The sequence below is a fragment of the Gymnoscopelus braueri genome (assembly GCF_963280865.1).
Source record: "Gymnoscopelus braueri genome assembly, chromosome: 8".
NCBI lineage: Eukaryota > Metazoa > Chordata > Actinopteri > Myctophiformes > Myctophidae > Gymnoscopelus > Gymnoscopelus braueri.
The window spans coordinates 6,110,168-6,374,759 of record NC_137609.1 but is presented as its reverse complement, the minus strand read 5'-3'; the positions used below and the strand labels follow the sequence as shown (position 1 = coordinate 6,374,759).

The 264,592-nt window shown below is 41.0% G+C and overlaps 16 protein-coding genes across 19 annotated transcripts; 9 read left to right on the top strand and 7 right to left on the bottom strand.

The window, feature by feature from the left end:
- Window positions 1-35,489: 35,489 nt before the first annotated feature.
- On the top strand, window positions 35,490-45,020 carry LOC308090651 (actin-binding protein WASF3-like; the record flags this gene model as incomplete). The annotated part of the gene is made up of 8 exons (XM_080435917.1): window positions 35,490-35,622; window positions 37,213-37,347; window positions 38,604-38,757; window positions 39,774-39,891; window positions 41,168-41,349; window positions 41,831-42,010; window positions 43,836-44,131; window positions 44,869-45,020. 8 exons carry the CDS (start codon window positions 35,490-35,492, stop codon window positions 45,018-45,020), a joined length of 1,350 nt encoding a protein of 449 aa, XP_080292043.1.
- Window positions 45,021-48,245: 3,225 nt separating this feature from the next.
- Window positions 48,246-60,540, top strand: LOC308090182 (V-type proton ATPase catalytic subunit A-like). The gene is made up of 15 exons (XM_080435241.1): window positions 48,246-48,317; window positions 49,865-49,964; window positions 50,811-50,939; window positions 51,994-52,208; window positions 53,162-53,299; window positions 53,607-53,758; window positions 54,365-54,527; window positions 54,940-55,048; window positions 55,604-55,726; window positions 55,906-56,020; window positions 56,222-56,285; window positions 56,402-56,605; window positions 57,269-57,363; window positions 57,860-58,031; window positions 59,412-60,540. Exons 2-15 carry the CDS (start codon window positions 49,883-49,885, stop codon window positions 59,502-59,504), a joined length of 1,854 nt encoding a protein of 617 aa, XP_080291367.1. The 5' UTR covers window positions 48,246-48,317; window positions 49,865-49,882; the 3' UTR covers window positions 59,505-60,540.
- Window positions 60,541-68,683: 8,143 nt separating this feature from the next.
- Window positions 68,684-74,634, top strand: zdhhc23a (zDHHC palmitoyltransferase 23a; the record flags this gene model as incomplete). The annotated part of the gene is made up of 4 exons (XM_080435916.1): window positions 68,684-68,802; window positions 70,948-71,622; window positions 72,449-72,616; window positions 74,364-74,634. The coding sequence occupies 4 exons, from the start codon at window positions 68,684-68,686 to the stop codon at window positions 74,632-74,634; spliced, it is 1,233 nt and encodes a 410-aa protein (XP_080292042.1).
- Window positions 74,635-81,848: 7,214 nt separating this feature from the next.
- LOC308090357 (lipocalin-like) lies at window positions 81,849-86,559 on the top strand. Its single transcript, XM_080435495.1, has 6 exons — window positions 81,849-81,998; window positions 83,856-83,995; window positions 84,321-84,400; window positions 85,241-85,354; window positions 85,767-85,868; window positions 86,391-86,559. Exons 1-6 carry the CDS (start codon window positions 81,906-81,908, stop codon window positions 86,408-86,410), a joined length of 549 nt encoding a protein of 182 aa, XP_080291621.1. The 5' UTR covers window positions 81,849-81,905; the 3' UTR covers window positions 86,411-86,559.
- Window positions 86,560-87,096: 537 nt separating this feature from the next.
- On the bottom strand, window positions 87,097-105,065 carry LOC308091204 (zinc finger Y-chromosomal protein 1). Of its 4 annotated transcripts, XM_080436641.1 has the most exons (9): window positions 104,749-105,065; window positions 103,229-103,272; window positions 101,856-101,952; window positions 100,147-100,467; window positions 95,505-95,654; window positions 93,113-93,241; window positions 92,393-92,527; window positions 91,040-91,177; window positions 87,097-90,133 (listed from the first exon to the last, which is right to left on the bottom strand). In XM_080436641.1, the coding sequence occupies exons 2-9, from the start codon at window positions 103,253-103,255 to the stop codon at window positions 88,806-88,808; spliced, it is 2,325 nt and encodes a 774-aa protein (XP_080292767.1). In that variant the 5' UTR covers window positions 103,256-103,272; window positions 104,749-105,065; the 3' UTR covers window positions 87,097-88,805. The 4 variants fall into 4 exon arrangements, with proteins under 4 accessions (XP_080292767.1, XP_080292770.1, XP_080292768.1 ...); XM_080436644.1 differs by lacking the exon at window positions 92,393-92,527; XM_080436642.1 differs by lacking the exon at window positions 103,229-103,272.
- Window positions 105,066-108,879: 3,814 nt separating this feature from the next.
- Window positions 108,880-114,158, bottom strand: LOC308090585 (diamine acetyltransferase 1-like). Its single transcript, XM_080435813.1, has 6 exons — window positions 113,855-114,158; window positions 113,126-113,177; window positions 112,649-112,732; window positions 111,777-111,878; window positions 111,502-111,542; window positions 108,880-109,144 (listed from the first exon to the last, which is right to left on the bottom strand). The coding sequence occupies exons 1-6, from the start codon at window positions 113,924-113,926 to the stop codon at window positions 108,977-108,979; spliced, it is 519 nt and encodes a 172-aa protein (XP_080291939.1). The 5' UTR covers window positions 113,927-114,158; the 3' UTR covers window positions 108,880-108,976.
- A 3,716-nt stretch (window positions 114,159-117,874) lies between these two features.
- prdx4 (peroxiredoxin 4) lies at window positions 117,875-129,398 on the bottom strand. The gene is made up of 7 exons (XM_080434716.1): window positions 129,068-129,398; window positions 127,776-127,893; window positions 127,376-127,492; window positions 126,557-126,679; window positions 120,080-120,210; window positions 118,511-118,545; window positions 117,875-118,020 (listed from the first exon to the last, which is right to left on the bottom strand). The coding sequence occupies exons 1-7, from the start codon at window positions 129,309-129,311 to the stop codon at window positions 117,961-117,963; spliced, it is 828 nt and encodes a 275-aa protein (XP_080290842.1). The 5' UTR covers window positions 129,312-129,398; the 3' UTR covers window positions 117,875-117,960.
- A 2,563-nt stretch (window positions 129,399-131,961) lies between these two features.
- Window positions 131,962-144,759, bottom strand: pdha1a (pyruvate dehydrogenase E1 subunit alpha 1a). Its single transcript, XM_080434554.1, has 11 exons — window positions 144,624-144,759; window positions 144,010-144,078; window positions 141,354-141,527; window positions 140,817-140,943; window positions 139,440-139,531; window positions 137,878-137,970; window positions 137,402-137,557; window positions 136,503-136,574; window positions 136,326-136,393; window positions 134,943-135,051; window positions 131,962-133,673 (listed from the first exon to the last, which is right to left on the bottom strand). Exons 1-11 carry the CDS (start codon window positions 144,669-144,671, stop codon window positions 133,509-133,511), a joined length of 1,173 nt encoding a protein of 390 aa, XP_080290680.1. The 5' UTR covers window positions 144,672-144,759; the 3' UTR covers window positions 131,962-133,508.
- Window positions 144,760-146,071: 1,312 nt separating this feature from the next.
- Window positions 146,072-175,950, top strand: map7d2a (MAP7 domain containing 2a; the record flags this gene model as incomplete). Its single annotated transcript, XM_080435915.1, has 17 exons — window positions 146,072-146,111; window positions 151,447-151,554; window positions 153,203-153,289; window positions 154,291-154,368; window positions 157,553-157,716; window positions 159,665-159,755; window positions 162,063-162,155; window positions 165,002-165,108; window positions 165,949-166,064; window positions 167,325-167,749; window positions 168,055-168,217; window positions 168,981-169,170; window positions 169,816-169,890; window positions 170,087-170,137; window positions 170,443-170,485; window positions 173,408-174,023; window positions 175,701-175,950. 17 exons carry the CDS (start codon window positions 146,072-146,074, stop codon window positions 175,948-175,950), a joined length of 2,697 nt encoding a protein of 898 aa, XP_080292041.1.
- LOC308090573 (E3 ubiquitin-protein ligase TRIM39-like) lies at window positions 154,463-156,285 on the bottom strand. Its single transcript, XM_080435800.1, has one exon. It carries the CDS (start codon window positions 156,077-156,079, stop codon window positions 154,622-154,624), a length of 1,458 nt encoding a protein of 485 aa, XP_080291926.1. The 5' UTR covers window positions 156,080-156,285; the 3' UTR covers window positions 154,463-154,621.
- A 16,678-nt stretch (window positions 175,951-192,628) lies between the features above and the next one.
- LOC308090133 (uncharacterized protein) lies at window positions 192,629-205,301 on the top strand. The gene is made up of 10 exons (XM_080435179.1): window positions 192,629-192,697; window positions 193,753-193,821; window positions 196,872-197,708; window positions 198,088-198,765; window positions 201,628-201,755; window positions 202,438-202,507; window positions 202,715-202,787; window positions 203,092-203,166; window positions 203,492-203,645; window positions 204,744-205,301. The coding sequence occupies exons 2-9, from the start codon at window positions 193,781-193,783 to the stop codon at window positions 203,630-203,632; spliced, it is 2,043 nt and encodes a 680-aa protein (XP_080291305.1). The 5' UTR covers window positions 192,629-192,697; window positions 193,753-193,780; the 3' UTR covers window positions 203,633-203,645; window positions 204,744-205,301.
- A 1,041-nt stretch (window positions 205,302-206,342) lies between these two features.
- Window positions 206,343-212,332, top strand: LOC308090581 (uncharacterized protein). The gene is made up of 5 exons (XM_080435808.1): window positions 206,343-206,411; window positions 207,983-208,130; window positions 209,231-210,051; window positions 211,095-211,158; window positions 211,692-212,332. The coding sequence occupies exons 2-5, from the start codon at window positions 208,023-208,025 to the stop codon at window positions 211,743-211,745; spliced, it is 1,047 nt and encodes a 348-aa protein (XP_080291934.1). The 5' UTR covers window positions 206,343-206,411; window positions 207,983-208,022; the 3' UTR covers window positions 211,746-212,332.
- A 1,505-nt stretch (window positions 212,333-213,837) lies between these two features.
- Window positions 213,838-229,165, bottom strand: LOC308090575 (lipase member H-like). The gene is made up of 12 exons (XM_080435802.1): window positions 228,935-229,165; window positions 227,380-227,453; window positions 227,169-227,252; window positions 225,762-226,132; window positions 224,170-224,278; window positions 220,746-220,847; window positions 219,484-219,573; window positions 218,803-218,970; window positions 218,372-218,461; window positions 217,389-217,497; window positions 216,443-216,619; window positions 213,838-213,950 (listed from the first exon to the last, which is right to left on the bottom strand). The coding sequence occupies exons 3-12, from the start codon at window positions 227,218-227,220 to the stop codon at window positions 213,866-213,868; spliced, it is 1,353 nt and encodes a 450-aa protein (XP_080291928.1). The 5' UTR covers window positions 227,221-227,252; window positions 227,380-227,453; window positions 228,935-229,165; the 3' UTR covers window positions 213,838-213,865.
- A 2,578-nt stretch (window positions 229,166-231,743) lies between these two features.
- Window positions 231,744-245,361, top strand: LOC308090577 (choline-phosphate cytidylyltransferase B-like). The gene is made up of 8 exons (XM_080435805.1): window positions 231,744-232,168; window positions 234,879-234,978; window positions 237,001-237,117; window positions 238,291-238,442; window positions 240,452-240,530; window positions 243,408-243,550; window positions 243,801-243,989; window positions 244,530-245,361. The coding sequence occupies exons 1-8, from the start codon at window positions 232,082-232,084 to the stop codon at window positions 244,923-244,925; spliced, it is 1,263 nt and encodes a 420-aa protein (XP_080291931.1). The 5' UTR covers window positions 231,744-232,081; the 3' UTR covers window positions 244,926-245,361.
- A 1,323-nt stretch (window positions 245,362-246,684) lies between these two features.
- LOC308090648 (uncharacterized protein) lies at window positions 246,685-248,769 on the bottom strand (the record flags this gene model as incomplete). The annotated part of the gene is made up of 1 exon (XM_080435914.1): window positions 246,685-248,769. The coding sequence occupies one exon, from the start codon at window positions 248,767-248,769 to the stop codon at window positions 246,685-246,687; it is 2,085 nt and encodes a 694-aa protein (XP_080292040.1).
- A 2,637-nt stretch (window positions 248,770-251,406) lies between these two features.
- On the top strand, window positions 251,407-264,357 carry tiprl (TIP41, TOR signaling pathway regulator-like). The gene is made up of 8 exons (XM_080435811.1): window positions 251,407-251,458; window positions 253,619-253,749; window positions 254,929-255,108; window positions 257,429-257,528; window positions 258,362-258,493; window positions 260,761-260,856; window positions 261,548-261,610; window positions 262,223-264,357. The coding sequence occupies exons 2-8, from the start codon at window positions 253,622-253,624 to the stop codon at window positions 262,358-262,360; spliced, it is 837 nt and encodes a 278-aa protein (XP_080291937.1). The 5' UTR covers window positions 251,407-251,458; window positions 253,619-253,621; the 3' UTR covers window positions 262,361-264,357.
- The last annotated feature ends 235 nt before the right edge of the window (window positions 264,358-264,592 follow it).

Sequence of the window (264,592 nt, the reverse complement as noted above, 5' to 3'; positions counted from 1 at the left end):
CAGGCAAATTCACAATTGCTGGAAGCAAAGTGCCATGTTTTCTCCCACCTGCGTGTGTTTGGTGTTTTGGGGACTTGGGAGGAGAGGTGCAGTAGGGGGTGTGTCATCTGCAAATAAGCAGCGCACTGCACTTTTGGTGTCAACAGGGACAGCGCTTTGCGGCAGGTTATCTGCTCTGTGTCCACTAATGTCCATGCCCCTGAGCAGTCATTCTGCAGATGTCTGTTCATGTAGTTTATTTGGCGATCACAAATTAAGCAATATTACACAAGAGGGTGTGCGTCATCGTGGTTATTGGCACGCCAGCCACGCTAGACAACTTTTCTCAGACTGGACAATTAGAAACAAAACTGAATTGTTACCTCAATCTCATTGTATTTAAGATATTCAATATAAATTCATTTTTTTTTAATGCCAGATATAGCAAGCTACTATGGCCGCAAACTTCCCATGCAAACTGCTAGCCGAGCCACTTAGCTGGCTTTGCTCTGAGACTGTCTGATCACCCCAGCTGATTTTTATATTTTGATTAGATGTGCTGTCATAATCATTTGAAGCACGGTAGATATTTCAACCAATCGATTGCTTCGTCAGAACTACCTGTTGTATAATTGGGCTTATGAACTGGGCTTTACAGTGAGAAATGCTTCTCATAGAACCAGTGGCGAATAAATTAATGCATTATTCCGTCCAAGTTCATTTCATCATCTGCTTTGATATCTGTTTGAGGTGCTGCACTGTAGTTTATTTTTGCACCTCCAGGACGAGTATCAATTTGGTGTTGAGAGAAATCACATTTCCAAGTTTTTTCTTCCATGACACTGGAAATAACCAGTATGCAGCTGCTCTTAAAGGGATAGTTCACCCACAAAATGACTTATTGTCAATCAATTACACACCCCATGGAGCCTTGAATTCCAGGAGATTTTGTAGTTTTTGTCACATTTCTAAACCAATAATTTGATGACCGGCAGAAAGATGCTAATGTCTCCGGTAGGAGACTCAAAGTTGACACTTTGAGTCTCCTACCGGAGCCGCCGCCGGTCATCAAATTATAGGCTTACTGTAGGTATAAGACAAAAACTAAAAAATCTCCATGAATTCAAGTCTGTGTAATCGATAGAACAAAAGTGATTTTGGGGGTGAAGTAACCCTTTAAAGAAATGAAAAGCTTGAATATTTGATTGGTCATGGCTGAATCCAACTACGGCACACCCACTGATAATATATTCAGTCTATTTCACTATGGGTACTCCACCCTTCTCCAGTCTGTAAAATACAGAACGTCTGTCACCAATTCCCACTGCACTCCATGCCAGTTCGTCTGTTTCCCCAAAACAGGGTCCTTTGTCTCATTGTCAAATGACGATTTACTATCAGAACATACTGTAGTTGTATGTAAAGCTAATCAGTTTGTTGATTCTCCTTCTTACAGACAACAACCTGGTCAAACACCTAGACCAGTTAGAGTTACAGACCAGACATATCCTGAATGAAGAGAAAGCCAAGTTATAGACCAGTTTGGATGAATTACAGACCAGATATATCAACTTGACTGAAGAGAGAGATGACCTGAAGAAGAGGCTCTGTGGTCAGTGAGACAATTTACTTTCCTTCATTGCTACGTCATGTTGTTCAACATTTGTCATTAATCTTAGCAGATTAAAGAACAGTGTCGATGTTTATGTGTTGTTAGAATTACCTGGATGGCAGACATTTGGCAGCAGTTATTATTCAGCAGTTAATCATCTCCTGAAATGAAAAACTGGGAGGACAGCAGACAATACTGTAAAGACAGACAATCAGACCTGATGGTCATAAACAACAAAGGAAAACAGGTATAAAAACAGGTATTGTGCGTGTGCGTGTGCGTGCGTGCGTGCGTGCGTGCGTGCGTGCGTGCGTGCGTGCGTGCGTGCGTGCGTGCGTGCGTGCGTGCGTGCGTGCGTGCGTGCGGGGGTGTGTGTGTGTGTGTGTGTGTGTGTGTGTGTGTGTGTGTGTGTGTGAGAGAGTATGTGTGTGTGTTCGTACGTATATGTGTTCATTAGTGCATGGTGCATGCTATGACCTAATTTGTGGAGACTCAAATCTATTGTTCAGTTTATACTTCAGTAACCAACAGCTTTTCTGTCCAGGACTTTGTCCATCGTCTAAACTGGAGAGTGTGGCTGGGTTTGACTGACAGAGAGGAAGAAAACACCTGGAAGTGGGTCGATGGAACGCCACTGACCACACCAACGTAAAACTTTACCTTCTTTCTACTCCATTTATTTCAAGAAGCATTTTAATAAAATTCACATATTCCCTCTTTACTAGATTCTTCTAAATGGTGTTAAATCCTTCTATTAAATTCACCAAATCTCTGTGTGTCTCTCTGTCAGTCTGGAGGAGGAAAAGGAAGATATTTTTATAACAAAAAAACAGAATGGTAAAGTATGAGAACTAGAGAGAGGAGGTCATCATTACAGGGTTAAATAAGGGTTTAAGACTGGGAAACGGTTCATTAAATAAAACATCGTATTTGTTTGGCAAACACCCTACTACAGGTTTATTTGATCATTGCCAGGAGGAGGAGTCTGTGGAATATGGACTGTAGTCACTACCAAAGGGAAAGAGATAGCATGGTGGATGAGCTGAAGTTGAAGAGGTGACTTATACAAAATATAATGCAGCAGAGGATGATATTTATATAATAAACCGGTTTGTGGGTTAATGTAACAAATAAGGATGCCAACCACCACAAAACCCTATAAAGAAAAAGAAGAAACATAAATTACAAGAGCTGTTGTCAAAGGTGAAGGAAGCGAACGAAAACGACAGTACGAAACAAATGTTATGCGGGTGAACAGATAACAGGGGTATTATAATAAAATACAAACCTCCCATCGTGACAATCACTACAACAATTATATTATAATAATAAGTTGTTTATTTCATAATCCAGTTAATTTGAAACTAATATCTAGAATATAATTTGAGGTAATGATTAAAAACAATACTTAAGATTGAAAACCCATCCTTGTACAGGTGCAGATATGGTAAGGTAATTGACTAAATGTTCCTACCTTTCTCCAGGTACTGGACACCTGGTGAGCCTAATAACAAAGGAGACCCTCCTAATAAAGAAGAAGACTGTGCTGAGTTTTTTAACCCTAAAGGTCATTACACACCGGCGATTATGCGAATATACGCAAAATTCGGACTCGTTCCGAATAATTAAAAGAAGCTTTTTCGCTCCGCGAAACTGATGTGGAAGCTTGCATTGACTTTATAAGGTTTAAAAAAAAACATATTTATTCGCATGAAGAATTCGCCCCGGTGTGTAAGGACCTTAACCCTGGGGTTAAAGAACATAAAGGATGGAACGACAGATCATGTGATGCACTTAACCACTGGATCTGTGAAAGAGTTATCTACTGAAATCACCATTTCTCCATGTATTAGTTAGTAGCTGGTGTGTTGGTACAGCTACTGTACATGATGGGTGTGTTTAAATGTGGCAGTGTGTGCGTTTGCTTTGGTTTGCCTGCCTTGCAATTCTACTCAATATGCACATACTGTACATGCACATTACAATTTAAATATATGTATTATTTAGTTAAAAGAGAGCCTATAGAATGTGAATAACAACAGTCATCTGTTCCATTGTATTACCATGTTCATATAGATCAATTAAATGTGTTGCATTCTGTGTAATGTATTCTGAACTGGGTTTAGTCCAAATCAGTTCCTTAAAGCTGCAGTCCGGGAGTCAAGTTAATGAATAAAACATTATTTTAACAAATCAGTACATGGTACATGGTATAATAATACAATATAACTAGTACATCTGCAGTGGTTGGAGGTGGTCTCCTTACTCTGCCATTGAGACATTTAGACCCTGGTGTCGGGGAGGACACCTACAGTAAAAGTTAAAGTAAAGGTTCAATGTGCATTTCGTAACATAACAGCCAGGCAGCTGTTTTTCTTCAAGGTTCATTAACTGTGTTTTGAACTTTTTTTGTTTGCTTGTTTGCTTGAATACATGAAATAAAGCCATATAGACTGGATCATTTTGTCCAGTACCATTCTTTCAAGTGAACGCTGTCACATATGGAATTAGAAATCTTGGGAACGTAACATTCTAATGCTGTCACAATGGTTACTGTCCACTTAAATTGACTTAAATTAAGTTATACACTGGTAGAATAATAACATTAAACCTGAGAGAGAGAGCGAGAGCAAGAGAGAGTCAGATAGCGCAGAGCAGCTGACTTGGGCCATGGGCTGTCTCACAGAGACTCTGGTCAAGTAGTGTAACAGAGTACTTGAACTTTGTTACTTTACACCACAGATCCTAAGGTGGGATTCTGCCTTCTCCTGAGCAACTTGTTCATTCACTTGTCTACTGGTGTGACTGAGCTTTTAGCAAAACAAGGGAACTGATATGCTTAAAGGGATACTTCACTTTCGGCGGGGGGAAACATTTAAAAAATATATTAAAAATAAATGAAAAAAGTAATGGAAAATTCATGGCCCCCTCACGCATTAGAGTGTCCTACTAATGTGTGAGGGGGCCTGTATTTTGCCATAACTTCTTTCATTTTTTTTATATATATTTTTAATGTTTATTTTATGTGAAAGTGAAGTATCCCTTTAAGTTAGAGTCAAAAGTATGATGAGTGTTGACCGAAAAGCCATCACTCTGAAATAAGTATGTGACATTTTTTATAACGTACAGCAGCAGAAGGAAACAAATGCAACTCCTTAGCGATTCTGAGACATGTGGGTGTGAAGACCGGTTTTAGAATTTAGGACATTGTGCACGTCACACTCAAAGCAATAAAGCTAATTCTGTGCAAAAGTTCTTTGCTGCAGAATTGAGCGGAGCAGCACAGCACGCTGTGTCCAACTAGAGAGAGAGGTGTGACTTCCTGTCACAAGCGTGCTTGAGTGTAACCACAATGTTTTGTTTTTCAGATGAAAGATATATGATGCTTATATCAGGGGTTCTCAAACCTCTTCATGTGAAGGACCCCAAATGTATTTGGCCGCGGACCCTCATCTGAAAATATTTTGTGCCAGGGACCCCCAGAAGAGAAGATTTATGTAAAACAAAAAGTTCTAAATGATTCATAATTTCCCAAATGTTTTTGATATTTTTCAATACATCTCAAAAATAGCAGATCCATAAGCTCACGAAGTGCCGCGCTGTGAGCTCATAAATCTGCTATTTTCTTATCCACTCCCTAAGCTTCTGAACTAGTTCTGGGTATTTTTCATTCATGGAAATCCCTCCAGAGTGGAACATCTTCCATCTTTACAATTAGGCCTAAGGGCGCGCTCCCACCAAGAGTTGGCTGGCCGCTGTTAAACGCAGGTTGTGCGCGGCCACAGTTTTTTGCAGCCAGCGGATTCTAAAAAACGGGAGTGTCGCGCCTGTCACTCACTTTCAGGAGCCTCCCCGTAGCCCGCACCGCCTGTGCCTGCTGCTTTGAGCACCATGTTGCTTCCTGAGTCTTGAGACGGTCCGCCTTCGACTCACCCGATTGGACAGAGGGAGAAAATCAGCGCCTGCCTCCAGCAGTTTTATGCTTAGTCGCGGAGAGCAGATAAACGCAAGGTCTGCGCGACTAGCGGAAAAATCTGCTCTTGCGTGAATCAACGCATTTGCATTGACAATGCATTGGCAGATTCTGCAAACAGCGGCCAGCCAACTCTTGGTGGGAGCGCGCCCTAATGCCATAATTAAACCTGCAAGAACATGAACAAAGACATACAGTGGTCATCATTCACAGTCTGTCTTATCGATAACTGTGAATTCACTCAAATCTTACTGTAGCTGAGGAAATGCACGCACACGTTAATAGCCTTGCATTTACCAAACAAGAGGTTGGCAGGAAATGACTTTACTATTCTCTCTCTTTTGTGACTTCTTCTTTCCATCAAGTTGCATCATATACTTATATGATTATTTTTGAAAAGGTTGAGAACCAGAGCTCCAGTACAGGGGTATCAAACTCATTTAACTCATTTATTAGTTTTAGTCCGTGATTGGGTGCATGTGATGATAAAACTGTTATGCATTATAATCTGCTTATAACACTGTATCATAGTATTTAATAAATACTGGTCACTCACAGAACAAAGACATACAGAGGTCATCATTCACAGTCTGTCTTATTGATAACTGTGAATTCACTAAAATCATACTGAGGAAATGCACGCCACAGCAGAGAGAGATGGACATTTCCTGTGACATTTGTTGCTTTAGTTCTTACCTCAGACTGCCTTGCCAAACAAGAGGTTGGCAGGAAATGACTTTACTATTCTCTATCTCTTTTGTAACTTCTGCTTTCCATCAAGTTGTACAATGAGTGTAGTTTTAACTTGAAGATGAACTAGAATGTCTGAGGACGTGTACACCAGGCCATACCCGACAACCAACATATATGACAGCCTCAGAGTGACTCATCCTGACCCTGTGACCCAGCAGAATGTACAGAAGAACTCAGCACAGCCTACAGGTAAAATGTAAAAAAAAATACAATGCTACAATGATTAGCTACTAACACATCTACAGATGTTATGCCATAGCAGTGGTTTAGTGGTGTCTATAGGAGTAGCTATAGTCTATAATAATTCATAAAGCAACAGTGCCCTGTGTAAAAAAATATTAAATTTTTCAGGCCAACTTAATGTGATAGTGCAGGGGTCTTCAACGTTTTCAGGCCAAGGAGCCCTCGCTGAGAGAGAGATGAAGCAGGGACCCCATCGCTATATTGTATAACATTTTGTTTCAGATTAAACTTTTTTGTTTACTAGGTCTGCTCATTTTTCTCCTACACAAATAGCCGATCTACAAGTTCACAACGCCTCGCGTTGTGAGCTTGTAGATCTGCTATTTTTGGCTAAAGTTCTCCTCAGGAAAAGGGATGCTAGGGTTCAAGTGGTTAAGGTCAAAAATAAAAATCATATCACACAAAGATTTGGCGGACCCCCTGTAGTAACTGTAGTATATTTAATAACATAACATCCACATTTGTTAGCATTATTTAACTTTAACACAACACAAATCTAGGTCATATATTCACTCTACAAGTACCTACAGTCAGACACAAGAGTGTATTCAGAGGTGCCTTTTGGTCTGAGCTGGTTGGGGGTTACAATTAACATTCTCTTTGTTGTTTAGCTGGGAGACAGAGGTCTATGCATCTGTCTCCATCCCCTTTCCTGCTTCATACAGGTGCAAATCGAATCAGGGACCAAAAGGGGGATCTATTGTTTGTCTGGGGGGGTCTAACTTTTGGAGGCTGACCCCCACCCACTTATTCAAAATGTGACCACTGCTATAAAGAATATGACATGTAAGCTTGTAGTGTGTGTGTGACTCAGTGGCCGGCAGGCTGACTGAGAGGACCTCAGGGTCCATGGAGCTGTTTTGTACTGTTTTGTACTTATGCAATAAATCGGATGCAAGTAACCTCACTGCTGGAGTGATGACTCAAATTCATTCTACCACCATTCATTCTCACCACTGGGACATCAAACTTAACTGCAATATGGCGTTGTTGGCAACTACAAAAGCAATAGAAACCTTTAAGTCTGTGGTTTTCAGATACCACATTATGGCGTCAAAGTCGGCAGTCGCGTTGGTTTGTTTTTTTGGGGGCGCAAGTCTCCGGGGATACTGAGCCAGGCGTCGGAAGGACATGCGCGGTCGGGGAAGTTTTTGCCTTGCGGTGGGTGTACGGATCATGTTCTCTTCCTGAGACGTGGGGGGTCCACTGTGTAGGTGATCATGGACATCGGCACGACGTGACGACAACTTTTCAAAGATCTGCAGGGAGAGGACCTCATGACCGGGCCTGGGATGGCTGCACGACTCGTCTGGCTGGTCGCTAGCAGAGCGCGTGGCTGTGCTGGAGCTGCGCTGGGCAACACGGCTGGGGTGAGAAGATGACATTGGGGGGACTGCAAGAGAGACATTATCGAGCGGGACACTGCGCATGTGGGACCTGAAGTTACATTTTTGTGATAATGGTGGGTTAACCTGTGGGGCATTTGGCGGCCATGGTGGAAGTGATGCAAGGGTATTTTTTTACTTTCTGGTCTCTGGGATTAAATGTGGATTTTTTTATTTTCGTTGAGTCGGCGGCTGAGATTGATGTAAGAGATTGATGTGCTGAAAGTTTAAGTCACCTTACAATAACAATACAATTCCATTATCCACAATCATGTAACTTGGGGGCTGAACGGGCCTATTTTAATGGTTGTGGGTTACTAAGTGATCTTACAATAAGAATGCAGCTCCATCAGTCACAATCACGCGACTTTGGGGCTCAAGTGCCTATTTTGCGGGGGTGTGATTTTGGAGATAATAAGTCACCTTACATATTGCTACTTCACATTGTGTATAACATTTTTCCCAGAGTTTAAAGGTTAACAGGAGGATCCTGCACGCTAATTGGAATTGGGGAATACCTAATAGGATTGACTGTCCCAAGGCTGCTGGGCTGGGCACAGGGTACAGAGTGTACAAGAGTGCTGGCGTTGGGATGAGTTTTCTGTCTATTTGATGTAGTTCACCGTGTCGCTGTACTATGTAATCTTGGTTTTTGTATGTGCATTGTTCTGTATGATGTTGTTTGCTGTTTTGGTCTTCCTGAATGTTTTATTTTTTTCCTGGTTGGTGTTCCGGTCGCTTTTCATGGGGGGCGGATTCTTTGTGGTTCTTTTGAAATATACGTGTTTGTGAGAGACGTTTCATGTCTCTCATGGGGGGTATTGTAGTATATTTAATAACATAACATCCACATTTGTTAGCATTATTTAACTTTAACACAACACAAATCTAGGTCATATATTCACTCTACAAGTACCTACAGTCAGACACAAGAGTGTATTCAGAGGTGCCTTTTGGTCTGAGCTGGTTGGGGGTTACAATTAACATTCTCTTTGTTGTTTAGCTGGGAGACAGAGGTCTATGCATCTGTCTCCATCCCCTTTCCTGCTTCATACAGGTGCAAATCGAATCAGGGACCAAAAGGGGGATCTATTGTTTGTCTGGGGGGGTCTAACTTTTGGAGGCTGACCCCCACCCACTTATTCAAAATGTGACCACTGCTATAAAGAATATGACATGTAAGCTTGTAGTGTGTGTGTGACTCAGTGGCCGGCAGGCTGACTGAGAGGACCTCAGGGTCCATGGAGCTGTTTTGTACTGTTTTGTACTTATGCAATAAATCGGATGCAAGTAACCTCACTGCTGGAGTGATGACTCAAATTCATTCTACCACCATTCATTCTCACCACTGGGACATCAAACTTAACTGCAATATGGCGTTGTTGGCAACTACAAAAGCAATAGAAACCTTTAAGTCTGTGGTTTTCAGATACCACATAACACTAAGGACCCCCTAGGGGTCCCGGACCCCCTAGGGGTCCCGGACCCCCTGTTGAAGACCCCTGTGATAGTGTATTCAATAATAACAATTCAATTGTTAACTAGTTAAGTACTGTATGGGCCAGTAGTGTTAGCAAAGTCACTAGAATTGTGCTGTGCTTCATAAATCCCACACTGAAGGCACAGTGGTATTTATTTGAATGTACTGAATGACCAATTAAGCATATTAGAGATGATGTAATTATCATTACTTTATTGACAGTTTTTAATAGAATATTTGCATTTATTCACACGTGCCTTCCGTAATGTAGGGAAAACAATCTTAAAGCAACACCTTGAAAACGGGTCTTTTGTTTTTCAGACTCTGGTGAGCCGAAGAAGAATGGCTACAGAGCTGCTGCAGTGTGTCTGGGGCTCCTGTGTTTTCTCCTATTGGCTGTCATCATTGGCCTGGTCATATACAGTGAGTTTGGTTCTATAAACATATTAAAGTATATCTTTACATTATATTTGTGTCAGAAATAGTGTTGATATCTGTTGCTTGAAATACGTTGGGCTCTATTTTGGGGCAGGTAGATAGGTGTGAGGTGTGCAGCGGACATGCAAATTGCTGGAGGCAAAGGGCCGTGTTTTTTCCCGCCTGCGCGTGTTTGGTGTTCTGGGGACCCGCCATGCAACGGTGTAGGGGTAGAGGTGCAGTAGGACAGTGGTTCCCAAACCATTTAAGTCCTATATCAAAATGAGTGAAAATAGCTGATCTACGTCGCGTTGTGAGCTTGTAGATCTGCTACTTTCACTATTTCTTACGTTTATTTTTTTACATTTATTGTTCCATTTATTGTTCCGTTTATACATGTTCAGTCATTTCTAAAATTTGTTTGAAAATGTCAGATTTTCTTTTTTTTTACTTTTGAAATAATAAAAACATTTAGGAAACGAAAAAACAGTATATACTCGTGACCCATAAAAATTGTCTGCGACACAAAATGGGTCCTGAACCAAACACTGCTGTAGGGGGTGTGTCATCTGCAAATCAGCAGCACACTGCAATTTTAGGGTCAACAAGGACCATGATTTACGGCGGCCATAAGAGACAGAAAATCAGACCTGAGGGTCATCAGATATCTGCTCTGTGTCCACTAATGTCCACAGGGAACATGAGCAGTCGTTTTGCAGATGTATGTCAACTATGTAGTTTATTTGATTTTCATAAATTGACCTTATGAACTGGGCTTTACACTGATAAATACTTCTAATAGAACCAGTGCCACGAGTTCACCACCCTTCTCCAGTCTGTAAAATACAGAACGTGTCACCACCCCCCCACCCACCACGCTGCTGACTGCATGTCACACCGGTTTGCCTTTTTTCCCCAAAACAGGGTCCTTTGTCTCACTGTCAAATGAGGACTTACTATCAGAACATAGTTGTATGTAAAGCTAATCAGTGTGTTGATTCTCCATCTCGCAGACAACAACCTGGTCAAACACCTAGACCGGTTACAGACCAGTTTGGATGAATTACACACCAGATATATCAACCAGACTAAAGAGCAAGATGACCTGAAGAAGAGACTCTGTGGTCAGTGAGACATCACTGTTTTTCTTCATTGTTACGTCATGTTGTTCATCATTTGTCATTAATCTGAGCAGATTAAAGAACAGTGGCTAACTATATTTGTTCTTGTTAGAATTACCTGGATGGAAGACATTTGGCAGCAGTTGTTATTACATCTCTACTGAGGAGAAAAACTGGGAGGAGAGCAGACAGTACTGTAAAGACAACCAATCAGACCTCATGGTCATAAAGAGCAAAGAAACACAGGTAAAGTGTGTGTGTGTGTGTGTGTGTGTGTGTGTGTGTGTGTGTGTGTGTGTGTGTGTGTGTGTGTGTGTGTGTGTGTGTGTGTGTGTGTGTGTGTGTGTGTGTGTGCGCGCGCGCGCGCGCGCACGCACGCACATTACTGCATGCTATAACCAATTCCAATTTGTGGAGACACAAATCCATTGTAAAGTTTATACTTCAGTAACCGGCAGCTTTTGTGTCCAGGACTTTGTTGACCGTTTCGGTCAGAGAGTGTGGCTGGGTTTGACTGACAGAGAGGAAGAAGGAAAATTTGTGTGGGTAGATGGAACGCCACTGACCACACCAACGTAAGACCTATCATCTTCATTTTACCTTCATTCTTGTCTTGTTCATTTCAACAAACATGTTAAGAACATTTAACATAATTTCCTGTTTGCAATTTTTTTTTAAATGGTATTAACCACATGAACCGCATTGTCCCTATTCTGGGGTGAACCTTCACCAAGAATTGTAGATCTACAAGTTCACAATGCATTGCTGTAGATCTGATATTTTGAACGAAGAGATTTAGTGTTGAGGGGAACATTTTTCTATATGGTATTAACCACATGAACCGTATTGTCCCTATTCTGGGGTGAACATTTGCCAAGAATTGTAGATCTGCAAGCTCACAATGCATTGCTGTAGATCTGCTATTTTGAACGAAGAGATTTAGTGTTGAGGGGAAAAGGGAGCGGACCAAGTATGGAGCCCTGGGTAACTCTGGTCTACTGCATACACTGGTGTTTAAATGTTACCCTGGCCTAACACAGGGGTTCCCAAAGTTGGGGTCGCGACCCCACTTGGGGTCATGGGTGGGGTTGCAAAATTATTTTGGGTCATAAAAAAGAAAAAAAAAATTTTTTACCATTTTAATACATTACAAATGCGCACCGTACGTGCAAGTTTATGTGCATAAATTACCTCCAGGGTTAGGTGGGGTCGCATTATTTTGGGGTCGCGGGCTGAAAGTTTGGGAACCCATGTCCTAACACACTGTCACTGAGACCGTTACACTTGTTGTTTAACGATCCAGTTAATTTGTGTGTTTGAGGTAATGATCAAAAGCAAAATATTTACAGTAAAAACCCATCCCTGTAAAGGTATTGTAATTAATTAAACGTTCCTACTTCTCCAGGTACTGGATCCGTGGTGATCCTAATAACAATGGAAAAGCTCCTAATAAAGAAGAAGACTGTGTTGAGTTTACTAATTCTGCTAAACCTTACAGAGGATGGAACGACAGATCGTGTGTTGAACATAACCACTGGATCTGTGAAAGAGTCATCTACTGAAACCATCATTTTCTCCATGTGTTAGTTAGCTGGTCTGTTGGTACAGCTACTGTACATGATGGGTGTGTTTGCATGTGGCAGTTTGTGTGTTTGCCTTATTTTGTCTGCCTTACAAGTCTACCCCAATATGCTCTGTAGTCATTAAAATGTATATTCATATCTTTATTATTTAGTTAAAGGGTAGTGGTTGCAGTGGTTCTCAAACTGTGGACCCCCATCTCAAAATACTTTGGGCCAGGGACCCCCAGAAGCATAGATGTGCGTTAAAAATGTCCGCTTTGGCCTGGACCGCTGGCGTAGCGGTCCGGGCACCTACGCTCAATGTAGCCTGACAGCACGTCGCATGTTCGACTCCCGATCCCGATGGCCTTTGCTGTCACTCCCCATCTCTCTCCCCATTTTCTGGCAGCCTACTGTCCTGTCAATTAAAGGCATAAAAGCCCAAAAATACGAAGTGACGTGCTATGAGCTTGTAGATCTGCTATTTTTGAATAGCCAAAGTACAAAATATGGTTAAAGTGGCTAAAATGCTTGTGATGCTATATTAACTTATGATGCTGGGGACCCCCCGGAAGCTGTGTTGGGCTGAGGGTTGGACCAACAGTTGTCCAGAACTGAGAATCCATGTAGGCTTTTTCCCATAAGTGTGTGAGTGTCCAGCTTTTTTTAGGTGTTATAATATTTGACCCTATAAGTCATAATAAAATGCTTTATAAGGTGTTATTTATGCAAACCATAATTAAACAGTGCTAAGCAGACTTTAATGCATAATAAGTATGCTTATAACGGCATTATGGCCCATGGCTTCATACTGTAGGAAGTGTTTATTTAGGAAAAAGGCTCACAACTTACTTTTGCATTGCTTCAAACTTTATTCACACGTTTCGATCCTCACAGAGCTTCTTCGGGTAAAGAAAATACAAAAGTGAATTGCGAACCTTTTGCTAAATGGATTCACTGCCTTTACAGTTTACACCAAGAAAGGGGTGTGTGTGCATTAAACTGAACTTGGACTTCATAGGCAGTGTTGCCATCTCTTCAGACTCTCGCTTACAATAAAGTCCTTAATGATCGGTTTGTTTCTGTGAAATTGAACAGGTACTTTACTGGATAGACCAGGGGTCCAAAACGTGTTTCCACTGAGGGGCCAGATGCCTCTGTGTGGCTCTTTGGGAGGGCTGTAGTTTGTCTTTGACAATAGGTTGAAGCGTGTTTCTCACTTGGTGAGACATTTAACCCATTTAGACCGGTAACGCATCTGTGTCATTTTAGATTTCTTTGGCTATTCAAAAATAGCAGATATACCCATTTTTCAAAATTTGTGCAAATCTTTGAATATAAATGTTTTAAAGCGAACATTTTAACTCAAATCTTTGCCTGGATTCTACAAATGTCTTCTAAATCCTAAAAGTTTTCTGAAAAACGTATGTTTCTATATCAGTGGTTCTAGAACATTTTCATGTCAAGGACCCCCAAAATGATATGTATTTGGCTGCCGACCATCTGAAAATATGTTGTTCCAGGGTCCCCCAGAAGCAAAGATTTGAGTAAAGAATGTTTTCTTGAACAAATATATATATTCAGAGATTTTTCAGGATTTTTCAAAAATAGCAGATCTACAAGCTCATAGCACGGCACTCGGTGCCACGCTATGAGCTTGTAGATCTGCTATTTTTGAATAGCCACAGTATAAAATAATGGTTTAAGTGGTTACACAGATGCGTTCCCGGTCTTAATGGGTTAAGTCAAGATTGCAAGTGCTGTAGTGTGACAGGGCTCAAGACAGCCTACTTTTCCGACCCCCATCCACTCCTGGTCAGTGACTAAATCTATAGCATTTCTGACTGAAATCTGTGACCACCCTCATGACCCCTCCTCCGAAATACCGATCATCTGCAACAACTCGTACAGCTGCTAAATACATGGATATTAAGATGTTTTAATTTAATCTACTTATATGCCATAGTTTGCAGCATTTATTTTGACATTGTCATAGTAAATTCAAAATAGTCTGATAAATATAATAGTGAGGTAACAAGAGGGAATCTCTTCTAGTCCTACGGGCTGTAGTTTTGGAACTCCTGGGATAAACCTATTAGTATTTACAGATCCATGTGCAAATACACACACACACACACACCCACACACACACACACACACACACACACACACACACACACACACAGTACGTCACAAAGCAGTAGGACCAAAATAAACATGAATAAGCGACATTGTTGCAGAATAAAACAGCGTCTTCTGAAAGGAAACTGAATAGCTTTTCTTTCTTTTTCTTTTCTTATAAGGGCTAACTCATCTCTTCTTTCAAAGTCTTTGTTGGCGTGTCTATTCCATGTACATGGAGCGAGCGCATGAAGAAACGTCCCAGCGCTAATTGGGAAATAAGGAAGGTCGTCCTTCCTGTCCTGAATGCTTGCCTTTGCAGGCATCTTTCATTTTATTTGGTTTAATCGGTCAACCGTGCACAATCATCCACCTGCTACTCCCAAAGATGGGCTTGTTTTTGTATTTGGATCCTTTAAAAGAATCTAAATGTGTTTCCAAATATACACAGTTTGCGCCCCACGCCATGTTAAACCATTCAAACCGGGAAAGCATCTGTAACCACTTTATCCATATTTTGTACTTTTGGCTATTCAAAAATAGCAGATATACAAGTTCATAGCGCAGCACCGAGTGCCGCGCTATGAACTTGTAGATCCGCTATTTTTGCAAAATCTCAAACATTTGTGCAAATATTTGAATATATCTATATTTTTAAAGGGAACATTTTTGACTCAAATCTTTGCTTCTGGGGGGTCCCTGGAACAGCATATTTTGATGGGGGTCGGCGGCCAAAAACATATCATTTTGGGGGTCCTTGGTTCTCAAAGTTTGAGAACCACTGAAGCAGCATAAGTTTTTTTTTAAACTGTTAGGATTTATTTGTAGAATCCCCAGAAGCAAAGATTTGAGTTAAAAATGTTTGCTTTAAAAATATATATATTAAAAGATTTGCACAAATATTCAAGTTTTTTTTTAAATAGCAGATCTACAAGCTTGTAGCGCAGCACTCTGTGCCGCTCTATGAGCTTGTAGATCTGCTATTTTTTGAATAGCCAAAGAAATCTAAAATGACACAGACGCTTTCCCGGATTGAATGGATTAACCATTGCCGCGCCACCGGGGCACTGAGTTTGTGGCGTTCAATGGTCGACCACCACGTTGCTGCTAAACCCTTTATGTTCAACATTCAAAAATTATTCAACTGATGTTATAGAATGAAATACACAACATTCATTCTGATTCAGCCAGAGTATGGATTGGATTTCACATTAGAATAAGTGTTTGTTATTACAAATGAATGAATAAAATAAAACTAATAGAATTAAAATGCATGTCAATTATATTAGCTTTAATGTTTGTTTGTTTTTAATTTGTTAAATTATCACAAGCCAATTGGACTGTCTCGCTATAGTAGACTATATTATGTAATCTTATGTGGAAACCCTCTTCCAAATATTCATGGCTGTTGATTAGGGCTGCAGTTCCAATTATTATTATCCCAATTACTTTTGCTTAATATTGCAGTCATGATTATTAGTCATGATTGGGTAATGATGATTCAAAATGAGGGCACGGTGCAACAGCTGCCAAACTAGGCCTTTGTATTAATTGCCACGTTTCACAATGATATAATGGTAAAACATAAAATCCAAAAAATGCAAATGCAAGCCACAGTTTTCTCTTCAAGACACATTGGCGTGCAGTCATTGCAAGATCCTTAAACCACACATTAGTATAGCAACCACGTCAGCCCCCTGACCTGGTGACCTGTTGCTTCACATACAAAGTGTTTAACAAAGACGTAGACAGAGGGGTGTTCTCGGTACACCTGTGCCATGGGCAGGTGACTGAGATCTCTGAGACGCCCTCCACAAAAACTGACACCGAGGTTCAAGCCATTGAAGAAAGCAAAGATTAGGCCCTCTTTGTAGCGGTCAGCGTTAAACATATCAATCTTTTGCTGTTCATCTGACTGTGAAATCTTTGGAATTACTGTTTTCTAAGGACCAAGGCCTGCTTACGGTCAATGCCTAACACTGTTGAAACCCCACCTCGTGGAATTCCTACTCACAAAGGGGCACATGACTGGACTTCAACAGACAGAGTGTGAGATTGCAATTTAAAGTTTTGCCATGAACTGGGGAATTATGAATGAAAATGCAGTTGATGAATGTTCAGCATCTTTGAAACATCTGAGTTAAACTAACAAAAAGTGTCCTATCCCATTCAGTCCTTCACAGGGACATTTCTTTGAAGGCTCTACCAAGAAAAAAAACATTCTATCACCCCCCCTATCACCCCCCACCCCTCCCAAACAACCAACAAAGCCACAGAAAGGGCTCCCTCTAAAAGGATCGGGGAGACCTCTAAAGGTATAATGGAAAATCAAATGTTGAGAATCGTATAAAAAGACTATAAAAATGAATGGAATCTGTAGGGCTAATATCAAATGGCATTCTGAGGGGAGAGAAAGTGTGACACAAAGCCCGTGTGTTTGGTGGAGGTCAAACTGTGTCAACCTGCGTTACGTTCACATGAGCGCACCGGGGTTGACCTGTGCAGCCGCGCAGCTCGCAACCAGTGTTGCCATGTCCGCTTATTATAAGCGACCAGTGGTTGGAAACGTAAGTAAAAGTATCAATACTTTAAAATAGTATCAATGTAGAAATACTCTGTTACAAGTAAAAGTCAGGAATTCAACATCAATTTGAGTAAAAGTAAAACGTATTGGCATCAAAATGTACTTAAAGTACCAAAAGTTAAAGTCCTCATTGGGAAGAAGGTCCCATTTCACAAGTTTTCAAATGTATAAAATGTATAAAAATCCTTTGAAAATAGCAGATCTGCAAGCTCACAACGCGTCACTTTGCGACACGTTGTGATCGGCTATTTTCAAATTGCCTAAGTATAGGTCTGAAGTGGTTTTGTAATCATAATCAAAATCTACAAAGTAACTATACTAAAGTTTTCAGTTTTTCAGAGTAAAAGTACAATATTTGCCTTTGAGATGCCTAGTGGAGTAGAAGTAAAATTATTGAAAATTGGAAGTACTCCAGTAAAGTAAAAAAGACTTCAAAATTATACTTAAGTACAGTACTTGAGTAAATGTACTTAGTTACTTTCCACCACTGCAAGCTACATCCATCTGAAATTTGTGTGTGCCAGGGACCCATTTGTGTAGTAGTAAAAAATATATCAATTACCGGTATAAAACTTGTTTTTTTCTAATATGTTTTCGCGCCACGTTGTGATCTTGTAGATCAACTGTTTTCAAATAACCGATGTACATAGGCTTAAAGTGCTCATGTGGCCTAGTCGCTTCTTTTGGGCTTGTTTTTCATAGACCTGGTTGCTTATTCCTCTTGCAAAATCTGGCAACACTGTTCGCCACAGTCTATTTAAAAATCCCCTGCTTTCAGTTCCAGTTCCTTGATGTCATTTTATCTCCAGTCGGCCATGTGCACGCGCTTGACAGCCCCGCTGGTTTAAAAGGCGTTACTACGTTGTTTCAAAACCATCCACTGATGACAATTTGTTCCCCCCCCCGCCCAAAAAGAAATCTGAAGGGGCGTTTATAAATAAATAAGCCACTCGGATCGTCACCTCTTCCTCTGAGCGACAGACAGACAGGCCCATTCGTAAATCATTAGAGAGATGACAGATCTCTGGGCCGTATTCAGAGCGGGTCCAGAGAGCAGTCTGGGGCGTGCTGGTCTGGAGGTTGCAGCTGCTCATTTGAATTGTTTACAGCTGTAGACAAACTGCGTCCACCTAAAGTTGGGCTTTTGGGCTTGTAGATCGGCTATTTTCACTGTTCTTTAAAAGTTAAAATGAGGAAAATGTTGGGAAGAAATCTGATTATTAAATTATTTTAATCTTTAAAAAATATTAGAATTTTCTTACTGAAAATCGGTGGAAGATTTTGACATGTGAAAATATTTGCCTATAATGACATGCGCAAAATAGGAGACGCCAGGTTGAAAGTGGTTAAGTCATGTTTTGGTTAAGGTCAGTTCATTATTTCTCTGCGTTTAACTTGTTTGACATGTGAGAAGCCATTTTAAAGCTGCTTATGATTGTTGAAAACATATTGATTATAGGTTTGTTTTATATCCTATACATTTCTACCACTGAGCCAAGAGGCAATCCCCGCTGGCCTGAAACACAATAATCTCATTCGTATGTACCTGTCCTGTACAAAAGATGTAACAATAAAGAACACCTTCAAAATGTTGTGTTGCAAAGAATTAAAGAACACAATGCAGTTGCTTTAAGACCCCTGTGGGGTTCAGAGGGTTCTCTGCAGACATTAAGGACGTGTCCACAGACATTTTGTCCATTTTGAAATGAAAAATCAGAGGATAGCTGAGGATAATGCGAGGATGTCACCGGCCAAAGGTTAATAATAAACCCTGCGATAATAACAGCGGTGCCATTGGGATGTCATACATTACAATTATGTTCAGAATACATTACAATATTTTACATCACCAAAACGGCACAGTAAAAAACGGACTGCTAATTTCACACAGACTTTCTAGTTGTGTGGATTCTAAGACTAACCCTGTCATACCACAAAGATCTTGTTTGTACTACACATGTCTCATAGTCGTATACAGTAGGTCACTGGTCCCCCCCCAGGGGTCCTTGAGGGGGTTCCAAGGGGTTCCCAACTAAAGTATTGATAGTTACGTGGGTGTGGTGTCATGTTAAGCTTACACCACCTCGTTTCATTGCCTTGAAATAAGAACTCAACATTAGGCACTAAATCCTTTTTGTAATTTGTGTTTACTTTTAACTGAGGACCCCCTAGAAGACGAGATGCTGCATCTCCTCAAGTCACATTTCAGAATAAAACAAAATAATTAAAAAACGTAATCTTATTTTGCGTGTGGAATTTCATAAAGAGATTCCGTGTCTCAATGAAGTTTCCCTGGTTAAATGAAATAAATATAAAACATTTACAGGTCTTTAATTGTTGGGAGTGTGCAAAATGGAACCAATTGGACCTCTTTACTGGTCCATTTGGTTCCATGTGTACACCCTCAGAGTTAAATGAACACTTTACAGTGTAGATTGGTGCCCAAATTGGTGATTAAAATCAGATCAAATGAGGGTCCGTGGTCTACTGCATATCAAACCGGGGGTCCTTGAAATTAAAACATTTGAAAACCACTGCACTAGGTGAAGCAGTGGTTAAGTGGGGAGTCCTCTCTATTAGTGTTGTCATAGGCCTGGACCAGGCACCTATAGGCTCAATGTAGCCTGACAGTGCGTCGCAGGTTCGACTCCCAATCCAGACGGCCTTTGCTGCATGTCACCCCCCCATCTATCTCTCCCCATTTCCTGTCAGCCTATACTGTCATGTCTAATAAAGGCATAAAAGTCCCAAAAACATTAATTAAAAAAAGGGTTGTCATAAAATGATGTGACACTGGGAAGACATATTGTATATATTGTCTAAAGAGAGGTTTACATGATAATATAAAGTTAATCCTATACTTTAACTCGTTTTACCCATCCTCTATACCATGTGGTTCTCAAACAATTTCATGTCAAGGAACCCCAAATTGATATGTATTTGGCCGCGGTCCACATCTGAAAAGATTTTGTGTCAGGGAAGATTTGTCAACATTCTTCAAAAATAGCCAATCTTTAAGCTCACAACGCGTCACTCACATCATGGCGCGTTGTGAGATTAATGAAAAATAAAATAGGACTTTGTTTAAACTTTCCCATACTCTGCTGGGGACAGCCAATTTGAGAACCAGTGCTCTATAGCTATATACTGTAGCACCTTTTGGGACTTTGGGTCAAAGGGTTATTTATATTCAAACATTAAACATTTGCCATTATTATTATCCTATATCATGAGAGGTCAAGTACTTTGTGATGTATCACTATACCAAGAGAAAATAAATATTCACAGCACATTTGGGAAGCCAGTACGCAGCTTTCAATTAGACATGCTTTAAATTGCCATAATTCCATCATTGTGGCAGCCATATAGCCGAGGGGTGGAGAGTGGGTATAGAGAGGCCGTTTGGGACTCAGAGAAGGTCCCCGGTTTGCCTCCCTGTCCGCCCTGTGTCTACGTGTGGAAGTGTCCTTGAGCAAGACACTTAACTGCTCCCCAGGCACTGTATTAATAGCGCCCACTGCTCCCAATAGTTAGGATGGGTAATAAATACATCCTGAGAAGTTTCATATAGGTATAAATGTATGTGCCAAAAATGTGCCAAAAATACCACCAAAGGAGTGTTATTACTGTACATTGTGGCTTTCTGTCCATTATCTTTGATCCACATCCTGGCTTTAGAGGGATGCCTCTGCAACAGCCTGCACCAATCTTGGTCCATAATTATATTGTATTGAAAGCATGGGGTGATAAAAATGCTAAAATGTACCCATTTTACAGGACACAGGCAGCTTTAATGTGGGTTAAGAAGTGACAAATAAACACTTTTCTCTCAACCAGCTATCAGCAAAGCAATTTGGAACAAAGTAGTGAAACCCCAACGGCTGTAGAATGGCTGCTGAGTGAACAACTACAGTACAGGATAACTGTCTGGTCGCTCTGTCAGAGAGCTGGTGTAAATAATAATGCTAATCTGGTTCAGTATGTAAGGAAATAAAAGCAATTTTCCTTCCAATTCTGACAGACTACATTTCACAATTGCCCTATGAACTTACAGCGATGTGGCCCGACACAAAATTGGTGGTGATACTGTATTTATATTACAGTTTGTTGCATTATTATTAAACATGATTTAGATAAGTGGTTCCCAAACAAGTCCAGGAGTGCCGTAGGATTTTGTGACAACTATGCATTATTATTGCAATATACATACACAACTATATACAGTACTGTGTTTCTTTAACATAATCGGTACTTCGTGTGCACTCATTTCCCAATACAGAAGCAAATTCTATACCTCCAAAAAAATTATTTTAACCACTTTCAACCTGGCTTCCCATCTGGGCATTATTTTTTAATTGAATTTATTTCCAAAAATTGACCCCCCCCCCCCCATCCATTCCTATTTATGTTGGATAATATTCAATTAAAAAAACTAAAAAAGGTGTTAAAAAAATTAGCCCTGGTATCCCTATTTTGGTCCAATTTTACAACTTTCTGTTACATTTCTTTCAATATTCTTCAAATTGTAGAAATAAATAGCCGATCTCCAAGCTCACAATGCGTCACGTTGCTATTTGGCGTATGACAAAATATATAGGGGCCTATGTATTTTTATTTTTTTTATTGAACCCTGGTTACAGAGACAACAAAAGTCCTCACAGAAACGACACTGAAAGTATCATTTGATATAACCCAATAGTCTAAACCACTGGTTCCAGCCTAAATGATTTTGACGGGGTCCTTGTAGATCGGCTACTTTCACAATATTTATCTGTGTGGAACCGAGTCAAACTAAGTGTAATGCCTACAATTCCAAGTGCTTGTCAGGGTGGGAGGTCCCCAGTTCAAATATGATTCTTTTGGGGGGCCGCAGCCTAAAAGGTTTGGGAACCCTTGGTCTAAACAAGTAGACCATAAGGGGGGGAACAGTCTGACAAGGAAACACTCCCACCTGTGAAACAGGCCATAAACAAGTTATTAGATACCCACCTTGTGGCCGTTCGGCAGCACTACAGGTTTTACTAATCCAGTGCAAACATCATATTTGTCAGTTGATTAATATTATAGGGATTCTTTAACACCTTACACTTCACTGAGAAAGATCTGTAAAAGCCATATCCTCCTGCCTTCATTATATAAAGGTGTTACTAGTGGAGCAGACACACACACACACACACACACACACACACACACACACACACACACACACACACACACACACACACACACACACACACACACACACACACACACACACACACACACACACACACACACTTCTAAACTACAAAGTGTCTGTAGTGATTGTAACTCTTAAATGTAATTTAGATAGCATGCTATTTAGACAGATGCCATCAGGTTCATTTGTTGACCTGGCATCCTATAATTTGTATAGTTTCAATATACAGATAATTTTTTGATATTATATACAGTGTAGACTGATGCTATCGTAGGTTCTTGGTTTACCTATGATCCTAGATGACTGAGGCACTACACTGTCATTATGCATTTGATGTATGTGTTTATCTTGCTTACTGTAAGTCACTCTAGATTAAGCGCGTCTGCTAAATGCCTAAATTGTAACTCTGAGAGGGTGCAAATGTAACATTTGGTTACATTTGCACCCTCTCAGAGTTAAACAACCGAGCATTTTTAACGTATACGTTGCTGATACATTGTGCGTTCTCCCTAACTGCCCCCCGCCCCCCCACAACACACACACACACGATGAGACCCCTCGGAGCACACAGTCACACAGGCGTTTAGACACTCATTAGCCCATACTAATACAATAAGTGTCAGCTTCCATTACATGGTGCCGGCCTGGATATCGGCGGATTGGAAACGGACCAAGATTCTCCACACAAGGCGGACTGACCCCCCCCACCCCACCCCACCCCTTCCACACGGTAGTATATCTTTCAGTCACAATGCGGGAATTGTTTTCTCCTTAGCTCCTTTCACCATTAGCCTTAATATATACACACACACTCTATTAGCTTTAATATATACACACACACACACACACACACACACAGACACACACGAGCATTAACTAAGACAAACAAAAAAAACGTTAAACCTCCAAATCAGAAATCACTGACACACACACATACTGAATGAGTCTCACAGCCGTCATGTACATTCTGTTTGCCGACAGACAGACATACATTGTCGTGAGAACTCGGAACATTCCATCGTACTCGCAGGGGTCTTCGAGTTAACGTAGGGGTTTGTTTTAAGGGACAGACAGCTGGTTAAGAAGCCCCCCATTCCCCACCCCGTTCCCCCCCCTGCCACCCCCCTCCCCTCCCCTCAGCCCATCCCACATTTTTTTCTCCTCTCCTTGCATAATAAACAAGCACATGCGGAGTTGTATAAAATCTTAATTAAGACTGCTAATTCTCCACGCCGTCGGCTGACAAACGCTGTGCGCTCACGTGAGCGGGCTCCTAGGAACCCAGCAGGGGGCCTCGGACGTTGTATAGGCGCAGGGGGGAGGGGCTGTGGGGGAGGGGGAGGGGACCAGGGGCACATGGGTCCATGACCTTTCAGAGACACAAAACCAAAAAAGATATTCTCATACCGTATTCGATGCAGCACACACATGTTTGACTTGGTGTATGATTTATTTCAGTGGTTCTCAAAACTTTTTCATGTCAAGGACCACCAAAATGATATGTATTTGGCCTGTGGACCCCCCCATTTGAAAATATCTCATGCCAGGGACCCCCATAAGAGAGCATTTTGTCAACATTTTGGCAAGATGTGTCAACATCATTCGAAAAACAGCCAATCTACGAGCTCACAATGCAATGTGCTGTGAGTGAGCTTATAAGATCTGCCATTTTAAAATAATGCCAAATATAAATAGCCTGTCTAGGCTATTTACTGTGTATGTTTATAATCTCAGTAACATTCTTCTCTATAAAACATGTTAATGTTTAGATTTAACAGATAATCACGTGATTGATTGATTGTGAGGAGAAACAGGAAACAGGGAGAGAGTCAGGGAGTCACATGATGCAGCAAAAGTCAGCCGGACTCGGGAATCAAACCCAGACTTGCTATCAGGCATCAGAGCCTATGTGGTACGTGCTATAATAACCACTCGGCTATATCAGTACCCCAATTTTGATGTTATATTATTAACTCATTTTGCTGGGGGCCCCTTGGAAGCCCCTCAAGATTCCCTGGTGTTTCCCGGACCCCACTTGTAGTGATTAGTTCAGTTCTGTGCATCGTCACACACATGCGGCTAGAGCAGTGGTTCTCAAGGGTCCTTGGAGGGGTACCAGGGGGTCCCCAGCAAAATGTGTTAATATAGCGTCACAATAATTTTAACCACTTTAATATTTCATACTTTGGCTACTCAAAAATAGCAGATATACAAGCTCATAGCGCGGCACCGAGTGCCGCACTATGAGCTTGTAGATCTGCTATTTTTGAAGAAAAAAAAATCTTTGAATATATATTTCTAAAGTGAACATTTTTAACTAAACCTTTGCTTCTGGAGGTCCCTCGCAAATTAATTTTGAGACGGGGGCCGTGGACTAAATACATGTCCTTGACATGAAAAAGTTTGAGAACCACTGGGCTAGAGGATGACTGGTGTTTCTCAATGAACAGGTGATCTCAGAGGCCTTTCTGACGTTTTTAGTGACTAAAGACTAATGCAAGAACAGAGCAGTGAAGAGCCAGGACGGGGCCCTATACCTCAGAGAGCGAACAGATGCAGCCCTGATGGGAGACTCGTGACAGATGAGTTGGAAATGAGCATGACAAGTGTTAAACAGGCGAAGCCCCCCTCGACACCGATATTTGACAAGATGATGGGCTTAGGCCATCATTATTGTCTCTGCCGCTTAAGCTAGCAATAAATATTCAGAGCCATCTTCTCTGAAAGACGTTACAAAACGTCACCACCGCACAAAGTCCAAGTCCCATCTGAATTTACATTAACAGAACCAGAGATGTGGTTTTGTCAAGTTCAACCTCATCTATTTAGCAGCCCTATTTTTTTTGTACAAGCTCACAATGCGTCGAGACACATTGTGAGCTTCCCTTGTAGAGTTGTTATTTTTCACCTATTATGCTAGGGTTCATGATGTGCTTAAAAGCCATTTCTGTAATTGACAATGACATTGAAATCTAATTTGCACACATTCTGAGATAATTACTTTTTTCTCAACCACTTAGTACTAAGTTCCTTCCCTTCTGAACCTTCGACCCCAGGCCTTCAGGCCCCACAAAGGTGCCCGTGATGGTGAGTTTAGGCCCGACGGAGGAACATGGAACATATAGAGGAGGTGCCCCCCCATCGCCCCCACCCCCCCCCCCCCCCCAATTCCAATCCCCCGCCCCCCCTTCCCACCCATCTTTCAAACCCACCCTCCAGAACCATTTGGACCACAGGGAATGGATTAATCACATTAAGAGGCCCAGAAGAGAGACGGGAAGTAGACAGTACCGTGACAGCCTCGGGGTAGCACTGGCACGACTAATCCCGTTAGGCTGAGGCTGAGGAAAAAAGGGGGACGCCATCTCTCCAACGAGACCGCCAACGAAAAAAAGAGAGAGGAAAAAAAAAACATTTTCCCAGGAATTAGTTCACCTGTATGGTAACACAGCCAAAGTTTGGGCCTTGTTGATGCCTATTAGGATGAAACAATTGCACTTGGCACATACAAATGTCTTTTTTCTCTCCTTCATGCCAGGCACCGTTTTCTTTTCTTTTTTTTGTCAGGGCATTATAGTAATCAGCCACAGACAGTGGCACTGCTTTGAGATCCTTTTTCATGCCACGGTAAAACAACCCCCTTTTCAACCCAGCGGTGTCAGTCTCAAACAAGAAGGGGGGAGATGGTGGAGGGAGGGAGGGAGGGGGGCTGTAAGAAGGACAGGACTTACTTCATCTTCCTTTGTAAAAGCACCCGAGTTCAACCTTAATGTAAACCTTTGCTGGCGAGATGTGAATAGGATGCGCTCTATAAAAGTGCATCCTGCTGGGTAATCCCAGGCAGATGGCCACGGACCGCGTGGACACGGACTAGAGTGGCTGGCCACTTGCGACGGGTAAAAAACAGGGGGATATGTCCGATCGTCACCCCGAGGCCCACTCTGCCTGCTCCAGCCCTGGGAGATTTGGAATCAAGATTCTTAACTCGCCATAGCAACGCTTGGGAAACAGAGCCGTCAGTTTGCATCCATCAAGTTTCCACTTAATCTGCCCTCCTCACCATTTCTTTCTCTCTATTTTCTCTTTTTGTGTATCTTTCTTTTTGTCTGGAGGGATTAAGCCAAGTGGTAAAACAGTGATTTAATGATCTTTCCATGGCTATGTGTGACACTTAAAGCATGAGACAAACAAGCCGCGGCATTGGGAGAGTCACCCCCTCTGAAGGCGGGCGCGCTCAGGAACTGTGAGGCTTTTGACAGGCCTTAAGCTGTTATTTCTTTTTTTTTTCTCACTATCATTGTGATTTTGCTCTGCTATGGGAACCAACATAAGTTCTAAAAGGCCCCTTTGAGAAACAAGACAAGAAAGAAAACAATTGGGTAATTAGTTTATGATAATATGATAAAGACGAGGTTCGGTGAATTTTAAGGCAAATGTGCCAGTAAACAGGAGTTAAGTGGCAGATATATCAACTAAACTAAACGCCAACATCAGGAGTCATAAAGACATGCTATAAGTAAAAAAGAATTACAGGAGAACACAAAACAACAAACCAATTTGTCATACAAATTTGGACATCTTTGAGTCAGGTTCTGTTGCATTTATTAAGAGACTCAGAGACCTCATAATTTGTTTCAGACGAGAAATATAGTTGTTTGTTGCCCCACTGTCAGTTGGTTGGTTGGTTGGTTAGCCCGTCCAACACTTTGCTCAAACGAAATATCTTAGAAACTACATGCTGAATTGCCATTTGCTGGGGCCTTCATGCTCACCGGCGACTGAATGCTACTCATTTTGGTGACCATATGGCCTTTTCTCTAGCGCCACCCTTAGGCACAACATATCTAAAAAGAACTTCTGCACCTTCATGTTTCCCAGATGATGAACTCTACTGATTTTGGTGACTTTGCGGTCTTTCCTCTAGCACCTCCCTTAAAGGCCAAATTTCCAGAAATCAAATGCTCTGCTCTGTCGAGGATGAATCCTAACTATTTGAGTGACGATTGAAAAGTATTTCACAATCTAATAGGTATATTGCAGGATTAAGCCCTTTCTCTGGCCATCCTCTATTGCAAACAACTGCTGGATCACTGTAACTCAGTGACATTTTACATTCTTAGACCTCTGAAGGCAGTAAACAGACACACTGACACATTACTCAACTATTCAACCCATATCTAACAGCAAAACATATGTAGACTGTATGAGAGCCACAAAACCTGAATAAAATTGTGCTTTAAAATGCAAAGAAGAGCAGTGGATTTGTCCCTTTTCATTAGGCCTACCTTTGACACACCGCTGCTGCGTTAAACTTGAAAATGCATTAATTGCGCTGCAAAAAAAGTTTATGCTAGCACCCTCAAACTACAGTATGGGCCTCAGTGTTTTTTTACGGTGTGGCTGTACAGGAATCATCTATAAGAGGGTCACTCTGTGTGTGCGTGTGCGTGTGCGTGTGCGTGTGCGTGTGCGCGTGCGTGCGTGTCCAGAGCTAATCTCACAAACTACTGGACCGAAGAAGTACAGTACCTCCACTAATTCAGTCTAATGTTTTCCCTGTGCAATCTGTAGCTATGGAACACAAGTTACTTGGTGTACAGTTTATGAATGAATCACCAATGTTGTACTAATGTGAGCTTAGCAGCGTGTGAAGTGAGCTGTGATTTGTGTAGCGGTGAGCTTTGATGGTTTACTTTTATGGAGACTGTCTGTAATTACAATAGACTCTGTGTCTCACTTTTATTTGAACTAAATCCAAATTATTTTGTACACAACTGCGTTAAATCAGATACAAAGACAATTCTGGAAGGCACTCGTATAGCCAAGACCACGACTCAGAAAATAATATTCACAATATTGACTGGTATTTTCCATCAGTATTTCTCTCGTCTTTGTCACAGGCCCGGCCCATCTCGCTAAACGAGACGTCAGTATAGCTGGGTAATAAATAAAGACAAAGACAGTAAATAATATTACACCCGCAGGATTAGAAAGCCATAGAAAATGGACAACATGATGGTAGGCTATAACTTCAATGTATGGCGGTGTCATGTGCCAGAAATAGCAGATCTAAACGCGATGCGTTGTGAACTTGTACACCTGCTATTTTCGGCATGTGACACAGCTGTACAATGGGAGTTTATAAATAAAGCATAAGTGGATAATAGAGGTATTGCTGTTTGGGTGGTGTGTGCAGTTAGCAGGTAATGCAGTGGGTGGCAGTGTGAGATCATTGGGTCAATGGTGGTGACAAAAGGGAGGGTATTGGGGTTAATACTTTTGAGCTGGTAAGAAGAGATTATTGTTTTAAGTATGAATCGCCCAAGACCCTCGGTGCAATAAGGTTGTTCGACCTCTTACTGTACTAGCAAAGCCTTTGACAATGAGACAATGAGAGAGAGAAGGGTGGGGGGCCTTACACACAGGGGTCTTACATCAGGAAGCACCACAGTGGTGCATACCCCCCCTAATGGAGGCAAAACCCAGCAGATGCCGTATAAATCCCACAGGAAAAAGAGTGTTGAAGTGATATATGTTTTGTCAATCCATTAATTAACCTTTTAAGAAGTGTATGTGCTTGTAGAAAGATTCAAAGATGTGATCCTTAACTTTTATGTCCTACCTGGGAATCGACCCGGGCCGCATGAGAAACTGTCTACCACTCAGTCAAAGGGGCAATCACCACTTGGCCAGGTGTGATATATTTATAGGCAGTACTACAAATTTCTAAATGGAAGAGTAGGGAGAACACGTCCTCCAACTACCTCCAAGTCAGTGAAATATACAACAGATTTAAAATATATATATTTTTAGTTTTTAAAGCCCTAAATGGATTAGCCCCACAGTCCATCACTGATCTGCTAACTCCATATTCTCAATACTCCATATTATATCGAGAAAATTATATTCTCATTTTCTTCCCTTGATTTTTAGTATGTTTCTAAGACTTTACAATGATATTACTTGTTTATAACTTGCTTTTATATGGGTGTATCATGTTGCTAGTCGCCATGGAAATCACTTTGGGTAAACTGCTGTTGTTTTTAAATGTACTATAGAAATAAAGATGACTTGACAACCACTGCAGATGTTCTACCATACAGATCGGTTAAATACAATTGTATTCATTAAAATAAGTTACGGATTGCACAGCTTTAATAATACTTTCTTTGTTTCTTTTCTAAAAGGTTGTTACAAAAACAAAAATGTACCGCGCAATGCGTGCATATAATATACTGTGTGACAGTTAGATTTGTAAAAGAGAGTCAAGGTTTATTTTCTATACTGTATGTTTATAAAACAAACTAGACTCATAGCAATATGAGTGCTGATAATTTCATGTGTTGTGTGCCTATTATCAAATGCTTAAGCCGCTGAGATCTGGGCTACATTCCATCAATCCAGACCATCTGTCATGATGTGCAACAGGAGCTTAAAAGTCAGATGCTGGATGACAGATTTATTTATTTTTATTTAACCTTCATTCGTGCAGGTTAAACCTGTTGAGATCAGCGATCCTCTTAGTTTGCGCTCACTCTACCTCTGTCCTCTTTGAATACTACAAAATGATGGAGGATACACAAAAAAAAAGAAAGTCACCCACTGCTTTCCACCTGTAAAACTGTAATGTGACAAATAAAACTGTTTCTGATGGAGTGGAGTATTTTAATACAATATAACGAACACAACTGCTTTGGTTGTTTTTGGTCTCCCTGCTCTTCTATTGATCTACCGTATCTAATTGATCCCGTGGTAGGGTATGACCACTACTGGTTGACAAGTGGTACTGCATGAAGGTCAAAAAGCTATTTCTGCACCGTGTAACTTTCCTCTTCTACCCCGGATTTGAACCCAGCTTTCCTGCGCAAGTGATGACATTTTTACCATTGAGCTAATAGAGCCTGTCTGCTTGCTCAGGGGATAAATTTAATCTTGACCATCAGGTGAAAATTCATGTCAGATCCTGTGTCTAGGTGAGACATGACCTTTGACACAATCTAAATGTCTCAATAGAAGAGCAGGGAGACAAAATATACTAATATAATAATGTATAAGTTATATTGATTAACATACTCTACCATACAGCTTGGACATTACATTTTTAGTGCCACTTTAAGTGGTTACCTGAGACTAATTTGCTGCTGTTTACAAAGTGATGTCATATGCCCTGCACCATGACGATGATTTCATAGTAGTTGCATCTTCCTGACTGATTGTATGTGAGAGTTTGCAGGTAGATGTGTATGTGTTTCTGGTTCTTTGCAACAATGTTAACCATAATGAGAGAAGTCATTAACAAATGTACAATAAATGTACAGGCAACAACTGTGTATACAGTATGAAAGTAAACAGACAATTTACAGAGTTTGCAAAGGCCTGCTGTACTGTTCCCTGAATGGAATGACACCCTCTGCACTACATCTCATGTCATTTTGGGTCTCAATAGATGAGACAGTGCCATAAAACATGCACAGTGTGATATACTTTGCACCTCAGTATGTGGTGACTTTGACAGTGATTTTAAAAGTGTGTCAAATAAGTCTAACATGATATTTAGAAGAAAGGGGGGTGTACTATAATTTTGTTAAATTACCATACTACCTACTACACTACTACCAAACTACAGCAAATGGGCAAATAAGAAAAATGCTAGCATCTTCATTAATTCTGATATAAATCACGATGATAATCATAAATAAAGTGGTAGTAAGAGCAAGCCTATTAGTCATGCACGGCGATTAGTGCATCTTAAAATAAAAGGCTCATCTCCAACAGGAGATGTTTAAATGGACGACGTGATTACTTGTGACGATCTTGATTGGATGACACAAGTAAATCTGTTCAGTTTAATCCCACGGCTCAAGCCTGGGTTTGGACGAGAGAGGCTGTCACTCAGGGTGAATCCCTCCCACCCAGGAGAGATGATGACATGACACACCGTCCACTACATGTGTAGCAGGAGGTCACCACGGTTTGTTTTGAATCCATCACTTTGACTTATTTTTGCGCTGTCCCGTCCGGGTGTACTGATACAAAACAATATGCGGTGGAATTAATCAAACTCAATAATGGGTCTGAGATTTTACTGGATTTAGGTAAGCATGATTTCTCTTTTACTACACTCACTATACTGTATACGAGCTTATACTCAAAATGCTCTTGTGTTCTGTAAAGCTTTACTAAGAATACATGCTTAACGGCTTGTTGCAATGAATCACAACTGCTGGTTTTCATTATAAAGTTTCAATTTCATTTTGTTTCTTACTTTAATTACTTAAAGGGATATTTCACTTTTTAAAAAAAAATTGGTTAATTTTATCGTCTACTCAGGCTTTTGTGAGCCCCCCAAACAGTTTTTAAGTTGCTTGATTCAGTATTTAGATATTTGATATTCATTTTATCAGACACGCCCCCTTCCTATACAAACCCATTGTAACTTCAAACTCCATTTTAACCATGTTAGATTCATCAGAAACACCCGTCCTTGTAAAAATAGAAGATAAAGCGTGTACATCTGCAATTTTTGAAAAAAAAATGTATCTTGAAAGTGTGAGAACTACTGATTTAGAACGTATTTGTAGAATCGGCCTCAAACACACATTCATTACTTACCACAGAGCCTATGTTTTCTCTCAGTACAGCAGTGTGACTGTGTGACTGTACTTTCCTGCACTGCCTACCGTTGCAAAGGAGAATCCAACTACAGACCAACAGAGTTGCATCCAGAACCAATGCATATTATGCATATAAATGTATCAACTACAGTACAGTGCACATGAACTGCAGAAGCAGGCAATGTATAAAAAATACATGTGAAAAAAAATATCACAGTACATACTGTGTACAATGACAAAATGATGGAATACATTTGCAGCAGGTGTTACTTTGGGCAGCAGGATAATCCTGCTTTTTAAAACTGAGGAGACAGGAGATAATGAACCATGCACTTAATCAGTGGGAGGAGTAGGCCTTTCAGAGCATCACAATACACCATTGAATTAATGTCACCTCTGTTTCAACTGTTGGAGACCTCAGACCAAAGGTTTCCTCTCGACACGCATTATAATCTGTATACACGCCATCTGAATGCACTGCTTCAGTCAATCAACAAGCTCTTTTCTCCATAGGTTTCAAAGATGCATAATTAAACTCACCTAGAAGAACACTTACATGTTTAGAATTTTCTTTCAGTTTTCATTTTTAACTTCAGATCAACTTGGTTAATAAAGCTATCGTTGAAAATAAATGTACCGTACTTGTGTGGTCAGACCCAATACACTAGGGCATTGGTTCTCAAAGTGGGGTCCTGGGGGGGGGGGGTACCAGGGAGTCCCCAGCAAAATTAGTTAATATAATAAAGTAGCGTCACAATCATTTTAACCACTTTAACCATATACTTAGGCTATTCAAAAATAGCAGATCTACAAGCTCATAGCGCGGCACCGAGTGCCACACACACTCACTGTGTGTGTGTGTGTGTGTGTGTGTGTGTGTGTGTGTGTGTGTGTGTGTGTGTGTGTGTGTGTGTGTGTGTGTGTGTGTGTGTGTGTGTGCTGTTAGTATTCATGTATGCATGTACAGTATGTATGCATACTGTACATATACAGTATACTATGTATATTTTGTCCTCAAAAGTAGACAAATCAAAGCTCACGTTGCTACATGTATGCATGAAGTCCTGAAACAGATCCATCCCAGTCCATAAACAGTCACTCTGCACAACAACCAAATGAATGGTGAACCCAAAGTCAAAGCTGCATCATAGCTGATTATGTGTGTGTACAAATATGTAGGTTTTCTTTTGTCTTACAGTAGTTACACTCTGTACTTTCGCCCCAAAACACCCACCCCATAGGCCATTTCTGGCCTGGGCCACCAAAGTCCACTCACCCCAGTAAAATCCGACGACCTCGGAATGGTCGGCCCCCCAGGTATTTCTGGCCACCAGAACAAACTCCACGGTTGTCTCAGGGGTACAGAGACTAGTAACTCGACAGACGTAACTCTGTCCTGGGATGTAACTCAAACAGCGCTGAGTCGGCTGAAGCGGACATCGCAACGTGCGGCACGGCGACTGGCTTGGCCAGAGCCTCTTTTGGCTCAAGTCTGCTTCAGACAGCGCACCTCTGTTGTTGTAACTGTTTTTTTGCCTCCCATAAATACTTCCTAACTTAATATTAGGGGCTGTAGTCTGTTCTGTTCTCACCAAGCGGGCCGAGTGATCTGCCTCGCTGGGGGCAAGCGGTCCGAGCCAAGCGGGACGAGTGGTCCGCCACGGCCACCACAATAGTCGCTATGCCCACACGCTGCCGGTTTTACAGATAAATCCAAAGAGCTGAATATTTTTCACAATACCGTATTCATTATCAAGCCCATCATATCGATATACAGTACATCACCACTTAAGACAGCCTTTACTCATCTCACGAGGAGAAAAGCCGGTGAAGAATGACCATTCTTACTATGTTTGATTATGGGGATGTCATTTACAGATCGGCTTGCAATAAAGGCTTGCCCCAGAAGCTTGATGTCCCTTATCACTCTGCTATCCGGTTTGCTACAAATGCCCCCTTTAGAACACACCACTGCGTTCTATATCCCTCATTAAAATTCTTCTTTACACACCCGTCAAATAATCATTGGGTCATATTAATATACAAAACTGTCTTTGGTCTGCCCCCCTCCCTATTTGTGTCATCTGCTGTATACGACACGCATTCTGCTCATTTGATTCTGCTGAAGGTCCCTAAAACAAACTCTGCACTCTGTAGGGCTGTTAACGATTATGGGATTTTACATGACGATGAATTGTCACACAAATAAATGCGATTAAGGATTTAATTGTGTTTTTGTCGTTGAACACTGGAACACATAAACATTACATTTCTGTTTGGCTTTGAAGTTGCACAAGGCAGAATTGACATCATTTAATAACTTTATACTTTCCAAAAAACATTAATAGTGGCTGCGACAAGTGGCAGACATTTTTTGAAAATCTATGAAAAAGTTTCAACATGGAAACAATTATGACATTTGTGCAAAAATAATTGCGATTATCTCAAATAATTGCGATGAGGCGATTATGTAATAATTGTGAAAAGCCTCGGTTTGTGGTCTCTTCAGTCTGCTGCAGCCAGAGACTGTAGTAACACTTTGTTTTTTAAAGACTCTATTATGGACATTCTTAAAAACAAATGCTGCTGTCCTGTAGACTGTTAGTCTGTTTATTAGTCTTATTAGTCTTAGTGTGTTGTATCTGTTGATTATGCTTTCTTTTACTGTGCTTTGTGTTTTATTACGTTTTAACCTTTTCTTTTAGAAAGTATTTTCCCTCTCCTTCCAAAGGCCTTGCCTTTAGCCAGGCCACAATTGTAAATAAGAATCTGTTCTTAATTAGTTTTTCCTGGTTAAATAAAGGTAAAAAAATAAAATAATACGGCATAAAGTGTCTATAGGGCAGGACTTCCGTTGTATGTACTTCCCCTTGAAGCTGTCTTTTTGGACCAATCAACGGTTTTCAAATCTGTACTGTACAGCATCAATGCAACTTCCTCTACTTCTGCAGTCTGCTTAGATACTTTCAGTAGCAGTTCTTGCCCAGCGTACTTAAACCCTATAAATAGTTTGTTGACCAGGGTCCCCCAGGGGTCTATACATGTTCCTCTCCCTCTACACCAAATATCTTCGCCGAAAATAGCAGATCTACAAGCTTGTCAGCTTGTATCTTTCTCTATTTATGAGTTGCTCACGCGTCAACAGTTATTGTTCCCATAACCTGGCAGATATGCCTTTCCAAATCAGATGTTAATCACCACAACACATCCATGTAGCGTTTAGAAAAACAACAAAACAAGAAAAAAAAAAATTATGGTGAAATCCTGTCAGATGGTTCACAGCCTATGACTTTATCCTGTTCCATGAGCATTATCGTTTAACCTACCCGGGTTTTGTTTACATTGTATTGTAAATACGATTTATACTAATCGGAGGCTTTTCTGAAACTTATGACTTGATAAATATCCTGTTTCCCTGCAGGAGTTACGATCCAGATGTGAGAAAGGGGTCGTGCAGGGGTCAGTCATGCCGCTGGTAAAGAGGAACATCCAGCCTCGCCACCTGTGCCACGGGGCAGTGCCTGATGGGATTGGCAACGAGCTGGAATGTGTCACCAACAACACTCTGTCTGCCATCATCCGCCAGCTCAGCAGTCTGAGTAAAAGCACTTTAATCATGTTATCTTTACAGCCATAGACCATATTCACACGGCGGCCATGTTTCTATGAAGTCAATGAAAGTAGCCACCCCGGGTGGCGGCACTTTCAATGTTAAATTCCAATATGGCCGCCGTGTGAATATGGTCTATGGCTCTCAGTGTGGGTTCCTTGGGAAGGGGGGTCCAGGAGGTCCCCAGCAAAATGTGTTAATACAGCATCACAATCATTTTAACCACTTATAAATAGCAGATATACAAGCTCACAGCGCTGCACTTTGTGCCGCACTGCAAGCTTTTATAGCTTGCTATTAAAAAAAAAAAATGAATCTTGAAAGTATTGGACATTTTTGTATCATTTGGGGGGTCCCTGGCACAAAACATTTTCAGATGGGGGTCCGCCGCCAAATACATATCCATTTGACATGAAATAGTTTGAGAACCACTGCTTAACAGTACTTTCATAACATTTGGTCTTAAGAACATTCATTATTATTATTACTATTAATTATTTTTTTCTTTTTTTTTTATTATTTTTGTTTTCAAGTTCAATTTAGTTTTAATTCTTTTTTTAAATTCATTGTTTGATTTGGTTTAGTTATTTCTTGAAAAGGCTTAGTTTTAGTTTAGGTTTTATAATAGGCTTAGGTTTAGTTTAGTTTTTAGTAGTTTTAGTGAACATGGAGTATTTGTCAGGGGCGACATTCAAAACAATCAGAAATAAATGTTAACTCAACGCTTCATCATATATTTAAAACATATTATTCAGTTAAAACAGGCAAAGTAAGACTTGACTCGTGAATGACTTGCATGTGGATTCTATTAACCAAGTAATCCGATCACTTTACTAGTATCGTAACAACTACGTCTATGTCATATAATACATTATATTATAATATAATATATAACCAACGATGGAGCTGTGATTTTAAGTTTTTTTAGTTTGAGCGTACATGTGTTATGTGCATAACTATGTCTGCGTTGTGTCTGCGTGTTTGTAGTGGGATTTTGTGAAGTTAAAGGAGCTTAGGGCTTACCCTAAAGCTTACTGTCACAGAAGGCAGAGAGAGAGAGAGTGTCTGTGTGGGTGGGTGTGTGCGTGTGTGTGTGGGGAAGGGGGGGGTGGGTGGCTTGAAACCCATAGAGAGACATAGCTACCTGTCGATAAGGTCTGTATGGAACACGTTAACCCATTAAGACCGCTGTGTCATTTTAGATTTCTTTGGCAATTCAAAAATAGCAGATCTACAAGCTCGTAGCACGGCACCAAGTGCAGCGCTACGAGCTTGTAGGTCTGCTATTTTTGAAAAATCGTGAAAATGTGTGCAAATCTTTGAATACATATATATTTTTAAAGCAAACATTTGTCATCTTTGCTTTTGGGGGTCCCTGGAACAAAAATATTTTGAGATGGGGGTCCACGATCCAAATACATATCATTTTGGGGGTCCTTGACATGAGAAAGTTTGAGAACCCCTGATATTATAGCAACATAGGTTTTTTCAAAAAACTGTTAGGATTTAGAAGACAATTTTGTAGAATCGGCCTCAGGTCTTAATGCGTTAACGGCTCTCGTTTGTTCTTCGTTTGCAGGTAAGCACGCAGAGAACGTTTTCGGCGAGCTCTTTAACGAGGCCAACACGTTCTACGTGCGCGCCAACTCCCTCCAGGACCGCATCGACCGCCTGGCTCTCAAGGTCACCCAGCTGGATTCCAGCGTGGAAGAGGGTTAGTTGAGGGTCACAGGGCACATAGCAGTGGACGGGGTGGAGGGTTATCAGGAAACACGGCATAAATTATATAAATTGCACTGGTACTGTAACACAGACAATTTACAGTACTTGACACACAGCTAACCTACTTGAGATGTCAGTATCTGCATAATGAACCACGTTGTCACCTTTTAACCAGTCATTCTTCATTGGAACGTACAATGAAACAGAAATCCCCATAAAACCTTTTCAAAGATCAGACGGGCAAAGAGCCGGGGTTGGCGCAGGGGGGTAAAGTTCCTGCCCACCACTGACCGTGGAGACTAGAGGGATTCGAATGCTCCACGGTATGTCCGGCTAGGCACAAGGCAGGGAGGGAAGCCAGGCGAGAGGAAGAGTTCTGGCACTGCACTAAGGACCACAGATTGATTGATGTACTTTATTTAGTAAGACATGAGAATAACAGTACATGGAAGTACAAATTCACAATACAAGGTCTACTAAACTGGAAGACTCATTAAGCACTGAGCTTGTTTAAGATGAGATCCCCATGCACACAAATCATGATGACATATAAGAGACAGACAGATATACACACTACTATACAGAATGTCATACAATCAGTTTACAGGTTACTGGTATGAAGAGTGAAAAAATTAGATGGGTTTTGTGATTGATGCCAAGAAGTAGCCTTACAGGCTGGTAAGGGTGCATGTTCAGCAGTCACCACTCCGTCGTTCATTCTCTCATGCCACATATCAAAATCACAGTGACGCTGTGATTGTAATTGACAGTGAGGGACTATAATTGTGCAGCTAATGCCAAAACAGGTTGCAGTGGCCTGATGAAAGCATTATATAACTGAGATCATGTTGATGCTTTTTTTAAGCTTTTTTCATTCCCATACTTTCTGATGGGACTTTTTGCCAAAGAACTTAGTCCTTTTTTCTTTTAAAGGGATAGTTCACCCCCAAAATGACTTTTCTTCTATCGATTAGTCACCCCATGTAGACTTATATATATTGTTTGTTTGTTTTTGGCGCATTTCTAAGCCAATTATTATTTTTATGACCGGCAGCAGTTCCGGTAGGAGACACAAAGGAGACTCTTTGTGTCTCCTACCGTAACCTTTGCCTACCGGTCCGCTGGTCATCAAATGATTGGCTTAGGAATGCGACAAAAATAAAATTCAAGTCTCCATGGGGTGACTAATCGATAGAAAAAAAAGTTTTTTTTTGATGAACTATCCCTTTAAATGTTATTGTTTTGCAGTCTCTCTTCAGGACATCAACATGAGGAAGGCGTTTAAAGGCTCTACCGTCCAGAACCAGCAGGTGGTGGCCAAGAGCAGCACCCCCAACTCTGTGTCCGAGATGTACAACACCTGTGACAAGGCCCCGCCTCTCGGTGCCCTCACCTCTTACAGGTACACCAGAAAAATGGGTACAAAGGTAACCAAATGGACTTACTGTCCAGGTCCATTTGGTTACATTTGTACAGTGGTGGAAAAAGTACTCAAATGTTTTATTTAAGTAAAAGTATCAATACTACAATGTAGAAGACTAGAAGTTCTCTGTTACAACGTAAAAGTCCGGAATTAAAAATGTACTTGAGTAAAAGTACAAAAGTATTGGTATCAAAATGTCCTTAAAGTACCAAAAGTAAAAGTACTAAAATGTTTGAAAATAGCAGTATATAATAGTCATCACTTCCAATTTCACTTGTTTATCCTGTGTCCTGTGTGAGTTCTCTATCCTGATTGGATAAAATTGGTATTCCAACCTGAAAATGCATTTTCTGTTTAATAAAGAGCTGGAGAGACATGGAGACTCCTGTTACTGAACAAACACTCTATAGCAATGAGTACTATCAGAATATAGAGCTATTTAACACTTATTTTAACAAAAAATAATATCACTTGCCCTACCTTTACGTCTGAGGATGATACTGTGTTGGAAAATGTGGTTCTCAGGTAATATGTGTTTAGGACTGTCACGATTACAAATTTAAGTTGACGATTAATTGTCACTCAAATAATTGTGATAAACGATTTAATTGTGTGTTTGGCCATTGAACATTGGAACATATGAATGAAAATAATTTCTGTTTGGCTTTTATGCTTTGTAATAAAAAATGGTACAGGGCAGATATGAAAAATAACTTCAAAATACAAAGAAACTATATACATATTTAATACCATATACAAATAGCAGAAATAGCTGATCTACAAGCTTTCAACGCATCACAAAGTGACGCGTTGTACGCTTGTAGATCTGCCATTTTCATATATGAAAATGTGTGAACATTTTTCAACATGGAAACGATTATGACGATTATGCAAACAAATTGTGATTATCTCAAATAATTGCGATTAGACGATTATGTAATAATTGTGACAGGCCTATATTATGTGACACTGTCATATTGTGCATGTGAACGCAGGGAAGACCACATTGATGCCATGAAGTTCTACACAGACCCACAGTACTTCTTTGAGCTGTGGAAGGAGAAGATGTTACAGGACACCGAGGAGAAGAGGAAGGAAAGGAGACGTCTCAAAGTGAGTGTGTACTACACTTTGTTGTTGCACGACGGCATCGTTAGTTTAAAAATTTTGACTTAAGTAAAAGTATCAATACTGCAATGTAGAAATACTCGAAATACTCTGTTACAAGTAAGATTCCGTAATAAAAAATTAACTTGACTAAAAGTACAAAAGTATTGGTATCAAAATGTACTTAAAGCACCAAAAGTAAAAGTACTCATTATGCAGAATATCGTATGTATAAATATATTCAAATCTTTTTTTAAATAGCCAATCTACAAGCTCACAACGCGTCGCATCGTGACGCGTTGTGAGCTTGTAGATCGGCTATTTTCAAATATCCAAAGTTTAAATAGGGCTGAAGTGGTTAATGCATGTTTTGTAATAATAATCAAAATCCACAAAGTAACTAAAGTTTTCAAATCATTATAGTGGAGTATAAGGACAATATTTGCCTCTGAGATGTAGTGGAGTAGAAGTAAGTACAGAAAATTGGAAATATTCCAGTAAAGTAAAAGTACCTCAAAATTGTACTTAAGTACAGTACTTAAGTAAATGTACTTAGTTACTTTACACCACTGGGCATTGCATGGCTAAAATGGCCGACCTACACTCAGACACAACACGTTAAGCTTGCGAGTTCGTTCGGACATCATCAATTGCCTCTCTCCGCTGGCACAATGAATCAATAGACATATTTTACATATTGTGGCATATATGTATTGCATTTATTGCTTGAAGATCTGTTATTCGTGCAAGTATAAATGCTTAATTGTCCCAGATGGACAGTTGGCAGCACAAATTAAATACAATAGAGGATCATTATGATAAACGATGCGTAGAGAATGATGGAAAGGAGTGATGGAATTGTAAGAAGAGTCTGACAAAGTTGAGGACAGGGCTGGGAAATACTGTATTTCAATATTATATCAATACTGTATCATGATGACATGAGACAAGGTATTGGCTGGTATTTTGGATGTCGTATTATTGTGCTATGCCATCGGTGTTGTCTTTTTCTGGGTTTTTTTGAGCATTGTGAGCTTGTAGATCAGCTATTTTCAAAATGTTCAAGATAAAAAGTTAATTGATATTATCATCACAATATGAATACGTCATCATCGTTGCAATATTGATTTCGAGGCATTTGGTCAAAATAATTGTGATATTTGATTTTGTCCAAGATCGCCCAGTAGAGAGGTTTTATGCAATTCCTTTTATAAATGCAAACTTTATGTAGTTGCTTCAACCTGCATGGATAACATTGTATTCAACCCCATGCCCTCACCAGGAGCAGAAGCGCTGTGTTGACAGCACGCTCCAGCGCGAGGTGAAGAAGGTGAGGAAGGCTCGTAACCGCAGAAACGAGTGGAACATGATGGCGTTTGACAAAGAGCTCCGTCCAGACCACCGGCATCCACACACCCTCCGCAGGGGAGCGTCGTCCGAGGGATCCCTCTCCCCAGACGGCAGGTGTGTGTGTAGTTTTATTTGTTTATGTCATTTACAACCACCAAGCACACACACAAACCTGTTTTTTTTCTCCTTTGTTATATATTGCAGACATATTTTAGATTTTCTGTTCTTATTTCATGTAAACTCAATATGGAATACATTATTATCCCAACATTTTTATCTTACTTATACCTTTCTTTGTTACCCCTGCCCGGGTATTATAATCACTATTGACTGTGTGCCTGTGAACAAATGAACTCTTAAACTGATTGGCAGAACTGATATAGCAGCATACGTATTTTTTTTAAACTAGGATTTACAAGACATTTGTAGAATATATATTTTAGTCTATGAGCGCGCTATGAGCTTGTAGATCTGATATTTTTGAATATCCAAAGAAATCTCAAGTGACACATATGCATTCCCGGATTGAATGGATTAAACCAAACATCAAATCAAATCAAAACAAATCTAAGTCATTGTCTGTTGGTTCCTCTAGACCCGACCTCCCGGACTTCCCGGTTCCTCCGAGGTACGTGTGTGGGAACACCCCCCCGTCACCTCTGGCGGAGCACGAATATCAGATCATCGAGGCTACGTACCGGGGCGGGACCCCCGCCTGCCCTTCAACACCACCGCCACCTCACAACGGTTCACTACTTCCACCTGTTGATTACAAGTACGTTTGGCTTTGAATCCTCCTCACTATCAATGGTTCCCAAACTGGGGGTCCACAAATGCTTTTGGGGGGGTCCCCAGATGATTAGCTTAATGTGCAGCATTGTTTTCTCACTGAACAGTAAAAAAAAAAGCAACATAAAGTATAAGTGTATACAGGGTACATTTCTTAAGTGACAATTTAAGGACTTTTTAATACCTCAAAAATAAAATCAAATAATTAATAGTAAGACCATTACTACTTGTGATCTTTTAGTTCGGCTATTTTCACAACATTTGACTCAATTTAATGCCTCAACTAGTGTTGATTTTCACAAAAAAAAATTGATTCAGTTCTAGTCATAGTCTTTTGAATCAAATTTCATTTAGTTTTAGTCATATTTTAGTCATCTGAAATGTTTTACTGTTAGTCTAGTTTTAGTTGACTAAATATCATAAGATTTTAGTCGACTAAATCTACAGTTGATTTAGTCGACTAAAATATATCTTGCCGGTGCCTTGATGGTGTCGTAATGGCTGATTGCATGCTGAAAATAGCCGATCTACAAGCGCGACGCGTTGTGAGCTTGTAGATCTGCTATTTTCAGAGCGCAACACCCGAGAGCAACCAAACATAAAATGACTTGTCTCCACTAGTCCCTCCCTAACATTTTAGTCTAGTTTTTATTTGTTGACGAAATTGTCAATATATTTAGTCTGTAGTCTGAGTTTTAGTCATCGTAGCTTCGTTTTGATTTAGTTTTCGTCAGTGAAAAAAGGTAATCGACAAAAAAAAAATCGTCATAGTTTTAGTCATAGTTTACACATGATTATTTTGTGGGGTCATGGCCTGAAAAGTTTGGGAACCATTGAGGTACTGTATACCGTATTATGTCAAATAGGGAAAGATTTTCTAAATCATCATCATCTTATTATTGTTGCCATTATTAAAGCCGGAACAAATGTTAACATATAGGAGAGTATGTTAATACTATAACTAGTACTTGTGCAGTGGTTGGAGGTACTCTCCCTACTCCCTGGTGTCAGGTAGATAGATAGATTAGATACCTTTATTGAGTCAGGCACCAGGGACAGCACAGCAGTAAACGTTACAGATACAGGGCATAGAAATACACTAGATAAAGGATGATTACCATCCAGTGGTGGAAAAAGTACTCAAATGTTTTACTTACGTAAAAGTATCAATACTGCAATGTAGAAGTACTCAGTTACAAGTAAAAGTCTGGAATTCAAAATGTACTTGAGTAAAAGTACGAAAGTATTGGTATCAAAATGTACTTACTGTAAAGTACCACAAGTAGAAAGTACTCATTATGCAGAATGTCTCATTTTACAAGTTTTCAAATAACGATCTTTTGAAAATAGTAGATCTACAAGCTCACAATGCGTCGCATCGCGACGCATTGTGAGTAGTAGATGAGCTTTCAAATGGCCGAAATGTATATAGGGCTGAAGTGGTTAATGTATGTTTTGTAATAATAATCTACAAAGTAACTAGAAACTAAAGTTTTCAAATAATTGTAGTGGAGTAAAAGTACTATATTTTCCTCTCGGATGTAGTGGAGTAGAAGTAAAAGTACTGAAAATTGGAAATACTCCAGTAAAGTAAAAATACCAAAGTACTTGAGTAAATGTTACTTTACACCACCAGTATGTATATGAATCCGAGTATGTACTATGAATCTGAAACACAGTTTCAGATTCATAGTATATGAATCATAGTATAATCTGAATCATCATATATTCATATAATAGTGGTAGTAATAGTAATAGTATAATCTGAAACACAACAGTGTTTCAGTGTTTATCTCTTGTCATTTTAACAGCCCAGTGGAATACATGGTGAGCTCTGGGCCGACCATCCCCTCTGCACAGACCGCGTTTGGCTCTCCCCAGGGCGGGCTTCCCCCGGCCCCTCTGTATGTAAGCCAGGGCTACTCCTCGCTCCCGCCCATACCTCCTCCCCCGGGGCCTCCACCCCCTGGACCTCCGCCTCCAGCGGTCCACTCCTCCTCCAACGCGCGCTCCTCCCACCGCCCAGGAGGACACGGCGAGGCCATGAGGACAGACGTGCAGCCGGTCAGAGACGCCAGGAGTGACCTGCTCTCTGCTATACGCATGGGTGAGTTGGGCTGAATGAGTCGACACTTTATACAGTATGGCCAGAGTGAAACATCATCTATGGCTGCCCTTGCCAGCGATTCCGAGCGTTTATGAAAAATCATAGAATATTTTTCTTCACAAAGATCCACCTGCCCATCGCTTTAAAAGATGTAGCCGAGTCTCATGTATTTTTCTAAATCCTTTAACATTAGATCGGACGGGGCTGGGTTTGTTGTGATCACATGATTTCCGGGTCTACTCTTCTCCAGAGGTCATAGGATCACTCATAGGTTGGCGAACCGCGCTCTCTAGCATAAACCATTGAAAACACCACTCACTCGTCAACTCGTCGATGGCAGTGTGAGCCTCGGGCCAGTGAGTTAAATACTGGCTTCGCAGCCTGAAAATCTGTTGCAAGTGGTCTCCATATATAGGGGCATGTTACTTTTGTGACATGACACGTGGTGACGTAACATGTCTACAGCGTAATTGACTCCAGGGTCACAAACGTGACGTCTGGATTTGGACAGAAATGTCACATTTGTGACATTTTTGCACCTGTTAAGATGGCACTCGTAATGTCCCATAACATGCCTGCCTGCCTGCCTGCCTGCCTGCCAAGCTCTGGTCTGATATCACACTAACAACACCAATTTGCGCTGATATCGGGCAAATACTGTCCACAACTTGACTTGTATATAATAGATAGATATGGCAGTGTGTGTGAGTGCCTTAACACGTGTGTGTTCTCACCAGGGATTCAACTGAAGAAGGTCCAGGAGCAACAGGAGCAGCAGAACAAGCCCGTTGGAAACGACGTGGCCACCATCTTGTCTCGCCGCATCGCCGTGGAGTACAGCGACTCCGAGGACGACTCTGAGCTGGACGAGAACGAGTGGTCAGACTGACCTGAAGGATAAAAAGAGTGGCATGAAATAATACATATATTATATACTCCTAGACACTGACTGACCCTTAAATGTAATGATAACAGTTGAATAAAACGTATCAGTAATGATACTAAAACCACACTAATAGGGTCACAATGCCAAATTGTGTTTTATGCACAAGAGCACACAAAAGGGGGTTTGCAAAGAGTTTACATTTGATTTGAGTTTACTTAAGTTTATTTGCACTTACAAAATTAAACAATACTTTTAGACTGTAATGAAGAGCAACACAGATGTGCAGCGTTTAACATAATGCTTATAAGTGACCACCCACCTCAAGATGGTACAGTAGTAAATAAACTGTTTACTGGTTCCCAAACTTTTCAGGCCGCGACCCCCCAAAATAATCATATTTGAACTGGGGACCCCCCACCCTGACAAGCACTTGGAATTGTAGGCATTACATTTAGTTTGACTCTGTTCCACAGATAAATATTGTGAAAATAGCCGAACTACAAGCAAATGTCTTACGTGATATTTGACAATTTGGCCAATTTGGTATTAAAAAAGTCTTATAAGTCATTAAATTGTAGCTTCAGAAATGTGCAGATAGATACCCTGTATACACTTATACTGTATGTTGGTTTGTTTGTTTACTGTTGAGTGAGAAAACAATGTTGAACATTAAGCTAATCATCCCAAAATAATTAGTTGGGAACCAGTGTGTTAAGAGTGCTGCAATAGACAGTGATGACACGCGACCTTTCAGTTAGCCTGGCCCCGTCACACTAATACAACAGACAGACAAAATGAAATTCACACTGGCATATTCCTCTGGTTCACTTTCCAGGCTACCTGTCTGTAACTTACTGTATATATGGATTTTAAGAATGTGTGATGTTTACAAATAAGTTATTTGTAATGATGTGGACTACACATTTTACTCAAGCACTTTATAGTCAAAGATACTTTCTTATTTTTAAACTGCTTGAGCATGATAGGGAGCGCAAACCCCTCAACATACCAAGAACATAATCCTCTCTCACACACTGCTTTTATGACCTTCAGTGGTCAGCAACATGACCAAATATTAACTAATAGTTCCTCACTTTTATTAGCTACCACATCTGTCAGTTTTTGATTGTCCCATAGTGTCTGCATCGTGTACTGTGTGTGTATAATTTTGCTGTCTCAGTGCATTCCCATTTATTGTCATATGGCGTCTGAAAAATAAAAGTCCAATAATCTTTCAATATCAGCAGGTCTTCACTTTGTTGGCCATCTTCTCTCTTTCTCTATTTTACAAAAAACTATGTCAGATACTCTGGATATGTAGTAATACACATAACATTAGACTTAAAATCCAATCTGAAAGTTATCAAATCTAAGTGTAAAGTGGTGTTGCATTATTTATGTCTTCACGTAACTGCATTTGCAGAACCACATGTCCACTGGGTGGCAGTGTTGTACACATGACTGCAGGAGTTTGGAAAATGCATCCATTTATAATAACTTTATTTATATAGCATACTATAAATATATAGTAAACATTCCAGTTTGTACTTGTCTTTGTGCATAATATCGAAGTTCAAGACAAGAACCTTGTGTCATGGAAACTTGTTAGCTACAGTACAATGCTGCTTATGTTATCTTGTAGTTGTAGATGGCTAATGTCTGACTGACTGGTTGTTTTCAGTGGTGTAAAGTAACTAAGTACATTTACTAAATGTTTAAAAAATATTATACTTTACTCCAATACAATTATTTTAAAAAACTTTAAAAACTTTAAAAACAAGTTACTTTGTAGATTTTGATTATTATTACATTAACCACTTCAGCCCCATATATATATATTTTTGCCATTTGAAAATAGCAGATCTACAAGCACACAATGGGTGGCAAGCTTGTAGATCTGCTATTTTCAAAAGATGTGAATACATTTGAAAACTTGTGAAATGGGACATTCTGCATAATGAGTACTTTTACTTTTGGTACTTTAAGTACATTTTGATACCAATACTTTTGTACTTTGTCTTTTAGTCAAGTAAATTTAGAATTCAGGACGTTTACTTGTAATAATAAAGTATTCCTAAATACAAAAAAGAAATGTGAGTTCCACCACTGCTGACTGGTTATTTTATAGCAGTATAAATGTAACTGTTTCATAAGATACTGTTTCATTACTTCTTACCTGAAGGTGGATAGAGCTGCAGCTGTTCCACTGGCGTAATTTAGTTAAACTAAAGGACGAGAAGAATTTGGTTTGGTCAACATTACGAGCTAATTTTGATTCCATTTAGCTTGGAACAGTTTTGAAAATATTAATTTAAAGCCCGTTTAAAATCATTATAAATATAATTAAGCAGTTATTTAAGGAGGATTAAAATACATATATTTGATATCGTTTGGTTGTTGTGTAATTGTGCGTAGTCTTTCCCCCCAAATGTGTCTAATTAACGCTTAATTAGTCATTTCCACTGTTACCTTCCATGTCTTTACATGTTCTTGCCAAAGTGGTGGTAGTTCTTGGCTGCTAAACGTGTCGAGCGGGAAACTGCTGCTCTGTGTCCGCCATTTTGGCTCCGTTTGGTAGACGGAGGTGAAGCACCGCGAGATCACAGGGCTGGAGCCACAATGGCGGCAGTTTCTCACGCGAGTGGTCGTGACGGTCGTGTGACAGACGGCAGGTGATTAACGTCGAGGCTCCCCCTCCTCCCTGATCCTCCTCGGCGTTGCCATGTCAGCGTATTATAAGCGACTTTTCTGTAAAGTCGCTTGTAAATATTGGTGGTTGTTGCTCTTTTTTTGGGGCTTGTTTTGTTTCTAAAGGGTTTGTTTAGGTTTGCTTCCTAAATGTGGTTCTCAAACATTTTCATGGCAAGGACATGTATTTGTCCATGAACCCCCATCTAAAAATATGTTGTGCCCGGGGACTCCCATACAAGATTTGTGTTGTTAAAATATTTCAAAAAATATTTAACATTAATCACTTTTTTTACAAGATAAAAAACAAAAACAAAATAGCAGATCTACAAGCTCACGATGCATGCATCGCGCGATCGCGGCGCATTGTGAGCTTGTAAATCGGTAAATTTTCAAACAGCCGATATTCCATTTTGACATCTTTAAAATACATCTCTATGATATAGTCTTGATCCAAGGCTAGGTTTAATTAAAGGTCTCATGTAGCTGTTTTCATTAACCTCGAATCATAGTTGCTTATTTCTCTCGCAAAGGACCTGGCAACACTGTCCCTGATCCTCCACGGTCGCCACAGCCACACAAACAGCCTGGACCAACAGCAAGGAACACAAGGTATTATTTATTATCATGGGTTATTTGTTCATTTATCAGATAATTATAATGCAGTCTATCGTTGCTGTTCTTCTCGTGCATTAATCTGACGATTGTCTTTGTCTGATTATTAATGCTGATGATTCGTGGTCAGTGTGAACATCTAAATGAAATGTAAACTGAGTCACTAGCTGGTGGTCACCTGACCGAAACACACACACACACACACACACAGGCCAACGCTCATTCAAATCAGCTTTACACCTACACAATACTGCACCAATAGACTAAACCTCACACATTGATGTCTGATCAAAAACATCGATGATCAAGAATACCACTGACTGGGTCTCAGTGACAGTAAACCATAACGTTTTGCGTTTCATGGATGATCTTGAACTTGAGCAAAGGTTTGCTAGTAACCACTACAGCTAGCATCATGTACATCAGCTGATTGACACCCACAGTACTGCTCATTCTGACACTGTCTACTCAGTTTTCTCAAAACATTTTCATGATTTCAAGAACCACCAAATTGACATGTATGTCTGGACCCCTCTCTGAATTGATTGATTGATGACTTTATTAACAGTTTGCCCAGAAAGGCACATAAAGTACAGTTCCATTCAAAAGGATTAAACCCAAGAAATCACCATGGCTTGTTTCCATGGGGGTCCTGTGAAAATGCCAGGGACCACCATTAGAGGAGATTTGTGTTAAAAATATATCAAAGGTAATCCACATTTTTCAATGTGTTAAAATAACGGATCCAAAAGTTTGACGTGTCAGCGAATAGCTGAAGTACAAAATAGGGGTTTAAGTTGTTAAACTATGTTCCTCCTTTTTGCTGGGGACACATTGGAAGAGGCACTTTGAGAGGCACTGCATTAAGCTAGGCTCTGCTCTTTTGACAGCGTATTAAAGGTATTACGGTATATCATAAACTGCTTGTATTGGTGTTAATTATCAAGTCAGACATTCAGACCATTATTATGTCTGACTGTTGAAAAGACAAACTGACGATTGATTGATTGATTGATTGATTTTTTTCAGTTTGCAAAAAAAAAAGCACAAAGTACAGTTTAATACAAATACAATGCTAAAAGGATTAAACCCAAGAAGGCACTATGGCTTGTTTCCATTGGGGTCCTGTGTATTCAATTCATCGAAAATACTAAACGTCTGTGTTACTCTTGCAGTCTAAACTGTTCCTGTTTTGTAATAAAGGTTAGTGTGCTCTCAGGTTTAAGTGTTTATTTCACCTGGTAACTTGCAAACAGCAAAGTACATTTAGATGGTCTGGTTGTGCAGTGATGATAATCAGTTGTTTGTTTTTAGGGTGCCATCATCCATGCCATTTTCCTGACGTCCCGTTGTTCCTACTGGCCCCATTATAACTAACCCTAACCTCACTAACCTAAGGGTCGGAACAATGGGATGTCAGAATTATGAGCGGGATGTCAGAATTATTACACTGTTAGAACTCGACCGATTTTTGGAGAGTGTAGGCTAGCCTACCGATTACTGATGTTTTTTTGACACATGTTACTGTTCAATGTATGTTGCAGGATACACCTACTTTCAAGATGGATACCTCTAAACTTCCTAAGATCCAGGATGAAGACAGAGAAGACCAGTTTGGATTTGTACATGGAGTGTCTGGTCCAGGTATGGTTAATGAGAAACAACGTGGGAGAGATTATTTCTACATAATGACAAATGATCACTTTAGGATTGATTAGGAACAAAGAAGTAAGGTTGTGATATCATTACTTTTAGGTGGAAACATTACTTTTCAGGAAAAGTAAAAACAAAAGAAAACCATGTTACAATGGATCCAGTGTAGTTATTTAGACTAGTCACAAGCGCTTGTTAATACTTTTCATTTCATCAAAACAAAAGGTGAAATATGCAGAGACCAGGTTTGAAAACGAACAATATTCAAGTAAGAAAAAAAAGAGGTTGATGTGTATCCCTATCATAGCACCAAATGTGTACAGAGACAGCCTTCCCTGCATTGTTGATTTTGACAGCAAATTTTGATTTCGTTTTAGTCATAGTCTTTTGAATAAAATTCCATTTAGTTTTAGTCATACTTTAGTCATCTGATTTTTTTTAGTTTTTGTCTAGTTTTAGTCGACTAAATATCATAAGATTATAGTCGACTAAATCTACAGTTGATTTAGTCAACTAAAAGGTATTTTGGCGGTGCCTTGATGGCTTCATAATGGCTGATTTTACACTTACAGCTTATAGATCGGCTATTTTCAGAGCGCAACACCCGTGCGCAACCAAACATAAAATGACTTGTCTTTTAGTTCTACTGGATCTCTTCTCCACTCGTCCCTCACAAAAAAAATTGCTAGTTTTTATTTGTTGACGAAATTGTCAATATATTTAAGTCTAAGAACATTTTTCGTCTTAGTCGACTAAATCAACACTGCTTCCCTGATGCTACAAGTCTCTAATAATTTCTTCCTTGTCTTTGTGCTGTTTAACCCATTCCCTGGACAGTGGTGACGGCCACTAGGATGGCAGGAGCAGCCATGTACGAGCTGGTGCGCGTGGGCCACTGTGAGCTGGTTGGTGAGATCATTCGCTTAGAGGGAGACATGGCAACCATCCAGGTCTACGAGGAGACCTGTATCCTTCGTGCAAAAAACCATGACCACCTCTAGTTCTACACATATAATGTTGTTTATTTTATTTTATTTTTTTATTTACCCAGGGTAGTAGCTGAGCTCAAGTGCTCATTTTCAGCAACGCCCTGCTGCACATAGACAGACACACAAATTAAAACCTGGGAGCTGACCAGTACAACCACAGTCTTATACTGTTGGCCACTAAGCAGCTCCACTGGAGCTCAGTTCAGTGCCTTGCTCAAGGGCACTTGTTGGGGGAGGGGTGGCCATTCCCTACCCCACTCAGATTTTTCCTGCTGATCTTGGGACTCGAACCGGGAACCTTCCGGCAACAAGTGCGCTCCTCTAACCTGGGAACTCATTTGGTAAACCACCTCCTTTTTTGTGTAGAAACTCCCCTTTTCTTAGTCCACTTCCTCCGGGGTGCTCCTGTGTTTATTCCTACTAACAACAACACTACCATGTTTAGGGCAGATTCTGCTGTTAGCAGAATCTGTCTTGAGAGATTAGGAATTACCTATCAAAGACCATCTAAGACCAAGAAGACATACATTGGTCTGTTATGGCATTGGTTCTCAAAGTGGGGTCCGGGGACCCCCAGGGGTCCTTGGGGGGGTTCCAGGGGGTCCCCAGCAAAATGTGTTAATATAGCGTCACAATAATTTTAACCACTTTAACCTTTTATACTTTGGCTATTCAAAAATAGCACATATACAAGCTCTATGAGCTTGTAGATCTGCTATTGTTTGGAAAAATATCAAAATTGGTGCAAATCTTTGAATATATATATTTTTTTTTAAAGCAAACATTTGTAACTCAAATCTTTGCTTCTGGGGGGTCCCTGGAACAACATATTTTGAGATGGCGGTCCGCGGCCAAATATATATCATTTTGGGGGTCCTTGACATGAAAAAGTTTGAGAACCATTGTGTTATGGTACAAGAAATACAACCGTACTGAAATGCTTACCCATTTCAGCTAGACGCCACAGGTTTTGTTCTCCTGTGCTTTTGTATGGGGGTCTTTTTCTCTTTTTCCTTAACGTAGTGCTGCAGCGGGTGTGTCCGTGGGCGACCCCGTCCTCCGGACTGGGAAGCCCCTCTCTGTGGAGCTGGGACCAGGGTGCATGGGCTCCATCTTTGACGGCATCCAGCGGCCACTTAAGGACATCAACGACGTCACACAGAGCATTTATATCCCCAGGGGAGTCAACTTTCCTGCTCTCAACAGAGACATCAAATGGGAGTTCTCTCCGGGCCAGAGCCTCAGAGTAAGAAACCTACACGATGAGAAATGTTTCCTGTCATGCTAATGGCCCAATATGCATGACTCGTTACATCATGAGCACTAAAATGAGTTGCGGTCTCCATAGTCTCCATCACCATGTGCCAACTGCCAAGAAACATCCTGTTTGCCGTAAAATAAATCAGAATATGCAACCTATTGGTTACTTTGCATAAGAAATACATATTCAGCATAGAAGACATTTCTGCACGGTCTACTAGTAGTTGATCAGAGAGCGAGAGTGAAAGAAAATGAACCGCATAAAGCAGTAGATTGGTTTGTGAACGTTTCACAAAGGATGATGACACAGTTCCATGTAAAGTTTGTGAAACGGCGCTCAAATAACAACAGCAGCACGAGCAACATGCTGAATCACTTAAAATAAAGCACTTTGTGTCCCATTACACACAGATAGGGACGCAAAGAACTCTAATGCGGTTGGTTGCTCCTCGGGCATAATGACAGCAAACCTTGTGCTCAACCGACTGTGCACTACTGGATAGACACCAGAACACATGTTAATCTTCCTTAATAAATACTTGTATTTATTAAGTACTGTACGTAGACTAGCCTACAAGCAACCAGTAGCCTGGATCAGGTCAAGCTGTGTAGGGAACCCTATTGTTAGGCCTATTAAAGGAGCCTAAGCATCTGCCATTCTGATAAGTTATTTCTGTGTAATGCATTTTTGGGTTGGCTATGTGGGTCATCATAACTAGGTTACACCGTACATTTTTATTATCATTATTATCATCATTATTATTTTTGTAATCATCATTATCTGAATAATTTCGTCGGCTAACTGGTTGGAAAAACTATCCGTTTTTTCCCACATCGCTAATTCAGAATGTGTTGTGCATTTCTTGGTGGTTTTAGCCAAACAAAATCTGCTGAAGGATGTGCGCTGCTGACGGCATGTTGTGTTGTGCTTTACTTCAGGTGGGCAGTCACATCACAGGCGGTGACATCTATGGCACAGTGTTCGAGAACACCCTGATCAAACACAAGCTGATGTGTCCGCCTCGGAACAGAGGCACCGTCACCTACCTCGCCCCGCCGGGGCACTACGACGTCTCGGTGAGTGGCTCTTCAAGGTGATGTTGGTGGTCATTTGTTTTGGTTAAAACAACAAGGTTTTGTTAAAGAGTTAAAGCCCTACATTCTGATCTGTTGCTATAGAGGGTTTTTCAGTAACAGGGATCTCTCCAGCTCTTTAGTAAACAGAAAATACATTGTCAGGTGGGACACCAATTTCATCCACTCAGGAGAGAGAACCCATTCATCAGTGTTCCAGATCCAATTTAAGATGTGACTTTTCTGACGTGTGTGTGTGTGTGTGTGTGTGTGTGTGGGGTGTGGTGTGGTGTGTGTGTGTGTGTACCAGGATGTGGTTCTGGAGCTAGAATTTGAAGGGATAAAGGAGAAGTTCACCATGATTCAGGTGTGGCCCGTACGACAGATCCGTCCAGTCACAGAGAAGCTGCCCGCCAATCACCCTTTGCTGACCGGACAGAGAGTTCTGGATGCTCTGTTCCCGTGAGTAACCCCCCCCCCCCCTCTCCTTTCATTCATTACTGTTTATTTTGGCCCCAGTGTTGAAGGTGCTGTAAGTGATCTCTTTTGGTTGAAGCAAAAATTGTTTTGTAAAAAAGGCTATATTCCAGGGGCGTCATTTTGATTTGATTTGGCCTGGTAAACCATCCCAGTCACGTGAATTCACATTTTCAGAAGACGCGTGAAAATGTGAATTCACGCGACCAGGACGGTTTACCAGGCCATCATTTGGGTCTCAGGAGATGGCAGTTGCCACCCCCTAGTGTTCATGTTTAAAATTCTGTTCTTTTATGCATATTTTCCCCAACTATAATTTTTCTTTTGCATTTTGGGTATGTCATCATTATAGATCATTTGGCTACAGTCAACATCATTATACATGTTCTCCTTTTCACCAACAACAACAGCTTTTTTCAACATGCTTTTGCCACCCCAATTCTTTTCTGAAATGATGTGTCTGCTATATTCTGATAGTAAACACATGTTCAAAATGAGAACACTGCTCATCACAGCATAAACCAAACAGGCCAGATATGTTATACTTTAACTCACCCAGGAAGCTAAAGTGATGTGTCCATTATTCCATAGTTGTGTGCAGGGCGGTACCACTGCTATACCAGGCGCCTTTGGATGTGGAAAGACGGTGATCTCACAGTCGCTGTCCAAGTACTCCAACAGTGATGTCATCGTCTACGTGGGCTGCGGAGAGCGAGGAAACGAAATGTCTGAAGTGTTGAGGGACTTCCCTGAGGTCTGTCAAACAATATACTGTATACACATTTATGATATGATTTGATACAAGTTCATTTATTCTGTCTTGGTAGAGCAGACATATTTCTAGATGAAGTGCCACATGCACACTGCAAGTTGTCATGTTTGTCAGTTTAACCCATTAAGACCTGGAACGCATCTGTGTCATTTTTTGATTTGGGCTAAAAAAGCTTTCAGATGGGGGTCGACGGCCAAATACATATAATTGTGGAGGTCCTTGACATGGAAAAGTTTGAGCACCGCTGATATAGAAACATAGGTTTTTCAGAATACTGTTGGGATTTAGAAGACATTTGTAGAATCGGCTTCAGGTCTTGCATGTTTTTTTATATAGTTATGTATAGTTCTGTAAAATGTCCCAGTTAGTGAATATATATATCCCTGTCCAACAGCTCACAATGGAAGTGGACGGTAAGGAGGAGAGCATCATGAAGAGAACAGCTCTGGTTGCCAACACCTCCAACATGCCTGTGGCTGCACGAGAGGCCTCCATTTACACAGGTAAACAACTAGGCCTGCAGCTACAACTACCATATTCTTTAGTGTGTCGTCATCACATGCAAACACACACCCTTGTCTCTCTGGTCCCTCTTGGAAGAGGTCGGCCTCTAAAGGAGGTCTATACACCACAGGGGACAGGTGGTGATTATGTGTTGTGATGGTGGTCTGTACAGGGGACAGGTGGTGATTGTAGCTACAGCTAGCCATTATTTATTTTATATTGATTACTTTTTGTATTAATCAAATAATCGCCAAGTATGAATCAGGCTTTAGAGGGCCATACCTGTTTAACGATTATTCGCTGTAGAGGACTCAGGTTCATTTGTTGTTTTGTGTTTTGTGTGTTTGTGTGTTTAGTTTCTACTCCCTCCGTTCTTGTTGTCCTAGTCTAGTCTTCTTTGTCTTGTCCTATGTTTTTTTACTCTTTCCTTTGGACTGCGCTCCCAGGCCAGTGTAATAACTGGATGGGGGGCGCACTACAAACACCGAACCTATGAACCTATTCTGCTCACTGTGTCTAATCGAGGTTTGAACGCAAATTAATTGTCTCCGCAGGGATCACACTGTCTGAGTACTTCAGAGACATGGGCTACAACGTCAGTATGATGGCCGACTCCACCTCCCGATGGGCTGAAGCTCTGAGGGAAATCTCTGGAAGATTGGCTGAAATGCCTGCCGGTGAGTCCCTCTCGCTCCAAGGGAATGTGCATCCTCATTCTTAGAAAAAAAGCACGCACATCCACTCACTGAAGTGCCAGGTGCCGGTCAAAATCCAAAAAGAAGTCTGCACACTGGGTGATGCTCCAAAGTTTAAAATGTATTGGTTTCCACCTAGTTGTGTGTCCTGTGGTCTACAGACAGCGGATATCCTGCATATCTTGGTGCCAGGCTGGCGTCCTTCTACGAGCGTGCCGGACGTGTCAAGTGCCTCGGAAACCCAGAGCGAGAGGGCAGCGTCAGCATCGTAGGAGCGTGAGTTGTACATAAAACATTTATGGTCTATTTTACTGTGTCTAGGCCTCTGCTGCTGTTCCGTCCATGTCAACATAGTTTATGGTTATCTGAATATTGTGCAACTATTGATTATTGTCTGCGACTATTGATTAACTGTTGCACCTCTAGTTGTCCCACTGTATAGTGCTCCAATTTGATAACAATGTTAATTCTTCTCAGCGTATCGCCCCCTGGTGGAGACTTCTCAGACCCTGTGACTTCAGCCACATTGGGTATTGTTCAGGTATGTTCTCATTTCTAGACCATGTCAGGTTTGACCACGTTTTATGTCGGCAGTGTTTGGTTTAGTTTAGTTTCATACTTGCATTCAGTTTTTTTACCTATTTTTTTTTTTTGTAGGTGTTCTGGGGTTTAGACAAGAAGCTGGCCCAGAGGAAGCACTTCCCCTCTGTTAACTGGCTGATCAGCTACAGTAAGTACACCCGCGCTCTGGACGAGTATTACGACAAGCACTTCCCCGAGTTCGTGCCTCTCCGCACCAAGGCCAAGGAGATCCTACAGGAAGAGGAGGACCTGGCCGAGATCGTGCAGCTTGTTGGCAAGGTGAGAATGAAAGACACATTTTAAAGCAAATTACACTTTGGTGGAGACTCGGGTTGTGTAGTTACTTTGCCATTATGTACAGTATCTCCGAATATTGTTGAGGCATCTTCAATAGTTGCTCCGTGGATTTGAAATTGATATTCCAAAATAGTCTCCTTGTTGACTTACACTGCAAAGTTAAATGGGTCTCAAAGTTACTCTTTTATCTCACAAACGATTGCAAACAAAGCAGATTCACAAATTTGATTCTAGTATTTGAATCAGGAAGGCGATCCGTGGATCCAGATCGGGATCTTCAAATGGTAAATGCCAACAGGAAGTTGACATCGTTATGTTAAAATAATGCTGTCGGGTTTTGTAATGTTACCTAATTATTGTCAGAATCAAAGCATTTGTTTATAAAAGAGTGATGATTTGAGAGCTGTTTCACTGTACAGTGTAAGATGCAGTGTTAATTTAACTCTTTAATGTAAAGATGGACCACTGGTCCTTTGAATTGTGACGTGTAATCAGGCCTGCTACTCCACTGTCTGATGGCTGAAAGACCTCCATCGAGTCAGTTAATCTGATTAATGAAATCTTTTGATTAATGAGTTTATGAGTTAAACCTCCACAAATGGTCCATCCCCACTAATTTCTCATCCCGTTTTGTGGTCTAAACAGGCATCTCTGGCTGAGTCGGACAAGATAACACTAGAGGTCGCTAAGCTAATTAAGGACGACTTTCTGCAACAGAACGGTTACACCCCCTACGACAGGTAAAAAAACAAACGTCCCCAACCAAACACTAATGTGTAGTGCATTGGTTCTCAAAGTGGGGGTCAGGACCCCCATGGGGGTCCCCCAAATGATTTTGGGGGGTCCCCAGATGATTATCTTAATGTGCAACATTGTTTTCTCACTCAACAGTAAACAAACCAACATGTAGTATAAGTTTATACACTACAGTACATTTCCAAAGTGACAATTTAAGGACTTTTAAGACCTTTTTAATACCAAATTGTCAAATATTAGGTAAGGCAAACATTGTGAAAATAGCCGACAATATTTATCTGTGGAACCGAGTCAAATTAAATGTAATGCCTACAATTCCAAGTGCTTGTCAGGGTGGGGGCCTGGGGGTCCCCAGTAAAAAATATGACTATTTTGGGGGGTTGCAGCCTGAAAAGTTTGGGAACCCTTGTTGTTTCCATTCTTTGTCCAGCTGACTTAACAGGGCTTTGACACTGTTTTTTTACTCCTTTCCACACACAGATTCTGTCCGTTCTACAAGACGGTGGGCATCCTGTCCAACATGATAGCGTTCTACGACATGGCCCGGCACGCCGTGGAGACCACGGCACAGAGCGACCAGAAGATCACGTGGTCCATGATCAGGGAGCACATGGGAGAGATCCTCTACAAGATCAGCGCCATGAAGTTCAAGGTGCTGCACACGTCGTATCTCATGGATTAATGTTCTCAGTCGCCACGACTGATTTCAGTCATTTTTATTCCACAGACGTCAATGGAATCATGTTGTGTGCCAAAAATAGCCGATCTACAAGCTCACAACATTTCTGCGACGCGTTGTGAGCTTGTAGATCGGCTATTTTCGGTTATTAGTTATTTTAAGATGAAAGAGTAATTGAAGTGTTCAAACTAGTTATAGAACTGATCCGAGCACTCAAAAAATAAATAACTGTACTGCCTCCCCCTGGCCAACCGGGGCGCCTGATGGAGGGGAAGGGAACTGGTTGGAATAACGTGTTCTTTCCACACGCTACGTCCAACCAGGGAAACTCTCCCCTGTCAGGTGACAAGAAGGTCAGTAGGCTCTCATGCATTGAAGGAGGCATGAGCTCGGCCCTGGCCTCCCTATGTTGGCAGAGGGAAGGTAGTGCCCAGGATTACATAGACAATTGGCACTGGGTGTAAAAAATGGGGTTACAAAATCATGGGATAAAAATGTAATTAAAAAAAATAATAATAATAACGAGGAGAGGGCGTAAAATCAAGGTACTTTAAATGTTGGGGCTTTTAACATTTTGTAGACATGATTAAAGTACCTTGATTTTACGCCCTCTCCTCCGCATTTTTAAGTCTTGTTTCCTGTTGATCCTAGAAGCACCAATCTACGTTGTTAACTCAACTTGTATCTCCATTGAGCACTTGGTTGATCTCTCTCTCTTAGCAATAGAATAGATTAGATTAATGCATGTTCAGAAGCATCTTCCAATAAAAACAAACCCTAATAATTTATTAGGGTTTAGGGTTTAACTTTCATAAAAGCAAAGGCCTCAATCTGGACCCCGGTCAACTAAGTTGACATACCCAAATTAGGGATGCCAGGTTGAAAGAGATTAATAGACTTTGTCAACATAGGATGAAAGCTCTGATGTTTGATTTTCTCAGGTTTGTGCATTCTGTGCTTGAGTTAAGCAACGAAGACAATCGATTATAAACATGTCAAGAGATCGACCAGCAACTATCACTCTTTGTTTTTATATACCTATGCCGCCCCCTCTCTGTATGAACATGAACTACTAGTTCTGTTTTATGAATCTAATGTACTTAAAGGGATACTTCACTTTAGGGCCGGGGACACATTTAAAAAAAATATTAAAAATAAATGAAAAAAGTTATGGAAAATTCATGGCCCCCTCACGCATTAGAGTGTCCTACTAATGTGTGAGGGGGCCATGAATTTTCCATAACTTTTTTCATTTATTTTTAATATTTTTTTTTAAATGTGTCCCCGGCCCGAAAGTGAAGTATCCCTTTAACAATTTCCTTTTTATTAATGCTTTTTATTTGTGTGCTTCAGGACCCGGTGAAGGACGGCGAGGCCAAGATCAAAGCGGACTACGCCCAGCTCCTGGAGGACATGCAGAACGCCTTCCGAACCCTGGAAGAATGAACCAGGAACCCTCCATCACTGACTCTCATCATCTCCCTCCTCTTTTACTCCTCAGTGCTGTGCGGTGTGGTGTGGTGCGAAACCCAGTGGCCCCAAACTGCTTTCAAAAAGTCTTACCTGAAGGCCATTGGATCTCTTTTTCTTTTCCATTCCTCGAGTGCTTACTTCCAACTTCAACATTCCGACTTCGCATAACTGTACACCTACATTTCATTGTAAGCATTTGTCAGCCTCTACGAGGTGCTGGAAGTCGTACAGTGTATATGTGACCTGTGACAATATAGCAGCAACGTTATCGAGTCCCATTTCATCGCTCATCAGCATCAGCACTTGTCTAAGTGGATCAGCTCAGTTACAAGACACAACAAGTTTGTTACCAGACAGTTAAGCCTAATTTACATGCAGTTGCACGCCACTGTCGCACGGTGAAAATAGCCGATCTACAAGCTCACAACACGTCGCATCGTGACCCGTTGTGAGCTTGTAGATCTGTCATTTTTGGCACGCAACTTAAGTATAACTTAACAATGACAATACTGATGGAAGTGTAACTTCCATCCGTATTGTAATTGTGAAAATAATTGGGCCAACCCAATCAAGTTTACGTACTACCCTCGCACATACGGCGACTACTAGTTGCAGCATGCTCCCAGTACCTCCCCCCCGATGTAAAAACAATCTGTATAGATTAATTAAAAAAATGGGAACAGGCACAAGGGTAAAGGGACGGGCAGTTCCGTGTCGAAAGCCTAATTTATTCTTCTTCGTATGACCGAGTTTAAATTAGCTGTAATTTATCAGGAAGCTAGGATGTCTTCTTCTTCCTGCAGTACCTCGCAATAGTGACTTTGATGTTGTTCTTCATGTTGTCGTTGTTGAATTTGTTATTGGTTTTTTTGTGTGTGTGTGTGAAGATGTGAATGAATTGCGTGTTAGTTATGTTGTTGAAGATATCGCACTATATTATATTTATGACCCGTTACTGTATCAAGTATAGAAATACATTTCAATTGATGTATGACGACTAAATAAATGGGAAAAAAATGTTAAAGCAAATGTGTTTTTTTTGTTTAAAGTATCATTTTGAGAGTTAATTTGTCACCTATTCATTAATGATTACATGTATTTATTGACTTGTGTTGGTTTGCATTTAAGGACTGTTGCCAGCTAGGATGGCACAGGATACTGTCCTGTTAATTGAGCAGAGACATTGACTAGGGTAAAAAGGACACAGAGGCTACAGTTAAATGCACATCAACGATCTCAGAATCCAAAAAGAAATCTACTCCGGTCAACACTGTATATAGAGTTTTAAGTGGTTGAGAGATAATTTACATTTAAGACCATTGCTTGGCTGAAGATAACACTTTTTTCTTTTTTTTACTATGCACTTTTCAGGATTCAAATAAAAAAAATAGGCCAAATTCGACAAGCTCAAAACACGTTGCTTCGCTCTGTGTTTCAAGCTTGTGGATCTGCTACATTCAATGCTTTTGTGTGACGCTGTAGTATGATCAAGTAGGGCGTTAATTTCACAAGTTAAAATATGGAGATAAGAGGCCGAAAGCAACAATATATTACAAGCAAAATATCAAGTTTGAACTTTGATTTTGTGCGTGCATGCATGCATGCAAGCAAGCGTGTGCGAGCATGCAAGCAAGTATGCAAGTGTGTGTGTGTGTGTGTGTGTGTGTGTGTGTGTGTGTGTGTGTGTGTGCATGCATGCATGCATGCGTGTCATGCTATTCAAATGTCCCACATAGTGGTAGATTACAGGACTTTATTGTGCCGTTCAAACCACAGAAAGCTGTAAATCACAAGCCCCTGACCTTGTCTCCTCCTCAAAGCATGAACCCAGTGGATACACATGATAGAAGTCAAGTTGATATATAGCTGGACATGTCATGGGCCTATTTAAATGTGGGGAGCAGTTTTCACCAGGCAGTAAAGATCTCTCTCTCTGGAACAGTTGGGAGCAGTGATGGTAAAAGTATCAATGAAGCGATGTAGAAATACTCTGATACAAGTAAAAGTCTGGTATTTTGAATTTACTTGAGTAAAAGTACAAAAGTAGTGGCATCAAAATATACTTAAAGGACCAAAAGTAAAAGTACTCATTATGGAGAATTTCAAGTTTTCAAAATGTGTAAAACATCTTTTGAAAATAGCAGATCTACAGATCTGCTATTTTCAAGTAGCTGAAGTATATGGCTGAAGTGGTTAATGTATGTTTTATAATAATAATCTAAATCTACAAAGTAACTAAAGTTAACAAATAATTGTAGTGGAGTAAAAGTACAATATTTGCCTCTGAGATGTAGTGGAGTAGAAGTAAAAGTATTGAAAATTGGAAATACATAGAAGTAAAAAAAATACCTCAAAATTGTATTTAAGTACAGTACTTGAGTAAATGTACTTAGTTACTTTCCATGTACATGGTGAGGGAGAGAGAGAAAGAGAGAGCATAATGTCACTTATTCACTTTCTCCACACAGATTTTTTCCGGCCATCATTCTTCCAGTCACAAGCTCAGACCCTGCTGTCCTTTCAACACAAAGACATGCTGATGTGACTAATTACTGCTATTCACAATTCATGAAAGCAGAGAGGGTCGAATAAGCTTTCCATTTTACATAATTTAACATTTCTTCTCTTACCTTCAAGTTCAAACAACATGGTAACATAATCCACCCAGTGGAAACTAAACTTGTCTTGCTTTGCTCCAGTTACCACAATACTACAGTTTATTGGCAAATGGCAACTGCTCACATAAATATGCAATAAGCCCACTCTGCTATGGTAGAGTCTTTTATTTTATTAGTTTATGCATCTTTGTGATATTTGTAGGTATAAGCAAAGTATTGCTGAACTCTTCTAGACAAGTATATGGTGCCATCTAGTGGCAGCATCAAGGCATGATCTTGCAATCTGCTTTCAAGAATGGAGAAAGAGAATCCAGAGGGTTTACACAGTGTTTCTCATACTGGTGGTAGTCAACAAGATGATAATAATACAATTAATAATACTAGATGTAATGAATACAAATAAAAAATAGGTAGAAATAAGAACAAATGATAGATAAAAATAGAATCAAGTTATAGTACAGATAGAATGGTAGGTATGACAAACCTCTTAAGGCAGGTATGATATCTGTAGCAACAGTGGGGAATTTGCAAGAATGCAGAAGGCAGCCATACACATATTCAAATGCGCCTTGCTCCTAAGCTATTGCTTATTTTTTTTAATTCTTTCGCTTTCTGCTGCCAGTCACTTTAATATGAACTGCAGATCATTCTGTGCAATAGGAGTAACATTTAACCAACAAATAATATGAGAGCAATTAGAGATAACTCCTGTAAAACCATAAAATAATTAAACCATGCCAGGGCCCACATCCATAGGAAAGAACCGGACTCTCCAAAAAATAACAAGAAAGAAAACTTTACACAATGAACTGACCTACAATGCATGATACATCTTTATTGAATCAGAAATATATATATATATATATATATATATATATATATATATATATATATATATATATATATATATATATATATATATATTATATATATTTTTTTTCTATATTTTTTTTTAAAGACAATACTGAAAGACAAACTACTGAGAAATAAAACCGAATTAATGTAACAAGAACATCCAAAAAAGTAACAAACCCGGTAAGAAACCGCAAATTTGCGCGCGCACACAAGCACGGAACACATGCTCGCGCATGCGTCCTTGGGGGGGCCTTTGCCTAGGGCCCATTCTGACATTAATGCGGCCCTGCATCTCCTGACCAAGCAATGTGCTTGGTCAGGTTTAATTTCTCCTATGCGTCCTTTCCTATGGATATAAATGCTGAGAGGAAGGTTTAATTCTTTATGTTCAGTTTTTACTCTGCTGCTGAGTGCATTAATCTGACCAAAATAGATAAGGGGGGCCTAGTAGCTCCTCTTCCGGCCTCCATCAAGACTAATGGACGCCTAATCCACTGGGCTGAGGGCAGCATCTTCTCCTTCATTGATTGAGCAGCATCCATATGCTAGCTATCTGGACATTAGCTGGACATTATGGACATGATGGCTTCTCACAGTTGTATAAGTGTATCCCTGCCTCAGCCATAATGTCTTAACCCCCCCCCCCCTCGTCTCTCTCAACCTTAACCACTCAAGCATTGTTTTATGCCGTGATAATAGCCAATCTAATATAATCTAATCTAATCTACATTGCATTGCATTGCATAGTATAATTTAAATATCTTACATCTGTGTGTGTGTGTGTGTGTGTGTGTGTGTGTGTGTGTGTGTGTGTGTGTGTGTGTGTGTGTGTGTGTGTGTGTGTGTGTGTGTGTGTGTGTGTGTGTGTGTGTGTGTGTGTGTGTAAAGCAATTAGTGACCTGTCAACCAATGATAACGTGGCTCACTCATGGGGGAACTATGGGGGAACTGTGTTACTGTCTCATAATGCAATGATAAAAAATTCGCTTCATTATCTTTCTATAATTTGATGTTTATTGATGATGATTCACAACTCAGCCTAAGACGATTATATATTTAGTGCATTCAGTTTGATTGATGAATGTTTTTATTTAACCACATAACCCCTATATATTTAGTTGGGGTCCCCCAGCTAGGGCCTTCCTTTTCCCTTGGCAAATCTCTTTGCCTATAGCCAATTTACAAGCTCATTACGATGTAATTTCACTGAACGTTCGCCCCCAGAAAAGGGATTGGCAAGGGTTCATGTGATTAAGAAGATGACTGTCAGAGAATGTAAGCAGGTGGTTAAGAGGGAGCACATAGCCCTGGCCTGTTGGTCAATGAAAAGAACCAAGTGGTGCGCTCGGGTGCCATGCACCACGGCGGAGGTTGTGGGTTCGAGTCCACCGTGGTGCATCCGGCTTTGTCGAGCGTAGACCTACACAAACACAATTGGCCCGTTTTCGGCGGAGGGCAACTGGCCTGTTGGCAGGAGGAGTCGGGCGAAGGCTCCTTACAGCAGTGACAACACAGAAATGTGTGCGGGGAGGAATTAATTGGCATAAACAATAAATTGGGGAGAAAAAAGGGGGAAAAAAACAAGTGGCTTATTCACCAGCAGCACACCCCTCAGGTGTGAACGCCAAAGTGTGAGACGTGACATTGCAGGGACAAGTCAGAGTTTCCCCTTTGATAGAAGTAGGCCTACAGTAGATCTTGCGAATCATAGAGACCGTTTTGATATGTGTTACTTGTCAGTATCTTTTATGACCTCATGCCCTCTGAGCTCTCTGAGCCAGCAGTTCCACTACCATCTGCTCATTTAATGCTCTTTCTCAAGTTGCAGCATCATGCTCCACTTGCTCTTGGGTGGGCCAGGGGTGGACCCGGGGTGGGACAGGGCAGCCCCTCTCCAAATACGGAGAAATAGAAGCGTGACAAAAAAAGAACAACTCTAACTTAACTTTTTTTTAACCCATTTTCCTCCTCAATTCCTCCCCACACACATTTCTGTGTTGTTGTCACTGCTGTTGTATCCTACTGACTCACCGACCAGTGAGGAGCCCCCACCGGGAAGACGTAGAGCCTTCGTCCTACTCCTCCCGCCATCTATAGTTGACGTTTGTGCATTATTATTATTATTATAAGACAATATTCATTGTCTACACCAGTGGTTCCCAAACTGGGGGTCAGGGTTCCCCAAATTATTTTGGGGGTCCCCAGATGATTAGCTTAATGTGCAACATTGTTTTCTCACTCAACAGTACACAAACCGACATACAGTATAAGTGTATACAGGGTATCTGCACATTTCTACTTTCTAGTTACAATTGACCTTTTTAATAGCAAATTGGCCAAATTGGCAAATATGATGTAACAAAGAGGCAAACATCGTGAAAATAGCTGATCTACACTGTTCCAGACTGTTTCATGTGCGAGCGGAGGGGTCAGGTTGCTTGTGTGAAGAAATGTGATCCTAATGGGTGTGGGGGGGTGGCCTGCCCTGTGGATCAACCCTCACACGTCTGCCTCATGAGTGCCTGTCATGCCTTTCATATGGCGCCTCATTCAGCTCAGTGTGGATTTATCAGGGGCTTGTGCAGGACATTCGGACACCTCAATATAGCCCCTCTATTGTGGACAAGGGCAATAAAGCTTCAGACAGCACCTATATTTACCCAAGCAGACCTTGGGTGTACCTTAAATGGCAAATTGATAGACAGACCATAAAGAATAATAAACCATAAAGTACAGACTAAGCAAGAATGCTTTCAGGACAATTTCTCAACTTCTGCAGGAGGAGGAGGATGTTGAAATGCAATGTCAGGTGAAATGCAATGGTCAGGATATAACAGCCGATAACCACTTGTAAGGAATGCGAGTAATGTGCCCTCTGAAAGAATGCATGTGCAGCTGGGACGGCCAGGCAGCGCTGCCTGGCAGCGTGGGAATCTGTGACATGAGCAGCGTCTCCTGACACCGTTCTCATCGGTGACACGCTCACTGCTGCCACTGCCAGGCAGAGAGCACGGCTCAATTTCATTTTTCAACACGCTTGTACTAATGATGGATTAAGAGGGATTAACCTGTGTTTTTGTGCTTGTTCGTTTACATTTATAGTCTTGACACTGGAGTAAATCTTTCTGAAGCATATAACTTGTCATAACTTTTTGGCAGGAAAGTATACACTTGACACTTTTTTTTCTGGCAGTGCTGTTTGATACTATTGGTGGATTCTATTTTGTAAGAAATGCTGAAGACTGGAAACAAAAGGTGAGTTCAATAAAACAATGTAGACTCTATAATTTTGAAAGTCAAAATGATATTGTTTAAAAGAAAATGTGGGTGAAAAATATATGTGGCTGTATATTTTGGCTATGCAACAGTGCGTTGTTCTACATTGCTGTTGCATTTGTTCTTTTGTCTGTTACTGTAGGTCAGAGAGATCAGACAGTGCAGTGGAAGGAGAGTCGTATGAAACAAAGTAGTGTAAAATAAAAACACTATTCACTAACTCAACGTGACAATTTAGTAGACGCTCATCATAACCAGAGCAACTCTGAATAAGCAGAGAGAGTATGAGCTCTAGTCAATAAACAATAGGTTAAAGTCACATAATTAAAGTACAGAGAGAACAATGTAGTAACAACTTGGATACCAGGTAAACAATCTATCTAAACAACACGCTACGGCTACACCTAAGTCGAGAAAAACAAAACTATGAGACAAAACATGATGGGAGAGAACTCGTGTCTCTCATGATAAGAGTTTAGAATCGGGATTTGGCCCAGATAGTTTGTCCCTGTAGAAATACTGTCCTTGTTTCAGCAAATTAGACATTATCGCTTGGGGAACTGGTATGGCTAATAAGAAGCGTGCACCTATAGAAACATCTTTTACATCTTTATAGCACTTAGTAGTGATAGTAGTAGGACCTACAATAGTAGTAGGTTTTAGAAGCCAAATACATATCAATTTAGGGGTCGTTGACATGAAAATCAGGGACACTTCAACCTACAGAAACCTACAGTGTAAAGTAACTAAGTACATTTACTCAAGTACTGTACTTAAGTACAATTTTGAGGTACTTTTACTTTACTGGAGTATTTCCAATTGCCTATATTTTCACTTCTACTTCACTACATCTCAGAGGCAAATATTTATATTTTACTCCACAACAATTATTTGAACATTTTAGTTACTAGTTTACCTTGCAGATATAAATTATTACATTAAAAAACATACATTTACCACTTTAACCTTATTTTATACCTAGGCTATTTGAAAATAGCCGATCTACAAGCTCACAACGTGTCGCATCGCGACGCGTTGTGAGCTTGTATAGATCTGCAATTTTCAAACATTTTAGTACTTTTAGTTTTGGTACTTTAAGTACATTTTGATACCGATACTTTTGTACTTTTACTGAAGTAAATTCTAAATTCCGGACTTTTACTTATACTTGTAACAGAGTACTTCTACATTGCAGTATTGATACTTTTATTTAAGTAAAACATTTGAGTACTTTTTCCACCACTGGGTAAATCTCACTTCTCCCATATAGAAAGGTGACGGTATGCCTACAGACTGCAGGTGAAGAGATGATGACATCACAACATCTAAACACACATCTGACTTTGTCTGTGTCATGTCATGTGTGCAGACGCATGCACCTACACTGGCACCAACGCTGTCATGTGCCGTGCAGAGTGGAGTGCACGTCTAGACAGTACTATCTAGTAATCAATAGGCTACAACCTTTAAAATGTTATTGATCGCATTACAGTTTTTGCGACACTTACATGTAAAAAAAAACTTTTAACCTACAGTATAAGCATTGATACGAGTAAACCTATAGTATTTTCAATCATTCTGTATTAAAGGGTAGGGTAAGTGATATTTTTTGGTTAAAACAAAAAGCTTTACATTAAAGGTTAAAGCTCTATATTCTGATAGTAATCATTGCTATATAGAGTGTTTACTCAGTCACAGGGGTCTCTCTGTCTCTCCAGCTGCTCTTTGATAAACAGAAAATACATTTTCAGGTAGGTGACAAAATTTCAGCCAATTAGGAGAGAGTACCAGTAAAATATTACTTAGTTAGTTGCTTTTTTGGGTTTCTTTTGTTACTTTTATGCGGTTCATTTGGTTAATTTGGTACAAAAAATGTACTGTAAAAAATGTAAGCGTAGATGTCGGAGGTTTCTTCTTTTTCTTTTTTTGTGATGAGTTTGTGATGGGTGCTCGTCATTTCTCCTGGGAGCTTTAGCGCCGAGGCACCCACAGTATCGGCGCCCTTGGAGAGTACCCATTTATCAGCTTCATTTTGATAGTGATCCAGTTCCAATTTTGTCTGCTCATTTCTTTGTGTCATCACTTCCAATTTCACTTGTTTAATCTGTACCCTGACTGAGTTCTCTATCCTGATTGGATACAATTGGTATCCCGTCTTAAATATGCATTTTCTGTTTAATAAAGAGCTGGAGAGACATGGAGACTCCTGTTACTGAACGAACACTCTATATAGCAATGAGTACTATCAGAATATAGAGCCAATTAACACTTATTTTAGCCAAAGAAAATCACTTACCCTACCTTTAATGTATTTATTGATTTAAATGTTCTGTATGTTTCTATTGTACTTGGCAGCTTATTTGCGTAGGGCCTTGGGAGAGAGTGCACCATTAACCAGCCATTATGAAGTGGGAGAAGTTAAAACCTCCAGAACCGGATGACCCCATGTGCTGCTGTGAGTGTGACCTGGGTCAGTACGGATGCTGCTGGGACTGCAGTGATGTCGACGAGGCCTGTCACAGGTAATATGTCTAGGAGTACTGTCCAGTACACACAGAAAAATAATGGTTCTTAAATGATTCTTTAAAAAGGCTATATGGTTCCACAAAGAACCATCAACTACTAAAGAACCATTTGATCTAGTGAATGGTTCTTCATGTTCCTCATCTAGTTCTAGAGAACCTTTTTTTTTGTCAAAGTTCTTTGAGGAACCTTTGAACTCTTAAACCATGTCTTAATAGGCAGATATTCATCGAAAATAGCAGATCTACAAGATCTTGTGAGCTTGTAGATCTGCTATTTTCGACAAACACATTTCAGCTGGTTTAATGAAGTTTATACGGTTTAAGGGGTTTGGGTTCTTTATAGAACCATTCAAATAAATGGTCCTTGCTTCTTTGGCATCACTCTGAAGAACCAGTTTTGGTTCCAGTTGGCACCTTTATTTTTCTGTGTGTAGTATAGAATGGTTTAAGACAGGGGTCTTCAATGTTTTTCAGGTCAAGGACCCCTTAGCTGAAAGAGAGATGAAGCAGGGACCCCCACTACATATCGTATAAAATTGTGTTGCAGATTAAACCTTTTATAGATTTCGTAAATAGCTTCATAGACTTGTTTGAGAGCACTATCATCAGTTTTGTGTACATTTAACCCAAGGACGCAGAGGGCATTTTAGAATTGAAGGGGACGTATGCACGCGCGTGCAGCGCGCGTGCAAAAGTGGGGAGGATATCTCCCCCCCAATGGAACTGAGTATGTTCAATCCCCCCCCGCCGACATTTTTATACAAAAGATTTGAATAAATAGCCGATCGACAAGCTTGTGCTATGAGCTTGTAGATCATCTACAGTGTTGTTGTTAAATGCTTTGGGAACATCTAAAAGGATGTAAAATTAAGTGTGTGTGATATATGAAGGGCGCCAGGTTATTAAGTGCTTCATAAACAAGTAAAATAAAATCAATTCTAAAAGGTACGGGGGGGGGCCTGTGCTGTGTTGCTAGAACTGGAGTAATATAATCTCTTCTCTTAGTGTTAGTTACAATTCCTGCTGAGGCATTCTGAATTATCGGGAATTGTCTTGTAGATTGTTTCCTGCGCAAGTGCTGTCATTTTGCGCTAATAGAGCCTGCCTGCTTGCTCAGGGGATAAATTGAATCTTGAAAAAAAGTCTGCACACTGGTGATGCTGCAAAAAGCTCTGCTTTGTATTTATTGCGTTCGTCAACGTTTCGGCCTATTCAGACCTTCATCAGGACATATACCTGATATACCTGACATATGGTATATGTCCTGATGAAGGTCTGAATAGGCCGAAACGTTGACGAACGCAATAAATACAAAGCGGAGCTTTTTGCAGCATCACCAGTGTGCAGACTCTATTCCCTTTTTTATGATACTTTGTTTGTCTTGCACCTGGGCCACGGATGTGCGTGCACGACCCTTTTCATAAGTAGAATCTTGACCATCAGGTCAAAATTCGACATGACCTTTGACACAATCTAAATGTCTCAATAGAAGAGCAGGGAGACAAAATACAACCACCCCAATAGTTTAAGTCATATTGTATTAACATACTCTACTCTACCATACAGATTGGACAACATTACATTTTTGATAGTGATTGATAGTGGCATCGTGAATTTACGGGTTTTGTTACAGTGTTGATTTTGACAGCACGTTTTGATTTAGTTTCAGTCATAGTCTTTTGAATAAAATTCCATTTAGTTTCAGTCGTATTTTAGTCATCTGAAATGTTTTAGTTTTAGTCTAGTTTTAGTCGACTAAATCTACAGTTGATTTAGTCGACTAAAATGTATTTTGACGGTGCCTTGATGGCGTCGTAATGGCTGATTTTACACTTGGTTGCATGCTGAAAATAGCTGTTATTTTCAGAGCGCAACACCTGAGTGCAACCAAACATAAAAGGACTTGTATTAGTTCTCTTCTGCACTAGTCCCTCACTAACATTTTAGTAAAAATGTGATTTGTTGACGAAATTGTCAATATATTTAGTCTTAGTTTTTTAGTAATTTTAGTCATCATACAGCTTAGTTTTTATTTAGTTTTCGTCAGTGAAAAAAGGTAGTCGACCAACATTTTTCGTCATAGTTTTAGTCGACGAAATCAACACTGTTTTGTTATGGTACCGTATCTCCTCTTCCCGCTAGGTGGCTGAAGAAAAACGAGACCGAGGCCTCCGTGAGCTGCGCCGTGATCGACAAGCTGGAGATCTCCATGGTCCCGGCGCTGGTGCTCCTGCCTCTGCTGCTGCGAGTGGCGGCGCTGCACTACCTCCTGGGCGCGGCGGTGCTGACGGCGCTGCCCGCCCTGGTGCTGTGGTACTACTACGCCACGCATCGGAAGAAGAGGCGCACCCTCTTCTTCCTCACCCTCTCGCTGTACTCCCTGGCCTACATGTACTACCTCTTCCTCGCAGAGATCTTGCCGCGCGGGGGCGTCGACCGGCTGCAGGTGTGTGCGGTGACCGGCGGGATGGTCCTCACTCTCGTCTCCCTGGTTCGCACCAAGAGGGGCCCGGGTTTCGTCGAGAGCCCGGGGTCCCAGCGGGTGTGTGACACCCACCACAACTCTGTTACGGCTCAGAGCTCAACAGAGCACCACAAGGACTCTGGTTGCCAGCAGCACAACGGAGCTGGCCATCAGGCGGTCATCATGGGGACCGGGACCCCTGTCACCGCCACCTCCCGGTCCCAGACAGAGGTCTGCATTGTGAAGAAGCGAAGAATCAGGTGTCCGGTGTGCCGGGTGGTACGCCCCCCGCGGGCGGGACACTGCCGAATCTGCGGATCGTGTGTCAAACGGCTGGACCACCACTGCATCTGGTGGGTCAGATTATAACACCTGGAGCTATTCTCTCCAGTGCTTCAGATTATATACCTGGACCTAATCTCTCCAGTGCTTCAGATTATATACCTGGACCTAATCTCTACAGTGCTTCAGATGATAATACCTGGAGCTAATCTCTCCAGTGTTTCAGATTATATACCAGGACCCAATCTCTCCAGTGCTTCAGATTATATACCTGGACCTAATCTCTCCAGTGCTTCAGATGATAATACCTGGAGCTAATCTCTCCAGTGTTTCAGATTATATACCTGGACCTAATCTCTCCAGTGCTTCAGATGATAATACCTGGAGCTAATCTCTCCAGTGTTTCAGATTATAATATCTGGACCTAATCTCTCCAGTGTTTAGCAATGGTCATGAGCCAACCAGAGGAGACATTGAATCATCTTTCTCCTCACACATTTGATGATCATGATCGTGCTCTGGAGTGTTAAATTAACTCTCATTGTAAATGTACACTCTCAGAGTTAATTTAACACTTTTAATTCCCTTTTTGTTGTCACTCTATCACTGTGGTGCCATGCATGTACTGTACCTTGTAATCACTCCCAAAATTAAAGCATGCACGCACACACTCACCTTGAAACTATCTGGCAAATTGCATCCGATTCAGTCTTTCTAAAAAATCTGAAGACATAGGCTATACTTCTCTCTATAAGGCAGATGATGCATTGAGATTTGTGCCATAATGTCTTCTTGTGTGCGTGTGCGTGTGCGTGTGTGCGTGTGTGTGTGTGTGTGTGTGTGTGTGCGCGCGCGCGTGTGTGTGTGTTGTGTGTGCACCTGCTGAGGTGCTTGCAGGATCAACAGCTGTGTTGGCCAGGCCAACCACCGCAGTTTCCTGCTCACCCTCTCCATCTTCCTGTTGACGTCTTTATACGGGATCAGTCTGGTTCTGCACAGCGTGTGTCCTCATCAGTACCTGATCACCGCTCTGCTCTACTGTCCCGGGGTCTACAATCACTATAGGTACTACTGTACATTACACAACTCCCCCCATCCTATTTCTCTGGCACTGCCATAGCCCAGCTGTATACTGTGGCTGTCTGCGTCTCCAAGCTGTTTGTCTGTCTGCCTCTCCAATAAGTTAGGTCTCGCGTCGCTTTCAGTTTGCATGTTGCAGTTTGGTTTCGCTTTCGATTTGCGTGTCGACACAAACACCCGTGTTGCAATGAACGTCAACACACTCTGTCTCTGTCTGTGATGTGCGGCCCAGACTACTAGACGGGAGCCCTGTGCAGCAGCTAGACGGGAACCTCTAGTAGATTACAATTACAACTGCAATTTACGCATTTAGCAGACGCTCTTATCCAGGGCAACTTACAAGTGCCAGATTGGAATAAGCAGAGTAAGCATGAGATAGTCAATAAGCAACAAGGTAAATAGTCACATAGTGCAGAGAGAACAATGTAGTGCCTCAAAGAAACTAAGATACCAAGTAAACAATGATGAACCTAACAACATGCTAACTAAATAACAGTCTGAACATTTGTGGTCAAGAAAAAAACGAATCTAAGTAACAGAAACAAGGTTCCCTATACCTTCACACAAGTCCTATTAGCCCTGCCTGATTGCCAGAAACCTAATGTCTCCCTTGGCCAAGGGGGATTTCCCTTTTGACGGTAGTTTGGTTTCCCATGAGGTAGACTTTAGATTAGAATCCAGGTCATCACACTACTAATCTTGTATTTGGTTATTATAAGAAGTCTGCTTTCTAAAACAAATAATGAATGTCCTTTATGATGAACAATAGATTAATTTGATTCAGTAGTATAAAATGGGTCGGACTAGATGAGCATTGCTTTGTCCTACTTCGTTTTGGATAATTGTTTTGTTTTGTTTATTATGTACATAATTGTAGTCCCAGGTTTCCAGAAGGTGGCATACCTGTTTCCTGTTCTGGTTCAGTTTGATTGGCTAGGTAGCAGAATTTAACCAGAAACACACGGTTCAAGTCTGCTGCCGAGACAGTGAAACGAAGCTATGGGAAAATGAAAAATGGAACAAGAAATGGATATGCCACCTTGTGCTCATTTAGAGTATTGTACGATATACAGTGTATATCACTATATACCTGTAGAAGGCTATAAACTGCCCTGAGAGCAGCATTGAGAAAGTGCCCTGAGAGCAGCAAATTAATGTTGTTGTATGTATATCATTTAAGCTGCCCTGAGAGCAGCATTGACAAAGTGCCCTGAGAGCAGCAAATTAACATTGTTGCATATATATACCTTTAGAGGGCTATAAGCTGCCCTGAGACCAGCATTGAGAAACTGCCCACAGAGCAGCAATTTAATGTTGTTGTATGTATATCATTTAAGCTGCCCTGAGAGCAGCATTGAAAAACTGCCCTCAGAGCAGCAAATTGACATTGTTGCATCTACTGTATATACCTGTAGAAGGCTATAAGCTGCCCTGAAAGCAGCATTGAGAAAGTGCCCTGAGAGCAGCAAATTAACATTGTTGCATATATATACCTGTAGAGGGCTATAAGCTTCCCTGAGACCAGCATTGAGAAACAGCCCTGTTGGTTATCTTGTTCATGTTGTTAATTATTGATTATTGCTGGGATGTTTTTTTTCTTCTTTTTGTTCAAAATAAAGTTTATTCAATTCAAGTAAATTCACTCAAACCAACCATGACATGCTCAAACACTAATTGAGTAAAAGTCCAACCACAAGGTAACTGTGTAATTCATTGTCTGCTGCGTTCACAGCACCGCTCTGTGCTTCACCTGTGCCTGGTACAGCAGCATCGTCACCGGAGGTCTGCTCCACCTGCTGCTGCTGCAGGTCATCAACATCAGCTACAACGTGACGGAGCGAGAGGCCCAGCTGGCTCTGAGGAACCACACAGGCCAGAGTCGTCTCTACGGACTGGTCATCGACACGGGACTTTACTCACGGGGCTTCTACCAGAACTGGGTAGAGTTCCTGACCATGGCAGAGGGCTCGCTTCAAACGCCCTGCTCCAGCCTCAGTGTCTAGATTGGTTTTGTTGGGTTGGGATCCGGAGGAACTGGAGGAACTGGACCCAACATTATGGAACCGGGAATCGGTTCCTTAATAACAATACCGGTGGTTCTCAAACGTTTTAATTTCAAGGACTACCATAGCTCTGAGAGTTACAGACCACTACAATAATATGTATGCAATACTGTATGAATTGGAAATAATTTTAATGAAGGCCACAATTGTATATATATCTTTTTTTTTTTAATAAAAAGGAACCGGACCATTAAGAGGGAATCGTGAATCGTTAAAATCTTATAAAGGATCCCAAGTTCAACTAGGGTTGGGAATCCCAACCCCAGTTGGCACCGTCTCTCTCTCTCTCTCTCTACTGTACAGATGGGGCTACATGAATTAGAAGTCCACCATGAAGGATCCTGAGCCTTGTTGTTCTTTACAAGTAATGCAATACCAGTTCTGACAATCAGTACCTACCTATCTCTATGAGAGAGAGAGAGGGAGAGGGAGGGAGAGGGCCTATTTCATCCATGCAATAACCCGGCCAATTGCGTATACCGAACCTCAACAAAGCTGATCAACATGTAGCAAAGAGGGAGAGGGAGAGGAGGGAGGGAGGGAGGGAAAGAGGAAGGGAGAGAGGGGGGAAAGAGGAAGGGAGAGAGGGGGGAAAGAGGAAGGGAGAGAGGGAGGGAGAGAGTGAGCGAAAGAGGGAGAGAAAGCCATGCAATAACCCGGCCAATGCTGAGTACCAAAACCTGAACACGCTGATCGACAGCGCGAAGCACGACAAGCTAATGGTTAAACATAAAGAGAAGGTTGACTTCTGTGTGGCTTTATCATTACCTGACAATGATTGGTCAGCTCTGTCTGTACTGATAAGACCCACAAAACAGCAGTGAAAACAATCATGTTGATTATAAAATACCAGTGATTCTCAAACCTTTTCATTTCAAGGACCCCCAGTTTACCATGCATTCAGCATTCACCGACCCCCATAACTCTCAGAGTGTACAAATGGAACCAAATGGGTTCCATTTGTGCACTCTCAGAGTTACCAATCATCTACTGTAGCTGCATGGGGACTCCCTGGGACCCCAGACCCCACCTTGGTTTACACTGATAATAAATTGGATAAATTATTTCATACATGCTCATTAGGGATACTGTACTGTATATACTGTTTTTTTAATATGCTGTTATAATTTACATTGTCATATTACAGTGCATTAACATGTATATTAAGTTATGGGAATGTAGACAAGTAAGTACTGTACATGATAATAATGATGCCTGCTGTCCAAACTTTTATCAAACCTTTATGAGAATTCCTTAAAGGACCACTTCACCCATTTTCAACCTAACTTCATATAATAGGTCCTCACTAATGCTCATGATAAAATGGTACCATTTTTTTCTACTTGGTCTGTGTCTCACAGGAGGGCTGTGAACAGTCCAGAAACCCGTCTACCAGTGACATCATCATTAGGCAGGATTCCCCCCCCCCCCCTCAAATAAAATTTTGTATTTAGATTTGTATTAACGTGAGAACACTGGCTTCTATTATTGCATTGCAACTTTCCAGGAATACAAAGCCTGCAGTTTCTATTAGCTTGAATACCCCATCGATGATGTCACTGGTAGACGGGTTTCTGAACGGTCCACAGCCCTCCTCTGAGACACAGAGTGATTAGAAAAAAATGGTACCATTTTATCATGAGCATTAGTGAGGACCTATTATTTGATACAGAAACTCGGTGTGTATGAAAGAAAAAGAAAATCCTCTTGAAAATAAAACTAAACTGGAGCAAATATCTGGTAAAAAGGTGTGAATGGCTACATCTGTACCACTGCAAGACTGACCCCATGTGGCAGCCACTGGAACAGCAAGTCCAGTATATCGCCTATCCCTCTGTCCTTGATTGTTCGATATCATCAAACTGTGGTTTCTGAAGTGCTGTCTGACTAAATTGTCCTATTAGTCAGCTGTTGAGATTGATGCCAGAGTTGTTATTATGTGATGGGATTATTACAAACCTAAAGTGATACGATGGTTAATTGCTGGCTAACGTTTAAAGAGATTGAAGCACTTAAATATTATTTATTGTCATATGTGTGTGAACTTATATCACTACAAGGGCCAAATGTCCCCACAAGTATAGTAGAATTTGACTAATAGACACTGTGAGGACAATTTTCAACAAGAGAAATGTTTGTTTGATGGTTATAAAAAAATGTTGGGCTTGATTTATACTTAGTTGTGCTATGCTGTCGCGCACCCAAAATAGGCGAGCTACAAGCACACACAATACCATGCATTACAAGCTTGTAGGGTTATAGGGCTATTTTGGGCGTGCAACACTGGCGTGCATTTAAACTCAGGCTTTAGGGTTAGGGTTAAAAATGGCAAAAATGTTACATACAAAATGGCATTTATAAAATTATGGTCCTATGATCTTGACGTCCTTACAAGTATAGTAATACAAATATGTGTGTGTGTGTGTGTGTGTGTGTGTGTGTGTGTGTGTGTGTGTGTGTGTGTGTGTGTGTGTGTGTGTGTGTGTGTGTGTGTGTGTGTGTGTGTGTGTGTGTGCGCGCGCGCGCGCGCGCGCGCGCTGCGCGCGCGCGCGTGCGTGCGTGCGTGCGTGCGTGCGTGCGTGCGTGCGTGCGTGCGTGCGTGCGTGCGTGCGTGCGTGTGTGTGTGTCAGACAGGAAACAGGCAGGCTAGCTGTCTGGCGTACAAAGCTGTCCAAGAGCCTTCTGGTCCAGGCCTTGAGGCTGCGGTACCGTTTGCCAGAATCAGTCCACGGTCGGGGTGAACTGGGGTAAACTAAACATCTGCTTCAATAGCTGTCCCGACATGTACCTATACTCACTGATGCTTCTTCCCTGACTTAATGAGTGTCTAGTCAGAATGCAAAAAAAGCTCAAAATGCTAATTCTTATTTGTATGTTTTTTGTTAAAAATGTTGGGTTTTTTTGTGTGTGTTATATGTTTTTTTTTGTGTTCTTGCTTTTGGCAACAGGGGACCATACCAAGTTCTTTGTTGATTAATATTTTCTCAATCTTGATGATTAATACATAGTTGTTGTTTTTAAATACTGGACATGTTACTGTCTTTGTATTATTTCATAGTAGCTACATACATTATAGAGGTACGGCTTGGCGACAGATTGTCTGACAAAATGAACATCGATTAAGAACAATGTGAACTGTCACTTTTAAATGTAGGCTACAGTACAAGTCTGTCATGTTGGACACAATGGGAATTCATATGATGTCAAAGTTGTCATATATGCCCTATTTTATACTTTGTTGTATGACAATGTTGTATAGCTGAAATAGACGATATACAAGCTAGGAACACATCAATGTGACATGATGTGAGCTTGTAGATGTGTAGATGTGCTATTTTAGCTATTTTCACTCTTTTCGACAATTTTGGGACATTTCTGAAAACTTAAAATATCTACATGTTTGAAAAACATTCGCTTTTTTTTAAATATATAGGCTATATTTGAAAATGTTTGCCTATAATGACATGCCCAGAATAGGGACACGGGGTTAAAGTGGTAAAATACCCCAACATGTAAGTGCATAGCATATTGTTGATACATCCATCCCTCCATTCAGTATTACCATGTCTGCTTATTATAAGCTACTTTGGGCTTGCTTTTCTGTAAAGTTGCTTGTAAATATTGGTGGCTGTGGGTTGCGTAGGTTTGTAGTTGGCTTGTTTCTAAAGTGTAGTCGCTTATTTGGTCTTGCTTCAAAATTTTATATTATTATTATTTAAACCAGTGGCTCTCGAATATTTTCATGTCATGGACCCCCAAATTAATACGTCCCTAATCCCCATCTGAAAATGTTTTTGTGCCAGGGAGCCCCGTACCCGATTTGTGTTGTTAGAATGTTTCAAAAATCTTCCAAATATTTCACAGTTTATTAGAAGCTCATAACTTAGTCTTAATAATAATTCTTTACTGTCTGTATTATAGACACAGTCGAGGAAGCAAGCAGCAGGAATTTTGAAAGATGCTGCCCAATGGACACACGTAAAAAAAAATCCAACCAGTCACATGACAGTTGACCATTAGCAGGTGATGGTAAATTAGGTTAGTGCACAGCCTGTGTACACTATGCCTATGCCAGCATAATGTGAGTTTTTCTAAGCTTATGTTATTCACTATGGTGCAACGACTCAACAACTGCTGAATGTGGTGGTGGGTTTTCTTTAGTTTTTTGTTTTCTCCATTTTTTGGGAGATTGGGAGATCTGGTCACACAACTCCCCATGTTATTTGAAAATAACTATGAAAACGTACATCACTATTTACAAATAGCCAATGTATATATATAGGTTCAAAGTGCTCATGTGGCCTAGTTGCTTCTTTTGGGTTTGTTTCCATGGACCTGGTTACTTATTACTCTCACAAAATCTGGCCTCCATCCCCGGTACAGTGCGGATGGAGGGATGCAAGCGTGCATGGCTGGGTTAAGCGTGGGTGAAAGAAAAAAAAAAGACCAAATGGATGGTGTCCCTGTTAAAACTGGAATGGTATGTAGGTTGGTGCAGGTTCTGTTTTATAACATGTATCTACCTGCTGCTAACCTATTGGCAAAGTAGTCCACCATTCAACCCTGATGCTATGCAGTGGGGGAAACAGCCCACAGCTGTCCCGAGATCTTATCATAACTAACTGTATAAGTACAGCGCAGTTAATGGGATTCTCCTCAGGAACTCCATTAATCATCGTGGCAACGGTCCATCACACTGCGCTTCTCTCCACTCCCCATCGCTCTTCCTACAGGAGCCTGTGGGATCTGGAATCCTTTCATCCTGACCTCATGTGGCACTAAGGCAGCGCTATATCTGGAGGCTCTGATATTACAGTGTATTGAACACTGTGAAGACTTGATGGATACACTGTGCATTCTTACAAATTATACTTATGCATATGCACCAACTGGGAAATTCTGGGTCGATACCCGATGTTTAAAATAACAATTTGATCGATAGCCAATGATGATACTGATGTTTTCTTTTTTCTTTTTTGGGGGGAGGGGGTTTTGTTTGTTTATTTTTTTCCCTGGCACCCTTTTGTGCCAGGGAAACAAATTTTAAAAGTATTTCAGCCTCTCATCACACTATGTTTTAATGAGCACAAATCCAATCAAACAGATTTGTGAAACAACATATACATCTACCACTGGCATCGGTGAATGTCATCTTATTTGCCAATTAACAGATATTAATCAACAAAGGGCCGCCCTGGTGAAGCGGTTAGAGTATAAGACTTTCATGCGGAACTTGCGGAAGGTCAAAGTTTCGAACCCTACTTGGGATCGACGTCAGCACGGGCATGCGGTCGCAACAGGTCCCTAACGCCAAATCAAATGGGTTCAGATCTGAGCCAAGTCTCCTGCAAGAGACGCGTCTGAAGTCTGTCCTGCACGGGAGTTTGCAGACGTAAAAAAATCAAAACAGATGAGAGCCAACAAGGTCGAATATCGTTCAATACCGATGTTTGACCTACTAATCGATGCATCCCTAACTTATAGATAGACTGTACAAATGTACACTTACTCATTCAGAGAAACAGTGCAGATGTTTAGTGTGAGAAACTGTCAAAGTATTTGTTTCTTCTATTTTATGGTTCATTCTCACTGTTCTGTTGCTGCTATCGGCTATGACATCTGTAATTCCCTTCATGGATCAAAAGGTTTATCTTATCTGAATTCAAGTTCAATGAATAAACTGATAACTACAGAAGAGCGTTGACCTGGCGTGCATGGTTCAGTTAAAATATGTCATAGTTACAAGATATGAGACGAGACCATGGGATCCTCCTGATCTCGTGGCTACAAGATATTAAGATGTGAGCACGAGATCCTGATCTTGTGGCCTCTGGATATTAAGATGTGGCCTCTGGAACTAAGGTGTGGCCGCTAGATGAGGTTCTTGTGGCTGTGAAATCAGTGATCGCGTGACAGCTTACTGAACAGTGTACACGCCAGTCTAACCTCGCCTCCCAAACAGATGGCACACAAGGAGGAATGAGGGGTAATTTCTGGTGTCAAGCTTATAGAAGACTACAGGTGTACTTTTATGGCGGTTGTGAAGGAGGGTAGGGAGTCGCACTTTTTTGATGGCTGTTGGGCATTCCACATCTTGGTGGCGTAACAGTATAACGAATTCAACCCCATGTTTGTGCCGAATCTGGGTTGAACGTGAGGCTGGTGTTAAACGTTAGGCTTGCATGATGAGCCTCGACCAAATGAACCCTATTGTCCCTTTTCTGGGGGCGAACATTCGGTGAAAATAGCAGATCTACAAGCTCACAACGTGTCGTGTTGTTACACGTTGAGTATTCTGTGTACATTTAGTGTCGAGGGAAATACTAGCGTACCTGGCATAGAACATTGGCGGACCCTGGTCAACTAAGTAGGGTTTACAGTAGTTAAAGTAGTAGTGGTAAACAACATACCTACATGAATGAGTGATATGAAAAGATATATTACCGGATTAAGCGCAGAAAGACAGCGGCACAGCAGCACAATGGAATCAAACTGTTTTTTTTTGTTTGCCTCACAACGCACTGTTTTTAAACTTCACATGACTATTTAAAATAGTCATGATTGGTGGGTAAATTAAAGTTAAATGAAGGTTCTGTTAAAAAAGAAAAAGACATCTATCAATCAGCGTGCACACACACACACACACACACACACACACACACACACACACACACACTCATGGGATGTGTGTTTACTATTGTAAGTGCTGACAGTTGAGTTTGATTCTCTGGTCTCTGCCCACAGAATGTCCTGGAACATACCACTGCTTTGTGTACTACGGACTAACTGTTTATCACACTGTCCATCTATTATGTTTTTGTTGATTTATTTTTTATGGAAGGGCGTAATGGTAGCATGCATGAGGAGAGAGAGAGAGCGACCACAGAGAGGTTGCGTGTTGTTATCCCTGCTCTGGCAGGCAGGGATATAGAACATAACACCTGTTTGCTCTCTGGTACTGTTTTTTTTCTCCCGCAAAAGGTTTCTCTTGTTTGAACTCATCCCAGCAGCTCCAGGGTGCAGGGGATGTTGGGGGGGAAAATGCTAGTGGGTGTGTGGTGTGGGGTGGAGAGGGGGGGTACTTTGATTATGCAACCTCATTCTCCACTATATAAGAGGGTGTCCCGGGCAGCAAAACAAACCTAAGTATCCAGGTCAACATCCACGTTAATTTCATTCTGATTGATCATCCATCTCCTGCAGAAGCGAAGATGACGATACTGTTGGGGATGATAGGAGCGATGCTCTGCTCCTTGGCTGCTACTGCCGAGGTCACACCTCAAGCAGACTTCAATTTACAGGGGGTAAGAGAGACAACTACCTGATTAACAAATCTATATACTGTTTACAAAGTATTATTATTATTATTAATAATAATATCATTAGTTGAATTATTTATATTATTATTATTGTTGTTATTATTACTATTGTAGTCTACTATTTGTTATTGTGATAACTGTATGTAACCACACAAATGTATCCAACTGCACAGGGGATTTTTTTTTCAATAACAAAAAGCTAAATAAGAGAGAGTTAACAAGTATTATATTAACTGAAGTGTTCATATTGTATAGCGACTACTTCTTCCCAATATTAATTAAAACATTTAAAACTAAGAGGCATGAGCTTAGGCATTAACTGTGACGCGCGTAGACTCCATACAAAACAAAACAAAAACGTCTTGCGTTTAAGTGGTTTATTAACTCAAAATAATGTAGGTCCAAATGTACCCTCTGACTGACTGAGTGGCTGACTGTCACGCTGACTAACACCTGACATCAATCAACCTGATAAGGAGACAACGAATCAGGAGCTAATCAATCAATTAACAAAAATGAGACAATCAGAACAAAGCGTGGGGAAACAAAACAAAACAAAAATAAGGCATTAGGGTAGAGGTAAGTTTATGAACTATGCCCTTGTTGTGCATTTGTAAAACGCCTTTACTTTTTTGGTCTGTCACTATTATTGAAATAATATTGAGGGGGAAATTCGATGAATTGAGTACAAAGGACCCCAATGGAAACAAGCCATAGTGCTTTCTTGGGTTTAAAATCCTCTTTAACAGACTTTGTACTGAACTGTACTTCCCTGTGCTGTGTTTGTCTATGCAAACTGTTAATAAAGTATTCAATCAATCAATCAAACAAACAAACAAATGGCCTACCTCTCCGCCCGTGCGTCTCTCATCTCCAAACTTCCTCCTCCTCCTCCTCTTCTTCCTCCTCCGCCTCCTCCTCTTCTTCCTCCTCCTCCTCCTTCATCCCATTCGTTCTCTTCAGCCTGTCCAACATGGGGGAGAGAGTGCGCTTTTACTTGATGTTTACGCTCACTTTGCGCGCAATGGAGGTGTAAACTTTACACACCTCCATTGCGCACAGCATAAACATCAAGTAAATCACCGTTATGTGTATATTTTATGAAATTATTTTGTATATTGCTGAAGTAAATGTATGTAGTGCGGTGCCCCAGACAAAAGACCCGGCCACACAACAACTCTGCCATAGTGCCATTCATTCGTCTGAGTCTCACAGCTCTATTGGCATTGTAGGTTGTTGTGCGTCGGTTTGCCGAGTGGGAAACCGACGCACAACAAGGCCCGTACTTCTCCGTACATGTACAAAAAATATATATAAGGCACTTACCCGGTTGCCCCAAATGTCAACTAGCTGTCCGAAGTCTTTGTGCAATGTATTAGTCCGTATATTTCAATGAATACGTGTTTTAATCCCGTCTGTGGCCAATTCTGTCGGAAGTTTGTAACGATAGTGACGGGGCGCACTCGGTGAAAGCCGGAATTACACTCAATGTAAACAGGAAGTTAACGAGGGAGTAAAATGGCGTTCGTCCACAGACGGGATTAAAACACATATTTATTGAAGACTACCAACTAATACATTTCACAAAAACTCCGAAAGGCTAGTTAACATTTGGGGAAACCAGGTAAGCACCTTATATTTTGCATTTGTACATGTACGAAGAAGTACGGGCTTTACTGGTGAAAGTTCAGGGCACTCTGTGGGGGTGGTCGCTAAGACTCGTAGATATATATAAAATGTCAAAATCGATCAAATACATAGCAACGATAGTCTTGAGTTGGGTATTCTTACCTCTCAAGACTAAATTAAACCAGTTCTTTGTCCTCGTCCACACACACACAGGTGTCAGGGAAGTGGTATATGATCGGCTTTGCCACCAACGCCCAGTGGTTCGTCAGCCACAGGAGCACCATGAAGATGGGCACTGCGATGCTGATGCCAACTGCCGACGGGGGCCTGGACATGGCGTACGCCAGTCTCACGTGAGTGTTCATTAGAAGATAGACTGGCGGGCTGCGGCCACCTAAACAATAACCTTGTGGGCACTGGGGCAGTACCCATAGAGTTACAATATATCGGGCAGTAGCCTACCTCAGTGTTAAATTGGCTAAAAAAATGTATATATATATATCAGATATAGGCATAGCCTACATTTAACCCTTCAACTGCTTGTTTGACTCTCCAGTTTTGGAGCAATTTGTAGCAACTGTCGAAATATTAGACCTAAAATGTCATAAAGACATGATTATAGCCTACCTACCATATGTAGTCCTTACCACTGTGTGTTCAATGTCCTACTGTTCACAGTGCTGATGGCTCTTGCTGGAGAATGACCCACCAGGCCAAGAAAACAGATGTACCCGGGAAGTTTATGTTCAGGAGTGAGCGTGAGTGGAGACCACACACACACACACACACACACACACACACACACACACACACACACACACACACACACACACACACACACACACACACACACACACACACACACACACACACACACACACACACACATTACATGCATAAATAATCATACATCCATTTTATTCGTTTGTGTCTGTGTCCTGTGTAAGGAATGTTTTTCCATTGCATCTTTTTTACGTTCCCCAAAATAAATACTAAAATAAAAGGACAGCACTCAGATGAATAAAGAAGGTTACAATGGTTTCCCAACCTTTTTTCTGCCAGGGCACACCTTTCATAGCCAAAAGATGCCAGGGCACACCTAGATACGGTATATATGTATATTTTTACAGTGTAAAAATATACACATATATATATATATACACACACACATATAAATGTGTTGGTAAAACAAAAAAACAAAACATCTAAAACAATGTACTGTATTTAACAATATGAGTATAATCTCTTCTCTTCTAGTCTTCTAGTGTTCTTCTTCAGATCCCTCAGTACCAAATTTTATTTTAAATGTAAGGGGTAAAGGAGGGAGAAGGGTTAAAATAATGCAAGAAGATGCATGCATTCTGTATAATCCTATACAGTATTATCCCAGAATAGGGATCAAGTGGTTAAGTTTAAAAAATGAAATAGAAAGTTCTTATCACAAAAAAAGATTTGGGGCATCCCTGTAGTAACTCAGAGGACCCCCTAGGGGTCCCGGACCCCCTGTTGAAGACCCCCCTGATTTAAACTTTGGGCCAGCAGTCACAAGGGTTTTATTGTAAGAGACATGTACACCTACTTTATCTTTCCACCCTCAGGTTGGAATAATGATAACGTCATGATCGTCGTTGATGTCAAGTATGAGGAGTACGCCCTTATTCACACCGTCAAGATCAAAGGAGGCGTTTCCACCGTCCTCAACAAACTATATAGTAGGATGTGCATTATTTCATCTATATCTGCATGTTCATGTCACTCACACCAGTGGTTCTAAAACATTTTCATGTCAGCGAGCCCTACACTGATTAATTCATTTGACCGTGGACCCCCAGGGGTCCTTGGGGGGGTTCCAAAATGATTTAGTAGCCTACAGCATCACAATCACTGTAACCACTTTAATCTATTTATACATCTGCTATTTTTGATAGCAGATTTGAATAAGTTTGATCATTTTTTAACATAAATCTTCTCTTCTGGGGGTCCCTGGCAAAACCTTTCTCAGATGCAGGTCCGTGGCCAAATATATATCAATTTGGGGGTCTTGTGCTTCAAGCTGCCCCAACAGTGTGGATAACAAATATATTGAACAGAACCGGACGGTATATTTTTTATTTGTCCTCCCAGGCCGAGGGCCGACTCTCTCCCCTGAAGTTCTGGACAAGTTCCAGCAGTTCTCGATGGACACTGGAATCCTGGCTGAAAATATCGCTATCCTACCCCAAAACGGTATGTACGCTATAGTTCGTGAGTTTAGTTTAAAGGTAGGGTAAGGGATATTTTAGTAACAGTGCTATAGTGTTCAGTAACAGGAGTCTCCTCATCTCTCCAGCTCTTTAATAAACAGAAAATACATTTTCAGGTATAGGTGACAACATTTCTGCCAATCAGGAGATAGTACCCATTTATCAGATACATTTTTTTAGTGTTCCAGTTCCAATTGTGTCTTCTCATTTCTTTGTGTCATCACTTCCAATGTCACTTCTATATCCTGTCTGAGTTCTCTATCCTCCTGATTGGATAAAATTGGTATCCCGACCTGACAATGCAATTTTCTGTTTTATTAAGAGCTGGAGAGACAGGGTGATCCCCTTACTGAACAAACACTCAATAGCAATGAGTACTATCAGAATATAGAGCTATTTAACACTTATTTTAATCAAAGAAAATCACTTACCCTACCGTTAATGTGAAAATTATCAATAACTAAGATTAATGTTGCAATGATACTCTGTGAAAATCTTCTCTTAGATGAGTGCCCTGCCGCTTAATCTGCCTCCCTGGTGTTCAACCATCAAACACACTATCTGAGGGCCTCCGCTGGCCTAGCGGTCCAGGCGCATCCCACATACGCTGGTTAATCCAGCTTGACAGCGTGTCGTGGGTTCGACTCCCGTTCCCGACAACCTTTGCTGTATGTCTCCCCATTTCCTGTCAGCCTACTGTCCTGTCTAAATAAAGGCATAAAAGCCCCAAAAATGTATTTTAAAAAAAAAACATGCTGTCTGCAGCTTTATCTGTTGTCTCCAATCTGACAACAGTTATGTTGATACCAATTTCATTTCTCCGACTTGTGACAATAAAATACTACTAGTATTATTGTGCATTTCTCTCCCCAATCCATCCCTTCTTTCTGCAACTTTTCCACGGCTCAAGTTACAATCCAGAGACTCACCATCTCAAAAGCTGGACAACTTAGAAAATGAATGCAGGCACATTATGGGGACCAGGGGTCTTATCAAAGTCATGGATCATATAATCTTTATTACGAAAGAGGGAAGATGTTATGCAATATCATTCGATCCATGACCAGTATTCATACTATATGTGACAAGTTGTTACTCTCTGGTTGAGGCAGGGTGTTCATGATTGTTTTTAAATGACATACAGTACAGTATGGATTGGATGCCTATCAATGACATGAACACATCCAATAACGAGTGGTTTCACATGCAGGTAAAATACTTTTGTTTTTATTACCTTTTTCTTAACAAATACATTGAAGTACATCCATAACAACACAATTCTGATTTCTTCCGTGTTTATCATCAAGTGTTTACATCTACACACTTTTTACAGATTTGTGTACAAAACAATAATTTACGTCCCATAGAAGGCTAGTTACACTTAACTATACAACAAGTTGTAAATGGTAAAATAAATATAAAGACAAAACAAAACAAATAAATCACAGGTGAAATAAATGTAAAAAGCCGTAGTACAAATTTTACCACCAACACCAGCCCTCTGAAGTTGCATTTAATGAGACTTGATCTGCCTTTTCGCTGGCAAAAGGAGGTCTGTGTGAGAGGGGGAAAAAAAGAGTCCAGTGAGTCGGTACTCAGATGCAGTCTATGGAGAAAGTCGGACATTTGGGTTTAGCTAAAAACATCTTCAGTGGTCAAAAGTTACGCAGAATGTTATAATGTCTAACAAGTTGAGGAACACGATTTATACTGCATGTCTTAATCCAGATTATTGCCTACCGGAACAACTGAGGTCAATGACTACGACTGCAACGTCCATATTATGGTAGAACAGATAGACTGGGACACCAACCTACGTTTTGATTTGACCAAACTTAACTGTGATTTAATGGATATTGGTGCACATGAAGCATGATGTACTCCCGTGGTTTGCAGGTATTCACTAGTCTGCAATGTAAATTCTTTGTGTTATTAGTCGTTCATAAGCTAAAAAGAGTATAATGCTTAATTTATGTTCCGTCGTAGGGCGGTGTCACGCACCATAACTAGCTCCTAGCAGATCTACAAGCTTTGTGAGCTTGTAGAAATCTTGCTGAAATCTGCCATTTCCTGTGTGTGACACCGTCATGCGACGAAGTAGAAATCAGACTTCACTAGCTTTGTAGATAGATTAATATGTAATCCTTCATGGTATTATCAGGACAGAGCCAGTAGTTCATTGTTTTTTCTCTTATTTCCTTAACTATAGGCAAGTATGAGTTGATTGTTTCTCTCCAGGTGCTGTACACAGCGTTTTGAACATTTTTGGTCAACAAAGCAAATGGTAAATGTTTTGTCACAGAACCAGGGAAGCACTGTAGATAGATTTCTATCATCTCTCACACCATACATCATAACATAAAATGATTAATGCATTCCACGTGTTCTTCAAACAGTGAAGTTGGCAAGTGCTACTGGAAGCAAGTTCCTCACAACCATACTGCTGCCTGTGTTGTGGAGAGGACCTGAAATCAATTTCAAGATAATTACTGTATGCAATTATTATTCTTTTCCATTGCAAGGATATAAACCAATAATTAGGAGCGCTGTGATGTGGAATTGACTGCTTAAAAACAAAGTGGAAAATGGTGTATCTACAAAGAGATCGGAGACATCTGCACGATCTGCCATGCACACTGTGTTACCAGCGGGGGACATGCAGTTAAAAGTGCGACTCAAATGAAGGGCTTCTGTTGCCTACTCTGACGGACGTTATGTACATGTTTATACATATCCGAGTGAAGGTTGGTGCGGAGGGTTGTTAAAAAGAGCGAAAAGAATTAGAACAGACTCCCTAAGTCTCCCTTGTTGCCGTTTTTAAAATGTGAATTAAAAGCAATGAGGAGGTTGCTGTTAAACTGATGGGCGTCTGCAGTGTTCATGATGGGCGGTGGCACAGTATTTTTGGCCCCAGTCAGAGTCACTCCTGCACCACGTCCGCATCCTTGTGGTGGCGTATGATATGCTGGTTCTTCTCCGACGGCCGGCGGAAGCCTTTCGAGCAGATCTCGCAGCGGTGCGGATAGTCTTTCGTGTGGATGGAAATTACGTGCCTCTTGAAGCCCGACGCGTCCCCAGTGCTGTAATCGCAGTACTGACACTGGTAGATCCTCCTCTCCTTCTGCCCCTTCCCTATAACCACCGTCACGCTGCTGGCCAGGCTCGCCGCGCTCACCCGGGCCGGCGGAGTGGAGCTGCCGGCCCCGCTAGCCGGGGCCGGCTGCTTCTTGGGGGTGGGCGGCGCGACCGGCGCATGCGCCTCTACCGTCCTCTTGGCCTCGCTCTTTTCCGACGAGGCCTGCTGCTCCTTGGTGTGCACAGACAGGATGTGCCGGCTGAGCACAAAGGGGTCCGCGATTTTGAAGTTGCAGTGTCGGCACTGGTGCAGCTTCTTGGTGCGGTGCGACAGCGAGTGCTTCTTCAGTTCCGACGGCCGGTGGAAGCCCTTGCCGCACACGGCGCATTTGTGGGGGTAGTCCTTGGTGTGCACGGAGATGATGTGGCGCTTCAGGTCGCTGGAGTTGGAGCTCTTGTGGTCGCAGTGGGCACAGTGGTGGGTCTTGTTCTCCTCGTGCGTCAGGCTGTGCTGCAGCAGCTCCTCCTCCTCGGCGAAGGTCTGGAAGCAGCGCTCGCACTTGTACGGCATCTCCTTGCTGTGCTTGGTCTTGATGTGGGTCTTGAGGTTGGAGGAGTCGGCCGACTTGTAGTCGCAGTACAGGCAGGAGTAGGGCTTCTCGCCCGTGTGCGTGCGCATGTGCTTCTTCAGCTCGGACGGGTGGCGGAAGCCCTTGCCGCACTCCACACAGATGTGCGGGAAGCTCTTGCTGTGCACGGCCAGCAGGTGGCGGTTGAGCAGCCCCTGCTCCGCCGTCTCATAGTCACAGAATTTGCACTTGTGCATCTTGTTGGCCTGCGGCGGCGACGAGGCCGACTGGTTCTTGGGCTCCCGGTGGTGATGCTGCAGCCGGTGGGAGAACAGCGCCGCCTGCTGGTGGAACTCCTTGCCGCACATTTCGCACTCGAAGGGTGCCTTGCTGCTGAGCGTGTGCACCTCCATGTGGTTGTGGAGGCTGGCCTTCTTGTTGGTGGTGAAGTCACAGTCCGTACATTGGTACTTTTTCCTGGTCAGCACGTCCTGGTGGTGGTTCTTGGTGTGCCGCTTGAGGAAGCCTCTCGACTTGAACTTCTTGCCACAGAGCATGCAGGGGTATACGGTCAGGGGTTGGCCGTACGGGCCGATGATGATGGCTGTGGAGGGGAAAGGAAAGCAAAAAGGAAAAAAGAGAGGGAGTTGAAACAGTGGCTGTAAACACGATGCACTAAAACAGGGGTGGGCAACTTTGATGATGGAGAGGGCCACTATATTTCCACACTCCAGAGGGCCACATTGGAAATTCCTGTCGGGCCATTCTATGTCACACAAAAGTAGCAAAAATAGCCGATCTACAAGCTCAAAGCGCGACGCGTTTTGAGCTTGTAGATCGGCTATTTTTGCTATTTTTGAATTGGAATCCTGATTTATTTATTTTTTTGAATCCTGAAAAGTAACATTTTTATTTAATTTCAAATGCATTTAGTTATACTTATGTTAACTTTATGAACTTAAATACAAAAACATTGGACATAAAAAAGACAATAGAATTTTAATACCAGTCATTAAGTTACTAATATAGACCGAAGTAATTAAAGCGGGTCATGTTTGGAATTGTTAACAGCTGAAATAATATATCAGTATTCCTATATTAACCTGCGGGCCGCATTAAGTGAAGGTGGGGCCCGCATGTGGCCCCCGGGCCGCCAGTTGCCCATGCATGCACTAAAACTATGCAGCTGTACAATTGGTGCTCTTTGGAGAGGGTTCAATTAGGTTAACAAGGTTTTTAAGTTCCTTCCTTTTGTGTAACATCAGAGTAAGAAAGTCAGTCACTGAAATGCAGGTGTCACCCGCGTTTCCCTTTTTTTCTTTGCCTAGAAACTAAGCCATGGATAAATAACAGCTTTTTAACTTAACTGAACATTGTGATCCTTTTTAAGTTCACCGACTGACTTTCTTACTGTTACACAAAAGGAAGGAACTTAAAAACCTTGTATAACCTTGACCCAAGTATAAATCTAGCTTTATGTCCGGCACTACAGGTGCCTGCTGACACTCACCTGTTTGGACCTGCCGCGGTTCCGACCGCCGCCTGTTCTTGCTTCGTTGTCTGTTTAGCTCGTCGACCCCGTCCGACTCGTCGATGTGCAGCAGAGCGCTGGCCGCGCCGTTCCTGTTTTCGCAGCTCTCACTGTCCTCTGCGAGAGCGAGAACAATGTCAACGACAAAATACAGACACCTGCATTTCTAATTCTAAATTATAGCAACTCAACCAGTCTTCACACATTGCATTAACATGCGTCACGGGTGATTGCATGACATTCAGACGGTGCTGAAAACATGAAAACTCTGTTTGGAAATACATGGGAGCTTAGATTGCAACATTACCCATATTTCACCAGTTACTATTTAAACTACTTATGGATATTAGTGGATGGACAACGAAGGAGGGAGAACACAAGTATGCAATTTCATCTGAATAAACCTCAGCTGTAATATATGTTGTCGAAAGGGTGTGTTGTTCACACTGTCCACCTGTTATGAAGGAAAAGTGCCACCTAACGCACTTTCTGCTGAAAATGCTGAAACTGTTTCCATAAGGTCCCGTGTCCACTGGGCTTTTTTACCTAGGCTGAGAGCACCACGGCCCTCGCCTAAAAGTGCTTCCAGGCGCCCAAATTGAAAATATTTTAGCATTCGGCAGGCAGGGAAAAGTATTGCATGTGCACGCACGAGCGCAATGTAAATGCCTACTGTGCAGCGCCAAGCTGCTGGAGTTTCCAAAAATGTGGCGCTCCCGTTATAAACATTTAAAAACATGTGCTTCGCTCAGGAAAAAAACATCTTGGTGGACACGGGACCTCACATTGCTCACACAATTTAGAGAGACAGGCTGAGGCAGAGCGGTAGAGTGCTGGTGGTAGTCAAGGGTGCATGACGTCTTCCACAGCAGACAGCGCTACGGGGGGTGGGGGGGGGTATTACAACCTCGTCCAGGAGCTTTTTCTATACGAAGCTCGTTTTAACGCTTACTTCAAGGCTAAGCAGGGGTCAATTTGAAGACCTGGTGCGGAGTGTTGAGCCAGCAATCTCGAGACACAATTTATCACAGCTGATAAAAAAGCGTCCCGTCATACGTGCATTTCTCAGAAAGCCTAAACTATTCCTAACTTTTGAAACAGCTCCGCTCGGCTCAAAAACAAGCGCACTGACCGGGGCCTTTTAAAAAGGCGGCCAGCCTTTTGGTCATTTCAAATGTTTTCATGTAAAAAGGCGGTTGCTATTTTCTTTTTAAAAAGGGAGGACAGTGTGAACATATTTTTTCTTCCGATTTCAGAGGTCTATTTTAATTTGATCTCCTGACAGTTGGCGGGGTAAAAAAAAAATCGAATTAACAGGATGCGTTTACTGACCATAAGCTGCTGCCCAGGCCACCGGCATGAAGTCCTTGCTTAGAGAAACGCTATCGTAAGAGCGGTCATGAGTTACTGGCTCCTCACCTCCTACCACCACCTCCATATAAACCTCATCAGTCACCTTGGACCCACCTGCAGCCGAGCACAACAGGCACACACACAAAAAAGGAGATGCAAAAATCTGCAAATTCTTTAAAGCTGCAATCCGTAAGATGTCATGTTCTACCACAATGCATTCGCATTACCGTGACGCTATTCTGTGCGGTTGCACCAATGACGGGCAATTCAAAAATGTTTTGCCATGCCATTTCGAGTGTTTTTAAACAGATACTTGTATGTGTGTTGACGGTCCACACCTGTATGCAAGCCTTGTGAACTGCATTACATGCATCACGTGTCAATGAAAACGCACCGTCCGCTTTTTGCCTTTCTAGGAAACATTTATGATACTCCGACCGCCTAAAAACACCATGACAACAACGTCCCTGTGTCCTTGTTAGAACAGTCGTGATGATGCCTAAAAACATTCTGTTGTGTGCTGCTGCCGAGAGATACGCTTGTATGAATTAGAAAGCACTTTCCTTCGAACGTGTCAGACCCTAAAACTGCACTAAATCTGCCGACTATAGGTTATATGAATCAACCCCTGGTGTTTTAAGTGGTGTCATCACTGTGCCATGCATACAGCCTGCTCTTTGGATGCGAGGTAACACACACCATGGTTTCCTTGGTTGGGATGAGAATCTCCTACAGACATGTAGACCATCTTCTCCCTCAGTGTTTGACCCGAAGATTCTGTCAGCGCCACGCTCTCTGTGTCGCCGTCACTGATGTCAACCGACTCTCCTGGAAAATTCAAAAAGAAGGAAGGAAGAAGAAAATGAATTACTTTAATGCTCAATTCAAATGTAAAGTAGTCTCAAGTAGCCAGACAACTATTCCACAATCTCGGAATGTAATGTAGAGTCTGGAAATACACATCCTGAAAGTTCACGAAAACATATTTAAAAATATCTTCACATTTTATGCTTAATTTAAATGCTTTGCTCCGCTTTTATCCTTCCGATCATTTTCAGAGCTTCCGTGCTCCAGCCTGTTTGGCGGAAGCTTTTGAAAATTGTGGGAGGCAACAGCCTGGGTCGCGAGCTTAAATGTACAATGACAAAAACAATATGTGTAAAAGCGTGAAAAAGGTTTACAATCAAAGTTTTTACAACGTTCTGTATGTGGCGTGTGGGCAGGCCAGGGGGGGGGGGGGGGGGGGAGTTTCTGCCCAAATATGGACATGCCTGACCTCATTCAGCGAGCGAGAGAGAGATAAAGAGAGAGAGAGGCTGGTTGTAAAAAATGTATAATAATAAAAAACATCCACATCATATCATTTAGATAAAAATTAGCAGCTCAAGTAGAACAGTGCCAGAACAATCACACACAGCACATGTTATTCGTTGACGTCGGGCAGAAACCTATTTTCTCCATATTTCAACTTTGTTTCTTTTTGTAAATTAACACATTGAATGCGTAGATCTACGCGAACCTATTTAAAGCCGCAGCATGCCAATCGCGTAGATCTACGCGAACCGCCGGTTCGCGTTGATTTCACCCCAGGTGCACTTTCGGAATTTTTTTTATCCATTTCCGGTTCCGGTTTGACGACCGGAAACAGAATTATTTGGGATCCGCTTTTGCCGATCACGTCGGCCCTCGTTCTAATGACGAAACTGAAACTTAATTTTCTCCTTGTAGTTTTTTCTCCTCGCATATCACTGTTTAACGTAAACCCTTCTAACTACAACCATGGAGCTCCGTTTGACACGTGGTTTTCACTGGTAGATTCAGTGAGATGTCGCCGATGTATACAGACAATCTTAAGGATTTTAACAAGGTCTATGGCGACGTGAAAAAAACAAAAAAACAACAATAACACGTTGGCACTGGTGAGTACATTATGAGATTAACGTCTGGCATGGAATGTGTTAATGCAGTACTTCATCATGCAAGTGTCACACAAAAGTATCACAATAGCCGATCTACAAGATCACAACGCATTGCGATGTGATGCGTTGTGAGCTTGTAGATCTACTAGTTTAGCTATTTTTGAGAAGACAAAAAAAATGGTGAAAGTGGGTTTGTGGGTTTAATAAATATTTAACCAATGAAAAGTATTAAAAAAGAGCTACTGGCTACATAATAACTACATTGGAGGTCCTTTTTCCTCCAGTTCCTGAAAAGAAAGCGTTTTCTTTTCCACCCGACAGTGACGTATTACAAAAGGACATATGCAGTGTTGCCATGTCTGCTTATTATAAGCGACTTCGGGTTTGTTTTTCTGTAAAGTCCCTTGTAAATGTCGGTAGTTGCAGGTTTTTGGGGCTGTGTGTAGTTGCTTATTTGGGCTTGCAGTCTAAAGCTGTTTAAATCAGTCGTTCTCAAAAATGTTCATATCAAGGACACCCCCCCATCTAAAAAATATTTGTGCCACGGACCCCCATACAAGATTTGTATAGTTAAAGGGATACTTCACTTATTTTATTACATTTTTTTATTGTATTTAATTGTTTTCATTTTCCAAAAATAATATAAAAAATGAATGAAAAAAGTTATCGAAAAAACACGGCCCCCTCGCGTATTAGGAGGGCAGGGTGAGTCACCAAAACCAAGGACGGGTGTTTTAGATGAATCTAACATGTTAAAAATGGAGTTTGAAGTTATAATGGGTTTGTATAGGAAGGGGGCGTGTCTGATAAAATGAATATCATATATCTAAATACTGAATCAAGCAACTTAAAAACGGTCTGGGGGGCTCACAAAAGCCTGAGTAGATGATAAAATGACCCAAAGTTTTTTTGAAAGTGAAATATCCCTTTAAACTGTTTTTAAACTTTTTTTCCCCAAGATTTTTGGAAAATAGCCGATCTACAAGCTCACAAGGTGTCGCATCGTGGCGCGTTGTGAGCTTGTAGATTGGCTATTTTCAAATAGCCTCGCGTGTGTGTGTGCTCATGTGACCAAGTTGTTTCTTTTGGGCTTGTTTTTGTAGACCTCGTTATTTATTCAAATATGGCAACACTGGACATGCAATGGAGTGTTGGATCATTATGTGACTCACCCATGTCGTCCTCGCCCGAGTCAGCCTTGAAGATATACACCTTTATCACCTCCTGGCCGTCCTCGTCCTTCTCCACCTCCTGGTCCTCCACTGTCCCTTCCACTGTCACCTCCGTCCCATCGTCTGACACCATTTTACCCGCCTCGTCCACTTGTGTGGTTTAAGGGGGGAGGAGAGCATGTAAACAAACAGAATATATTTAATAAAGCATCAAATAATATCTAATACTTTGTCACAAGCAGTTTTACTATAATTGTACTAATTGTCTAAGTAATCCTGGGCGCAACACTCCCCCTGCCAGCCTAGGGAGCCCAGAGCCGAGCTCATGCCTCCTTCAATGCATGAAAGCCAACTAGCCTTCTTATCACTTGACAGGGGGGAGTTTCCCCGGTAGGAGTAGCGTGTGGAAGGAACACGTTATTCCAACCAGTTCCTTTTCCCTCCATCAGGCGCCCCGGCTATCAAGGGGGAGGCGGTATAGCGACCAGTATTACTGCATGTTTTTGTGAGGGTACCTACCCTACAAGCACTCTTGATTTCATTACTCACACATGCATCGATGAAACCAGGTAGGATTCAATTCTAAAAGGTAGCTCTCCCCCAAACAGACAACAGATTACTGCAGACTGGCAGTCGAGATCAGTCGTTTGGAAGGTGGGAGAAAAAAAGTTGCTGAATGCACCCGAGAGCCGACACCGACAGACGGCTACTATGGTGCTAAATATAGCCTATGGCTTGAGGTCTTTTTCAACAATAAGTCGCTGCTATCCGGCGGTCGAAAGGGCTTTCGACACCGCCGCAGATGTCGGTGCGGTGGAGACTGGAGAGCTACCTTTACTTGAATCCTCCGTTTTCACAGTCAACTTTCCTCTTTAGACTTTTGGATGAAAATCTTCTCTTGTGTAAAAAAATAAAGAATCTATCTTTCACATGTCTTAACAATACCCTGTTTCTCTCTGTATGAAAAGACCTTGAACAATGAAAGAGCTCCTGTTCTATGAAAGAGCTCTTGTTCTTCGGCTGGGAAAGAGGGAGTATGACTGTCTGTCTCTAGATAAAACGTTCCCTTTTCACCTTTTAACACCTTTACCGCCGGGCCCGTAGTTCTACGGGCCGTTAAATCCAACGGTTAAGCGCCGAGCCCGTAGTCCTACGGGCTGCGGTCTTTTCGCGCATGCGCGGTCCGGGTGCACTTTCGGAATTTTTTTTATCCACTTCCGTTTCCGGTTTGATGACAGGAAATAGAATTATTTGGGATCCGGTTTCGACGATCACGCCCGCTCCCATTCTACAGACGAAACTGAAACTCAATTCTCTTCCTGTAGTTTTTTCTCCTCGCATTTCACTGTTTAACGTAATCCGCTCTAACTCAAACATGGATGCCCCGTTTGACACGTGGTTTTCACTGGGAGATACAAGGAGATCTCGCGGATGTAAACAGACCGTTCACGGCTCAATCTTAAGGATTTTAACAAGATCTATGGCGACATGAAAAAAACAAAAAAACAACAAAAACACCTTGGCACTGGTGAGTACATTATGAGATTAACCTCTGGCGGTGGATGTGTTAATGAACTAAATGACCTAAATGATTAAGTGGAACATTTCAAGGTTTCAAAATGATTATGTACGTAAGCACCTGTAACATTTGATTACACACGCAGTTATACCACACAAACCTTGATGTATTAACTTTATAACAATATAGTTATTATAAGATAATAGATTTTTTCCCCCCACAAAATACAACAACATTTTGTTTAGTGCACCCACTTCAAATAGCAGCACTGTCACACATTAAATGGCTAAAAGTCAGTCGGTCAGTCACAAAATGCAGTTCTTAAATTAGCCCTTGATGGGGTGCCTGCTGGCCTAGCGGTCCGCGTGCATACTACATATTAGGCTCTAAAACAGCCTGACAGCGTGTCGCAGCAAACATTTTCGTTATCTTTCAAAATTGTTCAAAAATAGCAGTTGTACAATGATGAGCTTGTGGATCTGCCCCTGGGGGGGTCCCCGGACCCCACTTTGAGAACCTCTGCTCTGTACCAAATCTCTTTGCCCAAAGATAATCTAATCTACAAGATCTACAAGCATCCCGCAGCACCAGTGGAAACCCTGTTTCCATTTACTGCTCTTGTGCTCAGATCCAGCCTAGAGCCCAGCAACCCCACTATACCAGTGGTTCTCAAACGTTTTCATGTCAAGGACCACCCAAAATGATATGCATTTGGCCACGGAACCCGATCTCAAAATATTTTGTTCCAGGGACCCCCAGAAGCAAAGATTTAAGAAAAAATGATATATTCAAAGATTTGCACAAATGTTCACAGTTTTTCAAAAATAGGAAATCTACATGCTCATAGTGCGGCACTCGGTGGCGCGCTATGAGCTTGTATATGTGCTATTTTTGAATAGCCAAAGTATAAAAGGTTAAAGTGGTTAAAATGATTGTGACGCTATATTAACACATTTTGCTGGGTACCCCCTGGAACCCCCTGGAACCCCCCCAAGGACCCCTGGGGCTCCCCCAAGGACCCCTGGGGCTCCCCGGACCCCACGTTGAGAACCAATGCACTATACTGTATCCAGTAATTTCCAAACACAAACCCCGGACCCGTTCCGGGGACCCCCAGAGGTCCTTGGAGCATCACAATTATTTTAACCACTTTCACTTATAATACTTTGTAAATAATTTACTTTTTATAAATCGTGGAAAAGTTGTGCAAATCTTTGAATATATATCTTTTTAAAGCGAACATTTGTAACTCAAATCTTTGCTTCTGGGGGGGTCCCTGGAACAAAATAGTTTGACATGGGGGTCCGTGGTCAAATACATATTATTTTGGGGGTCCTTGACATGAAAAAGGTTTGAGAACCACTGCTCTAAACCGGATGGCTAGCAAAGTGCAGAGTGAGTAGCCTCGCAAGTTACGAGCCAGAAAGTAAGTAAATACTGAACATTTTATATCCAAATCCAAATGTCAATATAACAAACAAACGTTCGGAGGTTCAGGGTCAGCCCTATAGTCTGCAGGGTGTGTGATGGATGGCTGATCTAAGCAATCAGACACCTGGCCCAAGTCAAAATAATCGGGGTTCATGCGGGCACTTATGTAGGCTCTAATGTAGCCTGACAGCGCATCACAGGTTCGAGTCCCATTCTCCAAAGATTTTTGTTGCATGTCTCTCACCCCATCTCTCTCTCTCTCTCTGTTTCCTGTCCATCTCCACTGTACACTATCAATTAACCACTTAAACCCCATATGGGTAACCGGAGTCCCTCAGGGCTCAATACTAGTGTCTTTTCGGTTTTCTGTTATTGTGGGGAAACAATCGGCTATTTTCAGCGAAAGCTCTCCCCACAATACCGATGCTGGGGTTTATGTGGTTAAAGGCAGAAAAAATATCTTTATAAATAAATAATTCGGCTCAGGTGTTGGAATGACTACACACCTGGTGTGCAATGCAAACGAAGCATAAAGGATAAATCAGCCATCCCCACACACACACACACACACACATTCAGGGGGACAAAGAGCCTCTTGTCATGATGACACACGTTTATCTTGACTTTTATGTTTATTTCCTTGTGGCTACCTTTGTAGTCATACTGTACCTACATCTAGATTTCCAAGATACTGATCACTACCTACAACAAGGCCCTCAACAGCCAGGCTCCCCGCCATCCTCCCAACGCCACGCCCCCTCGGGTCGGGTGATGCCAGCCTCCTGGACGGGATGTCCAGGAGGCTGGCATCGCCGGACCTGAGGGACAAAGGAAAGACAAAGGAACCAACCTGGGGTGACGCACTCCCCCCCCCCCCCTCTCTATGGAACTCACTCCCAGCTCACATCAAAGCTGCCCCCACCCCCTCGCCACGTATAAAACCACACTCAAAACCCACCTTTTCAGACTCGCATTCCATACCTAATCATGATACCCCCTTTTTTTTGTTAGTTTAGTTAGTTCGTTTTTAACCCATTACCTAGTTTTTCTTCCTAATAAACGTTGTTTTTATTATTTTTCTGTAACGCGACTTTGAGTACCTAGAAAAGTGCTATATAAATTGTATGTACAGCATTATTATTATATTATACTTTGACAACAACTAAGGCAGGGGTCTTCAACAGGGGGTCCAGGGCCCCTAGAAGGTCCTCAGAGCTACTATAGGGGGTCCGCCAAATCTTTGTGTGATAGGATGTTTTTTACATGAACCACTTGAACCCTAACATCCCTGTTCTGAGGGGAACATTAGCCGAAAATAGCAGATCTACAAGCTCACAACGGTTGGCAAAGAGGTTTGGTGTAGGGGGGGTTTAAGTGATTAAATGATGAACAAAAAACATGAATTTACACAACACTGATGATAGCCAATGAAGCTATCTATGAAATCTATGAAAAAGTTTAATCTGCAACACAATTGTAAACAATGTAGTGGGGGGCCCCAGCTTCATCTTTCTCTCAGTTAATGGGTCCTGAAAAAACGTTGAAGACCACTGAACTAAGGCATGGCAAGCAGCGTATTCACGGAAATAAGGAACTGAAAGAACTGAAACTCTTTTAGTTTCAGTCACACACACGAATAACAGTATATCATCAGACAGTCCTCCTGAGGGACAGTCAGTCAATCACACTCACATGATATCATCAGATAGTCGCCACAGCTGTCGTCCTGATCCTCGTCCTGCGCCTCCTGGTCCAGTCCGTCCTCCTCCGGTATGTCTCCCATGGCCACGCCCTCTTCTTCGCCCTCCAGCGTCATCACGCAGGTTTCCACGGCGACGTCCTCGTCCTCCTCGCAGTGCACGTACTCGGACACCACGTCCTCCACCGCGTCCTGGATCACCAGCTCGTCCGGGGCGAACCTGTGGACCGCCATGCCTTCGCCCTCGCCCTCCGAAACCAACACAGTCTCTTGTAGCTCCACGACAAACTCTTGTCCACCAGCGCCACCCTCATCTGGAAGAGAGAATTACACACTTAGAACACCCACATAACTGTTAAAACACTACTTATCTTTATTTTTTATTATGATGCTCTGGATAATGCTTAACTCATTCAGTGCCAATGACGTGTTTTTGTGTTGTTGTTTTTTTCCCCCACACAGAACCAGGAGATAACGTGATCCCAAGATTTACTGCTCCATTCACTTCCTGGTTAAAGTATTTGGGAAATATTCCGTATCTCGGCTCCTGTGTTTTACTATGTATTTTTAGCGAGACATGCTATTTCCAACGGCGTATGACAAGCGAACGGGAGGTCGCGATGCCTTTTTTTTTGCAAGCACAGTGAAACCCTCCGTGATTAGCAACCATCAGGGGATCGATCATACTGGAGATAAATATTCTGTGACAACTTGAAAAGGTAAGAAAATCGCTGGCACTAGGGGCAATTATTTTTGACCTGCCGTGCCTATTTTGGGCATGTCATTGTAGGTGGAAATTGTGACAGATGGCCAATTTCACAAATGGCCAACCTACAAGCTCATAATGCGTCACATCTCCACACATTGTGAGCTTTGAAGACTAGCTATTTTCAAAACTTTTTGAAAAGTATAAAATAGGGCATAAGTGGTTAAATAATACCTCATACGGAAACATCATTTCAAAGCAGAAAAGACACTTTCTGAAATTACGTTTTAAACTATCTTGAAGCCAAACCAACTTCTCTTTGTTTAATATTTAAGCAGGACGTGATCGAGCTATACCTAGAAACCTGGTTTGGATGTTGGGGGGAATGAGAGAGAGAGAGAGAGAGAGAGAGAGAGAGAGAGAGAGAGAGAGAGAGAGAGAGAGGGGGCAATGCGCAAGTCACCCATGTTGTTTTACTGGATTAACTAGAAACGATACTTATGACAGAAACTGCTGCATTTGAGGGTATGATTGCAAGGGTAAGCAATGATCCAAAGGCGGACGGTGGAATGTGGGACTTTTTTTGTTGTTGCTGATATTGGAAATGTGGCATCATAGATGAGTTTGAGTACCTGATGGACAAGAGACAAGTATGGGGGTGGATTGTGCTCCTGTTGTGTTTTGTCTTGTGTGCCATGTTTTGTTTTTTGTTTTTATCAGGGCTTTTGTTTTGAAGATGCTGCGGCTATTTAAAAAATCCTGTTTGTGGGCCTGTATGTGGAAAAATCTATAACAAACTTGAATGGAAAAAAAAGACAATACTTGGGAGTTTGTTTTGTGAGGCTCAGAAGTAGATATCTCCACGAGTAAAAAAAATATATATATATTATTGAAACTCTTCCCAAAACTAGACTGGTCTGAGAATTCAAACACAACACACCACACACAGAGCTGTACTGAACACTCAGTAATGTATTAATTATGATGATTATTTACCAGATCCGTGTAATATTATTTTAGGCTCTTGAGAATGGATTGCAAGCCTGGTGTCATCCTCATCCATTGTCCTTACACTGCATTTGTCAATGGAGAGCTGAAAGGAGAACAATGAAGGGGTCAGGTGACAGGTCTTAGCCTGCCCTGCCATCATTCTCAACCACAGTGCAACAAATGTCAAGCGTACTTAAAGGGATATTTCACTTTCAAACATATTTGGGGTCATTTGTAATGTCTACTTGGGCTTTTGTGGTCACCCCAGACAGTTTTTAAGTTGCTTGATTCAGTATTTAGATATTTGATAGTTATTTAATCAGACACGCCTCCCTCCTATACGAACCCATTGCAACTACAAACTCCATTTGTTTTCAATTGAATCTAACTGAATCTATGGTTAAAATGGAGTTTTAAGTTAAAATGGGTTTGTATAGGAAGGGAGCGTGTCTGATAAAATGAATATCAAATGTCTAAATACTGAATCAAGCAACTTAAAAACTGTCTGGGGTGTTCACAAAAGCCTGAGTAGATGAAAATGACCTCAAACATGTTTGAAAGTGAAATATCCCTTTAAAAACAGTAGATCTCCATGCAACACCGGCACGAACGCCTTCTCCATATTAAAAGTCTTTAAAATGTATATTACTATGTAATAAACTATATAACAATCATGTATTATTATTGTTTTTCCGCAATCATGCAGTATTTACACACAATGCCAGGCAGGCAGCACAACCACTGGTGCACTTTTTTACTTGCCAATCGCCATCACTACAACAACTGCAAGACGTTGTGCACATGATCATTCATTACATGCATGTTATTTTATCCAGTTCAACTTCCTGGTGGTCCAAAGGATGCTGGGTAGTCGTATACCTCGACACAAGCTGCAACCAAACCGAATGCAAAGCAGCATGAACACATGTAGCTACTAGCTACTTACAACAAATGAGTATAATTGAGAGTGACATTTTACTGTCTACGGTCCAGTCTTACAATGAAGCCAGAATCATCGCTTTGGTTGTGTATATCAGACAAGCATGCAAAGTGTTTTCAAACAGCACAAACTGTCTTTGTATGATATGATATAATATGTCTTTGTACCTATGTCACACCATACCAAGGACAATGCAAGACGTGCATGCATTTGGTGGGTGAAGTTATCCTGACAGATCTTAGATATCCATCTAATCGTCTGGCTACTGCAAGACTATCCTAGAGTCTAGGAGCCTAGAGACTCTAGTGTGCATGGAAAATGATCAAAAACAACAACTTCTAATCCATGTATTGAAAGTAATGAAACAATGAAAATGCTTGCATCTATGCATGCCATGCCTATGTTGTTTCCATTCAGAAAGGTAAAGGTATATATCCACCTCACCAACAGCCAGAAGTGTGTTCATGGGCTTCTTCTCAAGCACTAGGAACAGAAACATGAGGTGTGTGTTATTTTGCGTACACCACGTCCCATCATGTCAATCACATAATGAATGAACCACACTGCTAAAGCTATAACTGGGTCTTGGCCGTCTGCTGCACGAGAGACAAAGTGGTGGTAGTCATGTAAGAGCAAATGAAATAAATAACCAGTGCTATTAAACGATGCATCTACATTTTTAACCATTAAGTGCAGATTTTTAGGGAACAAGTCAAACGGTGCCTCAGTTCAGTTGCCTCTACATTGCATCAAATCTCAGGAGTGCAATGCAAACATGTAATGCAGACGGTAACATAGTGACGAGACGTAAACACTAGATAGATATGCATGCAAGCCGGGGGATGCCATTTAATTTCCACTGCATATACCATCCCCCACCTCCAGGTGGGAAAATGCCACTGTGAGACTGTCAGGGAGAATGCGTTTGAAAGATGCTGCTCACACAAATCTGATGTACACAACTAAACAACACCTGATTTATTACCATACATAAACAGTCTGTGCGATCTAACAACGGATATCTGACAATTGTGGTCATTGTTAAAGAGGTTAACCGGTTTGCCCAAACCACTGCTTATTACTGATGGGGAGAAGGCGACCCCCCCCCCCCAGCCCAGGGGTCTACAGTTTTTTCCCTCTACACCAATATATCTTCTCCGAAAATAGCCAATATGCAAGCTCAGTGAGCTTGTAGATCTGCTATTTTTCGGCCCAATGTTAGAAAACGCACGCGAGTGTTCAAGTGGTTAAACTAACCGCCCCTGTCATTTACTGGTCTGGGGTCTTGGGGGGGACACTGAAGAGACCAAACTCATTATTATGCTCAAAACGCACATACTGTGAAAAATGTATTGCACCTACGACCCAACCTGGAAATACTGTGGCCGTTAATACAGTTACAATGTAGCTATTACAGATAGGCTACAAGGTAGCGGCTGCAGTTCCCCTCCCCACACACACACTCATACACACACACACACACACAGAGCTGCTACATGTCTGTATCATGGCTCACTGGAGGAGGAACGCCTTCCCCACTATTGGTTTTCATTAACCCACCAGCCCTGCGCCATTTTGTTAGCCCGATAGCTCGAGCAAACGTTAATTATTATCACAAATGGCGAGGTTTAATTAACGTGGACACAGTCTTGCTGCAGTAACGTGAAATTGCTCCACAAAACCACCGCTTGCAGCCCAATACAATGACGTTTAAAACACGCATTATGACCGTTTAGTAAAAGAGTCGCTAGCTGTGCGGCTAGCACCACGGCCCTCTGTGTGAACAGGCCTGTCTGTGGCCTAAAAGAGAAAAGGCCCTATTTCCCCTCCACGGCCTCCGACCAAAACACAACACAACATTTTATTCGCATGCAATAACGCGCGGTACACAGATATAACGCAAAAAAAAGGTCTACAAATGCGTGAAAACGTGCACCAAAAAAAAACGACCCGCATTACCAGATTTTATACCGCTGCGGGGACGGGAGGCCTCTTTCTTATCCGCTTCTTGGAGTCGTTCCTTCCCACCGAGGCGCCAGGGCCGTGTGCTTCCCCCCAGACTCGGGCTGGGATTCGACCGGGAGCTGCGTGTGTATTTGGGCGGGGAAGGAGAAGGAGGGGCCGAGCAGAGACCTAGTGTAGTGTGAGTGTCCTCCAGGCAACTAGGCAAGGCAACGGCAAGGCAGGGCAGGGCAGGCAGGGCGGCAGCCAGAGCACAACGTTTCTTTCTCCCGCTGCATGCATGCACTGCAGCCCCCCGCTCCGCTGCTCCGAGGCCGCCGTCAGCACCGCGCACAACGTCACTGGCCCGCAGTAGTGTTAGGAAAATGCGGAAGGATTCTCCTGCGAAATCCAAAATAAATGGTGGTGGTGGACGGTGGTGGTGGACTACCACCAGACACAGGCCATGATGATAACCACCAAAACACACACTCCTTTCTTATTATTTATGCAGGGACTGGAGGCCAGGGCGGTTGTTGTTTTAAACATTTGATATAAGTTTTGTATTACTATGTAGGTACATTATATACAGTTCATTTCAATTAAATTCAAAGGGCTTCATTGGGATGAGAGAACATACGTTTACATTGCCAAAGCAAAAGTGGAACATTACAATATACACACACAGTCACACTACGTACTGTACTTTACTTTGGGTGTACAAATGCAACCACATATTTGTAGTCTCTGAGATACAAATGGATACATTAACTTGATTTCATAGAGCCTAACACTTATTCTGCACACAAAAACAACAACAGTGTTATCTTTTTATGTATATATAATTTGATATACCTATGTCTCTTACGTGTTATATATAAATCAGGGAGCTCATAACCGTACATTTGTATACTCTCTGACTTAAAAATTGATAAATAACAGAACTGGATATTGCAACATTTGCCATAACCACAAACACACATTTCTTATTATGCAGGCCAGGGTGAGTCTCTTAAGTAGTAGCCTAGTATAACTCAGAGTGCACATATAACCTTACATAATGGCATATAGGCCTATAGGCTATGTCATATTACATATGCACTGAGTTACAAATTAATAAAATAACAGTACTGCATAGAGCCTAATATTGCCACATATGCCATAACCCACCACACACACACAGACACGCATGCATGCACGCACGCACGCACGCACGCACGCACGCACACACACACACACACACACACACACACACACACACACACACACACTTATGCTTAGGTGTTTGTTGGTTTTATATACTGTTTTGTATTTGTGTTGTATTGTTTTGTTTCTCGAGCTCACACCATGTCTCATTGAAATGGTAATATTATTGAATCTTGAATCTTAAACGTTGGATTATATACAAGTCTACTACAGCTACATGCTAAACTGCATAGAGCCTAATGTTGCAGTTGCAACATTTGCAATTGTGAAGCCATGGTACTGTAGGTCAAAGAATGTCCTTCCTTGTGTGTGTTAATTCAGTCAGTGCATATTGCAGCATTTTCAATTACGAAGCTATGGTCATGTACTGCATAGAGCCTAATATTGCCACATATGCCATAACCCACCACACACACACAGACACGCATGCATTGTCCTTGTTTGCATTCCAGAACACCCCAAAAGCCTTGATCAGGCTGCTTTACTTCCTGAGGAGGCTCAGGTCCTTTGTTCTGTGTAGCACTCTGCTGAACATGTTCTACTAATCAGTGGTGGCCACTGGCCAGTGCAGTGCTGTTTGGGGTGGTGTGTTGGGGGGGGGGGTAGTATCAAGGAAGGTGACAGCAGGAGGCTGAACAGGCTTATCAGGCTGGTTCTGTCCCCGGGGAACCATAGACACTGTGGAGGAGGTGGCCAAAAGCTGGATGAAACTCCTGGCCATCATGGACAATCCATCTCACCCCCTATGTCATCAGTGGTCCCCAAATTATTTTGAGGGGGTCCCCAGATGATTAGCTTAATGTGCAACATTGTTCTCTCACTCAACAGTACACAAACCAACATATGTACAGGGTATCTGCACATTTCTAAAGTGACAATTTAAGGACTTTGTTTTAAGACCTTTTTAATACCAAATTGGCCAAATTGTCAAAGAGGCCACCATCGGGTGAAGAGGCAAACATTGTGAAAATAGGCAAAAAGGTTTGCCTATTTTCACAATTTGTATCTGTGGAACCGAGTAAAACTAAATATAATGCCTACAATTCCAAGTGCTTGTCAGGGTGGGGGGTCCCCAGTTCAAATATGATTATATTAGGGGCGGCCTGAAACTTTTGGAACCCTTGCCCGGCTACATGACACTGTGGCAGGGCAGAGAAGCTCCTTTAGCAAAAGACTGTTAGACCTGTCCTATACGATGCGATAAGGAGCGCAATAGGAGATATTTTCTGCCTACTGCAATACAACTCCTCCTCTGGTTGGCTTGATCAGGCTGATTAAGATGGGGGATGTTGAAATCAAGGAAAAGGAAGGGATTTTGCATTTTGGCTCAGCACCAAAGATGGTGGATGCGCGTCACTTTTGTTTTTGGATGTTGAAATCAAGCCACTGGACTTATAGTGTTTGGTCTGTCTTTCAATATTGTAGGTTGACTATTCTTAGATGCCTATTTTATGTTTTTCATTAAGTTTTTTTGTATTGATATTTACGTTTCTTGTCTCTATGAGAGCTGCTGTAACACCTTAATTTCCCCTCTGGGGTGAATAAAGTACCTATATCTATATACACTGCTGATTAAGTTCTTATAACACTTCAAATGATTTATGTTATTCTCATTTTGGTGGTTTATTGTAATGCAATGTTTCTGATTCACATAATAATAAACCAAATGATCTATCTTTAGTTGGTAGAATCAGCATTCACTGCATGGGACAAATTAAAACGTAAAGCTCTTAATTCCATGACAAGGCCTGTCACCTTCCTCTCCCCAAATCATTGACTATAGTTGTCTTGCAAATCAATCTATTGCAAAGTGGGAGGGGGAGGCTTTTCCATCATCTCAACAGACCTTTGGATTTTACTGTGTAATTAACATTTTATTACCTCCATGGATACTTCAGTACTTGTACTGTATAATAAAAACATTATTAACACATTATGACTTAACGATCCTTAGTAAATCAACCAACCAAACAACTTATCAACGTATTATTATTATAAACAACGTATCTCACTACTACATTATATATTTGATCCCCCTTTAACAAGCCCTGTAGGCCTACTTAATCATACATCAAATCTCACCATTCGTTATAGGCCTACAGAGTTAGCCAATCTACAAGCTCACAATGCTTCGCAAAAACACGTTATGAGCTTGTAGATTTTCTTCTGAAATTCTTCTTCTACAATGACATGCCCAAAGTAGGTATGCCAGGTTGAAAGTGGTCATTATGGGTAGTAAAGCAGTGGAATCAGAGCTTCATGCTGACATTATTCAAGAATCGATCCCATATTCTATTACTAAACACATTCTTTTTTACTTAAATCTCTTTCATTTCCTCACCTGGAATTTAATTAGCCGATTACATGATATAAAAGCAATTCATTTTATTGTGGGAATTTGAACCCCATCACTCAAAGAGCTTATAAAACAACACCTTTGTACTTAACCATAAGCATCCTGTTTAATTGTAATTCAGTAAACAAACACATGTAAAAGTAAATATCCTGAACAAGTACACTTAGGTTGACAAAGGACAAGTCCATTGCACAGATTTTAAACTGTGTTCTCAACCTCTCCTTTCGTCAAAGCCAGTCAAAACATGTCTGCATTTGGCCTTCACGGGCAGACAGGCTGCATTCTGCACAGGGCACATGAATAAAAACATGAATTGGGATTTCTTTGAAAAACTGTAATTACCAGCAACATATAACATGAACATGTCAGGGGTAACGCTCCTTTCCTGAGGTTCATAGCAATTTAATTTCAGCTCATAGATCATCGCAGATCATACATCATCGTGACATACTGTACAGTCAACCATAATTGAGGCGACCAAGGGTCGGAGCCATAATGTTTTATGAGTTATAGTTATAGTAACACCTTAAAGCTGCATAACTGTAGATCCTTTGCTGCATTAAATTGTCATTCATCGACCAGCGGAATTCATTCAAGTATCTTTATTGAAACTATAAAATATTGTACAACAAAAAAAAAGGGATTAGGACTTTCACCAATCAGGACAAGTCAGCCTGCCCGGCTCTATTTTGCAGTCAACTTCACCAGGACCTCCTTGTCGAACTCAAACAGACGCCAGCCTTCTTCCACGGACAAGTCTGACGCTCCTCTGCGCTTGTAGAACTCAATAGACTGATGGTTGTTCTCTGCAACGAGGAAGTGCATGCCGCTACACCGGGTCTTCACTGCTGTCTGTGGGGGGGAAGACACATGGAACAATGTGAGCAGCTTTTCATAAACTCAGACAGAATAAACTGCTCTTAAACCACACGAACGCCTGAAATATTTGCAGTGCTTGGTGTAGGGGGGATGAAAATATCTGGAAAGAAAACACAAAATGCAACATAACAATTTAATGGTGGTGTCGTTAAATGTGAATGTGTTAAATAATCCAATCAAAAGAGGTAAGGTCATAGCCAAATTTAAAAAGGAAAAGATGCAAGATCCTCCAAATTGTGAGCAGTGGCTGAGCATTGTGGAGGAGATATTTGTAATGGAGAAACTAACTCATAACTTGAGATTGTAAGAGACTATTCCTTGAAAAATGGGAGAAATGGACTGAATATAGAACCCAAGATGACACCACTAACATTGATGGTTCATGAATGGACTAGAATATGATGCTTGATAATGTGACATATGAACCCATTGCACTGTGACTGTAACTGAATGAAAATCTGCCAATAAAAATGTAGTTAAAAAAACAACAACACACGAACGCTAGCATCCCTATTCTGGGCAGGTCATAATCGGCATAAAAGGTAATTCGGCGTAAATAGACAAACATTTGGCAAAAATAGCTGATCTAAAAGATTGTCTACTTTCGCTGAAGAGATTTGGTGTAGACTGTAGAGGGAAAAGGGGGACAAGTAAGGGGGATCCCGTGGTTTAAGTGGTTAAACCAGTCACAAGGGTTCCGTAACGATTAAATATATTTACGTATGGGATTATAGTAAAATGTATATCTGTTGTGGGATCATTGATTCCAAAAACAGTAATGGTGATACAGTTAAAATAGCATGTTTAAGTCTATGTCTAAGTAGCCTAATATAATTATGTTACTTAATGAACTAATCTGAGGAATTACATTACTCATTCTTTTTTTAATTTAGAGTAGCCAATAATTTTTTACCCCCTTTTTCTCCCCAATTTAGTCGTTATGCCAATTAATTCCTCCCCACACACATTTCTGTGATGTCACTGCTGATGTATCCTACTGACTCACCTGCCAGTGAGGAGCCCCACCCGTAGGAACGTAGAGTCTTTGTCCTACTCCTCCCGCCCAACATTCCCTGCTAAAACAGGTGCCGCCCCAGCCCATAGGAGTATACGTGCAATGAGAAATATCACCCTCCCCGTGGACTTGAACCCACAACCTCTGTGGTGGTGGGCAGGGACTTTACCACTGTGCCACCCGAGTGCCTACATTACTCATTCTTGTATAGAAGCCCTGGATGGTGTCTACACAAGACAATGCTGCAAATGGCACTTGATGTCACATGCGAGGACCGCATCAGAAATGCCCTCTACGGGGGCCTCCCGCGGGACACAGACAAGGTCAGAGAAAGAAGGATGAGGCTGGCTGGGCACTGCGTCAGGCACCCGGAACTGATGGCAAGCGAACTGACAGTGTGTGGGAGCCGCGTACCCAAGCCACAGCTACAGTACTGTAGGAGGGGAAGGAGGTGCACCACCTATGTCAGCGGTGGGCAACTTTGATGATGGAGAGGGCCACTATATCTCCACACTCCCTCCAGAGGGCCACATTGCAGATACTGTCGGGCCATTCTGTGTCACACAAAACGTGTCGCAGTGCAACGCGTTTTTTTGCTACTTTTGAATTTGATTTCTGATTTCTTTTGTTGCTATTTTTTAATTGGAATCCTGAAAAGTAACATTTTCTTTAATTTCAAATGCATATAGTTATACTTATGTTAACTTTATGAACTTAAATACAAATACATTGGACATAAAAAAGACTTAAAGGGATACTTCACTTTCACATAAAATAAACATTAAAAAAATATATTAAAAAAAAATGAAAGAAGTTATGGCAAAATAAAGGCCCCCTCACACATTAGTAGGACACTCTAATGCGTGAGGGGGCCATGAATTTTCCATTACTTTTTTCATTTATTTTTAATATATTTTTTAAATGTTTATTTTATGTGAAAGTGAAGTATCCCTTTAAATAATAAAAGCACGTCATGTTTGCAATTGTAACAGCTGAAATCAGTTTTCCGAAAAACGTATTCCGATATTAACCTGCGGGCCGCATTAAGTGAAGGTGGGGGCCGCCGGTTGCCCATGTATAGACATACTGCGGTGGGACAGCACAGCAGAGCTCAAGACCCTGATGCTGGATATAAGAGGGAGTGGAGGGCAGAGATCCAGGAGTCCCGTGTTGGTGTCAGCTAGTCTGCACCATCGCATCATCATTGCATCACGCACATCACATGACATTACTGATTAAGATTGTAAGTAGATAATCAGTACAGTATGACAGCAATCTCCCCTACTCCCAAATGAAGAACTATAAACGACTGTACCTCACTCAGTATCTTCAGAAAACGTGAACCAATGCCATGACCTGGGGGAAGAACAGAGAGAGCAGAAGATGACATATCTAATAATTATCTTCAGAAGTGATCATGTTGATCTACCTACAGTAGTCCTAGAACCATCATGATGTTATTTGTGACAGTTCAACGAAATAGAGCTTGCACGTCGATAAAACTGGTACAGGATGTCCTGCACTGAAGTAAAAACTTCAGAAACTGAAGAAGTTATTTGACAGTGTGCAGACTCTGTTTGTGACAGTTACCCCTGAATTCCTCCGTGACGTAGAAATCCTCCAAGTACAGCAACTTCCCAATCCACGGGTCATAAGTGAAGTAGTACATAGCAAAACCAATCACAGTGTATCCTACAAAACAGAACAAAGAAAACTGTGAGTATCACTACTTGTTTTGTGTGTGTGTGTGTGACGTGTGTGTGACGTGTGTGTGTGTGTGTGTGTGTGTGTGTGTGTCTGTGTGTGTGTGTGTGTGTGTGTGTGTGTGTGTGTGTGTGTGTGTGTGTGAGAGAAAGAGAGAGAGAGAGAGAGAGAGAGAGAGAGAGAGAGAGAGAGAGAGAGAGAGAGAGAGAAATGTGCATGTGTGTGTGTGTGTGTGTGTGTGTGTGTGTGTGTGTGTGTTTGTGTGTGAGTGAGTGAGAGAGAATGTGCATAATGTGTGGGGGAGAGAATGTGTGTGTGTGTATGTGCGTGCGTGCGTGCGTGCGCATGTGTGAGAGGGAGACAGTGGGAGAATTGAATTTAAAATTGAGAGTGGGAGAGAATGTGTGTGTGTGTGTGTAAGGATAATTTCTTTTAACAGGACGTTCATGAAAGTCCTTGCGGGCTTGTTTCCAATGAGAGCCTGTGAGCAATTAGGGGTTAAGAGTCTTGCTCAGGGACAAATTTCATTTCATCGACACATATGCTGGCGTGGCCTGGAATCGTACCTGGGGCAACCAGGGCCTCTGGCTCTAGGCGGGCTCACTAACCACTCAGCTATGGCCGCCACTCAGCTGTGTGTGTGTGTGTGTGTGTGTGTGTGTGTGTGTGTGTGTGTGTGTGTGTGTGTGTGTGTGTGTGTGTGTGTGTGTGTGTGTGTGTGTGTGTGTGTGTGTGTGTGTGTGTGTAGTTGTCTTTACCGTCAGAGCTCGCCTGCTCTTTAGGCACTTCAGCAACAAGGCAATGGTAGAACGGGTGTTCCCCAAAACCGTCTTCAAGTAGATCTTGAGCAAAAACAATGACTTAAATGTATTTTCTTTTTCATTTTTTAAGTACTGTTTGCCTAGATCAGTGGTTCTCAAACTTCTAAAACTATTAGCCGGGTAGCCCAAGGACCCCATTTGAAAATGTTTTGTGCCAGGGGCCCCCAGAAGAGAAGATTTATGTAAAAAACATGATTATGTGATTTTTTATTATATCTTTCAAAAAACAGATGTACAGGCTCGCTGTGAGCTTGTAGCCTACGTATATCTGCTATTAAAAACTATAAAATATGGTATAAGTGGTTAAAATGATTGTGACGATTAACTAATATTGCTGGGGAACCCCCTCAAGGACCCCCTTGTATCCCAAATACATTGAATGTGACCTTTATGTAAAAATAAAGTAGGCTCTACCTTTCTCGGTCAGTATAACTTGCTCCTCCATCTCCTCGAACCTAGCGAGGTCCTAAAGGGTTAACAGATGGAAAACACAAAATAAAACTGAAAGTAAAATAATTCATAATATATAAATAAGGCCTAATAATAATCCAATCTTTTAAACAGATGTCATGATTAAGAATTACCCACATTATTTTAGGAATGGCTTGACATCTGGTTGTCCAAAACACCATTTATTATGACAGCATACATATAATAGCCTATTCTGTAGTATCAGTGAGTGGTTCCCAAACATTTTAGCTCAAGACCCAAAAAAGAAATGATATGTTTTCCCAGGACCCAAACTAGTGAAAATAGCAGATCTGCAAGCTCACAAGCATCGCTTCGCACCTTCTTGTGAGCTTGTAGATCTGCTATTTTCACTACTTCTTAAAAAAATCCCTCTGGATGGACAAACGAATTTGTTTTTAACGTATGAAAAATTTAGCATTTTGGGGATTTTTTGGGTAATTGTTAATAATTACAAACAAAATGTATTAAACAATAATAATAAACGTTTTTTTTTTACTCGTGACCCATAAAAATTGGTCCGCGACCCACGTATGGGTCCCCGACCCACTGTTTGGGAAACAGTGGGGGCTAATATGACAAGTGTCGCTTGCCGATCGGCTTTGTCGCCGAGTGACACCGTCACACTAATAGGGAGTCGACTATAGTATAGGAATTATGAAGGTTTTAACTTACTTTAATGAGTCTCAACATATCTGACACATCTCTGGGCTCCGCTTTCCGTAACTCGACGTTGACGTTGGCCATTTTTCTATAGCTTTTTTATTTATCTATTGCTCTTTCTTTTTCCTTTTGCTCTTTTTCCCTTTTCCCACCAGTCCTTTGAAGAAGAATGTCAGCAGGATGTGTTTCTTCATTCGCGTCCCTGGAGTTTTTCACCCCGTATAGAATGATACTGGCTCATGTAGAACGACGTTCCCTTTGTCTTCTAGAAGCTCTTACTTCTCTGTCTGTCTGTCTCGAGGCGTGCGTGCGTGTGGGTCCGTGCGTGTGGATCGCTGTGTGTGCGCGCAAACAGGTCTACTCCTGCAGTCTAGCACTAGCAGTGGCAGTGCCAGTGGTGGCAAGTAACTGAGTACATTTACTCAAGTAGGCCTACTGTACTTAAGTACAATCAAATCGTACAGTACTTGAGTAAATAATTTTTTTTGGGGTACTTTTGCTTTACTGGAGTATTTCAAAATGTCAGTATTTTTTTTAACCTCAACTCCACTGCATTTCAGAGACAAATATTGTGTTTTTTACTCCACTACAATTATTTGAAAACTTTAGTTACTACTTTGAAGATTTTGATTATTATTACAAAACATACATTAAACACATCAACTACATTTCGGTCATTTGAAAATAGCCGATCTACAAGCTCACAATGAGTTGCGATCAGCCATTTCCAAAATACTTAAAATAAAAAAAAACTTTTAATACTTTTGAAAACTTGTGAAATGGGACATTTTGCATAATGAGTACTTTTGGTGCTTTAAGTACATTTTAATACCAATACTTTTGTACTTTTACTTAAGTCAATTCCGGACTTTCACTTGTTGTAACAGAGTATTTCTATATTGCAATATTGATACTTTTACTTTAGTAAAAAAAAATGTACTTTTTCCACCACTGTCGTCTAGCAAGGAAAATAAAAGTCGCTCCCCGGAAATGCATAGCGTGTCACGCGACACAGTCAAAGGCCACGCACGCACGCACGCACGCACGCACGCACGCCCACACACACACACACACACACACACACACACACACACACACGCACTTACACACCCTACGCGTGTGCATTAACAAACACACGCACATGAATTCACGCGCAGCCTACTTGGGTGTTTTTTTCCCCTCCTCCTTCTCAAGGATGCTTATCTTTAATACGGGCTCTGTGAGACATGACTTGAATGCTGAGTCTGAGCAACAATGTTAATCATTCACCATTATATAGGCTGCCAGCAGGTCAGCTCATTATGAGTAAACTAACTAGTTTTAAAGCTGCAGTCTGTTTGAAGTTTCATATCCTATACCCAGTGGTGTAAAGTAACTAAGTACATTTACTCAAGTGCTGTACTTAAGTACAATTTTGAGGTACTTTTACCTTACTGGAGTATTTCCAATTGTGACAATTGTCAGTACTTTTACTTATACTCCACTACATCTCAGAGGCAATTATTGTACTTTTACTGTACAATTATTTGAAGACTTTAGTTACTTTGCAGATATTAATTATTACATTATAAAACATACATTTACCACTGTAGCCAAATTTTATACCTATGCTATTTGAAAATAGCCGATTTACAAGCTCACAACGCGTCGCATCGCGACGCATCGCGACGCGTTGTGAGCTTGTAGATCTGCTATTTTCAAACATTTTAGTACTTTTACTTTTGGTACTTAAGTACATTTTGATACCAATACTTTTGTACTTTCAAGTATTTCAAGTAGTACATTTTGAATTCCGGACTTTTAATTGTAACAGAATACAGAAGTATTCTGTATTGATACTTTTACTTAAGTAAAACATTTGAGTACTTTTTCCACCACCTGGGATTCGAACAGAAAGACCAGAAAAGTAATTTCTCACACAAGCCTCCAATTTTAGTTTAAAAGGCTGATTCACTGCCAATCACGTAGATCTACACGAACCTATTTAAAGCCGCCACGTGCCAATCGCGTAGATCTACGTGAACTAAAAAATAAAAAAAAAGACCAAGGAGATATGATTTTTCGAAGATCTAGACTCCTATCCACTTCCTTGTTAACTTAAAACTTAAAAATTCTGTATCTCGGCTGTTGAGTACTTTTTTTTTTCTTCAATGAAAAACTCTGGCACTGGCTAAATGGGTTAAGGAGCCACCAAAATTATAATTCATATAACTATAGTTTAGTGGTCTGTGGGTGCCTGTGTACAATATACAATACAGTGGTTCAGAATACATGAGAGTGGATTTGGGACTAAAAACACCTGCCTCTCTGTGAGGTTCCTCAGTGAATTTGAAGGAAAGGTAACGAAGAGTGGAAGGAAGAGTGGAAGAGTGGGCACCTCGATGTAAAACTGGCTATTTGGTCCAAAATGTACAAAAAATACTTGGAAAACAGACGTATGTAATGTAAAGTATGATTAGAACACGATTGAACATTTCACAATTAAAGGGATACTTCACTTTCAAATAAAATAAACATTAAAAAAAAATATTAAAAAAAAATGAAAGAAGTTATGGCAAAATAAAGGCCCCCTCACGCATTAGAGTGTCCTACTAATGTGTGAGGGGGCCTTTATTTTGCCATAACTTCTTTCATTTTTTTTTAATGTTTATTTTATTTGAAAGTGAAGTATCCCTTTAAGGTCTAATATTTCTACAATTGCCACAAAACCTGTATATCCAATCATTTTGGGCATAAACAAGGAGTTGAAGGGTAAATGATGTACTGTGCATGTTCAAATCATGTATAGTTTACAGGCCATTTTTCATTCATTTTTTTTACATTTTGGACAAAATAGCTAATTTTACATTGAGGTGCACACTCCTCTCGTATCCGAATGAAATACTCTACCAAGCAGAGCAGCGAGCACTCGAGGCAAAGCACAGAGCAGGAGAAGGGCACACAAAATTTGGACAACTATGATCAATAACAACACAGACAACTGATTACTGGCTGAGATTTGGAAGAAATGTGAACCATCTCCAGATCACTGCAGAAACCTACAACCTCAGGGTGCATGGCAGGAAGGAAAGCGTTGCTTAACCACTCAAGACCTATTTCACAAGTAGTGCAAATTGCAGATCTAATCTACAAGCTCACAAGGCTGTGAGCATTTAGCCATTTTAGAGAAAATCTTTGAGATTCTCTTCCAAGACATTTTTTGAAATTTTGTCAACATTCCTGAAAAGTTTCCGCTTAGAACATGCCCAAAATGAGGAAGCCTGGCTTAAAGGGGTTATAAAAATAAAAGCCGGTATTAAAAAAAGCACCCGAGTGCTCCAGCAAGAATGTGGCTAAAATGTTCAAATTAGACAAATATTGATTTTTTTTTACCTACCAGCCAGAAGTGTTTTTGTCTCAGACCTACTACATTATCTCCAAGTAAACACTGTCACCTACACAGTGAAGCATGGTGGCTGCATGCCACCTGCTGAGGCTCCTTATCAGCAGAGACTGGAACACATAACCAGATGAACCCTATAGTCCGTCCCTATTCTGGGGCAAACATTAGCTCGCAAAAAAAGAAAAAAAAGGAATAGAATATTTATTTCCCCTCCTTTGTTGCCTCTGGGGGCACCACGTCCGTTTTTATGTAGAAATAGGAACTGTTTGGCTCCTCCCCTTTCTTAGTCCACTTCCTCCGGGGGGCTTCTGTATTTATTCCTACCAACAACAACACTACCGACAGATTCAGCTATATCTACAAGCTCACAACGGCTCGCAGTGCGAGGCGTTGTGAGCTTATAACATTAACAGGCCATACAATGATCTTTCAACCAACCCAGGATGTGAAATTGTATGTGATAATTATTATATAATATTACACCCAGAGGAAGTGACTCCAATCTCTAGCAAAAATAGAAAAGTTTGTAATTTATATATATACATATATATTATGTTTTTACAAAATAGCAATTTCAAAGTCAGTCACAGTGTATTAGACATACAAAGGCAGCTTGAGTTGGTGTATTCCTATAAGGAGACAGACAACAATTACGAAAACTGTTTTTATTTGAACGTGTTGTTGTGTTTAAGTGCTGGCTTTCACAGATTCGTAAAACAAAGAAGGATGGGTCAGTTCAGAGTTCCTTGTTCAGTTTGTCAAAATACTTAAGTTTGCCTGAAGGGTCTGGAATTATCTGTGGAATAAATAATGTCGTATTATTAGTAAGTAACAAAAATACAGCTTACATTTAAAAAAAAATGCATTCAATCAATCAGTCACAGAAATATAACAATATAAAAATATAATATAAAAAGCCTCGCAATGGTTAAAAAAAACGTTTGTTTATTGAAAGCATGACTGTGTTAAGAAAATTGTATTGTGTTCTGGCTTTTAACATTTGTTTTAGTTTTTCGATCGATACCAAACCCCCAGAAACGTGGAGGATTATTGAAGCCATAGAATTGGTATTGCAAGACTTCCGCATTTAGGATGCTACTGTGCTTTTATCGTCTGAAACTCTAGTGCGCCTGCTTGATTAGCTCCAAAAGAATATTGAGCCAAACCCGGAAGAGTGTACTTCCGGGTGCTTCATGCGCTGGTGAGCAACTTCCATTGAAATTAATATGTGGGGGCAGGGCCGTCCGTTCTCTAGATATATTATAAACTCTATGATTGATACTCACTGTGTCACTTCCTGGTTTCCAGTTTGCTGGACAAACTGTAAAAAAAATAAAAATAATTCTCATCAGTCACATAGAAAGCATCCACTATGTTTTTAATGGATTTGAAAACCAACCATTATTTTACAGTGTCATTGTAATGGCATAACATGTATAAATAAGTGTAATGTATGCATTATGCATTATCTGAACAACGTGGCCCACAAAAAATAAAAGAAAAAGAAACCTAATGTCCTCGGATGACTTGGGACACAGCTCTCATAATGTGTGTGCAGGGTTAATGTATGTGTAATGTAGCAACGCTCCGGCAAACCTAGAGTAGTAAACAACCACCTAGTGATGTAAGGTGAGATCCTTGCAACAGGTCCTGACAGCTGTGTAGAATGTTTTGCTCAATGCAGTTCACTGATCATACAGTGACAGAAATGCACTGTAGGAATCATTAAGGAGATTCATCTGTCACCCATACACCCACCCCCAAAAAGGTGGTCCGCGCATAATTCCGACATCCCATGATTCCGACCACTAGGTTAGTGTGAGATTTGGGATAGAGTTAGTTATAATGGGGCGAGTCTAACCAACGAGACGTCGGATTAGTGGGCCGTCTGGACCCGTCACCTTGAAAAGAAAAGACTGCTGAAAAACGATTGCATCCCCGATTCATGGGTACATTAGCACTTGCCCTAGCCTTGATGACCTTGCAGGCTTATGCAAAGGCTCAAATGTAACTTAGATAGCATGTTATGTAGACAGATGCCAGGTCATAGTTGACCTGACATCCTATAGCGTGTATAGTTTCAATGTACAGGCTGATGATAGGTTATCGGTTTACGTATGTATTAGTTATTATTAGGTTATCGGTTTACGTATGTATTAGTTATTATTAGATTATTGGTTTTCTTATGCATTACTTAATTATTAGATTTTCTATGCATTTGATGTATTATGATGTATTATGTCTTGTGTCCCTGCTTACTGTAAATCGCTCTGGATTAACCCGTTCAAACCGGGGACGCATCTGTGCCATTTTAAGATTTCTTTGGGCTATTAAAAAATAGCAGATATACAAGCTCATAGCGCGGCACCGAGTGCCGCGCTATGAACTTGTAGATCAGCTATTTTAGAAAAATCATGGAAATCTGTGCAAATCTCTGAATATATATGTTTTTTTAAAGCGAACATTTGAAACTCAAATCTTTGCTTCTGGGGGATTCCACAAATGTCTCTTCTAAATGTGTATGCTGCTATAATATCAGTGGTTCTCAAACCCAAAATGATATGTATTTGGCAATGGACCCCCCCCCCCCCCCCCATCTAAAAATATTTTGTTCCAGGGACCCCCAGAAGTTGTAACAGAGTTAAAAATGTTCACTTTAAAATATATACATTATTCAAAGAATTGCAAAAACAAACAATTTATTTCAAAAATAGTTGATAGCACGGCGCTAGGAGCTTGTACATCTGTTATTTTTGATTAGCCAAAGAAATCTTAAAATGACACAGATGCATTTCCCGGTCTTAAAGGGTTAAGAGCGTCTGCTGGATGCCTAAATTGTAATTAGATTGACGTACCTTCTCCGTGTTTGTCGGTGTACTGGAAGGCCTGCACCAACCGCAGAGTCTCGTCAACAGACCGGCCAACGGGGAGGTCGTTCATGGTTATCTGCCTCAGTATACCTTTGTTATCGATGATGAAAAGTCCCCTGAGAGAGAGAGAGAGAGAGATGAGGGATAAATATGATCCATATGGATAATAATCAAGGCTCAAAAAGTGTTTTCTTTCTCCCTGCGGATGTCAGAGCCCTGAATCAGGACATGGTCAAAAACAGTAAATAAAACAGAAACTGCATTCAGTCTGTAAGAATCCTGTACAGACAAGTAAATTATTATTTATGCCTTCTTGCACATTACCCATTGCTGCTAAAGATGTAATACCGGCGTTACGATCATATCATACCTGCCGCTCTACCTGTACTTTTAAAACTTACAATTACAAAAAAATCTACAATTGTATTATTTAGATTTTGTTTTAATTCATTACAGCCTATGATAATATAAGTATGATAATATTATTAGTGTGGTTGCCCTAACAGGGCAACCAGACTATAGTAATCCTCGCACTTTATTAGTGTGGTTGCCCTAACAGGGCAACCAGACTATAGTACTTGATTAACTTTATTACAGCTAGATAAACAATACTTTGCCGTGCTTCTCCTCCCACAGTTTTTATTCCCCAATGTTGTGCCATATCTCAAAATGACCGTCTTGACCTGGAATCGTGCGCTTGTATTTTGCTAAGAGATTGGTTAAATAGTTTAATTGATATTGATTTATTAGTGCATTAAATTTCCCCATCCGCTTTAATGTAAAAGTGAAAAAACTAAAATTCAAGTATTTTTTTCTCAGAAACCGTAAGAGCTAGAGTTACCACATTTGGAGGGGAGGTTCATAATTTAGTCCAAAATTATTTAAAAAACAATCACACCAATCGGCCACATGGTGGCGCTATAACAGCCCCCTTTACGTTTTGGCCTATAACTCTTGAACCGTAGGTCGTAAAATCAAAATTTCTTTTCACCTGGATTCCTTGGGTCACGACGCATCTCCCCATATAGGCCACGCCCATTTGCGTCTGGATAGATTTTTTGATATTGATTTATTAGTGCATTAAATTTCCCCATCCACTTTAATGGGAATTGCAAACTCCCATTCAAGTATTTTTTTCTCGGAAACCATAAGGGCTAGAGTTACATGACTTGGAGGGGAGGTTAATAGTTTATTGCAAAATTATTTAAAAAAAAATCACACCAGTCGGCCACATGGTGGCGCTATAACAGCCCACTTTACCTTTTGGCCTATAACTCTTGAACCGTTCTTTTTCCCTAGATTCCTTGGGTCATGACGCAGCTCCCCATATAGGCCACGCCCATTTGCGTCAGGATATATTTTCCGCCATTTTGAATTTTCTTCAAAACACACTTATTGCTCCTTTTCCTTCAAATTTTGTCCAAATCTCACACAAATCGGTACACGTGATCTATGGACCCATGCGATAAAGATATCCAAACGGCATTTTGATAGTCCTTACCGTTCGTCCGTAAATGGCTTCCAAAGTTAGCGGGAGGGGCCCGTTTTACAAAAAAAAACACAAATCACAAACAAAACGTCCAATCGATCCCAAATTTAAATCACATGTCGAAGGTGGTTTACTCAACAAATCCCCAAAAGCATTTCCACTTTGATCCATAGGGCGCGCCACAACTGTGCAAAACGTAACCGTTTGATGCAAAAACATGATTTTTAGGGGGATCACTCCTCTCAAATTGAAAAGCAGGTGATGTCAGGAGTGACATGACGATGTCATTGGCCCGCTACATTTGTGGGAGGGGCCTATTTATTTAGTGGGAGGGGCCTATTTCTTAAAATCAAAACGCCATATATCACAAACGCAGGATCACAACCTGCGACCGGCGACGGCGCAACCACACTTTGCAATTTCCCAGAATTGCGACCCGTCTAGTTAGTGTGGTTGCCCGAATGGGCAACCAGACTATTGTTATAGATAAAGTTTCGATGTAGATAAACAATACTTTAGACCGCATCTCCTCCCACAGTTTATTTTTCCCAATTTAGTGCCATATGTCAAAATGACCGGCCTCAACGGGAATCGTGTGCTATCATTTTGCTAAGAGATTGGTTACATAGTTTAATTTATATTGATTTATTAGTGCATTAAATTTCCCCATCCACTTTAATGGGAAAATGACAAAACTCCCATTCAAGTATTTTTTTCTCAGAAACCGTAAGGGCTAGGGTTACAACACTTGGAGGGGAGGTTCATAGTTTATTGCAAAATTATTTAAAAAAATAGTTACACAAGTTGGCCTCATGGTGGCGCTATAACAGTCCACTTTACGATTTGGCCTATAACTCTTGAACCGTAGGTTGTAGAATAAAAATCTTTTTCCCCCTAGATTCCTTGGGTCAATACGCAACTCCCCATATAGGCCACGCCCATTTCCGTATAGATAGATTTTTTGATATTGATTTATTAGTGCATTAAATTTCCCCATCCACTTTAATGGGAATTGCAAAAACTCCCATTCAAGTATTTTTTTCTCGGAAACCGTAAGGGCTACAGTTACAAGACTTGGAGGGGAGGTTAATAGTTTATTGCAAAATTATTAATAAAAGAATTACACTAATCGGCCATATGGTGGCGCTATAACAGCGCCCTTTACCTTTTGGCCTATAACTCTTGAACCGTAGGTCGTAAAATCAAAATGTCTTTTTCCCTGGATTCCTTGGGTCACTACGCATCTCCCCATATAGGCCACGCCCATTTGCGTCAGGATAGATTTTCCGCCATTTTGAATTTTCTTCAAAACACACTTTTTGCACCTTTCCCTACAGATTTTTTTCCAAATTTCACAAAAATCGGTACACGTGATCTATGGACCCATGCGATAAACATATCCAAACGGCATTTTGATAGTCCTTACCGTTCGTCCGTAATTGGCTTCCAAAGTTAGTGGGCGGGGCCCGTTTTACCAAAAATGCCAAAAATCACGAACGAAACATCCAATTGATCCCAAATTTAAATTACATGTCGAGGGTGGTTTACTCAATGAATCCCCAAAAGCATTTCCACTTTGATCCATAGGGGGCGCCACAAATGCACAAAACTTAACCGTTCGATGCAAAAACATGATTTTTGGGGGGATCAATCCTCTCAAAATGAAACACGAGTGATCTCAGGAGTGACGTGACAATACAATTGGCCCGTTACATTTGTGGGAGGGGCCTATTTCTTTAGTGGGAAGGGCCTATTTCCTAAAATCGAAACGGCACGTATCACGAACGCGGGATCCTATCGGCACCGGATTCGAATCGCACGTCGCGCGGCCTCCGAGGGTATTCCTCCCGGCGTATCACTCGAGTCCCGGCGGCGACCCCCGACCGGCGTCGGCGCAACCACACTTTGCAATTTCCCAGAATTGCGACGCGTCTAGTTCCATTTATTATAGATAAACAATATTTCAAATCGCATCACAGCCCACAGTTTATTTTTCCCAATTTAGTGCCATATGTCAAAATGACCGGCTTCACCGGGAATAGTGTGCTTGTATTTTGCTAAGAGATTGGTTAAATAGTTTAATTGATATTGATTTATTAGTGCATTAAATGTCCCCATCCGCTTTAATGAAAAAGTGAAAAAACTAAAATTCAAGTATTTTTTTCTCAAAAACCGTAAGAGCTAGAGTTACCAGATTTGGAGGGGAGGTTCATAATTTAGTCCAAAATTATTGAAAAAATAATTACACTAATCGGCCACATGGTGGCGCAATAACAGCCCCCTTTACGTTTTGGCCTATAACTCTTGAACCGTAGGTCATAAAATCAAAATGTATTTTTCCCTAGATTCCTTGGGTCATGACGCAACTCCCCATATAGGCCACGCCCATTTGCGTCAGGATAGATTTTCCGCCATTTTGAATTTTCTTCAAAACACACTTTTAGCTCCTCCTCCCATATATTTTGTCCACATTTCACAAAAATCGGTACACATGATCTCTGGACCCATGCGATAATCTGGACCGAAACAGAATTTTGATAGTCCATACCGTTCGTCCGTAAATGGCTTCCAAAGTTAGCGGGAGGGGCCCGTTTTACAAAAAAGCCCACAAATCACGAACAAAACGTCCAGTCAATCCCAAATTTGAATCACATGTCAAGTGTGGTTTACTCAACAAATCCCCAAAAGAATTTCCACTTTGATCCATAGGGGGCGCCACAAATGCTCAAAATGTAACCGTTTGATGCAAAAACCTTATTTTGGGGGGATCAATCCTCTCAAAATGAAACGCAAGTGATCTCAGGAGTTACGTGACAATGTAATTGGCACAGCCTCCGACGGTATTCCTCCCAGCGTATTCCTCGAGTCCCGGCGGCAGCGACCTGCGACTAGCGTCGGTGCAACCACACTCTGCAATTGCCCTGAATTGCGACGCGTCTAGTTGTTGTTGTTGTTGTATTGTGTTAGCACAGTCTCTGCAGAACATGTCCCACCAATATTTCAGTGCTTGTACCTGAATTATTTTTGCATAATCGCTTCCATGTTGAAAATTTTTCATATATTTTCAAAAATCGTGGATCTATAAGCTCACAACGTGTCGCGATGCGACACGTTGTGAGCTTGTAGATCGGCTATTTCCACTACTAATGTTTAAAGTTATTCACACAAACAATGATCAGACAAATAAGACCAACTAAAACAGTAACACCCAGGCTTCATACATGGTGGCAGATTACATTATAATAATAATACAACCTAAAATACAACACTCTTGTAATTGGGCCTGTTACCTCACATCTTAACAGGAGACCCGACATGAACCTACATCTATAATTAGGCCCGTCCTGTTTTCGCTCTACACTTAAAGTGGCACTATGTAAGTTTTTTTTAATGAACATTTAAATGTTGTGGTTGGGGTGGTTGTATTTTGTCTCCCTGCTCTTCTATTGAGACATGTAGATTGTGTTAAAGGTCATGTCTCACCCTAGACCTGAAGGTCAAGATTCAATTTATCCCCTGAGCAAGCAGGCAGGCTCCATTAAAAAAAAATGCAAGCACTTGCGCAGGAAACCAGGTTCAAATCCGGGGTAGAAGAGGAAAGTTACATAGTGCAGCTTTAATATCGTCGGAGAAAATAGCAAATCTACAAGCTAACTTTTCGACGAATGGGAGCCCCAGAGTAAGGATGCTAGGATTCAAGTGGTTAACCTTGGTGTGGCTGCAATACAGAGTCTAGCTAAAGATGCTAAATTTGAAGTGCTGTCAGATATATGCATCCACAAGTCCTTTACACTGAACATTGAAAGAGTAAAATCGTTCATTTATACATTTGTAACTCTGAAATATAACCAAATGGACCCTTACGGACCAATTTACTTACATTTGTACTAGAGCTTGGCAATATGGACAAAAAATATTATCTCTGTGTTCAGTTGTAAGTCAAAGCCATAAACACTGCTTAACAAAATACACAGCTGTTAAACTATTTATGAAAAATAGTTCAAATTACATTTGTGCAGTTCAAAAGTAGTTCAAATTACATTTGTGCATTCTCAAACACTGCTGCACTTGAACATATCACTGGCTCCTCTCATTAACTGTCACAAACACACCCCTGATAGCTAGCAACCACGGTTGCTAACAACAGCTAGCAACGTGCTTACTGCTAGTACAGTACCACTCAACATCTAATGCACCATTTGGAAAGTATTTAGAGTCCGCCGTTTAACTTGCATGCTGCGATTCAGCACAGGTAGACGACACACTGTCGTCTGAGCAGGTATCAGTTCACAGGAAGATCTACATTCAGAGAATTTCAGACTAGTCCGTTCAGCTGTAATGTTAATATTTAACGAGTTGGGGTCATCATGTAGTGTTCACATTGCAAAACATGAAACAATGACACTACACATAGATTAAAGCAAAAAAATATAAACAAAGTTAAATGTTTTACTATCAACATAAATGGATATTTAAAGCACCATACCAGTGTTATTACATGTCATACACGGTACTGTATGCAAATTGACTACAATTTGCATTCAGTACCATACTGAATGGAATGTTTTTTGGAATGTCAAGAAAACTTGTCAGCAGTAATTGTCAGCAGTAATTCAAAGTATATAGTATGAAAATGAAATAATGAAAAGTGAAATTAATATTGTACTGTATTCGATTCATGGACCAAATCTATATCTTGTTTGAAAATATATCGATATACCTCCCAGCCCTAATTTGCACACTCTCAAGAGTTAGATTAACGCTCAAGATTTTACTATGTAGCACTGGCAACATAAAAAAGGGTTTGGAATTGTGCTCTTGATTGGTTGAGGTTGGTTGAGGACCCCGTTGAAAACGAGATGCTGCATCTCAAGGGGCTTATCCTCCAGTGAAATTTCAAATAAATAAATAAATGTTTGTTGTATGAAAGTCAACGGCCTGCAGAAACTGGACAACAGGATGTGATGTTGTACCTGAGAGTGTGTCCCTGGTCTTCTAGGAAGACTCCGTAGTCTTTGGCAATCTGGTGAGTCAGGTCAGACAATAGTGGAATTTTCATTGGTCCAAGTCCACCCGTCTTTCTGGGTGTATTGATCCTGTAAATAACCAGAAACATAATTAACCTATGAAAGATGATGTTCATCCCATGTTGTTGATCTTAAAGAAACAAAACACACAAGGCAACACAAAACTCAAAACAAAACAAATATTATACTTGCCACACTGTTCGTAGCTTAATAATAGCAACGCTATAAAAAAGTATGACTTGTCCGTAAAATAAAATCCTAACCTCAAACATTAAAGAGATTCCCATTAGCACATGAACGCACCACAACGGCAGACTTTTCAAATCTATCCACACTTAATGATAATGTAACTCTTTGATGAAAAATATGTATCAAGATTCAAGTTGATATTCATATTGTAGCCTACTTAAAAATCATATTCAGTAATGTAAAGCATATGTGATTTGTCAGTAGATTTGTAAAAGTAAACATGCAAAACCACCATGTGTTAAAGATCATGAGATGATCGGATTGAGAACACTTTGTCCCAAGACATAAGAGTTATATTGCATTAATGAGTACAATGACAAGACAAGACAGATTTGATAGTAGTTAGTGGTCTTTTTTTATCTTTTACAATTTACTAGCTATAGGCTGATCTTATGATCATAAGAGAGGTGTGGTATACGAAGGGACCGTGGGAGGGAACAGATATGTTGTGGTGGGTAACGCAAACTAATGACTGGTCACAACAACACAAAAAGAGAAATACAAAGACTTGCTTACCAGGCCAGGTGTGTGAATTGGGAGTCAACGGAACATGCAACCACCTCAGCATTGATGTTACGGAACTCTTGCACACGATCACTGAATGCGATGATCTCCGTGGGGCAGACGAATGTGCTACAAAAACATTTAGAACATTAAAGTTAGAAAACTTTATACACAAATAGGGCTGTCACGATTGGTAAGCTTGTAGATCAGCTATTTCAGCTTTTTTTTACTATTTGAAAATGTGCGATTAATGTTTCAACGATTATGCAAAAAAAAATTTGATTACCTCAAATAATTGCAATTAGACGATTATGTAATAATTGTGACAGGCCTATACACAAAATGTATGTTCATTGACAAAACACACAACAAATAGCCAAATCCAATAATAAGTTGATAATCTTTGACTCACAAGTCCAGGGGGTAGAAGAAGAACACGAGGTATTTGCCTTTGAAGTCGGACAGTTTCAAATCCCTGAATTCACCATCGATGACAGCTGTTCCTTCCCAGTGAGGTGCAGACTTTGAGACTTTTATTTAGGAATGAAAAACACACACACCGTTTGATTACGTTGTGCTGCATATTGACCTAAACTTGGAATAACAAAGAGACAGCACTTGCACAAATGATCAAGTGTCAGCAATAATGCAAAAGTGTGCAGGAAGATTAAGACCTCCCCATAGTGTCTGAAGACAAGGAAAGTCTGGGGCAGGACCTTGGTTAATGACACAATATAACATGATTAAACTTTTGCCTTTAGTTTCATATCAACAGTGAAGGTCTCTGTATTCACACTGCTACATGAGGTTCAGTTATTATCTGGTCAGGAAGGGGTGCATGGATGGGTGTGTAGTGGGATGGAAGGCGGGGGGGGGGGGGGGCAGAATTCACCAAATGTCATTGAATGACGTGTCCCTTCAAAGTTAGGCCTACTATGTGGTGTGTGTGTGTGTGTGTGTGAGGGGGGGGGGAGATAAGATCCTTACACACAACCTCCTCTGAAAATAAACAAAAACTGATCAAACATATCAAGTAAAATATTTGCTCTTTGACATTTGCATGGAGTCGTTTCCATTTCCGTTGTTCTAATCTGCCTGCAGCATTGCCACTGAGCAGTGGTGTACAGTAACTAAGTACATTTACTCAAGTACTGTACTTAAGTACAATTCTAAGGTATTTTTTACTTTACTGGAGTATTTACAATTTTCAATACTTTTACTTTTACTACACTACATCTCAGAGGCAAATATTGTACTTTTACTCCACTACAATTATATGAAAAATGTAGTTACTAGTTACTTTGTAGATTTTGATTATCATCACAAAACATACATCAACCACTTCAGCCTTATATACATTTCGGCCATTTGAAAATAGCAGATCTACAAGCTCACAAATGCGACATTGTGAGCTTGTAGATCTGCTATTTTCAAAAGATTCTGTATGCATTTAAAAACTTGTGAAATGGGACATTATGCATAACGAGCACTTTCTACTTTCGGTACTTTTAAGTACATGTTGATGTTGATACCAATACTTTTGTACAGGAGGCCTGTAACATACATGAGTATTTCTACATTGTGGTATTGATACTTTTACTTAAGCAAAAACATCTGAGTAGGCTACTTCTTCCACCACTGCCAAAGAAAGAACAATGCAAAAATCATGCAAAAAAAAAAAGAAGAAGCCAATAATAAACTGACTCTTCGCCTTGCTGAGGTGCAGGGAATGGTCGGTCACGGGCACCCGGAAAGCCTCTCCAGGGTAGACGTGTCCTCCGGCGTAGTTATAGCACGCCTGGTCCTTCTTGCCGTTGGAGCTGCTGCTGCCGCTGTCGTCTTCTGCTGACGAGACGAGCCCTGCAACCAGGAGAACGGCATAGAGAACACACACAACTCGTCTCATTGTTGTTGTTGCTGTGTGTGTGGAGCGTAGAACTTCTTCCATTCCTCCGTCTGTCCTACAGTACTGACTGACTGAGAGCACGTAGCAGTAGCACTGCTGCTAGGCTATCTAAGGAAAGCTTGAATCTCCCACCCGTATCAAGACAGCATCAGATAGCCACGGAACCTACTTCCGTTAGTGGATTTCAAAATAAAAGTCAAGCGTCGATGACATTGTAAAAAAAAACAGTGGTGGAAGAAGTAGCCTACTCAGATATTTTACTAGTAAAAGGCCTGTGTTCAAGTAGCCCTAGAATGTCTGTGATCTTACATACATTTCAAGTATTCCAAATACACAGTCATAGATCTCTCTCGGTCCCCCACTGTGTAGTGCCCATCTGCGCGGCCATAAAAGTGCTCTAAACTCCGTCTGTACTCACCCAATAATTAATTCCTAAGACGTGGAGTCATATTTTGTCCTCTAGTTTCATATCCATGTGAAAGTTCTGCCAGAAAACGTGTGTTTAGTCAAATATCTCCACTTATTCACGAGCTGCACACGGACGAGTTCTGTGCGACGCGAGGGGCCAGGAATGATTGCAGCACTGAATATACGTAACTTCCATAAGGACGCACAAATGTTTGGGACACACAATTGGCAGGTGATGATTCATTACCCCGCACCAATCACAAGCACCTGTCAATTGTGTGTCCCAAACATTTGTGCGTCCTTATGGAAGTTACGTATATTCAGTGCTGCAATCATTCCTGGCCCCTCGCGTCGCACAGAACTCGTCCGTGTGCAGCTCGTGAATAAGTGGAGATATTTGACTAAACACACGTTTTCTGGCAGAACTTTCACATGGATATGAAACTAGAGGACAAAATATGACTCCACGTCTTAGGAATTAATTATTGGGTGAGTACAGACGGAGTTTAGAGCACTTTTATGGCCGCGCAGATGGGCACTACACAGTGGGGGACCGAGAGAGATCTATGACTGTGTATTTGGAATACTTGAAATGTATGTAAGATCACAGACATTCTAGGGCTAGTGTTCAAGATGTTGCTTGAGTAAAAGTGCAAACGCATTGGCATTAAAATATACTTACAGTACCAAAAGTAAAAGTACTAAAATGTTTGTACGCGATGCGACGCGTTGTGAGCTTATTTTATACCTAGGCTATTTTCAAATAGCTTAAGTATAAAATAGGGCTAAAGTGGTTAATGTTTGTTTTATAATATAATGATAATATTTTTCCAATTTGGAAATACTCCAGTTAAGTAAATGTACCTCAAAATTTAGTACAGTACTTCAGTACTTACACCACTGAAAAAACAAGGAAAAAAATACACAGTCATAATTTATATCAGCTTGCAAGCTAAACTAATCACAATAATCTAATTTTGGTGGATTTAGGGCAGTGCATTCTATCATTAATTTGTTTTATCTGGCTTGACTGACTGCTGCTGCTGCAGACAATCTATAGCTATTTCCTTCATTAGAGGAGCAACCTATCAAATACAAAATCGAGTTTTTATCTAACCATAAGCAGACAAAAAAATGTAAATTTAATTTGTTTGGTGCACTATTTTAAAGTATTCTCCTAGTGTCCTCTGCCTGAGAGCTGAAAGCTTGCGTCTCTTGCTAGGAATATGTTCAAATCAAAAATTACCGCTGTTTCTTTGAGGTACAACATACACTGTTGATTCTATAGATTAATAACGAAACAAAAAATATTTTTTAAACCCATTTCCGGTGGTGCTGTGTCTTATTTAAGTTGACTTGACGGACTGAATTCACGGACCAATCTGCGCAAGAGTTGTGTTCCTCTTCACACAGTACATTTCAGAATAAAAGTAACGCAGTACAAGCTATCTGAGCTCATTTCTTTCACTTACAGCAACTGTTCATTCATTGTGTTCAATATAGGAGCGTTCACAATTGATATTCTGCCCTAAAGATACACCTTCAGGAGGCTGCAATTCGAAAATGGCCCCTGTCTAAGTCTTAACCTACCCCCCCACCCCCATTTTCCTCTTTTGTATATATATATATATATATTTATTTTTTTTCTCTCTTCATACCAGTAACCTGAAAGCTGATTGTATGACATTCTGTATAGTAGTGTGTATATCTGTCTGCCTCTTATATATCATCATGATTTGTGTGCATGGGGTTCTCATCTTAAAGCTTAGTGCTTAATGAGTTCCAGTTTAGTAGACCTTGTATTGTGAATTTGTACTTCCATTTGTACTTTTATGTACTGTCATGTACTATTCTCATGTCTTACTAAATAAACTACATCAATCAATCAATCAATCAATATTAGTCTGTACTATTATAGCTTTCTTATAATTTTCAGTCTCATACAGAGCTCTGCACTTTTGCAGTTTAGAAACACTCACTTTATTGTTATAGTACATTTGAACTAATTTAGTAGGCCATAGACCTACATCAGTATCGACTGAGGATACTGCATTGCTTTGCTGATTTGTGCCAACTGCAAAGATGTTTTCTGGGTTGGATTCAGAGAATACATGCACTGAGAAATCAGTGACTTTTTGTCAGTGACTTACCAGTTATCAACCATTCCCAAAAACGTACTGACATTTTTTGTTTTACATTACAAGGGGAAATTATTTGAAAGGAAACATTGCAGAAAGGAAAGTTATCTGTTGACTTGAAATCAATAAACACAGGTACAAACACAAACATTCCAATCTTTTTATTGCATGAATCCAATGTTCCTGCAAAGCATTGCCTTTAATGCTCTGCACCTGTCCTGTAACAGTTTACCACAAATACTCTCATAGGTGGTTTTCACCGATTTTCTTTTTATGTACTTGCATTTCAAATACTCTGTCATCTTATGTTTGCCAGCCATGTGTTACATTATGGTGAGAAGGGTTTCTATACTTCTCCATCAGAAAACTAAAACAGGAGTGTAGCAAGTATTTTAACTGAAATCCAAGGATTCCAGCATAACACACAACTGCACTGCCATGCCTTCATCACAAAACACCTTCCCAGCAATAAATAGGAGTGGCCACAAGAGTACAAACCCCCTTTTCAGAAAAACGAGAAATGATTTAAAAGAGAATAAACTGTAAAATAGATATGCTTGAATCATGAAGGCTTTCAGACCAAGAGAAACATTGAATAGAATAAATAAAAGCGTTTTGGATGATGCCTCATATCACGGTTACAATCATGTTCCGTATGATACAAATATACCGTTTTATGAATACTATGGAAAATGTAGTTATGCAGATGGTTTCATCATCTGGTCTGCTAGCAAAAAAGAAAACAATGAACATGTATCCAAATATGTCTCTTACTCAGCATTTATCTATCAGGTTCTTAAATGTAAATGAAAGTGTTGACGGTCACATTCCTCTTCCAAACAGCACAAGATGCTTTAGGCACATGTTTGGTAAGCTAAACTATGGCTGATCAGAACTTCATTATGTTTCAGAGAAAATACAATGCTGGGAAAATGTCGATAAAGCCTTTTGCTGACTTTGAAGCAAGGATCCAAGAGTACGTGAGAACTTTTACCATACGCCTGGATTCATTATTGAGATTGCACAAATAAGAACATTTCCCAAAGCAATGTTGGAGAATGAGGTATGCGGATGCTTAATAACACCTGAAAACCCTGTTTACTGTCAAACCAGTAAATTCAGCATCAGTCAATCAACTATACATGGATATAGAGATACCTGGGGCTAGAGTCAACATTTCTCTGGAGCAACAACAAAACATCTTTCTAAGTGCCACGTGTCTTTCTAATTTATTTTCTGTTCTTTTCCCACATGAAAATAACAGTTAACCGTTCATAATACATAATAGTTAACTTGTTAATCATCCAAAGGATCTTCTTAAGTTGTATGCTGGTACTACCTTCTTTCTTTAATGCAAAGAAAAAATAAACAAGAAGAACATTTGTGTTCAATCTTATAAATAACTATGTTTTAATATTTTGACTCATGCTATACAGTACAAAATGTTTGTGAATTTCACCCCTGGTGTTACAATGTCAATTTCAATGCTAAACATCGGTTGACGGTGCATCCAACCTGGGAGTGCTTGACTGATACCTTACAGTACGCTATTGGTCTTAGGCGCTGGCGTAAAGGAAACTGAAAACTGGAGACTAGGGGTGGAGGCCATACAGTAGCTGACAGGGACAGTACGGGTGAATACAAAACACTAGAAATAAGTATGGGAGAGGGGAGAGAGGAGAGGGTTCAAACTTTAGCTAACAGACTTCAGTTTGGTCCAAGCGTTTACGCCTCTCACTTCCAGGGGAGGCTCATTGTGGAAGATGTGGTTGCACAAGTCCTCCAGTGGGGGCTCTGGGTCTGTGGTGGCGAACAGCGCCGCATCTTCAATCTCTTTCCTCACCTCCACATCGATCTCCTACACAGAAGCAATAACACAATGGTACAATGGATCAGAGAATTGGTTATAATGAAATCACTAGCTATAGCTACTACAGCAGAGCAACTGAATCATATCAATTTGCACGTTTTGGCAGCGGTACAGTATGTGTAATAGCACCCTGCTGGACAGCACAATAAGTAGCTAGCATAACATCTCATGTTACACTTTAAAGCCTGAGTTATACTCAGTTGTGTGCAGGTGTCACCCACTGAAAATAGCTGATCTACAAGCTCATAACATGTTGCAGCGAGACACGTTCTGAGCTTGTAGATCGGCTATGTTCAGTGCGTGACACGGGTGTGAGCAACCAAGTATAAATCAGGCATTAGGGCACAGGGTAACAATTTCACATAGCCAACTACTGTAATTACCACCGTAAAATCAAGAGCTGTAACAAAATACATCTCATCATACTTCATGTGCGAAGAATGTGTTTATACATTCAAGCCATATCATTGTCTGCCATGGACAAATGACTTGCCTGACACATACATTGTTATGATTGCTGAAAGGTTTGTCATTATGCTTTGCCTTTATGATGAAAAATTATTCCTGTAACCTTTGCACATTCAGCGGAATTCCTCTTACTGAAAGTATTTTTGAGAAGAAGAGGAATACCACCGCGCCTCAGCCAGAACAAGGCAGGTCACAGGAACGGGACAATTCTTTAAATAAATTTAGAGTAGCCAATTCTTTTTTACCCCTTTTTCTCCCCAATTTAGTCATTATGCCAATTGATTCCTCCCCACACACATTTCTGTGTTGTCACTGCTGTCGTATCCTACTGACTCACCTGCCAGTGAGGAGCCCCCACCAGGAGGACGTAGAGCCTCCGTCCTACTCCTCCCGCCCAACACTCCCCGCTGACAGATGCCACCCCAGCCCGTAGGAGTACGTGCAATGACCGATATCACCCTCCCTGTCCGGTTTCCCTCCCCCGAACACGGGCCAATTGTGTTCGTGTAGACGCTCGACAAAGCCGGATGCACCACGGTGGATTCGAACCCACAACCTCCGTGGTGGTGGGCAGGGACTTTACCACTGCGCCACCCGAGCACTTCACAAGAACGGGACAATACAGCAGCGACGAATGAGAGGACACTGGACCAGCTCGGACATGTAAGCCTTTTTTATTTTAAAAAGGTGCTAGCTAGAGTGACTGACGTTTCGATGTCGTCGAAACTTCAGTCATTCTGGTCTTGCTAAAGTATTTTTGTCCAGTCAGAGTTCAGAAAGACAGGCTACCTTAAGCTCCTCTACGCTGGCCATGTTGTTGCTCAGCATGCGGTCCTTCAGCATGGAGATGGGGTCACTCTTACTGCGCACTTCCTGGATCTCCTCACGTGTACGGTAACTGTGATGGGAGAGAGATTGGCGTTTAAGGATGTGGTAGACTAGGGATGCAACAACACTACAATGCTTTCCACTGCTAATAGAGTTAGAGAGTACGCAAATGCGTCACTTTTCCACCGGGACACGCCCCCCTCATCTAGACTGAGTGGCAAAACATAGAGCAGCATGGAGCATTGGAGTTTGGAAGCGCTCGTTGGAAATCACTCAAGGGTCCTGCGTAGTATGTCACATAATGCAGGAGGCAACAGAACATTGCGTTATTTTAAAACGAGCGCTTCCACACTCTGACACTTAGAAAAATCATCACCTGCACGGAATTTATTGACAGAATGAAACTCATAACATGTCTACGGTTTATTTTTATGAAACAAAAACTTTGCAGATAGAAAGAGGATAATTCAAGCTTTCTGTACAGCTGCCATGTTGGTGAGTTTAACGTTGTTTAATACAATCAGATAGGACTTTTCTGTTTGGATGTATGGGCTGTCAAGGCCAAAACGTTGTTCTTTGCCACTCAGGAGGCGTTCCCGCATAACTTCCAGGTACGATGATGTCACACGCAAAGCCTCTATACAGATCCTATGAAATAAACATCTATAAAGTACTTATCCACACCAATAACCAGTCCAGTACCTTTATTGAGGTACTAAGGCTCAAGGCTGTGTCCAAAATGTCACAGTAACATACTATTTAGTGTGCCAAAGTAGTATGTGACATATTTTTGAATGTCCAAAAGGACACGTTACTCAATAGTACGTGAAATGCACACTACAATCGGGAAATATTACAGTATGCGACAGTGGACGCTATGGCTATGAATGTCCCACAATGCAATGCAGTAGCTGTGACAACAAAATAGAAGAATTTACATGGAGGACAGGGACCAAACCGCCGTCGTAACTTCAATTAGGCTTCTATTAAACACATGTAGAGTGTAGTCATTTGTTGAAAACAACAGCATTAACTGTTACACACAGTGATGGAACGGGACATGTGTATGCAGTACCTCTGTTTTGTCACAAGATGGGGAACTTTGCTAACATTCCGTGTGATCTCATTAGTATGTCAGAAATGAAACATAAAAGTATGTTGAAAATAGCATACTGAAAATAGCATGCAAGTGATTTTGGACGCAACTTAATTTTATACTGTCAAAAGTGTTTGGAATGTGTGGATGTGCGATTATGTAACAATTGTGACAGCCCTACCCCTTACACATCTTAATGAAACAAAGAATACATAAAAAGTAGTGGCAGTAGGTGAGCATTTATTTACCTGACACCAGGGTCACTCATACTGTGTCCATGGTAACGATAGGTCTGCAGTTCCATGATGACAGGGCCCTGAAAATGACACACACACACACACACGCACACGTAAGGCTGACATCTTCCAGTCATTACATTCATTGTGTGTCTCCCAGGAGCCATCTTTAAAAAGCCGTTAGCTCACCTTCCCAGCTCGGCAGTGATCAGCTGCAAATTTGGTGGCTTCCCTGACACAAAGCAGATCCATCCCATCCACCTGAAATACAAGAAAGTTGTTATTAAATGAAAAAAAATTGCAAATCTTTCCAGAATTTGTTGTTACTCCATTTGGTTGCATTAGTAATGACTATTATCGTCATGGTTTGCTTATCACAATGTACAGACCAATAACACAGATAACAGATAAGGCACACAGTAAAATCCTCTGTGTTAATTTAGCCATTTGTAACTCAAGAGTGTACAAATGTAACCAAAAGGGACCCAGGTCCATTTAATGCTAAATTAACTGTTACGAGTTAAATCAATGCTGAGTAATTTTACAGTGTAGTAGTCAAGGAGAGTAAAGGTGTGTGCATGTGTGTATAAGATGGGAGATTCACACTGACTGTCCTCGTTTAAAAACAAAAAAGGTACCGCCTTTTTACATTAAAACCTATGAGAAATGACCAAAAGGTGACCACAATGTTATGGTAACAAAATGTGCATCGTGTGATCCCCCACCCATTTTTTTCTCCAGCAGAAAGCACTCTAGTCAGCACCTTTTATTCACAAAGACCGGACAGCGTGAACATACCCCCAAGGGTGCAGAAAGCAGCACTTTACTCCATGGACACATAAATGAGCACAGCTCTAGCCCAGCTCTAGCCCACACTCAACAACTACCATGAGGGTATTTTCACGAAAAGAAAAAAGTCTTCCAGTAAGAAGCTCAGTGCCTCACATGCAACACAGCATTGTGAAACCACTGGTGGTGGTTACACAACCAGGTGTTTTACTTTATATTTAATGAGCTGTAACAACTAGGATGAAAAAATACAGAAATAAATAAATAAAAGAAGATTAGACATTAAAAACAAGCATTACCCGGAGACCAGGAATGAATTCACCCCTCTTGTAGTAATCAGTGCTGGCCGCAGCTCTCTCTACAGAGGTTCCCATCCCGTACTTGTTGTTCTCACAGATAAATATGACAGGCAGCTTCCAAAGAGCCGCCATGTTGTAGGTTTCAAAGATCTGACCCTGTAAAATGAAAAATGCACTCTTAGTTTTTAGACAGATTTTCAGAAGACAATTTTGTCAGAGGATAATTAAATTATTTCCAAAGATCTTCATTTGCCTTACAAAATGTAAAAAGATGTAGGCATAATTACATACCGGTAATAGTAATAATAACTTTTCATTACTAGTATATCACTACAATTATATACATTTTAGCATAAAATAACAACACTTAATCAACAGACAATTTCAGACAAGCAAGTCACTACTACTACTACCTACCTGTCCACAAACTCATCAAAAATAATTCAGGTATGACATATTACACTTGTATTCCGCACCTGATTGGCTGCACCATCACCATAGAGACTGACACAGAGCTGATTATTTTCCATATATTTGCAGGCGAGGGCTACACCAGCTCCCAGAGGAACCTGTGGACAACACCACAATGGTAAAGGTCAAGTTTGCAACATGCCTTGAGATCATACTCGTACTTAAAAGTTACACAATACAAAAATACATGTATTAAGTTACATTTCAGATGCCTGCGCCATTTTGGCTCGTTCATTTTGGCTCACATGAGAAAATTCATGTGGACTGGTTATTGTGAAAAATAAACCAGTAAAAGATTATATCAAGAATAACTTTTCTTTAAAGCAGCACTGTGTATTTTGGGGTATCAGTGGCCACTTTGGACACAAATAACAGGCAGCCAACACTTTGACTTCATTACACAAGAGTCTCTGCAAGCATGTCCGGCGAGGACGCGCTGTGATTGGCCAGTCTTTGCTTTGACTGGCAGTTGTGCCTTGGCAAATGCCAGGATGAAACGCATTGTCTCCCCTATTCATAGTAATTACAATCAATAACAAAACAATAACATGCAACGTTATAATTTTGTGGGACATAATATACTATAGTTGTTAAAAAGTTACATAGTGCTGCTTTAATTGAAAATGTAACGCAGTAGTATGACTTAAAGGTATCATGACATTCATTTTCACTTTTTTTATTTTCAATGTTTTATTTGGGGTTTTATGACCTCAATTACACCCAAAAAACCTGAACTTAAAACATTCAGTGGATTTTCTGTGGTCTGGGGTTTTCTGAATAATTAGGCTGAAAAGTAATCTGAGCTTGGCCCTTCGACAGTGAGGTCACTGTCGAATAATCCCGCCCACTCTCCTCCTCGCCCCTCCCCTCCCCTATCCTTTCCTTTGGGGGGGGCGGAGCAGAGGCGATGATTGACAGGCAAAATCCCTCACCAGCGACACCCGCAGGCAAAGATTTCTTTTTTCATTGCAGTTGAAAAGGCTTTAGAAATGTGAGAGAAAAACACCTGCCATTGATCACTGGAATGGAATTTTCACTTAAAAAACTTTTTGTACACTTTTGAAGGACCAGGACAAAGACTTTGAATGTGGTGTAAAAGTGAATGTCATTAAACCTTTAAAATGAACAAAGAGGATTTTGGACTTTACTGTGTACACTTGAGTAGTTACCACACACACACACACACACACACACACACACACACACACACACCCCCCCCCCCAGGAATTACATTTAGGGCGGGCGAGATTTTATTTTGCAACCCCCCCCCCCCCCCCGAAAATATATTTTCAATATGTTTTGGCCATTATCTTTGGAACGGAAGGTCCAATCTGCTCAGTTCAAAGCGTGTTGGATGCGTGACTTTGAGGTCATTAAGCACGCAATGACACATTTTCAGGTTATTTGGGTTTTCTAGGGAAGGCGAGATCTTAGTTGGGCAGGCGACCGCCTGTCCTGCCTCTACAGCGGGTACGCCACTGTCAACATCAATAGTATAACAATGATTAACATTTCAGTAGCAACAATCACAATCAGAAGCCTTGAAAAATAAGGAGTAAGGAGTTACCTGAGCTCCCACTATACCATTTCCTCCATAGAAGTTTTTAGTGTACATATGCATAGAGCCTCCCTTGCCCTTGGCAATTCCTCCTTTTCTGCCTAAAAGGGGGAGAGCAAAAACAATGCAGATGAGAGACAATACAAATAAGAGTGATTTGATTCTACACTAACAATTGTAGATAGTTTTATGCCAGGGGTGACAAACTGGCCGCCTTTGGGTGATATCCGGCCTGTGCTGGGAGTTGGCAGTGCTTTACCTATTTAGTCTATAACAAAAATAAGTTAAAGATACATTTTGTAGCCTACATTTACAATATGTTTTGTTAGCTCTACATGTTGTGTCTGGCAATGTTTGATTTCAAATGGTTAATTCACGGAAAGGGTGAGGATAAAAGGATAACATTTCTTTGTATCTCTCATTACAACTGTCTTGTATCCTATGAAGTTAATACAGAATTCATCATATAATCATAAAAAGTGATGCTTGCTGCGCAATCTTCATAAGAAACAAAATGTGGAAAGTGAAACATTTTGTAGTTTTTTTTTGTAGCAGAGAGACACATGAGAAGAACAGGTTGAAAAAACAAGTAAGCGCGAGTATGCACAAGCAGACTTGAAGTGTTATTTTGCCCAGTCTGACCCCTGACTTAAAATAGGGTTGACACCCCTGATCTATGCTATGTAAACTCCAATGATGTGTGGGTTAGTAAACAAAGGAACAGAGAAATGGAATATTAAGATTATGACTATCTCTCTGGGCGCTATGACAGTGATCCATGTGCTTTTTACTAGTGTTATAAGTAATGATTATAATCTAAGAAATAGAGCTCATTCCGCTGTTGCACTTCTGAGGTTAAGAATGTCACTTAATTGAACTCTAGTATCCCTATTCTGGGCATTCTGCAAATGATCAACAACTTCTAGAGGGAAGTAGAGAGAAAATAACTTGCAGAGGGACATAGAGGGAAAATAGGAGGGGGCCGGCAATTATAGTACCCCCCTGGAGAAAGAAAGAACACAGGATACAATTTTGGCTAAATGTCTTAATTGGAAATGTGTACTGTAGTGGTTCTCAACTTTCTTTGACCCCTAAATTGATATGCATTAGGCTATGGACCCCCATTTGACGAGACTTTGTCTCTGGGACCCCAATCCAAGAAGATTTTATTGTTAGATATGTACATATTTGTCTCCGATCAAAATAGTCATTTATTTAATTATGTTCGTTCACTTATTGTATTTACTTGTTGTAAATGTAATAATGGTGAAATGTAACTATCAAACATTTCACAGGGTACCCCTTGGAACTGCCCCCAAGGACCTCACATTGAGAAAAAAAAAGGTGTAATGAGTATTTGAGCATTATATATCACTGTGTACTCACCAGTCAGCTCAGCCATGATCTGTCTGACCGTCCCCCCCCTGGTAAGGGTGTATCCGTGGGCACGGTATGCAGTGATCAGGTGGTCCGACAGGTTGATACCCCCCTCAATACCAACCGCACACGCTTCCTGTGAAGAGCAAACCGTTTGCCTTAGTTGTCAAAATTATCCAGCAATATCTATTATTACATGAGACAGGCGTGAACTCAAGAACTCAAGTGCATTTTTACTTATTTGTAAAAATCTGATTGGCCAAATGTTGCCTATAGTCGACTAATGCAACAAAAAGAAAAAGAAAAAAGGTTGTTTTGTTTTTTTTACAATTTTTTCCCTCCTTTTTTTTGCCATGATTCGACTGAGATTGGCAGTCGAATCAGTCTAATTCAACTGCCAATCTTTCAGTCGAATCATGCAAAAAAAGATAGAGGAACATTCCATTTGGGCAGTAGGGGTGCTTAATGTCTGATTTAACATATACTTGCTTACCACTACTGCAATAAATCGTCAAGTAAAATGTAATAATGGTCAGTGTGCTGTACCTGGCCATCGTACAGATGACAGAAGCCCCTGATGATCTTCTGCTTGTAGAGCTGGTCAGCCTTCAGCTCCATACGCCTCATGGTCTGCATGGTCCTGTAGTACTTCAGACCGTCCTCACGGGTCAGGGTCGCCTGCTCGGGCGGAGCATCCTCAAATCTGTAGACGTCACATTTCTAGGAAGACAGACAGACAGCGGTACACAGTAAAATCCTCAGTGTCAACTTATCCATTTGTAACTCTTGAGATAGTGTTATATGCTTGCATATGCACTTCTCAGCCTAGAGCTTACTATTATGATTTGTTCATTAATGATTGTTTGTTCCCTTTAGTGTCTACACTGCCTTGCTGCTGCTGGTCTAGACACTCACCTGAGATTTCTGGTTGCCCCTCCCTGTCTGAGCCGTGTCTCATTCCTGATTAGGACCCAGGCTATAAAGAGGAGCTATTGTCAGCTCCCGTTATCTCCCAGTAACCCACCAGAGCACAACAGTGTATTTGTTCCCTTGACTAGTTGTACTTTCTTTATTTCAGTTCGGATGGGCTGGTCGTAAGTATGGTTTGGCATTTGTTAGTTTAGTTTAGTTTTAGGTTTTGGTAGTTTATGAGAGTCTGGTGAGGCGACAGAGGGCACATAGTGCTTGGCTCACCAGACTCCCCACTTTTGATTCTGACCAGCCCATCTGTTTTCTTTTGTTGTTTAGGATTTAGTTAGGTCTTCGTTTGGTCTTATTCTTATTGTCAGCTGCACAGTGTTTTGTCTGCCAAGAATTAAAGACACTTGATGTATGATACTGACTTAAAAATAAAAGTGAATTGTACTTTTGACCTGACTTTGTCTTATTATTATGGTATGGCTCTTGGTTTTCGAGCCAATCTTGAAGGGCCGTAACAGATAGGCCTTGGTGATATGAACAACAACAATATGAACAACAACAACATGACGATATTTTTGACCAAATACCTTGATATCGACAGAGACGATCATACATTTTTCAAAAATGGCAACAATAGCAGATCTACAAGCTCACGATGAGTCACTCTACCATGCGTGTGAGCTTTTAGATCTGTTTTCTGCTATTTTTGACACATTTTTGTCAGTGTAAAACAAGGCTTAAGTGATTCATACCAGGAAAAGGAAACACATTATGCCATATCACGACGTTACAATATCCAAATTCCCAGACGACATCTTAGTCTCATATGACAACTTTATTGCCTAATATTGCCCAGCCCAACTCTGAGAATGTCCAAACGGGTCCATTTGGTGGATAATAACAGCAGTAGAGACATGCTCTCAATTGTTCAGCCAGTGGCGTCCCCAGGAATTACATTTAGGGCAGGCGAGATTTTTTTTGCACCCCCCCCCTTTATTACCCCCACTAAAGAAATTTGAACTCAATCGAAAATCTGCGATCGAAAACCAGCGAAAGTGGCCGTTTTCAAGATGTTTTGGCCATTATCTCTGGAACAGAAGGTCCAATCTGCTCAGTTCAAAGCTCGTTGGATGTGTGACTTTTAGGTCATTAAGCACGCAATGACCTTTTCGGTTATTTGGGTTTTCTAGGGGAGGCGAGATCTTAGTTGGGCAGGACCGCCTGTCCTGCCTCTACAGTGGGTACGCCTCTGTGTTCAGCTGTGGTGCTTTTGCCCACCAGTGCTGAGCGAGCGCACACGTGGGATTGCATGGCTTTGTTTTTACCAAACATGATAACTCTTTACACTATAGGGGTCCAGCTCATATGCGGTCTTTCTCACGTTTTAAACATGCAATCCACCATCTCTGAGACTTGTCTCAAGTCTTTTTTATATTGATTGAATACTTTATTAACAGTTTGCAAAAAGTACAGAGGTACAGTTTTACAATAATGCGAAAAGGATAACACTTGTTCCCATTGTGGTCCTGTGTATTCAATTCATCAAACAACAGGAAATCACAGAGAAGGAATGAATTTTGCATCAAAACAATTACCAACACTTGCTGTGTTGGATGGACCACAATGGAAACAAGCCCCCAGGGCTTTTTGTGTTATGCTTTTAGCATAGCTTTGTGACTGCACTACTGTACTGTGACTGCACTACTGTACTGTGATCAAACTTGTTTATTAAGTATTAATCTGAGTAAAAAGGACAACATTAACTTAATTGACGATTTCTCCCAGATCACATAAAAACATTAATTTCTGTGCTCCAGCAAGTGTGTGTGCAAACCCCCCCATCATGCTCGCCACCTTACCCCTCATGCCTAAACATTTGACAATTATAAAATAGTGACCCCCAAAATGATATGTATTTGGCCGTGGACCCACATCTCAAATATTTTGTTCCAGGGACCCCCATGAAGCAAAGATTTGAGTAACAAATGTTTGCTTCAAAAAATGTATATTCAAAAAGGTTTGCACAAATTTTCAAGATTTTTCAAAAATAGCAGATATACAAGCTCATAGCGTGGCACTCGGTGCCGCGCTATGAGCTTGTAGATCTGCTATTTTTGAATAGCCAAAGTATAAAATGTTTAAATTATTGTGATGCTATATTAACACTTTTTGCTGGGGACCCCCTGGTACCCCCCCAAGGACCCCTGGGGGTCCCCGGACCCTACTTTGAGAACCAATGCCCTAGAGAGTAGCCTGAAGTAACCCATCATTCCAGACGTACCTTTATGTCAAAAGTGGCCTCAGGGGTGAAGTCAGCATATGTCCGAGCTGATATGACCACAGCAGTGGCCTGCAATGAGAGGACAAGGAGGGTTGAACAACAAAGCAAAATGTTAGTAAAACATTTTTGTTTTATCCATTTATAAATGAGCTACTAAACATGCATTAAAACCATGATGACTGTCCTGTATCATGACTGGCTTGTGGTTTAGGAGGCAACGGTGTTAAACATTGACCTGTCACATCACACCACCACTGACTGACAGACAGACAGCTTCCTTCACTATCTCATTATTGTTACATTTGGCAGGAGGTGATCAATGTCAATACCATGTCAACACAATGTCAACACGAACACTGACCTGTTGGGACATTAATCTGGTCCCATCATACGATCAAACCACTGAATCACATCACTGTACTCTACTGTACTCTACTGTACAGCTAACTTTAGCTCAATAAGCTAACTTCTCATCAGGCCTCTCTGCTTGTATGGGACAAGGTCAGCTCGCTGATAATAATATTATTTGGGTAAACATCGCTTATTACTCACGGAAAACGACACCTAAATCCAGTTAATATTCTATTCTATTAGTAATAAAAGCTACTACTTACATTTCTTTGAGCGCAGGCTCTCAGAACATTAGAAACGTTGGTCAGCATCTTCTCATCTGTTTCTTTCCAGTTCCACGGATCCACACAGAGCTGCTGAACCAGTCAGACTCAGTCCGTCCTTCTGTGGGTGGACCATATATCCCATAGGCCGCGGGGATGGACGCGCTGTGATTGGCTCATTGGTGGTCGGTTGGTTGCTAGGCACAAATTATATAAATAAAAATGCACGTTTCAATCATTTACAAAAAATATAATCAATTATTAAAAATATGTATACTAGCTCATAATATATCGTGATCATTTCTGAGCTTGTAGAGATGCTATTTTTTTTTAAACCATTTTGAAGTATAACAATGTGGTTACAATTTCAATTAATACATCAAATATATTTAAAAAAAAAAATATATATATATATATATATCCAATGTAAGTATATAAAAACAATGACAGTGGCAGCTTGTCTCTTTAGAAATGATTTAATGTTACTTTTTTATTGTTTGCGTTTGTGATTGTGAACATTGTTGCCTGATAACCAACCAACCAATCACCGACGCGAATGGTCATCCCTCTGGAATATGGGATCTAGACCGTACCCTTTCTCCCTTCTTCTGTCCTTCCTGTGTGGATCTGCATTCAGCCAATCGCAAGGCAGGCGGGGCGGGGCTTGGCAGAATCTAGTTTACCATTGGTTCTTTCTCTCTGTGCTCGGTGCCGCATGGGAAGCAGCGCGCAGCGCCACCTGCTGGGAGGGAAGGCACACACACCGGCATCTTGAATGACGTCGGCGTAATCGGTCAACAACACGGCATTAAAAGAAAAGATAAGTTAATGCAACCTACAAGAGTACACTACCAGTATATATGTACTATTTGGGTGGTTACTCAGACGTGTTATTGATTAGCAGGGCCCTTTTCAACGTGCATCATCATACTCATCCTCATCATCACAACCTCTCTCTCTCTCTCTCTCTCTCTCTCTCTCTCTCTCTCTCTCTCTCTCTCTCTCCTCTTCATCATCATCATCATCAGCCCCACGCCCACCCACCCTCCCTGAGAAGCAGCAGCATCATCATCATCATCATCCATCCATCCAGTCCACTCCAAGTCGCACAATATATCCTTCAGTCTAGCAGCTCTTTAATCCAGCAATCAAGATGACCTTCAAAATATCTTAAAGCCTTCTATGGTCTCTGTTCTTGTGCTTCTGCGTCAACGTCAAGCAAGGGAGGGATTGATTAGGAGGCGCACGCAGGATAAAAAATAAACCAATACCTGTTCGATATCGGCTCCGTTCTTTGGAATTAGGCTACCTCTCTCTCTCTCTCTCTCTCTCTCTCTCTCTCTCTCTCTCTCTCTCTCTCTCTCTCTCTTTCTCTCTCTCTCTCTCTGCAGCGTGCAGGGTGAGGAGACAAGATGATGTCAAATACAGCTGATAATAATAACACAACGATGGCGAAGACAGTCCTTTCACCGTCTCATGTGCTGACAGGTAAGAAGAGACATATGATTATTTATGGTCTGAAGCACAACGTTTGTCTTTGTGTCGTTGCTTGCAAGGAATGGCTTTTCTTTCTATGATGATGATGGCACATTCATTCTAATGACGCAACTGATATTGATGTATACCTACCAGTCTGTTCTCTGGGCTGGGACAATCCATTCATTGGGACAGATCTTTTTTTCTCTCTCTGTCTCAAGAAACTGTAATTGTTTTCACAGGACACTTAATTATATTAGGCTAGGCAACCAATATATTTTTTATTATAGTCATATAGATTATGTAATGTGCTGGAGAACAGATTGTATTGCCTGTACATTTAATATAGCTTGGCTGTGTTGATAGTTAGTTTAAATTGTAGTGTGTGTTCATCCCATAAAGGCTTTAGGCCCTGCTGTGTATATGGTGTGGTTTAATAACATCTTTCCATAAGGAACTCAGACAGATTGCTACGAACACAATCAGGCTTTTCTGTCGATTTGGCCACAACTGTAATGTCCTGTTATCTGCGTTCAATAGTTGGGTTTGAGTTGGACGTGAGTAGACAGTAATGGCATGGGGCCAGAAGGTTACATAATTTTCATTCCGTCCAGTGATCACTTTGTGCCCTGTTAGATGAGGACATGTTCTATTCTAGAGTCTAGATGAGAGAACTCCTGTCAGGACAAAACATGCTTGGATTAGGGTGCTGCACTCTTATCCTTATCACTGAAGAGGATGTAATGGCAATGCAATGTAATGTTTACCTCATGGGCTAGCCCAGTGGTTCTCAACCTTTTCAGGCCGTGACCCCCCCAAAATAATCATATTATAATCAATAATCACCCCCCCCCCACCCTGATGAGCACTTGGAATTGTAGGAGCATTACATTTAGTTTGACTCGGTTTCACAGATAAATATGGTGAAAATAGCAGATCTACAAGCTCACAATGCTTAGTGTTGCGAGGCGTTGTGAGCTTGCAGATCGGCTATTCTCAAAACGTTTCGCTCTTTCTCATATTATTTGACAATTTGGCCAATGTTTCACCAGTAGTTTGTTTTGATGCAGTAATGGTCTTTTTTCTTTTCTTTCTTTTGAGGTATTAAAAAAGTCTTAAAAGTCCTTAAATTGTCAATTCACTGTCATCTGGGGACCCCCAAGAATCATGTGGGGACCCCCCTGGGGACTCACAGGTTGAGAACCACTGGGCTAGCCAACCACATGAACCCTAGCATCCCTATTTTGCGGGTGGACATTATAGTGAAAATAGCAGATTTACAAGCTCACTCAGCAGCGTTCGTTGTGAGCTTGTAGTTCAGCTATTGTCGGCTGAGATTTGGTGTAGAGGGAAAAAAGGAGCGGACCAAGTGTAGAGCCCTGGGGGACCCCGGTCAACAAAGTATATAGGGTTTATTTACAAATACAAGAACGCTCGCCCCCAAAACATGCTGGCCCCGGGTCAAATCCGGCGACCAGGTATTCCTAAACATAACCTCAGTAAAACTTTGACTAAACCTAACCTTATTCCTAAACGTAACCTCAGTAAAACTATGCCTAAAGTTTACCTTAACCTCAGTAAAATTATGCCTAAACCTAACCTTATTCCTAAACGTAACATCAGTAAAACTATGCCTATTCCAAACCTTATTCTAACCTTAACCTCAGTAAAACTATGCCTAAACCTAACCTTATTCCTAAATTAACCTCAGTAAAAGTTTTACTGAGGTTAATTTAGGAATAAGGTTAGGTTTAGGCATAGTTTTACTGTAAAACTATGCCTAAACCTAACCTTATTCTTATACGTAACGTCAGTAAACTATGGCAAAAACCTAACCTTATTCCTAAATGTAACCTCAGTAAACTATGCCTAAACCTAACCTTATACGTAACCTTAATTATGCTAAAAATATGCTAAACCTAACCTTATTCCTAAATGTAACCTCAGTAAACTATGCCTAAACCTAACCTTATTCCTAAAATGTAACCTCAGTAAAACAAATACAAGAACCGCTGGGGGCGAGCGGTCTGTGGAAAAAAATGGGGGCGAGTGTGTTTTGGGGCGAGCGTTCCAGTTACCTTATTTACCACATGAATTTTAGCGTCCCTATTCTAGGGGTGAACATGCGAAAATAGCTCACCTACGAGCTCTTGCGACTTGTGAGCTTGTAGATCGGCTATTTTCGGCGAAGAGATTTGGTGTAGAGAGGGAAATATTGGCAGACGTAGTATAGAACCCTGGGGACTCTTGTCAACTAAAAATATGGCCAAGTAGGTAAATCCAGGGATGGTTTGGTTTGTAAAGGAGTGATCCCTAGTTGTTTTAGGGGGTCAAAAGAAAACAGACAGGATCCAGAGATTACAATAATAGGTCATGAAGAATATTGGCAAATCCCTGTTATTGTATAGGTTCAATGTTTTCTTTATAAGAGTAAAATTATACCTCGTGTATGTACCACTTTTTCTGTTCTGTGAGTTTAGGAATATTTCTGATTATCCTCCCCATGTTTTCTTTTTTAAACCAGACATGCTATCCTTGAAAATGAGGCCAGTGCCACCCTGACTTACTAACGAGAGGTTCATGCATTCAGTCGAGGGCAAATCTCCAGTGTGTGGCCAGTCTATGACGTCAGTTAGGGTTTCTCAAACCTTTTCATGTCAAGGACATCCAAATGAATATGTATCACTATTTGGCCTGCTTTACTTGGCCTACTGACAGTGTTGCACAAGAGATTTGGTGCTGATCGTTCCAGCGGTTTGCAAGATTAGCCCTGGACAGACAGACAGACAGACAGACAGACAGACAGACAGACAGACAGACAGACAGACAGACAGACAGACAGACACACGGGCAGGGGTGAAAACATAATCGTTCACCTTTTCTTCAGCTTGCTAGAGATAACTAACCCACACACACACACACACACACACACGCACGCACGCACGCACGCACGCACGCACGCACGCACGCACGCACGCACGCACGCACGCACGCACGCACGCACGCACGCACGCACGCACGCACGCACGCACGCACGCACGCACGCACGCACACACACACACACACACACACACACACACACACACACACACACACACACACACACACACACACACACACACACACACACACACACACCACACACACACACACTCATTGTAGGATAATTTCGATACATCAGCTGTGATATCAATGGTGCTGTCACAGCTAAGGAGTGAGTGAACAGTCATAGGAATAACTAAGGCTATGAGAAATTCTGAAGTCGAATTGATGGAAATGAGTGCATATTCTTGCCATGACATTGGAATATATGAGGTGGCAACAGAATTCGATCATTCCTTTTATTCTGGGCATTATTTTAATATGTAGGGCCTTTTAATATGTATGCGCTTATGAACTTGTAATCAACAGCTTCTTCATTTTATGACCCAGGAACATCTTTACATAATATTGGGTACCCTTGTAGCATCCCACATATAAAGGATTATTTCCCGAGCTGAGCCATATCCTCACACTTGCCAGTAACATGAACAGTAATGTCTACCGGATGTCCTGGTTTCTCTGCTCTCATGAGGGACAAATAAAGCAATCGCTCATTACAATAACACATGCAGGCTTCAAGAAAGCACTTAATGCATTATGAAATCTCTAATTTCACTACAATTCGATTCATTTTGATTATTTTGATCCATTTCACAGAATTATTTATTTTCACTAAGTATACTGAATGTAAAAACTTTGACTGGGGGAACTGATGTACTCAGTATGGGACAATAGAAGTGGATTATAGACAGTAAAAAATTATATTACCAATCTTCGAGTTGTCAGCAAGTTTATTTTCAAGAAGTGCCATATTTCATAAAAATGTATTCTGGCCAAAAGCATATCGATTATAATCTATTATAACATTCCAAATCAATGCTGTTGTTATATTCATTCATTCAAAAAAGTATTTATTCTGGAAAGGACATTGATATTGCCCTCATTTACAGTGTCGTTTAGATACAGTACAATTTAAAATACAATATCAATTTACAAAAAAAAAAGATCTCCCTTCCAGATTGAAATAAACAATAGAAAAACACAAATACATTTAAACAATTAAAAACAGTTGCAGACAGGGAAGGTCTGCAATTAGGGTTTTGAAGTGAGTGGCCATAATGTTATAACAGGATTGATCTTTAGTGTGAGCTGTAGGTCATTCCAAGCGGCTGGGCCACTAAAACAAAACGCTGTTTCACCCAGGGCTCAGTCCGTGCTCTGGGTATCGAGTACAGACTATATCCCCTCTTGAACTGTTGAAAGCTTTCATTAGCCTATACCTCCGCCAAGGACTTTATGTAATGACGGCCATCCGTCTATTTGTCTGTCTGTGACCTACATATCTTGAAATGTAATGTCTGGATTGCTATGACATTCACTGTGCACATTCACTGTGCACATTCATGCGCGCTCCCAAGAGGAAGAAACCTGTTTATTTTGGTGACCCCATGACCTTTCCTTTGGCACCACCAGCAGGCCAAATTTTCAAGTGTGCAAAGTGGGGAGATGTTTAACCCTTGGCGGAGGTCTGCACTCTGCAATCTTATTTAAATGCTGCCACCTGAAAGTGATGAGACAATATTACAAACAACATGATTCTATTTGTGAAACTTTATTCTATATTATGCTCAATTGGTTTGTGCAGCCAATAGGCCTACGTATGAGAGAGACCACTCTCAACAGTCAGTATACTGTGACATTCTTTGTATTGCCAGTGGTGGAAAATAGCTAAGTACATACATTTTACTCAAGTACTGTACTTAAGTACAATTTAGAGGTATTTTTTACTTTACTGGAGTATTTCCAATTGTCAGTACTTTTACCTATTATTGTACTTTTACTCCACTACAATTATTTGAAAACTTTGGTTACTTTGTAGATTTTGATTATTATGACACAATGCATCGCGATGTGACGCATTGTGAGCTTGTAGATCTACTATTTTCAAAAGATTTTTATACATTTGAAAACTTGTGAAATGCATAATGAGTACTTTCTACTTTTGGTACTTTAAGTACATTTTGATAGCAGCACTTTTGCACTTTTACTCAAGTAGATTATTTTATTCTGGACTTTTACTTGTAACAGAGTATTTCTACATCGCAGTATTGATACTTTTACTTAAGTAAAAAGTACTTTTTCCACTATTGTACTATTACAGGTATGTTTTCTTTTTTTTCCTGATGGATATGTCATTGTGGATTAAATGCGTCATATTGATATTGCTGTAGGTATTAGAACAGGAGCCTGCTCTTCGTAGACCTGCAGTCCCTGAGCTCTTTCTTCTTTGTTTTCTCCACTATAGCTGAAGGAATGACATCACCAGCATCATCAGCACCTCTGCTGGCTGATAAAAGATCTCCCGGTAATGGCCATAACTCCCCGGCCAGAGCGCCGTCCACCGGGAAATCCAGTAAGGATTGTGCTCAGGCTTGCGTCTTTATCTTTCTCCTACTGCACACACTTTATCCCAGTGCTTATTATGTGCGGAAAAAGCACTTCTTAAGCGTTTTTTTCTTTTTCACTTGAAGATCAGTTATTTTCTGTGGTAAATTGGGCTTCATACTGACGTCAGCAGCTCTGCTTGTACAGCACTTCCTTTTCGCACCGGTGTCACTCACAGGAAAACTGTTTGTCGGCAGTGACACGTCCATTTTGATCTGAGAGTTATTGCATAATAATTATCGTCTCTGTCGGGCGGAAACCTCATATGTCCAAAAATTTTACTTTTCAGGATACTTTTCAGAAATTCAGATCCACAAGCTCAAGCGAGCTTGTAGATCTGCTACTTTTGATGCTTTTGTGTGACGCTGTAGTATGATCAAGTAGGCAAGGTGGGCATTAATTCACGAAAAAACACAAAAAGTTAAAATGTGGAGATAAGAGGTTTCTGCCCGACAGCGACGATATATGCAAATTGTGGCACACATATTGCAAACTTTTAAATGAACATATTAAGGTGAAAGACCGTAACAATGAAAGGTGTACTAATAGCTGTCAGCAGATCTATGTTTTTACTTGAACTACAGCTGCTGACATCATAGCAAAGCATAGCACAACACAGCGTGACAAGAAAGAAGACATTCAGCATACATTCTGTGCAGTGACCAAGGGCACCATCCCCAGTAGCTCTGCATATCCCCCCCATGCCTGCAGTGTGTCCTTGGCTTGGCTTGGGCTTTTTTGCAACGCAGTGCTTTCAACCTCATTATAGTGCAGCCTCATGTTGATGAGCCCGGAGCGTTTGACCCTTATCGCCCTCTGTCTGTACAGAAACTGTATTGCAGGCTGCTGATGCTTTGATGGCTTTCTGTCAAGTAATACTGTGCTCAGACATACAGGGTAGCTGTGATTCTGATGTCTCGACAATTAGTCCACCACTATTGAGAAGAAATCAACGTTACAGAAAAGATTGCGTCGCATAGCCCGACAGTCAAACGGGCATTGCCCTCAATGCCCTCAATGCCCTCAATGCCCTCAATACCTGACTATACGATCGGGTACTACCCATCTATTGAACAAACATGGGAAAATTCTCATTCTACTACTTTTGCCACCAAAATGTGGAATGCCCTGACACATCCCTTAAAAAATGTGGATCACTGGCTTCTTTCAAAACCGGCCTGAAAATTCATCTATCAGGAGATAGCCTTAAAGGGATCAAATTATTGGCTTAGGAATGCATTCATATCCATGAATTCATGTCACCGTGGGATGTGTAATCGATAGGAAAGAAGTCATTTTGGGGGTGAACTATCCCTTTAATGTCTGACTGTACCTCGTGCTGTTTACATTTCCGACTAATAAAGTATTCAATCAATCAATCAATCAAATCCACAATCACCGAATGCTATGACGGAAGCATTTGAAAATGGTGGAAACAATCTGGCTCGCGAGACTACAGTAAAGATAAATCAGATCAGCATGCCCTAACATAGAGAAAGCAATCATGATTAATACGGTGACGAATAAGACTTAAATAATGATGTTTTTGTTTTAATATGACACTGTAATGCTTCTTTACTTTGGGCTGAGTGTCCTTTCATGTTTGATCTTCTCAGCGCCGTCCAGCACAGAGAAGAAGGCTCTGATAAATGGCCTCCCGTCTCCTATAAGCGTGGCAAACGGCAACATAAACAACCACACAGGTAAACCATGTAAGTCTCACTATTGTTAGCTTTCACTCGCACATCACATCACATCACATCACTCTTTCTTCAACTCAAAATGAACCATTTGAAAAGATAAGTTAAGTTAACTAAGTTAAGTTACGTTTAAGGGACACGTTGCAGATTGTGTACCTATATCCCATTGTTCTGATGTGAGGCGATCATATTTGTGGGAAAAAAACCCAAATCATTTGGATGTCAGACTTCAAGTGGCCAGCCTGTGAGATCAGTCATCTCATCTATGATGTCAATTGTCTATGACCTTTTGACCTATCTCAGAATCAGAATCAGTTTTATTGTCACATCACAGGTTTACAGAAGTAAAAAAGGGGGTGAAATTCGTTTTCGTGCATACGCACCCATCGTATCGTTATTTCCATAGAAAAAAAGGGGAAGAAGAAGAAGAGGGGGGGGCAGGTGGGAAAGGAGATGAACAAGAGAGAAAAAAAAAAAGAAAAAAAAAGTTATCTACGTATTTACACAAGTACCTGAGATATAAAGGTGCGTGAGCATAAAGCAGCAGATGTATGCTGTGCATGATATACAGTACAGTACTAAAATTAAAGTGAAATATTTCAAAAAGTATAAAACATACATGAAAACAGACCCTCTTATGGGCGGCTAGACTCCTGCAGAGCAACGCAATAAACATACCATATGTCTCTGTGTTTTGGACTGTTGGGTGTACGCATTGGAGGTCACAGGCATACATTTCTACATTTCCCAGTGGAAATACACAGAAAAAAGTGTGTTTTGCCCCCACACTATATTATATATATATATATTCTTTTCACATCAGAAAATGTTTGGTTTAAAATCTGCAAAGTCTCCCTTTAAGTTAATTTAAGTTAAGGTTAAGTAAATTAAGTAACAATTTTGGTTACTGCCACAGTATTGAATAAGGTGTGAGGAAATATACAAAAGTACATGTCTGTAAAGAATGATGGGTTTGTCTATGTGGTTTTGAATGTATCTTTCAGACGTGGAAGGCTACATGAAGACAGATGACAGAATGCGTTTAGCCAAAGAACGACGTGAGGAGAGAGAGAGGAGTCTGGGTAGGTGATGATCTTTAATTAATCATTCCTGAACACAAACAGCAGTAAAACAGTCTAGATATCCTTGTACAAACGTATAATCATTTTAGGCATTTAGTCAACAAAAACAACTTATTACTATTGGTTTAATTTATACCTCTAACCCCCAATATTTGAACAACAACCATTGCCATTAACATCGTCAATATTATCATGTTATTACATTACTACCACTACTGATATTTAATGCATAGAAAATGGAAAGCGTTTTTGATCAAGAGCAAAATCTACCATTTATCATCATCATCATATCATCATCATCGTCATGTCTAACTACATTGTCCAGAGTTACACTGATCGTCCTTGGTAAGATCTTCAGAGTACCACCATGACCAGTGTAAATGAATGGAAAGAGTGTGTCAGTGAAACTGTGTGTGAAGGTGTGTATGTGTGTGTTAGTATCAGGATTAGAGAACGACAGCTTTCCTTCATACCAGTCCAGTTGGACTTTGATCCTCTGGGGTTTCTGCTTCTCTGAGAGATTGGTGACTGACTGTGTGGAGAACGCGGTGTATTTACCGCCACGTAAATGTATTTGCCAGCGTTGACCCCCTGTGTTTCCCTTCCTCTGAAGAGACTCTGCTAACACACCTACTGCCCAGTTGTTATTGTCTCCAACCTCAACATCCCAGCTGTGGGTCCCTGAGTTAAAGCCCTCAGAACCCAGGACAAAGGGACAGTAGTCAAACCTCTCCGGGTTGTTAGGAAACTGCTGTCTCTCTCTACATCTCACACTGGTCAGGTCTTTAGATAGGGTGAATAATGGATAGGCAGTGTTGGGGTCCAGAACCACCGGCGTGTAGGAGACAATGTCCTTCATCTTATCCCAGACTCTGAAGGTCAGGTTGGCCAGGTGTTTGACTTCGTCTATCAGAGCTCCTGAGACCAGCTCTGGGTCCTGCAGTGTGAGCTGGACTCTTTTCATTGTGGTCTTGTAGTTCTGCAGGAATGAGATCCGTTCAGCTCCCAGCTCATCCTTTATGGCTCTGATTGTGTTTGAAAGAGTTGATATGTCTCTGTTCAGACCCTCAATATTCTCCTTCATCATCCGACTCTTCTGCTGCTCTTCCTCCCTCAGTTCAGTGATCCTGGCCTCCTCTTCATCCTGCAGAAACTGATGAAGCTTCTTAAACTGTTCCTTCATCTGTGTCTCTGTGTGCCGGGTCTGGAACGTAATGTGTTCTGCTGTTTGGTCATAGTTTGTTTTAGTTTTATTAAAGACCTCCAGTTTCTCCTGTAGGAGCTTCAGTGATTTCTGGACCTGCTCCTTGTGATCCACTGCAGCTTCATCGATGGGTCTGATTTTGTGGTTGGTGTGTTTTTTAGAATCTCGACACACAAGACACACTAGATGTTGACATTTCAGACAGAAGAGTTTGAGTTTCTCTGCATGCAGACTGCAGAGATCCTCAGACCCTGCTGAAGGTCTCTGATGTCTCTCCTGTATGAAGGCCTCACACAGGTTCTTCAGAGCCAGGTTACAGGGTGGATGATCCGTCGAAGATATTTCCTTACAAACAGGACATTCCTTTATTTTCTTCTCCCGCCACCAATCCTGCAGACAGGCTTTACAGAAGCTGTGGCTACATGACAGGACAACGGGATCTTTAAAGATGTCAAAGCACACAGAACATAAAAAATCCTCTTCTGAGAGAGACGACTTGGTAGCCATTTAAAAAACAACACTCGCTCACGCTCAACACCGGAACTCAGCCAGCCAGTCGCGGTAACACTCCCTCTTCCAGAATGTTCCCTGAAGTTTACTTTCAAGAGTCCTGCTTCTTTTTAAAGTCCATTCAGCTGACAGAGTCAAAAGCAGGTTGGAGTTGTCTAGGTCAGTACTCCCAGTACTGTCGAAAGACAGTCTGTCCTTCCTCACTGAACGTTGTGCGTTTGATCTGAAGGTGAATCTTATCATCTGTCTTATTATGAGCCTGGCAAGGGGTGGAGCTTTGACCCGTCAGACCTGTTTTGCACACACACACACACACACACACACACACACACACACACACACACACACACACACACACACACACACACACACACACACACACACACACACACACACACACACACACACACACACACACACACACATACACACATTGGTTGAATGGTGACAGGAATTTTTTTTATGTATTATATTTAGTACAGACAGTAAAGGGAACAGAATTAAAAAGTTATATTCTTATCGTGTCAGTGTGGACTTTGGCCGTTCAAAGTGCTTTACAACTTACGCCTCACATTAACCATTTAACACCACGACGACAGAGGCAGCCATGCAAGCCACCTGACTGCTCTTCAGGAGCAGTTCGGGGTTCAGTGTCTTGTACGGCCCGGGGAGAGGATTATGTTTTTGCCCCGTCCATCCGTCCGTCCGTCCGTCCGTCCGTCCGTCTGTTTGTCTCTTTGTCTGTGTGCAGCTAATCCCGAGCACCACTGGACTTATCTGTGTGAAACTTCACACAGATAAGTGCTTCGGATGCTACAGTATCAATGCACTGAATGGGACATTATCACGTTTAATCAGACTATTGATTGGTCTAAGTAGGTGAGATACTGACCTACCCACGTTTAATCAGTCTTTATTGGTGAGATACTGACCTACCGACGGGGCTCAGTAGGTGTTTTGTCATTATTCTGTGGGTTGTTAATAGTTGGGGCAAACACTCACCCCAAAACATGATTTACGATTCTGTGCCTATCGGTACATAACTCGGACAGTGCTGAGTCGGCTCAAGCGAACTTGGTAACGTTTGGCACGACAACTCTCATGGCTCAAGTTCGCTTGAGACGGCGCGCCTCGGTCGTGATCCAAAACTATACTTTATACAAACACCATCAAGTCTGATTAAACGTGGGTAGGTCAGTATCTCACCTACTTAGACCAATCAATAGTCTGATTAAACGTGATAATGTCCCATTCAGTGCATTGACAGCATCCGAAATGGGTGCACCTCTACTCCAAATATTTAAAATCATGGTGGTGCTAATTATAGGCCGATTCACGTTTTGGCCGATAAAGGTCTGTGCACACACCGGGAGCAATTATTTTGTGCGATTAATTCACATGAATTTAAACTGCTGTTTGTGTTATTATGAGTATGTGTGAATGACCTTCCTTCGTGCAAACTTCTGACAGCGGCGAGGGAGCAGCTGATGAGGGAGAAGGATCGTCGAGCCCGGCTGCAGTACGAGCGCACGGTGGAGGAGCGCTGGAGGCGCCTGGAGGAGCAGAGGCAGAAGGAGGAGCAACGCAGGACCGCCGTGGAGGAGAAACGCAAGCAGCAGCTGGAAGAGGAGAAGGTCAGCTCTTCACCGTCGCCTAGTTGTGCACTGGCTCTCAATGTGCAGTTTGGGGACCGCCAGGTGTCCTTGAGGGTCCCCCAGCTAAATCATTGGTTATTAGGAACAAATCAAACCATGGAGGGTCGCACTCAGAAATACATTTAAAGTCCATATTTATTTTGTATTGTTCCATATGCCTCAAATTGACAAGATGACGCCTTCATCAGTATGGCTGGATAGACAAAAACGTATGTCCTCTTGTCAATTTGAGGCGCATGGAACGATAACAAATATGGACTTTTATTTCTAAGTGCGACCCTCCACCGACTCTTACGGGTCCATTTAGTTCCATTTATACACTGTCAGTGTTAAATTAACACTGAGGATTTTACAGTGTAGATCGGGGTACCCGAGATAAATTTTTAAAAATTCAAATGGGGGTCCGCGGCCTTATGCACATCAAACTGGGGGTTCTCATACTTTAAAAGACTGAGATTCACTTATCTAGTGTTACTTATTACCAGAGTACCGAATGTCTATTTAAAAGTGCATGTAAGTTGGAGTTGCAATTATCAATATTTAAGATTGGATGTCAAGACAATGATGATACGAGCTTATTATGAAAATGTATTCTACAACCAAAAAATCCTTTCCCTTTAGAATATCGTCCAGGGCCTGGCTTGCAAGTGGGATAAACTGTAGATTCGGCCCCATTTGAGGTATATTCAGTTGCAGGCTGGCCATCAGTTTTTAGGCTATTTAATCCAGACTCATTTGTCAAAACTAATTTTCAGTTTGTCCAGTTGCAAACTGATGCTGGTTAATGTGACTGACCGCTGGAGGCCGTTGCTAGGTTACGTGTATAATGATGAGATCAGATGCAGTCTGGGTGCTGTGATCAGGACAAATTGGCAATAAGAATCGGCCAATCAAAGTGCTGGGTTAAAACTGGTAAAATAAGAAACATTATCATTCATGGTAGATGTAGTCGTGCTTGAGAAGAGGTGAGATTTTTTTAATCTAGATTATGATCTAGATCAGGTCTATAGAGATAAGAAACACCCTTGCTAAAGTGCACAGCAGTGCATGAGAGACAAGATATACAATTAGCATTTTCAATATAATATGTTAAAGGTATCATGACATTCATTTTCAATGTTTTATTTGGGGTTTTATGACCTCAATTACACCCAAAAAACCTGAACTTAAAACATTCAGTGGATTTTCTGTGGTCTGGGGTTTTCTGAATAATTAGGCTGAAAAGTAATCTGAGCTTGGCCCTTCGACAGTGAGGTCACTGTCGAATAATCCCGCCCACTCTCCTCCTCGCCCCTCCCCTCCCCTATCCTTTCCTTTGGGGGGGGGCGGAGCAGAGGCGATGATTGACAGGCAAAATCCCTCACCAGCGACACCCGCAGGCAAAGATTTCTTTTTTCATTGCAGTTGAAAAGGCTTTAGAAATGTGAGAGAAAAACACCTGCCATGGATCACTGGAATGGAATTTTCACTTAAAACTTTTTGTACACTTTTGAAGGACCAGGACAAAGACTTTGAATGTGGTGTAAAAGTGAATGTCATTAAACCTTTAATATGCACGTTTCCTACAGTATATTATAGCAAAGGTACAGCAGTAGTTCACCAGCTCAGTGGTTAGAGTGTCCGTCCAAAGAATAAGAGATCAGGGTTCGATTCCCCGGCCGGGTCATACCAAAAACTATAAAAATAGAACCCATTGCATCCCTGCTTGTCTCTCAGCATAAAGGGTTGGACTGGGTGTAAGGCACTGCAACATACTAGTGTCATGTCCATGGGGTTGTACTTGTACATCATGGCTGGGGGCTGTACCTCAAGCCACCTCATGGTACAGAAACAGGAGATAGGCCTCTGACCTGTGGGCCTCATGGTTCCCAAGGCTCCTTACTTCAGCAAGTGTTGTAACATACTGTACGTACATTGTGCTGTCCAGGAGCGTCTGGAGGCCCTGATGAGACGTTCCTTGGAGAGGAGCCTGCAGCTGGAGCAGAGGACCCGCCGCTGGATCCGCTGTCCTGCAGGAGGTAAGAACAATGGAGGTCATGTTAACTGGGTGGTGATGGGAAATCAGGAGATATGAGAATATAATGAGGGGATGGGATTATTTTACGGCAGGTTGGACGTCATTACACAAAAACCAAAAACAGCCTGTCATTGAATTACAGTAGACTGGTTGTATTATGAGATTGAGAGTGAGTACACATACGTGCTGTGTGTGTGTGTGTGTGTGTGTGTGTGTGTGTGTGTGTGCGTGTGCGTGTGCGTGTGCGTGTGCGTGTGTGTGTGTGAGTGAGTGAGTGAGTGAGTGAGTGAGTGAGTGAGTGAGAGAGAGCCTCTCTACCTGGCCTGCTCCTTGCATACAGCCTGGCTGCTGAGGAGAGCATGGATGCATTCATACTGCGTGTGTTTCTCCTCCTGATGTTCCACAGAGATGGAATGAGGTTGAATCTGAAGGCTTTCATTCCAAAATGCTGCACATCCATTTTGGTGATGTGTGTTCCTGTACACATCCATGCAGAAATACTGTTGCATGATGTTCTCTACAATGCTAGCGAGGGGGCTAAGATAATACACAATTTAATAATTATCCATATTTACCTTTTACTTTCATGCCAAACATTATTTTAACATAATCCCATTTGTGTATAACGTAGTTTGGAATGCAACTCTTCATGCACACCTACAGTATGGTACTATGCAGTGGTCGTCATAAGCAATGGAAATGCAAGTAACTGATTGGCTGACTAATATATTAGATACCTTAAAAAGATAGATAGGCAGGCAGGCAGGCAGGCAGACAGATAGACAGACAGACAGACAGACAGACAGACAGACAGACAGACAGACAGACAGACAGACAGACAGACAGACAGACAGACAGACAGACAGACAGACAGACAGACAGACAGACAGGTAAGAGAGAGAGATCTAGGCCTACTGTAAGCTTCAAGAGTAAACACAATCAAATTAGGAGAAAACCAATACTGTCTTAAAGTAGGAATCAAAAACGCAATTTAAAGATCTGGTCTGGCTGTCTGCACCAACCGGGATTTGCATGACTTATGAGCTGTTGACAGATATCAATGAACAATCTAGGATGTATAGTTAATATGTACGGTCAATCTGCAGTGGATATAATTAGGAATATACAATATATCAACAGTAATACATTTTTAGCTGTTGGAATGATTAAGAAAAAGACCTGAGTCCTTGCATGTGCTTCTCCCTCCCAGCTTTCCAACATTCTGTCTCAATTCAGAAAAAGCCAATAATATTCAGAAACCGTGTAATAACTAGACCTCAGATTTCTGCCCAACAACGGCGCACTACTGCACAGAGAGCAAACAGTGGACACACTTTAGGTTTGGGTTTAGTTTATGCAACAATGATCTACATTCCTGCAGGCTATGTCAGCCAGGGTTATGTGCTGAAGAGTAGGATTTTTTAGAGCTGTTTCTTCATACATGGAATACAATGGAATCGCTATACAGGTTCTATGATCACAGAAACAGATAAAGAACAGATACAGATGAGACTCACATCATGGACCTACAGTAATACAACCCCAGGAAGTTCAGCATCAGCATGATGGCATTATTCAGTCTCAATGCCGTCCACTGAGGTTAGGTTTAGAGGCGCACTCATCATTGCATTCCTGTTGGGGGCGCTACAGCCTCCATCCAATCACAGGAGGCAGTCCTCAGGTAAACTGTTCATAAAACATGATTTATACTATGGGTGTGTGCCGGTAGTCTGGTAAACCATCCCGGTCGCGTGAATTCACATTATCATGTGCAGACCGGTCTGGCCCCAAGCGCTGGGTGGGCATTTTGCAGAAACCAAAAAGTGGAAGAGCCAATCAGTGTCTGCGCTCAGGGCCCTGTGATTGACAAATGCTGAATTCACGCGACCGGGATGGTTTATCAGGCTAGTGTGCCGGTGCCGTGTGGCCGAAAATAGCGTATCTACAAGCCCACATTGCGCCGTGCTGCGATGCGTTGTGGGCTTGTAGGTCTGCTATTCTTGTGCAGCCGTAAAGTGTAAATCAGGCGTATTGGCACAAAGGCCAATACATAACCCTTTCCGACGTCGGGAAATCTTACGGTTTCGCACAGGCTTTCTAAACTATAGCTCAGAGAGTCAGGACATCTGGAGGTGCACGGGTTCTGACTGGGAACGTTCTGGGACCGCCTTTCAGAAGCATTTGTAGTTATATCACCTACCATTCACAAAGAACAAAGAAATGTTCGGACGTGGGAAGGAGTGTGTATTGCGCTTAATGCTCTGATGTCTCTGCTCTGCTCCCGCTGCCGCCCTCTGCTGCCCTATAGGTGACAGTGAGAATGCCCCGCCCCCTTTCTCCTCCGCTGCCTCCGCCTTTCCCCATGGCATTGCCCGCCCCCTTCCTGCTTCCAGCGAATCTGGTAAAGTTATGCCCCTCAAAACACCTGCCACCCTCCACCTACCACCCTCACCCACCCACCATCTACCCTCGTCCCACTACTGCATCGTCCCCCCCCCATGCCATTCTCCCCGGGATTATACAAAATAAGTTTATTGTTTGTTCATTTGTTTGCCTTTAGTCTTGAGTAGCCAGGTGATCGGACATCGCCGTCTACCCGGTACGTCTGGTGACATCTAAATTCAACGTATTGCTAGAACAGCAGAGAAAACGGCTGCAGACAAACCTACGCCCACTGCTTTGAAAACAAATCATATCACCATCATAAAATTAAGGACAGCCCTAAAGTCTTATGCCGTTATTTATTTTAATCTCTGAATTATTTCAATCCATTTGTAGACCCTATGTTTAGTTTTATTTAATTTCACCGGACGTTATCGGTATAGGCAGAGATCTCTGATCGTCTGGCTAATACGCGAGACTATTTTGCCTTTGGATGGGGCTGACAGATGAAGTGAAATCCAAAGGCAAATGAATACAGTATATTTTCCATGAATTGTGACAGCCCTTGTAGATTGTCTCTTGGAGCGTTGATTCTGTGTCTGTCCTACTGAAAGATGAGGAGACAGTTTGTTTGTGGACGATGTACTGTCAGCAGAACATAGACATATACTGTTAGTTCTGTCATAACACAAAACTCTGCTGTCTCATCCACTACTTCAGATCATTCTTTGCAACTCTGCAAATGCTGCAGATAGTTTTTCTTATTCCAAACATTCCCTCTTGGGTTAAAGGTGCAGAAATAGTTCTCCAAGGTCAAAGTAAAAAAGAAAGTGGGACACTACGATGGCTGCATATTCTGGAAATGAAAGAGAAAGTTAATAGTGTGTGGAACGAGCAAGCTGTTTGGTGTATGTTCTCGTGTGTGTGCTGCTGTGTCAGTGTATGTGTACAGTATGTAATCTGTGTGTAGTACGTGTGTACAGTTTGTTTGTGTGTGTGTGTTGTGTACGTACCTCTGAGTGTTAAGCGGTACAGCAATTTAGTTTTAGCATTTAGCTGAGGGTGTTCAACAGACTTTCAACCTTAAAGGGCCTATGACATGGCCAGAAAACATCATATTTGATACTATACGTCACGTGGTCTATCTGAAAAAACGTCTGAAAAAAAAGCTTATTTTTTTGTCATATTGAGGGCAGACATTGCATAAATCTACAGCGAATTACAAGAAATAAGGGCTACGAACCGTAAATGTACACAGATTTTTGGATGTCACAGGCTCTTTAAAATGTATAAGTTGTCAACGCGTCCTCACAATCGAACGATGGCATTCACGTTAAACCTGATCACCGTTAATGTGATAACACATCAATGACGAAGGCAGCATGCCAGCACTTCTTAATCGTACAGATATTATTTTTGGTATCGTGTCGATTGTATTAAATCTTTTCAATGTTGTTTGGGTCTGGGGCTTTTCTGTACGTGTATCAATGTGAGGTCTGTACGTTTACCGTGCTTGTTTTGTGAAAGGAGAAAACAAATGCCTTTATGTGGTGGATAGGGATAGTTGATACCTGCAGGTGTGTTCACCCCTGCAGGTACCCCCCAAAAAAAGCGAAAATAGCAGATCTACAAGCTCACAACGTGTCGCATCGCGACAAGTTGTGAGCTTGTAGATCGGCTATTTTAACTAGTCGTCAGACGACCATGTAAATAGGGCTTAAGTGTTTACAGGCTCTATGCTGACAGGCTTTGTGCTTGTCAGACAACAAATAATAGTGGCATTGGCTATGATTTGCACTGTGTTATTGGAGAAATCAATACGCAGTCTTCCTGGATGACGGCAGCGTTTTCCTTTTTTTACGCTTGCTCATCGATTTGAAAGCAGATCAGGAGAATTTGATCCCAGCTAAATTAATGACACAGTGTTTTTCTTGTTTGTGTGTTTATTTTATTTGTATTGCTTGCCTAATGACGCTATGCGGTACATGATTATATAATACAATATTGTTATTCACCTCAAAGTATTCAGCCTATTCTCCTGGCTACAGTGAAGAACAGCACATACAGGCATGCTCCTTGGCTAGTATTGTATTAGTATCCCTCTGTCTGTCTGTCTGTCTGTCTGTCTGTCTGTCTGTCTGTCTGTCTGTCTGTCTGTCTGTCTGTCTGTCTGTCTGTCTGTCTGTCTGTCTGTCTGTCTGTCTGTCTGTCTGTCTGTCTGTCTGTCTGTCTGTCTGTCTGTCTGTCTGTCTGTCTGTGTCTGTCTCTCTCTCTCTCTCTCTCTCTCTCTCTCTCTCTCTCTCTCTCTCTCTCTCTCTCTCTCTCTCTGTCAGTGGCTCTCAGCTCTCTCTCTCTGTGTGTGTCTCTCTCTGTGTCAATCTGTGACGCATCTGTGTCTTCTTCTCTTTCTCACTTTCTCTGTCTTTCTCTTTGTCTCTCTCTGTCTTTCTCTTTGTCTCTCTCTGTCTTTTTCTCTCTGTCTTTCTCTGAATACAATAACGCTCGCCCCGAAACACGCTCGCCCCAGGTCAAATCCGGCGACCTCAGAACGGTCGCCACCAGGTATTCCTAAACGTAACCTCAGTAAGATTATGCCTAAACCTAACCTTATTACTAAACGTGACCTCAGCAAAACTATGCCTAAACCTAAACGTATTCCTAACCGTAAACTCAGTTAAACGAATACAAGAACTGCTGGGGGGGGGGGGGGGGGGTTTGGGGCGAGCGGTTACCCTTCATCTCTGTCTCTCTCTGTCTTTTTCTCTCTGTGTTTCTTTCTCTGTGTCTTCTGTTATTTGTTCCTTCACCAAATATGTTTTTTTGTCTGTCACTTGATTGGTTGATGCATGATGTGTGCCCTCACAGCACCCTGCAGCCCTCACAGGTCACCCTTCCGCGGCAGCCTGCACCCAGCTGACCCCAACAGAATAGGCCTTCAGGGAGGCTCCCAGTCCACCCCCAACACACCCAAGGTCAGAGCCCAGCACAGCCCACCCCAGACCCAGACCCAGTAAACACACTCCTTTACCCAGGGTTTTGACCCTGGGGGGACAATTGTTGAGCCAACTTGAGCAACTTGAGCTCTATGTACAGTTAGAGCACTTATTCGTACGACAAATAGCTAAAATAGCAGATCTACAAACTCACAACGAGTTGTGAGTTTGTAGATCTGCTATTTTAGCTATTTAGGATTTTTTTTGGGGGGGTGAGAAAAGCTAACATTTTGACAGATACGCACAAATTTGTCCAAAATGGTGATGCCAGGGTTAATGTGGTTAACATACATATTTTATAAAGTTGTTAATTTGTGATATAGTCTACATTTCCCAAAAGGAAACGCATGTGTTTAATTCAGTCTTACCAGACGCAGGGATACAACATATCCCCACCGGCATTAAAAATCAATGACCAGAGGAGTGGATATCAAAATCAGAGGCAAAATCCAACCCTGCATTTGCAGATGCACAGGATCTGAGGCAGACACACTGCAAAGTTCTGAGTGACTTTTGCAGTGCAGCCATTGTGCTATTTATGGCCAGTGATTACTCAGACAGCTTGGTGTGTGGGTATTATTGGGTGTACTGCATGGAGTGGGAAGTAAGTGTGCACTGGGATTAACATGTGGTCTCATCACAGATGTTTCATTACGTTAAGGCCATGACTCTTCCAGAAGGCTTTTTAGATGACATCTTTGTGAGCTTAATGACACGTGTGTCATCATGAGCTTAGGACTTGTACTGTACTGTGTGTAATGTGTTGTATTTTGAAAGTGACTGTTCCTAACGCTAATGTTCTCCACTGGGGTCTTTCAGAAAGAGCGTTTGCGGAGAGAGAGGAGGACCGCATCCCCGGCGTTTGGGTCTCCTGTCAGAAGAGCAGAGTCCCCCGCCATGGGCCCCAAGCAACTCACTTCCCCTTCGACCCCCAAGTGAGAGCCCTGGCGTCTTTATTTGATTAGATAGGAGAAAATTAAAATCAACTATTTAAAAAAATAAATGATTAAATCGATTATATCAATTCGATTAACTGTTGTACCCCTAATCCGGTCAGCTACCGGTGTTCCCCCTGACAGCCCTGCATCTGCCGTAGAAAAGAAAATGAGAGCATCAATGTCTCTTTTTGTGTTTAACTCTGAATACCAAACTACGTCATTGGTTGGGGGGGGACATTCCCAAAGCAACATTCTCTGATTTCATAGAATCCATTTAGACCAGGAACGCAGCCGTGTGGCATTTTCAGATTTCCTTTGGGCTATTATACAAAAATAGCAGATATACAAGCTCATAGCACGGCGCCGAGTGCTGCGCTATGAGCTTGTAGATCTGCTATTTTTTTTAAATCGTGACAATTTCGTGCAAATCTTTGTATATATATATTTTTTTAAAGCGAACATTTTGTAATTCAAATCTTTGCTTCCGGGGATCTCTGGAACAACATGTTTTTCATATTATTCATATTTTATATTTTTTCCATATTTCTTTATATTTTTTCATATTTTTTATATTTTTTATATTTTTTATATTCTTTATATTTTTTGTGTTTTTATGTTTTTATGTTTTTATGTTTTTATGTTTTTTATGTTTAAAAAAAATATGATTTGGAAAACATTATTAGAATCGGCCTCAGGTCTTAACACATCCACCGCCAGAGGTTAATCTCATAATGTACTCACCAGTGCCAAGGTGTTTTTGTTGTTTTTTTGTTTTTTTCATGTCGCCATAGATCTTGTTAAAATCCTTAAGATTGAGCCGTGAACGGTCTGTTTACATCCGCGAGATCTCCCTGTATCTCCCAGTGAAGACCGCATGTCAAACGGACTTCCATGACTGTAGTTAGAGCGGATTACGTTAAACAGTGAAATGCGAGGAGAAAAAACTACAGGAAGAGAATTGAGTTTCAGTTTCGTCTGTAGAATGGGAGCGGGCGTGATCGTCGAAACCGGATCCCAAATAATTCTATTTCCTGTCATCAAACCGGAAACGGAAGTGGATCAAAAAAATTCCGAAAGTGCACCCGGACCGCGCATGCGCGAAAAGACCGCAGCCCGTAGGACTACGGGCTCGGCGCTTAACCGTTGGATTTAACGGCCCGTAGAACTACGGGCCCGGCGGTAAAGGTGTTAATGGGTTAAATAAACAGAACCGCTGACTTACCTTCAGAAGCCAATAATTTCTCTCTCTGGTCGCAGGCTGACGTCCAAGATGCGCTCTCACTCTCCCAGCGCTGTGCACCAGCAGCACCATCTTGCCTCTCCTGTAAGACACCATCCCATCCTGCCCACCAACGACAAGAAGACGCTTGACGACAGGAGGGCGGACAGACACGGTGACGATTCCAAGAACGGGACCCCCGTGAAGAAGAAGCGTGGCGCTAACAGCCCCGATGTGGTATTACAAGCTGAGAAAACCCCCGAGACCCCTAAGAAAAGACTGCCTAATAAGACTGAAGGTTGTGATCAGAGCGTCAAGGGCGAGCCATCGACACAGAAGGATTCCTCTGACCAAAAAGACCTTACCGGCGAAGGTCGTGGCGGTATGACTTCCAGGACGGATACCCCAGAGAAGAAGGCCCCAAAATCTGATGAGAATGATCCGGATGCAGACAAAAGAAAAGGTGAATAAAGTGTAGTGAACTCCCAGATCCAACAGTTTTTGAATAATACCAGTATGCTTAGTTTAGTAGCATTTGGGGGGGGGGGGTGGATTCTACATGATTATCATGGCTTAATTCAAAGAAGACAGTGCTTAGGGATTCAAGTTATGTTACACAAAATACTGGATATGTAATAACTTATTCAACAGGAATTTTAGGTTTCATGTCTGAATAGTTGTCAGTCACATTTTTTCAAGTGGTACATATGTAATTTTGGAATAGGAAAGTCTAAATATTTTCTTTCTTTCTTTCCTTCTTTGTGTCAGAACCGCTGTCGCCTGCTCCAGCAGGGAAGCTGGCTGCAGGGACGACCAGCGCCGAGGAGGCGTCCAGGATCCTGGCAGAGCGCCGCCGCCAGGCCCGGGTGCATAAAGAACAGGAGGAGAAGAGACGCTGTGAAGAAGAAGCAAGAAGAAAGGAGGAAGAACGGTGAGGAGACAGTTAAAAGAAAATCACAAAAAGACACACAAATGTCGCAAAAGGAGGAAGTACAATCAGAGCTGCCAGCAGACAGGCAACAACACAGTCCAACATATCGTTGCTGTCGGGCAGAAACGTCTTATCTCCATATTGTACCTTTTTTTTGTATTTTACTTTATCATACTACGTCCGTCACACAAAAGTGTCAAAAGTAGCAGGTCTAAACGTGGCACGAAGCAATGCATTTTGAGCTTGTAGATCTGCTACTTTTGCTATATTTTGAATTTGAAACCTGAAAAGTAACAGTTTTTAGACATGAGGTTTCCACCCGACATATTTGACATCATTCCTTTGGAAAATTGCTGCTATAAGATGTGTTTGAATGGATAGTTATTGTTGTTTTTGACATGTGGTGGTATGAGTTACTCTTTAGTGATATGAATGCATGGACAGACATATGCAGAGAGTGTTTGTATCAGCCAGGTACAAGTGAACGGCAGCAAACAAGCTTTTGATTGGCTGAGCTGCATTATCAAATCTATCGGCTTTGGGGAGAAAAAAATAAATATATATATATATATATATATATGAGCTGTTTGAACTTAAAGAACTGTAAGATATGTGTCATTGATTGATTCCCAAAAATAAGCTACAAAGTGTGTCCCCTTATCAGTTCGATAAGGGACACGTCTTTTAGTAAGGGACGATTCCTTATTTCAAGGGACGTTTGGCAGAGAGTGAATGTTAAACGAGGGCACGGCTCTGTCACCAGGCTGAGAGCAGAGCAGCTCAAGAAGCTGCTCGCGGCGGAGCGGCGACGTAAAGAGGAGCAGAAGGAGGCCCGCAGGATGGAAGAGGAGGCGAGGAAGGAACAGGAGGAGCTCAGCAGACGGAAGGAGGAGGAGGAGAGACGAGACAAGGAGGCGCAGGAGAAGGAGCTACAGACAAACATGGACATGGAGGTCAGAGACGAGGTCCTGTCTGTTACCGATGTGCAGTGGTGTAAAGTGACTAAGTACATTTACTCAAGTACTGTACTTAAGTACAGTTTTGAGGTACTTTCTGAGTATTTCCAATTGTCTATACTTTTACTTTTACTCCGCTACATCTCAGAGGCAAATATTGTACTTTTACTTTATAAACTTTAGTTGCTAGTTACTGCCCTACAAGCTCACAACGCGTCGCATTGCGACACATTATGAGCTTGTAGATCTGGTATTTTCAAACATTTTAGTACTTTTACTTTTGGTACTTTAAGTACATTTTGATACCAATACTTTTGTACTTTTACTCAAGTAAATTTTGAATTCCGGACTTTTACTGGGAACAGAGTAACTTCTACATTGCAGTATTGATACTTTTACTTAAGTAAAACATTTGAGTACCTTTTCCACCACTGCCGATGTGCCGTGTCGTGATGAGTGATTTTGTATTGTATCTACGAAATGTGTGAACCTTGTCTTTGGCTTTTTAAACTTTGATTTGTGTGCATGTTTTGCTATTCACTTGACACAGTAAGACGAAGTACACAGTTCTGATGATTTATGATTTGTTATACATTAACAAGCTTGTGTATTATTATATTGCCATTCTCAAACCCCAAACAGAAGGAAAAAGCCAAGGCACAGGACAGAGAGATCCAAATGATTCAGGAAGAAGAGGAGAGACAACTAAGAAAGAAGGTGTGTTTCTAGTTAACTGTCCAGCTTCTAAAACAGAGCCAATATTGACAGACAGACGGACGGACGGACGGACGGACGGACGTTTATTGATCCTGCGAGGGAAATTACGTTTTCATAATTATAATTAGACTCAAGAACATAAATGTATATGCATAACTTTAGAGAAGAAGTTAATCGTGGATGTTGTATTTTCCAGAGAATTGAGGAGATCATGAAGAGAACCAGGAAGAGTGATTCTGAGGCGAAGGTACTGTAAGCGATCAACACTGTTATGACTACATTACAGTAGCTCTGCTCAGCTTCTAAAAGGGTGGGGAGGTGTTGTTGGTGCCTGATTGTATGATTTTGTGATCTTGAGTCTTTTATTTTATTTTCCCTCTGCTGCTGTATTTTCAAATGGAATCTGTGGAACTTTCGCCACACAGTAGCTTTTTTTGTGTCTTTTTTGTAATTATTGACATAATTAAATGCCATCGGTGGTGATACTTTTGGTTTTGTGTGCTTTCTTGCCACGACTTTTAACCGGGTCGTCTGTGTGCCGCGTTGACACAGAAGGAGGAACAGGTGGAGGATAAGCCTGTTTCACCACCTCCAGGTAGAGTATGCCGCTCAGTCACCCTTCGAGTACCTCTGGTAGCGCTTAACGTCCCTGCTTGCTTCACCCTTCTTCTCCTTAACCACTTTCATCCTGCCATCCCTATTTTGGGCATGTCATTATAGGCCAAAATGTTAAAGAATAAATCAAAAAATGTAAAAAAAATGATTTTCAAAATGTTTCAAACATTTTTAAACATAGATAATAAGAATTCAAAAATATTCAACATCAATAAAATATAAAACATATATATTTGTATGCAGTGGTGGAAAGTAACTAAGTACATTTCAGATGCAAATATTTTACTTTTACTCCACTACAATTATTTGAAAATGTAAGTTACTAGTTACAGATTTTTTGAAGATACAAAACATACATGAACCACTTTAGCCCTATATACATTTCGGCCATTTGAAAATAGCCGATCTACAAGCTCACAATGCGTCACGATGCGACGCATTGTGAGCTTGCAGATCTGCTATTTTCAAAAGATATTTATACATTTGAAAACTTTAAAATGGGACATTCTGCATAATGAGTACTTTTACTTTTGGTACTTTAAGTATATTTTGATGCGAATACTTTTGTACTTTTACTCAATTACATTTTGAATTCCGGACTTTTACTTGTAATAGAGTATTTCTATTTTGCAGTATTGATACTTTCACTTAAGTAAAACATTTTAGTACTTTTTCCACCACTGTTTGTATGGTGAAAATAAGATCTACCTCGTAGATTGTCTATTTTCGCCACGTATATACAGTATGGTGGTTATGGGCTGATTAATATTTCGTCACACGACCGTCTCGCTCGGCGAAATCCGTTGTTTTCGTCGGGCGACGAGGCCAGTCGTGCGATGAAGCATAAATAAAGGCTTCATGCTTTGCTGCTATATCATTTAAAAGAGAAGATGTCTGCAGCCCTTAATGAGCTGGATACTTGTCAGAGCATGTTGGGCATGAGTCTGAGCTGTTTGGGTGTCATATTTTGGACCAGTGCAGTGGTGTAAAGTAACTATAAGTACATTTACTAAGTAACATTTTTATGTATTTTTTACCTTACTTGAGTATTTCCAGTTTTCAGTACTTTTACTTCTACTTCCACTACGTCTCAGAGACAATTATAGTACTTTTACTCCACTACAATTATTTGACAACTTTAGTTACTGGTTGCTTTTCAGATATAAATTATGACATTATGAAACATACATTTACCACTTTAGCCCTATTTTATACATAGGCTATTTGAAAATAGCTGATATACAAGCTCACAACGCGTCGCATCGCGACGCGTTCTGAGCTTGTAGATCGGCTATTTTAAAACATTTGAGTACTTTTACTTTTGGTACTTTAAGTACTTTTACTCAAGTACATTTTTAATTCCGGACTTTTACTTGTAACGGAGTACTTCTACATTGCAGTATTGATACTTTTACTTAAGTAAAACATTTGAGTACTTTTTCCACCACTGGACCAGTGAGAGAGAGATGCCCGTATCTTCCCTTCCCTGTCAGCATGGTGCTGCATGGCTGCGCTCAGGCTGTATCTTTCCGTTCATCAGAAGAGGATGGGGCTCGCCCCGCATCATTGATTGTTTCTCAAACAGATCCACCTGAGGTCTTTGGCTATCGAGAAGGTCCTCTGTTGCCAGTGGTGTAAAGTAACTAAGTACATTTACTCAAGTACTGTACTTACATTAAGTACAGTTTTGAGGTAATTTCACTTTATTGGAGTATTTCCAATTTTCAGTACTTTTACTCCTACTCCACTGCATCTCAGAGGCAAATATTATACTTTTACTCCACTACAATTATTTGAAAACTTGAGTTACTAGTTACTTTGTAGATTTTGATTATTATTGCAAAACATACACTAACCACTTCAGCCCTATATATATTTTGGCCATTTGAAAATAGCAGATCTACCGGAATTTAATTCAATTAATAGAACATAATTTTAACCAATCTGTATGGTAGAGAATCTCGGTACAATATAACTAGTACTAAGTGCAGTGGTTGGAGGTGATCTCCCTGCTCTCACATTGATGCATTTGGACACTGGTGTCGGATAGGATACCTACTGGTTGGCATTGGTATTACTGCCTGAAGCTCATCGCACAATATCTTCCCTGACCAACTGAGGATGCCTTTAAGACCTGTGGCCGATTCTACAAATGCCTTCTAAATCAGTAGTTCTCACACTTTCAAGATTTTTCAAAAATGTTTGAAGATAGCAGATCTGCAAGCTCGCAGCGTGGCACAAAGTGACGCGCTGTGAGCTTGTAGATCTGCTATTTTTGAATAGCCAACGCAAAAATCTAAAATGACAGATGCTTTCACGGTTTTAATGGGTTAACCACTCAAACCCTATATACTTGTTGTTGACCGGAGTCCCCCAGGGCTGTATCCTTGGCCCCCTCGTTTTTTCTTTGTACAACCAGAAAATAGCGGGTCTACAAGCTACTTGTAGATCTGCTATTTTTGCTGAATGTTCACCCCAGAATAGGGATGCCAGGGGTTTCAGTGGTTAATGGCAGAACGGTAGAAATATGGTCTCTCATGCGGGAGTCTGCGGTTCGAATCCCGGGCGTGATGTGACACTTATGGATTGCAGCTTTTAAGCTTTAAAACTCAAAGATAACCAGATATGGATACTGGTACAGTAAAATATGTTATGCATTTTTACAATTACAGAAATGCAATATTTGGTGAGTTATGACTTGATGGCCAAGGACCTTTCTCTGAGAATGCTGATGGGGTGACTCTGTTGCTGCAGCAGCGTGGAATGACAAATGACCTATTTACTAACACAATAGGACCGCGGGTGTTGTGTGTAAAATTAGCTGCTCCTTAAAATACACCTGGATGTGTGTTAGAGAACAGCTCTGTACAATGTGGTGCGGGTCTTTTTTTGTCCTCCACAGGGGAAATCAATGTTCAGATTAGTGGGGAGGCGAATGAGCAAGCTATTCGAAAAGTTGAATTTCAGGTCAACGGCCCGCTTGCGGCACAGGATGACAAGCGAGAGCCGAGTGCCACGGCGAAGAAAGATGCAATCGAGCAGGTGCACAAACAGAAGAGTGTTCAAGTCCAAAAAGTCATCGATCAACCAAAGACTGCTCTGTCGAAAGCACCGGACGGTGAGAAGGCGAATGAACAGAACGGCGCACCGGTGAACAAAGATGGCGCCGCCCAGCAGGGTCTCACGCGGCAGGAGAGCCAGGTAGCGACCCAAGAGGTAAACAAGGACTATAAGCAGGCAAACATCAAAGTCACTGACCAAAAAAAGACAGCCGATACCAAAGCAAGTGGCGTAATGAACATAAAAATTCATGCCAGCGCTGAGGTCAGCAAGTCCCAGAGCATCCGAGAAGAAGTGAAGGTCACCACGTCCAGAACTGAAGTGGTGGTGAACGTCACCAGACCCGTCCTGGCACCCCTGTCCATCGGGCAGCCGTCCCTGCCGCCAGTCATCAAACTGGAGCCCATGGATGGGAAGGACACTGGTTCCTGTGACGAGGTCCAGTCCATGGAGGTCAGGTCAGTGACGTTATAACGGGTGAAGTGTATATGTGACAGTATGATTGGAAAACCAGTCAGATTGAAAAAGGAGTGCTCGTTTTCTTCGAGTTCACCACCCGGGACGATGATTTACGATTCTGTCCCTATCGGGTCATAACTCGGACGGCGCAGAGTCGGCTGAAGGTGACTTGGCAACGTTCGGCACGGTGACTCGCTCGCCTAAGCTCGCTCGCCGGTGCCTCTCGTGGCTCAAGTCTCCTTCAGACGGCGCGCCTCCGTCGGTGAAGACGAGTGCCGCTTTCTCAATCTGACTGGTTTTCCAATCATACTGTAGCATATGTATATCATCAAAATGGACTAGATGTGCTTATCTATTTAAAGGGGTTCTAAGTGATCATTTTTGTAGGTTAAAACGTTTTTTGTTAAAATGTCAAAGTTCTATATTCAGATCATCATCATTGAGTGTTTGTTCAGTAACAAGGGTATCCCAGTTTCTCCAGTTCTTTAGTAAACAGAAAATACCTTTTCAGGTCAGGATACCAATTTTATCCAGTCAGGAGAGAGAACCCCTCAAAGATAATGTATGAGCCTCAATTTTATAGTGTTCTAGTGCTACTTTTGTCTGCCAATGTTTTGTTTCATCACTTCCAATTTAACTTTTTCATCCTGTATCCTGTTTCTCTCTCCTGATCGGCTGTAGGCTACTGTAATTGGTTCCCCGACCGGAACATTTATTTTCTGTTATCTGTTTACTACAGAACTGGAGAGATGTGGAGACCCCTGATACTGAAGAAACAGTTAATATCAATGATTGCCATCAGAATATAGAGATTTACAGAGATAACAAATATCACTTACACCTGCTTTATGCATCAGATGCATACTGTTGCTTGATTGTTTGTAATGTTCTAAATAAAATGTAGATTGTAGACAAAATATAATGATAATTTCTTTATCAATACGTAATTTTATTTGGATAATCAAAGAAAGCAGATTATTTTGTGTACAGGTGGGAAATGAAATTAGGCCCCTGCCTTTATAGCAAATACTTTTTTCGGAGTGCGACACCATCGTACGATGAAATTTTAACGTAAAGTAACTACTAAGTAAGTACATTTACTCAAGTACTGTACTTGAGTACAATTCTGAGGTATTTTTACTTTACAGGAGTTTTTCCAATTTTCAGTACTTTTACTTCTACTCCACTACATCTCAGAGGCAAATATAGTACTTTTACTCCACAACAATTATTTGAAAACTTTAGTTACTAGTTACTTTGTAGATTTTGATTATTATTACAAAACATACATTAACCATTTCAGCCCAATATACATTTCGGGCCATTTGAAAATAGCCGATCTATAAGCTCACAATGCGTCGCATCGCGACGCATTGTGAGCTTGTAGATCAGCTATTTTCAAAAGTTTCTTATACATTTGAATACTTGTGAAATGGGACATTCTGCATAATGAGTACTTTTACTTTTGTAATTTAAGTATATTTTGATACCAATACTTTTGTACTTTTACTCAAGTACATTTTGAATTCCGGGCTTTTACTTGTAACAGACTTCTACATTGGCAGTATTGATACTTTTACTTAAGTAAAACATTTGAGTACTTTTTCCACCCACTGAATATAAATCAGGCTTTACAGTCGCAGGTGAAACACTGATTAACTTCAATAACCTTTCAGCCCAGAGCTCATATCTATCCCAGAGTTCTCGCCCATCAATGAGGTCCAGAACAGCATCAGCAACACACGCGCCCTAGAGGACCTGCTGGACCTCACGGGCAGCGTCAGCTGTCCCAAAGGCTCCTCTGAAGGCACTGTGGTGGGCGACTGCAACAAGAACCTGATCGGGGGCATCTGTAGCCCCATGACAGATTCAAAGCTCATCCAGATGCCTCCTCCTCCGTCTTCTAACAAGCTCAGCGTCCAGTAATGAAATGTATGTCTCTCCTCAAAATAGCATTCTCTCCATCTCTCTCTATCTCTGTCTCCTGCTCTCGTTTTCCTCTCCGTTGCTCTCTCTCTCTCTCACACACATGCTTAAGATATGCATTGTATTGTGTTTGAATCTAGGTCAGTGGTTCTCCTAATAATATGTGTGTGTGTGTGTGTGTGTGTGTGTGTGTGTGTGTGCGTGTGTGCGTGTGTGTGTGTGCGTGCGTGCGTGCGTGTGTGTGTGGGATTGTGCGTGTGTGAGCGTGTGTGTGTGAGCGTGCATGCGTGTGATTTTTTGTTTTGTTTCATTGAGTTACTGAAATGATTATAATGAGTATTGGCGTGGCTTTAAAGGTGTAACCAAAATGTCCATTTGGTTACACCAGGAACCTCTACAGGGGAACGAAACCACTGGCCACAGGTATTAATCATCTAAAAACACTGTAATCCATGAATAGCGATTTACTTTAAACACCTATAATATATTCAATAATGATTATTGCGCAAATGTACAAATTAGATCTTGGTTTAATGATACTGTGTGTATAAGTGTGTGTGCGTGCGCACATGCGTGTGTGTAAGACTTACCTAGAAGGAGAGATTGAGCGGGGATTTTGTGCCCAATTAAGCCTTTAAATTAAATACCAAGTGCTGTGGATTCAAGGAGTAACCATGTTTTATTTACATCAGTCTACTTTTCAACCCCTTCAAATCTAGTATTATCTCCAGGTAAGGTCATAATGTTACAGCATGCTGTGTGCGTGCATGCATTGACAAAACTGATCCAGCCCGAGCCCGAGACTTTCAATTTGTCTGGCAAACTGGAAAACAATGGGATAATATGATCTTAAAATATCATAGAGCAAACACAACAACAGACTGATCCTGTGTGGAGACATGTACTGTGACAATGTATTTGTGCAGGGAAGAATTACAATGACTTTTGCTCCCGATGTACAGAAAATCTGGTCATGGATTGTTCACTTTATAAATGTCTTTCCATTGAGCTCATTCCTTTTAGTCTTGGCTACCTTTAAGGATTTTTTGCTATATTTAGTATAGGCTACATAAAGTGAAGAGTAGGACCTTTAAATCAGTGTTAATATTTGTCATATCATATTTGTTCTCTCCACTTCAACTTTGAGCATTTTGTGGTGAAGGGAAGCCACACCTTATCCCCGTGTGGAGATTGTTGATCAGGTTTCTTCGACTACTTGATTGTTGTTATGGACATGGAGAATTGTATTTCTCGTGTGCCATTTCCTGATGTAATTTGCCGAATGAAGGTTTTGTTGTGTGACAAATTTGTTTTTGTTTTTTAACCAAACATTCTGTTTTCCTGGTTGTGGACACTCAACCTTGTTATGTATGTACAGATGTAGCCATTGTAGAAACGCAGTTTTTTACTGCATGCTGCACAAAGATGCTGCCAGGTGTGTCACTTCAAGGAAATAATACACAGTAAAACCTCAGTGTTCATTTGACCGATGTCCCTATTTTGGACATATCATTAAAGTAAAAAAAATCCCCCAAAATTTCAAACATTTTCAGAATATTTCAGAAATAGTGAAAATGGCAGATCTACATGCTCACAACCCGTTGCGATGCTACGAGTTGAGAGCTTGTAGATTGGCTATTTTCACTATTTATTGTATGGCATAGTATTATCTAAGTGGTTAACTCTAACACAATTTTTACTGTGTGTTAAAAAATCTAGTTATGGTCTGCTCTGGTACCTAGTTGGCAGGGAGACCTTGGCAGGGAGTTTTGTTTTATAATAAAAATGAATTGCTTCTACTTTATATTGTTCAAGAAAGAATAATCTGCAGTAGTAATAAAGGACCGATGAAGGATAAATGCATGAGGGGGAATGTCTACAGTGGCTATTACTGTACAGTATACTACTCTGTATTGTCTATCCTGCTTGGACAGTGGAACTGGAGCATGTGTGCCACAAATGACTGAACCCAGTGTCACCATCATATACCTGCACCACCCCACATGGTAAATACATAGCCTACAGTGGCATTAAACAAGGCACATGCATACGATGTAACCCAACTTTTGAAGTTTCTGCTGCAGATATAAAAAATATATATACCCTTAGCATAAAGATAGAGGCTTTTTGAGTTGTCTGAAAGGAATTAGCCATATAGCAATCTACATTTAACTATGGATTTGGATTATACTTTCTTTGCATATGAGAAAATGTGCTGTTCTATACTGACTGATTGCTTTAAAAATAAACTAGTCAGTTTTAGGATAAGCGTTTAAGGCTATGTAGAATATCAGGCTAAAAGACTAAAGTATTTGTTAATACAAACTTCATAATTCAAAACATAAGCTATTACAGTCAACCTAAATATGTAATATTATGTAACTATTGCAGACCTTGTGCATGCTTAGCATGGTCATAGGATAAATACCTGTATCAATAAAATGTTAAACTGATGATTTTGTCTTGTGTCTATTATTTTAAATTAACAGTGAGGATTTTAATGTGTACCTGCTGTAACGTAGCTATAATTTTTATATTTTATTTTTCCTGTTAACTGGTTAAAAAAAGGTGGAGCACATATTATTCTACATATTAAGATTACGTCAAATTATTATTCTTTAATTAAAGCACAGACACATTGATTGATTGAATAAACATGATTATTAACAGTAGGCCTACAGGTAGTACAGTCAAATATTGCTAAAAGGATAACACAAAAAGCCACAGGCGCTTATGGTCCATTGTACTCAATTCATCACTAATACGTGTAATACATTAAATTCAATACAAATATACTACAAAACAGCTAAGTAGAATCATGGTGTATTTACAGAGAAAGGAGACAGGAATTCAAACCTTGATGGATAGGTTATTCCGCTCACCTGGGGTCATATTAAGCCCCTGAATATAATATTATCAGTAGGATAATGGATTTTCATTTAATCAGTCAATCAAAGTGCTAATAGTTTACTTGAAATCCTTGTTCTGTGCATTGTTGAAAAACAACTATATTCACAACACAATCCAATGACCATACTGCTTTGTAAGTGTAATGGAGTGGTCTTTTGTTGCCACCTTGTGGATAAAAAAATGCAGTAATAAAAGTATAGCCTGATTAATCAAGTATCTGACTGAAGCTGTCCACTCAATGAGTGGCCGGTGTCTATGGTCTGGAGCCAGGATAATAAAAGTGTAATAAAGTACCTCACACAGAATAGATAGTACTCCTTTCTGAAAGCCTACCACAATTTAGAAATACTAGTTACAAGCAAAAGCGCTATATTTAAAGTTTTACAAAAGTATTGGCATCGGAGGCAAAAATTAAATCACTCATTATGCAGAGGCCTATAAAATAGGTCTTACATTGTTAATGCATGTCTTGCAACAGTCATCTAAATCTGAAAAGTTACTATTAAACTAATGTTTTGAAATAATTGTAATGGGGTGATCTTGTGGAGTAAAGTAAGTAGCTATTAAAAAATTGTAAATAATCTCAAGTAAAGTAAAAGTAGATGACCTACTACAGAATTGTAGTCTACTACACAAACTAAACAAAAACTTCTATATTACCATGAAATACAGTTTTGATTATAGTTCACTCAAATAATAGTTAATAGTACATGTACCTTTTTATTTGTGCTAAATGAAATGACTTATTAAGCCAACTCAAATATGCAACAATAAATTATAATCACTACTCAAAAAAACTGTACTTCATGTTCCATGATCTCACCATTTATGTGTGTAAACATAATTGCAATGAGAAAACAGTATCATGTAAAGAGCAAAAAAACAATTCCCACCTCCTTCTCTTACACTGTTTGAAGGATATATGACAATCATGTTCAATTACATCTCATTTCCTCCTCCTCCTTCTGTAACACTGTTTGAAAGTAATAAGACAAAGGCAAAAATAAATAGTAATAATAAACAAAAACACCCCAAAAAGTAACAAACCCGGTAAAAAAAAACTCTTCACCAAAAATAACCGATCTACAAGCTCATAACGTGTTGCAAAGGGACATACTGTGAGCTTGTGGATCGGCGACACGTTGTGAGCTTGTAGACCATTTCTGGCGAATGGTCCACCCTTTTGAGATCAGTTGTATATATTCATAAACAATTTGTTCTTGAGGCTCTGCAGTCTGGGTGACAGTTTACCACCATCCAAACCAAGCGCAAAACTTTCTGAAATAACTCAAAAGTGTTGGTCAGTCCTTTGGATTAACTCAGATGCAGTGTATATAGCCTACATCAGACTGAACAAAGGCATCAGAAAATTGGGGGAGGCTGACCACATCATCAGCTTCTATGACAATGGAGACTTTCTCAGGGTTGTAGTCTATTGGACGCTTGACATTGTCACCGACTGCTGCAGTTGTAAGGAGGGACACCGCGCCAAACAGCCCTGGATCATCATCTTCCTGAAAGAAAGAAAGAAATAGACATCACATACTAATCACATCACTCTAGAGTTCAATAGCCATCATTGCTATGGAGTGTTCAGTAACAGGGGTCTCCCCCTGTCTAGCTCTTTAGTATTTATTATAGTACATGTTTGATCAGGAGAAAGAACTGGCTAGGTTTGTATTTACAGTATTTTTGCCAAAGGGCACCCAAATTAAGAGCTTCACTGAATTACAGTGGCATCTGTTCTGCAAAAACACTGTACATCTTTAAAGATGGTGTCTAGTCTAGATGTGTGTGTACAACAGCTCAACATGACATCCAATGCCCTGGACAATGGCTTCAACAAGGACAAAGGTCATGTCAGTCCTGTAACCACAGAGGTGGTTAGATTGTCAGTGTAAAACTGTTTAACAGACTTCAGTGCTTGTGAAAATATTAATACAATATACAATGTACAGTGCAGACATTTAAAGGTATGGTAAGTGATTTACTTTGGTTAAAATAAGTGTTAAATAGCTCTATATTATGATAGTACTCATTGCTAGAGTGTTTGTTCAGTAAAAGGAGTCTCCCATGTCTCTCCAGCTCTTAAACAGAAAATGCTCTCTCAGTGCTCTCTCCTGATTGGCTTAAATTTTGTCACCTACTTGAAAATGTACTATATTCTGTTTACTAAAGAGCTGGAGAGACCCGTGTGATCGAACAAACGCTCTGTAATGATTACTATCAGAATATAGTACTTTACCTTTTTAACAAAAAAATAAATAAATACAAATAAAAAATATCACTTACCCCACCTTTAAGGCCCAACATATTTGTTTAGAGAGTGTTTAGAGCCTGTCATCGCTGTATCTAAAATACCATGGTGGGCACAAACAAGACATTTATGTGTAAATTTAGGCCTGATAATGAGGACTCGCCATGCATGTTTTGAAGAATGCAGAGGCATCATCTCGCAGAAATACAGGAAGGGCATGATGACATATAAGAGGCAGACAGATATACACACTACTATACAGAATGTCATACAATCAGCTTTCAGGTTACTGGTATGAAGAGAGAAAATATATATATATATATATATATATATACAAAAGAGGAAAATGAAGGAGGGGGGGGTAGGTTAAGACTTAGACAGGGGACATTTTCGAATTGCAGCCTCCTGAAGGTGTATCTTTAGGTCAGAGTGAAAGTGAGTAGGGTTTTACACTCCTTTACTCCTTTTGGTAGGGCATTCCACATTTTTGATGAATAGCATGAGAACGAGTTCATTCCCTTAGTTGAGCCAAATCTGGGTTGAACATGATTTGTGGAGCTGCCTCTGGTGTTAGGATCATGGACTTCATTAACATTTTGGAAGTATTTTGACAAATACAGGGGGATCCCAATGTTGTGGTGTATCTTGAAGACCAGGCCCATAGCAAGTTGCTGTACTCTGTCCTCAACCCTAAGCCATCCAATCCTAGCAAAATGAGCAGGGGTTAGATGGGTTTTGTGATTGAGGCCAAGAAGTAGCCTTACAAGTTTGTTTTGGGATGTTTGGAGCCTTGTTTTTAAGGCCTTGGAGGTGTTGTGATACCATGAAGTGCATGCATAATCATAATGAACTTGAATGAGGGCCCCTGCAAGAATCTTCAGAGTATTCTTACTGACTAGACGATCAAACCTCCACAAATAGCGTGTTGTTTGGTTGACATTTTTGATCACTTTTTAGGCGTTTTTGTTACCAGAGAGGTTTGCCTCCAAGATGGAGCCCAGGTAGGTAATTTCATCCTTTCTTTTGATGACATCATTACCCACTTTGATCGTGAAACTCTCTGCCTTGCTAAGGTTAGGACTGGACCCAAAGAGGATGGATTCAGTTTTACCCAGGTGTAATGAAAGTTTGTTGTCAGAGAGCCAGATGCAGATCTTGTTGAGTTCGGAGCTGAGTTTTCTCATCCTGCGAACAGGAACAGTTTGCAGTCGCAGGCTGATGACTATAGTGAATCCGTTGTAGCCTATGCAGCGTTCAGTTGATATCCGTTCTAAAGTCCCAAAATCGAGAATCGGAAATTAGCTTGTTTTTCAATTTTTCAATATCAGCCTTTCATCTACATGAATGGAAAACGGTAAATGACTGTGACATCGAATCCGTGCGCCGAATCCTAGTCGCAAGTTTCACTTGCGACTAGTTTCACTTGTTGTCACCACAGTAGCCTACTCGTAGAACGGATACTGAACGCTGCTTCAAAGTCTGTGGTTCCGAATCGGAACCACAGACTTGACTAATCTACAAGCTAATCTACAAGCTCAAAATGTTCAAAGAATATTTTAATAAAATATTTGGAAGATTTTTGAAACATTTTAACAACACAAATCTGGTATGGGGCTCCCTGGCACAAAACATTTTCAGATGAGGTTTAGGGACGAATAGCATGTAAATTTGGGGGTCCATGAATCATGATATGAAAATGTTTGAGAACCACTGGTTTAAACACACAAGGAAGGAAGCCCAAATAAGCTACTACACTTTAGAAACACCGCCAAAAGACCGCAACCCGGGCCGCAACTAATCATATATTTACAAGCTACTTTAAAGAAAAATAAGTCGCTTATAATAAGCAGACATGGCAACGCCGGGGTGCGTTCGAAAATTTCGCGCCGGAGCGTATGAGAAGCGTCTGGCTGCAGACATGGAGCGTATCGCCTATTAGTTTGTATTGGCCAGTGCGCTCGTGGGATCAGCAATTCAACAGGAGTATTTACCATCTGAATGGATGCAACTTTAAAGGTAAAATATAGCTGCAAGCAGCGATAACACGGGGCCAGTGAAAGAGAGAGAGAGAGACATGGAGACTGAATAGATTGAAGAGAGAGAGAGACAAGGAAACTGGAGATGGAGAGAGAGAGACATGGAAACTAGAGAGACAGACATGGAAACTGGAGAGAGAGAGAGAGAGATGGAAACTGAATAGATTGAAGAGAGAGAGACAGATCATCATGATCGCCTCAACACATTGTCGGGGACAGGGATCGAACCGGTGACCTCCGGACTCATAGGCTGCCTTTCTTCTCATTGAGCTAGAGATATGATAGTCCTGATAGTGTCTGTTGATATATATAAGTCTTTCCGTCCCTCATGGACCAGGCCTTTGTTTCGCTAACTACTCTAGATCACTGGTTCCCTAACCATCTACCGATAGAGAAATTGTATGTCTCCTCGGAACAGAAACCAGTGAAAGTAGCCGATCTACATGATGATGAGAGAGAGGCAGAGAGAGAGAGAGAGAGAGAGAGAGAGAGAGAGAGAGAGAGAGAGAGAGAGAGAGAGAGAACAGAATAGATTGAAGAGAAAGAGAGAGAGAGAGACATGGAAACAGAATAGATTGGAGAGAGAGAGCGAGAGAGACATGGAAACGGAATAGATTGAAGAGAGAGAGAGAGAGAGAGAGAGAGACATGGAAACGGAATAGATTGAAGAGAGAGACACGGAAACATAATAGATTGAAGAGAGAGAGATGGAAGCAGAATGGATTGATTGGACATCTCAACCTATTGCCATTAACAGGAATCGAACCATCAACCTTTGAATTGACAGGCTGCAACACTACCTATAGTGCTATAGCTTTGTCCAGGCTGAGGTTGTCTTTTGAAGATAAAAGTGAACCAGTGAAAGCAGCCGATCTACAAGCTCAGAAAGAACGTTGCTATCTGAAAGGTTTTGAGATTGTAGATCGGCTATTTTCAGAATGAAGTATGTCATACATACTTCATACCCTCTCAAATAAGCATTTCAGGTTATCTTTATCAATTGCATATGTATTAATTGACACAATTACTGGTAGTGTCTGTTGATATTTATAAGTATTTCCGTCCATTATGAACCAAGCCTCTGTGTCCCGAACTACTCTAGATCACTGGTTCACAAACCATTTACCAATAAAGGCATTTTTGTGTCTCCTCGGAACGAAAACTAGTGAAAGTAGCCGATCTACAAGGTCACAAAACGTTGCTATCTGAAAAGTTGTGAGATTGTAGATCGGCTATTTTCACAATGAAGTTTGTCATACATTGCAAAAACATACTCTCTCCAAGAAGCATTTCATGTTACCTTTAACAGTTGCACATGCATTAATTGAGAGAGAGAGACATGGAAACAATAGATTGAAGAGAGAGAAAGATGGAAGCAGAATGGATTGATTGGACGTGTCAACCTATTGCCATTAACAGGAATCGAACCCTCAACCTTTGGATTGACAGGCTGCAACACTACCTATAGTGCTATAGCTTTGACCAGGCTGAGGTTGTCTGTTGAAGATAAAACTGAACCAGTGAAAGCAGCCGATCTACAAGCTCAGAAAAACGTTGCTATCTGAAAAGTATTGAGATTGTAGATCGGCTATTTTCAGAATGAAGCATGTCATACATTGCAAAAACATACCCTCTCAAATAAGTATTTCAGGTTATGTTTAACAATTGCACATGTATTAATTGACACAATCATGTTGTGTGCAATGCAACTTTAATGAAGTCTGTATCAAGTGAGGCTTGAACTGGCAACCATTCAGGTTGTGAGGCACACGTTTAAGGGAGAAGCCATTGGACCAACAGACAAGAACCTGTGAAAAAGGAGATCACTCAGATGATACAGTTTCACGCAAATAGCTGAAAAATCCTGGGTTTAAGTGTTTTTCAAACTGCTCAAAATTGCAGACAATCTAAGGGCGGAGCTTACTGGTCAACGTGATACATGTGTTCCTCATGAGTCAAGGCACATGTGTAAGCAGGTTTAATGGCTGTCGGCCAAACGAGGCATGACTTTTGCCTGTTTAAAGTTTGCATTTAAAAAAAATTGCTATAGCGCCCCCCTTTGACCAATTGGAGTAAGATTGGTTTCAGTGATATTTGGAATGACCCTCAACATTACCGCAAAGTTTCAAAGAAATGTGAGTCTGCATGTATATGTTAGGGGCAGATGAATAATTGTCATAAAACTGCAATATTCATTGGCTCATTAAAGCTTAATTTTTTCACTTATGGAAAATCTTTTGCACATGTTTGTCGGCATAGGTCCAAAGTTCATGTGTAAAACGTTTCGTGCAGATTACTCAAAAATCCCAGGAGGAGATAGGTTTGAACCGTTTTTCATATAATTCAAAATGTTGGGAGATCTAAAGGTCAGAGGTCAAAAGTCAGAGTGTGAAAGTTGTTGATCATGAGTAGACGCATATGTATATTGAAGTTTCATGGCTGTAGGTCAAACAGGGCATGAGTTGTACCTGTTCAAAGTTGGCATTTTGCTATAGCGCCACCTTTTGACGAAAGATTGTGAGTTTTTCATGACCATCTACCATATGGCCAAGTTTCGTAAAAAGCGTATGCACGGTTCAGCCAGGACTGCCAAAAGTGGCAGAAGAAAAAAGAGGGGAACATTAAAACAGGTCCAGAGCTGAGCTCTGGCCCCGTAATGACCCACCTACCAGAGCCAGATAGACAGAGTGAGAGAAACAGACAGCTCAACCTATTGCCATTGACAGGAATCAAACTCTCAACCTTTAGACTCACAGGCTGAGACACTACCTGTAGTGCTATAGCTTCATCCAGGCTGAAGTTGTCTGTTGAAGATCATAAACTTTTGCCTTCTGTCATGAACCAAGCCCCTGTTTCACTAACACTAAGATCACTCGTTCACAAACCATTTACCAATAGAGAAATTGTATGTCTCCTCGAAACCGAAACCAGTGAAAGCAGCCGATCTACAAGCTCACAAAACGTTGCTATCTGAAAAGTTGTGAGATTGTAGATCGGCTATTTTCACAATGAAGTACGTCATACATTGAAAAAACATACTCTCAAATAAGCATTTCATGTTATCTTTACCGTTTGCACATGTATTCATTGATACAGTCATGTTTTTTGCAATTTAACTTAAATGAGTCTGCATCATGTGAGGCTTGAACTGGCAACCTTCAGGTTGTGAGGCACGCGTTTAAGGGAGAAGCCATTGGACCAACAGACAAAAACCTGTGAAAAAGGAGATCACTCAGATGATACAGTTTCACGCAAATAGCTGAAAAATCCTGGGTTTAAGTGTTTTTCAAACTGCTCAAAATTGCGGACAATCTAAGGGCGGAGCTTACTGGTCAACGTGATACATGTGTTCCTCATGAGTCAAGGCACATGTGTAAGCAGGTTTAATGGCTGTCGGCCAAACGAGACATGACTTTTGCCTGTTTAAAGTTTGCATTTTCAAAAAATCGCTATAGCGCCCCCCTTTGACCAATTGGAGTAAGATTGGTTTCAGTGATATTTGAAATGACCCTCAACATTACCGCAAAGTTTCAAAGAAATGTGAGTCTGCATGTATGTGTTAGGGGCAGATGAATAATTGTCATAAAACTGCAATATTCATTGGCTCATTAAAGCTTCATTTTTTCACTTTTTTTTTTTTTCTTTTGCACATGTTTTTCGGCATAGGTTCAAAGTTCATGTGTAAAACGTTTCGTGCAGATTACAAAAAAATCCCAGGAGGAGATAGGTTTTAACTGTTTTTCATATTATTCAAAATGGTGGGAGATCTAAAGGTCAGAGGTCAAAAGTCAGAGTGTGAAAGTTGTTGATCATGAGTAGACGCATATGTATATTGAAGTTTCATGGCTGTAGGTCAAACAGTTGTACCTGTTCAAAGTTGGCATTTTGCTATAGCGCCACCTTTTGACGAAAGATTGTGAGAATTATTTCTTGATAGTTTTTCATGACCATCTACCATATGGCCAAGTTTCGTAAAAAGCGTATGCACGGTTCAGCCAGAACTGCCAAAAGTGGGAGAAGAAAAAAGAGGGGAACATTAAAACAGGTCCAGAGCTGAGCTCTGGCCCCGTAAAAATACAGATTTTTGTTCATTTTGTCAATTGTTGTATATTTATTTATTCTATTTTGCTACTTTCGTGATATGAACAGTTGCACACAATATTAGCCTCTATAGTACCGATACCACATATTCATATTTTGTTTTTATTATTTCAAATACATTTGCCTTAAATCAGGCTCGCAAACTCGTGCAATATTTGAGTTAGAATTGAGACTTAATTGAGATTAGTCTACTACAATAGTAGTAGGCACTAGGCAGGCATATATACTTTTCCTTTTTGTCTAAATATATTATTTAGATTATATTAATATTTCTGATCACTGTAAAATCCAATATAGCTGTCAGCACAGCACTTACATAAATTAGTTAACTTTACTCATTTGTCAACAATACTAGGTTTTATGAAGCTTGCTGGATGAAAAAAAAAATATTTACTTATTATTTTGAGTAAAGATATCTTTATTTACTTGCCCAGTGCATTTAATTGCCGTGTGATGAGCACTTATACCTTATTTGAGCACTTTTACTTTATTTGGGATGACAGTGTCATCATTGTCCAAATTCCAGGTCGGTTTATTCCCTGACTGAACAATGATGATAGATGACTGTCAGCAGCTCCTGCAACTTTCTCTTACGCCCAAATAGTATAGTGTTACACCACCATCGGCTACCTATCGAATTCCGCGACCACAGGAGCGGCTTGAATTGGCGGGTTGGACAGATTTGCTGGTTGGGAGAGAAGGTGCTTTCGTGTCATTAATGCATCCTTACATAAAGTCTCTATTTTGATTTGAAACCAATTCTGCATTTTCCGTCAAGTCAATACAAGAAGCCTTTAACTAATTGTAAACCACGCCTGGAGTCACAGTGCTCGATAGGTCACCGATGTGAGCGTAACGCCGATGCACAGCTCAGGCTTGTGTATCAACTCTTATCACATCAACTGTAAATGATTTATAAACTTACAGTAGGTCAATTAAAGGGCAATATCCTGTTAGCATATTCTTCTTTTATCACAGATTAGACTAGTTTTGTTAAATTGATCCACTCGCAGCGTTGCCATGTCCGCTTATTATAACTTAAGCAGCTGTGGGCTGTTTTTTCTGTAAAGTTGCTTGTAAATATTGGTGGTTTGGGCTAATTTCTAAAGTGTATTTTTTTGGTCTGGCTTCCTAATGTTGTTTAAACTAGTGTTTCTCAAATATGTTCATGTTGCTTTCATGAGTTATCCAGTTTAGTATACCTTGTATTGTGAATTGTACTTCCATGTACTGTTTCTCATTTCTTACTAAATAAAGTACATAAATCAATCAATCAATCAATCAATCAATGCTACAGTGAAATTGGTGACATGCAGAAATGTGTGACGATCTGGTGGATTTAGCCCCATTACGAACCTCTCACTCCGCTATACAGCTCCGAGATGAGGTTCCACTGTGAGGTCTCCCGGAATTGGTAGAACGGCCGCAAAGGGTCCGCTGTTTACCCTTTTCGCCACATCGTATCCAAAAACTAATGGTAGATTCCAAACTGTACAGATGTTTGAGGTATGGTCCGGCACTAACTTTTTGGTCGGGGCACGAAACAACCGTTTAAATCGCTTATTTACTGTGGCCATGTTTCCCATTCAACCCGGAACCCCCCCCCCCCTACGTCCGGTGCCAGTACTGCTCCCGGTTCGGCTACAATGGGAAACATGGCCACAGGCTGACTAAATAAGCGATTTAAATGGGTTGTTTCGTTCCCGCCCTAAGATTTATGGTGCCGGACCATACCTTAAACATCTGTACAGTTTGGAATCTACTATTAGTGTTTGGATACGATGTGGCAAAAAGGGTAAACAGCAGACCCTTTGCGGCCGTTCTACCGATTCCGGGAGACCTCACAGTGGAACCTCATCTCGGAGCTGTATAGTGGAGTGAGAGGTTCGTAATGGGGCTAGGACTTCACATGCATTGTGCATTGTCAAAAGACATTCTTCTTCTTCTTTCAAAAGGAGGAGTTGCGTATTTCAGCCACAAGGTGGCAATAGAAGACCACTCTATTACACTTACAATAGGACAGTCGTTGGAGTGTTAGTTTTGAATAGAGAACAAGGATTTAATGTATATTTCATTTCATTTCATTTCATTTCATTTCATTTCACACACACACCACACACACACACACACACACACACACACACACACACACACACACACACACACACACACACACACACACACACACACACACACACACACACACACACACACACACACACACACACACATATATATATAGCTGTATATGTGTATATGTGTTTAAATAAAATTTGCTTTGAGCATTGTTATTTGCTTTTTTCAGTGAAAACATTTGTCTAGACTAGAGAACCAAGTCAGTGCAAACTGCAGAAACCCCCCAATACAAAGACACCTGAAAAACCAAAGGCTTTGAAGTGCTGAAGATGGATGAACCAGCTTCACCACCAACAGTCAGCATCACCATACAGACAATACTGCTCATCTCCAACAAGGTACCTTCACATAAGAGAAAGAGAAGATCCTCACCATCAACTCCAGAGGAGCCAGCCTGCGTACAGAGGAAAGTACTTCAGCAGTTCTGCTGCACCTCCTCCAGTGCTGAGGCCCAGCTGATCCACGCAGATCCAAGGAACATCACCACCAGGATGGAGTCAGGTACCATCACAAGGCCCCAGAGAGAGGAGCTCCATCAAGAAGAAGACCTTCCATCTGACCCTATGATGGAGTCAGGGACCATCACCAACCCCCGGAGAGAGGTAGAAGTCCTTGCTGCTGACCCCACCACCATGATGAAGTCAGGTACCATCACCATCCCCCACAGAGAGGAGCTCCATCAGGTAGAAGACCTTCCTGATGACACCACCACCATCATGGAGCCAGGTACCATCACCAGGCCCCTGAGAGAAGAGCTCTATCAGGAAGATGATCTTGACGCATTCTCCAAAGAGTTCATGGGCTACTACAACAGAGAAGAGGACGACGTGGACTCCAGCGTGGAAGTGGTGCGTGAGGAGCTGCTGAAGCTGATCAACAACTAAAGACAACAGCAGGGTAGGTAGTAACTTGTTACAAGTAATGCAAATGAGGAAAAGTAAAATAAACTGTATTCTTTTAATTTTTACTCTGGTAGATTTTTAGGCAAGTAATCTACTTTTAAATTAAGATTGTCTTTACAGGTTGATCCAGAACACTGCTACTGGAGTTCTCACTAAGACCAAGGAAGTGGATCACATCACTCCAGTTCTCAGATCTTTACACTGGATTCCTGTCTGCCCAATAATTGATTTCAACATATTGCTGTTTGTCTTTAAAGCATTGAATTGTTTAGTGCCAAAATATATTTCTGATCTTGTGATACATCATGAACCATCCACACTTCTAAGGTCTTATGGAACAGGTCAGCTTTCTATCGCACAAAGTCAAAACTATACTGTAAACATGGAGAAGTAGCATTTTATGCACCACATAATCAGAAAATTGCAGGTCTGCTAGAACAAAATAAAAAATCAAGACGTTTTTTTCTATTTGCTGCTCTCTTTTACTGAGGTTTTTTCATATCTTGTGCTGTACTGTAACATTATTCTTGCATTCTTTTCTAATCAGATATCTTTTAATTTATTCTTGTTTTGTATTATCTTATAACTCCTGTTGGGGGGGGGGGGTTAAATGATGACTGATGGGAAATTACATCAACTGCACTTGACCCAGCAGTGGGCGCACAGGGGACCAGTTAAGGGTTACGCGTCTTGCTCAGGGACACTTCGACACGAAACCTGGAGCTGTCAAGGATTGAACCGGGGACCATCTTTTATATTGTGTTTCTTTTGCTTGTGTCTAAATGCGCTTAAGAGCACTTTGAATGCCATTTATGCCTTTGTTAAACAAGTCTGTTAATGCTACTATGCATTTTCTTGACCTGTATTGACTAAAAACAGACATACTAACAAACAGACAGACAACTTCAACTTCATTATTATGTATCTATACTACTACTATATAAATACTATACTATCTACACACATTCCAATAAGTCACTACACAGCTGCATGTGAAATTAAATGAGGCATGCTACAGTAGGCATCAGCTGTGTAGTGCATAATTACAATGTCCTGACTCCAGACATTTTACCTTTGCTTTTGATGATTTGATTTATTGCTCACAATCATACAGGTTGCATCCAGGTGGTAGAACATCACATTGATCGCACAGTTAGGTAACCTGTCCTAAACTTTGGTTTGGTTACTGCTGTTAACGCCACAGCCAAAAACGGTATGCCTCCCCAGCCTGCACATCTGGCTTCATTATCCTACCTGTGCATAGCCCCATCACAGGTATAACTGCTTCCTTTGCTGCTATTACAGCCTAAATTAACATCAAGACAGACAAATGGACAAATAGTAGACAGCCTGGGCAACAGATCATTTTATATGCTGGGAGATTCAAACAATGTGGAACAAAACAAAACAAAAATTTGAAAAAAATAATAGGTCCTCTTCATGTGAGAAACATCCTTTAACATATCCAGCAGGTGGCGATATTATACAAAGGTTTAGTGGACAAATTGTTGCGATTTAATATTACAACAAAAATCACCTCATAACACATAAAATATGAAATACCTTATAATTGTAAGTTGTAACAAAAACTATATTACAAGCCATTTCTTCATTTCTAATTTGAACTGTAAGCAGAAAAGTACTATATACACATTTAATTGTTTCATAAAATGGAGAAAATACAGTGTTAAACAGTTCAAATGGCTACGGTGAACATTGATCTGATCAGCGCAATGTAGGACTAGATTTGAAGGCCACATAGTCCTAAAAATACAGTGCCTTTAAATTAAGCTGGCACGTGACGTGATTTCGGATATGTACAGATTTTGATAAATTATTACTGCATTTATCTTAACGATATTAGCCTTAATAGCTAATATTGTGATCATACTGCTTCTTATATCACTACCTGTGATTGATTGATTGATTGAATACTTTATTAGAAGTTTGCATAAAAAAGCCCATGAAAGTACAGTTCAATACAAGGTCAGCTAATAGGATTTAAAACCCAAGAAATGTTTCCATTGGGGTCCTTTGTACTCAATTCGTAAAGACATTTAATGACAGATATACACTAGGCCTACTATATGCAAGACTGAAGACATCATAAAAACAGATTGAAAACAGAACACAATCCACCGCATTCAAAAGCAATTAAAGTAAAACCCCAGAAAGATATAATAAAGTTAGTGCTAGTAGTAATGGACAGATAATCATGTTGACATGACTTTTTTTGTGTTATGTAATGATTGTGTCCGGGCCCGGGTGGTCCACCGTTGTCATCACAACCAACTAGCCAATCGCAGCGCGGATCGTCCCTCCGAGCTATGGGACCAGTAAAAGAGGCACAGCTCTCGGTCGGTGTGGTGCGGAATTAAGGTTTATCTCACAGGACGGTCTGGCTGGTAAGTGTTTGATCTTCTCTCTCGCATAGTGCTGTCGTTCACGTTTCACCACGATGTGTTTTTATCTCTTCCAACAAGTCATAAAAACAAACAAAAGAGTTGCTCGTGATTCGCCGTGTCGTTTCGATATGAACGGTGTAATATTTACTGTTTACATTTATAAACAAAATGCGTGAAGTAGCTCACTGGCTGGGCTTTAGCAACATGCTAAGCTAACGTACGCTAGCTCGGCCTTGCATTCCTATAGCCGTCGCCCTGCAGTGCTAATCTGATAATAAACGAAAGTGAAAGTTATGCTTTTAGTTTAGGACACAGTTGCTTATGTAACATAAATAGCTACATAAGGCGTTATCATGTCGAATTATTACACGCATGCAGGGTTGCAGACATGATGGTAGGACATGACGAATGGATGTCGATACTGTGTAGATATTTATGTCGCGTTAAAGTTAAACCTGTACATTGGTCATTTAGCTATTGTTGTTGCTACCGAACATGGGTGTTGTCTTCAACACCCATCACCCCACATCGCTACAGACGCAGGATAAATGGGTGTTAAATCTCGCCTAAATAAACTACATACTGTGTGTGTATATACATGTACTACACTGTACACAACGTTTGAAAACTGTTATTGAGAAAATGGTTGCCTGGTGTGGGTGAATTGACCAGGCCTTAAGACTCTGAGGCCAGGTCAGAATGTCAAATTATTCTGATCATAATTACGTGATTGTTTTTCCATGAAAGATGGGTATTTGTTTTATATTACTCACTATATTGTACCGTTCTGGAACGCTGTCATACAGACATGTTTGAAACTTTGAATGTAAATTGTGTGTACTTGTACTTGTCTCTGGCACTCAACTGTGTTGTGTAACTGAGTTACAAATGGATAAATTAACTGTGAGGATTGTAATGAAAAAGGTAGAAGCACCCAAATGATTAATTGAGGCTTAAGGATGTTGCATTACATTTTGTTGTCTGCAAGAAGTAAGAGTGTACCACTATTTATTGTTTTGATTGAATCTTGATGTAACTAATTAGTGTCTCTTTAGTTCATAGGTAATTCACCCACTGCCAAAGATGGTCCGGCCACGTTTTGGACCCCCTCGCTTTAAGCCCAGGTAATGTAGTTGTAGGTTGTATTTAAATGAACGACTTATTGGATGATTTTCACCTTATGCAATTTGTTTTGAAAACAGGATAGTAAAACGTCTCTTATGTAATGTGAGAACATAATTCATTCTGTTTCCTGAATATGAATCCATTGCAGTGCAATTGTCCTCAAGGTATTAACTGACTTGAAGCTACCAAAGTAATTTTTTACTAATCGGTAGAGTATGTTAATGCAATTTAGGCATTTAGCAGGCTCTCTTAATCCAGAGCGATTTACAATAAGCAAGGTAAATCACAAGGTAATAAATACATCAAATGCATAGAGACAGTGTAGTACCTCCGTAATCTAGGATCATAGGTAAACCAAGGAAGGTCCGCCCCCAGAATAGGTTTCAAGTGGTTAAAAATACGAGTGTAAGTTTGGAATAGATGGACAGAGTTGAATCCCCGCGGCCACACACTATCAGATTCACAGCTATGTAATCTACCGTAATCACACCCATGGAGCTCTGGAAGTTGAGGTCACAGAGTCCCGCTCCCAGCATGCATCTGCCTTAATCAAAACATTGCTGTGTTGGCAGGAATCCTGGCTGGAGTGCCATTGGGGTCAGTGCCAGTATTTAGTTTTTTCCTTCAAACGTTTAGCAGCTCTTACTAGGGTAACTTATTCCTCAACAGGGGTCTTATTTTGAAATCCTATTTTTATTTAAACAGCTGGATTGACACACAGTTTACTTAGATTTTCCACTGCATTGGCCTCCCCTTCATAGTTTTACATTACAAAACCTGGCTCCGCATAAAACCTGGCTCCGCATTTAGTCAACTTTGTGTTGATTTTACTATTTTAATTGGGAAGATAATCTGGCAGATATACTTATCAACCAAATCATCATTGTTGGCATTGTACGTGTAAGAAACGGTGATGGTACCTTTACCAAAATTGTGACTAGATGGAGAGAGAAAGCAAACAAACACTGAAGATCCTCCACAATTGTGTGAATGTGTGTCTTCAGTTATATGTTGAATAAGTTCTGTTGTCTAGACCGTAGATTCATGAAATCCATTGCCTGAGTCCACACTGTTAACACTGAATATTCAAATCTCCATTAAATTATTATTCTGTCATCTTTGGTGATAAATGAGAGCAGTCAGCTCTGACAATTCTGTGCCTCACAGGTCTGAGTATCATAAGTACGACTGGTTCAGCTTTGAGCACAAGGGCAAGATATTTAGAGGATGAGTTCAACCTTTGCACAGCTAAACTTAGTAGAGTAGATAGTGGCAGTTCCACCCCAGGGCTTTTTTTTCTGTCTCACAGATCGTGGCGGTAGTCTGGTGGACATGCATCAATGAGTTTCACAATGCTCTCCGTGTCTAACCAGGTTTCTGTCAATAGCGTCCCTGTTCTGGGGCAAACATTCAGTGAAACTGGCTGATCTACAAGCTCACAATGCACCACAACATGACGCGTCATGAGTTTGTAGATCAGCTATTTTGGGGCGAAGAGAGATGGTACAGACTCAACACCAAATCTCTTCACTAAAAATAGCTCTACACTGTAGAGGGAAAAGGGAGGGGCATACTATTGACCTCTGGGGGACTCTGGTCAACAAATTATATAGGGTTTAAGTGCATACAATCCAGCAACTATAACTAAATAAAATAATTTGTTTGAGGTCTTGTTGAAAAGGATAAGGCCGCACAGCTCTTAGGCACGATGCAAACATTTATTAAAAGGTACAGAAAACAAACGATTGGACAATATAGTCTTCCTCAGGGTTTGTTAGAGATCTAACATTGACCAGAGTTTGGTTTAACTGGGTCTAAAATAGACGGTGGCTGACAGGGAATACATGTCAAGTTAGAAAGAGTTGTCATGTTAGAAAGAGTTGCAGTAAACCGAGCATCATCTACTTTGTTTTTACACGTTTTTCTTTGATACTTCCTCTAATATCACTAACCATTGTATCAGGGAAACAGTGTTTTAATCATCTTTCCATGCACATTACTAATAGTACATAGTTTTAGTCTCCCACAATTACAATGTCAGTTGTAATTGTAAATAATTGTCAAATCTCTGTTGCTTTTCCTGTGATCATGGGGGTCATCATGTTTTGGTCCTGTGTCTGCGTGGGCCTGGGTCTTCAGTGCTTTAGCTCTGCTCACCATATTCTGAAGTCATAGTGTGGATGAAGACTGTGTTCTTGGATTATTAACTGATGTTGAGTGGGCAGGTTTTGTTGCTTGTGTCCGGCAAGGGAGTGCAGCTTTGATGCTTTCTGCCAGCAGGCAGTAGCATCAGTCTGCTCAGCTGTCAACCATGTCTTGGCAAAGTTCATCCAAGACTAGACCTTCTCTCTGAGCCTGCCATGTTTCACTGGGCTGTGGTAGCTTACCGAAGGGAGCCAACTCCTCCTAAACTTGTTAGCCCAGTTTCAAGCACAGTCAAGTTATTTATCATTTCTTGGCAGAGGCTACTATTCAGTAATGTAATGAATGGTTGCCAGTATGGAGGGGGGAAAAGGTTTTGTTGTCCCTCTATATTTAAGTGCTGTGGATTTGAAAGGCTTAAAATTGATATTGGTGCCATCATTTTAATTCACTTTACATTATAACTTTCCGTTGTAAACAAATGCAACATGGAACAAGTCAAGTAAAGTCCCACACTAACTATTATGCCAAATGTTTTTTCGTAGCGCAACACGTGAGCTTGTAGTTCGGCACGCAAATGAATGGTTGCCAGTCTTTGGCTTTAATGTTGCCATCAAAATAAATCAGACGACGATTTAGTTGACCTAGTGGCTTTAATGTATGCATCAAAAGAAATCAGAAGAGGATTTAGTTGACCTAGTGGGTGGTGTTAGCAATTGTAAGGGAAAGATGGGAAGCACTCTTGAGAGTTCAGTTCAATGCAATCTACTTTCAGGTGATATATTTTTATTCGCTTTTTTAGGTGACATTGTATTAGCTTGAACTCAGTGGTGGAAAGTGAAATCTTGGAATTTAAATATACACATATAATTGTAATGACCTCCTGTATGTGTTTGCTCCTCTGCAGGCCCTTCGCCGATGGTCACAGCAACATGTCTTCTGAAGTGCACTACGCGCCCCACTCCAAAGGTCGTCGAAATGACCAGGACTACACAGCATCCGGCCCCCCCAGCTGGAGGGAGTCCAGAGGAGGCAGAGGAGGCAGGGGACGCCCGCCGTTCTCCAAGAGGGCCCCACTGATGGGAGAACGAAGGGAGCCACCGTTTAATCACTGGAAGTCCCAGAACCAGAATTCCTTTCAAGCGCACCCTTCCCAAATGGACCCTCGCCACGGCAGGCCCTCCCCTTCCAGTCACAGCAGGCCCTCCCCATCCAGTCACAACAGGCCCTCCCCATCCAGTCACAGCGGGCCCTCCCCATCCAGTCACAGCGGGCCCTCCCCATCCAGTCACAGCGGGCCTTCCCCGTCCAGGCCCAACCGCTCCCCTCACGTCCCGCATCGCTCGTCCTCCCGCAGCCCAGTACATGGATCCCCTGCAGGCCACAGGCGGCCGCCTTTTCCCGGGCCCCCTTCCTCATCTCACCGCCCCTCCCCGCGCCACTACCAAGGCCACCCGGCCGACAGGCAGCACGGTTCCCCGCCGCCGTCCCCCCACGGCTCTTTCAGGACCCCCAAAAGGCCACCGGCGTTCCCCCAGAAGGAGCAACGGGGCCGCGACCCGCGGGGCCAACAGAGTCCCAGGGAGCGGCCGTACGAGCACTCGCCTCACGGCAACAACAACAACAAGCCCTGGAACGCAGCCGGAGGAGCGTTCTCTCACCAGCACAATGGAGAGCATGGTGGGCCCTCTGGCTCACAGAGGAAGCCCAGGGAGCCCCATGGGAGAGGCTCATATCCTGAGAGGTACAAGAATGAAGCCGCAATGCCGGCTGGGTAAAAGGCTTATTTAAGGCAAGGGGCCAGAAGGCGGTCCAGCCCTGACAGTGAAAAGGGTCATAATCTTTACCTCTTAATCCTGCACCAAGTCGTAGTTATTGAGAGGGTGTTAAAAGGGGCCTCTGATGCTAAAATTGTGTATTTACACCTGCTGCCAATGAGAAGAGTGTTACCACTGTAATTTGAAAGTTTTACCTCTCCCACCTGTTTGATGCTATCTTGGCTTTATGGTGAAGGGGGCACAGCATAAAAGATGATAAAAAAGCTTAAAAGTTCCCTTTCCCCATCTCACACTCGTGGATCTGCCATTGTAATGCTTTTTTTGTTGTTGTTGATGGCTATGCAGGTGGCCTGCCGTGCAGGATGCCAGGAAGCAGCATGGCGGGCGTGGGCGCGGCGGGGGCATGGCGAGGGAAGGTGGCAGACCCCACAGTGCAGACAGGGCGTCCGAAAGCCACTCCAACCCCCCGCCGTATAGACCCCCCCCGTGGAAAGGAGGCCCCCCGTCATCTTCCTCCTCATCCTACCACCACGGCGGCCCCCAGGAGCGGCAAGGAGACCTGTCGCGCAAGAGGAGGATGCCCGACACCAACATGCCCTTCCCCCCGCCCCCTCTGTTGGAGCATGGGCCTCCGAAACACCCCAGGAGAGAGGCACCCTCTCTCTTCAGCATTCCCAGGCCGTTCGGAGGCAGGCCCTTGTCTCTCCGGGATAAGAGTCGCATAATGAAAGGCAGGCAATTAAGAGCGGAGTCCATTTTGAGGCTCAGAGCGCCGCCTCCGCCCTTCAGACCCAGGCCTCAACTAGCGGGGTCTGCGGCGCCAAAGGGAACCCCGAGTTCCCTCCTTGCTCTCCGGAAGAAACGTTTCCAGACAAATGCTGCCCCTGTGGTGAAGACGGAACCGAGGAGGCCCCAGCCGCCACGGCAGTCATCGCCGCCCAACCCAGACACAAACGAGTCTTCGAGAGATTCCGATACCGCCACAGAACAGGTGGAGTCTCGGCGATCCGTGAGTGCACGCAGGTACGGTATTATTCCCTCTCCTCCACACTGTGAAGGTGATTAGGAAAATCAAGATGCAAAGATTTCTCTAAATGTGAAGGGGGTGTGCCGACTGTGGAGAACGGAGAGATCGTGATGAGCGGTAGAGATGTGGTTCAGTTGATGCTACAGAGGTTCCAAAAATGAAATGCCTTCCTATGAAGTTCACTTCAAAAGTTTTCACGTTTTCACCATGTCAAGCGTGCTTAAAACAAGTTAACCATATACAGCAGTCTAATTTTACAATGTCTAAAAACGGCTATGCACACCACTGCTTGCGGGAGAAGGTTTTTGTTGCACAAGGAGTCTCCGTTATTGGAGAATGGACATTCAGACATGATTTGCTGTTCAAGATGATGAAACAAAATGTAAAAGTAGTATGAAGCTCCTACTTCTCATAGCCTAATCTACTGTAGTGTCACATAACATGATGCGAATGACGGGCGTGAAGAGGACTGCACCAACTCTAAATCAACTCAAACACATGGCAAATGGAGCGAAGAGCAGGAGTGAAGAGCATTGGAAATGGATTCGTCAGTATTGGATATGAAGTATATGCAAAAAAGGACAGTGGAAGTAGTATACCAACCACGGAGTGAGCCGGCACTGAAGAAGTCTGTGATGTCAAAATGTCTGCCCCACATGCACTTGTTGCATTCAGAGGCCAACCATCCTGGACCAGCAGCTGTGCTTGGATCGACTGATGTAAAACATGAGCATCGGCCCACAGAGATGTAATTCCGCTGAAGATCGACCCTCCAAATCAACACTGCAGTATAGGCTAAAGTAGTGATGCATTGTCGAAGTTGATTTATCAATTGGCTTAACCTGCCCATGTAATTCCTATAGATTGACTTAGGACTTTAACCTTTACTTTGAGTATACTCGAAATGATGCAATTAACTATTGTAACAGAAAAAGAAGACATGTTTGGAGCTTTCAGAACACTACTGGCCAATATCTTAGGATTCTAAAAAACTGCATCAGCATCCATTGAAAATAGAATGATACTTATATTATCATTTCAAATTAGCCTTTTTATGCCAAAAGAGAGGACCGTAGAAGAATGCACTGGAACACAGTGTTAACAGACATGAAGAGTGAAATGAAGATAAAGATGGAGGAAACCACAACCATGGCTATACATGGAAAAGATTGGGAGTTGACCTATGAACAGGAAGTTGAAGAGGAAAATCCCAAGACAGCAAGTGGCTACAGCGCAAGACTGCTAAGTGATGACCATTGAACTGGAAGTTGAAGAGGAAAATATCAAGACAGCAAGTGGCTACAGTGCAAGACTGCTATGTGATGAGGACCTGTGCTCTTATCTATGCGATATTCCGTCACCTTTTTCTACTGGTATGTAACCATCTCACAGCTAGTGGCATGTTGAGTCCGTGACACACTCATCTGCTGTCAGCTTAAGAAGATATGAAATGATATCCCTTCACCCCGCCCGCATTGATATGTCTACCAAGAAGAAAGGCAAAGATGGCATCATTGTGCTTGAGTGGTGTATAATGCATAACTAAGCAGGTGATCCTTGTTATGAAATCCCACTTATCTCAGAAAACACACCCCAGTCAGTGTTTAATTTGGAAATGGTCAAGGCAGTGAAAAAAGCCTCCAAGTCCACGGTGAGCGAACTGCCAGGTCATAAACCCGGCTGAAAATTGGACGTGTGTGTGTGTCAAACACGTTTTGACTCGCCTAATTACACAGGGAAGTTGGAAGTTGAAGTTGGCAATGCGGCATGCCTTGAACGTCAAAATGCGTGCACCATGAGTGCCTGCTTAATTTACAAGGTGCTATCTTGGACCCGACCAGCCCATGCCAGAAGTGGCACTTGTGAAACAAATGAGCGACGACAGTTACTACAAGTCTACCACAGGCTTTATGACATTTCTGATTGGAGAAGCTGATACTGCCTCTGGGTGACATGCCTGCCCAACATTCCTACATTGATGCAGGAAGTAAGCGCCGCCCTACAAGGAAATATTGACAGAAACTGGCATCGGGTCAAATCATAGAAGCACGTCCTTAAGGCCGCACCCATATTTAACAGTCCCCTGACTGTGTGAGTGACCACAGATGAGAGGCGAGTTCGCATATTTCAGAAGTGGACTGGCCCAAGCTGCCACTTTAAAGCTACACATATATCCCGAGGCTTAGATTTCCCCCAAATCCTCTCTCTTCTTAAAGCTCACAATGGAGGGATCATAATCTGGATGTGACCAACCGATATGACGTCCAAAAGAAGAATATTGCGAAAACGAAATCTGTCCTGCGAGACTGCGTTGTCAAGGTTTTCTACAGAAGTTCACCAATGATCGAAGATTTGCCGCTATGTCCTACCTAGAACAAACTACTTAATGGCACTCCGCAAGATCCCTTCTGCGACGTACCAACCTCTAAATAAAGTAGAGCGCAGGTTGAGATTCAGTTTACAATGTGTAAGAGGAATAAAGAAGCATGGACTTACCATTGCTTCTTTTTTTGTAAGTACCCATGGTGTGATGCTCAGCCTATTCAGAATTACCTTTTTGTACTCCCTGTTTAAATTACTATGTATTCAGTAGGACGTGGACATTGAATTACAATGATTCCAAGAAAGGTTACTGATACGTCTAGATCTGTTTCTGTTCCCGTTTTACTAACACTACAGCCTCTCATGAGGTATTAACAGGTTGAAGTTCTTAAATTGTGGTCCTTAATGGTGACATAATTGTTTTAGTGGGGCATATGAAAACACGCTACAACAGTTAAAGTAAGACCAAATGATAAAAGTGTCGACTGAAGTGCATATAATGAACACATTTTGACCTGTGCCGCATGTCTCCTCAGCGCCTCTCCCATAGACAAACACCTGAGCTCTGATCTGGTGGTGGTGTCGCACTGGCAAGCGGGTCCGAGCTCCAGCTCTTCACAGGGCCGCTCGTCGCCGCCAAAGGAGAGAAATAAGTTTAAAACTGGTATGTGTAAATACTACTCATGTACAGGGAACAAATGTCACTGTTTATCCATGTGTTGTGTACAGTGATGGAAGAAGTACTCGCATGTTTTACTTAAGTAGAAGTATCAATACTGCAATGTAGATATACTCTCATCAAAATATAGTTAAAGTACGAAAAGTAAAAGTACTCATTGTGCAGGCTGTCCCATTCCACAAGTTCAAAATGTATTGAGCTGAAGTGGTTAGTGTTTTGCAATAATAATCAAAATATACAAATGAACTAGTAACTTAAGTTTTCATATACTTGTTGTGGAGTAAAAGTACAATATTTTTCTCTGAGATGTAGTGGTAAAAAGTATTGAACATTGTAAATACTGAAAGTTAAAATACCTCAAGTAGTAACTATGATCACTATTTCACATTTTTCACATGGATAATCCTGCAGCTTTTATCTGGTTTTGCTTTTCCATAGTACTATGTCTCAATACTAGGTATAGAGTTATTTATTATTCTGTATTGTTTAACATGACTCCATCCATATATTGCAATCATAAGGTACTGTATTATGAAGTATCTTTTCCATTAAACAGATATACGTAGATAATATATAGATAATCTAAAAAAGAAATATGTAAAGCAATGTGTGCAGCAAAAACACCTCGGACCTTAAAAATTACGGGGCTTTGTTTCTTCATTTTCAGAACGAAATCCGAACCCAGACGCTCCCTACAGTGACCATAGAGGGCGATATGTTGACATGAAGTCTTCACGGTACGTCATCTAATAATTTCGTGCTGCCTTCAATTTAAATGTATCCAACAGCTAACATGACGATGGTTCTTACATTAAACTCACTAATCTGTCTCGGGAAATAGTGAGTTAACTCTAACTCTTCTTTTTCTTTCTTTAAAGAAACAGATGAGCACAGACTTAATGAAATGTTATTTTTTTGCCTCATGTTCACTTCCTATCTTGCAGGCCAATGAATGCATTACATGAGATTCACAGACCAGGGAGGCCCTTCAAGAGGCCGGGACCAGGACACAATCCGGTAAGAGACCCGTTACAAACGGGGTTTACAGAAGTTGGGCTTTCATGTTATTTAGGACATGTATTTGCTACTTCTCTTGCTTGGCCTGTGATCCAGTTCTCCCGTACTTTCAGCAGCATGGCTCCCTGTCACGTCTCGCATACATACACACATGTACTCATCCATAGTGATCACAAGTACATTCCTAGTGTAAGCTTCTAGTCGTGGACGAGGCACATTACAGCATAGCAACCTACGATCCAGAGTACAAGGATCAGAGCCTTATCTGCCTCTGTAAATAATATCGCTCTCTTCTGTTTGACAGCGAATGAAGTTCAACCCCAGTGGTCCAAGGAGGCCTGCCCCGGTACCACTTGGAAACTTTAGGAAACCGCTCATGGTATGGACACCTTCTGAACCCCGATATATCTGTCAGAGCTGAGAGAGAACTCATAGCGTCATTATTAATAATAATAATAGCTTGAATGTATATAGCGCCTTTCATAAACCCAAGGACGCATTACATCAAAAACAATGAACAACTAACAGACAAACAAAACAACAAACAACTATATGCCATAAGCCTGAGAGAATAGGTGTCTTTTCAAGGCAGCTTCATTGAATTGCTAATTATTTACCCATTATGGCTGCTGCACAATTGTTATCTTTGATTTTAGATTCCACAATTAATGTAATTGCTTTGGTTTGATCTGTCTTTTCTGCAGGAGAGTTTTGTGCCACGCCCCTTCCCCCAACAAACGAAACCAGTGTTCAGGAAAAGCCAGAGCATCATGTCCAAATACCGCACGATACAGCAAGCGCGACAACGTGCGCCATACAATCGAGGGCCCAACCAACGCTGGTGAAGGCTCCGCTAAGGTAGCCGTCAATTCCTACATGTTGGCTGAATCCAATAAGCGCGATTGGTTAACTTAACGACATACAAACGATATACACAAACAACATAGACATACTTAAAACCGCACGTAAAGTTCCCTCCTCAGAGCCTGAGGTCATGGCCCCTGTCTTGAATGTGAGTTGAACAGGTTCATGGTTGAGGGAATAAATGAGTATTCGCATTCGTTTGTCCTGGAATTTATATAGTGCTTTTCTAAGTACTCAAGGACGCTTTACGTGTGTGTGTGTGTGTGTGTGTGTGGGTGTCAAGGACCTCCAAAAGTATATGTATTTGGCCGACTTTAGACAACGATACGAATTAAAAATGTTTGCTTAAAAAAAAAAATGACAACTGTGTTAATATAACCTTTTGAGACATGTGGATTTACTCCTAGCTGTGCAGTTCAGAGGTAATATTACCCATGTTGGCATATGGCCTGTAATAGCGGTGCCATCCAGACGGGGGTTTTATGTCTGGCATAAACTGTAACGTATAGACCTCCACCCACCCCATACAGTACATCCACCTGTTCGGTTTCTAACATGCTACTCTACGCTGTAAAATCCTTAACGCAGTTTAAATTAAATACTCAGAAGAGTGTACAAATGGAACCATATGGACCCGTAGCGGGTTCCATTTGGGTTAGAGTTAGGGTGAGTTGGCCTTAAATCCCACGGTCATTAAATTCCTGGAAATATTTTGTAATTACATTTTTTTTAATGGGTCGTGAATAAATGTTCCCTTTTTTCAATTAAAAACAATACCAATATTATTATAAAATCAAAAAATCAAATGCATTTCCATAAATATAAAAAATAAAAACATTTAAGAAGTGGTGAAAATAGATCTACAAGCTCACAACGCGGTGCGAAGCGACGCATTGTGCGCTTGCAGATCTGCTATTTTCACTAACGTGGGTCCCGGACAAATGTCTAATTTCTCTTCTGTGTCTTGAGCTAAAAGTTTGGGAACCACTTGCCTAATGTATACAGGACGTCACAAAAATAATAGATCTACAAGTAACATGTTGCACCGTGACACTCTTATTTTCTTAATTTGTTTTCATTTTCCTCATGCAGGTACCTGGGTCTGGACGAGGTGGGATATCACTCCAAGGCCTTCACTGCCCATATGGACTGCACAAAACCTCTCCATGCGCTAGTATTTAACCTGTACCTGCACTCCAGGGGGCACTGTTTCTGTAACTGTTCTACTTTGATTTAGACTGGCGTTTTTAATGACTGGAAGTACTTCAGTACTTAGATTTAGAATGTTTGTATGCAGAGCAAGCCCTCTGTAGTCCCTTGTGCTTTCTACCAGAGGTAGCTTTGGATTCCCAATGGTATGCTTATGGAAATGTTAGCGATCATTTTGTTTAACTGCTTTTTATTTTTACTTTTGTTCAACGGCAGAGACCGTAACATGTTTAGGGCTTGAGTTAAAGTTTACTCAAAAAATGTAAATGTGTTTTCCACGAGGGTAGCTGACTAACGTGCTTTTGATTCAAGGGTGTTAAAAAGTTTTCATTCTCTTGCTGCTGCAAATAACTCACCCACAACGTTGCTTATGTATATCACATGTATTAATCACATGTTCATTGTAAATGTATGGGGTTTCAAATAAATGTCCGAACTTTAGACTGTTGTACTGTTTGTTTTTCACAACTGGATGCTGTCCATTATGGCCAGTGTCAAGGGCCGTTCACACCGAGCACTACAACAATAAATATAGAATACATATAATAATACATAATATAGTAAAACAATAAATAAAATTAATGATAAAATAATAAATTCAATGGTGAATGATAGTTAAGTGTGAATGGCCCTTTTGCTGTCCGTTATGACTAGTGTACAGTCACACCTGAACCATTTAAAGGGTTAGTTCCGATTTTTTTTAGTATTTTCTGTAGGAAATACTTACCATTAATGTAGTGGTTGCAAAGGTTCTAATTGATTGCCCGAGTCCCGTGGTCTGAGTTCTGGTAAGTATTTCCTACAGAAAATACTCAAAAAATCTGAACTAACCATTTATTTAATGGACCAACTGTGACTCAGCACTAGTCATAATGGCAATATGATGACCTGATGTCATATTCATGACAGTGAGTGTTCACTGTCCATTATGACCACAGGGTTCTCAGGCACTATAAGCTCCTCCAATGAAGTGGAATGCACACATCTAGCTTGAAAGTGACCACCTTTCTTGACGGGAAAGGCAGATTATTTATTTTTTCAATCTGGGATATAGAGAGATATTAGTTCTATGCATATTTATAAAGACATTTTGGAAAAAAGTAGTAGGCCTACATTAACATATGTGGTCAATATTGAGAAGGGGGCTTCAAATTGTTTCCCCCCAAATTGAATGAATACAGGGAATATTTTATTTCCCCATATGAAAGCAGCCATTACATGTATTCTTGCTATTTTATGCCAGTCAGCTTAAATTCCATCAACCCAGAGCCTTGCTTATATGGCTCTGCATCAACCTATGTCTTGCCCCTCAGTCTGTCTTGTTGTGAATATTGATTTGCTCCAGTTGGGTGACACTGACACATGCAGGGAGAGTCCCCTTCCAGGCATATTTGTGAGAGACACGGAGTGACAGATCTGCTGTCGTCCTGCGCTAAACTTAGCCTTGACAATACCTCACCACGGCTACAATGGCATTTCGGGTGGACGGTGTCGGGTTACGGCGCATGTGGTCTGCTGTGTTTTTGCGAGTAACGCTGCTGGCAATACAAGGTGAGTGTATGTTATGTATACACAGTAGCAAATCATTAACCATTGTGAGAATGGCGCTGCCCTTGAGCCCGCGCGTTCACTAATTTACTAATGCTTGTAGTTAACACTCACTGTCTGGCTATCTTAGCCTTCGATGGATATTTTATCTCAAATACATCTATGATAGTCTTGATCCAAAGCTGTCTATGCGCCTCCTGTTTACGCGCGTTCTGTGCGTAATCTTTCGTGCGTTTTTTTTTTTAATGCCATGCCGTGTGTGTTGTTGCTTGATTATGTAGTGAAACATGCTTGAATGACCTGTGCTTGTGACTAAACGTGTTAGTGACACGCACTGTAAAAAAATAAAATGTTAATTTAACTCAGAGTGTACAAATGTGGTTCCATTTGTACACACTCAGAGTTACAAATGGGCAAATAAAACACTGCAGATTTGACTGTGTATGATTATAGTACTTAACACACTGCCTTCAGTCCTTGTAAGCCTATAGCAACATACTTTGAAATACCAGCATGCTTTGAATAGCCCACTGCTGTCCTAGAACAAAGTTCACTTCAGATGTTATGAGCCCTTGTGCTGTGTACTGTATATAAATCAACATTGAAACCTAATTTATAAGCCATTTAACTCGTAAATGTCCAGTCAGTATCCCTATGTAATGCTTTTGGCAGTGAGTTTTATTACATTTTTATTGTGAATTATCACTGCATACTGTCCATGCTTAGATCAGTGGGAGGACACTTTGAAACTAACACTAATTAACTTTCAAGACATCATTTTCTAATGGAGATGTAAATGTAAATTGTGTGCAATCCTGACTCACGTGTCAATTCTGAATGATACACTTTAATTTACCATCATGAAGTAGCCCTACGTTACAATAAAGTGATATTACTTTCATGAATGTATTACTGATCTTCCACAATGCCTATGGATGTTTTCTCAAAATATTCTTGTGTGTACGTTTCTTCTGAAAGCACCAATAGTCATCTCCAAGATACTAACTGTGACATGATCGATATCAAAGTGTTATTAAAGTTTATTATCACAGATTTTATTTAGTAGGCTAAACCTATTGCCAATTAATGTTTATTCTCTGTTACAGTAAAGATTTAGGTTGTGCTTGTTGTTCACTGAGACATTGAGTTAGTATCCATGTTGCTTTAAGAACACTTGACTTCCTATCCATTCCTTTATACGAGCTCTGCAAATTCTATAACGAACAAGCTGTCACCCTAATTAGAGGTTAATCAGTTCAGATCATTTATTGCAATAGTTCGCTATCAATCTGTCAAAAGAAAATGTTGTAAAGCATGTAGGGAAGTCTGGATTGTTTCAGCAGCAGTTGTCCTTGTGACAAATTTAACTATTTTGAGATGGCAATTTGAGATGGCACATGCAAGCAATCTGAGATGAGCAGATCATGACTCACATCCACATACCAGGACACAGCAGACTGTGACATTTTACTTAAAACCTGACTAAAGGTCACCCACGAGATACCACTGGCCTATATCCCCTGTATTTCAGCTGGCAGTTCAGATTAAATATTACCGTATGTCTTCTCTACCAGGCTGTCACAGAGCAGCTCTAACTTACAGGTAAAGCTCAGGATGGAGGTGGAAATACAGCAGACCAATGGAAAGCAGGAGGAAGACCTGGATTCCCTGTCGTCAGAACTCCAAGAAACCATCCAATCCAACCACGACCCTGTTTCAGTCGTAAGTCTTTAACAGTAGCTCATGCCAGTGTTTATGTTGGTGTGTTTCGGCTCATGGCACCACTTTTAGTTTTTGCATGGAGATAAAGAGCAATTAAATAATAATTTTCCCAAAAAACATATCTGCTTTAGAACAGAAACGTTATTTGCAATTTGTAATTCAGCAGAAGACAGCAGGGTTTTAAGTCACCCTGCTGTTTTTTCTAACCTACGGGGCGGGGCGGCCGTAGCTAAGTGGGTATAGAGAGGCAGTCCGGTAATCAGAAGGTCACTGGACACTGGTTTGCCTCCCAGCCCTGATCTATGTGTCGAAGTGTCCCTGAGCAAGACACTTAACCCCCAACCGCTCCCCCGAGCGCTCATAATAAACATCTGAGAAGCTTTGTGAAAGTTCCAGTGATGTAAAGTAACTAAGTACATACTCAAGTGCTGTTCTTAAGTACACTTTTGAGGATTTTTTTACTTTACTGGAGTATTTCCCATGTTCAATGCTTTTACTTCTACTCCACTACATCTCAGAGGCAAATATTGTACTTTTACTCCACTACAATTATTTGAAAACTTTAGTTACTAGTTACTTTGTAGATATGTATCATTTTATTATAAAACACACATTAACCACCATTTTATACGTAGGCTATTTGAAAATAGCCGATCTACAAGCTCACAACGGGTCGCATCTGAGCTTGGAGATCTGCTATTTTCAAACATTTTAGTACTTTTACTTTTGGTACTTAAAGCATATTTTGATGCCAATACTTTTGTACTTTTACTCAAGTAACATTTTGAACACAGGCCTTTTACTTGTAACAGAGTATCTACAAAATTAAAAATAAAACGATTCACAGGAGGCAGGCAGTGATACTTTTACTTAAGTAAAAAAAAAACAGTACTTTTCCACCTCTGGCTGAAACAGAATTTTCCCTGCGGGGCTATATGGTCTACAAATACATTTTTAAAGAATCCCCAAAAGAACCATAATTTAATCATACATTTTGCATGATCAGTGACTTTAGTAAAATAAGATTTTGTGTTCTGTTTCCTTGCATATGGGCCTGGCTTATGTTGTATCTGCTAGTAACTAAAGTGTGTTGTACACAGGTGGTCGAAATCAAAACCAATGGGTGTTTGAACGTCACCCCCTCTGTCATCCCCGACTGCACCGGTGCCAGCCCCCCTCCTTGTCTCAGTCCACTACCGGCGGAGCAGCCCTCTGTCATCCCCGACTGCACCGGTGCCAGCCCCTCTCCTTGTCTCAGTCCACTATCGGCAGAGCAGCTCTCTGTCATCCCCGACTGCACCGGTGCCAGCCCTCCTCCTTGTCTTAGTCCACTACCGGCGGAGCAGCTCTCTGTCATCCCTGACTGCACCGGTGCCAGCCCTCCTCCTTGTCTTAGTCCACTACCGGCGGAGCAGCTCTCTGTCATCCCCGACTGCACCGGTGCCAGCCCTCCTCCTTGTCTCAGTCCACTACCGGCGGAGCAACTCTCTGTCATCCCCGACTGCACCGGTGCCAGCCCCCCTCCTTGTCTTAGTCCACTACCGGCGGAGCAACTCTCTGTCATCCCCGACTGCACCGGTGCCAGCCCCCCTCCTTGTCTCAGTCCACTACCGGCGGAGCAGCTCTCTGTCATCCCCGACTGCACCGGTGCCAGCCCCTCTCCTTGTCTTAGTCCACTACCGGCGGAGCAGCTCTCTGTCATTCCCGACTGCACCGGTGCCAGCCCTCCTCCCCCTCGTCTCAGTCCGCTATCGGCGGAGCAGCTCTCTGCCATCCTACATGCTACGATGCCTGCCTCCATCCCCTCTGAGCCCCGGCCCAGCAGAAGTCCGGCTACACCCTCCCCGGCGACGCTGGAACGGCTGCAGGTGGAGCTCAGAGGACTGCGGGACGAGATGGACATGATGAAGAGTCAACATAAGTAAGCCTTTTGATCAGTCTCTCATCACCCGTTTCCCTTAGCGTGAGGCAGCTTGGTGTAGAAGCCGTGGTTCTCAAAGTGAACCAGGGGGTCCTTGAGGGAGTTCCGGGGGGTCCCCGGCTAAATGATGGATAGTTAGGAACAAAATGGACCCTTATGGGTCTGTAACTCTGAGAGTGTACAAATGGAACCAAACATTTGGTTCCATTTGTACACTCTCTGAGTTAAATGACCATTGATTTTACAATATAAATTGGGGTCCCAGAGATAGAAATACCATTAAATGGGGGTCCGTAGCCTAATGCATGTCAAACTGGGGGGTCTTTGAAATTAAAATGGTTGAGAATCACTGCTAGAGTCGTAAAGATCTTCTCTTATGGGGGTCCCTGGCATATCTTTTCAAATGGGGGGCTTATAAGTGTCAATTTGGGGGTCTTTGACATGAAAAGGTTTGAGAACTACTGATGTAGAGTACATCCCCCTGTAGAGTATCCCCCTGGATATGACGTAAGTATGTTCACAGGTACTTACCCTCCAACCCTTGATGCTGAGCGCCAAGCAGGGAGGCATTGGGTCCTATTTTTATAGTGTTTGGTATGATGACTCGGCTGGGGATTTAACTCCCAACCTCCTAGTCTCATTGCTGTGACTCTATAACCACAAGGGCAAATTCTTAATTAAAAAAAATATATATATATACTTTGAAAATAGCCAATCTACAACCTCAAAACCTGCTATTCTTGTCATGATGATGACATAATATGGGCGGCTTTGGCCTTACAGTGGTCAACTACACTAAAGGAACAAATATGGGAATGGAAAATTGAGAATCCCCACATCATAATTTAATCACCCCCTCCCCGGTGAAATTATATCTTATGATGATAAATAATAATAATAACCTAAATGAAAAGTACATTGGGCAGGCCAAGGGGAGTCTTAGTGAAACTCCCCTTCCCTTTCCCTTCAATGCTTTTGATAAATGGTGAAGTCTTAGTTTTAGTTGCACTAATTTGAGTTTTGGGTAATCTCTTGCATTTTAGCAAAGAAATCAAACTGCTGATGAATGAGCTCGATGAGGAGAAGAGGATTCGCTTGACGTTACAGGTATGAAAATACTCATCCACCAAACAGGTCCTCATTGACACGAATGTTAATCTGTTACCTTAAAGTGCTGATCAAAGGCTATTGTCTTGTATGTGTGTGTGTGTGTGTGTGTGTGTGTGTGTGTGTGTGTGTGTGTGTGTGTGTGTGTGTGTGTGTGTGTGTGTGTGTGTGTGCGTGCGTGTGTGTGTGTGTGTGTGGGGGTGCGTGTGTGTGTGTGTGTGTGTGTGTGTGTGTGTGTGGAATATATACTACAGACAGACGGACGGACGGACGGACGGACGGACGGACGGACGGACGGACGGACGGACGGACGGACGGACGGACGGACGGACGGACGGACAGACAGACAGACAGACAGACAGACAGACAGACAGACAGACAGACAGACAGACAGACAGACAGACAGACAGACAGACAGACAGACAGACAGACAGACAGACAGACAGACAGACATTGTGTATACAGATATGTAAAACATAATATTTCATGTTAGATAACAACGTTGTTTCAATGTGGTTTTCTTTCTGTCTCAGATGGACATGCAACGTATGAACAAGCGCATAAACAACAACAAGCGTCAAAAATGAGCTGCCCAGAGAACAACACATTTAGAACAGGGGGTCCGGGACCCTTAGGGGGGTCCTCAGAGTTACTACAGGAGGGCCGCCAAATTTGTGTGTGATGGGAACCTTTTTTCTGTCTTTTTTTCTACATTAACCACTTGAACCCTAGCATCCCTATACTCTGAGGGGAACATTAGCCGAAAACAGCAGATCTACAAGCTTGTAGATCGGCTATTTTAGGTTTGGTGTAGGGAGGAAAAAGTTTTCCAAGTATTGAGGATTTAAGTGCTTAAACATTAACATGAATCCAACACAGCGCTACACAATGATAGTGCTGTCTAACACGTCTATGAAGCTATCTCTGAAATCTATGAAAAGGTTTAGTCTGCAACACAATTGTATACAATATGTAGTGGGGGTCCCTGCTTCATCTCTCTCTCAGCTAAGGGGTCCTTGGCTTGAAAAATGTCGAAGACCCCTGATTTAGAGAGTTGAGATTGTGTGAGATTTCCCATGGTGGAAAGCTTGTTTCTATAGAATGGATTTTGATGTACATTTCCGTATGTGATTTTTTATTTATTATTATTAAAATGTTTTGCTGTTTGACAAAATGTCTAAATCTTGTGTTAAAATTATTTTAATTCCCCCTTTTTTTTGTATTTTAAAGACATGATGACAGGGCACATTTCTCTGAAAACCATCACAATTTTAATTCTTCAGGCAGTTATAATAATCATAAGGCTTTGTTTGCAACAACCTTCACCTGCTGTTTACATCAGACCTCACATATACCAAGCTTCCCACAAACAAAAACAAATCATAGACACAGCAACTTCTTTAGAAAATATAAAAATATGGCTCATGAAGATGAACTGCTTTGTGTTGCAATAACCACAAAAATACCCCCAAGACATCTGAGATCAACTTAGGGTGCGTTCGGAAATTGCGCACTGGAGCGCACTCGCCTATTGGTTTGTATTGGCCAGTGCGCTCAGTGCTATATTTCCGAACGCACCCATATAGATTCCATCAAGATGTGTGATTGAGGTATTTACACTAGAATGTATATACGTATATATATAAAAGAATAAATAAATAACATTGATTGCATTTAGCCTATAACTGAAAATGTATTATAATCTTTGGGAGTGTAAAAAAATAATATGTAAGGATGCAAAGGAGGGCTAGATGATGGTAAATGGCTGTCTGACATTCATATTTATCATTATTATTATTAATAATAATAACTATTTATAAAGCACTTTATAAAGCACAAAACAAGGCTATGAATTTCTTTAAAAAAATACAAAATAAAATAAAATCTGCAACACAATAAAAAACATAACGTAACATAAAGTGCAGTAAGAAATTAATCAAAGGAAAATGTAGCTGATTTTGAATCACAATTCTGATGTGAGAAGATCATAGGTTTGGTGTAAAATTGCCCTATGTCTTCTGAGTTTTTCATATACGGGAGTACATTCCATATGCGAAACGATGACATACACAGGAGGAGACATAGGGTATTTTTTCCCCCACACTAAACTGTATATCCTTACATCAGAACAATGGGATTTAGATTCAAAATCGCCCAAAGCATCAAACAATTCCAATTCCACAAATTGCATATTGTATTGATAAATCAGTACATGTCTTGGTGTACTCATGGAACAGGTGACCATGTATGCACATATACCCATCATTTTATAGCATAATAACACACATTGGTCTGACACGATTAGGATGTTGATTTGATGGCACTCGGTTGGCGCAGTGGTTAAGTGCCTGCCCAGTGCCCACCACCACGGAGGTCATGGGTTCAAATCCACGTGGTGCATCAGGCTTTGTCGAGCGTCCACACGAACACAATTGGCCCGTTTCGGAGGAGGGAAGCCGGGCGGGCAGGGAGATAATTGGCATTGCACGTAATCCTACTGGCTGGGGCGGCACCTGTCAACAGGGAGTGTTGGGCGGGAGGAGTAGGACGAAGGCCCTACATCCTCCCGGTGGGGACTTCCTCACTGGTAGGTGAGTCAGTAGGATATAACAGCAGTGACAACACAGAAATTGATTGGCATAACCATAACGAGTAAATTGGGGAGAAAAATGGGTAAAAAAAAAAAGGATGTTGATTTGATTTAGCCTCAGAAGTTGGAATCTTCACAGGGAATAGGTCTGAAGAGAACCTCTCTGTTCTCCTCTAGTAGAATGTCATATCTGCAAAGAGGCCTGGATGGTAGAGACATACACACAGTCATGAATGTTTTATGTAAATTCTCAAACCGAGATAAGACAGGAAAGTGACCTGTTGTTAATCAGATAATAGGCTGCACTAGCGCTCCTGTTTTCGTGTATAGAGGGGCGGGTGTATAGAGGCGCGGAGAGATTACGCCTGATCCCATTGGTTCACCGATCTCTCCGTCAACCCCCGCCCCGTTAACACAACATTACGAGCGACGCCCACTGCACTCTGGTTGGTTGGGGAAATGAAACACTTCCTATACCGGGTACACCGACGCGCTCCTCCAGGATTACATTTTTTAGCAAAACTAAACAATAAAAGCCTGGAGATCGAGGCTAATCAGATAATGACACACAATCTATGAAACACACAACATAACTCTTCTACAGGTCACGGGATTGGTTGCTTGCTAGATGAAAATAATAATGGCTAAATTGTCACATTAACTGCATGAAAGACATAATAGTAAAATTCCTGAAAACATTGAAAATATGCACACATACACAGTACAATCCTGAATGTTAGTTTAACTCTTTAGAGTTTAAATGTAACTGTGAGAGTCTCTGCAAGTTAATCAATGTAACCAAATGGACATTACGGGTGCATTTGGTTACATTTATACAGTCTCAGAGTTACAGATGCATATCCCAGGGGAGTAGAGGTGCTGAGGAGGCGGGCCGCACCCCCGGCCCTTCGCCCAGAGGAACTAACGAATATGCATGTTTTTGCGTATATTATCATATTGTGTTTTGTAAAGAAGAAATTGGTCTTGACTGGCTGTGTGAGTGAATAACTCGAATTAAGCAACAGGTTCTCATGGGATGTGGTGCCTACTCTTATATTTAATGTGTTATAATATGTTGTAACCTAACGTGTTTTTCTCGTTAGGCATGTTTTTCTTGACATCCTGCACGCACACCATATGCATGATGTCAAGCGGTTTCAAAATGCAAATGTTGGCGAGAGAGAGAGAGAGAGAAAGAAACTCTCTCTCTTTACATCGTAGAAAGAGAGAGAGAGAGTGTGTGAGTGTGTTAAAGGGATAGTTCACCCCCAAATTGACTTTTTTTCTATCGACCCACAGAGACTTGAATTCATGGATATTTTTTTGTTTTTGTCACATTCCTAAGACAATCATTTGATGTCCGGCAGCGGTTCCGGCACAAAGGAGACTCTTTGTGTCTCCTACCAAAACCGCTGCCTACCGGTCCGCTGGTCATCAAATTATTGGCTTAGGAATGCGACAAAAACTAAAAAATATCCTTGAATTCAAGTCTCCATGGGGTGACTAATCGATAGAAAAAAAGTATGTTTTTGGGTGAACTATCCCTTTAATGCCTGTCTTTAAAATATATACGTCTAGCCTCTTAATAAAAACTGTAGCCTAGTAATTAATTACGGGTTAAAACTCGGTTGACCTGCGTCTTGCGACAGTGGTGTCAGTGGCACTAAAAGGTGCCTACACAGGGGTAGTCCGTTAGGATCTATGCACAGTGATTATAGCATTGTTTCTCAAAGTGGGGTGCGGGAGCCCCCAGGGGTCCTAGAGGGGGTTGCAGCGGGTCCCAAGCAAAAGTAGTTAATACAATCATTTTACCATTTATATGTTGGCTATTCAAAAATAGCAGATCTACAAGCTCACAGTGCGTCACTTTGTGCAGAGCTTGTTTGTTTTGTTCAATAACTTTTAATTATTTTAACATACATCTTCTTTTCTGGTGGTCCCGACTCCCTAGCACAAAACCTTTTCAGATGGGCGTCCACGGCCAAATACATATATCAATTTGAGGGTCCTTGACATGAAAAGGTTTGAGAACCACAGTGATTATGGGGTTATAAGAGCGCATTGTGCACCAGTTGGTATCAAAACATCTTCCCATGGCTATCATGGTCAGGGCACCTGTTCAGCAGGGAGTAATGGGAAGAATGTCTCTATCTATGCTCAGATAGAGAGAAAGCCTTGACCGAACTGCACTTCCTACTCGAAACACGATCTTCCTGCGGCTACGTACAAATGGATAAATTACAGGCCCATTTGGTTAAATGTGTACAGTCTAAGACTCTAAGTGCTTCTCAAACTTTTTCATGCCAAGGACCCCCAAATGTATATATATTTGGCCGCAGACCCCCACCTGAAAATGTGTTGTGCCAGGGACCCCCAGAAACAAAGATTTGTGTTAAAATGTTTGCTTAAAAATATATATATTTATTCGAACATTTTCACTAATGTTCAAGATTTTAGAAAAATAGCAGATCTACAAGCTCATAGCACGAAGTGACTCGCTGTGAGCTTGTATATCTACTATTTTTGAATAGCCAAAGAATAAAAGGTTAAAGTGGTTAAAATGATTGTGATACTATATTAACACATTTTGCTGGGGACCCCCTGGAACATACCCCGGACCTCACTTTGAGAACCAATGATCTAAGAGTTAAAACTATCATTTTTCAGTGTAGTTTTATCAACGGCAGTTTTTACCTGTCCTTGCGTTCAAGATGTGTGAGGTGCAGTCTGAGAACGCGTAGTTTATATTTGGGCTTGAGAAGGCCATTCCCAGTGGAAAATGTGACAGAGATCTTTTGCACCAATGGAAGGTCCTTGTCGAACTGTGCCAGGAGCCTGGTTTCTTTGTATTTCTGGAACTTGGCTGCTTTACTGGTGGGATAAAGATATTTTAATGTCATAATGAGTCCAGAGAGGAAATGGCAGTCTGACACAAAGATTAGAGTGCGATGTTTACAGTAAAGCTGCTATCTGCTTTCATGTCCTAACCCGGGATTCGAACCCCAAAATGTCTACTCCCGCTTGTCCAGGGGACAAATATTATATTTATATTGTATTAACATACTCTACCATACAGACTGGTTAAAATAATGTTTTATTCATTCAAATAATTTCCGGATTGCAGCTTTAATAGGGTTATTTCACACATGATGCTCTTATCTATATCTTGATCCCTTTATAGAATCGATTCCACAACATATATTATCCTACTGTACATGCAAGATCAAAATCAAAATCCTCAGTGTTAAATTAAACTCTGAGAAATGTAACCAAATGGACCTGTACACTCTTGGAGTTACAACTGGACATAAATATATATATGAAGACTGAGGATTTTACTGTGTCGATATTTGACTTGATGAAAAGTCTTAGTCGTAGTAAATAAGTATATAAAGCAAGTTGATAATTTGATACCTACATGTTCTAATAAATATCTCTCTGAGACTTCAGAGGGATGTGTGTGGGAACAAATAGATTTCAAAATATTAAGTTCTTTCATTTGTATTTTTAATCATGTTACTGATCTGTCTTCCTAATAGAAACTCTCGATGAAAATGAGTCGGTGAAGGCTGTTAATACGATACGATAATCAGTTGGGCAGAATATATTTTTGATTTATCTACGGTGTGTATTGACTTACTGGTTAATGGTCGCCTGTGTCTCCTTACCACCACCATGAAGTTTAATGGTGATGTAGCCCCAGCGTACTTCCTGGTTCCATGTCACTATATCCACCTTATAGCTTGTCTCTAAGAGAGTAGGGGAGATAAGGAATTTATTTATATTCATGTTTTATTTATATACACACGTGTACGTAGGCTACATGCACACAGGCACGCACAGAGGGAGAGAGAGGTTGAGAGAGGTAGACAGTGGTGTAAAGTAACTAAGTATATTTACTCAAGTAATGTAATTAAGTACAATTCTGAGGTACTTTCACTTTACTGGAGTATTTCCAATTGTCTCTACTTTTACTTCTACTCCACTACATATCAGAGGCAAATATTGTACTTTTACTCCACTACAAAACTTTAGTTACTAGTAACTTTTAAGATATAAATTATGATATTATAAAACATACATTAACCACTTTAGCCCTATTTTATACCTAGGCTATTTGAAAATAGCCGATCTACAAGCTCACAACACGTCGCATCGCGGCGCGTTGTGAGCTTGTAGATCTGCTATTTTCAAACATTTTAGTACTTTTACTTTTGGTACTTTAAGTACATTTTGATGCCAATACTTTTGTACTTTTAATCAAGTACATTTAGAATTCTGGACTTTTACTTGTAACAGAGTATTTCTATATTTCAGTATTGATACTTTTTAAGAAATAATTTGTAAACTTTTTAAGTAAAGAATTTGAGTACTTTTTCCACCACTGCACACGTGTACGTAGACTACATGCACACAGGCACGCACAGAGGGAGAGAGAGGTTGAGAGGTAGAGACAGACAGACAGACAGACAGACAGACAGACAGACAGACAGACAGACAGACAGACAGACAGACAGACAGACAGACAGACAGACAGACAGACAGACAGACAGACAGACAGACAGACAGAAAGACAGACAGATAGAGACCGGAGGCTGTTTGTTACAATGTATTATTACTCACTGCAGTATGGAGACTGTTTGTTAGTGCTGAAGAAAGTCGTTGTCCGGCCCAGTTTCAGCAGCTTGTCTCTCCACCGTGTGATGTCATAACCTGAAAATGAATGTGAAGTTTCTGTCATTTCAACAGGAATGAAACCTCTTTAACAGGGGCTCATAAAAAAAAAAACATATCCAGTTTTGATCAAACTGCATCTGTCATCTTTGATTTACTTATTAGAATACAAATATTTTTTGATATTTTGCTAGCATATATGGCTCAAATATTATTTTAACTAGGACACATTTGTGAAAACAAATGATAGATCTCTCCTTCATGGGAAGAGTTTGCAGGTACATGATGCTGTTATTTGCACTAGCTAAACTGAGACTTTTCATGTTGAACGAAGACATATTTTTCATTTAACTTTAATAGTTGATAAATCAGGTGCTAACCAAAGACAGGGCATCCGGCATCGCCAAACTGATCACAATCCATACAGCGTCCATCCAGGAAGTCTTTGTAGCTGTCACATGGGTAGGCGGTGATATTATGCGTCCGGCTCATTGAGTCGAGATAAAGGAACACAGATCTCTGGTGGTCACATTTAAAGTATTTTGAACCTACACAGGAGAAGAAAGAAAAAAAGACACTCCATTGTGGCTTGGTTCTGGACATCACGTGATACGGTCACGTGGTTCATGTATCGTGTGTAATTCATCAACACCCATTATGAAGATTCAATGGCAAGAGTTACTTCCGCATTCTTCTTGATCTTGTAATTGTTATCTCTGAGCACACCGAAACAACTTCCAAATGAACTGTAACGTGGTTTTGGGCAGTAAATAAATGAATATTGAATATCATGAATGTTCTTCATTTACAACAGAAGTCTATGGGAGTGTCGAGCTCTCTCTCTCTCTCTCTCTCTCTCTCTCTCTCTCTCTCTCTCTCTCTCTCTCTCTCTCTCTCTCTCTCTCTCTCTCTCTCTCTCTCGGGAACAACCCACCCAAAGAGGCGTATCACCCTCTAACACCCAATCAGTCATAATGATAAATACAGTATATATAACCAGTGATGTCATCTTCCTAACAAGAGTATTTTTTCCCCTTTTCCTGTAAAGTTAGTGATCTTACCAGAAAAGATTGTCCTTGGGCAGCCTGGTTGATCAGCCCCTCCGTTAGGGTAGAAATCTATGTGACCCAGAGGTTTTCTGAAGCCCAACGCTGTTAAGACACAGTGAAACACTGCTGTAAACAACTACTACAGCTATTAAGACTACTTCAACTACAAAAAAACAACAACAACAACAACATCATCATTATGACAAAGCACTTTAGTGAATCATTCAAAGTGTCACACTCTTCAGAAGTTTCACTTTGACTGTCACCAGGCATTTCAGGTTTTCGTGGCAAAGGGTGGTTCTGTTTTATGACTTCATGCACACAGTGACGCGAGCTGTGATTGGTCTGTTTTTGAGGGGGCGGATTTATCCACAAACACTGTTCTAGACAGCTTGGCCTACGGCCACACCGTATAACGAAAATAGTACAATGAGAATAAACAGTATTTAAAATAGGAGGACATAAAGTCGCACGCTCCGCCTGCATATGCAGTATTTCTAATTGACGTTTCAGCCCTTTCTTAGGCCTTCTTCAGAATTTGTTGATTGCCTAAGGGCTGAAACGTCAATTAAAAATACTGCATAAGGAGCGGGAGCGTGCGACTTTTCCCCCTCCTATTGAACCCATTAAAACTGGGAAAGCATCTGTGTCATTTTTTATTTGAACCACTTTATCCATTATTTCATACTTTGGCTATTCAAAAATAGCAAATATACAAGCTCACAAGCTTGTAGATCTGCTATTTTTGAAAAACTTATGAACATTTGTGCAAATCTTTGAATATATATGTATTTTTAAAGCTATTTTTTTTACTCAAATCTTTGCTTCTCGGGGGGTCCCTGGAACAAAATATTTTGAGATGGGGGTCGGTGACCAAATACATATCATTTTGGGGGTCCTTGACATGAAACAGTTTGAGAACCACTGATATTATAGCAACATAAGTATTTTCAGAAAACTGTTAGGATTTAGAAGACATTTGTAGAATCGGCCTCAGGTCTTAATGGGTTAAGATTGTTCCCTAAACCTTGGTGTTTGTTACCTTTCCTGCTATAATAAACAGTATTTAACCACTTAAGCCCCATAGTATATACTTCGTTGACCGGGGTACCCCAGGGCTCTACATTAGGTCCCCTCTTTCTCCCTCTTCACCAAATCTCAAGCCAGAAACAGCTGACTAGAAGTTCAGCTTGTAGATGCGCTATCTTCGCCAAATGTTTGCCCCCAGAACTGGGAGGCCAGGGGTGCATGTGGTTACTTTCTGCTTAGCTTACCGTCCATGTCTGTGTGTACGACATCAACAAACTGTGCGTCAGTAGGGTCCAGGCGGTCTTCAGGGCTGGTGTCAGTGAACTGAGGCCCAGCGGGATCCAGAGCTGAAAGTTTGACATTGTTTAGTTTTCTGGCATTCAAAGCTGCATTGTGCATATACTGTACGTGGCCTTTACAATTAATGATAATCTATCTATTAATTCACAGAATCTCTGACACCCCACGGATCTAGAGAACCGTCCGAATGACCGACTTCAAACCTGGTGTGTGTGTGTGTGTGTGTGTGTGTGTGTGTGTGTGTGTGTGTGTGTGTGTGTGTGTGTGTGTGTGTGTGTAATCGCTAGGGCTGTCACGATTACAAATTTAAGTTGACGATAATTGTCACTCAAATAATTGTGATTAACGATTTAATTGTGTTTGGCCATTGAACATTGGAACATTATGAATACAAATTTAATTTCTGTTTGCCTTTTAGGCTTCGTAATAAAAAATTGCACAGGGTAGATACCTGTATGACAAATAACTAAGACATTTTTTACATATTTGATAATTTTATACAGGTAAACATTGCAAAAATAACTGATCTACAAGCTTACAACGCGTGTAGATCTGCTATTTCAGCTTTTTGATTGAAAGTGTGTGAACATTTTTCAACATGGAAACGATTATAACGACTATGCAAAAATAATTGCGATTATCTCAAATAATTGCGATTAGACGTTTATGTAATAACTGTGACAGACCTAATGATCCAAGTGCACAGTTGGAAGTGGGTCAGATCAGCGGTTGTCCAGAAGAGACAATCCACACATATCTGTGTCTCTGTCTGTCTCTCTGTGTCCATTTGATCTCAATAAATGAAAATCCCTGATGATCAATATAACGTCATATTACTGACATCATAAAGTACCATGACGTACTAGTACGCCTCCAAGTACTATGATAATGTGTAGTGGACTAAGTACTCAGACAACGGATAAAAGGTATTGCCCTAATAATAATAAAAATGTAGTATACACTCTTTTGGGGTATTTTTTGTTACTTGTCCTCTGCATTTACCCATCCTAACTATTAGAAGCAGTGTGTCCTCTTAATACTGCGCACAGGGAGCAGTTAGGGGTTAAGTGACTTGCTCAAGGACACTTTGACACATAGGCTGGGTGGGCCGGGGGAGAACAAGGGACTTTCTGATTCACAGACTGCCTCTCTACCCACTCACTCAGCTATGGCCGCCCATAAAAACAACGTTTTATATACTTCATTGTACGAAGAATAGCAAAAATAGCCACACGCCCAACAGGCAGCAGCCAAAGTGAGTCAGATTTAGCTACTCCCGTACATTTGTGTGCTGTATAATATGAAATAGCGGGAAGGCATGGTATGGGGACAGTGGTGGAAAGTAACTAATTACATTTACTCAAGTACTGTACTTTACTTTACTGGAGTATTTCCAATTTTACTTTTTCTTCTACTCCACTACATCTCAGAGGCAAATATTGTACTTTTACTCCACTACAATTATTTTAAAACTTTAGTTACTAGTTACTTTGTAGATTTTGATTATTATTCCAAAACATACATTACCCACTTCAGCCCTATATACATTTTGGCCATTTGAAAATAGCAGATCTACAAGCTCACAATGTGACGCATTGTGAGCTTGTAGATCGGCTATTTTCAAAAGATTTGTATACATTGTATACATTTGAAAACATAATGAGTACCTTTACTTTTGGTACTTTAAGTATATTTTAATGCCAATACTTTTGTACTTTTACTCAAGTAAATTTGGATTACCAGATTTGTACTTGTAACAGAGTGTTTCTACATTGCAGTATTGATACTAAAAAATGTACCAATTCCACCACTGGTATGGGAGCAGGTGAACAGTGAGGTGCAAGATGTTTCAACATACAGTGCATATATGTTTCAGTTTCGCTATGAATTATTAAAGACATGGCACAATGCTGCTATAAGCCTCTCTAACGCTCTAACTACAGGGCATGGGTATGTATTGTGTTGTAACATAATACAACAATGTATTTGAAAAACGCTTAATTGTCTAACTATATACAGTATCTAACAAATGATGCATGCTTTGCCACATTATATACCTATGGATATCAAAAGTCTTGCACACCTGAATGAAATCTTTGGTGTGATGGTGGAGTATATATGTTACAGGGTGAATGGAGAACCAGGGTGATTGAAGAAGGCTTGCTCGTTTTTACCCACCCAGCAATTCTGTAGAAGAAACACTAGAGGGAGCCACAAGCCAGGCTTGTGCACAAGCACATATGGCCGCGACCACCCACACACACACAGTCACACACACACACATGCGCGCGCACGCACACGCGCTCATGCTTTCAATGGACTGTTAAGATACTTTTATTGTGTTCTGCTGGCTTTTGTTTTAGTTTCTCCCACACACACACACACACACACACACACACACACACACACACACACACACACACACACACACACACACACGCACACAGTGATCCATGAAAAGAACTATTCTGTCCCTATCGGTTTACAACTCGAACGGCGCTGTGTCGACTAGTAGAGCATCGGCCGGTCAGCGCGGGCACTCGCGCCTGGAGGCGCGAGGGCGCGCCTCCTCGGCCTCAAGCTCTACTAAGGCGGCGCGCCTCCGTCATGGACAAGCGTGTGCGTGTGAACGTGTGTTCAGCACTCCCCTAGCGTAGCTTCCTGGTTGCTATGTGGGGGGGAACAACAAAAGACAGGTCCGCGTCGCATCAAAGCCCCGCCTCTTGGCGCCGCGTTCTCCTTCTCCTCCTCGGAGGAGGAGAAGGAGAAGGAGGAGGAGGAGCTCCTCCTCCTCGCGAGCCTCGCATAATAAACCCCCGCCTCGCAGCGCCGCGTCCTCCTTCTTTTGAAAATAGCAGATCTACAAGCTCACACTCCTTCTCCTCCTCGCGAGCCTCGCTAATAAACCCTGTCTCGAAAAGCCCCGCCTCGCCCGAAGCCCTGTGCCTAAAAACGAGCGCTCTGTCTTCAATCACCCTGGATCTCCATTCACCCTGTGACATATACATGTGCACGTACACAGATCAAAGGATTAAAACACGGTCATCACTTTCTCAATAAAGAAAATATTGTCTCTGTCGGGTGGAAACCTGTCTGAAACTGTTAGATTTCAGGATTCAAATAAAAAAATAAATAGCAAAAGTAGCGGATCGACAAGGAGCTTGTAGATCTGCTACTTTTGATGCTTTTTGTGGGACACTGTAATATGATCAAGTAGGGCGTTCATTTGCGAAAAAGCACAAAATATGGAGATAAGAGGTTTCTGCCCGACAGCACCGATATTGTAACAATTAGCAACGTTTCAGTCAAAGACCTTCTTCAGGCATCATTTTGTAATGGAATTAAATACTGTGTGTACAGTATTCCTACCTGTGATTCTTCCTATTGTCCCATTCAGGCTAGCGCCTACAAAGCCTGATATGTGTGCTCCAAGACTCACTCCAATCATGTGGATGGAGCTCAGAGATGCTCCTTTTGCCTGGAAAGGGTCAAATCGACATGTTTTTTGTTATTCCAAATAATCTTATGATCTTTAACCTCTTAAGCCTCTCACACCGCCATACAACGCAAAATAGCCGATCTACAAGCTCACAACACAACGCATCCTGATGCGTTGTGATGCGATTTTCACTGCGTAACACCGGTGTATGATGTATTGAGAATGTTTGCCTAAAATAACATGCCCAAAACAGGTTCGCCTGGGTTGATGTAGTTAATAGATTTTAGGCATTGTATATTAAATCTCTGTTGGATTGGAATCCTGTAGTGACTGGCTCACGCTAAAAGTCCCCAAAGTAAAGACTGAACTGAGGAAAACAGCCTTTTGCTTTAGTGCCCCAACCACTTGGAATGACTTACAGCTTAAATTAAAGATCTGCTCTCCCATAACATACGGTCAATTTAAATCTTTGATTGCAGACCTACCCACAAGTGTCTGCAACTGCTTTTAAATTTGTGTTGTATATCAGACGATAGGGGAAAGTTTCTGTTTTGTTTTGGTTTTGTTTTGTTTTATCATTGATATGAATATTGATGTGAAAATGAAACTGTACTGTGATGTATCTCGACGACACTGCAAATGAGGGCAACCTCAATGTCCTTTGAGAATAAATAAAGGTTTGAAATTAAATGAAATGAGATCTCAAGACAGCTACCGGTATTTACATTCCCACCAGAGACAGTCAGTCAGTCAGTCAGTCAGTCAGTCAATAAATCAGCTTTTAATGTGGACCAATGCTCAGCTGTATGTTTACTTTGTACTGTTTTCTGTGCCATGGGAAGAAGTGCTGCACGAGGGGTGGCGTATATGAAAGGAAAACACTCAGAGAGATCAGGGACTCGCCCAGCATATCAGAATAAACAATCTAGATGCAGTAGTACCACAAGGAATGGTGGCATCAGATACTGTGTATTTGTAAATACCTAAAATTCCTGTCCTATGTGATAGAAAGAAGGCATAGAAGAGAGCTACGGGTGACGGCAGTGAACTAAACTGAACCCCAGTTTGTTTATGATATGAGATTTAAACCCCATGCTGTTTTTCCCAAAGCAGATTTCCCCAGCTGGTGCACCGATTCGAGGAAAGCTACCTCCCAGTCACAAACCGGCTTCTCTAACCCATTGGTTCTCAAAGTGGGGACCCCCAGGGGTCCTTGGGGGGGGGGGGGGGTACCAGGGGGTCCCCAGCAAAATTTGTTAATCACAAGCGTCACAATCATTTTAACCACTTTAACCATATTTTATTCTTTGGCTATTCAAAAATTGCAGATATACAAGCTATTGTTTTGACATTTTGAGGGTCCTTGACATGAAAAGCACTGCTTTAACCTACTGCATAGACCAGTGGGTTTTCAAAGTGGGGATCGGGGGCCCTCAAGGGGCCCTTGATGCGGAGGGGGAGGGGGTCTAGACTCTCACTATACCAGTAATTCCATCATCCACAGGCTGTCATCATGTCCTACCTGCATGGCTTCGATGAAGGCCGTGAGATTGGCCGCTGTTTTGCGCGTGTTCCTCACCACCTTCAGGTAGTCCAGGTTGGCGGCGCCGTAGTTCCAGTCCACCACCAGGACGTTCATGTCCTGCCTGGCCAGCAGCTGCTCCGTCAGGTTGCCCAGCCAGTTGGGCGGGGAGCCGGTGGGCCGGTAGCCGTGGATGATGAACGCCGTGGGCCTGGAGACGTGGAAGTCCGGGCTGGCGGACAGGTTGGAGTGGGACAGCAGCCGGCCACAGGTCACGTTGGCCCGGGTGTAGAGCAGCAGCCTCACGTCCAGGGTGGTCCCGATGAACGCGTGGTGGAAGTCCAGGTCGGTGAACGTGTCACATGCTTGGGCTGGGGGGGGGGGTGTGGGAGGAGGAGGCACCACCACCACGGAGTGACAAAGTGGAGAGAGGGTGAGAGAAAGACAGGGTGAGGGTGAGACATTGTTGGGTTGTGGGGCAGTGGTGGAAATAAAGTACTAAATTGTTTTACCTAAGTAAAAGTATCAATACTGCAGTGTAGAAATACTCTGTTACAAGTAAAAAGTCCGGTAATAAAAATTTACTTGAGTAAAAGTTCAAAAGTATTGGCATCAAAATATACTTAAAGTATCAAAAGTAAAAGTACTCACAACGCGACGCGTTGTGAGCTTGTAGATCGGCTATTTTCAAATGGCCGAAATATATAGTGTATAGGGCTGAAGTGGTTAATATATGTTTTGTAATAATAATCCAAATCTACAAAGTAAAAGTAAAAGTGAAGTAAAAGTATAATATTTGCCTCGAGATGTAGTGGAGTAGAAGTAAAAGTACTCCAGTAAAGTAAAAATACCTCAAAATTGTACAGTGCAGTACTTGAGTAAATGTACTTAAATGTACCTAAATGTCAACATTTTCAAAAATAGTGAAAATAGCCAATCTAGAAGCTATTTCCGCTGTTTGTCATACGGTACAATGAAGTTTATAGGGCGTTATGTGGTCAACAGGACAAATATAGTGGAACCGAGACTTGGCCATGCTGACCTCAGTGACGTATTTCCTTACAGACATGTTCCAAGGAAAAATGACCACACCATCTTTACAGACATGTTCCAAGGAAAGATGACCACATCATCTTTACAGTAAATATTGTACCATTATGGGAAAGCACCCATTGAAACAAAAACAAAGCACTTATATAACCGTCATCAATTTCCATGCACCTGTATGGAATATCCACACCTATTGTTGAAATAGCCTATCTTTAGTAAGAGAGAGAGTGTATGTGTGTGAGTGTGAGTACACGTGATTGTAGATACGGCTAAGCTGTAAATAATTAAGCAACATTTACTATACCGAATTGATTTACCGTTTTCTCTCATGTTTAGTGTGTGGGAGGCAGACAGTACCTTCACATATCTGGACAGTTAACAGCAGGAGTGGTGTCAGATATAGGAACATCCTTCAGAGCAGGAACAAAGATCTGCACTGATCTGCAGAGAGAAGGAAACATTTGAATCAAACTCTAGCTCAAAATAATGAGAGAGAGAGAGAGAGAGAGAGAGAGAGAGAGAGAGACACACACAGAGAGAACAACATAACTGCAGCCAAATGTCTCACCTTTGCAGCTTTTCTACTATTACAGGAGTGTGTCAAAGTTCCAAAGTGATCCTCCTCATGTTTGTAACTGTAACCTATTGAGTCGAGGAAGCAAAGAACAGGCAGTATACAGGCAGTATCTCTGTATCCACCCTTTAAACACAAGGAGAAACACGCCCCTTGGCCGTGGGACGGGCCAGGACACAGGTGAAACATTCCTGTGTGACAAAATGATTCTAACCGGACCTGTTAGATGGGTTTACACGCTGGTATCGAGTTTTACGGTTTACCTTAAACCAGTGGTTACATGTTTCATAGGGCATATCAACTATATCCTATTGCTTTTCTGTTGTGGTTGAAAGTTCATTAAAAACAAGCTGTTTGTGTTACAACAGCACACAGCAAAATCCAGTGTTCATTTATCCATTTGTAACTCTGAGTGACACTCTATGAGTGTTAATTTGATTCTGGGAGTGAACAAAATGTAACCAAATGGACCCGTTTGATTACATTTTGTACACTCCCAGAGTTAAATTAAACACTGAGGATTTTATTGTGCATGCAGTGGGGTTATTTAGTTTTGTCCTGCTGTGCCAAAATCTAACTCTGTCAGTAGTAAAGACATGTTTCTAATCTCAAATGTTCTAGGATGCATATTGTCATCAAATATTGAGTACCTGAATGTGAGTCTATGAATATTTATATTTTTAGTTAAAGGTGGTGAGATCCAGAGGTGGGTTTAGTAACAAGATACATTTACATAGTTACATTTACTTAACAAACGTTTGGAATAAATTGTACTCATAGGAGTCATTTTAATGCAACATTTTAAAGTAAAAATGTTCAAATGATTTAGCTACATTGGATATAATTGTTACTTTTATTTGTACCCTTCCCCCCCTATACCCATTCTGTTTCTTTCATTCAATCAGAAATACTTCAGCCAAAGAGGCTGACTTGGTTGTTTATTTCTGTTGGAAATTTTCGGACTATTTAAACAATAAATACGATCATATGAAATAACTCAGTACTTGAGTAGTCTTTTCACTAGAAACCTTCTTACTCTGAATTAATAAAGTAATTACTTGGATGACTACTTTTACTTCTAATTGAGTCATTATTATTCTAAAGTAACAATACTTTTACTTGAGTTTTTGGTTGCTCTACCCACCTCTGTTGAGTCCTACCTCAAGTCATGGCATTTGATTGGGCAACATGCCTATTGTCTCTGAGAGGTATTATGCATCATAAAAGCTTAAGAAGATAAGAGATGTATCTTTTTCTTTAATTGTTGCATCTCCATTAGCCTTCTGGGACAGATGTCACAAGAGCAGCATCAATATTCATATGCTTGTACAGTAAATACTTTTGTACACAGTTGGAGCAAATTTAAAAAATCGATAAATAGGCTACTCTTTCTTTGAAGAAGAAAAATAACACATGCATATTTAGCCTATGTTATCAACACAAAAACTTAAAAATGTATTTAATCAAATAGCCTATAGGGGAAAAAACGGTTTAATTGAATGTATTGCATGACATGACAGAAACAATGCTTATAAATAAAATAACCTACCTGTTGGTCATGAAGAAGTTAGTCTTATGACTTGCCTACTGTGAAATTGAAAGGAAAAGGAAAATACTGTAATATTCTGGATTTCCTCCTCCCTCGATTGTATTCTATATCTATATATCACAAATATATGTCAATAAATATCATATGACTAATATAAGGATCTGAGACTATTCCACACGCCACATCTTTGGAATGAAGACAGTTCTAGTAGCAACTCAATGAATGTTAGAAACTCAAATGATTCAACCACTGAAGTTTCTCCAACTCAACTCGCCTCTAGGTGGCGACAACCACAAACGGGGAGGAGAGTATGGTTTTGAAGATTTCTGGCCTCAGTACAGTACAGTAGTCTGGGTTATTTTCATTTTAAAAGTACTCATTATGCAGAATGTCCCATTTCACAAGTTTTCAAATGGATGAAATGTATAAAAATCTTTTGAAAATAGAAGATCTACAAGCTCCACGTGAGCTTGTGGAGTATTAAAAGTATATAACATTTGCCACTGAGATGTAGTAGTGGAGTAGAAGTAAAAGTACTGAAAATTAGAAATACTCCAGTAAAGTAGAAATACCTCAAACTTGTACTTAAGTACAGTACTTGAGTAAATGTACTTAGTTACTTTACACCACTGCGTAGTTGTAATTGTAGATTAATTGTCACTGACTGGGACCTGTTGTCCTGCTGTGCTTGGGTCTAAAGGTTGCAGATGTGAAAGATATCTCTGACACACAGATATAATAAATAAAACCATTAAAGTGTCTCTCACCCTTGACTGATCGTTCGTTTGATGATTGACTCATTGGTTGATTGATTGATTGAATTTTATTTCCTACATTAAACTACACAGATCATAGCCTACATGTAGACCTGCTATGAATCTAGCAGGACATGCCGTATGGTCACATGACTTATCTCCATGGTGGAAAGTAACTAAGTACATTTACTCGAGTCTCAAGTACTGTATACTTTTTAATTTTTGGGTATTTTTTACTTTACTGCCGTATTTCCAATTTTCTGTACTTTTACTTCTACTCCACTATATCCCAAAGGCAAATATTATACTTTTACTCCACTACAATTATTTGAAAACTTTAGTTACCAGTTAATTTGTAGATTTTGGTTATTATTACAAAACATGCAAAACATGCAACAAGCGCCTGTACGGGGCACTACCAAGTGTATCAGAAAATATAGGCATAGCAGTGGCGGCCATTTTCTGGTTCCACTTCAAAATAATCAATGCATTTTTCCCATTGACATTTCCAAAAATATTTATTTCAATTCATTTAAGCCTAGAATCAAGCAATTTTTCTGTGATTCAATTTTATTTTATATTTAATTTATGATATACTATATTTAATAAATACCCTTTGTTTTGCCGTTTTCAAAAACGTTTTTTCACAGAATCAAACGTTTTATCGTCATGATTCACCAGGACCCTGGATGGCTTGATTCTAGGCTTAAAATAATTGATATAAATATTTTTGGAAATGTCAATGGGAAAAATGCATTGACTATTTTGAAGTGGAACCAGAAAATGGCCGCCACTGCTATGCCCTATAGCAGTCAGGAGGATGAGACTAGCCGGCCACTGCCACCAGCACCGAGAATTCCCGGTCAAAAAGCTCGTACTGTGGGAACCAACACACAGGCATCGATCAAGAGGACGTCCCACACCTACCTACGTGGATGTACTAAGGAAAGATGATGGTGCAGAAAGCACAAAGGAGCTGGCCAGATGTATGGAGAACCGAGATGACTGGAGACTCCGATGGAGGGCTCGTCTGAGGACGACGTACTGTAGAGAGAGATTAACCACTTCAGCCAAGTAGCAGATCTACAAACTCACAACATGCCTGATGCAACTGTTGTGTAGCCTGGTAAACCCCCCTCCCTCCGGAAATCTCATTTGCATTTGCAAGCTTCTTCCATTTGACAGAGTCAGGTTAACTGTGAGCTTGTAGATCTGAAAAGATTTGTTATACATTTTAGACATAGGCCTATAACTTGTAACACGGGACATTCTGCATAATGAGCACTTTTACTTTTGGTACTTAAGTATATTTTGATGCCAATACATGTACTCAAGTACATTTTGATTACGGAACTTTTACTTGTAATTGAGTGTTTCTACATAACATTGATACTTTTACTTAAGTAAAACATTTGAGTACTTTTTCCACCACTGCTGATATACAGTCAGACTACCTATGAATCAGCGATATATAGAGAGAGAGAGTTGCGTCGCGCTTTGATCTAGCCGCAAAGCTGAATGCGCCTCCTGTAGTTCCAAACATGGATTGATTGATTGAATACTTCAATAGCAATATGACCCAAAAAAAAGCACAGGAAAGTAAAGTTCAATACAAGGTCTACTAAGAGGATTTTAAACCCAAGAACAAGTATAATCCTCTTAGCAGACTTTGTATTGAACTGTATACTTTCCTGTGCTTTTTGCAAACTGCTAATAAAATATTCAATCAATCAATCAATCAATCAAACAATCAATCAATCAATCAATCAATCAATCAATCAATCAATCAATCAATCAACCAACCAATCAATCAATCAATCAGAAAGCCTATGGCTTGTTACCATTGGGGTCCTTCAAACTCAATTAATCGAAAATTGGAACTTCCTCATTGAACTTCCGCATTCCATTCTTACAATGGGAGTCAAGCCAACACTAGTGTCGTCACTCTCATAGTTATATCACGCTGCTACGACTCAAACAGGACATGCTGTATGGTCACATGACTTATCTCCTGTCCATGCGATCGAAACTCTTCCTGCATGGGTGACACCCATTGGGTGCTGCTGGCTCCAGTTCATGGCTGCATGTCTTGAACTTTGCCCAGCAAGTCTCCCCCGTCAGCAGGGTCACTCTGCATGGTGTGATGTGTACAATAAAGACACACACACACACACACACACACACACGCCAGTCGAACAGGCAGTGCATTCACTGCTAGTAGGTTTCTGTTAGTTAGTGCATTCACTGGCCTGCAGGACAGGACAGGTGGACACAGCAAGTAGTAAACAAGGACTGTCATCTAGCCTCGGGTGGCCAGACAACAATATCACTGCGTAGATCCGTCTGGTTTCCAGGCTAATAACTGTCATCTAACTGTCATCTAACTGTCATCATGGTCGGTAAGCGACGTGGTGGTCGGGGGAACAACGCGTCTTCACAGGCAGCAGCAGCTCAGAACAACAGGAGAACACCAAGGAAGGTGAGCACGCTTTTAACCATTTCCCCAAAACTTTTACCAACATGTCAATTGTCATAAATTGAGCCTAGCCCCTACGGAACCTCTCCCTCCGCTGTATAGCTCCGAGATGAGGTTCCTCGTTTCCCTCTGCCGTTTTAGCAGGACATTGTCGCACATTTTCCTCTTTACATGTTTCTTACCCCTTTCTGCACATCGTATCCAAAAAGTAAAGGTTTTCTGCAATGCTCTCAGATGTTTTAAGTTCTAGCGCACAATAAAAGCTATCCAACGAGTTGAAGAAAGTATTTAATTTGCCTCGGTCCTCAGCCGGTTCCATAATATTTTGCATTAGAAGATGCAATTCAACATTTGACCAGTAGGGGAATCAGTAATGTTATCTCTACGGGCGCAACTCTTGCGCAATGTCTTAAAAACATGTAACCGGATGAGGACCGAGGCAAATTAAATACTTTCTTCAACTCGTTGGATAGCTTTTATGGTGCGCTAGAACTTAAAACATCTGAGAGCATTGCAGAAAACCTTTACTTTTTGGATACGATGTGCAGAAAGGGGTAAGAAACATGTAAAGAGGAAAATGTGCGATAATGTCCTGCTCAAACGGCAGAGGGAAACGAGGAACCTCATCTCGGAGCTATACAGCGGAGGGAGAGGTTCCGTCGGAGCTAAAATTGAGCCCACCCCTAAAAAACTACAAGCTCTCAGATTCAGAACACCGGTAGATTTGATCTGTTATATATTCGCTATTTTTTAGAACGTTTTGAAAGTCTAATAGAGCTTTAACATTGTCATGTCATTTGTATATTTCTGTTATGCTTTCACTGAATTTGTTCAATATTGACAATGCGGGGAGACTACTCCATAGCTGTAAAGAAAACATGATGATGATGATGATGATAATCATTATTATTATTATTATTATTACACACACACACACACACACACACACACACACACACACACACACACACACGTCATTGCAACAGCTGGGGTCCAACTTAATTTCTTGTCAGTTACAGTGACTGATGTTCACAAACAATTCAGCAGACAGGAAATAAACTAGTGGGACACATTTATAATGTTTATGTTTATGTCAACCATGTTAGTGATGTGGTTCTCAAAGTGGGGTCCAAGGACCCCCAGGTGTCATTGAGGGGATTCCAGTGGGACCCCAGCTAAATTATTGATAGTTGGGAAACAAATGGACCCTTTCAGTGTAACTCCAAGAGTGTGCACAGTATAATAGAACCTAATGGACTCGTATGGGTCCATTTGGTTCAATTTTTACACTATCAAAGTTATGGGGGTCCGTGGCCTATTGCCTTACAAACTGGGGGTCCTTGAAATGAAGAAGTTTGAGTAGAACTGTTGTGAAATCAAGCGGCAAGCCCTCTGATTTCCTGCTGTACCATGTGTAACATGTGGTGTGACCGTGTGTGATGATGTCATATCAGTCTTTCCCAATCTGTCTTTTACATAATGCTTATGTTTATGGTTATATGGAGCCATATAATCTCATGTGGGGAAAGGTCACATAAAAAACTAAACAGCAGACATTTTATTCATTATTTACATGTTGGAGTGTGGCAAATACATTGTCAAATTTGGAGCCTTCCTTGCCTTTTTTTTTTTTTTAAAGATGTTTTTGGGGCTTTTTCTGCCTTTATTTGAAAGGAAAATAGGCTGACAGGAAATAGGGAGAGAGATGGGGGGGTTGACGCACAGCAAAGGCCGCCGGGATCGGTAGTCGAACCCGCGACACGCTGTAAGACTGGTTTACCAATCTATGTGGTTTGCGCCTGGACCGCTAGGCCAGCGGGCGCCCCTTTCCTTGCCTTCTTAATTAGGCTTCTCTTTTCTACTTTACCACTTTGAACACTAGAATCCCTATTCTGGGGCAAACATTCGGCGAAAAATCTACAAGCTCACAGTTGCGATGCGTTGTTGTCTATTTTATGGTAAGGATATTTAATTGAACCATGTCCATGTTGCATGAAATTAAGGATTGTTGTATAAATGTCAGATTTAACACAAATGTCATATACTTATATATACAGTTCTTTGTCTGCCTGTTCTCACCACTGCTGGCTTGAGAAATACACAGCTCATCAATATTTGTATTTCACATCATGCATAATCTTATTCCGTGTGCATCGTTTGACCGCCGAGCGATGGGTCGATTGAGCCAAACAGAGTATTATATTTGTGTAAATATCTTCTCTTATATGGGGGTCCCTGGTATATCTTTTGAAATGGGGGTCCACGGGCTAATATGTATAAATATGGGAGTCCTTGACACGAAAAAAGTTTGAGAAGCGCTGCCTTATATCGCCACCAAGAAGGTGGCAACCCTAGTGGCCTACCCAGGGCTGTGTTAATCCATTCAATCCGGGAACGCATACTGTGTCATTTTAGATTTATTTTGCTGTTACCATTATTTTATAATTTTTTTTATTTCTTTTTTTTTTTCGTGAAATCTTTGAATATATATTTATATATATATATATATATATATTATATATTACATATTTTGTAAAGCGATAATTGTTTTTTTTTGTAAAAAAAACGTATAGCTGATCTTGTATATCTGCTATTTTGAATAGCCAAAGAAATCTTAAAATGACACAGATGCGTTCCGGGATTGAATGGGTTAAGTCGTGGTTTCAGCCGTCAGATGTTTCTACTTTTCACCATTCTTTTCATGTCCTCTCAGACTCTAAGCGAGCCAGCTGCCTTTGCGAAGGCTACAGGCTACGAGACAGACGTCCCTCATGACAAGCTGACCGTGGCCCAGGCACGGAGGGGCACGCCAGGTGTGACCTTTCTCCATCTTCCACCATATCACTGAGAACTCATCTCTGACAAGATAAGATAAATGGACAATCTTCTATCTACACAGTAAGATCCTGTGTGTTCATTCATCCATTTTTAACTCTTGAGAGTGTAGAAATGTAACCGTTTTGTTTACAGTCCATTTGGTTGTATTTGTACGCTCTCAGAGATGAATTAACACTGGATTTTACTGTGCTTCCCCAGTGGAAATATCCATAAATATACACGTATCGCCAATGACTATATGAATGGATTTTTATACAAACAACAGTGAATATGTAAGTAGTATATCGTTGCTGTCGGGCAGAAACCTCCTATCTCCATATACTAACTTTTTGTGTTTTTTCGTAAATTAACGCCCTATACTTGATCATACTACAGCGTCACACAAAAGCATCAAAAGTAGCAGATCTACAAGCTCGAAACGTGGCGCGAAGCGTCACGTTTTGCGCTTGTAGATCTGCTACTTTTGCCGCTTTTGAATTTGAACCCTGAAGTAACAATTTTGGACATAATGAGGTTTCCATCTGACAGAGACGACGATATGAAGAACGTCACTGAATTATATCCCCTCTATCATATTATTATCCTCTGTACACACCTTTGTGTTATTTGGTATTAGCGGAACATTTCCAGTCAAGTTGATTGGGACAGACACACAAGTGACTGATGTCTGAAAAAGATTCAAACAGATAATGTCCATCTCCACTTTTGTTTCTGTGCCCCGTGTAAACTATTTTATATATATCTCCCAACATATGCCTGAAGAAGTAGATATCTATTGACAGGACTTCTATTCACCGGTAGAATGATATGAAACCAGTCGGTAGTGGATCTTCAACATAGAGCTTTATTTTGTGCAGTTAGGTTACAAATAGCAGCGATGGGCAAGATCTCAAGATTACAACACACGTCAGTAATATTTATATGTTTATTCTCTCAGTAGGCGGTAGGTCTCGGCCGCCTCCTCTTCTCGTCTATTTCTTAATATTAGGCAATATTAACCATCTTGTTACTAGGCCATATGGTTATCTGCACTTCATTTTCTGCAAGTCGTTGTTGTTGTTTGGCCCTCAGTAAGACCATGGTAACCTAATGCAAATAGCTCATCTATCTCTTGTGTACGATTAGTCTCTTATGATATAGACATCTTCGGCCGTCTTCCCAGAAGTGTTTGTTAGTATCTCAAAAATACTTGGAACTCTTACTCTAAGTATGTAAGCAATCATATCTTTACTCTAACAACTTTTTATTCTGTCTCTGAATAGAGCACCGAAGTTTGACGTAATTTACGCATCCTACCAGGGTCGCGTATTTCCCCCCCAATTCTGAATTTTAATATCGCGTCAAATAAGAACTGTGTTCCAAAAATAAACAAATGATCCCGGTGGTTTGACTCTATGAAGCATCAACTGACGGTGAGAAAACGCTAATGTTACTTCCGCCGAATTAGTAAAATTTTCGCCAGAAACAGACTGTATCAAATATGAGTGACTGACTATCATAAACGATACAGAGCCACCTCCCTGACAATATTGCAGAGACAGTTTGTTTATTTTTGTACTGTAATTCTTATATGAGACGATTCTAAGATGACGCAATGTTATTCTCCTTAGAGAAATTACTTCCGCGACCCAGGGGATGAACTGGTGATGTCAGGACTTCGGTAGTCTAGACTCTATGAGTCAACACTTTTCTGTGGCTAAATACAGAGACATGGTTTCCCACTGAAGGCCTCTTATATAGTGACGTTTTCTTTTATACATAGATGTGTTTTTTAAACAACACGCCTATTTGAACTTAGCACAGGGTTTGTATTGAGGCATAATTGTGGATAGAAACAGCTGATTGGGTCACAAGAGAGACCTTTTTTTTTAAATGATCAATTTTACAAATGTGTAGATTTTTAACTGTTTAACTGTTATATGTATTGGCTACCAATCCCATAATTTAAAAGAGGACATGACTATTAATTTATAATATCATAATGTGGTATCTTATAGCTCACCGACCAGTACGGGTGTATGCGGATGGAATCTTTGACCTGTTCCACTCTGGACATGCGCTCGCTCTGATGCAGGCCAAAAACCTGTTTCCTAACACACACCTGATTGTAGGAGGTAAAGTATGTAATTTCACCCATATAAACTATAAACCATATACACACACAATACACTAATTGATTTGGTTTGACAATGTCCTCGAAGTGATGTCATGAGATGGATACTTCAGAGTTCCATTTAAAAGAAATTGTGACAATGAAAAACTTATTACAACCACATCTAGCGAAAAGCTGTCTAGTAGAACAGTGGTTTTCAAACATTTTCTTGTCAAGGACCCACAACTTGATGTGTATTTGTCCGCAGACCCCATCTGAAAATATGTTTTGCCAGGGACCACCATAAAGTTTTTTATGAGACGATTTGTGTTCAACTTTTTCAAAAATAATTCAACATTTTCCCCAAATGTTCAAATGTTTTTGAAAATAGCCGATCTACAAGCTCACAACATGCGTTGTGAGCTTGTATGACACCTATTTTCAATAGCCAACGTATAACATTGAGTTAAAGTGGTTGAACTGATTTGATGCTACATTAGCTCATTTTGCTGAGGGAGTCTATGGAACCCACTCAAGGACCCCTGCTGGAGGTTCCCAGACACCACATTGAGAGCCAGTGTAGTAGTATACACACTGACGATTAGGACCCCCCCAAAAAAAACAAAGCAAAACAACAACTAACAAAGAAACAAACAAAAAACGGAATAAAAAACACACAAAAAACACAACTCCTTTGAATTCTATTTGAATCTCTTCTTCGCTAGGCCTGTCACAAATCACAATTATTACATAATCATCTAATTGCAACTATTTGAGATAATCGCAATAATCTTTCACATAATCGTCATAATCATTTCCATGTTGGAACATACATTTTCATTTATTTTCAAACATTTTCAAAAATAGTGTAAATAGCAGATCTACAAGCTCAAAACGCGTCACATCGTGATGCGTTTTTGAGCTTGTAGATCGGCTATTTCCACTATTCATGTTTTTTTTTATAAAGTTGTTAAATAATGTAAGTTATTTGTCTTATCTGCACCTGTTGTTTACGATGCCTAAAAGCCAAACAGAAATGTAATTTATATTCATAATGTTCCATAATGTTCTATAACGCAATTTAATCGTTAATCGCAATTATTTCAGCGACAATTAATCGTCAAGTAAAAATGTCATATTCGTGACAACCTATATTCTTGGCACCTCAGTGCATCCTCTATGTGTGCGTCTCCAGTCTGCAGCGATGAACTCACTCACAAGTACAAAGGCTTCACGGTGATGACCGAAGACGAGCGGTACGAGGCCCTGAGACACTGCCGCTACGTCGACGAGGTGGTGCGGGACGCTCCCTGGACCCTCAGCCCCGACTTCCTCAAGAAGCACAAGGTCATTCATTCTGTCACACATCACTCCTTTGACCCAGCAGATATACAAGCTCATAGCGCGGCACCGAGTGCCGCGCTATGAGCTTGTAGATCTGCTATTTTTGAAAAATCGTGAAAATGTGTGCAAATCTTTAAGTGTATATATTTTTAAAGCGAACATTTGTAAAATATTTTGTTCCAGGGACCCCCCCTCCCCCGAGGCAAAGATTTGAGTGCATATGCACAAATGTTCACGATTTTTCAAAAATAGCAAATCTACAAGCTCATAGTGCGGCACTTGGTGCTGCACTATGAGCTGGTAGATCTGCTATTTTTTATTAGCCAAAGAAATCTAGAATGACAGATGCGTTCCCGGATTTAATGGGTTAAACGTTGCTATCTCCAACTTTTTGTGTGTTTTTTTTCGTACATTTAACGCCCTGCTTGATACCAGCGTCACACAAAAACGAGCTCAAAACACGTTGCTTCGCGCCGCGTTCCGAGCTTGTGGATCTGCTACTTTTGCTACTTCTGCTAACAGTTTTGGACATATGAGGTTTCCACCTGACAGAGACGATATTCTCTTTGCTTTTCATCTTCTTTTCTTTCGTTTGTCTTGACTTTGTCGTCACTTAACTGTCTTTTAGTGAATAAAATGTTATTTTTACCAGTCTGTATGGTTAGAGTATGTTGATACAATATACAGTAACTAACACAACTGTGGTGTTTGTTCTCATTGAGACATTTTGAACATGTGGTTGGGAAGGACCACTACAGATAAAAAGAGGTATTGCTCTGCGTTATAGCTCATCAGTAGAAATGCTGGTGCTTGCGCATGGTATCTGGGCTCATATCCCGGGCAGGACATCAAAGTTACAGATTGCGCCTTGTTATGTTATGCAGTTGGACAAATCGTCCTGTTTTTATTTGATTGTCAAGTCAAATTTTATCATGGCCCAATATCACAAAACATACCCCAAAGGGCTGTACATAAAAAGAAGCAGTAATAAAACAAAGTACTGCAATGCATTGCTTATACATACACATGTGTGCAAATCACACATAAAACAATATAGGCAATTTAAGCTGCAGTGCTTGTTTCAGACTAGGCGATGTCGAAGGCTGATGCAAAAAAGGTGTGTTTATTCTTCAATATGTTGACTGAGCTAGACTGTTAGATGTGGACGGGGGGGGGGCGGGGTCGATAGGAGAAAGCTCTGCCACCTACTGTTCGTTTTATCTATTTTTGGGATCAAGAGACTGCTTGATCGCAGGGATCTAACTGGAATATAGCGATTGACTAGAGATGATAGATAGGGTGGCACTAGGTTGTGTAATATTTTGTAGGTTAAGAGTAAAATCTTAAAATCAGATCTGGCGTGCCGTGTATAGGGAGCCAGTGTATAGAGAAGAGTTAGGGGGTGATGTGATTAATATCCTGGCAGCAGTGTTTTGAATGAGTTTTCATTTGTTGGTGGTTGCTTTAGGTAGTCCAGAGAGAAGGGTGTTACAGTAGTCTAGCCCAAGGGTTCCCAAACTATTTAGGTCACAACCCCCCAAAATAATCATATCTGAACTGGGGACCCCCCACCCTGACAAGCGCTAAGAATTGTAGGCATTACACACATAAATATTGTGAAAATAGCCGAACTACAAGGTGTTGTGAGCTTGTAGATTGGCTGTTTTCACAATGTTTGCCTCTTTCTTACGGAATATTTGACAGTTCGGCCAATTTGGTATTAAAAAGTCTTAACGGTCTTTAAATTGTATCTTTTATAAATGTGCAGATACCCTGTATACATTTATACTGTGTGTTGGTTTGTTTACTGTTGAGTGAGAAAACAATGTTGCACATTAAGCTAATCATCTGGGGACCCCCCAAAATAATTCGGGGACCCCCAGTATGGGAACCATTGGTCTAGCCTAGATGATACAAAAGCATGCATGAGTGTCTCAGCATCAGTCATTGACAGAATGGGGCGGATTGCGTTGATGTGGTTCTTTGTGAAATGTGTCATCTTCTACCCACAGATTGACTTTGTGGCTCATGATGACATTCCTTACACGTCTGCTGGATCAGAGGATGTTTATAAACACATCAAGGAAGCAGGTGAACTCACTTTTCCTTACGTAATCTCATCTAAAGGTAGCTCTCCACCGCACCGACGTCGGTGGCGGTAAGTGTTGGAAAGTGTCTGTTGAATGGGCGGTGGGTACACTGTCGCATCGGGTCGCAAGTAGAGTTCTCAACGGGCCTGAAAATTAAGGCCCGGCCCGAACAATTACCATAATTTTTGTCCAGAAAACCCGAAAAAGTGTCATAATGTGCTTAATGTCATCAAAGTCACGCATCCAACAAGCTTTCAGGGTCCCCACACATTTTTAGCAATGAATTTCCAAAACTTTTCCAAAACTTTTCCAGAATATTTAGCCCAATTTCCAGGCCTATATAACAATCATTCAGCGCAATAATGTGTCTCTTACTCCTATGTACAATGCCCAAAGATAGGCAGTGTAGCAAAAATAAAGCATAGAATATAGAATGGTACAATTCCATTCAAAATTTGTGGGCAAAATTAGGGCATAGCTCACTGGAATACAAGACTCATTATGGCATACGTATGACTTATTTTTTTTAATAATATTGCCTTGCATTTGCCCCATTTATGAATTTAAAAGTAATGAAGGATGCAAGGATGTTTTAAATTACACTTTTGTTGTAGGTTTTCCTATGTTTTTCCTATTAAGTTTTCAACAAGAGGATACTGTCAGACACGAGGAGGGATGAACATAATTATGTAAAACAAATCAAGAGTGGTAAACTTAAAGTGCCATTTATTTTAGGAACAGTACAGTATCCGGCTAAGATTTGTGGAATAACTTGCAGCCAGCTCTATTTGGGTCCTCTTCTCGCTTTACCCAGTCTTTAAACTTTTCATTTGTAAGCCACAAATTATTAAACAAACATTTCCCTGGCATTGTGGATCATACTACTAGTTCAACCGATATATTTTAACTGCGTTCGTTTACGCTTCACCGACTATTCACATGTTGCTCGCAATTGTTTGTTGGGACAGCAAACACACAACCTGCACAAGTTGCCAGGTTGGTGTCACGTGACAAACAAACAGCTCTACAAGCTAACTACTCATCACGCTGCAGCACGTTGTGAGCTTGTAGCTCTGTTATTTTTATCACGTGACCAACCTGGCACCCTATGCAGTGCAACCTAACAATTGAGACATACATTAGGCTGCCATCACACAGCCCGTTCGGCGAAAAACTACTTATGTTACATATTTTGTGTAATGTTATACATGTTTATGAAAATGTTTTGTGTTAACAAAATCAATAGCCAAAAACAATGCATACCCAAATATTTTTCCAGGACCCTTGATAAATTCCAGGACCTTTGATCAATTCCAAACCTCTTCCAGTACTGGATTTTTTAAATTTTTATTTCAAAATATTTCCAGGAATTTCATGACCGTGGGGACCCTGAGCTTTGAACTGACCAGATTGAACCTTCTGTTCCAGAGATAATGGCCAAAATATCTTGAAAACGTTCACTTTCTCCGTTTTTCGATGTTTGAGTTTTGGCCATTTTGGCCTCTTTTTTTTTTATAACACAGGCTAGGACAGTCGGACGGTGACGAACTAGATATCTGAGTAAAGTTCACTTTGAGCTGCATCCAACGCATCCACTGCCATTTCCGTCGGGTCGGGTTGGGTAGGGTCAGGTTCGGGCAGAATTTGAGAACTCTAGTCGCAAGTTGTAGGGAAGCTCGGTCGGCTTGTTGTTGAAAAAGACATCAAGCCATAGGCAATTTTTTTGCACCATAGTAGCCGTCTGTCGGTGTCAGCTCTCAGGTGCATTCAGCAAATTTTTCCACACCTTCCGTCTTAGACGTCGAGTGGCACTGAATGAGTTAATGCAGTGGTTCTCGACTTCCACAGGGGGTCCTTGAGGATTTCCAAGGGGTCCCCATAAAATGTACAATTGTTAAACATCAGCATTACTTAATTTACAAGACATTTACACAATTACAGAATGTAGAAGAATTGTTATTTTGATCATACTGTATAGCATTATCTCTCAACCACATCAGTACAGCAACGAATTCTGGACGAAACTCATACCCAACTATATAAAATATATTGGTTCTGAGAGAACTCTCATCAAATGGGGGTCCGTCGCTCTAATTTCGACTAAATTAGGGTCCTTGATATGAAAAACATTGAGAACCATTGCTCTAATGGCGCCTGACAAATGCTTAGATTCATTTCCAAGTCATATCCACAAACAAAAAAATCTAACCTTCTACTCTAATAACTAAATGATTGCAGGCATTAAAGGATAACTCACAGGAGTGCTATCGAAATCATTACTCACCAAGTTAGGTCAGAATCCCCAAAACTTTTTAAACAAAGAATCTGGTTATTTTGTTCATCACAAATTGACGTGTAGCATTTTGGCATGAAAGCCTTGATTTGTGTACTCCTGTGTCATTTGCTGTTGTGATTTGTGCGGTATGTGAAGTTGTTCTTGTGTCTTCTGATACAGTGAAAGAATTATCCACACTCTCTTGAGTAGTTTCTAGATTCTTTACTAGAGGCTTGCACAGCAGCAACAGTCTACCTAAAGAAACTGATGCGTTTCAGCACGTAGGCATTTCTCAGCGTTTCAAACTAAAAGTGGAAGTGACATACAGTATATTAACATTATGTCACTTTAGGCAGAAGACAGCTGTGTCTCATTAGTGAATATCATTTCCAATTACAATACAATCTTATTTACATTTAATGCATCATAAAGAGTACCTGTATTTTACAGTTCCCACAACCATATCATTTGATTACAAAATAACTGTTCAATAATAATTCCTCATTCAACCCCTTTTGGGAACTCTGTATTAAGGATGGAGGAATGGATCCAGTAAGCCTCCCTTTGTAGTAGTAACTTGTGTCTTGTGTCTTCTTGTCACAGGAATGTTTGTGGCCACTCAGAGGACCGAGGGCATCTCCACGTCTGACCTGATCACTCGTATCGTCAGAGACTATGACGTCTACGCACGCCGCAATCTGCAGCGAGGCTACACAGCGCGAGAACTAAATGTTGGATTCATTTATGTAAGACCAAGCTTATTCGCTCATTATATTTTTCTGTTGTTCAGCCAAGCTGTCCCTTTCATTCATTCATTCATTCTCAGATGTCCTCTTTTTCATGGGAGACCTGGGCCAATATAGCATTATCAGAACAACAGTTGGAGACAACAAAATGTACAATGATTTGCAAAACGTAAATACACAGAACAAACTCAAATCATATGAAATGTAAGAACTAAGAAAATAAACACATTTCAAATAATTCTGTTCACAGGAGAATAAATACCGGCTCCAGAACCAGGTGGACACGATGAAGGAGAGAGTCCACAGGGTGGAGGAGAAATCCAAGGACCTTTTCCACAGGGTGGAGGAGAGGAGCCACGACCTGATCCACAAGTGGGAGGAGAAGTCCAGAGAATTCATCAGCAACTTCCTGGAGCTCTTTGGCCCAGATGGAGCATGGGTAAGTCTGCCTTCACAATACGCCTCACCACCAAAGGCTAGATATCCAAGTTGGTTGGGGGTCACCGAAGGGGAAATCCAGTTTTGGTGGAAGTTTCATCTCCATGGGAGGTGTAAGCCTACAGACATGCATACAAAAAAGAGGTTAGGACTGTAGCAGTCAATTCATTCAATTCATCACTCACACAAGATTTATGTTAGTGATGCATATGAAAACACTTTTGGGGTATTTTGACCGGTTGTCGTTTTCTGCACATAAATGCTCTAAAATAAATGACAATATTTTTTATTTGGAATTTGGGAGAAGGTTGTCAGTGTTTTATTATAGAATAAAACAAAAATGCACTTTTTACACACACACACACACACACACACACACACACACACACACACACACACACACACACACACACACACACACACACACACACACACACACACACACACACACACACACACACACACACACACATTGAGCATTTGACAGCGATGTGAAATCAGACAAATGTGAGATTAAATGGCCGGTCTTTCTCACTTGCAGCATGTGATTCAGGAGCAGAGTGGACGTATGCTCCAGGCTCTGTCACCCTACTCGTCACCCCGAGGCTCTCCCAGCAGCAGTCCTACCAGAAGAAGACGCTCGCTGTCACCCAGCGTGCCTCCTTCCAGCCCCCCGACCTCCCCTCGGAGGAGGCAGGGGCCTCCTTCGAGCCTCCCGACCTCCCCTCGTAGGAGGCAGGGCCCACCTTCGAGCCTCCCGACCTCCCCTCGTAGGAGGCAGGGCCCACCTTCGAGCCCCCCGACCTCCCCTCGGAGGCAGGGGCCTCCTTACAGCCCCTTGACCTCCCCTCGGAAGCAGGGGCGCTCCTCCCGCAAAGACGCAGCAACACATCACATTAATGGCAGCTTGAGGAAGGAGGAGGAGTTGCAAGAGTAATTATAACATATAGAGTAGATATTGATTATTGCGTGCAGGGAGCTCCATATTAAATCACAGTACCAAATGCTACATAGAACCCATTTTGAAATAAATAACTAAATCAACAAATACCTTTTGAGTTCATTGCTCAAAACTACCAACATTTAGCCTGTGGAAAAATGCAATTATTTTGCCAACAGAGGCTTTTAAGTTGCCAAATATTTTGTCAAAACTACAATTACTTTATTTTAATTTATGTTATTAAACTGATGGTGAAAGGGGGGATATTTGATATTTGAAAGGGCACAACATTTGGACTTAATTTTAAACAAAAGTTTGAGGGCTTCATGTGTCCTGGTGCTCAAAATAATCTGAACTTGTACAACAGAAAACTCAGCAAGTTCATTGATTATTTGTATATGCAAATGAGAGTCTTGTTAAGTATGCCATGAGAGTGTGCAATTAATCGTTCCTTTCCATGTGGAAAGACTATTATCAAGACTCTACTTCTAAGCTTAACACTGCACTCTGGAACTTATTTTAATTAATAAAACATTTTAACCAAATCTGTATGGTAGAATATGTTAATACAATATAACTATAGTACATCTGCAGTGGTTGGAGATGAAGACCCTACTCTTCCATTGAGACATTTAGACCCTGGTATAAGGTACCTACTGGTTGGTACTATGTGAAGCTCATACGCCCAAATCTCCCTTAGCCATACAGGGATTCCCTCTTGATGAGAGGAGGTAGATGGGTAGATTTGGCCACACAGGACACCTGAGTTCTAATCCCGGGTGTTAAAGTTGCAATTACCTCTCTCTGCCAGAAGATTACTTTAAATGTATATATTTCAGCTTTAATAATAACATTCACACAAGGTATTATAGCATTCACAGGCTCTTTCCAAAAAAACATCTGTTAGTTCTGCTTGAATTATTTGGCTTCAAATCCTAAATGTATTCCTGCAGTATGTTCTGTTCAAGGCTCGATATCCATGGATAAATCTGCAAGAAGTCAATCATTGTAGACTACATTTTCTATCTCTGGTTGTTACTAAAGTCCATGGTGATGCTATCATGTTGGGCATATGTCCTTCTGGGGTCAAAATCTCCCCCAACTATAATTTGATCAGCAGGATAAAGGATGTTCAAAGTGCCAGTAGTTTTCATTAAATACTTATTCTGTGGGTTATTATTTTAATCATAAAGATTGCAAAGGATAAAACATATTCTCTATATTCACACCTAAATAATCTGCTTATTTTTCCTGGTCAATAAAATAGCAACTTCACTTGAACGTGAAGAACCATGGCTATCTATCCCCCTCTAGTGGCAGACCTTGATATTATTGTTACAATTGTAAAAAGAAATCCCCATACAGAATAAAAAGGGATTGATTTTCTTTTCATCTTGTTTTGTAGACCCACAGTATTCAAACTATGAATTGATAACTGACCTTTACATAAGATACATAAAAATATACAAGAGTAGCATAACATTCATGTCTAACTAGACTAATATTATGAGACATGAGTTGGCAAGCTTAATTTAAGTCTTTGTTAACATGGCAAAGGTTGTATAAAATCATAAAAACTGAAATATTTGTTACTAGCAATAATTGTGTCCATGTTATGAAAGTTTAGGCCTACAGGTTATAGAAGCAAAACATACAAAATATAAAAATTTACAATCTGAACAAAAATCGCCCCATTGAATTCCAGCACTGTGGTGGATGACTTTAGGTCCAGTTTTTTTTTACTCAGGACATTTTACTACACACTGAGCCAGCAGGACAGGTGGAGGATCAGGGAGTCAGGCAAGTCCAGGACCGGAACTAGAGCCACAGATGGACTGGACTGGCCGATGGTGCTTCTCAAACATTCCTCAAGACCTGTAGCAATCTGCAGTGCAGAGGAGTGGTCATACCTATAGAAGACCCTGGCGCACAGCGGCGACAGCCCAGTCTCCATCCTCTTCATGGTGCTATTGAACGTCTCACCAATTGCCCCCAGTGCATCCTTCACATCTAAGACCTCTAGGTCAAAGTTAGGTGTAGCATGGGCCAGGGAAAGGGAAAGTGTAGCGCTCTGGCTGTCACTGGACACCACAGTTTGGCATTCTATCAATCCACACCCTAACTTAGTAGTCACTTTACAGGAAGTCCTTTCTCTGGGGTCATCTCGGACTGCAGTGACATGCAGCTCAACGGACGCAGCCTTGGGTAAGGCAGATACCACAGCAACCAATAATTGACTCTGGTGGTTCTCTGGGTCCCCAAATGAGTCCTTTTCTCGGGCAGCTCTCAGACTGCTCTCCCAGACTGTCCTGATGGCGGGAACATCTTGACGTCTTGTGGCGTAGACATGGGCTTGGAGAACGTGACCCAGGGTCAATCCACTGATCACAGCATCCAGTAATTTCTCCACATGGCTAAAGGACAGTCGAGCCTGCGTCCTGATGCCAGCCTTCACCAACTGCATGGTACAGGGGACCAAAGCGATTTGGCCTGCACAGAACACCAGCTCATCCACCCTGAGGGCTTGGCTGTAGGGTCCTATGTTGGCTGGGGCCCAGTGGGACATGCTCTGGACATGTAGGGCCTCTCTCTGATGGAAGGAGCCATTCTCCGGGGGCTGGGTCCAGTCGTGGAGAAGACAGTCCAACTGCAGAAGATGACCAGCAGGCAGAGAAGCCTGGACACACACCCTGGCAGGAGGGTTGATCCCAAATTGTTTCTTGTAAACGTTGTTGAGAGGACCAAAGTCCTCCATGCTGCTTACATAGAGGTGAACCAGGACAATGTTCTTCATCTGCCAGCCTCTGCTGTCCAACTCGGCTCGCAGCAGTGTGAAAGCTGTTATAGTTTGGCCCTCAATCCCACGGTCTGTGCTCTGGAGCCCATTGATGCCCGAGATCCACTGAAAGCCCCTAGAGCTTCTGGTTGAACAGGAAGGTGGGAGCTCACGGCACCGCTGACGACTAAGGTCGCAATTCGATGTCAATTCTCGCAGGTCGTCTTCGGCGTGACCAGCATATTCCAGGTCCTCTGTCATCTTGTCAATGGCATTCTGGCAAGGACAACTATCATGGGGCAAAGCTCTCGCCACCGCATCACAGTGTTTGTCCTCGGTGTGCATCTTGGTGAAACGGAGGTAGCCAACTGACGTGAATGCATCTGCTGAGTGGATCACTGTCTCCATTGCATCGATGACAATTCTCTTCTTGAAGAGAGGACAGTCGAGGGTGAACGTTTCATATTCACCTCCTTCTCCGCACACATGGGCTCCATACTTGTCAGACAGCTGTTTCAGATAGTGCTCCATGTCAGCCAGAGGTTTCCCTAAGTGCTTGTCTGGATCCAGGCCGAAGGCGGCCACTTTGATGAGGATGGCGTGGAGGTCAGATGATATCATCTCTGAGAGGAGGGCCTCTTGGTCGCGGCGCCAAAGGTAGGCGAGGGGCACCAGACCAAGCCGCCGACACACATGTTCCACGCGTACCCTCTGGTAGTTCGACAGAATGGCCCCTACGGACACCGCCTCGATGGCCTCCCTCTCCCTGACCAGGTGCAACAGCTGGAAGAGGTCCTCCACCTCGTCCCCCTGTGTCTGACTGTAGTCCATGCCGACGTTCAGACTGGTGCCCTGGATGGTGCGTCTGTACAACGGCAGCTCCATGGCTTCAGCATACAGCTCTATGGCCTGGTGACCCACTGTCTGGTACATGTAGCTGTCCAACTCATCTGTGTTAGCGGGGCGCAGGTTGGCCAGCGCTGCGATCCTGTGGCCAGCAGCAACACACTGCATCATGTTGTAGCAGCCGTCTTTGCCCCCGCTTATTAGCGCCACAACTTTCATTGTCTTGTTGCTACGGGAAAATGTTGATATGATATGTCCCGTCACCAATTCTGACACAGTTTGGTCATTTGTTGTTGCTATCGGTTCATAAAGGTAGGAAACATATTTACACAGCAACACCACCGTGTGTATACAACCTTAGTTCTGATTTATGATGGTTGGTTATTATTATCAGTTATTAATGCTTGAACAGATGATGATGTATACCACCAATAATGTTGAATAATTCAATGTGACATTGAATTATTCAACATTATTGGTGGTAAACTGGTCAAGTTTAAAAGTGCCCCAAGGAACTATGGGTACCTTGCATGGTACCCATATATGGAGATCCCTGATGTCGTCACTATGACGTCATAGTACTGTCATCATAGACTAGCCTCTACGTACTACAGTAATACAGTAATGGCTAGTCTATGATGTCAGTACTATGATGTCATGGTGACGACATCAGGGATCTCCATATATGGGTATAAGAGGTTTTGTGCATGTATGCACTGTCCAGCATAAAGATCTTCACAGCAACAACACTGTGGATTTAAGTAGGCAAGGCCGCTTTATTTGATTTTGATTTGATTTTGATTTATTTAGCGCAATTTAAAAACAATACATAAACAATACATTTATTTTTGGTTGTAGCCTACAACCAAAAATACACGTGGGGAAGCAGCATTTAGTTTTTCCCTACAACTTGTAGGGACAGAAAGCAGGCCTTTTCAGATGACCTGAGAGGTGTTGGGTAGGTTCATGATATCGTACAAGATAATGTAATTTTAGAGCATCTTCTAGTCGTCCTCTCAACATTGTTTTGGGCTTACAGGTGTAATGAATGGATTGGCTGACTTCAGTGAATCTAACAAATTACACGCCAGGCCAGGCGAGATGACCCTGTGAGGGTTGATACACAGTATATGGTTGCCGTTGCAGGTCATACGTCACTGGAGTGTCAGTGCAGCATCATGAATTGAATGCCAGGTTCTTTTGTGGGGGAAACTGGCAGTTGCAATGATGATGAGGCTGAAATGTTGCTAAAATATGGAGTCATAGGCTCCACGACCGACACTGGCTTTGAATCCATTTCAAAACCATGGCTCCACCCTCCCTGCAGTACCTCTCCTCCACCCTCATGTCTCCTCTCGCTCCCTCAGGTCTGATGACACCAACCTTAAGGTGGCCCCCAGGACCAAGTACATTTACTCCTACTGTACTTACGTACAATTTTGAGGTATTTTTACTTTACCGGAGTATTTCCAACTTTGTACTTCTACTCCACTACATCTCAGAGGCAGATATTACACTTTTACCCCACAACAATTATTTGAAAACTTTTGTTACTAGTTACTTAGATTTTGATTATTATCACAAAACAGCTAACCACTTCAGCCCTACATTTCGACCATTTGAAAATAGTTGATCTAAAAGCTCAAAAATGTGTCTAACATTGTGAGCTTGTAGATCTGTTATTTTCAAAAGATTTGTATACATTTTATAAATTTGAAAACTTGTGAAATGGGACATTCTGCAGAGTGATTGTATGACACTCTGTATAGTAGTGTGTATATCTGTCTGCCTCTTATATGTCATCATGATTTGTGTGCATGGGGTTCTCATCTTAAACAAGCTGCGTGCTTAATGAGAGTTCCAGTTTAGTAGACCTTGTATTGTGAATTTGTACTTCCATGTACTGTCATGTACTATTCTCATGTCTTACTAAATAAACTACATCAATCAATCAATCAATGAGTACTTTCTACTTTTGGTACTTATGTAAGTAAACATGTTAGTACTTTTTCCACCACTGTCAAAAACCACCCTCTTCAAATTTGCTTTCCCCAGCTTCTCAACCCTTATTTACTGTTTAATAGTTTTTATTTGTATTTTATTGTGTAATATCTGAGATATTATTGTTGTTATTATCTACATGCACAACAAAGTTAGTGAGCAAGGCACGCTTGTGGAAAAACCAAAAAGCCATTATTATGTACTTTTTTTTTGTTTTGTTTTGTTTTATTTAACGTTTGCCATGTTAGCGGCTGCACGGCTACAGCATCAACTGAACGTAGCCCTGAAACATGACTGTCATATCATAAATGATATGATGATGTACTGGTTCTAAATGTTACATTTAGAACCAGTACATCTACATAAACGTTCAGATTTCAAATATAAAGTGCTTACCTCAGAGCCACGGATGTAACAAGTTAAAGCGCATGGGTATAAGTACCTGTATTTTCCGTATTGTTCAATAAAATGCCTTTTAATCCGATCGATGGTCATTTTCCCAGAATTTTCTCCATATGCTTTCAACTGCCTACCCTATCGGTTGGGAGGTATATTGCACTCTGATACACTATAAAATGTATCCACCGATCAGATTAAAATACTTTTTATTTAACAATACAGAAGATATGGGTACTTAGACTTAAGCGCTTTAACTTTTTACATCCGTGGCTTTGGGGTCAGTACTTTATATTTGAAATTTGAACGTTTATGTAGATTTACTGGTTGTAAATGTAACATTAAAAAAAAACAGGAACAAGTAGCGCCATGACGCTTGTGACAGACGAGCGTCATGTGTGAACCATGGCTACAACCGGTACGGAACCGAAGTAGAGCGGAAGTACTTGGGGGGACGTATTAGAGCGACGTGCTTGAATACAATAGGGCTGGTTGACAACAGCTTTCTGAGGTAAGTTGGTTTATTTATTAAATAATGCTCTGTTTTAACACTTCTGTACATTAAAACAAAGACATTTAGCAGGATCTATTCAAAGTGGTCCCCAAGTTACGAGCATAACTTTAAAAAACAGCTGCTGCATTGTCTCAATCAGACTGGTTTGATGCTTCATTGTAACGGCGCACATTTCTAAGCGATGGTAGTAACAACATCCCCATCGTTTTATGGACAACTCTGAGCCACCACCGTCAATTATGATAATAATATGTCCATCTTTTGTGTGATGCAACTACAGAACGTGTGTTTTCTTTGCATACAACTACCCTGTCTCAGCGATTAACAGAAATACAATTAGTTTATTATTAATTACACATAGGCCTATTAGGCTACTTTCTAGTATTGTCTTGAATCACAGTGGGAGCTATTTAGAATATACATGATATGCATTTTGACTATGATTCATAGTGAAATCCTCACTGTTAATCTAACTGTACAAAATGTAACCAATTCGACTGTTTTGTTTACATTTGATTGAATGATGACATTTTATTCTTGCGAACAGAGTTTGATTAGGTACAGTAAATGTTATATAGCATATTAATGTTAATTTATTGACTGTTCCTAAACTCTGAAAATAAAGTCAAATGACAAATGAAAAAAAAGAGATGTATTTTATGCTAGCTGGAGACATCTAATTTGGATGATCATTACCAGCCAAATATCTGTTTAGTGTCTGTATTCCAGTTGCTATAACACAAGTGATGTTTCCCTCAGTAAAATCCTGTGACAATGAATGGACCCATAAATTAGGGGCGCTCAGATCAGGATTTTTGGGGTCTATACCGATCACAGATTTAAAAAAGAAAATGTTTAGTCTGCTTCTATGTACAGTATCTGTACCTGTTGTCTCTTCTTTGAATGGTTTTGCCCATTATTGTACCCATATGACGACACTGTCTTTGTTGTGACTCTAGAGATTGTTGGGGTTTGATTAAGGCTGTCAGTTACTAAACGCTCATTAAGCTTTTGAAAAGGCCGTCCAAATATTATCCAGTATATATATCGGCTATAATCAATATACAGTATTGCAGACAAATGCTAAGTGACACATTTTGAATGTTGTAACCTCTCTTTTAATTAACCACTTAAACCCTATATACTTCATTGACCCAGTCCCCCAGTGCTCTAGTAGGCCCTCTCCTTTTTTTCCCTCTACACCAAATATCTTTGGTGCAGAGCTCACAAGTCACAATGCGCCCCATTGACTGAGTCATTTGAAGTGAACATTGTCCGATTTATATCGATGGCTGGCCGATAAGTTGGAGCAACCCTATCCATAATGGACCCTTTAAAAAAAAAAGATTTATCTTTGGGCTTTAATGCCTTTTATTGACAGGACAGTAGGCTGACAGGAAATGGAGAGTGACATGCAGCAAAGGCCGTCAGGATCGTGACACGCTGTCAGGCTACAGTGAGCTACACCAGCGGTCCAGGCCATGGACCCATTTTTAAACTCGCTTAAATTAACAATCAGGTCTTTCCTGTAATAATTAGACCTACTTGCCTCCCGCGGGGTGAATGCAGTTTTCAGCTTCACCCAGCTGATGTCTGCCAACAGAGGAGCACAGAGGCGGAGCCGTTAGGTGTTAAGAGTCTTGCTCAGGGGGAGACACATCGCTGGCCTGGCCTGGAATCGAACCTGGGAATCGAACCTCTTCGGTCTGGTAGAACAAACAATGGTTCTTCTCCCAGGGGTCCTTGGGGGGGTTCCAGGGGGTCCCCCGCAAAAGTAGTAAATATAGCATCACAATCATTTTAACCGCTTTATCCATTTATACGTCGGCTATTCAAAAATAGCCGAGCTTGTCTGCAATTTTTGAAATTCTTTGAAAAATATTTTAAATTGTTTAAACGTTTAAAGGAATTTTGAAATTTCTTTAACATAAATCTTCTCTTCTGGGGTCCCTGTCACAAAATATTTTCAGATGGGGGTCAGCGACCAAATACATATTAATTTGGGGTGCTTGACATGAAAAAGTTTGAGAACTACTGTGGTAGAAGAGTTCGTGTCGTTAGTGACATTCCTGTTTGTCCGACGTAGCTCTCTGTCTGTCAGCGTTGTTTTGCTTTAAAATGTTTTCCTTTAAAATTAAAACTAGTGTTTCTTTTCAGTTGATGTTGTCCAACCTTTCAAACATGATGTTGCATCATGGATTCAAGAGCAGTAAACAGGACTTTACATTTGGACCATGGAAAGTGACCGCTGCCAAAACCCACATCATGAAATCTAAAGACATCGAGCGGTGAGGCCTTCCCCTGTTAACCACATTAAGACCTGAGGCGATTCTTAATTTTTTTTTCTAAATCCTAACAGTTTTTGGGAAAAAAAACAACAAAAAACAACAAGATTATTCAAAAATAGCTGATCTACAAGCTCATAGAGATATGAGCTTGTATATCTGCTATTTTTGAATAGCCAAAGAAATCTAAAGTGACACAGATGCGTTCCAGGTCTTAATGGGTTAACCACATGAATCCCTATTCTGGATAATGTCATAATTGTCAAAACATTCTGCGAAAATAGCTGTCGACAACACGTCGCAACAAGATGCGTTGTGATCTTGTAGATCAACTATTTTCACCATTTGACGTACAACCCAAAGTATATAAGGTTCAAGACAAGTCATACGTCAAATGCAGCCTGGCTATGACTGCACATCTGTTTAGCTTCTCATTTATTTTAGTCTTCGCACACAAACAATATTTTCTTACCGGCTATTTGTTTGCATACACACAATGCCCTGGGTGCGATAGGTGCTTGTTCAATTAAAGCATTTACAAATAAAGTGACACACCCCCCTAATACATCTAGGAATGTATTCTTAGTTAGGTTTGAGAAGGTACCAAAATGAAACGGATGAAAAATGTGTTGATGCGATCCATAAAACATGTTCTGAAAAGAGTTTCACACGTTTCCATCCAGGTGAACTGCACCAGTCACCCTTTTTGACATGCACACATTTATAAAACCACAAGACATAGTATATGAATTGAAGCATTGAGCTGAAATCAAGGTGTTTTATTTTCTAATATTTTTAATTGAGTTTTACACATACACATCCACTCTCATCCACCCCCCCAACCACCTACACAGACAGACCCACATAAAACACACAGTGCCCAGGGGTATAAAAGGAAGTCAAAGTGTTTTGACCAGGTTATGCAACTGAACCCCAATTATGACCATTTTTCTTTTAATCTGGCTGCTTTGTTTGCATCATTATCGAGGAGTTGGGGTATTGATTTAAATGAGCTTATAATGGAACTGCATTGCTTTTTTGTGAAGGACATTTCAATCTGATATGTTACTTTGGTCTGGTATGTAGAAGCAAAGGTTATTCAAATAAAACCAATATTGGCAGAAATCTGCATGCTATCAGTTGCCATTTGTTCCAGGTTAAATCTTTCCAGTGTATCTCCAGGTTGGCAGAGGAAATGGACATGCCCGCCCTCCCAGAGATGCTGTTTGGTGACAATGTCCTGCGGATCCAACACACAGACGGCTACGGCATTGAGTTCAACGCCATCGATGCCTTGAAGAGAGTCAACAACCTGGCCGACAACGTGAAGGTGGCCTGTTCACAGGAGTGGCTGGAGAGCAGGCAAGAGGACCATCTATTTATCTAGCACACCATGCACCTTGACACCTTGTATCAATGTATCTAGCACACCATGCACCTTGACACCTTGTATCAATGTATCTAGCACACCATGCACCTTGACACCTTGTATCAATTTATCTCGTACACCATGTACCTTCACACCTAGGGCGAACATTCTGCAAAAATAGCTAATCTACAAGCTCACAACGTGACACATTGCAGCGCATTGTGAGCTTGTATTATCTGCTATTTTCTGTAAACAGATTTTGTGTAGAGTGAAAAAAGGAGGGGGCCTAGAGTGTAGCGTCCCTGAAGGACTCCAGTCAATGAAGTATATAGGGATTAAGTGGTTAATAACTGCAGGAGTAGTATATTGTGATAAAACGGCTGCTTCTGTAGAAAACAGTAAGCCTATAACGGTGCCAAGCCCTCGATGTAGGTCCGTGTTTTTCAAAAGTTTGCTCATGGTGCAGTGCTGGGTAAGGTCTTTCTCTCTCTCTCTCCCTCTCTTTCTTTCTAATTAGTTACTGTGGATTTAAACAGGACACCTACCTTTATTCTCAGTTCCTGGCAGCAGTGCCAACAGCTTGGCTGGGTGCTCCAGCAAATACAATTGGCAGTGGGGAGGGTGGTGAGCGATCGTGTCCACGGGGGACGGGGGGGTTCCTGGAGAGATGACATGTTATGCTGTCCTGTCACAATTATTACATAATTGCCTGCAGTGGTGTAAAGTAACTAAGTACATTTACTCAAGTACTGTACTTAAGTACTATTTTGAGGTACTTTTACTTTACTGGAGTATTTCCAATTGTCTATACTTTTACTTCTACTCCACTACATCTCAGAGGCAAATATGGTACTTTTACTCCACTACAATTATTTGAAAACTTTAGTTACTAGTTACTTTGCAGGTATAATTAATTACATTATAAAACATACATTAACCACTTCAGCCCTATTTTATGCTTAGGCTATTTGAAAATAACCGATATACAATCTCACAACGCGTCGCATTGCGACGCGTTGTGAACTTGTAGATCTGCTATTTATTTTCAAACATTTTAGTACTTTTACTTTTGGTACTTTAAGTACATTTTGATAGCAATACTTGTACTTTTACTCAAGTACATTTTTAATTCCGGACTTTTACTTGTAACAGTACAGTACTTCTACATTGCAGTATTGATACTTTTACTTAAGTAAAACATTTGAGTACTTTTTCCACCACTGATCGCCTGATTGCAGTTATTTCAGTTAATCGTGATCATTTTGCATAATTGTTGGACAGCTGGTTGAAATTAACAGAAATGTCCTATTTCCACCATTATTTCCACGTCGTTGTCTACGCTCCTTTTAGCACTTTCAACCTGGCGTCCCTATTTTGGCAAAATGTTATGATCGTGACTCCCCCTAAGTGCTGTCCTAAAAGGCTTCACTATCAGGTAAAAAGAAGCAGCTGTCAACTCCACACGTGTGTTGAAGAAGGCATATGGTTATCGACGCTGTCCTCAACGATTGTTTTTTTCTGTGTGGCAGCGACAGGGATGTGCAGTAGTTGCGGGGAGTGGCAGTGACTAAGAGAAATTTGAGAAAACCACAAAAAGAATTTGAGGACATCAGATAATTGTATTTAGCTCTCATGTAAATAATTTAGTGGGAATCGTCGAGCACATTTTTTCCCGTGTGGTCCAGTGCAGTTATGATGAAATACATTATCATATGTTTCCAATTAACATGATCCAGCGTGTAAAGATTAAATGACGTAGCTTAATATGTCTACATTTTGTTGATGTAGAAATCTTCTGATGTGTTTTGTTTTGAAAGTAGGACCAATATGTCTACATTTTGTTGATGTAGAAGTCTTATGATGCGTTTTGTTTTGAAAGTAGGACCAATTTAGGACAGGGGCCAGATAGTCCAAACCAAAGCAGGTTTCAAGTCATGAGACACACAGCACTTGATCTCCGTTCTTAACTCATTGAGTGCCATTGACGTGTTTCACGTGTTTTACCGCTATGGCGCAACGTGCCAATGACGTGTTTGGCGTGTTTTTGGAAAAAAAAGTAAAACAAAAAAAGTTCAGAACCCAAGATATCATTATCTGAAGATTTGCAGCTCCATCCACTCCTTGTTTAACTTATAACTGAAAAAGGCTGTATCTCGCTTCCTAAGCACTTTTTCTTTTACTTAAAAAAAAATAAATAATAATAATCACACTGGCCAGAAATTGCCAGAAATAATTCTGGCACTCAGTGAGTTAATGAGAATAAATTAACATGTGACATAATATTATTATAATATTATCATTATATTGTCTTAGGGCTGATTCCGAACACTCCAAAGAGGTACAGAAACCCTACGACTGGACGTACACCACTGACTACAGAGGCACCATGATAGAGGCAGACATGCAGATGAGGGTGGGTGACTTCATTTCATCAATTATCGTCCTCATTCATAATATTATAATATTTATAATTCAATGGGTTTGAAGATGTCTCTACCCCTGCCAACCTATAATCTACTATTTAGTGAACCTTTGAAATAGAATGTGAATTATTTGTTGTCATCATCTTGAGTTAAATCCAACAAATGGTTATCATAGTTATAGTAATAGTAGTCATGTCAAGACAAAAAATGTAATTGAATGGAAAAAATGCAGATGCACGTCACCTAAATGGTTGACCACAGGTGCGTAGGACGAAAGGATTGTCCAAATGCACACAATGAGAATGATCCTGCACACTGTCTAAAACTTGCAAAAATCTGTTATTACACGTTTCAGTCCTCAGACCTTCATTAGACCTGATCTAAGGATCCTAAAGTTTGTGTGATTTTTCTCATTGTGTGCATTAAGAAAAAATATTAGAAATATTTGTTGGGCAAGATGACAGTGGAAACGTTGCTCAGTCACTATTCATTCAACATGTGCGTAACAATTTTTTATTCAACATTTCGAAGGCATTAATTTGAACCTTAGTGGGCCTGTTCTTGGGGCAAACATTTATTGAAAATAGCTGATCTAGAAGCTCACAATGTGTTGCATTATGCATATGCATTATTTTCGGCAAAGATATTTGGTGTAGAAGGAAGAAAATGTGTGTCCTAGTATAGAGCCCTAGGGGACGTCGGTCAACTAAGTATGTAGGGTTTAAGTTATTAACATTGGATGGAATGGAAACAACTTATGAGATTGCGCATCTGCCTGAAAATGTCATGATCCGATTTTCTTTCTGATTTTCTTCCTCAAAAGGTGGTGGAGACAACGGAGCGCATAGACTTGGAGAAACTGAAAGCACGGGAGCAGATAATGTTCTTCGATGATGTGCTGCTGTTTGAGGACGAGCTGCACGACCATGGCGTCTCCACAATCAGTGTTAAAATTGTCAGTAAATGACTTGGTGGTCACAAAAACTTACCCAAATTACTTATTTCTCCCAGGCTTCCAGCCCTTTGACAGTGTGTGAGAACCTTATGAAATCACATACCCACTCCCCCTTCTGGCAGTGAGCAAGTACTGCGACTGGTTTTCTCAGAGACTACAAACATTGGGCCTCATGCAGCAATAAGTTCCTAATGTTTCCTCTTACATTTCTTCCTAAGTGAATTCCTAAGAGAAGTCGAGTGAAACGATTCATGAAACGTTCTTAAAAGGCAGAATTGTTCGTAACTATTGTTCTTATGATGATGCATCCCAATCCTCCTAACTTGAAGGGGTGTGCCAGTTAATCCCATTTACCATAGGGAGCCACCCCACCAATCCCCATATAAGGTATGACTGCATGGCTCTGCCTGCAGTCACACCTGTGTGTGATTGCTGCACACAGAAATCACAGGAAATCACACACAGAAATAAAGTTGAGAGAATGAAGTAAAGAATACCTAAACTAAAGTCTAAAGATGGTTGAACACCAGACTCCAAACATAAAAATAAATAAATCAATAGTTCTGTGGAGGTACTTCTGAAGTGAACAGCAAATTATTTAATTTAATTAATGAATGTATTTTATTATTTCTCTCACATTAATCAACATATCACCACTAGACATCAATGTAAATTTGCTGAAATTAGCATGTTATCCATATTTCATGTTCAGGAGTAGCGTTAGTAGTCGATATAAAATATTTTATTACTGAAAGCTGGTGGGTGGATATGGAGGGTCTTTAAGGTAGCAGCTGCTTGGTATGTAATGGGGTGGAAATAGGGGTGTGGTGGGTGATATGGTGGTGCAAGGAGGGGTGTAGGGGGTTGTGGGGGGGTATGGGTATGACGGGTGGGTATAGGGGGGCTTTCAGGTAGGAAGGGGACAGGAAAATGGGGGTGTGGCGAATGTCGGGATATGGGGGTGGGGGTATGGGGGGGGCGATGAGGGTGGGTTGGGTAGGGGGTTATGGGGTGGGTATGGGGCTTGGGCTTCAACTCAACCGGGTCCTTTTGGGTTAGATTGTAATTTCAGACCTGTTGAAAAAAATGCAGTTGTCCTTGACATTTTCATGTCAAGGACCCCCAAATTGACATGCATTTGGCTGCAGACCCCTACCTGAAAATATTTTCTGCCAGGGAAATGTTTTCAAGATTTATCAAAATGTTTCGAAACTAGCCGATCTACAAGCTCAAAATGGCAAGTAATGGGACACGTGAGCTTGTAGATCGGTTATTTTCACTCAAAGTATGAAATACGGTTAAAGTGATTAAACTGTTCCTCGTTTGCTGTGGACCCCCTGGAACTCCCTGGGGGTCCCCAGACCACACTTTGAGAACCGCTGCTCTAAAGATAATGATAAAAATATTATTGTAGTCAAAGTGTCACTTTTCAGCTACAGTCACCTTTTTGAACCCAAATAGGGCAATTGTGTGACACCTGACCCGAAAGAAAACAACATGTTGTCACCTTTTTCACTTCGGGGCTGTTTGCATGCCTGCTGTAGAATTGAAGAAACTTCGAGATTAAATTATTTTTGCACGAACATGTCACACTTAAGAACTCAAAGGCCACCCTAAGAGTGCTCTTCAGTGTGTGTAGATTCCGTTCTTATCTAAGAACAGATCACAGCTAAGAAAACATTGGAGTATACCAAAATCTTATTAAAAACCTCTTAAGTGGGTTTAAGAAGAAATTTCCTCTTAAGAACGGTTGCTGCATGAGGCCCATTGTTGCTTGTCTTTTACTCACATCTGCCATAGCCAAATGGATGAGACGCTATTATTAGCCGAGTTCCTCGCTTTTGTTGTAACCATGGTAATCAGTGTTATAACCTGCTCCATGGTCCAAATTGATAAAACAACTATAGTAGTATAGTTGGTAGAGCAAAGATGGATTGGAGCTTTAAACAATGATTATATATTTTTTGGACATTTTTTTTTTAATTGTATTATTACTAATAGATCTTTTTCCTCTAACTTTGTTATAAGGAAATAACTGGGTAGTCATGCAAAATGCACATCAAACAATATAATGGGTAATAATGGTAGATTTTGATCAGCTCAATTGATCACGTCAGTAGCCCACCCTGATCACCTGGTAGATCAAAAAGGGGTGTTTTCACACCCCTGCCCTATAATGATGTCACACCATAGCGTTCCATACAATACATCCATGTTGTATTAAGTGAGTGAGCGTGACAATGATTGAAGTCCTCTGTTTTCTATAGAGAGTGATGCCTACCAGCTTCTTCCTGCTGCTGCGTTTCTTCCTACGAGTTGACGGTGTGATGATCAGGATAAATGACACACGACTGTTCCACGAGGCAAGTTATTCGTTAAGTTATTCTTACAATGGTTGGGAATGTTTTTCAATGTGCATAGTGGTTGTGTATATTGTCACACTGAACATTTAGGCATCTGCCCTTCTTGCAGTGATATCGTCTAATACAACGAGAGAGAATAGGCTGGAATTCGTGTCTAATTTTATTTAACACCATCTTTGATTATTAACCACATTAAATCTGGTGTCCCTATTTTGGACATTGGAAATATTGTACAACGTAGTGTAAAATTAAGTGGTTAAAGCAGTATTGTCATGGTGGCCATAATGCACAGCACAGTCACCTACTATGTTAGTTTTCATTTTGTTATTATTAGGCAGTTTACAAAATGAAGATGTAACGTGTTTATCAAGGGAGCCACTTCAGAGTTATGCTCTCACTAGGCTGGGCTGTATCTTGATTGCAATCTGTTGACGATGAGTAACACACAATTAGGACATTATCTTGTCCATCTGCTCTTTGTAGACTGTTCCAAAAAATACATGTTCTTATGAGTTTTCTTGGTGACCAACACAGAGAGTTAAAATGTATTCTACTTATAACTCGTTTAAAGTACTAGCGTTTGGAATGCAGCCCTGGTCTGCCTGCCATGATGAAAGGAACATTTTGGAACATTAAAAGAGCCTTTCTTTGTTCTTAATCTATTATGAGCTAATGAACCATTTCTTTATAGGCTGGAAGCAACTACCTTCTCAGAGAATTCAGCACAAGAGAAAGCAAAATAGCTGAATTGAAGGTGAGCTATCGGAGACTATGCAATTTGCTGCACCACAAACACATGTTATATATTAAGTGATGGCTGTTTTTATTTGAGATTTTCGTACCACATAGGCTCTTATGCCTAACAGCGAGTCCCCGGTTCGATTCCCAGGTAGGGTGGACAGGCTTTATGTCACCGCCTGTCTCTCTGTCCCACTTTGTTTTCTCTCTACTCTATCACTATGGCACTAAGGCAAGAAAAGCCTGAAATTATGAAAAGGAAAGAAAAAGGTTCCCATAGAAAACACAGAGCTTTTGAAAGGAAGTTCATATGTATCTGAGTGTTTGTAATAATTGATAGTTAAATTAGCCATGTGCAGTAATTTCGAAAATTGAGAATGCAATACATTGATGCATCGTTCATAATAATAATTTTGAGGTACTGATGTTTTGATCTTTGTTTTTTGATGGTTTCATTGATAGAAATGCATATATATGAACATATATTTGTACATATCTATCAAAAGGATAAAACAGACAATCTGGAGAGCTTATTTCCATTGGTCCTTTAATATGTTGATTAAACACTGTGCTATCTCGTAGACGTAGGGCAATAACGAAACTATTGGATTTCTTATGTTTCCTCTAGAATGTCCCTGCATCTCTGCACACCGATCCAAATGAAATCGCCCAGTACTTAGACCTGAAGTTGACTGAGTGTGAGAAGCTGGAGCTCCCTTCAGTGGACAACGACTCGGCCGGTAACCAAGAGAAGAACGCACAATAAAATCCCCTTAACCGTGTCCCATGTTCTAGCGTGGGTTATAGCACTCGTCCAATATTTGTTTACTCTTTTAGCACCACACCGGTGGTACTGCGCGTTTAGCCCATTGACTATGACTCTCAGTATACTTTACATTAATTACTGGCCACTGTTTTCCAAAGCATACTGCCGTTTCTTAGATTTTGAAATAACTACATGGTTTCACTTTTTTTTTGTATTCAAATGGTGCAGGTTATAAACCTATCTTAAACATCTGTGCCTCTCTGGCTGTTATTTCTGCCTGATAAGAATTCATGGACATTTTAATTGTAAATCCATATTTTCTGGATTACCTATCTAAAGCAATTTTCAAGTCTCTGCACGTTGATTTTCATACTGTGCTGAAATGAATGGAATCCAATGGCTTCCTCTAAGGGGGGGAAATAAAACAAAACATGGTACTGTATGTTTTGCAAAATTGTCAGCGATAATATAAAGTATGGCATATGAGTCATGGTCATGAGTTAAACATGCAATACCACTGGTATGGTCATTTAAAGCATCAAATAAGAACACATTGCACCCTGCTGTCCTTGAAAATGTGTCGGTTAATTACTTAGGACATCCTCAAGGGACCTCGGTTGTTTAAAGGATCCCTGGCTAATAAGCCTTAGTAATACATCATAATTGCCCTCTATAGCATTTTTTTTTACATTTAAAATACCTTGAATATTGTATTTATTTTAGAAATAGTTAATCTTTTACTTGAGGGGGACAAAGCCCATCGCAAGTTGAATATCGTTGCTGTCCGGCAGAAACCAGCTAACTCTATTTTGACGCTTTTGCATTTTTCATAAATCAGGGCCATTGAATACCCGTTAACGTCTGTGTGTTGGTAAAATAAATATTGTACCAATGAAAAGCATTAAAAAGCGCTTCTGACAAAACCAGCTAACTCCATTGGATCCTCAAACTTTCTGCTAAACCAGCTAAGTTCAGGCTCCACCCCCTTTTGACCTCCAACCTCATTGTGAGCTTGGAGGTCCATTCAGCTGTTCTTATCAATGATGAGCAAAACCTCCTAACTCCACTTTTTTTTTCATTTCCTGAAAAATGAACATTTTGGAATTAGCTGGTTTCTGCCGGACAGCAGAGATACCTAGAGTAAAAGACAAACTATTTCTAAAATAAATACAATATTTAAGGTGTTTTTAATTTGAGTTATAGAGGGCAATCATAATGTATTAAGGCATATAAGGCTTATTAGCCAGGGATCCGTTTTAAGAGTTGTGGTAAAAAACTTTTCTTGATGGATGTTGAGGGATTTGGGTTGTGTAAATGTTTGATGGTTTTATATGAGGGTTTTCTACATAAGTCTGGAATCATTTGGGATGAGTGCATGGTTAATTGGATGACACAGAGTGGAGTGTGCGCCCAGCCTGAAGGAAAAAAATATATTCACCAAAACATTACCATTTCCAGCAGCTTGCATAGCTGTCTGGATAAGCTTATTAATGAAAATTAAATAAATAAGAAATAAAAAACATTGCCAAATGTGTAATTTTGAAGTATGAATAAGTGATTTCTCAATGATGCCAGACTTTTCAAGACCCTATATACTGTATTTTTAACATATTATATTATGGTGTCCTCTTCCAAACAGTGTGAACAGTATAAAATATTCAGTGTGTTCGTAATGCAACTAGATGCAGCCAGGACCGGTGTCATACGAACTCCAGATCGTAAATTGCAGCATGTGCTACTACCCTACCTTTGTCATAAAACTGTTTTTTTATGTTGTTGGTTTTTTTAATGTCTTTATTTGACTGGAAGACATTTTGCACTGTCAAATCGATTAGCTAAATTTTTGATACAAAGTAATGACATCAAGGTACACCGCATATGATTTTTAATTGTGTTTCTGAGGCTTGTTGCTTAATGTCTGTAAATGCCTGTAAAAATACTAGCCTTATAAAATAATTGATGTTCTTTTTCTCATAATAAAGAACTAAATAACCCCATTTCCATCAAGTTTGCAGTCTAATTTTAATCTGGATGTTTGTCTCGTTTTGGGAGATTGAATGTATTGTAAAAACTAGAGAAAGTGCCCCTCGGAGCACAGGTCTCCGGCAGGTCAGGTAGGTTATTGTGGCCTCCTGGTGGCGCTAATGTGAAAAGGGTGCCATTTCTTCTTAGGCCTTGCACGGCAATCGGACACTGCATTCATGATGTGAGGCATTTAGTTCCAAAAATGTG

Excerpts from the sequence above, each read along its gene's own strand:
- LOC308090182 (XM_080435241.1), top strand. The coding sequence starts at position 49,883 with ATGGATACCTCTAAACTTCCTAAGATCCAGGATGAAGACAGAGAAGAC. Across the intron at positions 49,965-50,810 it reads ACATGGAGTGTCTGGTCCAG|TGGTGACGGCCACTAGGATG; the intron begins GTATGGTTAATG and ends TTCCCTGGACAG. Across the intron at positions 53,300-53,606 it reads CGGGGCACTACGACGTCTCG|GATGTGGTTCTGGAGCTAGA; the intron begins GTGAGTGGCTCT and ends TGTGTGTACCAG.
- LOC308090577 (XM_080435805.1), top strand. The coding sequence starts at position 232,082 with ATGGTCGGTAAGCGACGTGGTGGTCGGGGGAACAACGCGTCTTCACAG. Across the intron at positions 240,531-243,407 it reads TAAACACATCAAGGAAGCAG|GAATGTTTGTGGCCACTCAG; the intron begins GTGAACTCACTT and ends TTCTTGTCACAG. Across the intron at positions 243,551-243,800 it reads TAAATGTTGGATTCATTTAT|GAGAATAAATACCGGCTCCA; the intron begins GTAAGACCAAGC and ends TTCTGTTCACAG.
- LOC308090573 (XM_080435800.1), bottom strand. The coding sequence starts at position 156,079 with ATGGCTACCAAGTCGTCTCTCTCAGAAGAGGATTTTTTATGTTCTGTG.
- LOC308091204 (XM_080436641.1), bottom strand. The coding sequence starts at position 103,255 with ATGAACACACTTCTGGCTGTTGGTGAG. Across the intron at positions 92,528-93,112 it reads TCCCAACCAAGGAAACCATG|GTGGGTCCAAGGTGACTGAT; the intron begins GTGTGTGTTACC and ends GCTCGGCTGCAG. Across the intron at positions 91,178-92,392 it reads GGCCTGGGCAGCAGCTTATG|AGGACAGTGAGAGCTGCGAA; the intron begins GTCAGTAAACGC and ends TCGCTCTCGCAG.
- LOC308090575 (XM_080435802.1), bottom strand. The coding sequence starts at position 227,220 with ATGTTCCTATATCTGACACCACTCCTGCTGTTAACTGTCCAGATATGT. Across the intron at positions 226,133-227,168 it reads AACTGTCCAGATATGTGAAG|CCCAAGCATGTGACACGTTC; the intron begins GTACTGTCTGCC and ends CCCCCCCCCCAG. Across the intron at positions 213,951-216,442 it reads CATCTTGAACGCAAGGACAG|GCCTCTTTGCAGATATGACA; the intron begins GTAAAAACTGCC and ends TCTACCATCCAG.
- prdx4 (XM_080434716.1), bottom strand. The coding sequence starts at position 129,311 with ATGGAAGAAGTTCTACGCTCCACACACACAGCAACAACAACAATGAGA. Across the intron at positions 127,493-127,775 it reads TTCTTCTACCCCCTGGACTT|CACATTCGTCTGCCCCACGG; the intron begins GTGAGTCAAAGA and ends ATGTTTTTGTAG. Across the intron at positions 126,680-127,375 it reads CAATTCACACACCTGGCCTG|GATCAATACACCCAGAAAGA; the intron begins GTAAGCAAGTCT and ends GGTTATTTACAG.
- LOC308090581 (XM_080435808.1), top strand. The coding sequence starts at position 208,023 with ATGGAGGTGGAAATACAGCAGACCAATGGAAAGCAGGAGGAAGACCTG. Across the intron at positions 210,052-211,094 it reads ATGATGAAGAGTCAACATAA|CAAAGAAATCAAACTGCTGA; the intron begins GTAAGCCTTTTG and ends CTTGCATTTTAG. Across the intron at positions 211,159-211,691 it reads GGATTCGCTTGACGTTACAG|ATGGACATGCAACGTATGAA; the intron begins GTATGAAAATAC and ends TTTCTGTCTCAG.
- LOC308090357 (XM_080435495.1), top strand. The coding sequence starts at position 81,906 with ATGACGATACTGTTGGGGATGATAGGAGCGATGCTCTGCTCCTTGGCT. Across the intron at positions 83,996-84,320 it reads ATGGCGTACGCCAGTCTCAC|TGCTGATGGCTCTTGCTGGA; the intron begins GTGAGTGTTCAT and ends TACTGTTCACAG. Across the intron at positions 84,401-85,240 it reads GTTTATGTTCAGGAGTGAGC|GTTGGAATAATGATAACGTC; the intron begins GTGAGTGGAGAC and ends TTCCACCCTCAG.
- pdha1a (XM_080434554.1), bottom strand. The coding sequence starts at position 144,671 with ATGCTGACCAACGTTTCTAATGTTCTGAGAGCCTGCGCTCAAAGAAAT. Across the intron at positions 144,079-144,623 it reads GAGCCTGCGCTCAAAGAAAT|GCCACTGCTGTGGTCATATC; the intron begins GTAAGTAGTAGC and ends CTCTCATTGCAG. Across the intron at positions 135,052-136,325 it reads ATGAGTGACCCTGGTGTCAG|TTACCGTACACGTGAGGAGA; the intron begins GTAAATAAATGC and ends CTCCCATCACAG.
- LOC308090133 (XM_080435179.1), top strand. The coding sequence starts at position 193,781 with ATGGTCCGGCCACGTTTTGGACCCCCTCGCTTTAAGCCCAG. Across the intron at positions 197,709-198,087 it reads AGAGGCTCATATCCTGAGAG|GTGGCCTGCCGTGCAGGATG; the intron begins GTACAAGAATGA and ends ATGGCTATGCAG. Across the intron at positions 201,756-202,437 it reads GAGAAATAAGTTTAAAACTG|AACGAAATCCGAACCCAGAC; the intron begins GTATGTGTAAAT and ends CTTCATTTTCAG.
- tiprl (XM_080435811.1), top strand. The coding sequence starts at position 253,622 with ATGTTGTCCAACCTTTCAAACATGATGTTGCATCATGGATTCAAGAGC. Across the intron at positions 253,750-254,928 it reads AAATCTAAAGACATCGAGCG|GTTGGCAGAGGAAATGGACA; the intron begins GTGAGGCCTTCC and ends GTGTATCTCCAG. Across the intron at positions 261,611-262,222 it reads GCAAAATAGCTGAATTGAAG|AATGTCCCTGCATCTCTGCA; the intron begins GTGAGCTATCGG and ends TGTTTCCTCTAG.
- LOC308090585 (XM_080435813.1), bottom strand. The coding sequence starts at position 113,926 with ATGGCCAACGTCAACGTCGAGTTACGGAAAGCGGAGCCCAGAGATGTG. Across the intron at positions 113,178-113,854 it reads ATATGTTGAGACTCATTAAA|GACCTCGCTAGGTTCGAGGA; the intron begins GTAAGTTAAAAC and ends TTAACCCTTTAG. Across the intron at positions 111,543-111,776 it reads CGTCACGGAGGAATTCAGGG|GTCATGGCATTGGTTCACGT; the intron begins GTAACTGTCACA and ends TTCTTCCCCCAG.